At 46.2% G+C, this 245,659-nt stretch overlaps 4 protein-coding genes across 15 annotated transcripts; 1 reads left to right on the top strand and 3 right to left on the bottom strand.

Moving 5' to 3' along the window:
* Positions 1–4,536: 4,536 nt before the first annotated feature.
* On the bottom strand, positions 4,537–107,057 carry ATF3 (activating transcription factor 3). Of its 6 annotated transcripts, none has more exons than XR_014247077.1 (5): positions 65,459–65,982; positions 59,873–60,116; positions 55,909–56,016; positions 28,816–28,984; positions 4,537–11,698 (listed from the first exon to the last, which is right to left on the bottom strand). XR_014247077.1 is itself a non-coding variant. In XM_082400687.1 (5 exons), the coding sequence occupies exons 1-5, from the start codon at positions 65,572–65,574 to the stop codon at positions 31,630–31,632; spliced, it is 570 nt and encodes a 189-aa protein (XP_082256813.1). In that variant the 5' UTR covers positions 65,575–65,985; the 3' UTR covers positions 31,615–31,629. The 6 variants fall into 6 exon arrangements, 5 of the variants coding, with proteins under 5 accessions (XP_082256816.1, XP_082256813.1, XP_082256812.1 ...); XM_082400687.1 differs by lacking the exons at positions 4,537–11,698; positions 28,816–28,984 and adding exons at positions 31,615–31,665; positions 33,086–33,151 and having other exon boundaries at positions 65,459–65,985; XM_082400690.1 differs by lacking the exon at positions 4,537–11,698 and having other exon boundaries at positions 28,727–28,984.
* Positions 46,689–50,004, bottom strand: GARIN4 (golgi associated RAB2 interactor family member 4). Its single transcript, XM_082400097.1, has one exon. It carries the CDS (start codon positions 48,861–48,863, stop codon positions 47,085–47,087), a length of 1,779 nt encoding a protein of 592 aa, XP_082256223.1. The 5' UTR covers positions 48,864–50,004; the 3' UTR covers positions 46,689–47,084.
* A 111-nt stretch (positions 107,058–107,168) lies between the features above and the next one.
* On the top strand, positions 107,169–207,351 carry LOC309632849 (uncharacterized protein). 7 transcript variants are annotated; one of them, XM_082400822.1, is made up of 9 exons: positions 107,169–112,037; positions 121,627–121,730; positions 159,152–159,220; positions 179,951–180,120; positions 187,851–188,030; positions 191,673–196,131; positions 203,965–204,053; positions 206,524–206,655; positions 206,747–207,351. In XM_082400822.1, exons 6-9 carry the CDS (start codon positions 196,032–196,034, stop codon positions 206,849–206,851), a joined length of 426 nt encoding a protein of 141 aa, XP_082256948.1. In that variant the 5' UTR covers positions 107,169–112,037; positions 121,627–121,730; positions 159,152–159,220; positions 179,951–180,120; positions 187,851–188,030; positions 191,673–196,031; the 3' UTR covers positions 206,852–207,351. The 7 variants fall into 7 exon arrangements, 6 of the variants coding, with proteins under 6 accessions (XP_082256948.1, XP_082256947.1, XP_082256951.1 ...); XM_082400821.1 differs by lacking the exon at positions 179,951–180,120; XR_014247085.1 differs by lacking the exons at positions 179,951–180,120; positions 187,851–188,030; positions 191,673–196,131 and adding an exon at positions 203,766–203,839.
* Positions 207,352–232,604: 25,253 nt separating this feature from the next.
* On the bottom strand, positions 232,605–243,131 carry NENF (neudesin neurotrophic factor). The gene is made up of 4 exons (XM_082401017.1): positions 242,713–243,131; positions 235,217–235,277; positions 234,111–234,214; positions 232,605–233,159 (listed from the first exon to the last, which is right to left on the bottom strand). The coding sequence occupies exons 1-4, from the start codon at positions 242,887–242,889 to the stop codon at positions 232,983–232,985; spliced, it is 519 nt and encodes a 172-aa protein (XP_082257143.1). The 5' UTR covers positions 242,890–243,131; the 3' UTR covers positions 232,605–232,982.
* Between the last annotated feature and the right edge of the window lie 2,528 nt (positions 243,132–245,659).

Here is a 245,659-nt window from a genome sequence, read left to right as displayed (position 1 = left end):
TGGGGCTGTGTTCAGGGCACACTCTGTCCCTAGAGACAGCTCACCTGCTCTTTTGGGTGTTCTAGCATGACCTTTTCTGGTATGGTATACTTAAGAAGATCAGAAATGTCATTGCAGATCAGACCAAAGGCCACTAGCCCAGAATTCCAACCACAATACCAAGGGGAAGCGTGAGGGAGAGTCCAGTGTTTGCATTCTAAGACGCCATCCTGAAAGGCCTGAGGTGTACTTGGAACTTCCCTGATTTCCCTTAATAACCCACTGTTATCTATCCATTCATTAATCAAGAGTTTTCTTAAACCAGTTTGAGTTCTCCATCACCTTGTGCAGGGTGGTACTTCTGATCTGCTCTGAATCCACCCCCTGCGCTTCTAAATCCCAGAGGAACTCATTCTTGGGCAGTGCTGGGACCTGGAAAGCAGGACCATTTCCTGAGCATCCCAGGTTCACCAAGCTTCCTCGCAGTCTTTCCTCTAGGCTGGCAGCAAGGCCAGAAAGTACCTTCCGAAATGTCACAAACCTACAGAAGGCTCAATTTGCCAGGCAGTACTTTCTGAAATTGAGAAAGTAAGAGTTCAAGCCCCACAAGTAGTGACCGGCGTCCTGAGGCTAAAGAGTGGAAAGAACCAATGAATGTTCCCCGAGGCAATTCTTGAGCTGTTGCAGCACATTTGCAAATTATTTTGATTAATCATTATGAAACTTTACTAGTAATTAATTACTTATTTTAATTCATCTTCATTAATTATTGCAGTAAACCAATATATTTATTAATAAAAATAAATGATAAAATAAATTATTTATTTTATTGTTGTAATATACCATCATATTTATTTATGACGTAATAAAATATTTATTTTAAAATAATAAAATAATGGATTATTAATCATTAGTTATTACTATGAATTTACAAATTAGCTATTGTTCAAACAATTAGTAGTGAAGTACCCATTGCACGTGTGGGGAGGAGAGCAGGGCCAGCAAGGGAAAGACCCCCCTCGCCCCACAGCACCTTAAAGGGTGCCTTGTCATACAATTTCTGAAAACTTACCTCCAGACCTATCTCAGTTTGAGCAAAGGAAATCTAATGATTTTCTCCGTCTGGTCGGAACAGGGAATACCCCTCCTTAGAACGTAAGCAATTACAGGACAGGTATTGTGTTTTTTGTTTGTTTGTTTTGTTGTTTTTTAAAATTTTTATTGGAGTAGAGTTGATTTACAATGTTGTGTTAGTCTCAGGTGTACAGCAAAGTGAATCAGTTATACATATACATATATCCACTCTTTTTTTTTTTTTTTAGATTCTTTTCCCATATAGGCCATTACAGACTATTGAGCAGAATTCCCTGTGCTATACAGCAGGGTCTTAGGGAATTGTGTTTTATTTATCCATATATCCCTAGTTGCCTAACAGGTACCTAGCACGTGTGCTTAGCACTAAAAATTCCTGCTTGAAAGATTGATGGAGTGAATGGCTACTCCTTTTCTAGTCTTCATCCCAATTAAGGCCTCACCCTTCTTCCAATCCAAATAAGAACTTACTATTACTCTATTGGTGATATGAATTTCTCATTGTTATTTCCCCATTTAAGAGTGTGAACCTAAGCTACTTTTCTTGTTCCTGTAATTCAACATCTGGGTCAGCTTGCCTGTCGTAAATTAGGGATTCCCATAAATCAGCAGTGAAGTTGCTTCATAAAGCCCTGGTAACAATACTGTTGAAAGGAACAGTAGGCTGGTTGATGAGGATGGGGGGAGGGCGGCAGAAATACACACAGGGAACAAATCTCTTCAGATGTCATCTTCAATTTTATTCATTTATTTATTTATTTTAAAGGATAGTTACCTTTTTTTAAAAAAATTTATTTACTTATTTATCTTTGGCTGCATTGGGTCTTCATTGTTGCGCGCAGGCTTTCTCTAGTTGCGGTGAGCAGGGGCTACTCTTCCTTGTGGTGCGCAGGCTTCTCATTGCGGTGGCTTCTCTTGTTGCGGAGCACGGGCTCTAGGTGCGTGGGCTTCAGTAGTTGTGACACGTTGGCTCAGTAGCTGTGGCTCACAGGCTCTACAGAGCAGGCTCTGTAGTTGTGGCGCACGGGCTTTGTTGCTCCGTGGCACGTGGGATCTTCCCAGACCAGGGCTCGAACCCGTGTCCCCTGCATTGGCAGGCGGATTCTTAACCACTGAGCCACCAGGGAAGCCCTTCAATTTCATTTAAATGTTGTAAATACAGTTGTTATATTTTATTTGTCCTACGATCATTACTATTTAAACCTTTAATATTTATCTAGGATTGCTTAACTTGTCACCTGTGCACAGAGGAGTTGGATACATAAATCACCAGTGGCCCTCAACTAGAGAGAAAAAAGAAAGAAATTTAACAGGTGGTAGGGAAAAAATTCAGGGGAAAAATATACAGGCATACCTGGGAAATAGTCTGGGTTCATTTCCAGACCACTGCATTAAAATGATTATAGCAATAATGCAAGTCACAAATTATTTGGTTTCCCAGCACATATAGAAATTATGTTTACACTGTACTGTAGTCTATTAAGTATGCAGCAGCATTATGTCTAAAACATACCTTGTTGCTAAAAAGTGCTAACTATCATCTGAGCCTTCAATGAGTCATCATCTTTTTGCTAGTGGAGTATCTTGCTGCTGGTGGATGGTGATGGCTGCTGACTGATCTGATCAGGGTGGAGGTTGCTGAAGGCTGGGGTGGCTGTGCAGTTCTTAAACTAAGAGAGCAAGGAAGTTTGTTGCATCAAGTGACTCTTCCTTTCACAAGCAATTTCTTTGTAGCATGCAGTGATGTTCAATAGCATTTTTACGTACAGTAGAACTTCTTTCAAACTCGAAGTCAGTCCTCTCGAACCTTGCCACTACTACTGAAGCAAACTTGGGTCTGCTCACCCGATGTGCGGTAAAGCCAATCTACTGACACCAGGCTGTGGTGAAGGAAAGTACAGAGCTTATTTCAGGGCCCAGCAAGGAGAATGAGCAGCTCATGCTCAAAAGACTCAAACTCCTCAATGGCTTCCAGGGAAGAGATTTTAAAGGCGAGACGAGGGAGAGGGTCCCAGGGTACATAATCATCTGTGTACATCCTTCTGATTAGTTGGTGGTGAGGTAACAGGGTGATGTTTCTGGAATTTCAATTATCAACCTTTTGGTTGTAAGTGGCCTGGGGTCTTCCTGGTGGTCAGCATGCAGTTAACTTTTCCCACCTGGTGGGGGTTTTAGTATCTGCAAAACAACTCAAAGATATAGCTCAGGATATTATCTATAGACCTTGAGGAGGAACTAAAAGTCCTTCACTTTGTTTTATGGCTAAACTGTTATTATTGTGTCTTACTTGACCGCTTTCCTTTGTTTCTGCATTTCCTCACTTCTCTGATTAAATTTGTTCTTTGGAACTCGGGGAAGGCCTACAAGAGGCGAGGGACACAGGGGAGGGGTGGGGTCTGTCCCGGAGAAAGCCCTGCAGGGTCCTGATCAGTTTCATCACTGCTTTATCAACTGTTTATTTAATATTACAAATCCTATGTTGTCATTTCAACAGTCTTCAAACCATCTTCACCAAGAGTAGATTCTGTCTCAAAAAACCACTTTCTTTTCTCATCCATAAGAAGCAACTCCTCATCTGTTAAAGATTTATCATGAGATTGCAGCAATTCTGTCACATCTTCAGGCTCCACTTCTAATTCTAGTTCTCTTGCTATTTCTACAATATCTGCAGTTACTTCCTCCACTGAAGTCTTGAACCCCTCTAAGTCATCCAGGAGGGTTGGAATTAACCTCTTCCAAACTCCTGTTAATGTTCATATTTTTAACTCTTTCCATGAATCATGAATGTTAATGGCATCTAGAATGGTGAACACTTTCCAGAAGATTTTCAGTTTACTTTGTCCAGATCCATCAGAGGAATCACTATTTATGGCAGCTATAGCCTCACAAAATGTATTTCTTAAATATTGATAAGACTTGAAAGTTGAAATTACTCCTTGATCCACGGGCTACAGAAAGGATGTTGTGTTCGCAGGGATGAAAACAATATTAATCTCATTGCACGTCTCCATCAGAGCTCTTGGGTGACCAGATGCATTGTCAATGAACAGTAAAATTTTGAAAGAAGTCTTTTTTTTTTTCTGAGCAGTAGGCCTCAACTGTGGGCTTAAAATATTCAGTAAACTGTGTTGTAAACAGATGTGCTGTCACCTAGGCTTTGTTGTTCCATTTATAGAGTATAGGCAGAGTAGGTTTAACATAATTCTGAAGGGCTCTAGGATTTTCAGAATGGTAAATGAACATCGGCTTCAACATCAAGTCACCAGCTGCATCAGCCCCTAACAAGAGAGTCAGCCTGTCCTTTGAAGCTTTGAAGCCAAGCATTGACTACTCCTCTCCAGCTATGAAAGTCCTAGATGGCATCTTCTTCCAATAGAAGGCTGTTCTGTCAACATTGAAAATCTGTTGTTTAATGTGTAGCCACCTTCATTATCTTAGCTAGACTTCTGGATAACTTGCTGTAGCTTCTACATCAGCATTTGCTGCTTCACCTTGCACTTTTATGTCATGGAGACAACTTATTTCCTGAAATCTCATGAACCAACCTCTGCTAGCTTCAAACTTTTCTTCTGTAGCTTCCTCACCTCTCTTGACCTTCATAGAATTGAAGAGAGTTGGGGCCTTGCTCTGGATTAGTCTTTGGCTGAAGGGAATGTTGTGGCTGGTTTGATCCTCTATCCAGACCACTAAAACTTTCCCCATATCAATATAAAGCTGTTTCTCTTTCTTGTCATTCATGTGTCCACTGAAGTAGCACTTTTAATTTCCTTCAAGAACTTTTCCTTTGCATCCACAACTTGGTTAACTGGCTGGTGCATGGTGTCTAAATTTTGGTCCATCTTGGCTTTTGCCTTCCTCGTTAAGCTTAGTCATATCTAGCTTTTGATTTAAAGTGAGAGATGTGTGACTCTTCCTTTCACTTGAGTGCTTATAGACCATTGTAGGGTTACTAATTGGCCTAATTTCAATATTGTTGTGTCTCAGGGAATAGGGAGGCCTGAGGAGAGGGACAGAGATGGAGAAACGGCTTGTCAGTGGATCAGCAGGACACATACATCATTTATTGATGAAGTTTGCCATCTTATGTGGGCACATTTCATGGCACCCCAAAACAATTACAATAGTAACATCCAAGATCAAAGATCACTAATCACAGATCACCATAACAAATGTAATAACAATGAAATTTTGAAATACTGCAAGAATTACCATCAAAATGTGACACAGAGATACAGAGTGGGCAAATCTGTTGGAAAAACGGCACCTACAGACTTGCCCAATGCAAGGATGCCACAAACCTTCAATTTGTAAAAAATATCTGTGAAGCCCAATAAAGCAAAGAGCAATAAAATGAAGTATGCCTGTACGTTGTCTAGAAGACATGCTTCAGGTTATCTAATTACAGTTTTTCAGTGTCTTTGAGCTATTTCACAATTCTATAAATAGTAGCTAATTGATAGCAATGCAAAGCAATTCTTGCCTGTAGACATGCAAATTATGTCAAAAGACTATCAGTTCAATTTCCTCCCTTCCCCTACCTCCAAAAACCAGTTTGCCTCCATTTGCACAATCATTTCAATATTCCAAATCTGTCAATATGACTGTCCTTTGGATTCTCTTCTGAACTAGTTATAACTGCTCAGCTCCCCCATTGATTAATGATCTTTAATCTTTATGATCTTATTTAATGTTTAATAAGTAAAAATTTTAACACATGTTCATTTCATATCTGAATGAGAACCATGATTTTGCCTTTTTTTAAAAAAAATTATTTTTAATCAGGGTCAAATAATCCTAGTATTGTTGTTTGGGAGATGTTCACCCCACGTGGCTAGAGACAGTATATTGACATTGAGTGTCATCTCCAAGGGACAAAGTCTCTGGGGTCATTTCTCTTATTCTGCTGTCCTGGGCTGCATTATCCTGAATCAAGCCCTCATATTTGCTGTTCCTCTTCCTCATTTTCTCTCCAATTCCCAAGCATCCTTTATGTCACAGGCTAAAGGTCTTTTTTCCCAGAAGCCTTCTGGATCCCCAACGCATTTGATTGGGTGCTCTTACTCTGTGCTTCCCTTGACTGTATGGTGAGTTATAGCATACATCCCATTCTTTGTTATAGCTCATTTAAATACATGAATATGCAAATGAATGGATCCTGTTGTGAAAGATTCTGCAGCACCTTATAGCCACCAGTTCTGGTGCCTGACTTCAGTGAGAAAACTTCTTGGGTATAAATGGAATCCTCGTGGAAATATTTCTCTTTCTTCATTTTCAGCAGACACACTGCCTTTTAAAATTTATTTTGTATTGAAATACCTTTGTGCTTGAAAACCCTTACTCACACCTGTTTCATTTTTTCCTTTTCAGATTTTCTTCTGTGTCTTTCTTTTTTTCCTCCTCTATCGTCTTTATTGAACTACAGAGCCCACAAAACTAATAGCACAGGATCAAACCCGTATTTGCAAATAAATGCTTTGAAGGCAGCAAGATCCTGACACATTTCACCTCAGGCTGTTTTCCAGGGACACTCCTGGGCACAACAAAGGAGCGGGCATCTCCCTGAGGCCACCCTTGGAGTAACCCTGAAGCCGGAGTGCACAGTCTTCACGCCTCCACAAGAAAACCATGCTGTGCACATGTCTGAGTCATCTGACCCCTGTAGACAGCTAGGAAAGTAAAAGCATAAGAGGCACTCTGGGCCCCAGAGCAGACTGAGCAAATCTGTGCCCTTATCCAGACTAATTCTTTACATTAATAAAGACAAAGATGATAATACAGTTCAGAAATATCTGGACCCCCTTTCAAACCAGGATTTCAGAAAAGCTCTGTGGTGTACTTCCATTTCACCCCAGGGCCATGCAGTGTGGTTGGTGGTCACTGAAGGTTCTTTGCCTTCCAGCTTATTGGTGAGAAAATATGGAATCCTGTGTCTTTAAGAACTGAAACTGTCTAGAAACAGGATTTGATACCCAGTAGGAGAGAGGAGACTTCCCTTTTGCTGTTCAAGTTTCATCTTCAGTTATCAGGAACTGAGTGGGGGGCACCGGGACCGGAGCTGCAGCAGCTCAGGCCTGTGAAGCTGCAGCTCTCTGGAGATGAGTACACTCTTCTTTCTTTTTGAATGTACCTCATCACAGTGAAAGAAAGTCCCTGGTCGACTCAGCACGTCCCAGGGTTTCACTGGAAGAGAGGAGCACCAAGTGCAGTCCCAGATGCTGGCCAGTCCCAGGATTCCCCAGGGCTGCCCTTTGCCGGCCCGGCACCCTATCTGCATGGGGCGGAGCCCTGGGAGTAGCGAGTGTGTGGTGGAGCTCAGTCTGTGCTGGTGAGAGAGCCAAGGGACCCCACGTTGGAAGGCTATGAAGGTCACGTGGTCCAGCCTACTCATTTTATAGCTGAAGCAGTTGAAGCCTCAGATGCCAACCACATGCCCTTGAGGACCGCTGGTGTGTGGCAGGGCCAGGACTGTCAGGGATCCATGTATCTTGATATCCTGGGGTGTGATTTTTCTGTCATTCTACAGAATTACCCATGCCACTGCCTTGCACAGGCTGTGTTGGGGGATGTGGTTGTGCTGGTGTTATCTTGCTTGCTGCCACACACCTGAGCCATCTTTCACCCCTCTCTGCCTCACTCCGAGTCCACAAAGCTGACCCTTACATACTCCAGCCCCTGCTCCCCTGTTGGCTGGTTTCTAATTGACATTAGCCAATGGGAGGCACCAGTAGGAGACTGGGGGGTGAAAGGTGGAAGAGGTCGGCTGGGATGTTTCTTGCCTGTGCCTCCCTGATTTGGAACCTCAGATCTGGCAGTGCCACATTCCTCTGTGACAATAGCTACTCCTGGAGCGACAGCCCCCTCCTCCACTGGGTCCCAGCCTTTCCTTCTGCCCTTTCGGGCCTAGATGTGGTAACAGCTCTCGATTGTTGATATCCTTTGTGTGCCCCAGCATCTTAAGGTTCCCTTAATCCTGCCCACATCCCTCTAAATTGTCCTTTCATTAAAAGCTCTTCCACAGAGTGGCATCCTGGAACGTGATTGAGATGTTGGTCAAATTTGTTCCAGCATTCTACACCAAGGGCCAGTTGGCTAGCAACCAACAAATCCATGCTAAAGAACACCATTATCACCACCAAAACCATGGAGAAAATTGCTTTGTACTTGCTCAGAGCCCTATGACTCAGCATCTGTCCAACTAATTAATGCCCAGAGAACACCTTTCTTGCCAGCAGGGTCTGCCCTGTGAGGGAACAACTAAAGGACTGGCTGGAGTCAGTCCATCTCCAGCTCCTGCCTGCTGGGCACACTTAGTGGGACTGAATTCCTGAGCTCTCTATGGGACGTGTAGATATAATTCTTCTCTCAACCTCTCTCACCCTCCACTCCCATATATCAACATACCCGGCTCTTCATTTCCCAAGTCCTGGAAAAGGAAACCATCAACCACTCAGTTTCCTGAGCCAGAGACTGCAAAGTTAACTGGACTTCTTTCATCAAGTCCAGTTGGTCTCCAAATCTATCTTCCATCCATTCTTGTTTCTCTATCCCCATGGGTGTCACTTTGTTTGGACCAGTAGTTCTCAAGCAGGATCAACTGGAGAGTTTTTTCAAAATGCAGATGCTTTAACTCTCCCTCTCCCATCCCCTTATGGGCATGAGGGGGATCCCCTCATGCCCATAAGGGGATGTAAAACTGTTGATCAGGGTAGGATGTATTTTGCTACTACGCAGTCTCTGTGTTCACTGAGTTCCACTGGTTTTGACCTTCAGATACCTTCCTCCTTGGTCTGCCTGTCTCTAGCTTCTCCACACCAACAGAACTATCTGTCTAAAAGCCAAGCCTGATCATTTCTTTCTCTTGCTTAAAAATCTTCAGAGACTAAAAAGAAACAAAATTGAGTTATTTGTAGTGAGGTGGATGGACCTAGAGTCTGTCATACAGAGTGAAGTAAGTCAGAAAGAGAAAAACAAATACCGTATACTAACACATATATATGGAATCTAAAAAAAAAATGGTTCTGAAGGACCTAGGGGCAGGACAGGAGTAAAGACACAGATGTAGAAAATGGACTTGAGGACATGGGGAGGGGGAAGGGTAAACTGGGATGAAGTGAGAGAGTGGCATGGACATATATACACTACCAAATGTAAAATAGATAGCTAGTGGGAAGCAGCCCCATAGCACAGGGAGATCAGCTCGGTGCTTTGTGACCACCTAGAGGGGTGGGATAGGGAGGGTGGGTGGGAGGGAGACACAAGAGAGAGGGGATATGGGGATATATGTATACATATAGCTGATTCACTTTGTTATAAAGCAGAAACTAACACAACATTGTAAAGCAATTATACTCCAATAAAGACGTTTAAAAAAAAAAATCTTCAGAGGCTACAATGATAAAAATGAACCTGTGTGTCCAAACAAGGCCTTTCACCATCTGGGTCTAACCTATCCTTCTAGTTTCATACCTGAAAGTACAGAGAATAAAGCCAAAGGTAGGAGGAGGCAAGAAAAGATAGACACAGACAGAAGACTACATTAAATATTTAGGGGTTCTGGCTGCTAAGGTCAGGAAAGGAACCTCAGATCCAGAACTGACCTCCAAGCCCAGAAACCGTGAGGTCTCACCAAAGATTTCTTTTTTTTTTTTTGGCTGCGTTGGGTCTTTGTTGCTGCGCGCAGGCTTTCTCTAGTTGCGGCGAGCAGGGGCTACCCTTCGCTGTGGTGTGCAGGCTTCTCATTGCGGTGGCTTCTCTTGTTGCAGAGCACGGGCTCTAGGTGTGCAGGCTTCAGTAGTTGCAGCACGCGGGTTCTAGCGTGGGTGGGCTTCAGTAGTTGTGGCGTGTGGGCTCAGCAGTTGTGGATCATGGGCTCTAGAGCGCAGTCTCAGTAGTTGTGGCGCACGGGCTTAGTTGCTCCACGGCATGTGGGATCTTCCCGACCAGGGATCGAACCCGTGTCCCCTGCACTGGCAGGCGGATTCTTAACCACTGTGCCACCAGGGAAGTCCTCACCAAAGATTTCTATGAGACTTCTCTCCTGGACAGTTCCACATGCAACCCCCTTACCTGACTAAGTGAGATGAGTTGTAGTTTTTTATGATCAGCAAAGCCTAAGTAAATCAGTGCCCACCTGGTAACTCCTCAGTCATCTTTCAACTTCCCGTTCAAATGGTACCTCCTTTGAGGAGCCTCCCCTGAGTTACCTAATCAGAGCTATTCTTCCTTCCTCTGTGCTGTTATAGAATCTCATATGTGTCTCTGTTACAGCATTGATCTTATTTTATTCAATTTTAGATTTACTGTATTATTTTAAAAATTTCATATAAATTTAGAATTATCTTGTCAATGTCTAGAAACCACAGTTGTTTTCAAATAGGGTTGCATTAAATTTATAGATCAATTTAGGGAGAATTGACATCTTGATAATCTTAAATCTTCTAATCCATGCAGGTGATATTATCTAGTCTTTTATTTAAATATTTTAAATTTCTCTTAGCTTATACAATGTATTATAAAAATTCCCTGTAGACGTCTTGCACATCTTTCATTAAATTTATCCCTAAGTATTTGATGCTTTCTGATGTTATTGTCAATGGGATTTGTAAGATTATAATTTTCCAGTTGTTTGTTCTGGTTTATTGGTTTTTGTGTGTTGATCATGTATCCTTTCACCTTGCTAAATTCACTTACTAATTCTAGTTTAGGTGTTTTTTTGTTTTTTTTTGTTTTAAGGATTTCTTGGAATTTTCTATGTAGACAATTATGTTGCCTGTAAAGAAAGTTTTACTTTTTCCTTTCCAAACTGTGTGCCTTTTATTTCATTTTCTTGCTTTATGCATTAGCTAAAGGCTCCAGCATAGTATTTAATAGATGGGTTAAGAGCAGTTATCTTTTCATTGTTCCCTCTCTCAGGGGAAATCATTCAATCTTTCACCATAAAGTATATTGTTAGCTGTAGTTTTATTTCAGAATTGTCCTTTGTCAAGTTTAAGAAGTTCACTTCTATTCTTAGTTTTCTGGGCATTTTTATCGTGAAGGATTATTGATTTTTTTCAAATGCTTTTTCTGCATCTATTGGGCTGATTACTTGATTTTTAATCCTTTATTCTGTTAATGTGGTCAAGTACACTGATTGTTTTTTGAATGCTGAATTGACCGTTCATTCCTGGGAAACCCCATTTGGTCATGGTGCATTATTTTTACATATTGCTGGATTCAACTGGCCAAAATTTTGTCAAGCATTTTTGTGTCTATGTTTATGAGCGATATCAGTCTGTGATGTTTTTCTTGAATTGTTTTTGCCAGATTTTCGTATAAAAGCTTATTTTTTAATTAAAATTTATTTTTTAATCAAACATATACATAATTTAAAAACATCAGATAGTGCTAGAAGGCTTATGGAGTAAGTAGCATTAGTTTCAACTACAAATAATTGAAAAACCCCAAATATTTGCACTTAAACAAGATATATATGTTTTCTCATTTAAAAGCAGTCTGAAAGGAAGGGAGTCAAGCTGGTATGGCAGCTCCACTGTGTCATCAGAGACCTAGGCTCATTTTCTTTTCCTGGTTATCCTTAGGGTCACTTCATATTCCAAGATGGCTGCTGGAGCCCCATTCATCAAGTCTGTATTCCAGGCCATCAGCAAGAGAAAGGGGAAGAAAAGAAAAAGGTTGTCTGCCTCTCACTTTTACAGAGCCTTCCAGAAGTCCCACATGACCCTTCTAGTTATGTTTCTTTGGCCATCATTTTATCATATGACCACAACTAGTTGCAAGGAATGCTGGGAGGTGTAATCTTTTAGCTAGGTACATTGCCCAGGATTTACTGAGGAAGAAGAGGAGGATGGATACAAACATTATGCTGAGCCAAAAAGGCCAAGACACAAAAAGGGTACACACTGTATGATTCCATTTATATGAAACTCTGGAAAAGCCAAATCTAGTTTCTAGTGACATTACTGATTGCAGGTCAAGATTGAATGGGATGGGGCAAAAAGAAACTTTGGGGAATGATGGAAATGTTCTGTAACTTGATTACATGGGTGTATAAATTTGTCAAAATTCATCCAAATGTATACTTAAAATGGGTGCGTTTTTGTGTATATACTTCAATAAAGTTAATTTTTATAAGTATAGAAAATCTCAGCAACCATAACAAAACTACTCTTAAATTTTGTTCATGTCTGTCATGTCTTCATTCGTTTGCTTACCTTTGCATGACTGAAATCAGAATGCACATAATGACTTTGAATCTTGCTTTTTTCATTTAACATTACATCATAAAATTTTCCATATCGCTCCATTAATTTTCATCATCACCATTTTAAATGACTCTATAATCCTTTGGGAATTGAAAATGTAATATATACTTACAGTAAAAAAAAAAAAAAATTCAGAGACACCCTACACAGTAAGAGCTAACTCTTCCCCTGAACTCTGACCTTTAAGGCCCCTTACTTAGAAGTAGTGGACAATCCAGTTTCTAGTATGTACATCCAGAAATATTCTATGCACATAAAGACAAGATGTGAACATCTTTCCCTCTCCTTTTAGACATAACTAAGACAATACAGGATGCTTGCTTTTCCCCATAATACAGCTTGGATACCATCTCATGTTCACACATCGAAACAGGCCTTGTTCTTTTTAACCACTGCATGTATTCTCCAGTGTGCTGAACCAATATTGATAAACACTTAGGGTTTTCCCAGCTTTTTTTTTTTTTCTGTTTCACATACCACAAGATATAATGTTAAAGTTTTGACTCAGCTATCAACTTACAGTAGATGCTCCATTCCAAAGGAAGTGCTAGCCTGTATGCAAAATTTACCACAAAAGTAGCTGAGAGCTGGTCACATGATCATTGAAACCTCTCAGCTACACTGAGGATATAAAAGGGTGGAGAGGGAAGAGATTGTGAAGGGATTTGGGAGGGCTTCCTCCATCCCCTAAGGTCAAGAAAGACTTTATTCAACAGGTAACTCAAAGGGCTCAGTATATGTCCCTGCAGTCTGGGGTCTGACTTCTGTCTAGGAAACGCTGAGGAGGAAAGAAATACTAGAACGATCTCTTAAGGGTATAAAGTGGTGTGGCTCCTGCTTGTGTTCATCCTGCGGGCTCAGGATTTTTCCAGAGAAAATTACGCAGGTTTTCCCGTGCAGCAGTTGGCGCTAAGTCAGTGCCATTTCCACCCACCCCCCGCACCCTCCCACTGGCTTCCTCTGGTCTGTCAGCTGGAGGCAAGGCCAGCTTTTACCTCTTTGCCCATGAAACACAACCTGTTTCTCTCATATTCTCAGCACAAGTCAGGGGCGGACAGGCCAGGACATCTGGATTAGGTCTGGGTCCAGTTCTCAGCCTGGCTCCTTGCCTTTAACCATTCTTCGGCCCCTAGACCACCTACCCCCTGGGCTGGGCTGAAATAGAGACCCCGTGGGTCACTGTGCTGAGCCTGAAGGGCTTCTCTCTTCCTTCTTACCACCTGCATCAAGACAGGTGCTTCCTCTCACCCCACTGCTGCCCTCCCGGGAGAGCCTGCTTTCTGGGCTTCTTCCCCCTCATTGCTCCTCTTGATCTAGAGGCCAGTTGCCAAGGTCATGACATGCACACACTCCCTACGTGATCTGTCCTTGCAGTCCTTGGGTTGTTCTCTCTCTGCTCCTCCCACCGTCAACTATGCCCAGGCCTGGCTGTCCCCAGAGCAAGGCATATGCTCAGAGGAGACCAGCCCCTGTTAGCATCCTTGGGAGCAAAGCAAAATTCTGCAAGGAAAGTCACTGCCCATGAAGATAATATCCAACAAGGTGCTTCTCAAACTTTAATTTGCATTGGAAGCACCAGAGGATCTTGCTGAACCGCAGACCCTGACCCAGGATATCTGGATGATGAAAGTCTGCATTTCTAACAAGCTCCCACGTGATGCCAATGCTGCTGGTCTGTGGACCAAACTTTGAGTGGCAAAGACTTAGTACATTCCAAAGCCAAAGTGATTTTTAAAAAGTCATTCTTTGGGGTCATCTCATAGGTACAGAGAGCAGTCAGAATTAAAAATAAATTATTGGGACTTCCCTGGTGGTCCAGTGGTTGAGAATCCGCCTTCCAATGCAGGGGACGCAGGTTCAATCCCTGATTGGGGAACTAAAGATCCCACGTGCCGCGGGGCAACTAAGCCCGCACGCCACAACTAGTGAGACCGCGTGTTGCAACTACAGAGCCCACATGCTCTGGAGCCCACACGCCGCAACTAGAGAGAAGTCCACACGCCGTAACAAAAGATCCCGTGTGCTGCAACTAAGACCTGACGCAGCCAAAAATATATAAATAAGTAAATAAATATTTTAAAAAGATACATCCTAAAAAATAAATAAAATTAAAAATAAATTATTTAAATATTGTAAAGCACAGGGGCTTTTATTTCTTTCAAGGATATGTATTATCACGGAGTGGAGTGACAGAGGGCTAAAAAAGAGGGTCCTGTGAATCTGCCGCAACAAAGAGGGAAGCACTGAGATTCACAGATCTGTTTTCCTGCTACACGTGAGGGCTTCGAAACAGCTTGAAAACGCCTGATTCTCACCCATAGACCAGGGTGCTATGATGGATTCTCTTATCCGTTTTTTTTTCTTGGCCATTTTTAGGGCGTTTTCTAACCCTCCTTGAGTGTGTTCTTACCTATGCATTGAATAAATGAACAAAGAATTGGATTAGTTTGCTAAGAAATTAGCTTCCTCACTGTACAAAAGTAAACTCTGGTCCCATCACTACGTTGTCACAAAGTCTGTTCACTGTTCAGGTTAATGATGCTTTCCCCAAACCTAAGCCAGGCTCACACCTGTTTCCTTCTATTGCCCCTGCTTGCCCAGGGATTACTCAGGGTTACATGAATGTGTTTTCCTGAGCGAGGCTGGGCAGTCACGGACGCTGTCCTACAAGGACAGCCAGAAACAGCTCTTCCGTGATCACCTCTCCCCGCCTGTGCCGAGTCGGGGTGGGGAGGCAGGAGGATTGGCAGGGAAGCTAAGAGGCTGCATGGTTCTCTCTGAGTCATCAGGGCAGGGATGAGCTTGGAGGAGTGGGGTTTTCCTGCCGGTATTCTGGTATCTCTGAGTATGAGCGGATGCAATTGGCTCTGTGGACTGGCAACCAGCCCCGTGGCTACTGCCTCATTTGCATCATGATTTACATGGTTGGGTCTTAGACACTCATGGGTAGGCATTTTTCTGAAAGGTTTAGACAGACACATGCTTTATGCATATCTATGCAAGTGAAGAGTTCTTTGGAGTGATGACCAGATTTTTGGCTGTTTCCTCATTTGTGCATTTCTACCAGCGGTGCCAGCTGCTAACGCAGAGATAGCCATGAAGCTGGAGCATCTCACTAGGGTCCACCTTATGAAAAGCTTCACGTGGGGCCCTTGGCGTTGGCGAGGAGAGGCCAGAAAGAGAACTGGTAAATACAGCCCTGGTTTTTGAGGAACTGACAGTCTGAGGCAGGAAGAGAAGCAAAGAAAGATCCTGAGAAATCATGAAGGAACTTCTGTGCAAATGGGTTTAGGAAGCACAAGGGCACGGGGTGGTGACCACGAAGAGAGCAGAGGTGCTGCGGCCCTAGGGGGTGGGGGGAAGCAGAGGGGAATTAGCTGTGTCCTCTAGGGAGTTACTTAACCTCTCTAGGCTTTAATTCCCACCCCCATCCCCGCATCCCACAGTGAAACAGTAACACCTACCAGCTCGGTTGCTTTGAGGATTAAATGACAGAATGCATATAAAATGTCTGGAGCCGCATCTGCTGTCAGTGGCATCTGTCACAACTATTATTGTCAATAGGATGGAACCGGGGACCGACCATGATGCTGTCTTTCATATTTAGCCTTCCACCGTGAGGAAGGCCTGCCCTGAGCTCCCTTACTCCCTCAAACCTTGGGTTTTCCTTGGAATCTACAGCACCAATGAATGGCTGGACAGAGGGCAAAGTGCCATCTGTGGCCACCAAACAGGACAGAACAGAATGAGGCTGAGAGGTCCACTTGAGGGTAAACCTCGGAACTGCAACCTCAGGGACAGAGAGCATGGCTCACTTTCTACCCCCAGCCAGCTGGCTGGAACGGGTTGGCAGACCGAGAGGTTGCATGGTGAGTAGTTACGAGCACAGGGCCAAACCGGGTTCACAACTCAGCACTGTCACCATTCATATCCCCTTGGGAAAGTGACCTTAACCTCGCTGCATCTCTGTTTCTTGACCTGTCAGATGGAGATAATTATAGTGTTGTGAGAATCAGAGGAGTTAACACATACAAAGGGGTCAGAACAGTCTGGCGTGGAGTCAACACACCGAAGTGTTCGCTATTCTTTTTTTTTTTTAAATATTTATTTATTTGTTTTGGCTGCACGCGGGATATTTAGTTGCAGCATGTGGACTTTTAGTTGCGGCACGCATGTGGGATCTAGTTCCCTAACCAGGGATTGAACCCCGGCCCCCTGCATTGGGAGCGCGGAGTCTTACCCACTGGATCACCGGGGAAGTCCCTGCTATTCTTATTTAGCAGAGGTCCTTGGGTGTGACGTTCTGGGTTTTGTCCCTCTCCGATAATTTTTTGGGAGGTGGCTGGCATGTGTGTGGTAGTGTGAGGGGGTGTGTGGCAGATGACTGAAGACACCCAGGTGGGCAGGCAGAGCCCTGCCTTCGCCCTGGTCTGTGGGTTGTCAGGTAAGGGGAGGATAAGGCTGGTTGCCAGGAGGGAGGAGGGTGCGCTTGCCCAAGGTCGTAAAGTTCCTTTAAAGGACACTCACGAATTTTCTAGGAACAACCACCGAGGAGCTCGGGGCCCTGCCCAAGGCGTCATCTCCTCTTGCAGGTGGAGAACGGCTGTGTCTACATGACCCTTCTGGGGCACCATGCCCACCAGCTGCAGCCTCTGCTTCCCAACCCACCAGCAGCCCCTCAGCCCAGGCACTGGTGCCTAGACCTTACCATGGCAACATCTGACTTTTCCGACCACCATTTTCCCCTCTTTCCTGTTCCTTCTTTACTTAAACAAAACAAACAAACAAGCAAAAAACCCTTGTTGTTCCATATCTAGTCTTGTAAGTCACTTTAGGTTGCTCTTGGAATAGGCAGAGTATAAATAAATAAACTTGTTCCTGGAGTTCTCGTTTACCTTTCTTGAAGTTTTTACAGCAGTGATTTTCAAACATATTTTTTTCAGAGAAATCCCCCCCCTTTTATTTTTTTTCATGTGGACCATTTTTAAAGTCTTTATTGAATTTGTTACAATATTGCTTCTGCTTTATGTTTCGGTTTTTTGGCCATGAGGCATGTGGGATCTTAGCTCCCCGACCAGGGATCAAACCCACACCCCCTGCATTGGAAGGCAAAGTCTTAACCACCGGACTGCCAGGGAAGTCCCGAGAAATCCTTTTTTTAAATTTTAAATTTTTAATTTTTTAAATTTTTGGCCGTGTTGAGTCTTCGCTGCTGCTCGTGGGCTTTCTCTAGCTGCGGTGAGCAGGGGCTACTCTTTGTTGTGGTACATGGGCTTCTCACTGTGGTGGCTTCTCTTGTTGCGGAGCATGGGCTCTAGGCGCTCGGGCTTCAGAAGTTGTGGCACATGGGCTTAGTTGCTCCGCAGCATGTGGGATCTTCCTGGACCAGGGCTCGAACCCCTGTCCCCTGCATTGGCAGGCGGATTCTTAACCACTGGGCCACCACGGAAGCCCCCGAGAAATCCTTTTTTAAAAATGAAATATTTCATAGAAGCTCTTCATAGATTATACATACCTCGGGTATTGCGGGCTTGGCTCCAGATCACCACAATAAGGTGAATATTGCAATAAATCAAGTCTCACAATATTTTTGGTTTCCCAGTGTATATAAAAGTTATGTTTACACTGTACTGCAGTCTATTAAGCCAAAGCATTATGTCTAAAAAAAATGTATTAAAAATATATAAGGGGCTTCCCTGGTGGCGCAGTGGTTAAGAATCCGCCTGCCAATGCACGGGATACCGGTTCGAGCCCTGGTCCTGCAAGATCCCACATGCCACGGAGCAACTAAGCCCATGTGCCACAACTACTGAGCCTGCGCTCTAGAGCCCGCGAGCCGCAACAACTGAGCCCACGTGCCACAACTACTGAAACCCACGCGCCTAGAGTCCATGCTCCGCAACAAGAGAAGCCACCGCAATGAGAAGCCCGCGCACCGCAATGAAGAGTAGCCCCCGCTCGCCGCAACTAGAGAAAGCCCACATGCAGCAACGAAGACCCAACGCAGCCATAAGTAAATAAACAAATTTATTTAAAAAAATATATATATAGAAAATAAAAATTTATTAAAAATATTTTATCACTAAAAAGTGCCAAAATAATTACAATGGTAACATCAAAGATCACTGATCACAGATCACCATAGCATAATAATAACAAAAAAGTTTGAAATATTACGAGAATTACCAAAATGTGACACAGAGACGTGAAGTGAGCAAATGCTATTGGAAAAATGGCACCAATAGACTTGCTTGATGCCGGGTTGCCACAAACCTTCAGTTTGTAAAAAACAATATCTGCGAAGCACAATAAAGTGAAGTGCAATAAAAAATAAAATGATATATATATATGTGTATATATATATATGTATATATACACATATATATGTGTATATATACATATATATGTATATATATCTTGCTCAGTTAAAGCAGGAGAAGGACCCTGAGCACGCAGGCCCTGGCCGTTCCCTTTTTCCTGAGGCATCCTTACCAAGCCTTAGCTCTGGCGAGCCCTGTTTGTAAACCACCAGTCTGTTCCATGGAAAACATGCTGTAATATTTAGTATGTCATTTTGATGCAAAAAATAAGGAAGTGAGATGGTTTCTTATGACCTTTTGGACAATTTGCTAACTATTGGTGGAATGCTAAAGAATGAAATGCTAAAGAATTCACTAGTATCTAACAGAAAAGAACTGTGAACAAAAACAAGTCTTATTTACTCTTCTATTATAAAAGATAATCATTGTGAGTTTAAGTAACAATTTGGTCTTAAATATTACTGATGGAATGTCACGGTTAAACGTGGGTCCTTGATGTGAAATGTACAGGAAAAAAATTCAAAAGTCACGTTGGAACAGAGTTTTAACCGATAACTGACACAACATCTATATCAGCTGCCTCTGTCTCCCCCATACCAGTGAATTCCCCATTCCTCAAAATGCCTCCACTTTCCGGTCTCCCTCCTTTCATGCTTAACCCTTTTTCTTCTCAACTCCCAACTCCATGAAGCCTCTTGTAACCTACCTAGTCCAAACCCTGTAGCACTATGTCAAGCACAGGCTGCTCTGAGTTAGGATGCGGGCCTGGCTCCCCCAGGGAGGGGATAACGTGGTGTCTGAGTCACTTTGCACTTAATGGCCAGCCTACACTAGGGTAGTGGCACCAAATAACTGCCACCGTTAGGCTTTAATTCTGCCTGGTACCTAACACAGTGCCAGCTTCTAAAATAATTCAAAGTTTTACGGCCGTGTTGGTATAAGTCAAATATATTAATATCATATATTAAAACATCTTCTTCAGACCTAAAATTAATTTTTTTCTTCTGATTAAAAAAAAAAATTGAAACATTTTTTTAAGCCTCCCAAAATTCTGTGGGCCCTTGGCACGCGGCAGGTATATAAGGCTACTGCTTGCTAGCTATGTGGACTGGGCAATTTATTTAACTTCTCTGGGTTTAGTTTTCTCATTTGTAAAATGAGGATAATAATAGGACCCAATCTGCAAAATTAAACGTTATCTATTACTTGTTTTGCACAGTTAAAAATTGGGAAGCACAAAGGATAAATTCTTAATTTCTTCTTGTGCTCTGATCCAACCTCAAATCTAGTGTTTCACTGTACTCTTGGCAAAAACAGACCTCTTATTTCAAAGGAAAAGCACCACAAAAAACAAATGCAACCAAACCAAAAGCCCTTTCCGAGACATCCAAGGACTCTTGCCAAGCACCAACTTGATGAGTTCACAGTAAATGACTCAGAGACACACGGTTTAGATTTCCCTCTCAAAGTCCCAAGAGGGAAACAGGAAGGCGAGGATTTCAGAGAGCTCCTGGCTGTGCCAGCCCCACTCTGCCAGCTGAGCGAGAGATCAGAGTGTCCAAGAGCCCCTCAGACATCCTTCCCCTGGGCTCAACTCACATTTCTCATTTGAATGTGCCCTGTCCCAGAGAGTAGATGCCATCGAGGGGCCCTGACAAGAAACCAGATAGTAAACACGGCACCCCAAACCCACTATTCGGTTATTGCTTAATCCTCCACCTCTATTCCATTCATTTCTAGCTGCAGACAGGTAAGATTTCTAAGAAAGATTTGGGGGGTGGAGGTGGTGGATTGGCTCTCTGTGGATGATGTTTTCCAGGAAACTCAGCTAGCTTCCTGAGAGATGTCATACACTGGAACGTTCCCAGGGGCTGGCAGGGGAACTCTGGAATGACTCAAGTGAGGACCTGAACCAGGAAAGGGTGGGTTATGGCCTAAAACCACACTCTCCTCTCATTTTGTCAAACTGCGTCCATTTTACTTACAGCTTTATCCCCTACCCTAATAACCAGGAAGACTTCCTAGATGAACTAGAAGCCATTTCCACCCCAGGTCACGTTCACACCTTCAACACCCTCATTTGCATATGCCATTAGATTTTGTTGACAGCTGAGTGATCTGTGAATAGCTTCAGCAGGGTCCACTAATGGAATCTAATGAGCTGGATCGCAGCTTTTAAAAAGATCTGCTCGAGATCCAGTTTGGTTGAGCCCCCCAGAGCCAATTTGTCAGAAAGTCAGTCAATACACATGGAGTGATCGTGCACTGCTAGCAAGGCCTTTTGCCAAGCACTGGTTAGTGCAAGACAGAGACAGATGTTAAAGAGAGACCTGACCCGGACTCCTAGAGATGGAGAAGTCAGGAAAAATACAAACGGAAGCCACAAAGAACTCCAGACACAAACATCTACAACCTGACTTGTTAACCTGTGTGGTCATGCCCAGCAAAGGCAAGTGTTCCACACTGTCTTAATCTGGCTAAGGTTTTACAGCCAGCTTCTTCCTCTCTGCCCAAGCAGGCCTTTATATGGAGCACATAGTATCTCCAATCCTAAGTGGAAACAAAACAAGTTTGGCACTACCGCTCACCCGGTCTAGACATCCCCCCAGCCCCAGGCAGCAGGAGGGGCTTCCTGCCTAGAGGAGAGTAAAACGCTCTCATCACTCAAAACTGGGCACCACGCATCCCACAGCAGAGAAGGGAGCACTCAGCAATTGCATCAGCAGATCTGTATAAGAACCCACCACCTGGAGAAGATAACATGGATGCAGAATTGTAGCTGGGGGCTGTGGTTTGTGGTGATCACTGTGACCCACTCTAATTATCATGCACCAGGAGAGGGCCTGTGCTGGGCGCTTTGGAGCACAGAGATATATAAGACAGCCCTCTGGCCTTGGGACATCCTATATGAAGAGTCAACCAAAAGCACAAGGCTGTCTGCATTCAGTGTCAAATGACTGATGTGCACATTGTATCAGAGGAAAAGAAATAATAATGGTAACATTTATTGAGCGCTTCCTATGTGTCAGAGTGCTATTCTAAATGGTTTATATATATCTAATTTTTCCAACAACCCGTAAGGTGGGTACTAGTATTATTCTCATTTTATTGATGAGAAAAGTGAGGCTCAAGGAGATTAAAGAATTCGCTTGGTGTCACATGATTTTTAATGGTAGATCCAGGATTTGAACTCAAAATTCCACTTCCCCAAGCGTGTTTTTCTTAAGAGATGGGAAAGGACTCTGGGAATGAGAGGTGACAGAAGGTACAAGACTCTGACTCCTATTTTTGTTCCTTATTTTTGATGTAGAGAGGGAAATTCAATGGCTGAGTTTTAAAGTAGGAGCATGCCTTAACAGTCGAGAGATCATTTTTGATGTTTAGTTTTGCAATATTTAAAATCCTCAACTTGTGAGCATGCTTTTAAATTATATATTCAATACCTTGTAATAATTCAATATATATATATGAATCACTTTGCTGTACACCTGAAACTAAGACGATATTTAAAATCAACTCTATTTCAATTATAAAAAAATTATGAAGTGCGAGAGCAGTGGGCTGGGACTGTCTGGCTGGGCAGGGGAGGAGCTGAGGGGGAAAGAGGAAGGGAGCGCCGGGAGGGAGAAGCAGCTCTCCTGGGGGTTGCCTGCGTGTCGCTGCGGAGTCCCAGGCTTGCCTCTGGATCCTGCGCTCCCTGATGCGGCCTCCGTGTCACAGCCGGGAAGGAGGATGGAGGGGAGAGGGATTCCGGTGGGGTGGGCGTGGGAGAGCGTCCTCAACAACCTCTTTCTGCCCCCTCGGGGTCGAGTCCTTCGCGAGGCAGCTCTCTTATCCTGGTGGGTCCCGTCCCGCAAGGGTCCCGGGTCCTGACCCTCGGTCCTCGGAGACGGTGTCAGGCAGGACCCTGAGTCTCCTGAACCACAGCGCCATCGTGTGGCTTCCGACAGGTGCCTCTGGGGCTCCTCTGGCTCAGGTATCCCGCGCTCTACCCACCTGTGCTGGTGGGTTTCAGTTGGCTGTCTTCTGGGGCAGGGAGCCGAGAAGGAAAGTGGGCCTGCCTGCCCAGGCCGGGACCAGATTTGCCTGGCTCTGAGAACTGGCTTCTCAGAGCGTTAGCATATTGGAAGAAATGATCATTAGAGCTGGGCAGGCCAGAGCCCTGCCCCCCTTGCTTATGAGCTTTTGTCCCTGAGCCTCTTGGGGCCTCAGTTTTCTCATCTGTTAAAGGGGCATAATAATACCTGGTGGAAGATAAATCGCAAAGCCTCTAGAACAATTCCTGCAAGCGGTAGGAGCTCAATGTGTCATTGATGGTGCCATAATCCTCAGTCACCCCAACAGGTCTCAATGCTGCTGAGACTCGTGCTTGGCAGATGGCAGGTGTTCTGGGTGCATTGCAAACCACTAGGAATGCCTTCTTAGTGCCAGCTTAATAGTGGGATAGCCCCGGGGCTAGATATTTGCCTATTTTCATAAAAGATAACAGTCCAGTTGGTCTTGCAAACCACATAGGAACAGCTGGCTAATCTGATCACCAGCCCAGGGGAATGCTCCATCTTCACCATTTACTTCTGCCTCCCACATCTGCCTGAGGGAAGCCCTCTGGGAACAAACACATCCCACTTCTGAGAGGCACTGCAGTAGTGAGGGGGAGGCAATAATGCAGGGGATCTCACAGGCCGAGAGTTCACTTGCCAGGTGAGGACCTGGGGCAAGTCACTAACTTCTCCAAACCCCTGTTTCTCATCTGTAAGTCAGAGATCTTAGCTCCCAATTCCTTAGGCTTTGTGGAATTAAATGAGGTATTCATGTAAAACACTTAGTACACTGGATTTAGTATGCATTAGCATCACCAGAGAACTTATTAAAATACTAGTCACTGAGGCCCACCCGGAGTTTCTGAATCAGTATGTCTGGGGTGAGGCTCAAGAATGTGCATTTCTAATTTGCATTTCACGAGATGCTGCTACAATCTGTCCCAGGACCAAACTTTGAGAAGGACTAATCTAGCATATACTAGACCTGCCATTAATGTTCACTGGGATTCCCCAATCATCCAAGTACAAATCAAAAGGGAGAATGACAAGATATGGGGGAATATGAACCCAAACCCGATCAAGCAAAAGCTGCAAGCCCAACATCTAGCTAGTAGTAAGAACAGTTCCATTTAACAAACGTAAATTGAATGTCTTTTCTCCATTTCTTCCATATGCTCCGTTGGACAGTGCTTTGCTCACATGCACTGTCTCATTTGATACTCATCCTAGCCTTCTGAAGCGTGTGATGATCAGGAGGAAGGGGCTCTCGGAGAGGTCCAGTGATTGCTAAGGGCACAGAGCTCTGGAAGGCAGAGCACAGGCAGCTGGAGTCGGCTATGATGGGGGCCCTTTCAAGCCGCCTCTCAGACACCTGAGCATGCTTGGCCGAGGCTGGATGGGCCCCTGTGAACCTGCCTTGGGCCCTGCCCTCTGACGGCTTCTGTCCTGTCTGAATTCCCATTGCGAGCACGCTCTCTTAACCAGCTCAGCCTGCCTTGGGGTCAAGGGCCGAATCATCTCCCCCTTGCCAGGCTCATTGGCTCTGCCTCTCTTCTCACCCACAGGACACTTAGTCCTTCCAAGAGTGTGGTGTGTGTCCTAACCTCTGGCTGTTTGCTCTGGGCTCCAAGGCTCCCAGCAAAAGGAGGAGGTCCTCAGGGTTTGGGGTAGAACCAGGAGGCCGTCCCTTGGCAACCAGCACATACCAGGCCCTGCAGGTCTCAGAAGGAGTCCTCCCTTCCCTATCTTGGGCATCTGAGAGGCTGCAGAGACCCAGCCATAGCAACACCTCAGTAGCGAGCCACCTTGAGAGGCTCAGATGGAGGTGCTGCCCTCCCCCACTCAGCCTGGGTCGGGGAGGGAAGGGGCACTAACTGCACGGACTTCAGGATGCCAGGGTTCCCTCCTCCAGGCCCCAGATCCATTTGAGTTTTTATGGTTGTTGGAAGGAACATGGGCTTGAGAGCAAAAGGACGTAATCTGAACCAACCCTGGGTCTCTGCTACCAAAATAGCTGTGTGGTTTAAGGAAGTCGCAACTTCTTAGCCTGCGTTTGTTTCCTCGTTTGCAAAGGGCCGAGGAGGACCCGCCTCCTAGAGCCGCTGGGTGGGCTGAATGACATCGGTGTGTTGGAGCTGCTGGCACCTAATGAGCAGTGAATAACCCCATCTTCCTTCCTTTGGCGAGCTTGTTCCTGGAGGTACACAGGCCATGAGACAAAGACCCCACCTGCTAGGAGCTTCCACCCCACAGTCTTGCCCAAACAGGGCAATGGCAGGAGGTCTGAGACTGGACCCGGCTGGGGGCGTTGGGTTCAGGAGGTGAGGCTGCTGGTCCAAGCGATGGGCACCCAGTGTGTGAACTCTGCAGCTGGGTGACTAAAGCCTGCTCCGTGCCAGCTGGGCTTGAATCAGAGCTAATGGCCTGCTAATGGTTTTCAGAGCTTTGCCTTGGAGGTGTGGAGAGCCGTGTGACTCACTGAGAGCCATGTGACTCACTGCCGTGCCAGCCGGGGCGACTGGAGGCTCTTCCATCCAGTAGCCTCTGCTCTCAGCACCTTTTGTTTCATGTTCCTTCATTTATATTTATTCATTCTGTGAACACTAGTCAGGAACCCAGAATGTGCTGGGCCCTGGGAGCACAGGCCCGGGTGAGGAAGACAGACTTGAAGGGGGGAAGGACTGAAGGTGGGTGACCTCCCACCCATCCCCCCCGTCCTCATCTGGCTCTGAGTGGCGGGGGGTGGATGAGTCAGAGCTTTCCTCCAGGCTACCGAGGCTCACCCCCTTTCTCATGGGGTCACAGGAAAGGCCTGATGAAGGAGAAGCTTTTGAGGTTAATTGCGCTGAACTTGGCTCCTGAAGGGATGTGGGATGGGGAAGGAGGAAGCATGGAAGATAGTGCCCGGGGGACCAAGAGAAGGTAGCACTGACAGCTGCGGCCATAGAACTGGCTTGGAAAGGGAGGAGATCAACTTGGTTTCAATTTGTTTTCTTGAGTTTTTTTTTCTTTTAGAAGATGAAAAGGGAGTCAAGAAGCCCAGTGTGGGGATACTGGGGAATAAAAGTGAGGATGGAGAAAGGGTAAATGCTTCCTTGGCCCCAGCTCCCTCGAGCCTTCCTTCCCTGTTTCTCTGTCTCCAGCATCTCCCCTCTTCCTCTGGCCATCCTGTCTACCCTCTTATCTCTTCAATGCCTCTCCATCCCAGACTACCTCTGAAGCTCCAGAGGAATAATTGAAAAGCACAGTGACCGCCAAAATTGCTCCCCCGACCCTGGCTCCACCTCTGCATCTGCTGTCCAGATTTTGCTTCAAAGTTCTGCCCGTCACTCACAACCAGAAAAGAAGTATTGATTAGAAAAGAAAAAGAAGTTGGGAATTTGAGTTGGAAAGTGGAAGGAGCAAGGGATCTCTTTCACATTCAGGTAATGGCACTGTGGCTAGTGAGCTGTAGTGGGACATCAATACCGACTCCAAACCCCACTCAAATCCTGCTGAATTGAGGTCTGATTACAGGCTAACTGATGGATGGTGACAGTGAAGTGACTTGTCTAAGGGTATTCGATAAAGACTAGTTCTTCTCTCCCTTTCCTCCTCCAAATTTCCTGGAGGTCCCAGGGCGTTCCTAAGACCCTCCCCCCCATCATCTCTGTGGCCGTGGACTAGCTTCTAACCTCTTGTCCAATTGCCAGAGCCTAGAGGTGGTTGGGAGCTTTGGAGTAACGAGCCTGGGCTCTTACTAGCGGTGGGAACTTGGGAAGTACTTAACTTCTCAGAGTCTCAGTTTCCTCATCTGTAAAAGGGGGATAATAATATCTACCCAATGGGATGCTGTGAGGATTAAATGAGATAACGAGTGTGAAGCGCTTAACACGGTACCCAGAAGATAGTATGTTCTCAATATGTGTCAGTCAATAATAATTCCAATAATATCTCTACTTGGACGACCTACAAGTACCTTACACTCAGTATTTCTTCCTCACAAACCAGCTCCCTGGCCTCACTTTCTAGTTCCCTTTCTGGAGTTAGCATTCCTCCTACATGTCCTTGGTGGCCTGGTCACCTGGATTCTATTCTGTTCCTTCCTCGTGAACTTTCTACCATCTCCTCATGCCCAAGTTCAGCCTTTCGTTATGTTTTCCCTGGGCTCCCTGACATCAGCGCCCCTGTTCAGTCCCTCTCCACAGAGCCACCAGATTTAGCTTTTGGATTATGTCACTCTCTTCCTCAGGAACCTCCAGTGACTCCCCAGTGGCCACTACTAATGTAACTACACACTTCTCACCCTGACGGTTCAGGTCCTCCACACTATGGCCTGACGCACCCCACCACCCTGCTCCCTGCCCTTTCCCTCTCCCAACTTTTCTCCTTGGATGGGACATCACTGTCCCCACCACCCTCTTGCTCCCCAGTGTATGCTCTGTCAACAGAATAGATTGTAGAGACTACCCTAGGTAAAAAAAAAAAAGGAATCTTTTGATGCTACCCTCAACCCACCAATACACTGGTCTACTCAGTCAAGGTTCTCCAGAGGAACAGATTTATATATAGAATGTATGTATATATACATGAATTGGCTCATGCAATTATGGAAGCTGGCAACTCAGAAACCTGCTGAGTTAGCAGGCTGAAGACCCAGGAGCACCAGTGCTAGAATCAGTCTGAAGGCCATCTGCTGTAGAATCAGGATAAGCCAATCTTGCGATGAATTCCGAAGGCAGTCAGTTGGAGAATTCTCTCTTACTTGAGAGAGGCTGGTCTTTTGCTCTATTCAGGCCTTCAAGTGATTGGACGAGGCCCACCCACATTATGAAGGGCAACCTGCTTTGCTCAAAGTCTACCAATTAAAATGTTAAACTCATTCAAAAACACCCTCACAGAAACACCCAGAATAATGTTTGATCAGATATCTGGGCATCCTGTGGCTAAGCCAAGTTGACTCATAAAATTAACCATCACCCCACTCATACTCCTGTCAATGTCTGCCCTCTTGAAAGGATCATAAAAAGTCATCCACCTTGAAGAGTTCTATGGGGCATTTTGCGTCCCAGAAATATTTACACTGTATCTCTAACTGTGGAATTTCAGCACTGATTTCCCACGCAAAGGAAGTATGATTTTGAGTCGGGTGGAGGGGTCTCTCTGAAGCCTGTGAAGAAATCACAGCACACTGGCATTTCAGCCAGCTGGCTGCTGTCCATGGCTGACATTCCTGCTAGGCTTGGTTCACTCTTTTGCAGCTTTGCAGATAGTATGTACAAAAGTTAATTTCTAGCCTTTCCTCAAGCTCTCTTTGGTCCAAGCACAGCTGTAAGAAAAATTGTGAAGTAGAGCAAAATACAGGGCATGAAACAAACCAGAAACCACAAAGAGTACTCATCCGTGAGAGGAAGAGGATCTCATTGCCAGGCCAGTGGGGAAACAAGAGATCCCTGGGCTCCAGGAGCTGGGAAGTGGAGCCCAGGGTGAAGGGGTGTGTGTGTGGTGTGTGTGTATGCACAGGTGCCTGTGACTGTGTGTTTGTATGGGTGCCTGTGAATGTTTGTGTGTATGTGTATGCATGGGTGCCTGTGTTTATGTATGCATGGGTGCCTGTGAGTGTGTGTGTGCATGGGTGCCTGTGAGTGTGTGTGTGTGTGTGTGTATGAACCCTGACAGAAAGAGCTGGACGCACATCTTGCCCTTCCTCAGGCTCTGGTGTTTCAGGTGTCTCTGGCCACAGCCCTGCTCAAGCTTAGTCTACTCTGCCCTTCTTTTTCGCCCCTTTGCCCATGACTCTCAGATGCCAGGATCCAGGCTCTGAACCCTGGTTCCTCACCATTGCCCTGCCCAGGACGCTCAGTCTCCTCAGGGTGTTGGGGAATCTGCTATGGGGCAAGACCCAGGAGGCCAAGTTTCTCCTTTTGGTTCTGTCTCTACATCTCCCTCAGGTTCTTCTATCACAAAGTGACTCAAAGCTAGTTGATCTGCTAGCTCCTCTTCTAGCTCCAACAATGTGTGAGTAATTATTTTGGAAAACAGTGAAATTTAATGAATCAGTATATCAGGATGTTTCAGCTGCAAATAACAAAACACTTGGAATAAAGAACTAAATTATCGGGCTGATTCATCACAGCAAACCTGCAGATCAGAGGGAGGTGATCCCAGGATTGATGTGGAATCTCTGAGAGATCATCGAGGACTCAGGCTCTTCCATCTTCTCTCTCTGCCTTCTTCACGGCTGCTGCTGTCTTCCCTCATGGTGGCAAGATGGCTGCAGTGGCTCCAAGCTTCCCTTCTCACGTAGCAGCTTCTCAAGTAGGAAGAAAAGGGGTAAGGGTGCAATCAGTGAGGAAAATCTTTCTCAGAAGCTCTAGTAGCTTCTTTTTGGGTCTCTGGTCAGAACTGTGTCACAGGTCTAATCTTAAACCAATCACTGGACAAAGGGATGGGACTGACCAATCATGATCCATCTACTTGGGCCTGATGGATGTATGAACAATTGAAAACTTGGGATTCTGTAAGCAAGAAAGGTTTGGAGCAGCTGTTTGGTGGATTACAGGGGGAATGCTTTCAGGAGAAAGAAACAGTGTCTGGTTGTTGTAACCAAAAAGGGAATTTATTGGGAGGAAAATATAGGGTGGGGCCTGGAGGAAATAGGCAGAAAATAGCAGGAGCTTTTGAAATAAATGCTTTTCAGCCAGAATGGCCTGGTACAGACCCCTCATCACTGGGAAAGAATTCTAGTGCCTCTGTGCTTTGCATCACTTGTTCAAGACAAGTCTTGGCAGAAGTATAGTATTGAATCAGGCCGGGATTCAGGCCTATGACCTGGACACCTGGGTGCAGAGAGGAGCACCTGGCCTGTTTAGTCTCCAAAGTAGCCACTTACCAAGACCTTATCCAATGGGATATTCTCATCCAATAGGAAAGAGGAGTTGGAGGCTGCACAGCCAACACAAAGCCAGACAGCACAGCTAATATCCAGGAATTAGAAAAGCCTCTGTGAAGCCTGTGGCTTGGGAGATGCAGTCCTTGGGAAGCAGTGGTTGGGCTTATTTATTTCCACCCTGATTAATTACCAGGAAGCAAAGTAATGACTATATGCTCCATATCATTTTGCAAGTCTTTTTAACTGTTGGGTAAGTTCAGTTTATTTACAACACTAATATCTGTTTATGTCAGCCAAGTTGGCAGTGTGGTTAGCCGTTCGCAACTTCAAGGAATTACAAGAATATGGTTAAAACAAACAACAAACATTAGAAGGAACATCGTCTCTGAGGAAGCTGGACTGGGGAGGAGTTTGATCTCAGGGCCTTAACCGCAGCTGCTTCTCCCTTGGGTCTTTTCTGAAGCCCCGTCCCCGCCCCCCCCGCCCCCCCCGCCCCCCCCCGCCCCCCCCCGCCCCCGCCCCCGCCCCCGCCCCCGCCCAGATAAGACATTGATAGGAGCAGAGGCTCCTGAGGGGCCCAGGTTACATCTCCAGTGACTTGGCGATGTGTTGAGTTGGTTAGGCGGAGAGAAGCAGGTGGTCTTGCATTTTACAAGTTCTATTGAATTGAGGCAAAATTTCTGGTCATCCGCAGGACCTTCAATTAAAATGAGTTGAATACAAGTTTACACAGCCCTGTTTCATCAGCCCTGAATGCAGGTACCCGGGTCTGGGACGGAGGAAAGGATGGGGCAAGAGTGCGGACAGCCAGTGGTGCGCATGCGCACACTCGCACCTGCGCATGCGCACACTCACACCTGCGCACATCGCACAAACCGTTGCGTGGGCGGTGCCCGCAGTCGGCGCCGGCCTCCTGCGATGTGCGTTGAAGTGAAATTGGGTCCTGGTGCCAGTCCAGTCAGCCTTGAGAATCCTGTGCCGGCTGTTCCTGCTTCTGGAGAGGACGAAGCCACGGAGTCCGCTGAGGTAATGGCCTGGATTTTAATTGGTGCTAAGTGACCTCTTTGCGGGAGGCTTAAGGGTTCGATTCACGCTTACACTTAGGGACAGACGAGGTCCCCTCTTCTTGGGGGCCCATGGGGGTGGGGATCGTCAGCTTAGGGCACGTCAAATGTCCTTTCCTACATTCACTACAATTTAGACGCTTCAGATATTTAATATCTTTCCTCCCGGTGCACACTCAACCTTGGCGGAGAAACTCAACAATGGTGGTTGTCACATCATCTAAAAAGAAACATTCTCTTATCAATAAAACTCCTGACTAGAATATTCAAATCTAATTACTATGCAATTTTAATCATCTTCTTTAAACCCCGCCCCCCGCCCCGCCGCTTATCAGGCCCACTAAGTAGCCTCCTGAGGGACCATCACAAAGTCTCTTACCAGGAGCTCCACGGGAGGGATTGACCCCCGTGCTCACAGCACCAGGCCTGAAGCAACCCTGCACAGCCAAAGAGGAGTGAGAGAGGGGAGAAGGGGAGCCCACCCTCCTTCTGCCACCTGGATTCCTCTGTGACTCAGGAACCCAGCTGAAGTTCTCACTCTGCCCTCACATACCCCTCACACACTCAGATTTCCTCCTCAGAGCCTCTTCCTTGCCCAGGTGGAGCCATGGATGTGTGACAGCTCAGTTTCCATCTGCCCACCAAGCCCAACCTTCTCAATGACCCCGTGAAGGCCTGCTTTCTTCAAAGACTCCTTTCCTGACTGTCCTGCCCCTCCTAGACCTCGCACCCCAAACTCACTCTCTCCCCCACCATCATTAAGGCAAGGCGTTCATTTCCCTCCAATCAGACACAGTGCTTCTTCCCTTGGCGATCTCTTTTTCCTGGCTTAAAGACCACCCCTGGTGTTTATTCAGCGTGATTTCCCTGGACTACAGATATGATGTGTGTAGCAAATAGAAGGGGTGGGAAGCTAAAGTTAGTCTTTACCATCCATGTATGACATTCCTTCCAGCTTTTTTCTTTCCCAGTTCCTTCGTTCATTCGTTCATTCATTCATCAATCATAGATTGCTCTTTTGTCATGTGTCAGGTGCTATGAAAGATAAAGGGCATGAAAGAAAATGGATAAGACATGGTCTCTGCCCTCAAGAAGCTCAGAGTCTAGTAGGGCAGGACAGTTACACAAGCAGATGGTAGTGAGTGCACTGATGAAGCATTACAGGAGCAATGTGGAGGAGCACTGAACCTGGGTGGGGATGAAGCTGAATTGCAAAGGATGAGGAGGCATTGGCCGGGAGAGGTGGGGTGGGGGACAGGAGATCAAGAGACAGTGGTATCCCAGGGAGAGGGGACTGCGCAAGTAAGAGCCTGGAGACCAAAAGTCACCAGGTGTGTGCTGGGAACTAAAGGTAGTTTAGAGTTGCTGGACCTTAAGGCAGGGAGTGGTGAGCACTGAGGCCAGAGCTGCTACAACGCCCAGGGGTGTCATCATACTGTAGTCAGTGCCGATGGATCCCCCTGCTGGGGACAGTTTTTGTGACCTTAGACCATGGCCCTGAATGGGTCCCAGAGGCAGGTAAGGGCTGAGCTTGGTGGGCGTTACAATTTGAAAAGGGCCAAAGGACATGAACTTCAGCCTCATGCTAGCCCAGCTCCCTGGGCCTGACCGTGTGTGTCCTTCCAGACACCCACCCTCTGGCTCTTCCTTCCCATTCCCTCCCCCTTAGGTCACAACCTGTCAGAACTGGAAGACACCTTAAATGCCATCAAGAATAACCCCCTCTTTTAACAAAGGAAGACGTGGAGGCCTGGAAAAGGGGTTACCGGCGGTCACACTGCCAGTTAGTGGCAGAATCTGCCCATCTGTTCTTCCCTCAAACCCAGCTCCCTACTGGCTGAGTGGGCAACACACCCAGCATCCACCCCCTCCCCCCAGCTTCTCTCCGTATTTTCTTTCAGGCTTTCAGGTGTGCCTGAGGCTAATTTACTTAAACCTCTCCTCAAACAGTTACTGTTTGGCGGGGGTGGGACCTGGGGTTGCACAGTAAGGCCCGAGGAGAGGTTTGTGGGAAATGCACTTCCTTACTCTTCTGAGGACATTTCCAGAAGTCCCCTCGCTCTCCCTGGTTGTGGGGCAGGGGCTGCGCACAACACAGGGTGGAAACTCTCGGAGGAGGTTCGGAAGAAGGCGGCCCCTGGGAGACAGACACAGATGTGAGGTAGGAGGGCCCCCCGCGTAACCTCTCCCTCAGGTGCGCTGGCGTAGCCTGGTGTGTGGTCTTGAGGAGAGCACAGAGACGGGACACCAAACAAGGACATCTTGTCCTGTGGCCCTCCCGTTGGTAGTGCCCTCTGGGGGTTAGGGGCGGGGAGGGCAGCATACCAGGAATTACGGGAAGTGATCAGGACGAGCGGCTGGCTCGCTGCGATGCTAGGGGTGATGCCTGGAAGCCCCTGGTGCGTGTGCGGCAGTAGGACGGGGCCACACGTGTATCAGTTCTGTAGATGATCACCTGCAGGTGTTCACTTCGTCCTCGTCCCCTCCCCTTGATGTTGGGCTGTCCTGGGACTTGTTTTGGCTAAAGGAATGGAGCATAACATTAGCAGAAGCTGTAAATGTGCTCGTGTGGTTGAGCTTCACCCTGACACACAGAGCACGTCCTGAGCGTCCCTTAGTCCCAGAATTCAGAGACGCGTGGAGCAGATGTGAACCCGACCCGCAGTCTGAAGCAGAGCCACCGCAGCCCACTTGCAGGCCTTTGAATGAGAAATAAACATGATCACCATCTGAGATTTTGAGACATGGCCAAGAGCAAATCCTAGAATACAGGTTCCTTTGTGAGTAACAGAAAATACAAATGAATTGTGCCGTAAATCAAAAAGGTTTTATTTTCTCACATAAAAAGTCCAGAGGTAGGCCATCCAGGGAGTTATCCAGACCCAAGATCCTACCAGCTTTCTGGTTCATCAGAAGCTGTGGCCCTCAGCTTTGTGGTCAAAAATGATGTGGATGCTCAAGGTCCAACCATCATGTCCACACTCCAGCCAGGAGGAAGGAGGGGTCGGGGGAGAAGAGCATACCCATCTCTCTAAAGAGACTTCCTAGAAGTTTTTGCGCACCAGAAGTAATTTTCAAAGTATTTACAACATGGATTTCAATTAATCAGAATGGATGCCCTCTGTCAACAACAGGTACATCTGTACCTGTACTTGTGGGCTGTCCTGATCACATCTTTCCACTTACAAATCTCACTGGCCACATCTCAGTCACATGACCACACCTAGCTTCAAGGAACACTGGGAAATGTAGTCTTTATTCCAGACGGCCATGGGCGCACTTACCTACTATCAAAGAAGGGGAGGACCTTTACAGTGGGACAGCTGGCATCTCTGTCACACTATGGAAAGTACTTAAAGCTCTTGGTACAGGTCCACAAGCCCTTGCCACAATTTGAAAAAATTTTTTCTGAAAACAAGTATTTTTCAGAAAGCATTAGATGGCACAATTTGACCTGAAGTGTCTGTTTATCCCTCTTGTGAATATTCATATATTTGCTGCAGAAATATAATGTTTGATCATGAGGTGCTGCCCTGGATCCCTCTAGGGTATTTGTATGTGTGTGTGATACACACACAAGTACAGTATTACCTATAAAATCTTCTAAAAGTCTGAATTTGAAGTCCATTTGGCTCAGGGTTTTGGATAGAGTGATCATACATCCCAGTTTGCTTGGGATATTCTGGTTTACCCTTGTCCTGGTGAAATTATTAATAGCTCTCCCAACTTTCACTTTCACAATTGCTCAGTTTGGATGTTAAATTATAGGGTCAACCTATGGATAAGAGATTGTGAACCTGTACAAACTAAGCTCTCAGTTAATGGCAGCAGTTATTACTGTTCCCCAGCAGAGCTCCTGTAGTGCCTATTGATATATACAGATATGCTAAAATGTTTCTTCAAGTAGCCATTCAGTTCTTCAGGGCTAAACAGTACCCTCCTGCCAGTTTTGTCTCCATTCTTCATGAATTGGCTTCCAAGATAGTGTGGCAGTCAGCTTCATCCCAGCCACCTCTCAGAGAGCACAGGCTTGGAAGCAGTGAACACTAAATCAAGGCAGTTTTACTGAATCAGGAAAATGACTAGCATATTCTGAACTTTGGCAGACTTTTCTTTCTTCATTCCTGGCGAATTTAAAAAATAGGTCTGGAGATGCCTGTGGATGCAGCAGAATTCCACAGGCATGATACCCTCTTTGCACAGCAGAGATGTAAGGAAAACAGCTGAGTCAAAAGGCCTTTTCTTGCTTTCGTTAATTGTCCTCTGGGTCTCATGGCCAGGATCTCAACTGTGAGCAGGGCCAGCCCTGCACAAGGCCATAGAAGGCCCCCTTCTGTTCTCTTCCCCTCCGCTCCCTTGGCATCCATGTACCCTCTTAGCTTTCCCACTGCGAGGTGCAGAGAAGTGGATCCCAAACTTGGCTGGTCTTCACTCAGGCCTGGGGTGTGTGGGAAGAGAGATTGCTGAAGCCTGTCCCAGGTCAGTGATTTGGGAGTCTGGCGCCAAGCCCAGGAATCTGTGTTTTAACTATTCCCCTGGTGATTCTGAAGAGCAGCCCAGTTTAAGAAACACTGGCATAGTGCAATGAGCAAGGACTTTGGAATCAGACAAAGCTGAGTTCAAATTTAACTTCTGTCACTGTGGCCTGGGGCTGTTTCTAAGCTTCTCTGAGTCTCAGTCTGCCCATCTGTAAAATGTGAAGCTTCAGGAAAATAATGTATTTTATTTTATTTTTAAAAGAATTTAAAAATCTCCTTTGAATATATAGTTACATTCCTTTTTTTTAATGCTCAGTGTTTTTATTGTGTTCACGCATGTGGGATCTTAGTTCCCTGACCAGGGATCAAACCTGCGCCCCCTGCAGTGGAAGTGCGTAGTCTTAACCACTGGACCGTCAGGGAAGTCCCAATGTATTTTTTTTATTTTTTTAAACATCTTTATTGGAGTATAATTGCTTTACAATGGTGTGTTAGTTTCTGCTTTATAACAAAGTGAATCAGTTATACATATACATATGTTCCCATATCTCTTCCCTCTTGCATCTCCCTCCCTCCCACCCTCCCTATCCCACCCCTCTAGGTGGTCACAAAGCACCGAGCTGATCTCCCTGTGCTATGCGGCTGCTTCCCACTAGCTATCTATTTTACATTTGGTAGTGTATATATGTCCATGCCACTCTCTCACCCTGTCACATCTTACCCCTCCCCCTCCCCATATCCTCAAGTCCATTCTCTAGTAGGTCTGTGTCTTTATTCCCTTCTTGCCACTAGGTTCTTCATGGCCTTTTTTTTTTTCTCTTAGATTCCATATATATGTGTTAGCATACTGTATTTGTTTTTCTCTTTCTGACTTACTTCACTCTGTATGACAGACTCTAACTCCATCCACCTCACTACAAATACCGCCATTTCATTTCTTTTTACGGCTGAGTAATATTCCATTGTATATATGTGCCACATCTTCTTTATCCATTCATCTGATGATGGACACTTAGGTGGCTTCCATGTCCTGGCTATTGTAAGTAGAGGTGCAGTGAACATTGTGGTACATGACTCTTTTTGAATTATGGTTTTCTCAGGGTATATGCCCAGTAGTGGGATTGCTGGGTCGTATGGTAGTTCTATTTTTAGTTTTTTAAGGAACCTCCATACTGTTCTCCATAGTGGCTGTATCAATTTACATTCCCACCAACAGTGCAAAAGTGTTCCCTTTTCTCCACACCCTCTCCAGCATTTATTGTTTCTAGATTTTTTGATGATGGCCATTCTGACCGGTGTGAGATGATATCTCATTGTAGTTTTGATTTGCATTTCTCTAATGATTAATGATGTTGAGCATTCTTTCATGTGTCTGTTGGCAATCTGTATATCTTCTTTGGAGAAATGTCTATTTAGGTCTTCTGCCCATTTTTGGATTGGGTTGTTCGATTTTTTGTTATTGAGCTGCATGAGCTGCTTGTAAATCTTGGAGATTAAGCTTTTGTCAGTTGCTTCATTTGCAAATGTATTTTAAATTTAAAAAGTGTTTTTCAGATCGAAAGTCTATTCTTCTTCTCAAACGTAAAGTCAGACACCCCCCAGGTAGCTCATTAACACACTGGGAGAACCAAGGAGAATCTCATTGCTGAAAAGAACAGGCATAGACTTACCTCCCACCTTGTCCTCTGCTCCCCTCCCATCCGGGAGAGCAAAGGGCAGAGTTCATGACCTCAAGGTGACAACAAAAGTAGATTTGTCTATGCTTGGCAGGTAGTGTGCCGTCAACAAATATTTGTCAATTGCTTGCTTGATTTTATGTTTTTGTTTACCCAACTTCCTCTGAAATCTTCAGGAATCTAATTCTTATTTGTGGGAGAGGCATGGTGGGAGAGAGGTGAACTGTGGGATTAGATAATATTTTATAGATGGGCTTTTATATTTCTGCTGTATTTGTGGCAGTATGTCTTAATGAGAGAGGATGGTCTTTAGAGTCTGGTGGATTTGGTTTCAGATCTTGCCTTCACCATGCTGTCAGGACAAACTAAACTCTTAGTGGATTAACACGGTGAAGGTTTGCCTCATCCAAGTCACAGTCCAGTGCAGGTAGCGGAGGACAAGGTGACGGGTGCTCTGTTCCATGTAGTCAGTCACTCAGGGAGCAAGCTCCTCCCATCTTTATGGCTTCCTGGTGCCCTGGGTCATCCAGATAGTGATGGGAAAGGGCACGATGGACCAAGGTTTTTATGGACTAGGACCGGAAGTGGCAAAATCACTTCTGTCCCTGTTTCACTGGCAGAATTCAGTAATGTGGTCAGCCTAATAGCAAGAGGACCAGGAAATATAGTTTAAGACGTGCCTGGAAAGAAAAGGAGAAAATGGATACTAATGAGCAGTAGAAGGTTCTGCCAGAACCATTCATCAGCTCTGTGACCTTGGGCAAATGCCTTTAACTCTTAGCCTTAGTTTCCTCCTCTGTACAATGGGAATGATACACATCTATTGGGATAGTTGTAAGACTTAAAAGATATAATATATATAACATGCTTGATACACAGTGTGCCCTTCCCTTTTAAATATATGGAAGAGCATGTTTTCTTTCCTCTGAGTAGCCCCAAATACTGACTAGTTGAAAGTTTTGGCCTTCAATAAACTTTCTACCAAGTTAGGGGAACACAGATGAGAACACAGCTCCTGTTCCCTGGAGTGGAGGGTTCAGTGTGGATCATCTCCTTTCAGTGAAGCAGTGAGGCGGTCCCTGAATCTTGGGGGAGTTTGTCTTAAGGTCTTTTCATGACATGTGTTAAGGGTTTGCTGGAGTATTACCTTAAAAACCAGAAGCATCTGTACTCTAGTTACCTGGAAGAAAGAACCAGAAGGAAATGACTTCCATGGCAGCACCAAGCAATTATGTTAACATAAGTAAAAACATTCTGATGACACTTAGTAGTCTGTTGGAAAGATTTTGGAAAAAATATTCTCTTCTCTTGAAATCTTTAAGAAAAGGTCAGTTTCTACCTTTTGGAGTTACTCAGCACCTCCCAGCCTAGGGGCAGAAGAACGGAAGCTGTTGCTTCTGGGGCCACCTTCTTCTCTCCTGTCCTTTCTTGGAATGGTCCTCCTGCAAATGAGGTGCCTAAGGCTTCGTGCCTGAGTTGACCTACCCCAGAGCTATCCTCTGAGGTCTTCTTTGTTGGAACATGCAGACTGCTGCCTAACCCCTCTGGCCAGGTTGCAGAACATTCTGTTCACTTGACCAGCCATACCCAATAAGGACAAGTAGAAGGGGGTCAGTGTAGGAGATGCAAGAAGAGAGGAGAATAGCAGAGTGTTGTCATGGGGAGTGGGACATAAATAATGCCTTGTTTCAGAGATGCAGTAATGCCTTGGGTGCTCTGCCCTCCACTGTGTACCCCGTTGGGAGGTTTTGGTAGGGCGTGGGGCTGAACCAGAGCTCTAGAGCCGGGAGAGGAAAAGGGGGGAAGGCTTGGCAGCCAGATGCTTTCTCTTCCTCTGACTTTTGCTGGGTCACTTACTAATGACAGGGAACCCAGACTGTGCTTCTTTCTCCGAATGACTTCCAGCCACATCCCTCCCCAAACCCCAACTGGAGGCCACTCTATTTTTAAATTTCTCTTGGGAAGTAGATTCCAGAATTTCCCTAAGTCTTCCCGTCAGGGGAGCTGCTGATTTCCAGTAAATCCAGGGTCACATAGCTTTCTATACTCATTTGCGTTCAGTTTGCATAAATTAGCATGCCGCCGAAAGCAACCCAGGGAATTTAAGCAAAAGGAGTCAGCTTTTGTGCCCCAGGGAGGTGATGAGGGAGGCGGCGTCATCCCCAGAGAGAGTGCAGCAGCCCTGACTTGTAGGCAGGAGGTTCCGTCGCCCCTTGGCCTGCAGGTCCTCAGCGTGGGCCAGTGGGAGGAGGCATCCTCAGATCTGAGTAAAGGTCAGGAGGGAGCGAAGCTGGGGGCAGGGGTGGGAGCAGATGTGGAAGGTCCCAGTGAGACAGAGCGTTTCAGTGGAGACAGAGACAGCCCATGGGGCGGGGACAAAGGGAAGAGGGAAGAAGGAGCAAGAGTGGGTGGGTAAGTAGAGGCAAGTTGGTGGCGAGCACTGCATGGCCAGTTAGGATGGCACACGGTGGACATCTGCTAGCTAGCAAGCTAACGGTCCTAGAGAGCGTGTGGCCAGGCGGGTTTCCCAGGAGCCATTTCCATCTTCTCTCGCCAGGTGGGTGTTAGACTGGGGTTTCTTGCTGGGGTCTGGAAAGTCATCCCTTGGGTCTCTGAGGTGTCACAGCCTGAAAGTGCCGATGACAGATTTTAAAGTGGTTCCAGATGAGACAGATGACAGCAGGACAGGACTTTGGGTTGTTTTTCCAGAAGGAGCAAGCTACCCCGTCCACAAATACCACTCATTTCCCCAGTGGCCACGACACTCTTGAACCTGAGTGAAGGGTGCTGCCTGGCAGAGGAGCAGAGGGAGGTGGAGTGACCCTCACAGCCGGGGAGGCTGGCACCTGGTGCAGTACCCACTGTCCTAAGTACCACACATGTCTCTAAGCCACGGAGTTGATTGACTGCTGGCTGTAGGCTGGCTACTCTCCATAGTGTAGGGTCTGATACCGTCTAAGGCCATGCAGTCCGTGGAGTCAGCCCATGGTGGGGTCAGGAGTGTGGACTTCAGTGTCAGACCCCTTGGGATTTGATCCTGGCTCCACCACTGGGGATCTTGGGTAAGGTATGTGAACTCATCTGTGCCTCAGCTTCTTCATCTGTAAAATGGGAATAACATTGCCTACTTCATAGAGCTGTGGAGAAAGAACTAAACACAATAATCCCTATAGAGGTCTTAGAACAGCAGCTGTCTGAGAGGAAGGACTCAATCGATACAAACATTATCGTATGCGGCAGCCCCAAATAAGATGCAGTGAAAAAGATTGCAGAACTTGGAGAGAAACACGGGGTGGGCTGCTAATTTCTTGGCCCTGTGCCCAGTGTGGCAGCTGCTCATACAATTTCTACTCAAGCTGATGCAGCCACAGCAGCAGACCGTGTGGGCAAGGGCCAGGCATGGGCTCTGGCCAACCACAGGCTAGGAAATAACACTGTTAGCTGATGATGGTTCCCTTTTTTTTTCCCTCCCTCCAGCAGGGGAGTATGAAGGAAAAGAAATGGCTCCTGTGTTCGTTTGGGTGGAGAAAGGGACCCCAACAAGAAAGAAAGGCATGGGACCCTTCGTGACTTGTTTCTGTCACTCCCAATAGAGGGCCCCTGGGGAGGGCCTGGCATCGCGGGCAAGAAGGGACTGAACATTATTAATGGTCTCTCCCCATGTCCTGGGCCTCCCGTCACTTAGAGCTGGCAGAGGGCTGCTGGAAGGAGGGGAGCAGGGACTGTGGAAGGTCACCGTTGTGCCTGGATGCAGGAGAATGACGGATGGACTGGGGACTGTAGGTCTTTATAACAAACATTTATGGAGCCTCTAATATGTGTGCTGCACCTGGGGACTCAGAAACAATAAGACATGGCCACTCCCCTAAAGGAGGTTACAGGCTGTACCAATTGAAAAGAATTACTTCAGTCCCTTCTTCTCAACAGAATCCTCCACAGATGCCACTTCTCCCTCTGTCCCGGGCACTCAGACAGCCTTGGGGACTCTCACTGTTGGCCTAAGGTGACTTCCCTGACAGCACACCTGTGTCCCACTCTCAGCTTATCACCGACTTGCAGAACTGCTCTCTGGGGCCGAAAGCACTGGGCTGGTGGATTACAGAGAGTTCTGAGAGGCTTCTTAGCAGACTGTTCTCCACATCATCACCACTCAGATCCCAGAGCAACGTGCCAGCCGCCTGCTTTTTCTCCAGCCCTTGCTCTTCCCTCAAGATCAAGCTGCTGGGAACTCCCTGGCGGTCCAGTGGTTGGGACTCCGTGCTTCCACTGCAGGGGGCAAGGGTTCAGTCCCTGGTTGGGGAACTAGGATCCCACATGCCTCGAGGCACAGCCGAAAAAAAAAAAGATCCAGCTGCTGATGCTATGGGATGTCTGATAGCCCAGCCTGGGATCCCTGCTCTGGGCCCCATAGTCCGCTTGTTTGAAGTGAACGGAGGAAATAGACTTTAATGTAACAGAGTTGTTGTCTCTTGGACCTGGCCTTAAGAGTTGTGTCTTCTTGTTTTACATCCCCTCCAATTTATCCTCAGCCTGACTTCAGTCATCACCAGCCTAAGTTAAATCCTGGATGCCCAGAAAATTTCAAAACTGGCTGCTAGTTGATTCTTGAATTCAGGGAATTCTTGGACTTTGGGATCAAAAGAAGCTACTTGTGTCTGGGGTACAAGGAGGTGGTTGGAGGGGGGCTGGTTATATGGATCCCAACTTGCTGTATCTGTGTTCCCCACTCCCTCCATCCATCTCTGAAGGCTGACACCCAGGCCAGGGCTGGGACAGGCCTCTCTGGGCACAGAAGCCTGCCAGCATTGATTTCGCTCCTGAACCAAGAGGCCAAAAGGACATTGTGATGGTGAGGCAATGAACATGAAACAGAAATGAGTAGCTTTAGTTTCAGGAAGTCCAAAGTGGAAAGCAAGTGTTGACATTCTTTAAGACCCATTGTAGGCTGTATTTTGTGCTGCGCTAGCCAGAACTCTGCTACTTACTTGAAGTAGGACCTTGGGAAAGTCCCTTTCCTCTCTAGGCCTCAACTTCCTCATCTGTAAAGTGCCCGTGGGATTAGTCAAGATACTTCTGGGCCTGACCTCATATGGTTGTAGGTGTTCCAGTAATCTATCACTCAGAGGACAAAGAGCCTGAAGGTATGTGGGGAGAGATGGGGAGGAAGGGACTACGAAAGGTTCAGTGGGAGTCCTTGTGAGTTTAGCTAACTGATAGGGGAGAGGAAGGGAGGGGAGTAAAAAAAATAAAGTGAAAATGAGGAAGAGGGAAGAGCATAAGAGTGGGGGCTAAGGGGGCCACCACAGCTACCTCAGGGCTCCTCGGGCACATCCGGGCCAGGTTTACTTTGTTAGGATGGGGGTAGGGGTGGGAAGTGGCAAACTGTATTTTCCACAGAGGGCCACAATGATATTGCCACCCACCATGTTCTTTCACATTGTGATCTTGCCATTTCCCTGTCAAGAGTCGGAGTCTAGTTCCTCTCCCTTCAAATCTGGCCTGGCCTTATGACTTGCTTGTAACCACAGAATGTGGTAGAAGTTACGCTGGGTGACTTCTGAGGCTCAGTCAGAAGCAGCTTCCACTTGGTTATCTTGGGTCACTCCATCTGAGGGAAGCCATCTGACTACCTGAGACCATCATGCTGGAGAGGCCACATGTAGGCATTCCCGTTGACAGTCCCAGCTGAGGCCCACCTTCCAGCCATTTCCCTCAAGGCACCAGATACGTGGATGAAGCTACTTTTGACTCTCCAGGCCAGACTACTGACCGACCTCACTTGATACCACGAAGAACAGAAGATTTGCCCCACTGAGTCCTACCCAGATTTCTCATGTAGAAGAATCTATAAAATGTAAGAAAATGACTGTTGTTTTAAGCCACAAAGCTTTGGGGTAGTTTGTTATAAAGCAAAACGTACTGGCACAGGATGGTAGGAGATGTTTAAAAATATAAGCTCCCTTGCAATGAAAAATCCTTAAAAATGTATAAACAAGACTTTAAAGATTTCAGAGATGTGTGAAATTTCAAAATTAATTTGGAAACCAACTTTAAATTTTGCCTATTAAGGACATTACAACAAAACTACCATTTTCTGTACGTCACCATATTATATATTTTTAAGTATATTTTTATCATGAAAAAGGGAGAAAAGTCACTCTACCCCACCTGAATGGCTAAAAGGAAAGAGGTAAACAGTATCAAATGTTGGCAAGGATGTGGAACAACCAGGACTTTCATACATTCCTGGTGGGAATTATTATTTCCACAGTCATTTTGGAAGGAAAATAGCTTGGCAGTATAATCAGAAGCTGAACATATGCGTATATTCAATTCCATTCCTATGTATATGCCGAACAGAAGTTTATGTATATTTTTACCAACAGATCTGTATATAAATGTTCATAATAGCACTATTTTTAATAGCCCAAAACTGATAATAACTTAAATCAATAACAGAATAAGTTGTAGTATCATCACACAATGGAATACTGTATAGCAGTGAAAATAAATGGACGATCGCCAGGAAAGTCATGCACAAACCTCATAAATATGATGTTAAGGGAAAGAAACCAGAGTCAAAGAGTACATTCTCTGTGATTCCACTACGTAAGGTTGAAAAGCAAACAACATTCATCTATGGTGTTGGAAGCTAGGGTAGTGGTTACCCTTGAGTGACTGCAAGGGGGCACTTCCAGAGTTGCAGTGATGTTCTGATTCTTCGCCAGGTGCTAGTTTTGTGGGGTTGCTTATCTTGTGAAATGTCATCGAGTGGTATGCTTACGATGGCACACTTTCCTGCATGAATGTTATAAATTGACCATTGAACAACATAGGGGTTAGGAACCTCCCCGCCCCCAGGTGAAAATCCGTATATAACTTTACAGTTGGCCCTCTGAATCCGCGGTTCCACATCTGCGGGTGCAACCAACCATGGATTGTGTAGTACTGTAGTATATATTTAGTAAAAAAAATCCAAGTTTAAGTGGACCCGAGCAGTTCAAACTCGTGTTGTTTAAGGGTCAACTGCACTTCAGAATAAAATGTTAAGAAACAAGGAGGCAGGACATGATCTCAAAGCCAAGGATAGATCTTTAAAAAACTAATTTAGTTTTATGAAAAGCAATAGATTTGTTCTTGTTTTTCCCTTGAACCAGTGTATATTGCATTATGGCAGGGTCCCGGCAGGGACTGTGAAAGTGTCAGTGGGAAAAGAAAAGAGGGGTGACGTGGTGAGCGTCAGCTGAAGCTGTGGGGAGCAGGCTGGCTCTCCAGGGAAGGAACTTCTCAGCAGCTCCTTGCTGCTGCACTCACAGTTCACCTGCAGACTGTACCACGTGCATGCATGTGCATATCACAGGCCGTGGCACATGCAGAAAATGACGACATTGGAATGGCACACACTGGGGTACCAGATGGGGCTCCTGGCAGCCAAAGCCAAGTGGCCTGGTCCTCCAGGTGCTCCCGGGATGAGGGGTATCAACCTCAGCACACCTGTGGGATAATGTCCTCTTAGAGTGTGGGAAGCCATGGGCCTCCACTCTCCATTTCACGTTCTCTGAGCTGGCAAAGGGGAAGAGTCTAGGCTTCCCTTGCCCTTCTGCTCTTGGAGAAACCAACTCTGCACACCCCTCACCCCTGGGTTACAGGTCCCGTTTGCAGTAATGAAGATCATGGGGTTCAGGGGAATTGTGCAGCATTCTGGGTCTCTCCTCTATGCTGTGGCCTTACTTCTATTTCTAGCCTCATTTCCCACCGAACACCCCACTCTCTCTCCTGATCACATTACACCCTGGGCACACTGTACTTGTCTGTCATCTATGAACATCTCCCAAGCCCTTCTCTCTCTCCATCAGACCATTCCCTCTGCCAGAGCGCTCAGCCTGCCATCCCTGTGCTAAGCCCTCCACTTCTCTGTGAAGCCTCTTTCTATACACTGAGGCCACTACCACACTGTGATTTGTGTTACAAGCGTGTGTGTGTGTGTGTGTGTGTGAACATCCTCATGGTCCCTGATTTCCTATCTTGCCCACAGTAGGTGCTCAACAGTTATTTCTCAGATGACTTCCATGCTGCAGAGGGACCCTGGCACTAACTCCACCCCTGTTCTTGGTGGTCACTCATTGTCCCCTTGGGTCCAGATCGCCAGCCTCTCAGGGACCTTTCAGCCGTTTCAGACTCTGCCACTCCACTGCCAGGGGCCTGGAGCCATGCTGCCTGGATGAGACACGTCCTCATTGCCCAGATCCCCTCACCTCCCCTAGCTCACACCTGTGGGGTTGGCATTAGACTAATTGTGGTGTGACAAAGGGAAAGGGTCACAGTGACTCAGCCTCAGTGCTGACTCCCCTCATTCAAGCGCCAACCTGCAGTACCAGCATGTGGCCACAAGGGGCTCTCTGGGGGCGACTCTTGGCCCAGGGGAGGAGGGCTCTGTGGGAAGAACTGCCCAGATAAACAAGGAACTGCTCAGGGGCTCTGCCCCTCTCCAAGTGCTGAAGCCCCACTGCCGCCTTGGCTGCCTTATCCTGATGTTTTACCCTTGGCTGTCTAGCAGCTGTTGTTTTCTATCTTAACACGTTACTCCTTGCTTTCCCGTGAGCCTGTCTTCTGGCCACCCACTCTACTGACCAATAGCCGCCACAGGGGCAAGTCACCTCCACTTTTGTCAGTTCCACTTCCTTTGGATGAGGGCCAGACTTACACCATGAGCTCCCCATCTTTCAGGATGTGGGCTGGAAAATTGTCCTGTTCCATCTCTTCAACACCTCTCGACTCTGCCCCCTTCTGTCTCCCCAGTGCCACCCAGGTTCGGGGCTCCCCTCTTCTGCCAGGATTAATGCAGTGGCTTCCTGGAGGATCCCGTGTCTCCAGACAGCCCCCTGCCCATCAACTCTCCACCCTGGAGCCAGAGAGATCTTACTCCCATCAGACGCTGGCCTTCAGTGGTTTCCCAAGTCCCAGACACTCAAATAGTACCCCAGGCCCCAAGACCCAGCTGCCTGATTCTCCAGCCTCACATCCCTCCTCTCTTGCCCTCCAACCAGTAGTACCGAAATACTTGTAGTTGCTTAACACACCGTGATGTTTCAAGCCTTTGTACTTTGCACACGCTCTTTCCTGTGGCCTGATCATCTCCCACCCCTCCCCCACTTTTTCCCTTGCTGCTCATACTTCCTTCACCTGGCTGAGCCCTATTCATCCTTAAAAGTGCCAATTCCCCTGTGAAGCCTTCCCTAACGCACAACTCCTTTCCATGTTCCAGAACCCCTCCTCTGAATAGATCCTGTCCCCAAACACACGTCTCTCATTGTATTTGTCACTCAGAGTTGTGATAATAACTCGTGCTGTCCTATCTCCGCCACCATCTGTGTACCTCTGTGCGGGACCGTGGTGTCACACTGTCTGAAAGTTGTTGCACTGAGGTAGCTCCCTCTCTGTACCATCACCTCCCACCTTGAGCAAGTCCTTTAAATGCTCTGAACTTCCGTTTGCTTATCTGCAAAATGGAAAGATGTGAGAATCGGAAGGGGGCACGTACATTCAAGAACTCTATAAATGGCTAAGGGCTATGCACGTGTTTTTAATGCATTTTCTTCCTTCAGACTAGTGTTTACCTGCACTTGCCTGTGTGGAAATCATAAGATCAAAGGAATGTGATGTGATCTTTTTGTAATTTCTCCACCTTGGGTCCAAGGAAAAGCTGGTGGAGAGTAAACCATTAATTGTGTCTCCCTGCAGCTCCTAGTCTTCTCAGAAGCTCTGGGTTAATCCTGGGGTCAGGAACCTTGTTCGGCCAGGGGAAACAGTGCATATGTGTAGGTCTCGGGCTGTCTCCCTTTCTCATCAGTGCTCCCCACCAAGTGCCCACCTTTCCCTCCACCAACAGAAGAGACCTCTCCCCACCCTCCCTTCAGGGGGAATAAGCGTTTATAAAAAGAATAGGGGGATAGTGAAGGAGAGCTTCCTAGGCCATAGTCTGACTTTCAGCCATGGCCCCGGGGGGTAAAGCCAGAAAGGAGTGGAGGCCAGGTGGAGCACTGCTGTTGGCGCTGAGCATGTGTGTGAGGTGGGGCTGCCCTTGACTGGACACTGGGTCTCAGACTGTGGCACAGCTGACATCACAGAATCCACTGTGAGGCTACGGCTGGGCTTCAGGACCTAGAAATTCAGAGAGAACACTGCATGCATTCTCAGATTGTATGGTTCTTTATTTAAATTGCAGTAAGGAAGCTGAAATGGGCTCTCCAGGGGTATTTCGCTGAGCCCTGGTCCCCTTTGCAGCTTCCAGCTCTAGGTCCTATTGATGGGCTTCAATGGTCACTGGCTCCATGGCCTCAGATGTCACACCACCAGTGATTTCCAGCCCCTGGCCACTCTCTGCTGTCTCTATGATGGCCTCCATTCGGGTCCCTTCCACTGCCTTCGCCAGGATGTTCACACCTTTATCGCGTGATGAGCCCGCTGTCTTTCTAGTAAGACTGGCTCTGATATTCCTCAGGAAGGAGCTGATCCTGCTGAATATCTTGGTGGCGGAACCTGAACTCGCTGTAGATAAGCTCCTGCCCGGTTTGTGCGAGGTCCTGGGCTCGTTGGTGATGGGAGCACGGCTGACGCCTTTGTGACCAGTGCCCTGCTCGCTGCCCCCCGGGCTGCCGTGGCCTTTCTCCTTCTGGTCGTCCCTAGTGGCTCTACGGCCGCCTGAGCACCGGCCAGCTGCTTTTTGGATTATCTTGTTCCCCGCTGCCTTGTGGTGGCTTTCCACTGAACTGCAGAGCGAGGGGCTCCTAAGAGCTCTCTCCTCTTCCCACTGCTCCCTGCTCTCCCTTCTTCCCTTGCGGGCCTGGGACACCCTCTGTGAGCTGCCATCCTGTTCACTCACTTGGCCTTCCTGTGGCAAGGTTGAGATGAGGGTCCCCTCGTCCTCCTTGTCGGCTCTTCCTCTGACAGTCTCGCTGGTAGGTTCTGCTCCGACCGCAGTCCTGCCGGCCTCTGGGGAGAGGCTGGTGGACGTGCTGGAAGCGTACTGTGAATTGTCCGCAGCACCTGCCAGGGCCATTTTCCTGCTCCTCAGGGATGTTCCGGCAGTGCCCCCAGTGGCTATATTGGTTTTGCTTCCTCCTGGACCGTCGCTGGCTGTGGCCGCCGTGGCGGTGCTCTGCTCTTCATGGGCAGGAGACTTGATCACTGCCACACTCAAAGCACCCGCTGCGGTGCCTCCTGCCACCCATGCTGTCTCCACCTTTGTCGTTGCCCCCAATGCTGACTCTTTGTCAAGCACCGTAGGCTTTGCTTTTGCAGTGGCCACATCGGGCACGGTACCGGGCTTGTGGGAGTCCAGTTGGATCCCCTCCCCCCCAGCAAATGCTGCAGACGTGGCCCCGGCCACCTCAGAGCGCACGTGGAGGCTCCTGATGCTGACCTGGTCCTGATCCCACTCTCCTTGGAAATCCTCCCCTGCCGGGCTCCGCCCGTCCTCCTCCTCGAACACAGGCATGCCGATCATGTCCCCGGCTGGAATGGCATAGGTGCTGCTGTGACTGTCCACTGGTGGTCGCAGGAGGTAAATCAGCTTTTCCCAGTAGGCAAAGAGGTCTTCCTGCGCGTCCAGAGGGGGACACAGCTGCAGGTAGCAGGAGCGGCCAGTGGCAAACTTCACGCGCAGCTGTTGTTTCTCACGATCGTGAGCGGAGATCCTCACGAACTTCAAGGGAAGGAGCCTGGTGAGCTCTAAGGTCTTTGCAGCCTTGTGGCTCTTCCCCTTGGTGGCCTGGGTGCGCTCAGCCTGCTCTTCACAGCCGGTGGCCCATCGGGCCAGCAGCATGATGTCTGGGAGTGGGAGGACGGGGCTGCTGGATGCGATGCCCACGGTCACCATGCAGACACAGTTGTGCACGTCGATCACGTCTCCCCTCTTCGTGATCTGGATAAAGTCGCTCTCGAATATCGGTGCGTACCTGAATATGTCGTATTCGCCCTTGTGCAGTTGCTGCTGCAGCTTCCCCATGGTGGTGTTGAACAGGCCCACCCCGGTGCTGCTCTGGGCCGTGTGATACGGGAGCAGAGAGTCCCCAGTCATGGCTGTCTTTGATCACGACAGGCAGCGCGGTTAAGGCGGGCCCCTGGCTCTTCCCTCCCTCGGCTTCGTTGGCAGAAGAGCGAGCTGCGGTGCTCCTGCGTCACACAAGCAGCCCTACGGCAGGTCTTCCAAGCCCACCCCACCGGCCCCCACCTTTGCCTCAGGGTCTCCCAGAGGCAGGGGTGTGGGTAGGGGCACAGATGATCACAGCGGGGACGCTGTAGGGCGCCTGGACCCCAGGCTAAATCTCTTCAAGTTGTAGAGAGGTATGGTAGGCTCCCCCTCTGCCTTACCTCACTTCTGCTTCTGGGTTTTTATCTCCCCAAGAGGCTGTGAACTTCAGTCCTAGTGAGAGAAGTAACCACTTTCTCAGCCTAACCCCCTGGCACAGCCTATTTATCCTCTGATGCCCTTTGTGACCTATCACTGTCACACAGCCCTTTGCCTCATCCCCCAGCTGCCCCCTCAGGGCAGGGCCCCCATCCTCTCCCAAACACCCCATTGCCCCCGCGGAGGACAGGCCCATCCTGCCAGGGACTCAGGTGGGTACCAAAATAAAAATGTCTTCAACTGGGAAAATTTTGTGTGGGTCCTTTTTCTTTTCCTCCCCCAAATTCAGCTACTGGATGAAATCTATAGGAATGTAAGATGATGGGATAAATTTGAACCATTTAAGCTCATGTTTTAATTGTATCGAATAACGTAGAGTTGGCAGTTGCGACCCTTAGTCTGTCCTTTCATAAAATCCCAGTAAACGTTGACGATGGTGATTTTTAATAATAACATTAAAAATTGCTTCTCCTAGGCACCATGCTGCGTTCTTCACGTATGTTTGTAAGAATCCACTGAGTTTGGTACTGTTAACTACTGTTCCCACTTTATAGGTGAAGAAATTGAGGTTGTATCTCCTGTTTAAATTCCCAGAGCTAATGGTAGCAGAGGCAGTATTTGAATGTAGGTCTACCTGATTCTAAAGCCTTTGTTCTGAACCACTACAGTACTTAGCCTCACAAAGAAAGCTTGGCCCAGCCAAATGTTTTCAAACTGGACTGATTTAACTACCTTTAAGAAGACCTATTTGGTGCCTTATTAAAAGTTGCATAATTAATTCTATGTGTGTATATATGTTATGGAGAGAACCCAAGACAGCAATTGGGCTGATGTGGGTATTAAATTATCCAGGGGATCACTCAGATCCTCCCTTCCTTTATGCTTGTGCAAACAGCCTGTGTGTGGAAACCTAGTTATTCTTATGACATGTCCTCCCCCAGTGAAACGGGGGGTGAGTAGCCTGAGATGTAAGCTTTGATTCCAAGAGCCTGCCAGATGCTGTCCTGTAGTAACCTCCCTACCAGGCAGAAGTGGTTTGGAAGCCTTGACACCTGTGGGGAGCATGTACCATTAGACATTCTGCCTCATTGCCACTCCCACAGAGCTAGTCACAGAATAAGTGATTTCTAAATTGTGACTTGAAACTTCTGAGAAAGGCCCTTGCTCCCAACTCTCTTATCTCCAGTTTGATGTTATGCTTGAAATCCCACCATAGAGATTCATTCCTTGAGGATAAAGGCTATCTTTCTGTTAAAATACACACACCTGTCCCTCAACAGATGACTGGGTAAGCAAAATATGGTCTCTCCATACAGTGGAATATTATTCAACCATAAAAAGGAATGAAGTACTGATATATGTTACAACATGGATGAACTTTGAAAACATTATACTCAGTGAAAGAAGCCACATATTGTATGATTCTATTTATAGGAAATACCCAGAAGAGGCAAATCCATAGAGACAGATATTAGATTAGTGGTTGCCTAGGGCTGGAGGGAGCAGAGAATGGGGAGTACAGGATTTCCTTTTGTGGTGATGAAAAATTCTGGAACTAGATAGTGGTGATGGTTACACAGTATTGTGAATGTACTGAATGCTACTGAATTGTACACTCTAAAATTACAGTGGTGAATTTTATCACAGTCATACACACACACACACACACACACACACACACACACTCCTGCTCAGAACCTTTATAGTTAAAAAACATAGCTTTCAGCTTTAGAGAGGTCACCTGTGTGACCTTGGGCATGCTACCTAGCTCTCCACTTCGTCTGTAAAATGGGGATAATAACAGTTGCTGTTGAGGATTAAAAGAGATAATGCATGTAAAGTATTGAGCATATTGTCTCACTCAATAAATGTCAGCTATTATTGGTATTAGTTTCAACTGGCCCTTTAAGCTTCAGTGTGAATTCCTTCCTGACAGCGGTTTTCTGTAAGACAAATAGAGAAGCTTCTGGGGTTAGAGCCACCATGAGAACTCAGAAGGATCCTCATTGGACAGACCTGGCTTCCTCTGAGGTTTTTTCTCAGTCAAATCCATGTAAACGCTTTACTCCACGGAGAAACTGCTTGAACACAACCAAAGAGTATGGGATGCGGAAGAGAGGAAAAGCTTGGTGTGGGTTTGGGTTTCAGGGTTTCTTCAAAGCCCGTGGGAGAAATTTGGCTAAAGATGGAAAATAGCATTTTAGCTCCTGGCAGAAAGTGGAAGTTTCAACTCCAGAACCCCTGTCCTGGGCCAGAACCCTTTACAGCTCTTTATTCTGAAGTAGGTGTCAGGCCAGATCTCAGGGAAAGGCCAGGGGACAGGATGAGGGCAGGAGACAGGAGGGCGGGTGGGCTGTCCATGCCCTGCCAGTGTGACATCACAACCCCAGCAGGTGGTGGCCCAAGGAAAGGACCTTGTCAAGCCAGGTGTCTGACTCTGGCAGAGATCCCATCCAAGTTTATTCTTTCACAGCCCCCAGTTTCCCTCTCTGTCGAACGTGAAACTAGATGAACTAAGCAAATTGATGGTAAGTACTTATTAATCCTTTTTTTTAAAGTATGGAGACATAAACTTGGTTACAGAAAACAAAACTATTTTTAATGCATTTGTTAAGAGAACTTACAGTTCCACTGATGATTTACATGCGTTTCCCAGATCAGTTTTTCTTGCCATTGCCACTTCCCCCTTCCTTCCTCTCTAATTCGTTGTTGTCCATGGCAGCTTTAAAACTGTCTTAAGTTTCATAACAGCTGATTGGTGGCTCATCCAGAAGGTAAATGCAAGGAAATTCATCCCCCTCCACTAAGACAAGGAAAATAGATTATCTCCTGAAAGAAGTGGTAAATGGTACTTCCCCCAGATGCTCTGTGCAGATTAGGAACTGCCCCTGATACGTAGTTAAAGCAGCAAAATTAGGATGCCTGTGTCACAGGTGATAGTTTAAAGGAACTATACATGAGTTCAAAGGAGCAGGCATGCTTCATGTGCATGAACATTCAAGGAAGCAAGGATCTCTCTGAAAAATGGCATTGGTGGCAGAGTAGCCAAATTTTATTCCCAGCCTGTGAGTGTTACATATGTGCACAGGGAAAGAGCAAGGGACCCTGGTTCTGTTCTAGACCTAAGGAATCATATGCTCTGGAGATTCCAGAAAATTAGGTGGACTATTTTCTTTGAATTATCACACCTATCCCGTCTAAAGTTATACTCTCTCTTCCTCCCCATCCTCACTGCCATTCTTTTCCAAATTTGAAATACCTATTTGCAACAATGAGACACAAACTTGGATGTTATAAGAGATGTAATTCAAGTGAACACGAGGAGTTCTGTGACATTGTAAGGTTCAAGTTGAGCAACAGGTGTACATTTTAGGCTTTTGTATATTCAGAGAAACTGGTAGTTGAGGTATTCAGATTTTATATCAAAATTCTATCTTTTTTTAATAAATGTATTTTATTTTTTTTTGGCTGTGTTGGGTCTTTGTTGCTCTGCACAGGCTTTCTCTAGTTGCGGCGAGCGGGGGCTACTCTTCATTGTGGTGCGCGGGCTTCTCATTGCGGTGGCTTCTCTTGTTGTGGAGCACGGGCTCTAGGCACATGGGCTTCAGTAGTTGTGGCTCTCAGGCTCTAGAGCGCAGGCTCAGTAGTTGTGGCGCACAGGCTTAGTTGTTCCGTGGCATGTGGGATCTTCCTGGACCAGGGATTGAACCCGTGTCCCCTGCGTTGGCAGGCGGATTCTTAACCACTGCGCCACCAGGGAAGCCCCCAAAATTCTATCTTAATACCAAACAATCTAAAAGATATGCTTGCTGCTGTGCCCTAGGGTTTGTCAATGAGAAATTGAGCGTCAGAAACCACAGACTGAGGAACAGGATTGAAAGTCAAAAATCCCACCTAGTGGCACCCCAGAGAACAAAGAACAACACCTGAAGAATATTTAAAGCTCGAGACCACCCCCTACACCACCGTCTCCAAAGGAGAGGGGAGGGGAATGGTTAGATCTCAACAAACAACCAATTTAAAAGAACACAAACCAGCACAGCACTTAAGTTCACCATGTCTTGGTTCCAATATTTATTATATTGACAGGTTAGGAATACTAGGATAAATAAGTAATATCTTCTTTTACAGAAAATTGTAATGATACTACTGAGTAGGATTAAACACTCTGAGGATTTCACAGAAACGTCAGAATTTAAACAGACAGTAGCCAGAGTCCTCGTGGCCAGTGTGAGTGACTGTCTCACAGCTATAAATGCTCTGGGCCCGATTTCTACAAACATCTGCATGACAGAAACAATGCCGTTAACATCTAATAATGCTAAAGCCTAGGCATCACCTGGCTTCAAACGCATCTCCGCTGATTGTGGTTTTCAACCGCAAGAAAAGGAAAATGGAATATTCTTTGGCTCTTCCGGCCTAGAAAAAATTCCTGACCTAAGTCACTGAGCAGAGAATCCTAACCCTTTGGAAGCTGGACTCTGTTTCTGCTTTCTTCCTATGACATTATAACTGAGTTTGCAACAGAGGACCTGCGTTAATGCTTGGGTGCCAAGGGGGAGAGGCCTTCTCTGTTGGCACAAAACTGCACTCAGTCCAGGCTGGCACAATTCTGTTCTCCCGGGGCTGACAAGCTCCTCTGGCCACCTGAATACTTTGCAAGACACTGCACGTGCTGATAGCCCCCCCAAATTCTCAGAAACCAGATCTGAGGAAAGTCACGAGAAAGTCACAGTGGTGGTGTACTGCGCAAACGTCAGAAGAGCACAACGCCTAGTTTTGAAACGAACGCCTTGCACACGGTAATTCCTGTACAGAACAGCATATTTGCTAGAAAGCACAACCCTGGCCATCGCACAACTTCACAAAATGCCATTCTCACTCCACGTCCCCTACAAGTGACAGTGGCAGCGGCAGCAGAGGAGGTGGCCCCACCCCACCCACCCGAGGTACAGATGCTTCTTCTGCATGAATCCTAATGGTGGGAGGCCTGGTTTTTGCAGAATCCAGATGAAAGGCAGGCAGGACCCTAACCAGGGGCCATCTGGAGAATCCAAGGATGGCCAAGATGTTAAGGCCTAAATTCTGGAGTTGAGGAAAAAGATGCCCTTGTTGCCCTGGTCCAAAGTCCACTCTGGGGTAGAGTGGAAAGGCCCGGCTGAGTCACCGAGGGCCCTCCCGCCTTGATGGTTCTTTGCTGCTGGGATTCAAGAGGTGCACAGGAAGTCAGATCTCCAATGGCTTCAGGGTTTCGGATGTAAAAGGAGGATTCTATGAGGACTCCGCAGTTGCCCCATACCACGGCTGCTTAGCTCTGCAGTGTTCCTTCTTTTATCTGTTGGATAAAAAGGTTTCTCTCATCTTCTGGAGTCCTCCCGTTCTGAGCCCGGACAATGCATGTGGGCCGGTGCAGGTTGAGCATGTATATCAAATGCTGCTTCTCATTCTTGAGCTCCTCAATTTGGGCCTTCAGTTCGGCATTCACGCTCTCCAGCTTCTCTGACTCCTGGGGGGCAAGCAGCAGAGGGATTAGGAAGGGAAGCCACGGGCCAGTGAGGAACGGGGTGGCCTGCTGGTGGCCCCTGGGTGGCGAGGGGTAACAGCTGGGACGCGTCGGGGCTCATCAAGCTGGGAATGGCCGCTGGCTCCCTGCTACAGTGCCCCACAAAGCCGGGACAGCAGCATTAGGTTTGGGAGAATCCAGAGCCTGGAGAAGCCTTTGAACTTGGAGGCTCCTTCAGAGATGCCTTGAGTTTCCACTCAAGGTTGAGGCAGGTTGTGACCCTGATAGTAACGAAACAGCAATAGAAGCAACGGCAAAGAGATCTCCTTTGCACAAGTACAACAGCCCATGGGCAGGTCTTCTGGACCCGAAAGGGACCTGGGGACTGGAAGGCAATCCAGACTCATGGTGCTTAGTCTTCTGTGAGTCACTGATTTCACTGAGAAGCTCATCTCCCCAGAAAGAATGTACATAGCGATAAACAAAATGTCTTAATTTTCACTGACCCCCTGAGGCAATTGACAGAACCCTTGGGGACCTGTGGAACCTGGGTGAAGACTCTGCCCAGGCCTTTCTACACTCGGGAGAGGGGACACAGCCACTGGAAAGACCGCATCACGGCCTGCTCCACCTGCCCACAGATGCCGTTGCCACTGGTGCTTCTCCCTTCTGGAAGGGGAGCCGGCTGAATGCAGCTGGGAGCACAGACTATTGGATGCACCAAGGAGAAGGGCTGCAGAGTTAAGACCGAGAGAGGAATGCAAAGAAAGTGTAACCTCTGCCTGTAGATTAAGGAAATAGCTTGTTTGAAGAGATTAATTAAAGGCTTTTCACAGTGAGCCAAATGAGAGGTGGCAGCTTCCTTTTCTGAGGAAAATGGGCGAGTGAAGCCTCTTTCACTGGACTGACATATCCTGTCGCCCGGAGGCTTCTGGACGTGTATGGACCGGCCGAGGGGGAATATGGGCACCAGATGATCTTGTGGTTTTTAATTCACACACCTGTTTCTTACACATCCAGAGTCACATTCATTGTGCTAACAGCTTTGCTACTTCGTCGTTCTGCAACTGGCATTTCTGCTACCAGCTACAATGCCCTTCCTGGGAAAGCACTTCTGGGCAGGGGCTTTCAAACTCCCCTTCCTCACGTGACATGAGGTTGGCGGGGAACAGGCGTGAGCAAGAGGAAGGAGCAAGGCACACAGGCACTCACTTTCTGCAGGCACTCTGTCTTCTCCTTCTTCTTGTTTCGGCACTTGGCAGCTGCAATCTTATTTCTTTCCCGTCGCCTCTTTTTCCTTTCATCTTCTTCAGGGGCTACCTGTAAAATTCAAGAGGCACAAGCTTAATGGGAGGCTAGAAATTCAATCCGCCTCAAATACACTGCCTTTTATTTCCAGCTAAAACTGGCAAACCAGGGCAGCCCTAAAGAATTCGGGAGAAGTAAAGCCCTAGACTTTTGCATGAAACCTCTACATACACACACACACACACACACACACACACACACACACACACTCAAGAATGAATAATGAAAAATCAAAGAACAGTTAAAATTATATTGGCAATATTAGTAAATTAAATTTATTTTACTTTTAAAAAGCATTTGGATTTTAAAATAGGAGTTTGATATTCAAAGTGATAACTATTGGTTATCAACTAGAGCAAGAAACAGATTTTGTTCAGTAAATATGTCCTTTCCCCTAGAACCAGGAATGACCTCAGGAATATCACCTTGCCATTCACTCCCCCTGCCTCTTCTTCGATTCATCTCTGTCTTCACCTGGAACATCATCATAGCACCTCCTTCCTAAATTCAGGAGAAGCCCGTGCAGCTCCTGGAGAAGAGGAACCCAAGCCTATTCCCCAACCAGAGTGGCGTTATCAGCCCATGGCTTGGTGCCACCTGTGGGTGGAGAACTAGAACCGTCCATTGATTCATCCAAGAAGTTGATATTGATCTCTTCCTCTGTGCCCCACCCTGAGCCAGCCCTGCGATCCTCAGAGAACAAAACCCTGTCCTGCCTTACCATCTGGTCCTCTGTGAAGTTCACTCTGATCCTGACTTTGCCTAAGGACTGGGGGGGAACCAGCAAAGTCTGGCTTCTGGACTTGGCTCAGAGACCAGAGTCCAGTGGGAGTGAGGCACTCACAGTGAGCAGAGTGGGTGATGGTTTAGGCCACTAATGTCAGAACTTTGTCATGTCACTTGTCACTGCTCCAGACAGCAGGAAAGGCCATGGGAGCCTCACCGCAAATCCAAGAGATCCTGGGACGCCACGATCACCTCACCTCTGACTTTGGATTAGATGACACTGACTTAAGGTTGTTGGGCTGAGATGGAGGCTTTACAACATAGGGAAACAAAGCCCATGGGGGAAATACAATGAGAGGCATTTCTACCTTTTATGTCTTGGATCCCAGAACCACACAGGCAGACATTGGGTTTAGACTAAACTACCTTTGAATCTCAGCTTCACTGCCTATTAGCTGTGAGACCTCGTGCAAGTTACTGTGCTCTTTGGAGCCTCAGTTTCCTCATTTGTAAAATGGGATCAATAATCTTACCTACCCAATAGGGTTGTGATGAGGGTCAAATTAGTTAATCTATGTACAGCCCTCTGCACAGGGTTTAGGTGCTATGGAAGCTTTAGTTATTATCATCATTAACCTCATCATCAATGTCTTCATTAAGAATTCCGCAAGTCTAGAATTTCCTTTGCAACTAACTCTACAGATATTTTTGGATGGGGGGAGGATTCAAAGTATTCTCATAAGAGGAAGTACTTGAAAGTAGAGCAAATCTCAGAGTCACAAACTGTCAGACATGGAAAAGCCTTTCTAAAGGCCATTTAGATCAATCCCCTCACTTTATTGATGTGCAAATGAGGCACAGAGTGGCCAAAAGTAATGTGCCGAGGGAGGCCCAGGAATCACCAGCTCATGGTCAGCAGACCAGTAGGCTACAACACTGGATGTAAAACCCAGGCCTGTGGCTCCCAGTCCTGTGTCCTCTCTTGGCCACAGCTGCCTCATTCCACCATGCTGCATTCCCAGAGGTGCCTGGGATCTGGGGAGGGGGCTCACGCTGCCCAGACACACAGGATGCCCGTGGGTTTCACAGGCTCAGCGCCTTAAGTTGAGAATTACAGCCACCAAGGAGACCAGAACATTCAGCTAGGTCATTTGGTGCATTCTCTACCCAGGAGAAAAATCTACTTGTTAAACTGACCTAAGATCAGAAGGTCACTTGATGAACAAAAAAATCACAGTACGTGAGTTGGATGACTTTAAGGAGTGCTTACATGAAGCTGGCTGCCTGCTTCTTCCTCTGGAGAACCCTCCAAATATCCCTCCCAAATGCTTTCCTTCCTTCCACGGCACCCCACTACTTCCACTGCATCCTGTAATTTCAAGATTTAATTAGAAAAAATTTTTTCCTTGAGTGTCCCATGTTCCACCCTGCACTTTCCAATATTGGACTGGGCACCAGTGACTTGCCCTGAGGTTAACTGGGGTACAGCCAATGCCCCTAATGCTGTCTTAAGGATATAGCATCGTATAGTAGTCCTGCCTACCATTCACTGAATGCTAACACTCAGCCAGGCCCTCTGCTAGACCCTTAACAAATACCATCTCATTTAACCCTTAGATCAGTTCTATACAGGAGTCATTATTTACCCACCCACCCACTCCCCTCCCTTTTATAGAATCATAAAGATTCCTAACCAACTTCCTTTAAAACTCAGTTCTCTTCTGGCCAGGTCCACTACCTCTTGCCTAAAGGCAGTGATCATGCCGGTTAAGTGAGCTTGAAACACTCCCATCTTTCATCCGTGAGGGGGAGGCGACAAAACAGCTGAGACCTCAGCTCTGAAGTCCTCGAACCACCACAGCATTGCCAGCAAACACCTCCCAGACTTCTCACCATGCCTGTTACTCTGGGTGTCTTACAAAAGGTTGCCGAGTAGAGAACAGCACAAGCGTCAGAGACAGAAGTGAACTTGGAGCAGAACCTGTACCGAGGCTGTGAGCACGGCCGACTGGTCCTTGCTCCACAGCCTGGCCACCTGGGTTCTCATAGTGATGAAAACAATCACCACACTCTCTGCTTCTTCAGAACAACTAGACACAGAAGGTGATCTCATACAGACAGACTCATGGCTTTCAATACCATCCATACGCTGATGGCTTCCAACTCTGTATCTCTGGCCCCGACTCTCCTCTCAGCTGCAGACCCACGTATCCAACTGCCTCCTTCACACCTCCACTGGGGCATTGAACAGGATGGACGCCTGCTCTTGTCCCACCCAATGTCCTGCAGTCCCAACCTCAGCAGCAAATAGGCTCTCCATCCTTACTGCTGGTCAGGCCAGAAATTTTGGGGTCACCATTGACTCCTATTTGGAGTCATACCCGATGTATGACTCCGGGAAATCAGCTGTACCATCAAGACAGATCCAGAGGCTGACAACTTCTCAGCCCCTCACTGCCCTCATCCCGATGCAGACCCTCTGGTGTCGGTACCCTGCTTCTGCCCTCACTCCTACTGCCCATTCTCGACACGACAGCCAGGGTAATCATTTAAGAATATTAGGTTAGATCATGTCGCTCCTCTGCTCAGAAACCATCCCAGGGGCTCCCCACCTCACTCTGAGTACACGGCGTATCTTTACAATAGCCTACAAGACCCAACATGATCTGGCCCCCACCCGTGAGCTCAGCGCCTGCCTCACTCCCCACCCCACACGCCACCCCAGCCCCTTGGCCCTCCTTGCTCCTGGTCCTGTGCACTCACCACACCCCTCCCTCAGTGCCTTATTCTTGATCTTTTGCCAGATACCCATATGGCCCTTATCCGCTCCTCCTTCGAGTCTCTGCTCAAAGGCCATTCTATCAGCAAAGCCTCCCCTGAACTCCTGGTTTAAAACAGCAACTCCACTCCTACCCCACTCCCCTGTCCCCCTTTGCTGCTTTATTTTTCTCCTTTGCCTGTCTCTCTTTTATGTATTTACTTATCTTGTGTGTTGTCTGTCTCCTCCCAGTGGAAGGTAAGCTCCCTGTGAGGGCAGTGATTTTGTTTTATTCATGGCTGAAGCCCCCTGCCTAGAGCATGCCTGGTGCATGGTAGGTGTGCAATAAGTAAGTGCAGAAAGGGCGCCCCCGGGAGAACCTACCTCGGCTTTGGTGACCGACATCTCAAGGGGTCTGCCGCTGATGGTGACTGACTCCAGCGCCGAGGACATCCGGTGGCAGAGGTGCTTGCTCTGGATGGCGAACCTCAGCTCTTCCTTGACAAAGGGTGTCAGGTTAGCAAAATCCTCAAACACCAGTGACCCAGGAGGGGACAGGCAGGGGACGATGGCAGAGGCACTGACTTCCGAGGCAGAGACCTGGCCTGGGTGTTGAAGCATCATTTTGCTGAAAGACACATCAAAACCCAAACTACTTCAGGGATTTGGGGGCATGGGATCAAGGACCCCCCGCACCTGTGACCTCCAATACCTGAGCCCCACCCCCAGAAGAAGGTCCCATTAGCCCTCGGCCTTCTGCTTTGTTTTCATTTCACACCATCCTCATCTTGAGTAAAACAGGTTCTTAAAGTACACAGCTCAGTGATGTGGATAAAATGCCTAGTTGAAGTTTATAAGGGGTGGCGTTTCAGGCTATTCTGAATTCACAAGAGTTATTAGTATTGGCTGGTGTGCATATATGCAAATGTAGCCTCAAACAGTCCTGAAAGAGGAAGAGCGTTAAAAAAAAATCAGTGAGACTATTATGTAACCCCATTTGCAGTCTCCTTTTCAAAAAAAAAAAAAAAAAAAACTTGGAAGGTATCTGAAATCAAGTTAAATCTATCAGTGAGTGGAAGTAAAAGCAAGGAGTGGGGGACCCTTGAATTTAGCAAATATATCTCTGAAGCTTCCCCCTCGGGATGTTGGATCCAAGTCATTGAGAATGAGGACAGTAACGTCGCCCCAGTTTGGCTGGGGTGTGGGAATTCAGGTCACGAGGGACTAGAGTAGCCCTTTCTTAAGGTAAAGGTTGGGGAAGCAAAAGACCTCAGAGTAAAGAAGAGTGAGGAGCTCAGAACTTGGACCTCTTTTGGGGAGTGTTGTTCAGCCCTGTGATGTTTGGAAGGGCCTGGGCTGGGCTCAGAGGGGGCCTGGGACTGGCTCTGGCACTAAGGAGTGGTGTGACCCGAGCTCTCTGAGTCTCAGCCTTTATGTGACAAATGTCTGGGAGCTCCTACAGCACCGGGATGGAGTCTCCACTGTTGCTCTTTCCAGAGCCTGACCCAGCCCCTGGCACCGGCTTCTCCCAATGCCTGCTGACTGCTGGAGACTCTCCGACTGAATACATGAAATGAGGAAGGGGCGGTTAAATCAAATGGCCTCTGAGGTCCCATCTACCCCCTATCATTCTACAGCCCAGGGAAGACAAAGGGACAAAAAAAAAAAAAAAAAAAGAAAAAGAAAAAGCAAGCAAGAAAGGGCAGAAATAGTAATGGTTCCATGGTTCCGGTTTGGAATAGCCCTCCATAAATCTCTTCCTGCTGTATACTCCCTCCAGCAGTGGCATCCTCCCTCATCCCTGCTTTCAGTTCTCCAGGGGCGATGAGTGTGGGGATTCTCAGGGCAGGCCATCCCCTTGGAGCATCCCTCTCAATCTGGGGACCTGAGGTCATTAGCTAAATCCAGACAGACAAGAAGCCCTTTGGCAAGTCGCTAACATTTCACAAGTGCCTCCTTCATTCCAGAAACCTTATGTGCCTTATCTCACTTAATCTTCATGAGAACCCAGTTAGGTCCTAGTCCCATTTTATGGATGAAGTAACTAAAATTTAGACAAGCTAAATAATTTGTCCAAAGTCATAGAGTTAGTATGAGGCAGCGTCAGGATTTGAAATTAAGTTTGACTCCAGAACTCATGCCCTTAATTTACAGAACATAGAATATTATTCTAAATTGTAAAAGCAAACAAAAAGCCAGAGCAAACTTTTCTTGAGGGTTGGGAGTAGGCATGGGGATGGGTGAGGGTCCTGGAACTGAAGTGATGGAGGTGAGACTAAGCAAAGAGCCATGGGGAAAATGTGAACTCTGTATTGAATTCCTGAGCTTTCTCTGCCTGGGTGCACACTCAGACTGCCGCCTGCATTCAGGGAGTATGTGTTACTGAATCTTTTATCCAGGAATTCCCAGTCTGGGGTCAGAACATCACGATTTGAGGCTCACTTCCTTATGCGTCATCATCTTACCTCCCAGAGCCTTCTCTTTCCTCTGTAAAAGAAGTCTAAAAACAACCACCCTATTTTCCCAGAGTTGTGCAAGGCATTGAAGAAATAATACCTGAATATGCCCTGGAAAATATAATGCAACTAGGAAATATGTTATTATTGGGCCTCCCAGGGATCTGTCCAGCCCAGGGCTGGCTCTCCAACAGATGCTCTGTGGGGTCCAGGTGGGTGGGTGGTTGGTCACTGTCTTTGATCCCAAACGCTTCTGAATACAACACCCTGACCTCTACATCCCCCTTAAGATCCAAGATACACTGATGGTGGCAAGAATTCCAGGCCAATGAACGCCACCATTGTTGACTATTCAGAGAAACCCAGGAAATGTATGTGATTCTCTTCCCAAAGCCCTATGTCATGAGTCAGAACTGATATTCTTCTATCAGTTGAATCCTGTAATCTTAGGATGCAGGGAGAAGACTTTTCCGATAAACTCTGAGAAACCAGCTTTCCAAAGCCAGAGGCTTAAGATTCTCCCATGCAATTGTGTTTTCCCTCCCTTTCCAACATTATTAAAAACCCAGTAGTTCAGGGATGGAATTCAGAGCTACCACTGGGCTGGCCTTTGTCTGAAGGACTGCATGGCTCCCTTCTACACAGGCAGTTTGAATTCCACCACAGTTGAGCGTAGTTCCATTTCACCTCCCAAGTTTATTAATGAGCTTTCAGGGCTTGGGGTCTGCTGTGTGGGATTTTTTCCCCCCTTCTTAGTGTAAAGTCAGCAGTCCTGATGAAAGAAACTGAAGAATGCCAGTGGTATGGAATGTTTTTAAGAAAAGCATTGGGTGGGCTTACTTGAGGATGGAAACAGGTTGTAAAAATGTTTAAAAGCCTTTCAGAAAGTAAAGCAGTTGTAACTGTAATGATTTGGGTTTTTCCTGCACTCAGCTGAAGTTCAGTTTCTTGAGATACTTTCTAGTTATTTGTTGCCTCATTTTCTTAAAATGTGATCAGCCTAGACTCAGGCTGTGCCCCTGCAAGAAAAATGAAGTTAAACTTTCAGTTTTTCAGAAAGTTGAGACCCTTGAACATCCCCCTTTGAAGAAAAAATTTTAGAGGCTTTTCTGAGCTGACTTTCTATACTGACCTTAAAATTGTCCAGACTTAATTACAAAGAACCTGCATTTTGCTTCTGCTTCATTATCTCTAATCAGAAATCGTGTCATATAATCGGTAGTTTCATCATTTTCAAGAAAGTGAAACTTTACTCATGTATTTCTTTAACTGGAAATTCAGCTCCCAGATTTTATTTCCTAGTAGCTGCTACTACCTTGAATTTTCACTTTTAATTTTCATTTCTTTCCACTAAGCACTGCTCATAAAACATCTTATAGTAAGTAGCCAGTTCTTTCACTAACTTCCTGTCTTGGTCTTTCTCCTAGCCCGCTGGAAGTGGGTATATAGACACTGCAGTTGTAGGTGTAAGGCTAGACATGAGGACAGAGATGACACTTGCAGGCCTATCACTACCACTCACACGCTGAGCACCCGCTGACATGCTTTCTGGACCTCAGTCACCTCATGTGTAAAATGAGACCAATACCGCCTGCCCCAGTTCCCTCCCAGGGCTGTCAGGAAGATCATATGAGATATGTGAAGGTGGATTTACACACATCCTGGGTAGCCATTATTACTGTGATTCCACTTTCCCCATTTCAGGGGGGGACTCATAATGTTGCTGTCAATGAAGTTGAGCCCCATTAATCATGAATTAACCTGGAACCCTCAAGAAATTCAGGTCAGTTACAGCTTCTTTTGCACTTTGACCTCTGGGCTCTTGGTGCACCAAACCAATTCCACCCCACTATGTGCTGGCCCCAGCTTGTCTCCACTGGTCTTAAGTACTTGAGAAATGACCAGGTCTCACACATGAAACCATTTCCGGTTCCTGTCGTGTCCTGGCTGTGTACTTCCTCCTCCCCAGGCCGAGTAACACTTGGAACCACTGACCCTGTCCCATGCCCAGCCCATTTGAAAAGGGAAGAAATCATGAGCTCTATCCAATGGGATAGAACACCCAATATTGGAGTCGTCTAGGTCAGATCTTCATTTTGTAATTGAGTAATATGGGGTCCAGGAAGGTAAAGTGACTTGCCCAAGGCCATAAAGCTGGTGGGTGGCCCAGCCCAGGCCAAGCTGTTGACCATCCACCTGCTGCTCATTTTGCTTCGTCACCAACAGAGATTCAATGCCGCGAGGATCAACCAACGAGGCAAATGGAGAACAGAGCCATTGGTCAGGTAGATGAAGGGTCAATAGTTCTAGGAACCTGTACCCACCACAGAGGAGGCTTTGATAGGACTAAGACAGGGAGGGAGTATAGAAGAAAGAGGACAATGGGGAAAAAAGACCAAGAGGGGGAGAGAGAATGGTGGGGTTAAGATAGGAAGGATCTGGAGGCTCCAACAGCTGTCACAGGTACTGGGTACTGTATATTATTCACACTGTGTGCCTCGAGTGCTGCCTGTGGTGTTACCTCTGAAACCACCCAGACAATAATAACTGCAAAACCCACCCCCACCCCAGTCTTCATCCAGGATATCCTCAAAGCAGTAGCATTATTCTACAAATGCTACATGCAAAACAAGGGGACAGTCATACCAATTTCTCCTTCATTTAAAGTTAAGAGACAGAGGCCCCAAACATGTGACTGTCACCCACACTGAAACAGGTGCATTAAGAGAGCACCCAGATTTTCTAGCACCCAATTTTTTTTTTTTTTTTGGCTCCATCAAGGGATTAGCAACTCCTTTATTTGTAAGGAAGCATGTGCGATTTGGAAATGAAATTAGGGAAAACAAAATGGTTAGAAGGAAAGGAAGTGATTCGATCAGATGAAAAGAGGGTGGGCGGAGCAGAGAAGGAGAACCATTCCAGTGGAAAGAACGTGGGGAAGGGAAGAGATGCCCCACAGACAAGTCCCTTTTCCCCCACTGCCTCGGAGGCCGGCCAGTGACGTCCAAGCCCCTTCATTCAAGTCACTCAAGTCCCCTCATCGGTCCCTTGTCTTTCAATTACACCCCCCTAGAATCTGAAAACCTTCGCCCAGACAGGACCGTAATGGTTGTCCAGTCCGACCACCACCTCGTGCCCGCAAACAGGCAGAGGGGCCAGGAGTGTCTATATGCCCACATTTCCCAGCTGGGGATATTGAGTGAGGCCCAGGACATCAAGTGCAGTATAAGCTCTCAGGGTCCTGGCCCCAAGACCACAGAGACAGTCTCTCAATTATCTGAACTGGCTTCGCACTCTCGCTTCCCCCCACGGTGGGTCTCCCCGGATGGAAAGCAGAGAAATCCGCGAAACGCCAGAGGAAGAGCCAGAGCTTGTCACAGGTACGAGAGAAAAGCGTGTGAGAAACTTGGGACAGGAAGTCTCCGGCCCAGAAACTCGGCATCTGTGCCGGGAGCCCTCTCCGCCTTCTGCCCTAGGGCAGCCACATGAGCGCGCGCCACCTCCATAAACTTACCCAACTAACTTTCGCTCCGGGCTACCGGCGCTGACCTGCCGCCCGGCGCTCCGGGGCGGGCAGGGCGATCCCCAGCGGCGGCGCGCGCGACCCCGGCTCGCCCGTTCTTTCCCCATTCATTCCGTTCCGCCCCTGGGGCACCCCTTCCGCGAGCCCCGGCCTCCGCGCCTCTCAGGAAGGCTGGGCTCACGAGTGGCAGTGCCCGCGCACCGAGCGAGGGATGGAGCCAGTCGGCGAGCCCGATAGGCTCGGACACCCTGAGCACCCACCACCCGTCGACCGCTCCCAGGGGGTAAGTAAACGCGAAGGCGGAGAGGAGCTGTGCTCCGACGCCAGTCGAGGAGCGGGAGCCCGACCTCTCGGTTGCCAGGAACATTTCGCGCCCCAGGTCAAAAGAGAAAGTTAGTTCTTTGCGATAAAGTTTCTAAAGCGCCGAGAAGCAGTGGTGGCTGGGAGAAGTTCAGCCAGAGTTCTTTCGAAGCCAGAGGCTGGGGGCAAGTGTCGGGGGTGCGCGCAGGGGTCGGCGACTGGTTACTAGAGGGGCGCAAAGAGAAGGAAAGCGAGCCACCCTTGCCGCGCTCACTCGGCTTCCAACGCTCACCTCCTGGCTCCACTCGGGGCGCCCAGGGTCCGGAGGGCGGGCGGGCTGGGTCGGGGTGGGGTCGGGCTGTTTGTCTGTGGGGCCGGCGGGCGAGCACAGAGGGCGCACAGCCGGCGCGCGGGCTGGCGGGTCCGCTGGAGCGGCGGCGCGGGAAGAGCGCTGGGCAGTGCGCGCCTCGCTGCGTGCGACTGTGGTTGGGAGCGCGTTGCATCACCCCTTTTATAGCCCTCGGGCTGGCGGCGCGCCCTTCTCCGGGTTACCAGTCCCAGGCTGACGTAATGCTATTAATAGCTTCCCCCGAGAACCAGCCGAACTAGGCTGGGCGAAAGCCGGGGTGGGGTGGGGGCCGGGGAGGAGGGGCCAAAGAGGAGGAGGGGAAAAGAGGGACCGGTGATGCAAGCTCGGGGAGGAGCCGGCCGGGGAGCGTTCTCCCGGCCTCGCACGCCGGGGGACACGCACCCGCCCGCCCTCTCTCTCCATATCAGGACCGGAGCCGCCCGGGCTGGCCGCCAGATGTGCGTACTCGCCGCTGCGTGTTCCAGGCATGAGCCAATGGTGCCCAAGCCAGCGGCATGACTCCACCGCGCTGGCATCTCTCCCTCCGCTAAGTTGGGGAGGGGGGAGTTTGGAGAGGCGGGTCCTGGCCGCTGCCCAGACTAGGTGAGGCTGGAAGCGAGCAGCGACCTTTCTCTAAAATGCGTGGTCATTTTCTGGCGCTTCGGAAAAATACTCCCTTCACAGTCAAAAGCCTCCTTCTCAAGTAGGGGACGGGATAGGAACAGAAGGATTATTCCCCAGTGTGGGAGAAGTGCTCAAAGGCACCCCTGCGGTGAACCCACACCGTTACCCGCCGGGGGTGACCTCTGTGGCGGGGACCATAAGAAGTCTGAGTTAACCCAAGCGCGGAGAGCTCCGCGGGCGCTGTGCGCCCACGCCCGTAGCCCCGGCACACCCCACACGGGCGCACATGCGGAACCGTCTCCCGGCAGGTTGGGAACCCGACTGTGAGGCCAGGCCTAGTGGTAGGACCCTAGGGGGTTAGGATTTTTTTTAACAACCCCAAAGCGTTTGAAATTGACAGCGAAACGAACAAGCCCGTGAAAAGATGAGCGACCTGGAAAAATCAGAGGCAACTCAGAGAGGGGCTAAGAGTAAGGCTGAAGCCTAGAGGCCAGGGAGAGGAGTAGAGAGAAGGTGCTTTAGTCTCCGCAGGCGGGGCGGGGCGGGGCGGGGGTCTCCTCGCTCTCTGGCAATGTTGAGGGAAAACCCATCTTCGGCTTTTCCTGTGTTTTTCTGCGCCCAGAGAGGATTGGGCTGGGACCGGACGGCCTGGACTGGGGACGCACTAACTGCAGCGGAAATAAGGCCCCGCAGCAGAAATCCTTTTCGCCCTAAAGCCGGTGGCGGGAAGGGCGGGGTCTCGTGGCCCAGATTCGAGCCGAGGCTTCAGCAGAACTGGATTTGAACCTTAAAATCGATTTCCCAGTTCCGATTCCCCGACCTCAGCTGTCTAGTCTTCGAGAGCGGCAGAACCAGAGACCTTGTCAACTGCTCATGGACTAATACAGGTGAACGCGAGTGTGGCCGCCTGGGAGGGAGACCCGTGCGCGCCCGTGGAGTGTAGGGGCACCTGCTTCCACCTGCCTTTAGGGAGGGAGACGGCCCAAGGCCATAGTTTGGTAATTTGGGGTAGGAACTAGAAGGCTCTCAGAGCCCAGATCTCTCCCGCAGCCCCACCCCACCTGCAGCCCTCGGCTGTACATAACAGTCGTGAAGGAGGGGGGTTGTCTGTCTCTGTCTCTGTCTCTTGTCTCTCTCTGCCTTACACACACACAGGGTCCCGCACCCTCGGGGAACCTGTCCCTCTCCCCAGCCTCTCCGATTGCCCAGCAGCCTGGCATTAGATATCCTCAGAGTTACAGGTAAAACTGAGTCCCCCGCACCCAGGTTCCTCTCACCCGAATCCGAGCCTCACCGGGACACCCCCCCCCCCAAGCTTCGGGGCCCAGGACAACGCGGAGAGCCGCCTTGAAAGTCCCCCCGCCCCCGGCCCGTCCGGGAGCGCAGAGGTTCCACGTAGGATCCCGGGATGTTGCCCGGGACCTCACCGGGTTTCCAGCGAAGTCACACGGCCAGAGTGGGGCCGTTGTTTTTGCTTTACTTTTCACCCTGGTAACGGACCTCCTGGCCTCAGCCCACGCTCCTACACTCCGCCCTCCTAACCACGCACCTGCAGGTAAACCCCGGGCTGGCACGTAAACCCCGGGGCGTGTCGGCACAACCCCTAGAACACCGCGAGAGCAGAAGGAAAGGCGTTTGTAAATTTACATGAAAGTTATTTGGGGTTATCTACATATCTTTCCTATCTACTTGTCCGCTGCCCTCGAATAAATTGCACCATTACAAAGCGAAACATGGAGATGGGGGAGAACACTTGAAAGCTACCCCCGCCCCCCCCCCTTTTTTTCCTTTGTGAAATGCCTACAGGAATCTTTAACCAGTTTACATTTTAAACTAGGATTCCGTTAATAAACCCAAGCCAGATTTGTGGAGGTTTTGGTCCTGTAGTTAAGGGGAAATTCGGCTTCGGGCGTAGGTAAACAAACAGCCAGACCATCCTCCACAAAACAATGCACGAGAAGGGTAATTGAGACAGAGAAGTTCACAACCGCTGGTATTACCGTGGTACCTCCCGTTCCTCTTATTAAATCTGCTTCATTCTAATAATTCTTGGTTTTGAATCCCCAAGTCACACCTGGATAGAAATGCTGTCAGCTGTTCGCAGAAGTCTGAGCCTCGCTCTCCCACTGAAACTCTAAAAGCGATAAGAATCTTGACAGAGAAGTTAAGTCCACTCCCTTGTGAATGAGACTCTTATCCAAGGAAAACAAAAACGACCGCTGCCTGCCTCCCTGCCTGCAGCCCCCAGGAGAGCTGTGAAATCTGCCTAATCGAAGAGAGACTGGGAAAGAGCAGGGGAAGGGAACAGCCCCAAGGTGTGTGCCCCCGAGGCGTGATCAGTATGAGTTCTGTGCGTCCTCATTTTACCCTGACTTTGGACCCACCGTTGTCCAGCCTGCACACTCGGTATCATCTAGAGGAGGGGCAAGAAAAGCTTCCAAGACCAAACTGCTTCTCTACACAAAGGCAAAGAATGCCTCTCCCCTCCCTGAGAAGCAAGCCCTGGGTAGGGTTATTTCAGGGGTTAATCCTCAGTGAAAGAGGGTTAAGCAGAGACTTGAATATTGCTGAGGTTTTACTCTGGAGAACTGCCTGGGGAATCTACATTCAGACCAGCCCCAGTATGTTTTGCTGAGTGAGATAAGAATTGGAAACTTCATGTTGGGGCATGTGCAAAAGGAAGGGAAAAAAGTTAAAAGGGGAGGGGATGGAACTAGGCAGCTAAAAACAGCCCACTGTGGCAACCGAATCTCAACATCAAAACATTGCAGGGAGCCAAAAGAGAAAAAAAGAAGTTCAAGAGATATTTAAAGGTTTTAGCAGTTTCTTAGTCCAGGGAACAGTCCCTTCCCACTCCTTCCCCCACCCCCATTATTCTTCATCAAACCTCAAGATTGTATTTGCTCACAGATCTCTAGAGAGGCAAGTGAAACACAAGTTAAAATCAGTCAGGGTACTAGCAGCTCTATCCTCCTGGCTCAACCCACTTCACCCCAGAAAAGGTGTGGGGTAGATGTTTTTTCTTCTTTCTTCTGCTTTCCAAAGCGCACACTTTCTATAAAGTGAATTTGAATGTGGGGATTACTAATTTAAGAGTCTTCGTCCTCAGGAACATGGAGAAGCAATGTATAGTGGGCTCTGAAATGTGGAAGGTGGCGCTTTGATTCTGGATTCAGCACATAGTGGCTGTGTCATCTTGGATAAGTCATTTCACTCTCTGTGCCTAAGTTTCCTCAGCTGAAAAATGGCCCTTGTAAGAGCATCTAACACATAAGGATTCACTGAGGATAAGGCACACAGCCAGTCCTCAGTACTGGTATCATGAATTATGAATCAAAGGAGGCATGCTAGGGATACCTGTGAAATCTCTCCCAGAGCCCATTCTGTCCCCCTAGTCAGTGGCAAAGAGTTGTGGATGAAGTTGAGCTACATTCAGGAATGACCATCTTCAGGGGAGTGGGGATAGGACTCCACGAAGAAAACAATGAGAGCAATCCCCATTTTCCTTCCACACAACTCTGGCACACATCTGGGGCTCTCCTCAGTGCAGGGCGGACCAGTGCTAAGTGCCCCCCGCTAGGATTGGGGAGTGCGGGGTGGGCTGGGAGTGGGGGGGGATCTGGGTTCTGGTCTGGTTCTGCCTTTGGTATTCCTGAGCAAAGGATCTTCCCCTCTCTAAGGCCCCACCTTTTCTGAAGTGAGGAGCCCTGGGCTGAGCTCTAAGGGTCTTGAACGGAGACCTTCTGCAGAAGCCATCCTACAAGTCCCTGGCAACCCCTCCTAAGAGAGCTGGAGGGAGAGAAGGCGTCAGGCGGAAGGCATTGGAGAGCACGAGGAACAGACTCATTTCAATCATCTCTCTTCCCCTCCAAAAACTAGAGTCAAGAAAAGTTGTCCAACTTTATTCTCAAACACAGCCTGTGGTCCTGACAACCTTCCTTTCTCCTCCTCCTCCTCCGCCACCTTCTTCTCCCTCTTTTGCTTCTCCTCCTCCTCCTTCTCCTCCTTCTCCTCCCCTCCCCCTCCTCCTCCTCCTCCTTCTTTGCCTTCTTCTCTCTTAACATTCCTAGGGAATTTTACCCATGGACTTGGTGCCTTGCTAGGTAGGAGGGGCTGTGAGAGGAGCACCCCAGGCAGAGAATGCATCTTTGGGGACCTTCTGGTGTGTAGTCCATCTTCTATGCCATAGACACCCACTTTGGACCATAGGACAAAAGCCCAGGTAGCAGCTTTTCCCATTTAAGAGTGGAGATCCTAGAGCCCTGGGGCATCCAATTCCCCGCAGCCAGGGCATTAGCAGGACTCAGGAGACCTGGGACCCGCTCGAAGTTTCCCCTCCAGCCAACGGAGTGACTTGGTGCAAGTCATAAACCCTTCATCTGTGTTCCAGTCCATAAACTTTATTTCATATTTAATATCGACTCCCCCCAAAGTGTTGTTGTAAGAAGCAATGAGATAACAGGTGTGAGAGTCATTTGAAAATAATTAAAAGACTCATACTTTTAAAGATTCCTTTGGGGGATTTAGTATAATTTTTTTTTTTATCATTATGAAAATTTGGGAAATGGGCAACAGAAAAAGATTACCTGTAATCTCAACACTGTTAGCATTCTGGTGTGTTTCCCTCTGGTCTTTTTTCTTATACATATGATTTTTAAAAACAGAGTTGTGATTGAGATTGCAAGCAGCTTTGAAATTTGCTCTTTTGCTTATTACTCTGAATTATATGTGGTCCTTATTACCATAATTTTTTCTTCTAAAAAATGTTCATTTTAGTGTGAAATGTAGCATACATACAGATGATTATAGAACATATATATTCATTTTAATAGTAAAACAAACTTCAAGAACCTACCATTCAAGTGAAGAAGTAGACCACCACCTCAAGTACTTAGAAGCCCACATGCGACCGTTTTGGATCACACCTGCCTCTCTCTACCAACCAGAGGTCACCACTATCTTGACTTTTATTACCGTAAGTTTTATTAGGCTATGGTCGTGATATGATTTACTTAGTCATTCCCCTACTTTTAGCAGAGTGTTGCTAGCGTGCTGTACAAATTTAAATCTTTATTTTGGGTAGGGGCATCAAATTCCATCATTGCCCAGGTTGTTTACATGGAGTTAGAGAAAGGGTCTTGATATCTATCTTCAAGTGCTGCACGGGGCATAGTGGAAGATGGAAGGATCTCGAATGATCACGACTACCAGTGCATTTTCCTTGTTTCCTAACATCCAAACAAAAAAACCCCTGCAGGCAGTTTTCTCATGAAGCATCTCCTTTAATCCTTCCTCTCTCTATTTTCCCATCCCCCTTTATTTTCTGTTTGTCCACCTTAGAACAGACAATCTAGTCTGTGGCAGGGGTGAGTAGTACAGAGGCAGAACAGCTGGAGCCACGCTTCTGCCTGTGCCCTCCGGGCAACTGCTCGCTGTGGTTCAGGAGCAGCTCGGCTCTGGCATCTCTATGCCAACTCGGTGGCGTGGACAGCACAGGTGGTATGGATGATGTCAGGTAGGTGGCCACTGGAGCAGGTTCCTAGAGTCTGGTGGTACTGATCCTCCGAACTGCACAGCGTCAGAGCCAAAAGGACCCTGGAAATCAACTACTTCCATCAAAATGGGCATAAGCACGTACATGGGTACGCCATTGTGCACCAGAGCCAGGAGATAAATACAGGACATCTTGCTGGAGTGTCTGTCTTAATTAATACATGCTTTAAATATTGTTTTATGTTAAACAAATATGGATATGTAGAACTGACATATGTTAAATATGTCACACAAGAATTTTTAAGGAAAGGAAGAAGACATCAAATACATTTTGGGCTTGAGATGGGCTACCAAAAGTTATACTCCTAGGACCCTGGGGGGATTAGTCCCCTCTCTTCTGCCTTTAAGTGTAAAATAATATGAGCAAATGCTGTGGTGTAGCACTCACAGCGTTCCAGACTGTAGGCTAAGCCCTTTACATAGAGTTAATACCTGTAATCGTCATAACAATCCTACTAGGTAATTACTGTGGACATCTCCATTTTGTAGATGAGGAAACTGAGGCACAGAGAGGGTAAATAATTGCCAGAAGTTACACAGCTAGCGAGTGGCAGAGCAGGATTTGAGCTCAAGCAGTCTGGCTCCCAAGTCAGGGTGCTTGGCCACGACGCCTACTGTCTCTCAACAAATGCTCACAGGAAAACTTGGGGAGTTCTGACACAGTTCAGTGTGCTCACTGGATAGGTGGGGATGTTGAGCTCACAGAGGAAAAGTGGCTCTCCTACAATTCTCCAGAATCATAAATTCTTTTTATTTTATTGAAGTATAGTTGATTTACAATGTTGTGTTAATTTCTGCTGTACAGCAAAGTGATTTAGTTATACATGTATGTATATTCTTTTTCATATTCTTTTCCATTATGGTTTATCATGGGATTTTGAATATAGTTCCCTGCGCTATACAGTAGGACCTTGTTGTTTATCCATCCTATACATACTAGTTTGCATCTGCTAATCCCAAACTCCCAATCCTTCCCTCCCCCATTCCCCCCTCCTCCTTTGCAACCACAAGTCTGTTCCCTCTGTGAGTCTGTTTCTGTTTTGTAGATATGTTCATTTGTGTCGTATTTTAGATTCCACATGTAAGTGATATCATGTGGTATTTGTCTTTCTCTTTCTGAATTACTTCACTTAGTATGCAGAATCATAAATTCTTATACCAAGGGACTTCCCTGGTGGTCCAGTGGGTAAGACTCCATGCTCCCAGTGCAGGGGGCCTGGGTTCGATCCCTGGTGGGGGAACTAGATCCCGCATGCATGCCGCAAATAAGAAGCCTGAATGCTGCAACTAAAAGGTCCCTCATGCCACAACGAAGATCCTGCGTACCAAAACTAAGACCCAGCGCAGCCAAAATAAATAAATCTTTAAAAAAATAAATAAACAAAATAAATTCTTACACCAAAAGGAAGCTTAGCAGCAGACTTCTGAGCCCCCTGTTTGCCCTTTGCTCCAGAAGATGCTCCATTTGCTAAGATGGGGCCAAGGTGAAGAACAGGTGCTTGTGAGAGGGATGGACCACCTTTCAGGGGTGTCCTGTGCTCGTGGCTGACCACGTACAACACCCCTGGAGCTGAAAGGGTGAGTGGCAGAGGGGTGGGAGCCAGGGATGGCGGAAAGAACCTTGGATCTGCACTTTTTTCCTTCCTCATGCCTTACCCTTGAAGCTAACACATCATAAAGAACCCTGATACATCAGAAATGTCTAGAGACCAATGGAAAGCGCCATCTGTCAGGCCGACTTAATGACTGATTTTAAAACAAACAAAAAAATCAATGCGAGGCTAGGTCATATTTAGTAATTACTATTTACTGAGCACATGCTACATGCCAGGCACATGGTAAGCACTTTTAAAAATACCCAGTATCTTATTTCATCCTTGTAATAACCCGGTGAGGTAGGTATTATCATTTCAGTTTTACTGATGAGGAAACCAAAGCTCAGAAAGGTTAAGATAATTGCTCTTAGGCACTTGATTCAAACACAGATCTGATTTCCTTCAAAACCTCTGTTAAGCTCTACTATCCCCCAAATCTTAGAGAGCTTTACACATGCTTACTTTCCTTTAGCCTTGCCTTCTTCTTGAAAAGGGGCACCCCCCTCCCTTTACCAAAGTCTTGTTGAATGCATGGAACCTTCTAGTATGCACCTTACCATACTCCTAAAATCTCAGAAGACTCCCACGTGACAAATTCCAGATTCCTGTGCCCTCGTGATACTATCCTGTCTGCCAAATTTGCAATTATTCCATACTTTGCTTTAACCACAAACATAAGCCCTGCTATTGACTGAGTAAACCGAGTAGGGCTTTTTGGACTTTTATTCTGCTTCCCAAAATATGATGAACTGAAATCATCTGATGATGAACTTGTACTTGAAACTGGAGTGGCTGAGGGTGGAGTGAGTCACTCCAGTGAGTTTATACCTACCAGTCAATCCTTCAAATTCTGTCCTGTTGCCAGATCCTGTGCTCAGCAGTGTGTTTAGACATCTTGGGGTTACAAGGGCAACATAAGAGCATCCTTTGCCCTTGAGGAGTTTAAAATCTTGTTTGGGTGGCAAACTAAGATGCATGAAACAGTATCCAGCACATAGCAGTCGCAATATGTATATATGTATATATATATATATATATATATATATTTCAGCAAGCATTTAATGGGCACCTACTCTGTGCTGGTATGTGCTGGGTGGTATGTTGGGAGTTGCAGATACACAGTGATGCTTCCCTGCCTGGAAGATGCTCACAGGGAGATAGACTAGCTCATAGGGAGATAGACTTTTGACAACAGGTAGGCTGATGTAATAAGCGCTAAAGTGGTGCAGGAAAGCTCTGCCCAGGAGAGCTGGCAAAGGCTGATAGACAAAGTGACTTTTGAGCTGGATGTTGAAGCTGAGCATTTTCTGGGCAGGGGAGGAGGGCAGGCATTCCAGGCATAGAGGGAAGCATATGCAGAGGCAATGGGTGCCAGAAAGTCAAGGACTGTGCCCTGCTCATCTCTACATTCATTCCCAGCTCCTTGCACTGTTCCAGACACATGCTTGGCCCACAGTAAGTGTGCATGCAATGAGTGAAAATACAGAATTGTGAAAACCTGTAGCAGGTCTGGAGAGTGGTGAAGCAGCTGTTGAGCAGGTGTATGTGTGGAGGGGAAGGGAATTGGGGAGCAAGTGGGCGAGGAGCAGGCTGTGATAGGCCTTGAAGGTTCTAATAGTCAGTTTGAATTATGTCCCAGGACAAAGGGGAGAGGTGGGCCACAGGGTCTTTCGGCAGCGGATGGACACAGCAGATGTTGTTTAGGAAAATTGCTTGTGCAGGGTTGAGGGGGGACTGGATGGGAGAGGAGGATGTGGGAGGAGGCGTCAGGAGGCTGCAGCACTGGTCAGGGGCGGCGATCAAAACCACATGAACTGAGGAGATGGTGGTACCCCACTCTCCTATGTTGTTTATTCAAAATAAAAATTATCCATGAAACATAATGCTCTTATGTGTGCTGAAAGTAAAGGAGCTGTTTGTCCCCTTTATCTTTTCATTGCAAAGTTCAAGATTCCTTTATTAAAGTCAAGCTTCTCCCATTTGAGGGGCTGTGCCTCACTTTACCTCATATATATATATATATGTATATATATATAGATGTATATGTATATATATGTGTGTGTGTGTGTGTGGTGGTGGTATTATAAATTGTGAAATTTTTTCACAGTTCTTCAATTCTCTGATCTTAAGCTCTGTGTCTACAATCGCTGATGATGAAGATGATGATCATGATGGGAATATTACACTTTAAAAGCCCCTTTTCTCCTGTTGTCATTCCCTGTTGACCAAGGGTTCTACAGAAGAGACGTGTACCTGGTCGCATAAAAGTTAATCATGGAGGAAGCCCCATGTTATCTCCGTCAGCCTGGGACACACCTGCCTGGATAGACTATCTCTTTCCCTCAATTTCCAGCACATAGTCTTGGCCTCTGTTTCCTGATCTGAAAAGTTGCCATAGCCACATTGGATTACTGTGGGGAATAAATTCATTCACTTATTCATCAAATATTTATTGAGTGCCTGCTACATGCCAGGCATTGTTCAAGGTGCTAGGAAGACAGAAATGAGCATGGCAGACAAGGGCTCCACACTGGGCACTTAGCAGATACCTGAACATTTATTTATCCTCTTACATTTAATTTAAATTAAAGTTAAGTCTGGTGTGGAAACCCAAAAAGACTCTCAATTCAGAAGGACCAGTGTTGTCGCTTTCGCACTCTTTTAAAGAATTAGGGAAAAAATATTGACCTTTACCAGTTCATCGTCCGTGTGTTGGATGCAAGCCAACATCTTCTTTTCCCTTTCATTCTGGCCTTGAAAGGGGAGAGCCTGGGAGAATGGGGACCATGTACTTTCATTCTTACATATAAAGCTTTAGTTTTAATTTTCACATTCCCCACAGCACACTCCTGCATTGGCTCCACTTCATGTACTGACATGTAGAACTAAAAGGAAACGTAAAATGAAAATGAAACAATGTTCCACCTGAGTCACTGTGTTTCTCCTTTATCACCAAAGCAATGCACTCCCACACAATTGAGGCTTGTTCTATTTAGGTTTTAAAACGTCATCTTTGTAATTAAAGCGCACTATTATTGCTATAAAGTAAACAACTGGAAAACACGTTCTTAGAAACATCTTTCTGATTCATAAATATTTGGATGGTGAAGTCACAGAGGTGGAATGCTAACCTTGCTAACATGCTGATGATAAGGATCAGTAGACGCTAATATTACACAGTGAAAAGTTAGCCTTAGTCTAGAGCAGAAAAATAAGGTGGAAAATTGGGCAGTTATTTTTTTTTTTTTAAACTTTTAAATTTTATTTATTTATCTATTTATTTATTTATTTTTTGCTGAGTTGGGTCTTTTGTTGCTGCGCGCTGGCTTTCTCTAGTTGCAGCGAGCGGGGGCTACTCTTCGTTGTGTTGCGCGGGCTTCTCATTGCGGTGGCTTCTCTTGTTGTGGAGCACGGGATCTAGGCGCGTGGGCTTCAGTAGTTGTGGCACGTGGGCTCAGTAGTTGTGGCTCACGGGCTCTACAGCACAGGCTCAGTAGTTGTGGCGCACGGGCTTAGTTGCTCCGCGGCATGTGGGATCTTCCCAGAGCAGGGCTCGAACCCGTGTCCCCTGCATTAGCAGGCGGATTCTTAACCACTGTGCCACCAGGGAAGCCCTGGGCAGTTATTTTGTAATGCTCAGTTGGAATCATATAGGTTTTAAAAAATAAATACTTTTTTCTAATGTTGTAATTCGCTTGTATTTATTAATTCATTTAAGGAGTATTTACTGAGTGCCAGCCTCCTGGCTTGACACACCAGGTCCTTCTCTGCCCCCCTTTCCAGCTCAGCTGGAGCCACTCCCCACCAGCACTACAAGCCCCAGCCACTTGAGGCGCTAATAGTTTCAGTTTCTCACTGAGCCTTTCACGTTGCTGCATTGTTGCCTGTGCTGATCCTTCTGCCTGGAATTTCCTCTTCCTCCCCACAACCCAGCCCTCTCCGCCTGGGAAATTGCAATTTTATTTTATCTTTCAAAATTCAGTTCCAAAGTCACTTTCTCATCTATGTAATTTTAGTCACAACCAGGATTAGCTATGTAATTTGTAATGTAAATGAAAACATGGATCCCCTTGTTCAAAAATGATTAAGAATTTCAAGCTGTTGACAGCAGCGCATTAAACCAAGTGTGGGGCCTTTAAAGAGTGGGACTGCAGATCACATGCTCATGGAGCCAGCCCTGGTCACGTCCTTTTCTGTGTTCCCATAATTCTTAGTCGATATTGTTGTATCTTGGCCATTCAACATCTATCCACCCCAATTTAGGTACTGGTTTCCCAGTGTTCCTCTGGGAAAGCCATTCCCCTCACACTCCTGGCCGATGTGCTTTGAGCGACCAGTTGGAAAACCATGCCAGGAGCCAGGGTGATTGGTCCAGCAATGGGCTTGGTATCCAGTCGAAGCCCAGGAGCTGCTGGAAGCATTTGGCTGGGGCTGCTGGAGACTCATTCCCTTTCCTGCTGGACTTGAATGTGTGAATGGGGGACGGGGGCAGGGAGCTGTGAGCCAGAGGTTGCTGGGGGAGTCACATGGAGCAGGAAATAAAGGGCAGAGCCAAGACATGAGAGGCTCTGCCGCAGGGGGGCCTGCAACCACTTTTCAGTTATCTGAGCTAGTAGATCACCCCTTTTCGCTTAAGCCATTTGGAAATGGGTTTTCTGACACTTGCAAACAAGAATCCTAGGGAATACACATCTATCTGGTCCTTATACATTTTTGTATGTGTTCCCTCACTGTTCTATGAGTTCCTTGGGAGCGAGAAGCTTGTTTTTTTCATCTTACCATCCCTGGGTCTTTGGGATAGTATTAAAATATCCTTTCAGTTTTAAAATAAATAGAATGATTGTGGTAGTGGATGGAAAAACAACAGTTGGTAACTTTATCTCCATTACCCCAATTTTTGTTGTGCAATAACTGGTCTTTAGCATCAAGATACCTGTGGGCCCCTGCCACATTTTCATTCAGTTCAGTACATGCCAACTCCAGGTGAGCAGGTGATAGGTTGGTAGGTAAATTCTGCTCACAGGAGCTGGCCACACTCTCTTCTTTCTCCTGAGGTGGGAGCCTGTGAGGGGCCTACAAAGCACATTCACACTCATTAGCTCCAGTGTATCCCATACAACCCTGAGAAGGGATCAGGACAGGGAGAGTTATCTCTGCTTTAGAGAATGGACGTTGAGAGAAGGGTCTGAGCAGTTTTGTCCAGACCATCGCTGTCCAATACGATAGCTACCTGCCGCATATGGCCATCGAGCACTTGAATGTGGTTAATCCAACTAGAGATGTGCTGGAAGTGTAAAATACAACTGGGTTTCGAAGCCTTAGGACAAAAAAAAAAAGAAAGAATGTAAAATAGCACATTAATAATTTTTACATTAATTACGTGTCAAAATGATATTTTGAATATATTGAGTTAAATAAAATATATTGTTAAAATGAATGTCACTGATTTAATTTTACTTTTATTAATGTGGCTACTAGAAATTTTAAAATTATATATGCGGCTTACATTTGTGGCTTGTATTTTATTTCTTCTGGATAGATGATCTAGAGCTAGCATCCTGGCTCATGCTCTGTTTCTATCTATAGACTCAAGCTCCCCTCTTCCCTCTGGCCACCCTCATCTGAGGTTCTTCTGCCCCACTGTTTCTGCTCTGTCTTTTCCCTCCATCCTTCCTCCCTAATAGGACAGAGTGTGTAAGAGGTAGACTGACGTTTTAAGCCTGATGCTTGTTGCTTTCTGCTAATTTATAAGGGCACAAAATAAGCACAACATCAACTTTGAACTTTGGAAAGTTTTCAAGGTTTTTTTAGTTCATATTCTCTGAATATTTACTTTGAAAAAATAACTTATCTGTATTTAATTTTAAAAGAAAAATAACAAATCCTAGCTGGGAAGTTGCAATAAAACATATTCCAATCCTTGCCAATCTTTAGTTAAATTAATGAAGCACGTAGGCTACCTGGAATGGGTCTTAGCCTCGTGCATCATTTCCCCAGCCCCCATATGCAAGGTCTGCTGGCCACCTGCTCTTCAGCCCCACTGAAACCTAAACTAGAGGAAATAATAGAATTCAACTGCGGGAAGAGGGCTAGATTAGACAGAAGGAAGACTTACTCTCGTGAGAGCTTAGCCATTAGAACAGGCTATCAAGGCTGTGTGGCTCTGAGTGGGTACCCATTTGTAGACTAACTGGAAATAGAGAGCTGTCTTGGGTAAAATCTGAGAGCTCAAGAATTCCTGGAGTGGCTATTCAGTGTCACAGATTGAGCAGGGACAATGGGGAGTTTAGAGAATCTACAGAACAAATAGACGACAGATCTAGGCTGAGGCTGGTGACTAATATAAATACACACACAGAGACATAGATATGTATGCTTAAGATCACTTGCAAGACTTGAGAACACTAATTTTAAAATGCCATATTATCAACGAGTGGATCAGGCTGGCAGCACCCGAACCCACTGATCTGTCTTAATATCCCTAGAAGTGGGACCACCAGACACCACGTACCTCTTGCTGTGATGTAATAGGAAGCACATAGCCCATCAAGGGAAGTGAACTTGAATCTACTAATGCCCAAATCTGACCATTGGTTTTCAGTATAAGGGATAGAGGAAATGTTCAAACAATGCTATGAGGATGCAACCAGCGAAATCCAGAATGGGGGAATTCTGTGGGTCAAATTACCTTGTTGCTTCAACAAATAAATAGCATGAAAAAACAAAAAAGGAAGAATTATAATAGATTAAAAGAGACTGAAGACACATATCAACCAAATGGAACACATCGACCTTGTTCGGCTCCTGATTCAGTCAAACTGAAAATGACAGAGATAATTTTGGAAATGTGAACATAGGCTAGCTAATTAGATGATTGTTAAAATTATTGTTAATTTTGTTAGGTATGTTGTGATTATCATTTTAAAAGTCCTCATCAGTCTGAAAAAGGAATGAAATTCTGATACATGTTACAGCATGGATGAACCCTGAAAACATTATGCTAAGTGAAATAAGCCAGACACAAAAGGATGAATATTGTATGATTTCAATTATATGAGCTATGTAGAATAGGTAAATTCACAGGGACAAAAAGTAGAATAGAAGTTACCAGGGGCTACGGTGAAGGGAGAATGGGGAGTTATTGTTTAATGAATATGGAGTTTCAGTTTAGGATGGCAATGTTCTGGAGATGGATGGTGGTGATGGTTGCACAACAATGTGAATGCCACTGAATTGTACACTTAAAATGGATAAAATGGAAAATTTTATGTTTTGTACACTTTACCACAATTTTTTAAAGTACTTATCCATTAAAGATATACCCTGAGATACCTGTAATTTACTTTAAAATGCTCCTACCCTCCCCTCCCCCATTAAAAAATATGTGGAAAGATAGATAAAATAAGACTGACAAAATATCTATCATTGTTAAAGCTGGGTAATGGGTATGAGGATTTATATGTGCATGTTTGAAAAATTCCACAGTTAAAAAATTTTTTAGGGCTTCCCTGGTGGCGCAGTGGTTGAGAGTCTGCCTGCCAATGCAGGGGGCATGGGTTCGAGCCCTGGTCTGGGAAGATCCCACATGCCGCGGAGCAACTAGGCCCGTGAGCCACAACTACTGAGCCTGCGCGTCTGGAGCTTGTGCTCCGCAACAAGAGAGGCCGTGACAGTGAGAGGCCCGCGCACCACGAGGAAGAGTGGCCCCCACTTGCTGCAACTAGAGAAAGCCCTTGCACAGAAACGAAGACCCAACACAGCCAAAAATAAATAAATAAATTCAAAATGCATTAAAAAAAATTTTTTTTTTAAATGCCTGGCTCTCAAGAGTAAATGAATACAGTGCAAATCTGTTGGCACATGTAACTGGGCCCAGCTGATTGGAAAGGCACTTGCAATGGACCGGGAGCAGGGCTGTGGAGAGCCTCTTCTGCTGCATCCCCTGTGACTAATCCATAGGCCATCAGTGTCCAAGGAGTGCTTGCTTTTTTTTCAAAGCTGCATCCCTCAGTGACAATCTTTTCCTGACCTCTGCCGTTGGGGGAACACCTAATACCTTTCTCAGCCAGATTGATGAGTTTCTGGATTGTATTTTTTCCACAAGCGTAAGCCAAGATATCACTTTAGATTTTTCCTTGCAATAGTGGCCTGGTGATAATTGCTGGGTGTAGTTAAAGAACCTCCATTGAGCAACAGGATGGTACCAGCTGGTAGGAACACTTGGGAGGGGCCCTCATTGCCTAAGGACCCTGAGGAGATTTCACTGGGGGAAGCTTCTTTAAAGAAAGTGAGTCTTAAAGACATACCCTTAAGACAATGGGGAAAGGCATTCCAGGTAGAGGAATCAAGATATTCAAAGGCATGGGAGCAGGGACCCAGAGGGAAAAAGAGGCTGGAAAAACTAGCTGGCATCAGATTGTGGATGCTCTCATATGTCTTGCCATGAATTTCAATCTTTCAATAAATTGAGAGCCTACTAAGGGGCATATTCTTTGCAAAGATGAGCACTTCCCCTTTCCCTCCTGACTAAGAAGTTTGATGGAGAAGAGGGATGATGAAGGGAAATGATTACCCACTGCACAACCTGAGACACCTGGCTGTGGGGTCCAAAGTGATTTGTTACACCTTGAGTCTCCAATCCTCCTTTAAACCCAGCTTTGCAGACGTGGGTGGGACCAGGGCAAGTAAGAGATACCTGCTTAGGTAATAAGATTCCAGACTATAAATAGGGAACCAGGTCCATCATAAAGAAATGTTTCTCACTTTGTGCAGTCTCTCCTCTTTATCTAAGCAGTCAGCTCTCTCACCTTGTAGCCCTCAGTAAGAGCAATGAAAATACACGATCCTGTTCCCAGAATGTTGCCCAGATCCAATGCTAACTTCCTAAGTCTCTCAACAAGAGACCCATTAAGCTTATATTACCATTTAAAGAAGTGCCTGGAAAGTGTGCAATTTTTGAAGGAATAATAACACGTTATTATTTGCAACATAACAAATGTTGCAAAATGAACATTTGTAGTTTGGGCTCCTGTGTTCACACTGAATTCAACTTTTAAAAATGTGTGCACGAGATTAAAAATTTTCCAATAGTTTGGGAGTCTATTTAAAGAAAACCAACATTGTTCACCCCACACTCACGCCATTTTTCAGACACCACTACTTTCACCTGCCTGTTTTAAAAATTATTTTAAAAAATTATTTAGATTAAAAAAAAATTTCTTGGTCAGTTTAAGACATTGTCTATTGACTCATCTCCATAAAATATGAGGATGTTAGCTTCCTACTTCCCTGCCCCCAGCTTTCTGATTTATAATTTAGTTCTATTGGTTCCCTCTGTACACTTATATGATATATCCTGTTTCTCTTCCATCTATGCACTACCTTTTAACTCCCCACTATGTGAGCTGAGGATATTAGCACAGTTCCCTTCTTTTCATCTCTCCCTTCTACTTCCCATTATCTGCCATTTGTGCCTGTACCTTTACGTCAGGAAGGAAAGCATCTACAATCAGCTCTGTCACCATCATTGTCATCCTTGCTTTGTGGGTAGTTTGATTTCGAGAGTGAAAAGCTAATAGACAGGGTTTGCATTATTATGACTATGTAAATTGGGATTACAGATCTTCCTCAATTTACGATGGGATTACATCTCAATAAACCCATCATAAGTTGAGAATATCGTTAAGTCAAAAATGCATTTAATACACCTAACCTACCAAATATCATAGCTTAGCCTCACCTCCCTGAAATGTGCTCAGAATACTTACATTAGCCTACAGTTGGGCAAAATCATCTAACACAAAGCTCATTTTATAATAAAGTATTGAATATCTCATGTAATTTGTTGAACACTGTACTGAAAGTGAAAAGCAGAATGGCTGTAAATGTGTCAGTTGTTTACCCTTGTGATCACGTGGCTGACTAGGAGCCGCGGCTCACTGCCAGGGCCCAGCATCTGGAGAGAGTATCATGCTGTGTATCACTAGCCTGAGAAAAGATCACAATTCAAAATTTGAAGTACGGTTTCTATGGAATGCATATCACTTTCAAATCATCATAAAATTGAAAAGTTGTCAAGTGGAACCAACGAAAGTCGGAACTGTCTGTACTGCGATGCCCAGGGGCAGGCTAGGATTGTATTTCCTTCTCTGCCAGGTCAAAATCACCACCTCTCTGCCACTAAAAGTAGAACATGCTTAGCAAAACCAGTCACCTGGATTTTCTCTTTTGCTCAAAATGATGCTATGTTTTAGTTGGCTGCAAATTGGGACAATAATTTTCTTTTTAAAAATATAACTGTCTACATATTTTTGAAAAGGAAGCTTTGACCACCTATGAAGACTACTAAAATGTGGCATTGTATTGAGCATTTGAAGAAGAGATTATGCAGATGGTGGAAGAAGAGAACTAAATCCAAAATGTCCAGAGTTGGAATCAATAGATAACGTCCAAAAATGGAAAAATCAGGAAGTTAGCAGAATAAGCGTATTATTTATAAATACAGAGAAGAAATGGCTAAAAGAATGGAAAACAATTGCCTTCAAGGAGTGGAAATCAGGGATGGAGCTACCTGGTCTGGGAGACTGCTGTGTTTTTCATTTTGGAGCCTTGTAGTGTTGTTGGACTTTTAAAACTTTGTACATGTATTACTTTGATAAGAATTACAATTAAATTTAAAAAAAGAGTAACTATCCCTTTCATCCCACTCTCAAGATAATCACTGCTGACCCAACCTAACAGCTGAGACTGAGGCGTTAAAAAGAGGATGGGGGCTGTTTGTGTGTGGGTGAGCCTCATGGTCCGGTGGTAATGCCCCAGGGTGATGCGATGGGATTCTTCATTGGAAGACCTCAATGTTATATACCCTATCTTTTCTCTAACTTCCCTCTGATGGGGACTGATGGAAACCTGCCTGGTTGGGGGCTGTGAGCAGGGTAGGAAGTGTGCCGAGTGTCCCAAAGTTCAGAATGTGCAGAGTCTCATTTAAACCCCTCATTTTCATCCAAGTCCACACCCTGCCTGGAATCTTCATGTCCTGAGCCTCTCCAGTTTCAGTTTTCCTTCAAGAGAAGCTTCTCAGGGTGGGAGTGTAGTCATCTGGCTACAGAGGGTAGGGTAAGCTACTTAGGGGGTCACCCTCTTGATTCAGATTTTTTTTTTTAACATCTTTATTGGAGTATAATTGCTTTACAGTGGTGTGTTAGTTTCTGCTTTATAACAAAGTGAATCAGCCATACATATACATATATCCCCATATCTCCTCCCTCTTGCATCTCTCTCCCACCCTCCCTGTCCCACCCCTTGATTCAGATTTATAAGTAGTCCCCCTGGTTTCAGCCTCACCCCTCACCTCCTGCAGGTACTGGTGCCCCCAGATCCTGAGCCCCACAGGGCTCTGTAGAGAGAGCTCCATCCCCGGCCAACAGGCACCTCAGTTGGGCTCCTTCTGCTTTGCTAAATTAATTACATGTGCCCCAACCCATGCCTGCTTTCCATCTTCTACAATTCTGCTGATATCTCTCGTCTGTTATTATCTATCCTCCTGTCCTTTCTGTCCTTATAAGTTAATACTTTTTTTTTTTTTTAATCCCTTTGGTGTTGTTTTCAAGGGGCTTGTGGAGAGAGAGATACATGGAGGTACCCATGGTTTTTTTGGTTTTTTTTTTTTGGCTTCTAACAACAATCAGTTATTATCCCTTGCAAGTTTTCAGGGTTGGTGGAACTAGATAAGACAAGGAAGGGAAGTTCTAGACCAACTCACATATATGCAGACAGTTGAAGACTGGCTGTCTGGGTTGGGTTGGAGCCCCTGAGTGGGGCTCGCTTTCATGTGTCTTTTTTTTTTAATGAGTGTGTGAATGAACGAATGGTTAATGCTCCATTTTAACTGAAGTTGCAATTGATTTTAAAACAGCGAGGCTGGATTTTATTTACCATTTTTTGCTCTCTGTTGTGAGTTCACATTCTGGGGTATTACCCTGTTAGCAATACTTTGTCCCTCGGCCAATGGCTACTTCCCTGAGCCGAGCCTGTAGGCTTCTAAACATGTGGGTTGGTCACAAGAGGCCAGGCTAGAGACTGTGGTTTGTGTCATGTAACCCACCCTTATGGCAGTAACCCTAACTTCTGCAAAACTCCAGTTGAAGTCAGTTGTTTGGAATGCAAAACGTATTTTTCTATAGAAACAATATAATAAAGGAATATTTTAGCTCCCAGGCCAGCTTTCAAGAGTCATTTTTAAGCTCATAGTTATGAATATTCTTTATTTATTAATGTACTCATGTCTTAAATTTATTGAACACCAGTTATGTGTGATTTGAGCTTTATATTATTATAAGAGCCTATCAAACACAATCGTTTAAATACATCACTTTGCTCAATTATTAGCCTCCACTGTTTTTAACTTCCAAATGGTCATATCTTTTCTAAACATAATGCTCTTCATCTCTCCTTCCCCTGACTCACCCACCCCACCTTCAGAGAAAAAAGCGAAGCCTGTGTCAGAGTCAGTGCAAGTGTTTATTTGTCAGAGATGGAAAATCCCCAATGATTCTCGCTGCACCCAGAGGGCTCCTCTACCCAGGGAAGGGGCCTCCTAGAAAGTAATCATAATGCTTTCTCCAGGGCACTGCAGTGACTTGGGCGAAACTGGGAATTAGCTCTCCATCAACTGCCTTTGGGATTTCTAAGTCTGTAGCACTGACATGAACAAAAAGTCACTTTTTAAGGCTTATCACCGATAACTGTTGGTTATTTTTTGCTTTCCCATAAAATTCAAAGGTGATTGGAGCATGTTGCCAGTGCAGCACTTCATATGTTTATTTTCTTGTGCTCCGATTCACCCCTGGCTTGCAGAGAGCAACGCTCTCGCTCAAGAGGAGAGGGGACAAACTATTCCGCGGGGGACATTTGAAACTCTCACCAAACTAAGTTCTTTGGCACTTTCTCCAAGGTTATTCTGGGCAGGTGTATCATCCAAGATAGAAAACATACAGATACAGTCGTTTGTCTATGTGTTCTTTCACTCACCAAATACTCACCGAAGGCTTACTATGTGCCAGGCACCGTGCTCAGGGCTGCGGATGCCCTCCTGGATCTACCTCTGCACCATCGACTCTGTACCATGTCCCAAGAATAGTATTCCTTCCCACTGACCTCCCTCCCACCCCAGATAAAGCTCTACCAGCTTGGGAGAGAAGGGAGAATCAGGAGAGGGAGAAATGGTGGGAGCTGCCTGTGTGGGTCTCCCTCCATCTCCAGTCTGGCTCCGGGCTCAGAAGATCATAGAAACCCCATGAAAGTTTGAGTAACCTCAGAACAGAGGAGACTTGTATCCCCTACCACAAGTAACTTCCCAGAGAAGCCTGTGTGTGAGGGTAAAGAGGCATGGCTGAGTGACGCATCCAGGTGGATGGACCCAGAGCAGCCTCATGGCATGGTGCACAAAGAGTAGCCAAGACCCCCGCTGCCCACAGGTGGGACCCAGGAGAGTCGAGAGAGGCTGGAGAACCCAACAAGTTTGGGGAAAAGGAAGATGCAGAGGGCATGGGAAGCCACAACAAGACCTGGGTCATTTAGGAGGAAGTCAGGGGGACGAATGCCAATGATCAAAGGCTAAGGGGACCCTACACCTTAGCAAAACCATTATTTTGAGAAAGAGACCCAAGGCAGAATGCTGAATTTGACTGAATGGATAACCTGAAATGATTCCATAATCATTAATCTGGCCGAGTCCATCCCAAGAAGACTAGATTATGATTCCTGTGACAGAGAGATTAATAATTATACAATATAATTGATTACATTTTATGCATAAGAGTATGTAGCCTATGAAATTTGCTCCTGCTTCACAAACAAGTAAATTGAAAAATCACACATCTTCATAAATTCTCTGGGGGAAACAAACAGGTGGTAAAATAGAGGCTGAGAGGGAGGATCTATGTTGGATGGGTGGTGTGAGGAGGGCCCTTTAAAGAGGGCTCTCGGTAAGCTGAAGCCTGAAGGATGAGAAGGAGCCAGCCACGCAAAGAGGTATAAGAGGCAGAAGGAACAGCATGAGCCAAGGTCCTGAGGCAGGAAAGAGCTCTTCTGTTTGAGGAACTACAGGAAGTTCAGTGTGACAAGCATAGCGAGCAAGGGAGGGGGCAAAGATGAGTTTGGAGTGGTGGATAGGCAGGTGGATCCAGCAGGGCCTTTGGGTCCTTCTGTACTTAGCAGCCCCAAAGCCACCACAAACAGAAAAAGTCCTTCTTCAACCCCTGGTTTCATTCATAAGCCTCCCTCTTTCCCCACTATGCTTGTGGTCCTGCCTGACTACGGAGGCCCATCTCCCCTGTGCCTTTGGAGGCCTCCCTGGACCTCAGAACACACCTTCCCTTGTAGAGTTTTCTTCACCTCCTCCTGTTGGTTTCCAGCAGGTTGGAGAGGGGCCACCATTTGATGGTCAAAGGGCTTAAAAATGGGCAGATTCCTCAGTCTCCCTCCCAGGCACTCTCATGTAGGAGGCCTGGCTGGGGCCCTGCAATCTGCACAATTAACAGGCTCCCACAAGAGTTTGATGCAGGTGGCCTGGGAGTCACACCTGGAGAAACTCCAGGTGAAAGAGAGGAGTCAGATTTAGGCAGGAAGGAGACAGAGAGGGGCAACTTAAAGAATTTTTGACTCTAGGGCAATGTGATGGTTAATTTTGTTTGTCAACTTGACTGGGCTACAGGGTGTCCAGATATTTTGTCAAACATTACTCTGGATGTTTTTGGATTAGTTTAACATTTTAATCAATAGATTAATTGCCCTATTAATGTGGGTGGGCCTTATCCAATCAGTTGAAGGCCTTTGAGCTAAGACTTGAACTGACACATCAGCTCTTCCTGGGTTTCAAGCCTGCTGGCCTTCAGACTGGAACTATACCACCAGCTCTCCTGGGTCTCCAGCTTGCTGACTGCTGATCTGAGGACTTGCCAGCCTCCATAATTGTGTGACCCAATTCCTTACAATAAATCTATCTATCTATTATCTATTTATCTGTCTATCTATCTATCATCTATCTACCTATCCATCTATCTATCTATCATCTATCTTCCTATCCATCTATCTATCTATCATCTGTCTATCTATCTCCTTTTGGTTCTGTTTCTCTTGAGAACCCCAACTAATACAGGTAGTAACAGCTGTTTTCTCTTTTCAGGATGCTCAGAACTTTGTAGTACAGTGGGGAAAACAATGCCTGATGGTAAAAGTTGTTAATAAATATTGTTATGAGAAATTGAGAAGTGCTATGTGAGATGGGTTCTTTGGGAGACTTTAAAAAACAGTTGTAGCTACTGTTTATGAGTACCCTCTCGTGGTGTTTTATCTCCTCCGCCTTGTAAATACTTATGTAACGTCTGGCTTTCTTTTAAGTATAATCTCCATGAGGGCAGAGATCCTGTCTGTTTCGGTCAACACTGAACCTGTGGGAGAGAGCCTGGCACACAGTAGGTGCTTGGTAAATACTTTCTGAGTGTGCCAGTCGATTTATTTCTCATCTTCACAACAACGCCACATGCTCGGTGCTGTGATTTCCATTTTTAAAAAAGCAAACTGACGCTCAGCTTGAGCGCTGTTGCTCTCTGATTACAGTGCCCCAGCCCCGCCCCTTCCATCCATGTCCACCCTGCTCTGGGCCCTGGGAGGCTGACCTCTACAGACAGACAACCTGGGCTCCTGGCCAGGGAAGGAGAGGCCAAGGTTAGGACCTCTGTTCCAGGGTATGGCTCCGACAGTGGCTGCGTCCTCCAGGGCCACAGCTCCTTTTAGGCGGGCCCTGTTTTATGGTTCCAGCTTTCAACAGTAAAATATTCCCTCCTCTTCCCCTTCAGGCCTGGGGTGGTAATGGCTTCCTGCTATAACGGTCTCTCTGTATTTCATCCTCCCCTGTTGGTTGCCTTAATGCTGCCAAAGCCTCAGTTAAAATTCCCTCTATTAAACTCTCCTCAGTTAAACCCCTTTGTCTCTACCATCATTTTCCTGCTGGGATCCTGACTGATGAAGAGAAACTAGATAACAAAATCACACAGCTAAAAGGTGGTAGAGGCAGGATTTGAACCCAGGTGTGTCTAGCTTTGAAGCCTGTTTTCATTTTGTTATACTTCACGACCTTTCCTCTTCTCTCAGAAGTTGGTTAGAAATAAACCTGCTCCACGATATCCTATGATCTCTTCTAGAACAGTCCACAAGCCTGGCATTCTTTAGCCATCCCTCCTCCCAGAGAGAAAGACTGGTGGCATGGAAATAGGGCTTGGCCTTCTGCAGCCCCCGAGACCCGAATTTGTATCCAAGCTCTGCTAGGAGCTATGTGACTCTGAGCAAGGGGCTTGACTTCTCTGAGCCTCTGTTTCCTGGTTTGCAAAGTGGGGCCATACCACGGCACGCGGGAATGAGGAGTAAATAAATCAGTGTATTTATATCACGAGCTTGGTAAAGTTGGTGTCTCCTGTCCCTCCTCAGTTTGGGTCCTGTGGCAGCGCCTGAATACCTCCCTGAAATCACTCAGTCTCTTTTTTGGGTTAAAAAAAATTGCTGCTCAATCTCTGTGCAGGGAGAGCTGTCAGGGGTTCTGACTGCTAAAAAAATGTGGGCATGTTTCAGAAGGATGCTTCCAGAGTCCTCGGCTCAGGAGACAGATCTTTTCGCACAAGCTTTCTTTCAGCGTTTAGTTTAGTTTTGTTTTGTTTATAAAGTTTTTTTATTTAATTTATTTTATTTTTGGCTGTGTTGGGTCTTCGTTGCTGCGTGCGGGCTTTCTCTAGTTGCGGTGAGCAGGGGCTACTCTTCACTGAGGTGCACGGGCTTCTCACTGCGGTGGCTTCTCTTGTTGCAGAGCTCGGGCTCTAGGCACGCGGGCTCAGTAGTTGTGGCTTGCAGGCTCTAGAGCGCAGGCTCAGTAGTTGTGGCACACGGGCTTAGTTGCTCCGCGGCATGTGGGATCTTCCCGGACCGGGGCTCAAACCCGTGTGCCCTGCATTGGCAGGCGGATTCTTAACCACTGAGCCACTAGGGAAGCCCCAGGCATTTAGTTTTGACTCTCTCGTGACATGGTCCAAGGTGAATCTCATGACCAGTGTGTTTTTTCTCCAGCACTGACTGTGACTAAAATAGGGCCTTATGGGACCAGCCCAGAGATCCCTCCCCTTGGAGAATTTCTAGAGGTTGCACTGCTTTACAAGGGTGCAGTGGGTTTGAGATCCACTGGTTGGTGATCCTCGTCTCTTAATAAGCCTCACAACGTGTAATTGAAAACGCATTATTGCAAGCTCACTAATACAGAATTTGTGGAGTTTGGGGCAGAAGATAGCCAGCTTCTTTCCCAGAGATGGTGCAAAATGAGGGTTAAAAAAAAGTGAGGTGAGGTGGGTAAGGGCTGCCAGATAAAGTACAAGATGCCCAGGTTAATTTTATTTCAGACAAACAACAAATAGATTTTAGTATAAGTATGTCCCATGCAATATGTGGGATATACTTATACTAAAAATTCTTCATTTTTATCTCAAATTCTCATTTACTTGGGCATCATGTATTTTTATTTGCTAAATTGGGAAGCCCTATAGGTGGGGGGAAGAGAGATGTTTCACCAGCCTAGGAAAACATTGTTTTCTGGCTCCTCACACACGTTTTAGAAGCTCTCTTTTACTCAGAAATCACTGTGCTTTTTATAAATTGCTCCATTAAAAGATGACTCTGTATAACATTCTATTAGCTGAGTTCTAATGTCTATGTTCTTGAAAATAATAAAACTGTATTGCCTTAGGAATATGTAACCACAATATATTCCTTATCTAGAGGCCATGCATCTAGCAACTTCAAATATTAAAACACTGCCAAGCTTTCATTGTATATATGTGTAAGATAGTTCACATCCATGTATTAAGTATTCCTTGGGATACTAATTGTTTTATGCTTTAATTCTTATGGTTTGTATTTTCATAGCATAGGTCATATTTTGTTTATGCTGTTTATTTCCCTTAAGTCATTAATAATTATACCATAAAGTTTAATATTTATAGCAGGACACACATCTATGGAATCACAGTATTTTTTGCCTTTTAAAAGTAATGAATCAAAAAACAGCAACAATAACAACAGCAACAAAACAAACCTCCACGATGCTCAGAAGAGATGCCATGGCCTTTATGCACTTTTTCTCAGGGCACTGCTGAACTTTTTGTAGATATCTACTCAAAACTGAATTTTGTAGTCATTGTCTTTCTGCGTTCTTGTTTTTCATGTTTTCCACCTCGAGGGAACAGTGGGAAACAAACTAGGAAGGTGGCTGGGCTTTCCACTCGAGGCCGCATGCCACCAGCATCATGAGTAAGAGCAGAAGCCCCACGGAAACCCGAGACCAAGAACTCAAAGAGTATCACAGTCAGAGGGCATTTCCTGTCGGGGCCAGTAGACCCACACATTGTGTCGGCCCCTGCTGCCATCACTGAGTCACTGAGGCTTACGATAATGTTGCATGTCATTATGCAAAAATTAAATTATGTTCAGGTCAAAACTTTTGTCTTCCCATCTCCAGAAAGAGCACCATGACACTTCTAAAAATAGTATTATAGTTCTGAGGATTCTAGACAAATGTCACAGTTTTCTCAGAAAAGTGGAAGACTGCAAATGCGGGATAATTACTGGCTTTTAATGTGTTTGTCCTTAGTAATGAAAATAAAATACAATTATCATATTTACATACTAAACTGGAAATTGGGAAACAGTAGTGCAAAAAAGAGGATCCTCCCCTCAACAGATCTCAAAATCTGTGGAGAGGAGGGATACAGGTAAGTAATTGTATCATCAGGATAGCCAAGGTTACTTAGGTAACAAACAACTCTAAAAATCTCAATGCCTTAAAAACAATGACTTTGTTTCTCATTCACACTACATATCCGTAGGCTGGGGATTTGCTCTGTTATTCTCACTCTGAAATCTAGGCTGGTATAGCAAGACACCATCTGGGTAGAGCGTTGCCATCCAACCATGGATGTTTATTTTATAGAAGCGGAACTCTGGGTTTAAGATGATTGGGTAATTTAGCTAGGCAAGGAGCAGAGCCAAACTGAAACCAAGATCTTTTAACTCTTCCACCAGTGGTCCTTCTCTTCTATAGATACAAGTTATCCTCTGAATTAGATGACCATGCTCCAGCGGGAGTGGCAGTAAACAAAGATCCAGATTCAACTCCAAAGGTTTAATCATGTTTGCAACATATTAGTCACCATTCATTCATTCAGCTTACTATATGTTGGCATTATCTTACACACTCAGTATATAGTGGTGATCAAAATACATACAGTCCCTCTCCTAATGGAGCTTATGATTTTATGATGGGGAGGTACATGGAATTGAGTTTCCCAGGCTTGGGAAGAGAGGCTGAGGTTGCAGAGAGTTGCCTGGACTTTAATTGCTGGAAGTTGCAGGCCTAGGGGTATAGGAGGATGCAGACACAGCCTGCTGATTGGGAGTGAGTCAGTGATTGTATCTGCTGTGTCCCTATCATCACCATGTGGCAGCAACCCTGAAATGCCACCAGAAACTCTGGTTTGGGGTTGGGGAGCTGGAGGGCTAGGTGGGACAACTACAATACACTAGTGGAAGAAAAGGGAGGTATGAGTGAGGAAGAGAGAGAAAGAAAACAACAACAAAACAAACATGATTTCCATCTGAAATGAGCCTGCAACCCAAATTCCAAAATGCACGGAGAAATCTAATGCTTAGAAAGACGACCAGCAAAGTTGATAATCAGGACAAGATTTTACTCCACGGTGAAACTAATTTTATAGATCAGCCTAACAAAGACTTTAGAATAAGTACATCTAAGGTGTCAAGAGAGAGGGATAAAAAAATATTAGAAATTATAAAACAAACTAGGTGAAAACAATACCAGGTTTATTATTTTTTTAAATATTTATTTATTTGGCTGCGTTGGGTCTTAGTTGCGGCACACAGGATCTTCATTGCAATATGCAGGCTCTTTAGTTGCAGCATGCAGGATCTTTTAGTTGTGCCATGTGAGATCTAGTTCCCTGACCAGGGATCGAACCTGGGCCCCCTGCATTGGGAGCATGGAGTCTTAGCCACTGGACCACCAGGGAAGTCCCTATCATTTTTTCTTAAAGAGTCAACTAGAAATCTCAGAAATGAATAATACAATCACTGAAATTTAAGATGCCCTGAATGAGAAAATTTCTGGTGTGAATAAAGTTGAAGAGCACAGTAGTGAGGTGGAAAGGGGTGCTAGGAACATGCCCAGAGTCCAGGCAGAGAAGAGAAAGTATTCAGAGATGTGGAGGATTGATTTAGAGGCACCGACTGACCATTATCTAAGGGGAATTCTGAAGGAAGAGAAAGGAGGGAAGGACAGTCAAGCAATATTTAAAGAGATCATTGCTAAGACATTTTCAGAATTGAAGACTTCAAATCAAAGGTACATTTGGGTACCAAGCATGGAAATAAGAATAAATCCATACCTAAACAGATGGTAGCAAAATTGCAGAACATTAAGGAGAAAGATAATCCAAAGTTAACAGAGATAAAAGATGGATTCCCTACAAAGGAATGAAAATTAGTTTGATGGCAGCCTTCTCATGACAACAGTAGATTCTAGAAGACAGTGAGGATAATATGTTCAAAGTGCAGAGGGAAAGTAACTGTCAGTCCAGAATTCAATACCCTGACAAATAAAGACATTTCAGACATGCCAAGACCAAGAATTTACCAGTCATAGACTATCACTAAAAGAACTACTAAATTATATTTTAGCAAATATAGCTAACTATTGATTGTAAAAACAAAAACAAAAACAAAAACTTAAAAAAAAATATTTAAAAAGAGTGAAAGTACAACTCTGAAACAAAAATAACCTGATAGGAAGCAGGGTTCAACAGGTAACCAAAAAGTGCTGAAGCCTTTGTTGTGGTCAAGAGAACAATGGATACTAAATACCTTAAAAATATATTCAATAAATAAATAAGGATACTAAATACCTTAAAAATATATTCAATAAATAAATAAAGCGATTGACTTAAGAAACTAGCAACAGTAGAAAAATATAAACTAGAAATAAGAAAATAATAAATATAAGAGAAAAAAATTAAAGATATAGTATTTAGGGAAGATGAATAAAACCCAAAGTTGATTTTTTGAAACAACTTACAGAAATAGAGAAACCCTGAGCAAAATTTATCAAGAAAACAGAAACAACAACAACAACAAAACCCCACAAACAGAAAATTGGAATAAAAAGTGGTTAGAAATAGATTCAATGGAGATGTAAATATAAATAAAAGAATGCTATTAAAAACTTCATGGCAATAAATATGGAAATGTGGAAGAAATGGATAATTTATTTTTTAAGAAAAAATAAAATTTTGGTAATTTATTCAGATGAAATCAGAATAAAGCCTTAACCATTAAAGAAATTAAACTGTTAATCAAAAGGTTTCCTTCTTCCAAAGACACAAGGCCCAAATGGTTTTACCAGATCTTCAAAAAATAGATAAACACTGTTTAGAAACAAAAAAATAAACTGTTCCACAGAATGAGGGAAAAAAAGAAGAGGATTATCTAACTTATTTTTTTGAGATACTGAAGTCAGACAAATACAAGTAAAGAAAATTATAATTTAATCTCACTTTTCATGTAAATACAAAATCTTAAGGAAAACATCATGACCAAATAGGACTTAATCTCAAATTGAAAGTATAATTCAAAATTAGAAAACCTACTAAAGACTAAAAGAGAAAAAAAGTTTCTCCTTTAAAAAAAAAAATTTTAGTGTCGTTTTGATAAATGCAGAAAAGACCATCCATGGAATGCAGAATTTATTCATGGTTAAAGAAAAATCTTTGCAAACTAGGTATAGAAGGCAACTTTCTTTACCTGACAAAGGCCATATACCAAAATTCTACAAACAAATATTATACCAACTGGTTATATTTTAGAGGCATTTCCATTAAAGTCAGGAATAACATAAGGATACCAGTTATAAGTCTGTATTTAGCATAGTGCTGAGGGTCCTGACTGATCTTCTCTGCAATAGCAAAGAAAGGAGAGAGACAGGGACTGGAAAGAGAAAGAAAACTGTTCTTGTTTGCAGAAAATGTGACTGTCTACATAAAGAATTCAAAAAAATTCACAGAGAAACTCTTAGCATTAAAAAGCATTCAGCTAGGACGCTAGATTAAAAAATCACACAAAAATCACTAGCACTCCTAGTAGTAGTCACTAATTCGAAAATATAATAGGAAAAAAAAAGAATTCTATTCACCATAGTAGAAATTATGTGGCACCTAGCATTAAATTTATTAAAATGAGTATAAGACCTCTATGAAGAAAACTATAAAAGTATTATTGAACAATATAAAGAAAGACCAAAATAAATTTAGAGAAATATCATGTCCACTGTTTAGAGTATTCAATAACATGAAAATGTCAATTTTCTCCATATAGATCTATGGGCTTACTGCAATTTTAATTTTAAAAATCCTCAAAAAGTGTGTTTATTTGTGTGTGATTCTTAATAATTCTGAAATTCATGTGAAAGGGACAAAAAGAGTCAAGATAATTCTGAAGAAGAAGAGGGTAGGGAGACTTGTCTTCTTAGATATTTACGTATTTTTAAAGACCATGCTGGTATTGACCTAGGGGACAGATATATAGATGAATGGAACAGAACAAAATCCCAGAAATAGCCTATACACATGAAGAAACTCTGTACAACGAAGGTAGCATCACAATGCAATGGGGGGAAATGGTAGGACTTAGACAACTGGTTATCCATGTGGGAAGAAAGAGAAATCAGACTCCTACTCACCCAGCCATAAAGACTAAAGACCTACATGTGAAAGCAAGCTTGCAACTTTGAGAAGAAAATATAGGAAAGTACATTTATCATCACCAAGTAGGGAAAGATTTCTTATATAATATACAAACATACAAACAACCAAATAAGGGGTATATATTTAATTACATTAAGACAAAAGCTTATGCACAAGAAAAAAGACATGTAAACAAAATGGAAAGAAATTACACAACAGGAGAAGTTATTTGCAATGCATATAACCATAAATAGGAGATAATTTAAGATGCAGTAATTACACAAGCTTAATTCTTTCATCACAGGGCAATAACACTATTCATAAACAGAAATTAAAACAAAATAACAATTAAAGTATAAGAACATGGCAGTTAGAAGATAACTAATATGAGAACACCCCATATTAAAAGTTATGAAATGTTATTAAAGTATACTGAAAGGGGAAATTACAGTCTTCATGTTTTCATTATTTTCAAGGAAAGGAAAAATGAAAGTCTTCAACCCAAGGATTTATAACAACAATAAAATCCCTTAAAAATCAAGAGAAAGAAAAAGAATAAAGGCAAAACCAAAACTAAATGAATTAGAATATAGGAAAGTTTATAAAATTAATTCAAGAGCTTATTTAAAAAAAAATAAAATAGGCAAACTTTAGAGAAAGTAAAGAAGAAAAAACCTGTGAATAATAAAATTAGAAATATAAAAAAGGGATTCAACATCAGATGAGGAGGATATAGTTTAAAATAAGAGAACACTTAGCAAAATCATAAGTTATAAGTTTGAAAACATAGATGAAATGATCTTCTGGAAATACACACATTACAAAAATTAGAAGTATTAAACCTAAATACAGTAATCACAGCTGAAGAAACTAAGGGAAGAAAAGAGCAAAAGAAATCCCTCCAGAGGAAAAATGCCTAGGCCTAGAAAACTCTATAGGGAAAATCTTTCAACTCTTAATGAATACATAATTACTATGCTTTAATAATTACTTCAGAACATTGAAAAACTTTGAAAGTCTATTTAATTTACTTCACAGAGATAACCCTGATGTCAAAACCTGAAAAAGACAGCTCAAAAAAAGAAAATAATAAACCTATCTAAATTATGAACATAGAGAAGAAATCCAAACAGACAACAGAGTATCAAAAGAATATCCCCCAAAGGATTTAACTTAGAATGAAAAGGTTTTACATCTTAATATTTGAAAAAATCCAATAGTATAATATATCCACCAATTTAAAAAGAAAATCCAAATGAGATTCTCTCTCAATCCAAATGAGATCCAATGAGCTAGTCCTTATTAAAAAAATGATCATAAATTTAAGAACTCCTTCTTAACATTAACAAAATATTTATTTCAAACAGTCAAAACCACCTGTGAGAATGAAATACTAAGGCAATATTATTAAAATCAGGAACAAAGCAGGGATACAGTTTATTGCCAATTTTATTTGATTTTTAACTGAAAGTTCTGACCAATTAAATAGTATACATACTGGCAGAAAACTGCTAAATATACAAAAGAGACACAAAAGTCAGTAGCTTTTCTGTATTGAAATGCTATCTAGTTAGAAAGTATAATAAAAAAAATCAAACTACAATAGTAAAAATTAACAGTGATGACACGGAAAACCTCTATTAAATGCCTTGGAATAGCTTTAATGAGAATGTGAAGGATCCATATAACAAAAACTACAGAATGTTACTGACAAATACAGAAGAAAATTTGAATATTGTTCTGTGGCAACAGTGTCAGTATTTTTCAAATTAGTTTGTATCTCAATATACTTTCAACAAAAATCTCAATAAGATTCTTTTAGAATTTGACATTATCATTCTAATGTTTACTGAAAGAATAATTAGGTATAAACAGCAAAGAAAATGTTGAACATGAAAAGGAATGATGGGACAGTGGCCCTGCCAGGTATTAAACAATTTTAAGAAGCAAGTATCAATAAAACTGTGTGGAACTGCCACAAGAACATATGTATAAATGTTCAAATCAATCGCACATAATAGATATTCTGAAACAATATTATACACAAGAACTTAGTCTATGATAAGGAAAGCATCACAAATCAGTAGGGAAAAAAATTATTACTTAATAAACTATACTGGGTTAATTGGTTATTTAGAAAAAATAAATTTAGAGATTTACCTCAAATTATAATAAAAATAACTTTAGATGGATTAATAGGTGTAATTAGATATAAATACAAAACTATTAAAAAGACTAGAAGCACATGAAAAAATGTTCAGTAATTTTAGTCATCAAGGAAATGTAAATTAAAACTATAATAAGCTACCACTGCACACCCAACAGACAGACTAAAATAAAAACATGGACATCAAAAGTTGACGAGAACACAGGGACTTCCCTGGTGGCGCAGTGGTTGAGAGTCTGCCTGCCAATGCAGGGGACACGGGTTCGAGCCCTGGTCTGGGAAGATCCCACGTGCCGCGGAACAACTAGACCCGTGAGCCACAATTACTGAGTCTGCGCGTCTGGAGCCTGTGCTCCGCAGCAAGAGAGGCCGCGATAATGAGAGGCCCGCGCACTGTTATGAAGAGTGGCCCCCACTTGCCACAACTAGAGAAAGCCCTCGCACAGAAACGAAGACCCAACACAGCCAAAAATAAAGAAAGAAAGAATGCACCTGCCAATGCAGGGGACACAGGTTCGAGGCCTGCTCCGGGAAGATCCCACATGCCGCGGAGCAACTCACCACAGCTAGAGAAAGCCCGCGCGCAGCAATGAAGACCCAATGCAGCCAAAAATAAATAAATAAATAAATTTATTTAAAAAAAAAAGTTGGTGAGAATACAGAGCAACTTAAACTCTCTTGCATTGTTGGTGGGAGTAAAAAATGATACAACCACTTTGGAAAAAAGTCTGTCAGTTTCTTATAAAACTAAATATATGTGTATTCTATGACTCAGCAATTCCACTCCTAGGTATTTCCCCCAAAGAAATGAAAGCATATGTCCACACTATGACTCAGCAATTCCACCTCTAGGTATTTGCCGGAAGGAACGGAAAGCGTATGTCCATAAAAGTACATGTACAAGAATGCTCATAATGGCCCCAAACTGGAAATAGTCCAGATGTCCATAAATAGAGGATTGATAAACAAACTGTAATATAGGCACATAATGAAATATTACTCTTGACAACCAAAAGAAACTTGAAACACACCAACACAGATGAATTTTTTAAATATTATGTTGGGTGAAAGAAGCTTTACACCAAAGAGTTCATGCTGTATGATTCCATTTATATAAACTTCTAAAACAGGCAAAACTAATTGACGATGAAGAAACTAAACACTGTGGTTGCCTCTGGTGTAGAGTGGGAGTGAGGATTTATTGGGAAAGGACCCTGCGGAACTTTCTGGCATGATGCTAATTTCTCTCTATATATATACTTTAATAGCTTTATTTAGATATAATTCGCATGCCATACTATTCACCCACTTAAAGTGTACAGTCCATGATTAATATTATGTTAATATGTTAATATTAATGATTAATATATATTCATCAATATATGCAACCATCAGCTCAAAAAAACCCCGTACCCTTTGAATTTCTAAATCTTGGTAGGTTTATGCCTCTGTCATTTGTCAAGACTCACTGAACCATCCACTTAAGATTTGTGCATTTCACTGTAAATATGTAATATACGTAAACTTTACCTTTGAAAAAGGAAATACGAAACAATTTTCAAAGTTCTATGTGGAAAGGGTCATTCTTCAGAAAAGAAAATATTGATAGATTTGATTACTTTAAAACTAAAAACTTTTGTGTGTCAAAAAATATATAAATATAGCCAACATTAAAATACAAATATCAAGCCAGAGGATGATTTTTCTTTTTTAATATTAGAAAAGGAGGGTTTTGTCTATATATTTGTTACATGCATAAAACATTCTAAATCATTGCAAATATTAAGATACCAACAAATATGTGGGCAACGGCTCTTAACAGAAAGTTTATAAATAGGAAATAAAACCTAACAAACAGGTGGAAATTTCATGTTTACAGAAATTAAGATTAAAATTAAAATTATATCAAGAGCAATATATATATATCAAAGGCCCTAGAAGTTGTATACTCTTTGATTTATTTTCCTTTGAGAAATATATTTCTTCTCCTTTGAAAAGAGATATTTAAAGTGAATAAGAATGGTTATGCACAAAGATTTAGCTACAAGAATATTTATTTAATAAATTTAATTTATTACAACCCCATTTGTAATATTGACAAACCTGATATTACCCAAAAGTTTAATATAGAGTACTAATTAAATAAATTACAGTACAAAGATAATAAATTAACTCAGCACTCCTGTACAACTATTTAAAATGATGTTGTAAAATACTTAATGATGTGGAAATATGTTTAAACATATTGTAAACATCTTGAGTTTAAAAAAAAAGAAAAGAGGCCCAAACTTCCTTGATCCTGTTAGGCTAACCCATTCCCTTAATATCTGTGCTGTGGACACACAGGCATTTAGCTCCTGTCAACCTCCTCCCTTCTCTTCTTCCCCATTTCCCTTTGGAAGCTGTTCTGGGAAGAAGAAATAGGCTGGTATCAGAATTGAGGGAAAAAAACATTTTAAAAAATGAAAAGAGAAAGAGTATAAAACACTGTTTTGGTTGACCATTTTGTTTTAATTGGGAAAAAGTATATGTGTACATGTTAGAAACTGAAACAGTCAAAAAATGCATATGATGAAAACTCCCTATCCAGTCCTAGGTGCCTTAGTTAGTTTTTCTTATCTTCTTCTAGATATATTTTTTAAGAAAGATATCTACGAAAAGGAACAAACAAAACACAAGAAAGAGGAAAGAAGGAAGGGAGGGAAGGAAAAATAGAGGGAGAGAAAAATAGAGGGAAGGAAGGGGAAAAGATATAAAGGGGGAATATGGGGAAAAATTAGAATGAGTTTATTCTATGAGGGGTCTAAACAGCTGAAGTTTATTTTAGAATATACGTTAAACATTTGGATCTCAAATGTTCAGCAACCTGCTACTAACTTAATAACACTATTACATGAATATTAAATTATTTACAAATATTTATAAAATAAATCAAGATCAAAAGTGAAGAGCCTTGGGCTTCCCTGGTGGCGCAGTGGTTGAGAGTCTGCCTGCCAATGCAGGGGACACGGGTTCGAGCCCTGGTCTGGGAAGATCCCACATGCCGCGGAGCAACTAGGCCCGTGAGCCACAACTACTGAGCCTGCGCGTCTGGAGCCTGTGCTCCGCAACAAGAGAGGCCGCAATAGTGAGAGGCCTGCACACCGCGATGAAGAGTGGCCCCCACTTGCCGCAACTAGAGAAAGCCCTCGCACAGAAACGAAGACCCAGCACAGCCATAATTAATTAATTAATTAATTAAAAAAGTGAAGAGCCTTTTTACTTGAGATGCCTTAACGAACAGTGACTGTGTCATCCAAACCCAAATTAGGGTTCCTAGCCTGGCAAGCATTAGTGTACAGGAACAGTGGAGTAGAGCATGTGAAATCAAGACTGTCCTGGACTTGCAGCTCTGATAGAAAGAGCAATGGAAGTTCAGAACCTTAGAAGTGCTCCCAGCCTGGATTTACCCCACTGGAGAGCGTGTCTAGGGCAGAAGCACCAAATGACAGCCACTGGGAGCCCACATGTTTTCTTTCCTGGCATCATCTTCATATGTTAGGTATAGGACCACATATCCTGACTCTCTTTTACAACCATTTTGGATTGATTAGACATGAATGTATTGGTTTATATTTACTGTTTGAAGTAAGCCTAACAATATTATTTCAATGGGTGGGGAGAGGAGAGATCAGTCAATCCAGATAGTCCACCAAAAACATATCTGGGCTTCTCAGTTGAGGGCAGGTTAGGATTCTTAGCGTGTGTCTCTCCCTGGGGGCCACCCCCTTTTTTTCCATGATGCAAATGTAGAACATTCAAAGGTAGTGTAGTCAAGGGATGAGATTTGATAAAATTAATTTTTACTGCTTCATCAAAGACATTCCTAAGTGAACAGAAATATTTCTGTGTGTGATCAAGCTTGGTAGCTTAAAAATAATTAACAATTTATTTGCAAACAATTTATTTATAATTAGTTTAATACATGTTCTTTTTACATTAGAAAAAAAAAAAACCCTTACAGTATTGACCATTCACCATGAGAATGACAGTTGTTTAGAAACCGTTAGACAGTTTATGAGATGAGAAGGAATGCCTGGGGGGGGGGAAGCAACCTGGGAACCAGAACAGAAGGAAGGAGTTAACTTAGGGATGGAGGGAAGAGGGAAAAGAAGGAGACAAACGATCTAGAATCTGAAGCAGGAACGGAAAGAACAAGAGAACAGAGCTATCTTGAAGTCCTTATCAGAATTTGGAAATCTGTTCTCGCATGTAAAATCAAGTGAGTGTTTTTCCCATTAAAAAAAAAATAGCAGGGGGCTTCCCTGGTGGCGCAGTGGTTGAGAGTCTGCCTGCCAATGCAGGGGACACGGGTTCGAGCTCTGGTCTGGGAAGATCCCACATGCCGCGGAACAACTAGACCCGTGAGCCACAATTACTGAGTCTGCGCGTCTGGAGCCTGTGCTCCGCAGCAAGAGAGGCCGCGATAGTGAGAGGCCCGCGCACCGCGATGAAGAGTGGCCCCCGCTCGCCACAGCTAGAGAAAAGCCCTAGCACAGAAACGAAGACCCAACACAGCCATAAATTAACTAATTAGTTAATTAAAAAAAAAAAAAAAGCAGGATTAACCTTTCCTGATTTCTCCTTTTCTTTTGTAGCTTTCAGCATGTATCTGAGTGGAACTTTTATTTTTCAAGGGTTTATCCAGTCCAACTACTTATCTTTCACCTGCCATCACAATGTCCCAGACTAGGTTGACTTTATTGTTATTACACCTGCAGTGATGATTTCAGTTCAAGGTTCAGCAGGTGAAATTAAGCCTGACAGTTCTCCTGATGTACCTCCAACATATAAACAAGTTAAATTTACTGCCATGTTTTTGAGTGAGCCTTTTTTAAAGGAGTTTCTGACTTGAGCGTTCTACTTCCATCTGATTTTAGCAGTTAGTCCCAAGGATGTGAGCAGTTATTTTTCCTTATTCGTGCTGGTGCCTCAGTAGATGAGTCTCTAAGCATGGCCCCACTTGCTGAGCCCCCCAGCCCTGGGCAGAAGGAACTAAAGGCAAGAAGATAAAGCCAAGAAGACCAAATAAACAGAAGAACAGAGTTCTGATGTCCAAAGCTTTTGTCTCATTTATTAATTCTGCAGATACTTACTGAGCACTTACTATACACAAGCTCCAGGTTAGACACTGGGGGTACAGGGGTGGGCAGATACTGTTCCTACCCTCCCAGAGCTCAAGGCTCATCCTCTTAGGCAGGCAAAACAAGTGTTATTAATATTCCCATTATAAGACCAGGAAACAGAGGCAAGGGACAGACACAGCTTTGGAACAGGAATGGAGCTCAGCTTTTCTCTCCTGAGGTCTAAAAGTTGGCTAACGGTATTCAATGGCTCTCAAACTTTTCTCTTACTAATTAGACAACGGAGCTTTAAGAAGGTATTCACCACCCACCATGGGCTTTTGCTCCCCATCTTTAAAATTCAGGAAATGATTTGTATCCCCACGCCTGTCTTAGAAGAAGTAGCCCATTTCTTCACACAACTTTAGACGATTATTATGATGATGATTAATACTGGCAATAAATCGGCTTTAAGAAATAAATTTGCTGAAATCTTTAAATCCATCTTTCTCTAGAGTTGGGTGTATAAGAACTAAGACTATGAAAAAGTTTGCTTTCATATAAAATGATCAGACATCCGGGTATTCAGATAAAAAAAATGCTAGCTCTGGATCCTTTCTCAGGGAACTCTGAGTTCACCTGCCTTTCAAGAAATCTGAATCCTTTCCAAAGAAGAGGAACCCAGAAAGAAAGGTTCTTTTCCTGAGAGCATTTTCTTATTCCTTCACTCCTTTCAGCTGTTAGCAGCAGCTGGTTCCCTCAGTGTGCTGAAATGCCCGCTGCCTTGTAAACATTCTCTCTAATACCGCGCATTACTCATAGTTTGAAAATCACTTTGACTCCTCAAACATAATTATGTTAACGTCAGATGAGTCAGCAGGGGGACAGCACGCTGCTCCTATGGCAGCCGCGCCTCCTCCCAGCCTCTCAGCGCCTGAGGCTTCAAAAACAAAAATTTCAAAAAGAGAGAAACGCCCTTTTGGTGGGAGAGAAGAGAAATCATGAATATGGCTCAAAGAACGGCTTCAAAGGAGTCGTCGATTTCATTTTCGCTGCAACATGAAAGGGAGAGTCGAAGTAAAATCGCCAACCCTAGGTTAATCCGTTTACGTGAAGAATAAACAGGAATTTGGAGAGTTTCTCTAGAAGAGCTGTGATTTTCCCGCAGGGATGAGTTGAGACAGGTCACTCTGGTGAATATACAGCCGTGATGTTATTTCCAGGGCTCCCCTTGGAGCTGTTTTCACACCCATAGGACGTGATCCCGGGCAGCCGAGGAGGTGCGCGGCGCAGGACTATGACCCTGGGGCATCCATAGGAAATGGGAGGGGGCTCATTCGTACGCGGATTCCAGACCCTGGCCCGGGTCCCCTCGGCCTCTTTGCTTTGGCGCTGTGCCCATCCCAGCAGCGCGACCCCTCAGAGAAGAGTTTGCAGCCACTCTCTTGGGCTGTTCTCAGCATCGCTTACGACCTCTCAATTGTTTTCCGTCCCCGAGCTGCTGGGACGCGAAGAGGAACCGAGTAGGACAGGGTTGGAGGTTTCAGGGCCTGGATTACCACACCGCCACCTCCCCCTTCTCCCAGCCCCGGTCACAGTGCAACCTGCCAGTAACCCCAACCGACCCCTTCTCAGCCTGCCTTCCCCCTGGGAACTCAGGAAATCATTTAAATACATTTACATGGTGCCTCCCGAAGAGGCTTCCAGGTTCATTATCTCACCCATGTCTCACAAAAACCCCTATTTTTATTTTTTAACATCTTTATTGGAGTATAATTGCTTTACAATGGTGTGTTAGTTTCTGCTTTATAACAAAGTGAATCAGTTATACATATACATATGTTCCCATATCTCTTCCCTCTTGCATCTCCCTCCCTCCCACCCTCCCTATCCCACCCCTCTAGGTGGTCACAAAGCACAGAGCTGATCTCCCTGTGCTACGCGGTTGCTTCCCACTAAAAACCCCTATTTTATAAGTGGGGAAACTGAGGTTCAGAGAAGGGGTGTCCTTGTGCAAGGTCGCACAGCGCGTGGCAGAGCTACACACTCAGACAGTGGGGCCCTTTCTACTCCACCAACAACAGAACAGGGAATCCACACCTAGAGGACTGGAGAATGCCAGCTAGGGTTAAAGGACCCCTCCCCCCCCCCCCCCCCCCCCGAGAGTACATACCTTTACAGACAAGAGGAGTAACCAAAATCTACAGAGAGGCAGTGACTTACCCAAGGTCACAGGCTCAGAAAGTGACAGAAGCAGCTGCCAAACAGGGTCTCCTGACCCCTGGTCCAGGGCTTTTTCTCTCCAGCCCCATTATTTCCTCACTCTGGACTTATTCCAGTTTAGACACAGGAAGAGTCCGCTCTCCGCAGTTAACCTAGGCATCTACGCTGCTGATACAAAGCATTCTATCCCCAAAGAACAAGACCGCGCAAGAGGCAGAGACGTCAAGGAGGAGAATTCACTGGAAGGAAGGGGTTAACCACATCCAGTGGCTTTCCATTATGGCATGACTGATCAGTACCCCAGATTAACTACGGCACTGATCAGTGGTACCCTCAAACCATGGCTTCATCCAGGCTCATTTCAAAGGCTGAGACATCACTGCCTCAGTGGGCTGCTGATTTGGCCCCAGTGTAGTTATGTAACCTGGGAGGGTAAAATGCCTAATCCAACCTAGAGATTCTGCAGCACCCTAATTCCAGGGCTTTTAATCCCCTACCCTCGGACCACTTCTTTGGGTGGCATATAGATATCATGTGATGGTGCGCGGAACTCACTTTCCCACTCCTCTCCAGGGTGGGGCTGACCCTGGCTGTGTTGGGTATCCCTCCAGCTAGAGGCTTCCTGACCAAATACCTTTTTCCCATGGCATTTCCCCTGCTTAGCCCCCAAAACAAAGAAAAGTCAAGACTCACATTTTGAGGTGGGTGCCGAAAATCCTTAGGAAGCTGTGGAACACCCTATTCAGGGGAGAATTTCTCCACTTGTCATGTCTCCCTGTCTGGTCCCATCCAATTTATCCTTGAGGCATGGTTGGTCAAGAAAAGCTGACCCTGCCCCCTGCCCCCCAAAGCAACCAACAGCTGTTACTATATTGAGTGGCAATATGATGTCATATCATAGGTGACTAACCCATCGAGGCTTCCCTACGAGCCATCATCTAAATATGACAGCCTTCCATCATCCTGACCTTTTCACGGGAGAAAGCTGAGTGAGGGGCTTGATGCTGCGTCCCTGGGCTCAAGGCCACGTCTGACATTCTGTGGCCAGCATCTGTGACTGAGCATATGAGAACACACATGCCCACTCCCACACACAGATCCCCTTCCTAGTAGAAGGTCACTTTCACTCAAGACAGCTTTCCTCCACTGGCCTGACTTTGAAATTAGTAACCATCAGAATGTTTAATAATCATAATCATTAAGGGAGGAATTGGGGAGGGGTTGCATATATTTACTTGTATATCCCAAGTACTGGGTTAGACACTTTACATATAGTTTTTCATTTAATTTTCAAAATGCTCCGAGGAAGGCAGTACAATCCTGTGGAGTTAGAGAAACTGAGGTCAGAGGGGTTAAGAAACTTTCCCATAGTTACAGAGCTGGTCATGGTGGTGCTCAGATGCCAGCCCAAGTCTCTGTGACTCCAGTGTGGACTGAACTCTACATACAGAAGGGTGTTATCACCTCACCTGTATTAAAAAAAAAAAAGACTTTATTTTGTAGAGCAGTTATAGATTTATAGCAAAATTGAGCAGAAGTACAGAGAGTTCCCATGTGCCCCTTATCTGCCCTTACCCACACTCTCCCCAACTAGATGTACCAGAGTGGTACATTTGTTACAACTTACGAACCTACACTGACACATCATAATCCCCCAAATCCATAGTTTACATTACAATTCACTCTTGGGAATGTACATGCTGTGGGTTTGGACAAATGTATAAAGACACATTTCCATCGTTGGATATCATACGGAGTAGTTTCACTGCCCTAAAAATCCCCCGTGTTCCCCCTATTCATGCCTCCCTCCTCTCTAACCCTTTGCAAGCACTCACATTTTTACTGTCTTCAAAGCTTTGCCTTTTCCAGAATGTCATGTAGCTGGAATCATACAGTACATAGCCTCTTCAGGTTGGCTCCTTTGACTTAGTGATGTGCATTTAATGTTCCTCCATGTCTTTTCATGGCTCTATTTATTTATTTTTGGTACTGAATAATATTCCATTGTCTGATGTACCACAGTTTATTTGTCCATTCACCTGCTGGATCACCTGCGGTTAAAACTTCTACGGTGGTTCATATTAAAAATAGAGATAGCCGCAGGGCCTGGTCTTTCTCTTCTGGACCTCATACCTGCTTCCTCACTACTGCCACCCACACAGCGCCTGTCAGGGGGTGCCACTTTGGCATTCCTTGTCTATGCATCATTTTGGCAGCCTGGGAACCAACTATTCCTCCAGGACTAGCACTAGGGCAATCTGAGGAGAGCTCACACGTGCACATCTGCCAAAAAAATCACACATTCCCTTTTCCCTCCATGCCAGTCATACTCTCGTGTTTGCCCTAGAGCCCCCAATACAGTCATTCCTAATATGTCTCACCAGTTACCACATGGGTTTTTTCTTTTTTTAATTCCAGCCATCCAACCACCCAAAAGTATTTATTGAGCACCTACTATATGTTGGTCCTAGATGGTAAGTCTTTAGAGGACATTGAATGTGATTATGTGAGTTTGTATGCAGAATCACACCCATCACAGCACCCCACTCCATTAATAAAGATTTTTGATGGGGTGTGTTTGTGTGTGTGAGTGTGGAGGTAAAAACAAAGACAAACATAGTGAGCAACTAAAAATAAGCCTGTGAGACCATCTGAATTAGCATCATCAAATTCTAATATATTTATTACATATAACATTATATTTATAAAATTATTATTATTATAAAACCCTTATATAGCCCTTTCTGTGTTTTGGTGCTTTTACATAGATGGTAAACCTACTTGTTGCCTGAAAAGGCTGTACAGGCTGAAATAAAAATAGATTAAAGAAAGTTTCAAATAAATTCTTGGAGGGCAGATCTATAACAAGTTATTAAAGTGGAGTTAGGAATAACCAGGGTGCATTCCTAACCAATGAGGATGATATCACGAAGGGTAAGTGCCATAATCTGGCCCAGCCATCTTAGTGGCTCCTCTGGAGGCTCGTGCTCCAGTGGGACAGAGCTCAGGGCTAACCCCACAGCCATTGCTAAGCAGTCACTATGGACTTGGGTCTACCCAGGGACCCCTGAACTTCCACTACCCTGGGAGCCTGCCCAATGGCTCCCTACCACGCCTCCTCCACCTCTGTCAGGCAAGAAGATGTGTTCCCTGTTTCTCCCCCCACAAAAGAAGCACTTTACTTTGTGTCATCCAGTGAGTCACTTGCACGGTTGGGAACAGACCCAGGATTCCTGCTCCTTTCTTTGCTAGGGCTGTTTGCTGGAGATCACAATCCTTCCACATTAGTGGCCAATTACATTTACGGCTCTTAACAACATTTAATGGGGCTTTGGGGATAGGAAAATGATGGGAAGTAAGGGCTGGGAGATAAAAAATCAAAACCTGAAATGACACACAAGATCTTGATTACGGAAGGTTTAAAAATGGCAGTCCATCTCATCATGTCATTCCATTGGGAAATGTTCCTAGGTTTGAGGAGGAATAACCCCCTCACCTATCTTGAGGCTGGATGGGAAGGAGAGGAAAGGAGAAGAGGAAGTAGTCAGAGGTCCTCAGAAATTGTATTCTCCAATTCTGCCCTACAATTTTATCTCTATTTATTTCAAGTCACTATTTGTCTTCCCTCCCATCATGTATATGACGTATTAGTTTCTCACGCACATTTGTGCTCACTGTTCCACCTGAGGCTCATAACAGAGGTGTGATCCATGAAAAGACCAGTGAGCTGGAAGTCAAGTGATTAGGACTCTACATAACAGGCAATGTGACCGCGGGCACGTCACCTCACCTGGACCTTAGTCCTCTAGTTGTAAAACAAGGGCTGGCCTGGTTGGCCTGAAGGTCCCATACTGCTCTAAGCTTCCTTATCTGTGCATCCAGCCCCAATACAGAGGGAGAAGCCACTGCCCACAGCTGAGGCTGCCTGTGGTTTTTTCCATCTCCTGCCAAGGCTGCGATGGGAGCACACACAAGGTGTTTGGTCACAGGCTCCAGAAAACCTGGAGAACAGGAAGAGCAGTGGGCAGTGACTTCAGCAGCATGATCAAGGGGAAAGGAGCAGGGGACACAAAGAGAAGAGAGCTTGGTGTTGGCTGGAGTCCTGGGATGAGGGGAGAGGGGTCAGTTCTAAATGTCACTGAGGGGTGAGCTGGGGGGAGGAAGGTACTCCTGGTAGATCTGGCAGGTGTGGCCTGAGGATGGGCTTGTGACACTCAGCCAAGGACCAATAATGATTGTCAGAAGGTAACAGTGGCTTCATTTCCAGTACACAGGCAGCATTATTTTGCTCAAAACTTTAAGAAGCTGTTGTCATCTCATTTGTTCTTGGCATGACTATACTGTTCCAATAGGAAATTTTCTGTTGCTTTATAGAGAGGGGATTATGATGCAGGAGAAACAAGGTGTTTCTTCTGCTCTTGGGTAGAACTGGCCACTAGTGTGCCAGGCCAGGTTGCAGTAAGCAGGATGTCCTCTCTAGTTTCAAGAGAGAAAAAACAGTCAAGGGTAGGTGTGGCAGGGCTGGGACTAGGGTGCGGTGAGTGAGATGCCTAGGGCAAAAACCTCAAGGAGGCACTTGCTCTCAGGGTCCTGCAAGTACAGGACAGGCACCTGAGAGGGAGCGCCTTCTCACCAACCTTACTGTCTGCCAGGCCTTGAGGCCCAGCCCTCCTGCTCTGGGCATCTTCAGGAGGGGGTTACTTCTGAGTTACTTGTTCAGAAGCACTGGGATGCATTAAAGGGTGAAAGCTGTTCTATGGGACTCAATACACCCAGAACAAAACATACATTTCACAGCTCACCTTTATCACCAGAAACATTGACTTGGAGTCCAGCTGACTTGGAAGTGACTTTCAGTTTGCTAGTCTTTAGCTGTGTAACCTAGGGAAGCATACTTAACCCTGCTGTGCCTTGATTTCCTTCCTCATCCGTAAAATGGGAACAATAACATCCACCTCAGAGAGGAGACAGGGAGGGAGGATAACGAACATATCTGTCACATAGTAAACCTCAGTGAATTGTTAGCTCCCTGTGAGGATGTGACAGTACTGAATGATGAAGCACTGGACAGGGTTCCTACCTCTGGGAGCTTCCACAGGCAACATAAGCATAAAAGGAGGATTGGATACCAGTTCACAAATTTCACATCTAGAGTTTCTTGTTTCAGGTCACACAACTAATGAGAGAGTTTGGATACAGTCAAAAACAGTGACAAAAGGGCCAAGCTGGCCCAAGTTGATGAATTACATCAATAAACATTCAAACCACAGTCTTTCTCATCAGTAGAGGTGTTAAGCATATGGGCAGAGGCTATAAGCGAAGGGGTAGGAAGTCAAGGGCCACGGAAAACTTTCTGACTTTTGGGTCAAGATCAGATTCTGGTTAATCAAGGAGGGCTTCCAGGAGGAGGTTCTGGGGCTTCTGGGAGCCTCCGGTGAGGCTCAGTTGCTCTCGTTTTTTCATCCCTATCTCAACAATCAACTTTTCTCAGTACAAAGGGATATAAAAAGGGCTCCGACTCTACGGATGGGCGATTGGGGTCATCTCCCCACGTCTTTCACGATCTGAGGACTGGTCCCTTTAAGGCATCGAAACTCAGTGAACGTTCTACGGCTCGCCTAGCGGCCTTCCCGAGGCGCGCTTACGTCACCTTTCGGGGAAGCGGCTGACGTCAGCGCGTCCTCGGCGGGTGGGGGCGGAGCCGTGACTCACCGGGCAGCGGCCCTGGCCCCGCTGCGCAGAGTGCACGTGAGCGCGCGTCGCGCTCGTTTCTAATTTTAGCTCCGGCTGCCCTGGTGGGGTCCGGCGAGGTAAAGGCGGGCAGAAGGGACATGGGGGCTGGGGGCGCGGCTCTCCCGGTCCCTTGCTGCCCCGTTGTTGGTCCTCCTGGAGGACGGGTCCCGGCCCGAGCCGCTGGAACGCCGGCGCTTCCTTAGGCCAGGGCGAAGGGTCTTCTCCGCGTGCCAGCCCAGCCCTGAGCTCAGCGTAGGCGTTCAATAAACGAATTGGGGTTCCCTCCTGGATGCGACTCGGGACTTCCCAGAGAGGGCCAGGGTTCTGAAAAGTTACCTGGTGGATGGGGTGCGGTGTGGACTGAAGTCAGAAGAGGGCTCGGCGAGGGCTCTGGGCAGGCGGTGTGGACCGAGCCCATCGGGGCGTCGGTCCTAGGTGACCTCGGTGGGGCGGTCGCTCAGCCTTTCTGAGCGGGGCCCCGGGCTTGGCCAGCGTCGCCAACAGTGGTTTGGGGGGGCGGCCGGGCCCCCACTGAGCCGCCGTGTCTCAATAAGTGGCAGTGGTAGGGATGGTGCCTTCGGTGGTGTGAAGGCCGTCCAGGGGTCGGGCTAAGCACAGAGGCCTGAAGGTCACCGGTTGAGGAGCCAACGCCCATGATCAAAAACCCAGGCGCTGCATCCTGAGCCCTGGGAGTTACCGAGGTGACCTTCCAGGAATCAGATAAACGCTTCGTTTTAAAGAAAGCAGTGCCAGACGTCTTATAAAATCGACACTTTCCCGTTCTTTGGGGGCGGGGGGAGGCCGGGGGCGGGGAGGGAGTTCTGGAAAGAAGCTGTCAGCGTAAAGTGAACTACAATTTTGACTTTGCGGAGCGGTCTGCCGTATCACAGTGACCTGCTTTCTGTTGGTGTGGCATCCTCAGGTTTCACAGGGATTGTCTCTGTAGGCAGCTTATAAAACAGTGTTCAAGGAACCTTTGACCTTGTTAGGTGAAGGGTGTTAGATGTTACAAAAGAATATTAAATAGAATGATAAGCTGGGAATGTCAGATGGTAGTAGGGGAACATTTTCTAATTGTTGGATCATTCAAATTTATATTTCAAGTTTTTAAAGGCTATGACCTTAAAAATAAAAACCTTTTCGTATGCCCTTTTCTTAGAAAGAAATGGTGGAAAGTTGTGGAATAAAGGTAGCTTTTAGGATTATGACATGAATGAATGACAGAAATCCATAAATCAAATGTGTAGTTTTCATTTTTTTTTTCCAGAAATACCACATTGGCCTTGGTAAATTGGAGATTTTTCAGATATAAATATGGAAACTGCAAGAGTTTAGGGCATTATTCCTTACTCTGTATCCATCTTAACAGAGTTTAAAAAGGACTAACAGTTTACAATCCAACAACTGAATACATCCAGAGGTATGCGTAATGTTTTATATTCTATAGGAACAAAAGTCTCTCTGTCCTAATTTTGGGGAGTTGCTACCACATATTCCTCAGTGTAATGCGTATTTGGGGAGGAACTTAAATTGAGCAGGTGTGAATGATGATGAATCATGTTCTCAAACTGAGCTAATTTCCCTTTGTGTGGGTTATTGTTGTGTGTGTATATAATAGATTATAAGAACCTGAACGTAAAGTTTTCACGTTCAGAAATTAACGTTTTTAGTCTGGAAATTGAGTTCTTGCTTTAAAAATACTTAACCTTGGAATGGACCACCTGCACCCTGAAGACAGCCTGATAGCATTTCTGTGAAGTCTTCCCTTTCCCCAAGTTGTCCCTGCTTTCTTTGAGTCACATCTGTTATTCGGTTGTTCACTGTGCTGTGATTGTTCACTTACATGTTTCTCCCACTAGACTGAACTCTTGGGGCTATGAACTAGTATCTATCTTTGTATCTCTAGCATCTAGAATAGGGCTAGCATGTAGTAAGAGCTACAGTTTTGTTTCATTGAGTAAATGTGAGTTTTCCAAACCAGATTGCCCATTTTGGGAAGGGAGAGTTTTTTTTATAGTTGAGAGGACTGGGCAGTGGACCTATATTGCTGCTGTAGGGGACACAGTTCCCTTCTTTTCCAGGCCCACCTTAACCTCTCCCCCAGTCCCACCACCACCACCCATGAGGAAGGAGCCAAGGAAAATAAAACCAATGACCAGACTCTTAAGTTATTTTGGGATCTCAGTACTGTGCTGTAGTTTTAGATTCAAGATGATAGAACTTTGTCTGCTCTCCAGGCCAGAACTAATCCACACACCGCCATTAGTCAGGTTCTTTTCACAGAGGAGTTGGCCAGTCTTTACTCTTTTAAAAAATGGGAATTTCAGAACCTCAGCTGCATCTGTGGATAGTTAAGACTGGTTGCTAAATGAAATGTTTACATTTGAAATGGAAGCAGTTTCTGCACAATGATATTTCATGCTTATCCTGAGAAAAGATTTAAGAATATAAAATGAAGATATTCTCTTCCTTAAAATTGTCAAAGGGAGGGGATTTTTACAGTAAAGCGTTACTAGCCAAAACTCTTAGTAAACTGGAATTGATGCCACACTTAATTTTATGAAAGGCTGACTGCAAAATAAATTGCTATGAGAGATTTAGTTTTGAAAATACATCGTGCATTACAGTAATATTTTCTGTAAAAACTCAGTACCACTGCAACATCCTAAATCAGAAGGGCCACATTTTTACATCCACTGTGTTTAAGTCAAGAAAAAGTGATGTATATTTGGAAGATTTTTTAACAAGATTTTAATTAGGGTTTTAGAAAGTGGTTCAGCTGAATTTTCCCATACAAAGAGTTACATGAGAGAGATGAAACAGAGAAGTAGCTTTCGTGAAAATAGGGGAGAACACTAGAAGGAAAGAACAAGGGACTCTTTGCTGTTGACTAGGTAAAGCTTTGACAATTCCTACACACGTTCCTACCACCCTCACCAAAAATATATCTTTAGGTCCTGTTTTACCTGCATTTTTTCCTCAAAAGAGAGCCTTCTATAATAATAATAAAAATAATGTCGACAACAACTTCCATTTATTGATCACTATGTGTCAGATACTGTGCTCAATGCTTTGTGAAATTATTTCAGTTAATCCTTGTTACGATCCTGTGCTAAATGGATTTTTAATTATTTCCATTTTATAGGCTCAGGGAGGTTAAAGGGCTTGCTTAAGGTCACACAGTTATTAAGAAGCAGCCATGATTTGAACCCAGGTTGTATTAGGGTTCTGCAAAGAAACAGAACCAATAGGATGTGGATATATGTGTGTGTATATATAATATATACATATATAGAGAGATTTATTATGAGGATATAAGGAATTGGCTTATTTGCTTATGGAGGTTGGCAAGTCCCAAAATCTGCAGGGTGAGTTGCAATCTGGAGACCCAGGAGAGCCAAAGGTATCATTCCATTCTGGGTCCAAAAGGCGGGAAAAAGCCAATGTTCCAGTTTGAAGGCCATGAGGCAGGAAGAATTCCCTCTTAGGAGGAGAGTCAGCCTTTTTGTCTCTTCAGGCCTTCAACTGACTGAGGGCCACCTACATTATACAGGGCAATCTACTTTAGTCATTTACCAATTTGTGTTAATCTCATTGAAAACCCACCTCACAGAAACGCCCAAAATAATATTTGACCAAATATCTGGTTAATAAATAAATTATCATTCAGATCCATTTGATTTCCAAAGCTCATGCTTTTAATGTTATTTCACAATGTCTTCCTCCCACTCTAGGTTTCGCATAGTAGCTTTACCCCTGGATCTTTTCCCCCCTCACCTGGAATGTCTATCAAAGTTCACCCCACTCATACCAGATGAACATACCTAATTAGTGCAGGTGTTTGAATATCAGTAACCAACTCAGAATCCCTTTCCCAATAGCACACACAACACAGCCATTTCCTTCCTTAGAATAACTTACCAGCCTCCTAATTATACTCCAAGCATTCTGATTTTCTATGCGTGTAACTCTTTGAACTAATTCCCACCACACTAGCAAGTCTTACCTGACTCCTTGTTCATCCTCTTCCTTGACATCTTTGAAGACACCAAGCCCTGATGGTACAGCCCAGCGAGCCCATAAGCTTCCCTTCTCTCAGCTCCCTCCTTAGGACCAAACTTTCTTATCGTTTACTCTTGACTCCTGCCATCATTGTCACTGTCACTTTAGAACTCTAACCTCTCTACCCCTCCCCCCAAAAGAAGGAACTCACTGCAGGGATTTCACTTTGTTGAGTCTTGTGAACCCACATCCCAGAGATTGCTTATTTAAAAGTACTTCCATGATCTATGTACTTTTAACAAATACTGTTTATTAAATTTATTTACTTGGTTACCATTTTGGAAAGAATAAAAATTCTTAGAGTAATTTTTGCCTAATTGGCACTGTTCTCCTGCATCCTAGGACACCTTATACAGTTATCATGGATATCATTATGCCAATCCTTCAGCATTTTTTCATGAACAGTTTCAGAGCATTTGTTTTTAGCAAGTTAATTGTCCTTTAATATCCAGAACATAGTCATTCCTAACAAAGTAATGCTTTGCATACTTTCTGTCTCAGAGATATTTATGCTGTTTTTCATTGTTACATATTATTAAAGATGAAAACATTAGAAAACATTCAGAAAAACACATGGACAAAATCAGATTTTTATTGACATTCAAGAGATATAGTCAAGCCTGACAAGCTTTTAAACTGAAAATTTTACGATAGATTTTGGAAGATGAGCTTCTTTGAGAGAGAGCAATTGTTACAGAGAGTTGTCACATATTATCACTTAAGGGATAGTTCATTCTTCCAAAAGTTAATTTACCAAGCACAACACACTTAAAAGGGTATTTTTATCAAAGCCACAAACAAAAACACATTCCTCTCCCATATTAGAAAAAAATCAGGTATGTATTTTTTGATTGACAAATGACATCTGCAACAGATATATTACTTTAATCAAGGCAAGAGAACTCTTCCTGTTAAACAGTATATTTCTTCTAGGGTTTCCAGAGCTTGGAATTACATTACCTCTCCTAATTTAAATTGACTTGGTGGCCTTTGGTATGTCTGGGAGAATAAAAACAGAGGGTATTAAAGTAGGAATCATAAAAATCTGAGAAGTTTGATGTGTAATTTGGTACTATTTTTACAAGCCAAATTCCAGTGGCAGGGAAGTGACTTTGGTCTCTAAAACAATTCTGAGGCTGGGTCCTTTGTAAATAGTTTCTTGGGTGTATTTGCTTCTATTGAAGCCTTAATAAAGAAGAGACATCACTTAATTACCCTTTCCTGTGTTCTTAATAGTGTTTTTTTTAAACCCAGTTTTGTTGAAAACAATCATTTCTTTTTCTTTGCCTTTTTTGGAAGCTGAGCTACAATTATGTTTTAGAACGCAGTTGAATCTATCAAGTAATGAAGCTAGCTGGTAATTTTTTGTCCTTAAGTATTAAATGAGGAGTTTTCAGCATACTATGTAAGCAGGATTTATGGTAGTATTCTGGAAGTTTAAATCTTTGAAATTTTTAACAGACTTAGATTGTTATTTTCTGAGATTTTTTTAAAAATAACATTGCTTTAACAACATTTTGGTTAAAGTAAGTGTTTTGCAATCCAAATCCTTATTTTTAAAAAATATAACATTTTAATATCCTATTTTAAAATATTGATATATTTATTGAATTATATAATATTGGATTATTAACATTATAAATAAATACAAAAAATTACTAGACCTCCTTCACTTATAAAAATAAAATTGGTCTTGTACCTAAATTGTAAATTGTGTTTTAAATTTTGTTTTATTTTTAGCTGGGTAGTTAAGAGTTCAGCCTTTTTTTTTTAAGTCGGATGTGTACTGAGGTAATTTACATGTAGTAAAATTCATCATTTTAGGTATAAAATCTATGAATTTTGACAAACACAGTCATATAATCATTTCCACAATAAAGGCAGAACATTTCCACCACCCCAGAAAGCTGACTTGTGCCTCGTTGTAGTCAATCCTTTTCCTGAAAATAAAATTTTAAATTAAATTAATGAAATAAGACTTTAAAAAACATAGCTGGTACACTGGTTTTGGGGCCATTATTGTAAGCTGGATGATAACTTTAGTGGGAAGGAAAATGTAATGGAAACAAACGTAAGATTTTGAATATAACTCTAAAATGATTGGGTAGAAGTGTTACAAACAAAACATAAAGGCTTGATTTTATTGTGTTTTAGTCCATCTCCCTGATGTATGTTTACTTTTCTTCACCCTATGTCCATCTCCCCGAATATCCTGATGTGCCTAAATCCTTAAGACATTTTCTCTTGCTAGCTTGTATTTTAGTCTTTTCAGTGAATATTAAAAGTGGAATATTGTTTCTGCCAACCTGAAATAAGCAACGGCAAGGACCATGTCATCTTCATTTGTTTATTACCATCTCTTCCATAGAAAAGAAGCTGAAATATTTGTTAAATGGATGAAATTTTACTTTCACTTGGATGGTTTCAAGCTGAGCAGAGAGTGATCTGAGAATGACTTGGATTTTCTCAAGTAAATTTTGAGAGTATTGTTAATACTAGATTAAAACTTAAAACTCATTTAAAAACCTAGGTTTTAGAGTTGGATCTAAATTTGAATACTGCCTTTGTCATTTAGCTATGAAACTTCAGGCAAATTCATTTCTCTTAACATTGATTTTCCTATCTATAAAAATCAGAATAAAAAAATGAAACAAAATGTGTGTCTCATTAAAACTCTATGAGGGAGAATTTGAGATTAAAGCACTTGGCACAGTGTCTTGCTCATAGCCCAATTCTATTTATTTATTTATTTATCTATCTATCTACCTATCTATCTATGGCTGTGTTGGGTCTTCGTTTCTGTGCGAGGGCTTTCTCTCGTTGCGGCGAGCGGGGGCCACTCTTCCTTGCGGTGCGCGGGCCTCTCACTATCACAGCCTCTCCTGTTGCGGAGCACAGGCTCCAGACGCGCAGGCTCAGTCATTGTGGCTCACGGGCCCAGACGCTCCACGGCATGTGGGATCCTCCCAGACCAGGGCTCGAACCCGTGTCCCCTGCATTGGCAGGCAGATTCTCAACCACCGCGCCACCAGGGAAGCCCTAGCCCAATTCTTTTAAAAAATTTTTTAATTGAGGTATAGTTGACTATAGTTGTGTTAGTTTCAGGTGTACAGTGAAGTGATTTAGCCATATGTACATTCTTTTTCGGATTCTTTTCCACTATAGGTTATTGCAAGATATTGAATATAGTTCCCTGTGCTATACAGTAGGTCCTTGTTTATTTATTTTAAATATCTTTTAAAAATATTTATTTATTTATTTGGCTGCACTGGTCTTTGTTGTGGCATGCGGGATCTAGTTCTCTGACCAGGGATCAAACCAGGGCCCCCTGTGCTGGGAGCGTGGAGTCTTAGCCAGTGGACCACCAGGAAAGTCCCTATCTATTTTATATATAATAGTGTGTGTCTGTTAATCCCAAAGTCCTAATTTATCCCTCGACTACCTTCCCCTTTGGTAACCATAAGTTTGTTTTCTGTGTCTGTGAGTCTGTTTTTGTTTTGTAAATAAGTTCATTTGTATCATATTTTACATTCCACATATAAGTGATATCATGTAATATTTGTCTTTCTCTGTTTGACTTACTTCACTAAGTATGATTATCTCTAGGTTCATCCATGGTGCTGCAAATGGCACTATTTCCTTCTTTTTATGGCTGAGTAATATTCCATTGTGTGTGTGTGTGTATGTGAATATATATATATATACACACACACCACATCTTCTTTATCCATTCATCTGTTAATGGACATTTGGTTTGTTTCCATGTCTTGGCTATTGTAAATAGTGCTGCTATGAACATTGGGGTGCACGCATCTTTTCGAATTAGAGTTTTTGTCCTTTCCAGATATATGCCCTGGAGTGGGATTGCTGGATCATATAGTAACTCTATTTTTCGTTTTTTAAGGAAGCTCCATACTGTTCTCCATAGTGGCTGCACCAATTTACATTCCCACCAACAGTGCAAGAGGGTTCCCTTTTCTCCACACCCTTTCCAGCACTTATTGTTTATAGACTTTCATGATGGCCATTCTGACTGGTGTGAGGTGATACCTCATTGTAGTTTTGATTTGCATTTCTCTAATAATTAGCGATGTTGAGCCCAATTCTTTATAGTTGAAATCTTCAGAAGTTATTTTTAAGTCAGATATTACAGCTGTCCATGTAGAGGAGAGAATTGTCTTTAAGAATGCAGATGCAGGGACTTCCCTGGTGGTCCAGTGGTAAAGAATCTGCCTTCCAATGCAGGGGATGTGGGTTCTGTCCCTGGTCGGGGAACTAAGATCCCACATGCCGTGGGGCAACTAAGCCCGCATGCCAAAACTGCTGAGGTTGCGTGCCTCAACAAGAGAGCCCGCGTGCCACAGACTACAGAGCCCACACGCTCTGGAGCCCGTGCACCACAACTACAGAGCCCACACGCCCTGGAGCCCACACGCAGAACTACAGAGCCCACGTGCCTTGGAGCCTGTGTGCCACAACTAGAGAGAGAGAACCTGCACGCCACAACTAGAGAGAAGCCTGTGCACCTCAACAGGAGATCCCACGTGCCTCAACGAGGATCCTGCACGCTGCAACTAAGACCCAACACAGCCAAAAAAATAAAATACATAAAAGCTTAAAAAAAAATGCAGATTCAGGGACTTCCCTGGAGGTCTAATGGTAAAGAATCCGCCTTCCAATGCAGGGGACGGGGGTTCAATCCCTGGTTGGGGAACTAAGATCCCACATGCCGTGGGGCAACTAAGCCCATGTGCCACAACTACTGAGCTCGCACGCCTCAACTAGAGAGCCCGCGTGCTGCAAACTACAGAGCCCACGCACCCTGGAGCGTACGTACCACAACTACAGAGCCCACGCACCTCAAGGAAAGATCCCGCATGCCTCAATGAAGACCCTGCGTGCCACAACCTACAGCGCAGCCAAAAAAAATAAATTAATTTTTTTAAAAAAAGAATGCAGATGCAGGTGGCTGGATCTGACCTATGGGCTCAAGGGAATAATTACTCTCCTAATTTGTCTTTTGGTTAATTACGGGTCTTCATTTTTTGGATTTTTCTCAGAGAGAGGAAAGAAAGGAGAGTGGCAACGGAGAAGAGAAAGGAAACAAGATGGGGAAATTGAGAAAGGGAGAGATGTTTATTGTATGATGAATGAATGAGTCAACGGAACAAAATACCAAAAAAGTTAGTAATATTGTCCTGTATATGCCATCTTGTCATATGACATCTATAATAAAAAAGAGAAAAGAGTAAGGAAGTTAAACAACATAGAAAAATAGGTATCCAAATGTTTTGGAAAAATAAAGCCAGAACTCTAATGTTTCTTTTCATACAGTGTTAATTTTTATATATTACATAGTATTAAGGTTCAGATAAGTGGTTCAGAGTTATTTCTCTGTTCTGATAATTTAATCGGTGTGATAGTATTAGAGTAGCTAAATTATGAACATAATGAAACAAACAAGAAAGCCACGTTTCCTTGCCCAATTAGCACATAAAAAAGAATTTTCTGTGACCAGCTAAACTATCAAGTGTGAAGGTAGAATAAGATAATTTCAAATAAGCAAGACCTCAAAAAATTACTTCTCATTTCCCTTTGTCTCAGGAAGCTACTGGAGGGGGTGCTCTATCAAAATGAGGGAATAAACCAAGAGGAAGCGAAGAAGTGCTGGAACCAGAAACTCCAACTAGTGTTATAAAGGAATAGAGGTAATTTTCAAATATTTTCATAATATGGAAGATTGAAATAAAAAATTGAAGGAGTACAAGTGAAAGAAAAAAATAGCCAAGAAAATAGAAGCTAGAAATAAGAAAAAGAGAAGTATATACTCTGAGCTTGTGCAATTTCAAGACTGGGATGGCAAATCTGGCCCTTAAATTTCCCAGCATCCAAAGCAAAAGGGAAAACATGGTCAGTTGCAAGTTGCATAATGTCCTTAAGATAAAAACAAAGCAGTTGTTTCCCAAATGACTTATTGTGGATCTTATGAAAAGCATCCTTTGCTCTTAATTTTGCAATAGAATATTGTGTCTCACGTGACTGTTTCTTATAGTATACCTATGACTCCAAACATTATTAAGTAAAGGCAGTTCTGTAAGGAATAAATAATGCTTTCTGAGGTGAACCAAGGGCATGTGAATGGCTAGTCAGGTTACTATTAATTGGTTCCCCATTAAACTTCCTGGAACGCTAGAAGGAAGTTGGTAAGTTAGTCTCTCTTTTATCCTGAACAACTGAGCTCTTGCCCCACACTGCCTCCTCGAAGCAAAGCATGCTCTTTTAACTGCACTTGCCCTGGTTTGGAGGCAGTTTAGCAACTGGTTACTGGAGCACATTCATTTGGGGTCTCATGCCCCACCCCAAATGGCTCTTCAGAGTATGCCTTCCTACCTTAATTTCTGAGAGAAGTTTTGGTGAATACAATTTTCTCTAATGCATTACATTTCCAATAATGTCTTAGTACCTTTAGACTGGATCTTCTGGCCCATCCGTTAATCTAACTCTAAATACAATCTACATAGAAAACTTTCTGATGGCCCTGTTCCTGCAACAGGTAATATTCAGGTTATCAAGTCTCTCAAGCAGTCTTCCATAAGCATTTATTTCCTGCAGTCACGCTTATATTAATAATTAAGATTGCATTTAGTTAGAAGCTATAAAGTTTGGACAACTAACTAGAATTTTCGGTTATCTGTCACATATCATTCCCTAACCACTGATGAGAATTTACTGTACCACTTGTATAGTTCTCAATTTTGAAAAATTCAACCCTTTATCTTTTCATTTGATATACTTTCCATTAATTATAATTCTTAATGAAAAATCAAGTATAATTTTTATAATTCATTGAGTGTTTGCCATTATTTAACATGTAGTTCACTGGTTGTTGACCAAGCATTGGGAAGAAATATATTTTTTATTTTTTATTGAAGTATAGTTAATTTACAATGTGTGTTAGTTTCAGGTGTACAGCAAAGTGATTCAGTTATATATATATATGTATATATATTCTTTTTCATATTCTTTTCCCTTATATTTTATTACAAGATACTGAATATAGTTCCCTGTGCTATACAGTAGGACCTTGTTGTTTATCTATTTCATACATAGTAGCTCACATCTGCCAATTCCAAACTCCTAATTTATCCCACCCCTTTCCCCTTTGGTAACCATAAGTTTGTTTTCTATGTCTGTGAGTCTATTTTTGCTCTGTAAATAAGTTCATTTGTATCATATTTTAGATTCCACATATAAGTAATATCATATGATATTTGCCTTTGTCTGAGTTACTTCACTTAATATGATAATACATAGGCCATTCATGTTGCTGCAAATCGCATTATTTCATTCTTTTTTCTGGCTGAGTATTATATATATCTATATATCTATATCTATATATATATATCACATCTTCTTTATCCATTCATCTGTCAATGGACATTTAGGTTGCTTCCATGTCTTGACTATTGTAAATAGTGCTGCTATGAACATTGGGGTGCATGTATCTTTTTAATTAGAGTTTTTTTCCAGATATATGCCCAGGAGTGGTAATGCTGGATCGTAGGGTAACTCTATTTTTGGTTTTTAAGGAAGCTCCTTACTGGTTTCCAGTGTGGCTGCACCAATTTACATTCCTGCCAATAGTGTAGGAGGGTTCCCTTTTCTCCACACCCTCTCCAGCATTAATTATTTGTAGACTTTTTGATGGCCATTCTGACTGGTGTGAGGTGATACCGCATTGTAGTTTTGATTTGCATTTCTCTAATAGCGATATTGAGCATCTTTTCAAGTGTCTGTTGGCCATCTGTATGTCTTCTTTGGAGAAATGTCTATTTAGGTATTCTGACAAGTTTTTTTTTTTCTTTTTTTTTAATCAGTCATCAATTTTATACACATCAGTGTATACATGTCAATCCCAATCGCCCAATTCAGCACACCACCATCCCCACCCCACTGTGGCTTTCCCCCCTTGGTGTCCATACTGTAGTTCTCTACATCTGTGTCTCAACTTCTGCCCTGCAAACCGGTTCATCTGTACCATTTTTCTAGGTTCCACATACATGCATTAATATACAATATTTGTTTTTCTCTTTCTGACTTACTTCACTGTGTATGACGGTCTCTAGATCTGTCCACGTCTCAACAAATGACTCAATTTCGTTCCTTTTTATGGCTGAGTAATATTCCATTGTATATATGTACCACAACTTCTTTATCCATTCACTGCCCAGTTTTTGATTGGGTTGTTTGTTTTATTGATATTAAGCAGTATGAATTGTTTGCATATTTTGGAAATTAATCCCTTGTTCACATCATTTGCAAATATTTTCTCCCAGTCTATAGGTTATCTTTTCATTTTGTCTATGATTTCCTTTGCTGAGCAAAAGCTTTTAGGTTGAATTAGGTTCCATTTGTTTATTTTTGTTTTTATTTCCATTACTTTAGGAGATGGATCCAAAAAAATATTTCTGTGATTTATGTCAAAGAGTGTTCTGCCTATGTTTTCCTCTAGGAGTCTTATAGTATCTGGTATTACATTTATGTCTTTTTAAAAAAATTTTATTTATTTTATTTATTTATTTTTGGCTGCGTTGGGCCTCGTTGCTGCACTGGGTCTTTGTTGCTGTGTGTGAGCTTTCTCTAGTTGCGGCGAGCAGGGGCTGCTCTTCATTGTGGTGTGCGGGCTACTCTTCGTTGTGGTGTGCAGGCTTCTCATTGCAGTGGCTTCTCTTTTTGCGTAGCATGGGCTCTAAGTACACGGGCTTCAGTAGTTGTGGCATGTGGGCTCAGTAGTTGTGGCTCGTGGGCTCTAGAGCGCAGGCTCAGTAGTTCTGGTGCACGGGCTTAGTTGCTCCGCGGCATGTGGGATCTTCCCGGACCAGGGATCAAACCCATGTACCCTGCACTGGCAGGCGGATTCTTAACCACTGCACAACCAGGGAAGTCCACGTTTAGGTCTTTAATCCATTTGAGTTTATTTTTGTATATGATGTTAGAGAATGTTCTAATTTCATTCTTTTACATATAGATGTTTAGTTTTCTATTTGTAGACTTTTTAATGATGGCCATTCTGACCTGTGTGAGGTGATAATTCATTGTAGTTTTGATTTGCATAAGAAATATATTTTTAAAATAGATTTTGAACTAACCTTTAGAAAGATAAATTTTTGTGCTATTATCTCTTTTGTGTCCAGTAGAATATGTTTATTTACACATAAATAGCTAAATCACTGACATTCTAAAATTCAAAACCTTAAAAGTAGATTTCTGTTTGTATAGTATTATTAACTGTTCTTTTCCAGGAAACTTATTAATAAGATTATTTTTCAAAGTAATAAACTGCCTGCCTGCCACTTCCAGGCCCGTTATTTCTATGCTAGCATTTCTATTGTCTTTAGGAGAGTCTAGAAATATTTGAAATTGAAGCCTGGAAAATGCCACGGTAGTCCGATAGTGTCCTTGGTAACATTTTTATTCTCACCTGAAGTAAATTACTATATATTAAATGAAGACTCAATGAAATAATATTTCTTCACAGTTATGTCTACATTTAGCATTGCTATAAAAACATATCTAACCAGTTTTTTTATTTTTCATGACTACTATTAATTTTTGGCTCTCTTTAAAAATAGAAAAATGTTTTTCTCAAATTTAATATGACTTATAAACAATGGTCTCTGAAGTACTGATTGACATATTCCTGTAAATATAACTCATAAATTTAGAAATAATCTTTGTAAGTGAGAAAATGTCACAGATTTTAAAGCGTTTTTTCCTTTGTAAAGTTTTCCCCAAATTTAGCAAACTATTTTGACTTCAGAAAAACCTATACATTAAAAATTTTCAGGAGTGACATCAGCAAGATGGCAAAGTAGGAAGCCCTGGCCCCTTCTTCCCCTGCAAACAAACACACCAATTCAGCAACAGTTCATGAACAAATTCACCTTGTGAGAAATCCAGAAATTAAATGAAAGGCTCTTGTACCCTGGGTGAGTGCAAAACCAGGCTCACCTAAGCCAATAGGGAGATTCAGGACACCCTCTCACCATCGTCCCTGCCCCCAGCATAGTGCCATATAATCAGGAAGAGACCCCATAGCTCCCAGCTTCTCCCAGGAAAGGGAAGGCATTGGTTTGTGTATCCAGCACCCCAGCTTTTCAAAGGGGGCTCCCCAGAGGACTGGCTTCTGTTTTGCAAGTCTTGGAACTCTAGGGGGTCTGGTACAGTCTAGCCACCCGAGGGAGAATGGAGACAGAGGCTTGGGCTCTAGATGTCATAGATCCTTTTTCCTACTCAGCATAGAGTGAACAGATGAAAAATTCTAGCTCTCATCTACCCCTTGGGGAGGGAAAGAGTAGATCCATATGTCCAGAGCACCAACTTCTCTGGGGTTGACCAAAGAACTAGAATCTGTCTTGCCAGTCTTGGAACTCTCATAGATCTGATGCAGTCTAGCTGCTTAGGGGAGAATGGAGATAGGCTGTGGTTTGGGCTAATAGATACAATTGCTACCCCTGGCACAGCACAGAGCAAGTGGACAAAGCTGTAACTTCCTGCTTCTTCTTGGAGAGGGAAAGCAGTGGTACAGGTCCCCAGAATCTCTGGAAGGGCTGACTGATGGGAGTCTTCTCTTGTACAGGGCCAGTCCATGAGGACTGGGAGAGGTGCCTGCTTTGTCTATGCACGTACACCAATATAGAGAGACAGGAAAATGAAGACTTAGGCAAAGGTTTTCCAAACAAAGGAGCAAGATAAATCTCCAGAAACCAACCCTAATTAAATGGAGTTATATATTTACCTGACAGAGAATCCAAAATAACTTTCATAAAGATGCTTACTGAGGTCAAGAGAAAAGTGCATGAACAACGTGAGAGTTTCAACAAAGACGCAGAAAATATTTGAAAGTACCAAACAGAAATCATGGAACAGAAGACACAATGATTGAACTAAAAAATTCACTAGAGGGGTTCAGGAGCAGAAGAAAGGATCAACAAACTCAAAGACAAGTCATTATTGGAAATAATTCAGCCAGAGGAGAAAAAAAGGAAGAATGAAAGAGAGTGAAGAAAGCTTAAGGGGCTTAGGGGACTTATAGGATAATCAAATAGATTAATATACACATTATGAGAGTCCCAGAAAGAGAAGAGATGGGGAGAGAAAGGACCAGAAAGCTTATTAAAAGAAATAATATCTGAAAACTTCCCAAATTTGAGGAAGGAAATGGATGTCCAGATCCAAGAAGCACCCCGCCCCCCAAAAAAGATTAAGATAAACCCAAAGAAATCCACACTGAGACACATTGTAATCAAATTGTCAAAAGTCAGAGACAAAGAGAATTTTGAAAGCAATAAGAAAAAAGTAACTTGTCGCATATGAGACTATCAGTGGATTTTTCAGCAGAAACCTTTCAGGCCAGAAGAGAGTAGAATGATATATTCAAAATGCTGAAAGAAAAAAAAAAAGCCAACCAAGAATACTCTGTTCAGCAAAACTGTTCTTTAGAAATGAAGGAGAGATAAAGATTTTCCCAAATAAAAGCTGAGGGAACTCATGACTTCTAGACCTACCTTACAAGAAATGCTAAAGGGAATTCTTCAAGTTGAAATGAAAGTGTGCTAAATAGCAACATAATAGCATAAGAAAGTATGAAACTTTGGTAAAGATAAATGTAAATAATAATAAATAAAGATGAATAGATATAAATTGTGACAACAATAACATAAAGTGTGTGGGGGGGAGATGTTCAAGTATGCAGTTTTTGTATGTGATTGAACTTAAGTTGTTATCACCTTTATTTTTTTATTTTTTAACTTTTTTGTTCTGACAGAAATATTTTCCTCATAAAGTGTGAATAGTAGTATGCTACTGTGATTTAAAAAAATTTTTTTATTAGATCTTTATTGGAGTATAATTGCTTCACAATACTGTGTTAGTTTCTGTTGCACAACAGAGCGAATCAGCCGTATGCATACACATGTCCCCATATCCCCTCCCTCTTGAGCCTCCCTCCCATCCCCCCATCCCACCCCTCTAGGTCATGGCAAAACACTGAGCCGATCTCACTGTGCTATGCTGCTGCTTCCCACCAGCCAACTATTTTACATTCAGTAGTGTATATATGTCAATGCTACTCTCACTTTGCCCCAGCTTCCCCCTCCCACGCCATGTCCTCAAGTCCATTCTCTATGTCTACCTCTTTATTTCTGCCCTGCAACTAGGTTCATCAGTACCATTTTTTTTTTTTTAGATTCCATATATATGCATTGGCATATGGTATTTGTTTTTCTCTTTCTGACTTACTTCACTCTGTATGACAGACTCTACGTCCATCTACCTCACTACAAATAACTCAATTTCGTTACTTTTTATGGCTGAGTAGTATTCCATTGTATATATGTGCCACATCTTCTTTATCCATTCATCTGTCGATGGACATTTAGGTTGCTTCCATGTCCTGGCTATTGTAAATAGAGCTGCAATGAACATTGTGGGACATGTCTCTTTTTGAATTATGTTTTTTTCTGGGTATATGCCCAGTAGTGGGATTGCTGGGTCGTATGGTAGTTCTATTTTTAGTTTTTTAAGGAACCTCCATACTGTTTTCCATAGTGGTTGTATCAATTTACATTCCCACCAACAGTGCAAGAGGGTTCCCTTTTCACCACACCCTTTCCAGCATTTATTGTTTCTAGATTTTTTGATAATGGCCATTCTAACTGGTGTGAGGTGATAACTCATTGTAGTTTTGATTTGCATTTCTCTAATAAGTAGTGATGTTGAGCATCTTTTCATGTCCCTCATGGCCATCTGTATGTCTTCCTTGGTGAAATGTCTATTTAGGTCTTCTGCCCGTTTTTTAACTGGATTGTTTGTTTTATTGATATTGAGCTCAATGAGCTGTTTGTATATTTTGGAGATTAATCCTTTGTCTGTTGTTTCATTTGCAAATATTTTCTCCCATTCTGAGGGTTGTCTTTTTCTCTTGTTTATGGTTTCCTTTGCTGTGCAAAAGCTTTTAAGTTTAATTAAGTCCCATTTGTTTATTTTTGTTTTTATTTCCATTACTCTAGGAGGTGGGTCAAAAAAGATCTTGCTGTGGTTTATGTCAAAGAGGGTTTTTCCTATGTTTTCCTCTAAGAGTTTTATAGTGTCTGGTCTTACATTTGTCTTTAATCCATTTGGAGTTTATTTTTGTGTATGGTGTTAGGTAGTGTCCTAATTTCATTCTTTTACATGTAGCCGTCCAGTTTTCCCAGCACCACTTATTGAAGAGGCTGTCTTTTCTCCATTGTATGTTCTTGCCTCCTTTGTCGTAAATTAGGTGCCCATTTGTGCATGGGTTTATCTCTGGGCATTCTATGCCTTACCATTGATCCATATTTCTGTTTTTGTGCCAGTACCATACTGTCTTGATTACTGTAGCTTTGTGGTATAGTATGAAGTCAGGGAGCCTGATTCCTCTAACTCCGTTTTTCTTTCTCAAGATTGCTTTGGCTATTCGGTGTCTTTTGTGTTTCCATACGAATTGTAAATTTTTTTGTTCTAATTCTGTGAAGAATGCCATTGGTAATTTTTTTTTTAATAAATTTATTTATTTATTTTTGGCTGTGTTGGGTCTTTGTTTCTGTGCGAGGGCTTTCTCTAGTTGCGGCGAGCGAGGGCCACTCTTCATCGCAGTGCTTGGGCCTCTCACTATCGCGGCCTCTCTTGTTGCGGAGCACAGGCTCCAGACGCGCGGGCTCAGTAGTTGTGACTCACGGGCCCAGTTGCTCCGCAGCATGTGGGATCTTCCCAGACCAGGGCTCGAACCCGTGTCCCCTGCATTGGCAGGCAGATTCTCAACCACTGCGCCACCTGGGAAGCCCGCCGTTGGTAATTTGATAGGGATTGCACTGAATCTGTAGAGTGCATTAGGTAGTATAGTCATTTTCACAGTATTGATTCTTCCAATCCAAGAACATGGTATATTTCTCCATCTCTTTATGTCATCTTTGATTTCTTTCATCAGTGTTTTATAGTTTTCTGAGTACAAGTCTTTCACCCTCTTAGGCAGGTTTATTCCTAGGTATTTTATTCTTTTTGTTGCAATGGTAAATGGGAATGTTTCCTTACTTTCTCTTTCTGATTTTTCCTTGTTGGTGTATAGGAATGCCAGAGATGTATGTGCATTAATTTTGTATTCTGCAACCTTACCAAATTCATTGATTAGTTCTAGTAGTTTTCTGGTGGCATCTTTAGGATTTTCTATGTATACTATCATGTCACCAGCAAACAGTGACAGTTTTACTTCTTCTTTTCCAATTTGTATTCCTTTTATTTCTTTTTCTTCTCTGATTGCTGTGGCTAGGACTTCCAAAACTATGTTGAATAAGAGTGGCAGAGTGGACATCCTTGTCTTGTTCCTGATCTTAGTAGAAATGCATGCAGTTTTTCATCATTGAGTATGATGCTTGCTATGGGTTTGTCATATATGGCCTTTATTATGTTGAGGTAGGTTCCCTCTATGCCCATTTTCTGGAGAGTTTTTATCATAAATGAGTGTGGAATTTTGTCAAAAGCATTTCTGCATCTATTGAGATGATCATATGGTTTTTATTCCTTAATTTGTTAATGTGGTGTATCACATTGATTGATTTGCGTATATTGAAGAATCCTTGCATCCCTGGGATAAATCCCACTTGATCATGGTGTATGATCCTTTTAATGTGCTGTTGGATTCTGTTTGCTAGTATTTTGTTCAGGATTTTTGCATCTGTGTTCATCAGTGATATTGGTCTATAATTTTCTTTTTTTGTGATATCTTTGTCTGGTTTTGGTATCAGGGTGATGGTGGCTTTGTAGAATGAATTTTGGAGTGTTCCTCCTCTGAAATTTTTTGGAAGAGTTTGAGAAGGATTGGTGTTAGCTCTTCTCTAAATGTTTGATAGAATTCGGCTGTGAAGCCATCTGGTTCTGGACTTTTGTTTGTTGGAAGATTTTAAATAACAGTTTCGATTTCATTACTTGTGATAGGTCTGTTTATATTTTCTAATTCTTCCTGGTTCAGTCTTGGAAAACTGTACCTTTCCAAGAATTTGTCCATTTTTTCATGGTTGTCCATTTTATTGGCATATAGTTGTTTGTAGTAGTCTCTTAGAATCCTTTGTATTTCTGCAGTGTCAGTTGTGATTTCTCCTTTTTCATTTCTAATTTTATTGATTTGCATCCTCTCCATTTTCTTCTTGATGAGTCTGACGAAGGGTTTATCAGTTTTGTTTATCTTCTCAAAGAGCCAGCTTTTACTTTATTGAACTTTGCTCTTGTTTTCTTTGTGTGTATTTCATTTATTTCTGCTCTGATCTTTATGATTTCTTTCCTGCTACTGACTTTGGGTTTTCCTTGTTCTTCTTTCTCTAGTTGTCTAAGTATAAGCTTAGATTGTTTATTTGAGATTTTTCTTGTTTCTTGAGGTGAGATTGAATTGCTATAAACTTCCCTCTTAGAACTGCTTTTGCTGCGTCCCATAGGTTTTGGGTCATTATGTTCTCGTTTTCATTTATTTCTATGCATTTTTTATTTCTTCTTTGATTTCTTTAGTGATCTCTTGGTTATTTAGTAGTGCACTGTTTAGCCTCCATGTATTTGTGTTTTTTACGGTTTTTTTCCTGTAATTGAGTTCCAATCTCATAGCGTTGTGGTCAGAAAAGATGCTTGATACGATTTCATTTTTCTTCAATTTTCCGAGGCTTGATTTGTGACCCAATGTGTGATCTATCCTGGAGAATGTTCCGTGTGCACTTCAGAAGAAAGTATATTCTGCCACTTTTGGGTGGAATATTCAATAAATATCAATTAAATCTATTGGGTCTAGTGTGACATTTAAATCTTGTGTTTCCTTATTTATTTTCTGTTTGGATGATCTGTCCATTGGTGTAAGTGGGGTGTTAAAGTCCCCTACTATTATTGTGTTACTGTCGACTTCTCCTTTCATGGTTGTTAGCATTTGCCTTATGTATTGAGGTGCTCCTATGTTGGGTGCATAAACATTTATAACTGTTATATATATATAAATATATAAATATATATAATATATTAATATATATATTGTATATATAATATAAACATATATTTCTACTTAGATTGATCCCTTGATCACTATGCAGTGTCCCTCCTTATCTCTTGTAACAGTCTTTATTTTAAAGTCTATTTTATCTAATACGAGTATTGCTACTCCAGCTTTCTTTTGATTTCCATTTGCATGGAATATCTTTTTCCATCCCTTCACTTTCAGTCTGTATGTTTCCCTAGGTCTGAAGTGGGTCTCTTGTAGACAGCACTTATATGGGCCTTGTTTTTGTATCCATTCAGCCAGTCTCTGTCTTTTGGTTGAGGCATTTAATCCGTTTACATTCAAGGTTATTATTGGTATGTATGTTTCTATTACCATTTTCTTAATTGTTTTGGGTTTGTTTTTGTGGATCTTTTTCTTCTCTTGTGTTTCCCACCTAGAGAAGTTTCTCTAGCATTTATTGTAAAGCTGGTTTGGTGGTGCTGAATTCTCTTAGCTTTTGCTTGTCTGAAAAGCTTTTGACTTCTCCATCGAATCTGAATGAGATCCTTGCTGGGTAGGGTAATCTTGGTTGTAGGTTTTTCTCTTTCATCACTTTAAGTATATCCTGCCACTCCCTTCTGGCCTGCAGAGTTTCCACTGAAAAATCAGCTGATAACCTTATGGGGATTCCTTTTTATGTTATTTGTTGTTTTTCCCTTGCTGCTTTTAATATTTTTTCTTTGTGTTTAATTTTTGTTAGTTTGATTAATATGTGTCTTGGTGTGTTTTTCCTAGGGTTTCTCCTGTATGGGACTCCTTGTGCTTCCTGGACTTGGGTGACTATTTCCTTTCCCATGTTAGGGAAGTTTTCCACTATAATCTCTTCAAATATTTTCTCAGGCCCTTTCTTTTTCTCTTCTTCTTCTGGGACCCCTATAATTTGAATGTTGGTGCATTAAGTGCTTTCCCAGAGGTCTCTGAGATTGTCTTCAATTCTTTTCATTCTTTTTTCTTTATTCTGCTCCTTGGCAGTTATTTCCACCATTTTGTCTTCCAGCTCACTTATTCATTCTTCTGCCTCAGTTATTCTGTTACTGATTTCTTCTAGTGTATTTTTCATTTCAGTTATTATGTTGTTCATCTCTGTTTTTCTTTAGTTCTTCTAGATCTTTGTTAAACATTTCTTGTATTTTCTTAATCCAGGTCTCCATTCTATTTCCGAGATTCTGGATCATCTTTGCTATCATTACTCTGAATTCTTTTTTCACGTAGATTGCCTATTTCCTCTTCATTTATTTGGTCTTGTAGGTTTTTACCTTGCTCCTTCATCTGTGACTTTTTTTTTTTGTTTATGAGTGGGATTATGTTCCTGTCTTACTGATTGTTTGGCCTGAGGCTTCCAACACTGGAGTTTGTAGGCTGTTGGATAGAGGTGGGTCTTGGTGCTGAGATGAGGAACTCTGCGAGACCTCACTCTGATGAATATTCCCTGGGGTCTGAGGTTCTCTGTTAGTCCAGTGGTTTGGACTCGGAGTTTCCACTGCAGGAGCTTCGGCCTGACCCCTGGCTTGTGAGCCAAGGTCCTGCAAACTGCGTGGGGTGGCCAAAAAATAAATAAATAAAAAATAAAAGAGAGCAATAACAAAGTAAAAAATAAAATTAGGCTAGGAAACTAACAGATATGTTAGAAAGAATATAAAAATAAAAATATAGATGAATCAACAACTGGAAGGTACATCAGTACCACAATAGTAAGAAAGAGGAGGGAAAAGAAAAAATAATTGGGGGGGGGGGAAGGGCTTGGCTGTGGAGGGTGGGGCCTAAGCAAGGGCAAGTTTTGGGCAGTGGGAGGGGCCTATGCTTAGGACCCACAGGGCTGGAAAAGGCCCTGGGGGCTGTGGAGGGTGGGACTTAGGCTCAAGGAACAGAAGGGGCCCAGGTGTGCCCCCCACCCCTGGTCTCAGAGGGCAGGGGACCTCACCTGGGAGCCCAGCAGGCTTCCTGGGCTCGAGTGGGCAGGGCAAACACCCTCCTCTCCTCTCCTGCTCCTCCGGTCTGGGAGGGCCCCTCCTGCCTGCCTCTCCTGATCTCCCCGGCCTCCCTTCTATACCCTCAGGACCAGTGTGGCCAGAGGGGAGGGCCTTGGAGGTCAGGGGACTGGCCTGGTAGCTCAGCAGGCTCCCCGGGCCCCAGTGGGTGGTGCAGATGCCCTCTGCTCCTCTCTCACTTCTCCCAGATGGCTCCTCGCACCTGCCTCTCCTGATCTCCCTGGCCTTCCTATTATGCCCCCAAGGATCCACTGTAAGATATTTTATGTAAGCGCCAAGGTAACTACACACAGATAAAAAATTCCTATAGAAGTTACAGAAAAAAAGAGAAAAGAATCATGGCATAGCAATACAAAAAATCCAAATACAAAGGAATACAAAAAGAGAGGAAAAAACAGACAAAAGAATTACAGGACTAACAGCTAACAAATGGCAATAATATATTTTCCCCTGTTAATAATTATTTTAAATGTAAATGGCACAGAGTAGCTAAATGCATTAAAAAAAAGAAAGACTCAGCTATGTCTGTGTACAAGAAACTCACTTTAAGGCTGAAAATGAAGGGAAGGAAAGAGTATTCCATGCAAATGGTAACCAAAAGAGGGTGGTGGTGGTGGTGGAGGGGTGCTATACATATATCAGAAAAAATAGACTTTAAGTCAACTGTCACAAGAGACAAAGGACATTATATAATGATTAAAGGGTCAATCCACTAGGAAGATATAACAATTATAAATATATATGCATCCAACATCAGAGCACCTTACTATATAAAGAAAACATTGGCAGAAATGAAGGGAGAAATAAACAGCAATACAGTAATCACAGGAGACTTCAATATCCCATTTTCAATAATGGATAGAACATCCAGATAGAAAATCAGTAAGGAAACAGAAGAGTTGAACAACACTATGACAAATGAAACTAATAGACATATGCAGAACATTCGACCCAAAGCAGCAGAATACACATTCTTAAGTGCACAGAGATCTTTCTCCAGGATAGATCACATGTTAGGTCACAAAACAAGTCTTAGCAAATTTAAGAAAATTGAAATTGTATCAAGTTTCCTTTCTGACCACAATCGAATGAAACCAGCAATCAACAGTGGAAGGAAAACTGGAAAATTCACAAATACAAGTTTCCCTCCCTATCTGACACTATAGTGTTCCTATGAAACCTTTTGTAAGCCAAAATGGTGTAAAGTGAAGAAGCAGTTACCTTAGGACAAATCTTGCTAATGGATGCACAAAATAAATTAAGATAGAGCACAGATGCTCACAGGCACAGTTCAAAGCTGTGGTGGCTTGATGTCAAGATGCTGAGTAAAGTTTCCAGGGAAGAAGCTTTGTGGTGCCTCTCTCACTGCTTGGGATGCGCACTGCCTCTGTAATGGCTCACTGAAAAACAAATGCTGAATGCTATTTTCACTTTTTACGTTTTTTTGTTTTTGTAAAAGTGAAAACCCCCTTCAGATTTCTTTAGGTTAGTGAAAACAAGTACTAATGTAAGTCTTTCTTAAAAGTGAAGTGGTGTAAAGCGAACTTTCAAAAAGTTGGGGATACCTGTATGTGGAAATTAAACAGCACATTCTTGGACAGCCATTTGGCCAAAAAAGAAACCAAAAAAGGAAATTAGAAATACCTCAAGATAAACAAAAATGAAAATAATATACCAAAACTTATGGGATGCAGCAAAAGAAATACTAAGAGGGAAGTTCATAGTGACAAATACTTACATTAAAAAAGAAGAAAGATCTCAAATAAAAACCTAACTACACTTCAAGGAGCTAGAAAAAGAATAACAGACTAAGCCCAAAGTCAGCATAAAGAAATAAAATTTTTAGCAGAAATAAACAAAAGAGAAAATAGATAAACAAGAGAAAAGTCAGTGAAACTAAGAGTTGGTTTTGTTTAAAAGATAAAATTGATGAATCCTCAGACTAAGAAGAAAAAAGAGAAGAGTCAAATAGATAAAATCAGAAATGAAAGAAGAGACATTACAATTAATGCTACAGAAATAAAAAGGACTATAAGAAACTACTATGAACAATTATGTGCCAACAAACTGGATTACCCAGAAGACATGGATAAATTCCTGGAAACATACAATATACCAAGACTACGTAATGAAGAAATAAAAAGTCTGAACAAACTTGTGACTGGTATGGAGATTGAATCAGTAATCAAAAACTTTCCAACAAGTTTGGTTTCACTGGTGAATTCTACCAAACTTTTTTTTTTTTTACAGCATAAATTCCTTTTATTTATTTATTTTTATATCTTTATTGGAGTATAATTGCTTCACAACGTTGTGTTAGTTTCTGTTGTACAACAAAGTGAATCAGCTATAAGTATACATATATCCCCATATCTCCTCCCCCTTGTGTCTCCCTCCCACCCTTCCTATCCCACTTCTCTAGGTTGTCACAAAGCATCGAGCTGATCTCCCTGTGCTATGTGGCTGCTTCCCACTAGCCATCCATTTTACATTTGGTAGTGTATATATGTCAGTGCTACTCTCTCACTTCGTCCCAGCTTCCCCTTCCCCCACCGTGTCCTCAAGTCCGTTCTCTACGTCTGCATCTTTATTCCTGCCCTGCCTCTAGGTTCATCAGTACCGTTTTTTTTAGATTCCATATATGTGTGTTAGCATACTGTATTTGTTTTTCTCTTTCTGACTTACTTCACTCTGTATGACAGACTCTAGGTCCATCCACCTCACTACAAAAGACTCAGTTTCATTTCTTTTTATGGCTGAGTAATATTCCAATGTGTATATGTGCCACATCTTCTTTAATCCATTCATCTGTTGATGGACACTTAGGTTGCTTCCATGTCCTGGCTATTGTAAATAGCGCTGCAATGAACATTGTGGTACATGACTCTTTTTGAATTATGGTTTTCTCAGGGTATATGCCCAGTAGTGGGATTGCTGGGTTGTATGGTAGTTCTATTTTTAGTTTTTTAAGGAACCTCCAGACTGTTCTCCATAGTGGTTGTATCAATTTACATTCCGACCAACAGTGCAGGAAGGTTCTCTTTTCTCCACTCCCTCTCCAGCATTTACTGTTTGTAGATTTTTTGATGATGGCTATTCTGACCTGCGTGAGGTGATACCTCATTGTAGTTTTGATTTGCATTTCTCTAATGATTAGTGATGTTGAGTATCTTCTCATGTGTTTGTTGGCAGTCTGTATGTCTTCTTTGGAGAAATGTCTATTTAGGTCTTCTGCCCATTTTTTAACTGGATTGTTTGTTTTATTGATATTGAGCTGCATGAGCTGCTTGTATATTTTGGAGATTAATCCTTTGTCGGTTGCTTCATTTGCAAATATTTTCTCCCATTCTGAGGGTTGTCTTTTTGTCTTGTTTATGGTTTCCTTTGCTGTGGAAAAGCTTTTAAGTTTCATTAGGTCCCATTTGTTTATTTTTGATCTTATTTCTATTACTGTAGGAGGTGGGTCAAAAAAGATCTTGCTGTGATTTATGTCAAAGAGTGTTCTGCCTAGGTTTTCCTCTAAGAGTTTGATAGTGTCTGGCCTTACATTTAGGTCTCTAATCCATTTTGAGTTTATTTTTGTGTATGGTGTTAGGAAGTGTTCTAATTTCATTCTTTTACATATAGCTGTCCAGTTTTCCCAGCTCCACTTATTGAAGAGGCTGTCTTTTCTCCCTTTTATATTCTTGCCTCCTTTGTCAAAGATAAGGCGACCATATGTGCATGGGTTTATCTCTGGGCTTTCTATCCTGTTCCACTGATCTATATTTCTGTTTTTGTGCCAGTACCATAGTGTCTTAATTGCTGTAGCTTTGTAGTATAGTCTGAAGTCAGGGAGCCTGATTCCTCCAGCTCTGTTTTTCTTTCTCAAGATTGCTTTGGCTATTCAAGGTCTTTTGTGTTTCTGTAGAAAATGTAAAATTTTTTGTTTTAGTTCTGTGAAAAATGCCATTCGTAGTTTGATAGGGATTGCATTGAATCTGTAGATTGCTTTGGGTAGTGTAGTCATTTTCACAGTGTTGATTCTTCCAATCCAAGAACATGGTATATCTTTCCATTTGTTTGTATCATCTTTGATTTCTTTCATCAGGGTCTTATAGTTTTCTGCATACAGGTCTTCTGCCTCCTTAGGCAGGTTTATTCCTGGGTATTCTTTTTGTTACAGTGGTAAATGGGAGTGTTTCCTTGATTTCTCTTTCTGATTTTTCATTGTTAGTGTATAAGAATGCAAGAGATATCTGTGCATTAATTTTGTATCCTGCTACTTTACCAGATTCATTGATTAGCTCTAGTAGTTTTCTGGGTACCAAACATTTAAAGAAGAATTAATACCAGTCCTTCACAAACTCTCCCCAAAACTGAAGATTAGGGAACACTTCCAAATTCATTTTGTGAGGCCAACATCACCCTGATGCCAAAGGCAGATGAAGATACCACAAGAAAAAAAAGAAAAAACTAAATGAAATATCCCTAATGAATATAGATGCAAAAAATCCTCAATAAAATACTAGCAAATCAATCCAGCAGCACAGAAATAAATCTATGCATATACAGTGAACTGAATTTGACAAGGATACCAAGAATATACCATGGCGAAAGGATAGTCTTTTCAACAAATGGTGCTGGTAAAACTGCCTATCCACATGCAAAAGAATGAAATTGGACCCGTCTCTTACACCATACACAAAAATCAACTCAAAATGAATTAAATACTTAAATGTAGGACCCCAAACTGTAAAACATCTAGAAGAAAACAGAGGCAGAAATCTTCATGACACTGGTCTTGGCAGTGATTTCATAGATATGACACTAAAAGCACAGGCAGCAAAAACATACATACATGCATACATAAAACTACATCAAACTAAAAACTTATGCACAGCAAAGGGAACAATCAACAGAGTAAAAAGGCAGCCTACAGAATGGGAGAAAATATTTGCATACCATATATCTGATAAGAGGTTAATCTGCAAAATATATGTGATAGTTAATTGTGTCAACTTGACTGGGACAAGAGATGCCCAGATAGCTGGTAAAGCATCATTTCTGGGTGTGTCTGTGTGGGTGTTTCCGGAGGAAATTAGTATTAGAATCAGTAGAGTGAGTAAAGAAAATCTACCCTCACCAATGTGGGCAGGCATCACCCAATCCATGGAGGGCCTGAATAGAGCAAAATGTGGAGGAAGGGTGAATTCTCTTTCTTCTTGAGCTGGGACATCCATTTTCTCCTGCCCTTGGACATCAGAGCTCCTGGTTCTTAGACCTTTGGACTCATACTGAATTATACACCAGCTTTACTGGTTCTCCAACTTGCAGGGGGCAGATTGTGGGACTTCTTGGCTTCCATAATCATGTGAGCCAATTCCTATAATAAATCTCCTCATATGTATCTATCTGTATTTGTATCTATATCTGTATCTATATACTATTGGTGCTGTTTCCCTGGAGAATCCTGACTAATACAATATATAAGGAACTCCTACAACTCAATAGTAAAAAACTAATAACCTGATTAAAAAATAGGCTGAGGATTCGAATAAACATTTTTCCAAAGAAGCCATAAAAATAGCCAACAGACATGAAAAAATGCTCGATGTCACTAACCATTAGGGAAATACAAATCGAAACTACAATGAGCTATCACTTCACACCTTTCAGAATGGTTATCATTTAAAAAAACAAAAGACAAATGTTGGTGAGGATGTGAAGAAATTGGAACCTTTGCATACTATTTGTGGGAATGCCAAATGGTGCAGCTGCTGTGGAAAACAGTATGGAGGGTCCTCAAAAAATTCCCAATAGAACTACCATATGATCCAGCAATCCCACTTCTGGGTATTCAAAAGAATTGAAATCAAGATATCAAAGAGCTATAAGCACTCCAATGTTCATTGTAGCACTATTCACAGTAGCCAAGATGTGGAAACAACCTAAACTTGTTCATCGACAGATAGATGTGATACATACATACACATGTAATGGAATACTATTCAGCCTTGAAAGAAATTCTGCAATCTGCAGCAACATGGATGAACCTTGAGAACATTATGCTAAGTGAAATGTCAGTCACAGAAACACAAATATTGCATGATTTCACTAATATGAGTTATCTAAAATAGACTTACAGAATCAAAGAGTGGAGTGGTGGTTGTCAGGGGTTGGGAAAAAGGGGAAATGAGGAGTTATTTATCAACAGGCATAAAGTTTGTTAAGCAAGATGAATAGGTTCTAGAGATCCTCTGTACAATAGTGTACCTATAGTCATCAATAACGTACACTTAAAATTTTGTTAAGAGCACAGGTCTCATGTTGTGTTCTTACCACAATAAAAATTTTAAACGACTTTTTAAATGTAATTTTCAGTTGTTGGAATCTTGTATTTTCTCCATCAAAAAGTTCTGAAGCTCTCTGCTATATAAAAATTAGCACTTAAATCAGTAGAGAAACTAGTTAACTTGGATGTAAGGAGAAAATCTATAGCCATAGGTGCTTATAGCTAATAACTGACTCATTGCTCTCCACAATCCCATCAAATTCATAAGTATATAATAACACTTCAGTTAAACTAGCTAAAGGCTCTCTTGTATGTCATCTACTTATGGGCAGAACCAATAATATTCTTTGTTCAACTGACTTAAGTTTCTCAGTGTTAAATTCATTTTGTGAATGGAATAGAAATAAAATATTCTTAAACATTTTAGAAACTGGTAAATTGAAAAACTGTTCAAGTACAATGCTTTTTCAGATCTTTGCTTTCTAAAAATCAACTGACCAGCTACCTGAAATGTTAGCATGTGGTACCAAATCTGCCTGCTGCCTCTACTTCTCTTCTCTCCTAGATGGTGAGATCCTTAAATGAGAAGTTGTGTTTTTTCACATTTGAAACCTTAGAGCTTAGGAAACAGAGATAGCACCCAGTAAATTCTTGAGTGAATTTGGTTGACCAACAAATAGCTACAAAAGGTGAATTATTATCACCAGTATTTTGGAATGAATCAAATAAGGCTCTCTACTCTTATCCTTGCTCCTACAATCTCTATTTCATAGCCTTGAATAAGCATGGTTTGATTTTGCCTGGATGCTTGGGGTGTGTGTGTGTGTGTGTGTGTGTGTGTGTGTGTGTGTGTGTGTGTGCGTGCATGTGTGTGTGTGTAACATGAATGTTTCAATGAGGTACCCACTTTTACACACCCACCCTCTCTTCCATCTCTAGTTTAGGATCTTTCTGATACATAGTTTATATGTCCATTGAATATTTTCCCCAAGTAAAGATATATGATTCCTTTATATTGAATTTACAATTTCATACAATTAATTAGTAGAGGGAAAAGATAATCATAAACTACTTATTTATTTATTTATTTGGCTGCACTGGGTCTTAGTTGTGGCACGTGGGATCTTGCTTGCAGCATGCGGGTTCTTTAGTTGTGGCATGCAAACTCTTAGTTGCGACATGTGGGATCTAGTTCCCTGACCAGGGATTGAACCCAGGCCCCCTGCATTGGGAGTGTGGAGCCTTAGCCACTGGACCACCAGGGAAGTCCCTAAAACTACTTTTAAAAGGGGACATTGGCATAGGATGGAGCATATATCAGACTGCTAGCAATAAACATTCTAAGGGAGTAGGGGAAGGAGTACAACCTGGGCATGGACTTGGGAGACCTGGATTCTGGTACTGGTGCCCCTCTGACTAGATCTGAGATCTATACTGGTGCCTGGGTCCCTGTTTGTGTCCTCATCTGGAAAATGAGGGGGCTCAGTGACCTTTAAGATTCCTTCCAATTCTGTGGTTCTATGCTTCAAATGACTTTTAAATAACAGAGTACTTGATTTGCCAAAACTTAAGCCTTAAGCCTTTTTTGCTTGGCTCTATTGTGCCTTTACCACATCATTGTGATGTAAACATGAGTTTTCAGAGTTTCCATTTTTCAGTTGGGAGTCTGAGCCGGGTGACTTTGGGTCATATGATAGATTGCCTAACCTCATTTTAGGCGGTTTCCTTAGATCATCATATGTTTAGGAGGAAAACAAGCTAGTCTCATCAAGACAAGAGAGCTTATTCTACCCACTGTTATGTTGGTCTCATCAGTTATTCCCTAACTTTTTCAGCCAGATTAAATTGAGTAATCCCACTTTTCACATTTCCCCCCAGCCTCTCTTGTTTGCAGTGTCCTTTAGAACAACTGCAAAGTAAAAATCCCTGTCCATGCTTCATGGTATAAGGTCCTATCATTACTCCCTTTTTCCTCTGCAAGGAACTCCCAAGTTTTGTTCCCTTTCCAATAATAGAGCACTCTTCTGGATTCTTGATGTTTACCCACCTCTTCTCCACCCTGAACACTGGATGACTACTCCTTCCATCAGCATTTTAAAAGCTTTGAGGGACAGATCACTAGGTAAAACACAAGGACACCAAACATTGCCCAACTACCTACATATGTTAATCCTGGTTTTTCAAATAGAAGAATGAATGCATGTGCAAACAAATTCAGACAGTGGAAGAAGTCTTCTTTTCACTCCAGACCCTGAGTACTTCTTTCCAGAAGTAAGGCTTTTGAGTTTTTTGCCATAATTTCTATTTTTCAAATAAAACACACATTATTTTTGTTTTGAGCTACTTTCTCTAAGTGAAAATTACTAGCCTGTTTCTTTTGAGCAGTAAACACACACCTGATATATTACCATTGTTTAACACTTTTACATGCTCTACTTTAATTTTTAAGATGAATAATAGATAAAAATCAAAATTATATTAGAAATGAAAAAGGATGAGAGGACACCAAACTGAAAGCAAAGCTTGGTTTTGGTACAGGCTTTACACCTTGAACCAAATAGTTTATAGGAGCTGTCCACTCAGAAATCATATAATTCTGTGACTTTCTACTCTGACACCAACATTTAAATAATAGAATCCTTCAGAATCACAGTGATCCATGTGAGTCTTCTCTTAATGAAAGGGAGGTATGAAGCTTTTTTTTGGAGAGTCTAACATACCCCAGATCTAGTGCTAATAATGAGACATAATTACCTCATTTAGCTTTTTTTTTTCATTTAATAATGCAATTCAGTCACTCTAAGTTTCAGGTTTTAAAAGGGCTCAGACTTTCTATACCTCATTTAGTTTTTAAAGAACTTTAGGAGATAAGCTTGTTCTATGTGTGATGAAATATCTTCAAGATAAATTATGTTTAAAAAAAAAAGATAAAATACAGATGAGTGTGAATGACATGTTCCCATTAATCTTTTGTGTGTGTGTGTGTGTGTGTGTTTTTTAAAGTAGGTCCTTGTATATGCCTAAAAAAATTCTGGAAAGCTACACAAGAAAATGTTAACAATAGTTAATTCTGATAAATTTACTGGGGGTTAGGAATAAAGAAAAAGATTTTTACTTGTCATTTTATATTCTTTTGTACTTTTTTTGAAAACCAAGGGCAGGTATTAATCTAGTTCTTATATCCCCTTTAGGAGAAAAGAAATAAGAGGAAAATTTGAAGAGCTAAGGGAATCAGTATTTGTAGTACAACTCATTTTATTGTTTTCTTCATGTGAAGAAAATATTAAAGTAGAAGAAAAGATGGTTGCCTAAGTACAGATAAACCCATAAGGTTTTCTTATAGAGGGGTGAGAGGGGAGAGCCTAGGTTGTCTGCTCTGCCTTTGGAATCTAACTTCCAGTTTTGGGCAGATGCAGCCCAGAGGTAATTGGAAGTGGGTGAAACAAAGGCTTGCATGTGCAAGTATGATGCAGTCACAGTGATTCAGTTCTTGTTGCACAATGTAAGATTCATTCATTTCTTTATTATTCTTTGCTTTGATGTGTAAAATGTGTTTTGCATTTGAATAAAATGCCCTCAAGTATAAGAAAAAATTCTGAACCCCTACATGGTATTCATAATCTAAGCCAACTCTAAAACACAAAGATAATAATCCAGATATAGAGTTGTCTGAGAGACGTAGTATGTGATGTTTACTTTAAATAAAATGGCAGTCCCCTCTTTAGTCCCAGGCAAGAGAGGTCTCTGCCCTGGATCCTGGGCTTCAGAGGGCCTTGCAAACACACACACACACACACACTGTACTATAGGATACATGGGTACCTCTATCTCAGGATCTGGTGCTCAGCACAACATGGACTAGCCTATAACCCTAAATATCTACTCTAGTACCTAACACAACTCAGGTCCCAGGGAAACACCTCGTCACATCTCCTGCTAGAAGTTTTGTAAACTACACTGCCACCAGCATCAGAGTCAGACATTCTGCTGGGTATGAGGAGGATTTGAGTGGAAGCAGTAAGTTCATTAGGTAATAGAAAAGAAAAAATTCACTTGTCAAATCCTTCTCAGATACCACGAATACAATAGATTCTTCCATGAAGAAGCACCCTTTCTTCCCCTTCCAGATCCTGAGTCCTTCTTTCCAGAGGTAATGCTTTTGAGTTTTTTGCCACAATTTCTATTTTTCAGGTAAGCCATATACAACTATTTACATAGCATTTATATTATATTTGGTATTATAAGTAATCTAGAGATGATTTAAAGTACATGGGAGGATTTACATAGATTATGTGCAAATACTACACCAATTTATATTAAGGGACTTGAGCATCTGTGAACTTTGGTATCTGTGGGCAGTCCTGGCCCATGGATACTGAGGGACGACTATATGTATTTTATTACTCATCCAACATTGTCAGCTCATCAACAGAATACCTAGGCATATCCAATAATAAGGAAATGCTGTTGTCTTTCATATTTTGCCCATATGAAAACCACAGATTTCACCTACTTTTTCAACTTGGGTGTTGGATTAGTCAGCTTGGGTTGTCATAAGATACCACAGACTAGATGGCTTAGACCAGGGGGGTCCCCAACCCCCGGGCCAGGACCAGTACCTATTAGGAACTGGGCCTCACGGCAGGAGGTGAGCAGCGGGCAAGTGAGTGAAGCTTCATCTGTATTTACAGCCGCTCCCCATCGCTCACATCACCGCCTGAGCTCCGCCTCCTGTCAGATCAGCTGACAGCATTAGATTCTCATAGGAGCGTGAATCCTACTGTGAACTGCGCACGCGAGGGATCTAGGTTCCTTATGAGAATCTAATGCCTGACTATCTGAGGTGGAGCTGAGGCGGTGATGCTAACGCGGGGGAGTGGCTGCAAGTACAGATTATCATTAGCAGAGAGGTCTGACTGCACAGAGACCATAATAAATCAATTGCTTGCAGACTCATATCAAAACCCTATCAGTGAGTAGCAAGTGACAATTAAGCTGCATCTTACGGAGTAGACTGGACATAAGCAACACTTCGGGTGTCACTGTCTCCCATCACTCCCAGATGGGACCATCTAGTTGCAGGAAAACAAGCTCAGGGCTCCCACTGATTTTGCATTATTGTGAGTTGTGTAATTATTTCATTATATATTACAATATAATAATAATAGAAATAAATGCGCTTGAATCATCCTGAAACCATCCACCCCCCGCCCCAAGTCTGTGGAAAAATTGTCTTCCACGAAACTGGTCCCTGGTGCCAAAAAGGTTGGGGACCGCTGGCTTATACAACAGACATTTACTTTTTCATGGTTTTGGAGGCTGGAAGTCCAAGATCAAGGTGCCACAGGGTTGGTTTCTGGTGAGGCTTCTCTTCTTGGCTTGCATATAGCTGCCTCCTTGCTGTGTCCTCACATGGCCTTTCCTCTGTGTACTTGCCGAAAGAGATTTCTGGTGTCTCTTCCTCTTATAAGGACACCAGTCTTACCGGATTAGGACCTTTTTGACCTATTTAACTTTAATTACCTCCTTAAAGGTCCTGTCTCCAAATGCAGTCTTATTGAGGGTTAGGGCTTCAACATATGAATTTAGTGGGGGACACAATTCAGTCCATAATAGGTGTTATGAAGGTGTATTTGTCAAGGTAAAAATTTGGAACATGCTTTAGTTAACAGTTTTTTAATTTATATACCTTTTACATAGTTAGACATATGGCATGTGGTCCTCCGTTTGTACTTTTGGACCCTGCAAATGTAAGGGGCAGGCCTACAACAAAGAATATGCTACAATTTGTGCCTAAAAATGGCTTCCATCAAACCTAGCCCAAGGGGTATTTCCAGAAGAATTTGTCAATGAATAAAGCTGTCTTTCAAAGGGATGAGCTATATTATGATGTAGGTAAGAGGGCTCCAAGGGAAATCCCTTTAAGATAAATACATGCATATCAAAAAATATAGGAAAAAAAAATATAGGAAAACTACAAAACTTTCAGTGGAAAAACGAGTTGGAAACCATAAAAGGTAACTTCATTTGCTAAACACAGACTGTGTAAGGAACTGAAACACGAAGGAAAAGGCACCAAAAGTGGAACTTAGGTCAAATCCACCAAGAAGAGGAATGAGGCAGAGCAGTGCTGAAGACTCAGAGTGATAAAAGCAGAAACCCCCAAACAGGAAATGAAAGTCAAATGACAAAAGATAAAGGGAAATTAAGAATTCTTTATATAAGGAACTAGAGGAATAAAAAGGAAAATATCGCCTTATTTGGTGCTGGAGGGGGAAATGCACACTTACTAGCCTAGTCAACACAGAGCTGCCGAGGGAGTCAGTACTGCTCCATGGAAACAGGCAGGCCTCCTGGCTCCCAAGAGGCCTCCCAGCCTGGCATTTGTTACGGGGAATTATCTCCAAAAGCCCCAGTTTCCGGAATTGTAAGTTGAAGGTAGTAACAGTGGTTCCTGAAAGATCAAATCAGACAGTGTTCATAAGGTACTAAGCATAATACTGGTTCCTAATAAATGCTGGCTATGTGGTAGCTGTTATTAATGTCATTACAAACTTATTACTCCAATTTTTTATTCTTTCCTCATGCTATTATTTATTACAGATAATAGTATGGTAGTTATATGACCTTGAAATACACAGGTAACTACCGTCCCACTAGATAAGGCCATCATTTGTAATAATCTGTTTTCATCAACACCCTTGACAATGAGCCATTAGTGACAAACTTTACTAACTCAAATTTATAAAAATGGAACAGAGCAGCTTAAGCAATATTACCAATGTGATACAGTAAATCAGTGACTTAGCTGAATACAAGACTTGCATCTCAGGATCCTGTACTCTAGCTAGGATGGCCTGCTAGGATAAAAACAGCTACTTAGTTATTTTACATTCTTATTTATAAGCAATATCATGAAGCATAATCTCAACAATGATTTAGACTGATTTAATTATAGAAAAATCTATATTTGCCTGGTGGTATTAAATATTTCTTAAAAGGAATGCCTAAAGCACCATTTATATTTGCAAACTAAGGACAGCCAACATTGAAGGCACAGAAGCATTTAATAACTAATTATTAAATATTATAACAAAAAGTATTATTACAAATTTTTCACAAGTTGATACACTTATTAAAAAAACCTCCTGATCTTCCATACCTATCACACTAGAAATGTATATGTTTTATATATTTGGCCTTATTTTCTGCCCCTCCATAATACTAATATAAATACTAGTGATATTAATAGCTAATTTTATTCCTTTTTCCTTACACCTTCCCTCCCTTGAAGATCTCCAGCTTTCACTTATAAGACATTACATAGAAGAAGGATATAAATTGGTGAAGAGTCTACAGAGTGAACATTTATCCATCCCAAATACCATAGTAGGGACCAGAAAGGCCAGACAACTAGAGGCAGTAAACATCCAGACTAGGGGTTCCCAGATTTAGGGTTCAGGGCTCAGTAAATTTTCAAAAAATTGGGGGGATGGGCATCGAGATGCCACCATCTAATTTGCCAAGTAAGGACATTTAAAACAGCAACTACTACCATATACTAACATTCTTTACTAATAGAAAAAATGTGAACTTTAAGAAAAACCAGGTAGGTCGGACAAAAACATCAGAGTAAAGGCAATTAACAAGAAATGATAAGTGATAACCCTAAATCTTTTTCTCATTTTGTTGGAGACCAGTGAAAATGAACTGGCCTAATTCTGTGGACTGGTCTCTGAGAGCTGCTCCAGAGACTTCTAAAGAATCATTTGGGGGCCAAATAAGTGTAAAATACAAACATAACCAGAGGACATTTATTGAGGGGTCACGCTGTTCCAAACCCTGTGCTAAGGAGAGATGACCTACTGCGGTGTTTGCGTAGAGGGGCCTGCCCCTGCTGCTTTCTGATTCAAATCACCAGGAAACCATTACGACCCAAAAGATCTCACTGCTCAGCTGGTGTTTCCAAAAACATGATCTCTATATGAAATTTTTTTTTCTTTTTTTTTTTAAACATCTTTATTGGAGTATAATTGCTTTACGTTGTGTTAGTTTCTGCTGTATTCTATATGAAATTTTAAAACTCCAGTATAACAAAGACTTGAGCGGCTCTTTGGAGGCCATTGCAGCAGGATCTAGCCACAACTAGGATTCAAAGTTCTTTCACAAAGGGACAGAAGGTTACCAGACTTTTTACCACAAGCTTCTGTGCTGTGACAAAGCACTGCTTTGACCAGTGTACTGGCCCTGGTCTGAGACCACAAGAGCCAGCCAGTTATGACAAATCAAAAATAGCCCCATAATCTAAATCAAGACACATGGAGAATGATCCCCCTGAGTCACCCAGACCCATTTGTTACATACTTTATTTTTGGATAACTTTAGTGGGTATAGAAAGTGTTTCATTTGCTGGTTTTTCCTCTTCAAATAAGAGTACAAAGAAAGGAACTAAGTCGTGTGGTTTTGTTTAACTTACGATGAAGGTTGCATCTAGTATGGATGATGTGATTCCTCAGCTTTGGAGAGCCCATGGCTAATTGGTTGGGATGATGTGTCTCTCTGGACTCCCTAAACTGCCAGAAAGATTTTGGCTCATAATCTGTTGCATAAGAAAATTTTGTTCCCAGGAATACGTGTTTATCATTCCAAGATCTTTGTTGCCTTTCAGAGTGAGAAAACACAAGTAAATGAGAATGTTGATGTGGAACAGAATGTAGTAGAGAGCTTGTTTGCCTTATTTAGGCTTATTTCCTATTTGAGATTTGAGTTAGTTGTATAAGTGTTTATAATTTGCATTGTAAATCTTTTTTTTTAAATAAATTTATTTATTTTTATTTATTTATTTTTGGCTGTATTGGGTCTTCATTGCTGTGCGCGGGCTTCTCTAGCTGGCGGCAAGCGGGGGCTACTCTTCGTTGCAGTGTGTGGGCTTCTCACTGCGGTGGCTTCTCTTGTTGTGGAGCACGGGCTCTAGGCATGCAGGCTTCAGTAGTTGTGGCTCACGGGCTCAGTAGTTGTGGCATGTGGGCTCAGTAGTTGTGGCGCATGGGCTTAGTTGCTCCATGGCATGTGGGATCTTCCTGGAGCAGGGCTCGAACCCATGTCTCCTGCATTGGCAGGTGGATTCTTAACCACTGCGCCACCAGGGAATTCCCTGTAAATCTTCTAAATGTTTCATTTTAGCAAATGTATTATTATCCTTGTCCTTAAAAATGATTTCCGTGTTTCTTCACCATCATCTGGTCTTCCTCCCACTCCAACACATATCCTATAGTTCTTCTTCCATTCACTGCTGGTCAGCCTTCTCTTTGTTCTTGTAAAATGCCAAGATCCTTCTCACCTTAGAGCCTTTGCGTTCGCTGTTTCCTCTGCCTGCAGTGCTCTCCCTATCATCTCTACATAGCTGGTTCCTTAAATCTCCGTTCAAAATACTTCCTTGGAAAAGCCTTCCCTGACCACCTTGGCTGAAATAACCCATCCCTATCAGTCACTCTCTAGTGCATTGCCTTATGTTATTATCTTTACAGCTCTTATGAATGTCGGAAAAGATCTTGCTCACTTATTTGTTAGCTTACAGTTTACCTTCTCTAGAATGAAAGCCTGTGAGAATAGGGAGATTGTCTTGTTCGTTCCTCTAGCTCAGCCCTGGAATAGTGTCTGGCACATAGCAGCACTCAATAAATATTTGTTGAATGAATGAACGAAAGGATAGAAGAATTCACCAGCTTTTTCATATTTTGTGACCTTTATCCTGGAGAGTTCATGACTCAATGGCACAAAGGCTAAAGTACGTTCCTCAGTTCTCTTGATAATTGTATCAGTAAATATAGGCCAAATGACTGATGATGTCAGTTGTCTGGCATGGCTGTCTGTGATTGGTCATATCACTAAACAGTTGTCACATCGTCACTTCACTGAAATTATATGCTCAGTCTGAGAGAGCAATCAGATAAGAACACAAATAAAACTTTAATATAAAAAGGAAAGATTAGATACTGTGATTTAGGATAGGTAAAGACTTCTTTTTTTGGTCGCAGCTTGCGGGATCTTAGTTCCCTGACTAGGGATGGAACCCATGCCTCCTGCAGTGGAAGCATGGAGTCCTAACCACTGGACTACCAGGAAAGTCCCAAGACTTCTTAAAATAAAAATATCTAATTTAAATCAACAGGTAACCTGAATACTATTTGTAGAAAAAAACCCACTGAAAGCAAAAGGCCCATTCTTTTTCATTTGTAAAATATTGATATGGAAGTTCCAATCAGTTAGAAAGGTAAGAAAAGGAAATAAATGATATAACTATTTTAAAGTAGAGACAAAATTATCTTTATAGATAACAATTATCTACCAGGAAAACTTAAGATAATTTTTTAAAAGGACTAATAATGGAGTTCAGTGAGGTACAGTTAAGAAATTATAAGCAGAAATAGTTATTTAGGAAACATGAAGAAAAAAATAGCTAAAGAATGTTATAGATATTACTAGACTAGCTACAGTTTTTTTCTTTTCCTAGTGTCCAAACATGGCATTAATCTTAGACTGCAGAATATGACTGTGGATTTTAATATAATATTGTGTTTCCTATGAAAAAGCATAACTTATCACTTGTCATTCTGCTAACATTTATACTTCTACTCTATTTATAGTTCTGTACCAAGAACTATGTAGAAAATAAAGGTAAAGGAAGAAAACATGGTCCCTGTTCTTGAAGACTTTATAATCATGTTGGAAAGAAATAATGTACACATGTGAAACTACTAGAAAATTTCTTCTGGTAACATTTATTTAGTAAGTACTTATTCAGCACCTGTAATGAGAAGGTCCCTTTGCAAGTTGTATGTGGATCAGTGGGTGGACTTACCATAATTATGATTAGAACTCAATCATTGCCATCTGTGCAAGCCATTAGGGGGAATAAGGCACAAACCTTTATAATGATAAAGCAATTAAGCTGAATCTTGAAAGAGGAAGGAAGGCTTTCAGTGAATAGAGATAGACCAGATGGCATTCCAAGTGGAGGGCATGACTTTGGGTAAGAAGAGAAAGTATAGGACGTGTTTGTGAACACTGAGCACGCCTGTTTGGCTGGAGCACAGGCCGACAGGAAAGGCAACTGGCAGGTAAGACCAGAAGGAGAGATTGGAGTTCAGGTCTCAGGATGGGGGTCTTGCATTCCTAATTGCAGAGTTTAGATTATAATTTTTGAGCCTTCAAATATTTCCAAATAAGGAAGCAACCTTACAGCTCTGTTATAGGAATATTTGTCTGATGGCAGCATATGGGTTGAATCGAAGCATAAAGAGACAGAGGATGGAGGGTCTGTTAGGAAGCTTTGGAAAGATAAAAGAATAAATAAAATTTTAACGTATAAAGGAAAAGTTAGACATGATTTAGGATAGACAAATACTTCTTTAAAGTATCTACTTTAAACCAGCAGCTAACATGATAATTACCAGTAGAAAAAAATATAATACTAAAGGCAAGAAGCCCATTTTTCCCATTTAAAAAATATTGATCTGGAAGTTCTAACCAGACCTGAATTAGTCTGGAGTAGACCTGAGAGACACTGCAGAGGTGATACTGAAGGACTTTGGCACCCAGAACAGTGCCTGGCTTTTAATAGCTATTCACTAAAAATTCATCAAATGAATGCTTTTCTGTCCTCCCTTTGTAAGTTCTCAGGGGTAAGACCAATTGCCTCTCTCTCTCTCTCTCTTTCTCTCTCTTCTTTATTTTTTCCACACTACACCCCCCAGAGTCTGGCATTCAATGAATGCCACCTCCTTAGAGATGTTGCCTCATTAGAGGTGTGTCCTTAATGAATGTCACTTCATTAGGTATGGGATTGAGAGAGATGGAGGAGTGCAGAAGTATTCAGTTTTGAACTTATTTCAATGTTAGTGGCATGTTTTCTTTCACAAATATTAATAGGGAATTTAGGAGAAGGGGCTGGTTTGGGGGAGATGATTTGTAAACTTTTAAACTGATGCATTTGAAAGGCTAGGAGAATTATTTAGATGATGCGATCCAGTAGATGGTTGAAAATATGAAGATAGAACTCTGTAAATAAGTTGGACTAGGGGTAAAGATCTGGGACTATCTGCATAGAGATGGTAATTGAAACAGTAGGAGTATTTGAGACCACCAGAAAGGAGGTATACAAAAGGAAGAGAAACTGAGTTGAGGACAAATCTTGGGACATAACTGTGTTTCAAATGAGGCAAAAGAGGAGCCAACTGAGGAGATAAAAGTAAGTTAGAGTTGGGAGGCAAACTGTATTCCAATTGCTCCACAAAGGAAGAAAATTTTCGAGAGTAGTTCACAGCTGCATCAAATTCATTAGGAAGATTAGTGAGGATAGAATTCAAGAAAAGCTGTTACATCTGGCAGTTAGAGTGAGCATTTCAGCATCTGCATATGTGTGGAGGGAGTATAGGAAACAAAATCAGATTAGAATGGACAAGGTATGAGATAAAGGGAGTAAAGATTACTCTCTCAAGAAATTTGGTGGGAAAGGGAGGGAGGAGAGAGAAAAGATAGAGGTGTTTGACTAGTTTCTTTGTAGATGCCCCACCATTAAGTGAATAACTTGCCCAAATTTTCAAACTACACACCAGTGCTGTTTAGCGTCTATCTGTCTATAAAGTCCCGTGATATAGTCTGTCGCCAGCAAATAGTTGCTGCTGACCTCCTGGAGCAGCAGCATGGCCTGGGCTCCGTGGAAGAAGACGCCGAAGTGTAAATATAAGGATGGCAAGAGATAGCAGGTTGAGAGAAACTACATATGAAGCAGCAAAGAACCATACAAAGAGCAGAGCCAGAAGTAATCAGCTTGGTTCCTTAACGTCACTGACCCCGTGTTCTGTGCCAGGCACTGGGATCTGGTTAAGGGATGAGTCTGGAGGGCGAGTACGGTCTCTGCTTCATGGTGGGATGAGTCTACTAATAGCTTCTAACCTGGAATAGTGAGGGGCTGGAATAGGGAGAGGTGTCCCTAAGCTGAATTTGAAGGTTGGCTTTAATGAGTCAGAGGGAGGAAGAGAAGGCAACTTTCAACCTGTGGGACCCACTTGAAGACAACACAAGCACAAGGACTGCCTTCCTGTGGGCCAGTGAAATCCCCTCCTGACTGCAGTGGATGTGGAGGGTTTAAAGGCACATGAGATTACAAAGGTGATCCTGAAAGGTATTCATTGACTGTGAATAGCTACCCCTCCTTAAAGCCTGAAGAAAATGTTTCTTTTCTGCTTGTTTTTGTCTCTCCCCCACTATTTCTCTGAGTTGAAAGCAGAACTGTTCTTCTTTGTCATGGTCACACCACTGGTTACGAAAAACATTTTCTGCCAAAATAAAAAATAAATACATGTTCACAATCTATGATCTTCACGTGAAAGTCCCTCCCAAGATGAGGCAGTGCTTGGCCATTCACCTTTTTGGAATAGGAAGAAGGAAGAGCTCACCATAGTCATCAGAATCCACCCACTCTTTTACCCACAAACTGCAAGGAGGGTACAACAGCCTGCCCAGATGCCCTGTTATCTTTTGTCATCTTTGTCATGAGACCAAGACAGTGCTCCTTGAAGACCCACGTGATTCAAAGAAGTTGGTTGAACTTTATCCTTCTTAATACCACTTGATATCAGACCCTTTTCTTAAGAGCCATTTCATTTTTAATATTAGGGTTAAGCAAAGTGACTTCTAAGATCCCTTCCAAGTTTAAAAGACATTAAAGGCTGGGTGTTAACTAGTGAACTCTCTCGAGGGGCACTACTAGCTTGTTTACTCCACTAAGATAAGTCTAAAATACAGGGACACGAGGCTTCCAAAATTCAGGAGAGCATGGTTGTAAGGAAGTGACTGTATAATGTTCTACCACAGGCCCTATTTCCTCAGGATAAACGAGGAGCAGAGATGTCCACTGAGACTGAGGACTGTGGGTCTAGGCAGTAATTTAGAGGACTCACGGGAGTTCTTTCACCTGTGATATTCCAGAATGACATCCTTGAGCTTAATGCAATACTTTGCACATCTTGTTTGATTAAAAGTTTACCAATGAACACAAATTTTCAGGAAAGTTCTGAAGGCTTGGAAACTGTGTAATTAGTATGAGATATTCAGTGAAGAGTGGCAAAGAATCCTGTCATCCAATCAGTCTTTAATATCTGTGAAATGGATGTGCTAACAGCTGCTGTCTAGAAAATCACAACCATTCCAATGAAGGTGCCAGGTTAATGAGTTTTGAAGAATCCACAGCATGACATTTCTATTCAGTATGGATCAGGTAACTAACTTTTGGGATTTCTCTGGGGTCATATGGGACTTTTAGTGTATAAACTCAAGGGGTGGATCTAGGAAAAGGCCTAATGTCCAGGAGCAAAAACAACATAGTCTTCTTAGGCATCTCAGCATAATCATCTCAGCTCTGGAGAAGGGACTAGCTAGGCGGATGTGTGTTTCTGGTCTTCAGTTTTACCCAAAAATTTGTATCACATAAGACTGTAGAGCCCATCTGGCTGGAGTCTCTCCCTTGCTGGCTGGAATGGCACGCTGCAGGAATGGTGGGTGAACCCTCAGGAGGAGCTGAGGGTCCTCCTGAGCCAACAGCTCGCAAAAAAACTAAAGCTCTCAGTTCTATAACTGCAAGGAATGGCTGTCTGCAACCACATGAGTGGTCGGAGAAGCAGATCCCTCTCCAGTCAAACCTTCAGATGAGAGCCCAGCCCTGGCTGACACCTTGGCTGTAGCCTGTGATACCATAAGCAGAGAACCAAGTCAAGCCATGCCCTGACTCCTGACTCACAGAAACTGTGAGATACATGCGTGTGGTTGGATGCTGCTAAGTCTGCAGTTATGTTGTTACACAGCCATAGAAAACTAATACAGATTCCCCCGATGTCTGCTGAACCTCCTCCCTCAGGCCTACATTGACACTAGAGCCCCCCAGGGTATGCCCAAGGGGATTATGGAGAGAGAAATAACGGGGGAGGGGAGGGGGCAGGTGAGAGAAGGGAAGCAATAAAGGTTAGTCACCCACTCAGCTTTTCTAAAATGGAATGGGTTAGAGCATACTTTGCTGAGGCTGTGAGAACAGCCTTGTTTCACCTCAGGATTACACTGAGCTCCAGGCCATGACTAACTGCTCCTCTGACCCCAGTCTACAGAGGCTTATCTCCATCTACTCCCCAACAGAGAATTAGGAACCTAAGATCACCCAGTTCAGGAAAGGCTAATATGTAACACTTATATCACCACTTTCTAATGCAGCACCCGTGGCAGACATAACTAATCAATCACGGTCCTTCCAACTGAGCCCCTTCACAGAGGACCACAGAGAAGATGGGATTTACTCAAGGTCACCCAGCAAGTCACTGAATGATCTAAGGCAAGAACCCAAAATAATAAAACAAACAAAAAAAAGAAAAAGAAAAACAAAATAAAATAAAATGATTTTTTGAAATTAAAAGATAAGACAAGAAAAAAATTTTTGTATCCAAGACTCAAAAGCAAATGGTGCAGTTGTGCTCTGGTGATGCACACCCTGGAGATAGAGAAAGATTTCTTTTGGCATCATTGTTTCTGGCAGCTATGGGCTCATGGCTCAGGTAGGCAGGTTGCTGTCAATGAGATGAACCAAAACCATACATTTTGTGAAAAGTGGTGTCTGTTCCTGAGTATCATCTAGATTCCCTTAGCAGAGGCTAAAGCCAGGAAGAATTCTCACTTTCATTTACAATGGGGCATTTTCTGATTCCTCTACTTTTTTTCTTCCTCCTTTTAAGTTAAGTGTACCACAAAATATTTGGCAAGAGTCAGCTGTAGTGTAGGGACCCACAGAGCTCTCACTCACTGTGTGTTACAGGTTTCTCACAGGCTCTCTCTCCATGCCTTACAGAGAAAGCAGGACCAGGGAGAGGGCCTTCCACCCTCCACCCTACCCAGTCGCCACTGGAGACCTTACCCCTCCCCGTTCCAGACTACCTGCTGACCTTGTGTTGTTTATTTTCTCCTCCCAATTGGTGCTTGAAGCTTACTTTAATTCAGTTTCACCTGGATACAAATGTTAATGGGACTACAGCCCTATTTCTAGACATGAGAACTTGAATCTTTCACTCTGTCCAGATCTCGAACATAAGAACCAATGGAGATGTGGCAGGGGAACAGTTTGCTCTGAGTGAAGCTTTCCTTGTTCTCTTAGAAGAAGGTGACTCTTGGGTTTGCTCTGGCCACCTGATCAAGTCTGGAGTTCCAGGGTTTCACCTTGCCACCTATTTCAGTGTGAGCTTGATAAATCCACGTGAATTCTGAGAGATTACCGTATTTCTAAGATACTCAGTTACTACCAGTGTAAAAGGGGGAATAATGTTCCTCCTCTTCTGGGGTTGTTATGAGAATCATGAGCTAAGGTATTGGAAAGTGCCTGACACAGTGCTTCTCAAGAGTTTGGCTTTTGTCAGCTTTTCTTTGAGCTTCTGAAAGCACTCTTTCTCCTGAAAAATGCTTGAGGATGCCAGTTCAGAGTGACACATTCTCTTAGTATCATGAGGAGTACAGTTAATGGGAAATGACTTCAGTTTACTGCGTCTGCTAGTAATCCTGTGATGCCATCGCAAAACAAAAAGCACATGACTACTCGTAAGCCTGTGGTACCTGAAAAAGAAATTGGATTTGACTCAGAAAATCAGGCTGTACAGCTAATCGCTCTGATCCAATAATGCGGCCCTGCAGAATGGCATCATCAGCCCTGGGACACAGAGAGGAGGAGGGAGGGCGAGCAGGGAGAGTAAGCACTCAGGGAAGGGAAGCAGCTGCCCGGTTCTCCAGACACACAAGCCAATGAAAAATTCATAAGGAGATGTTTTATATCCAATGTCTGATACCACTGCTGGGTCACAAGCTGATCTGAGCCAATCAATAGTATTCATCATCCTGAAAGGAACTAGTGATTGCATGTTTATGAGAACTGGGATGTTTTCCAAGCCAAGGCCAGTTTCTGGTTACTTGGAATGTGTCACCCTTAGAAATATAGAACTTATTTTGAAAATGGAACCCAAGACCTTTTAAAAAATTATTCAGAGAAGAGGAGGAGAGGTACTTTTCAAATCTAGGGGGAAAATGTTTAAATTCATTTTTAAGTCAACTGAAGGACTAGTTTTTAAATTGAAGCTACTTTTTTGTTTCAATCTTTGGTGGACAATCTTTATATATGATTCCTTTTTACTTAGATCTAGAATTTTTTCTTTTTCTTTTTTTGGCTGCGCCGTGCATGGCATGCAAGATCTTAGTTCCCCGACCAGCGATTGAACCCGTGCCCCCTGCAGTGGAAGCACGGAGTCTTAACCACCAGATCGCCAGGGAAGTCCCTAGAACTAGAATTTTTAAAATAACACTTTAGAGTACGTGTTAAACTCCTCCAAATACAAGTGGAAATGTATGAGAGTGAAATCATAAAAAGAAAAATAAATGTAGTCAACTTTATCATTATGCATCACTAAGTTCCAGGTTGGTTTGATTTTAAAAAGCTTTTAAAGATCATAGAACTTCAACTTGAGTTTCAGAGTTTGCTTTTTACACAGGCAATGATTTAAAGGCAGAGGGAGGTAGAGACAGCAAGATGAGTCTTAAAGGTTATGTGCTCAGAAGTCTGCTGAGGATTTCAGGGGAAACCACACCACAGTCTGGTTAGATGGGAAAAGCACTGAGAAAACCAGGGCTTCCAGGTGTGGCTAAATTAGAGCCCTCCCTGAGGTCTTCAAAGTAGATCCTATTAAACACCATCCCCCCACGCTCACTCACAGGTGCATTAAACATCAGGAGCTCACAAATGGAAAGCCTTGGAAAATCAACTTGTGAAGGAGGAAGGTAGGAAATGAAGGTCAGAATGGGATAAGGCTTTCATCCTCTCCCTGGTGATCGTGTCAGGAAAGAAGCTGTGCCCTTGCATCTGTGTAAATAAATAAGATTTCTTTTAATAGCTGTGAAAATAACAGAAGACCATTGTAAGACACAGAAAAAAAAGTAAAAAATAAGAAAAGAAAAATCATCCATAATCCTACTGTCCTGAAAAGTCTATTTAACAAGATGGAGTATTTTCTTCCAGGCTGTTATATCTCTCTAGATATAGATATAGATAAAAAGATATAGTACATTGGAATTTTACTGTAAATAGTTTTATATCCTGAGTTTTCAATGCATATTTATTTTGTAATCATTTTCACATGTCAGAATTTTCAGATGTGGTATCTCATTGTTCAGTTAGGAATCTGTTAAAAGGATGTGCCATGCATTTGCAAGCCCCAAGAGTCAGTTCATGCAGGCATTTATAGCCTGCCCATCTCTGTGCATTGAACCCTTACTTGACTGTTTAGTTCTGATGCCACCTACACTGAAGCCTGCCCCTTTCCCCACTTACCAATTATGTGACTTTGGGAAGCTTCTTAACTAAGCTTCAGTCTCCTCACCTATAAATGGGGATAATTTTATAGAGTATTAATATAATGATCGAGTAAAAGAATATATGTGTTAGTTTCCTCCCCTCTACCCTTTCTTGGTTTTCAGGCTTCTCCCAGAAGCAGCTATAGAGTAGTGTTTAAGAGCTTGTGCAAGTAACCTAGGCTCTCTGTGCCTCAATTTCTTCACATGTATTTTGGGAATAATGGTACCCATCTCTGCATTCATAGGTTTTTAGGGAGGATTAAATTAGGTGATCAACATAAGGCACTTTGTGCCTGCACAAGTAGGAGCACAATAAATGTTGCTTCTTCCTTTATAATCTTACAGGGTCTTTCACGAACGTCACTTCATTGTTTTCACCAGAGCATGAGCTCCTCTATGGCGTCACAGTGGACGGTAAGTTCCCCCTGTGGGCTGCCTCTTGGTGTCACTGTCCAGTGAGCCTCCAAGCAACCCAGAACCCAGGGCTGGGCCCCTCCTCACTGTAGCCACACCTTGCAGACTTCCCTAGCAACCCCTGCTTGTCCGGTACCGGAACAGAGGAGCCCTTTGGAGGGAGTGGCTTGAGAGGGAGAGACCACCTTAATCGCAGATCAGCATCCAGGTATTAGCCGGAGGGAAGAAAGTCTGGCTATGAGAGAACTTCCTGAGAATTGACTGAGTCAATTTTCAGAAAAGGCCCTGAGGGAGAGATAACCTCAGGGAAAGGCCCTAGCGACTTTCTCTTCTTCTTGGGCCTTTCTTGGGGGAGGTCTCTTTCTGACAGGAGGTGGTAACAACCTTGCTTTGGTGCCACCAGGCAGGATCACAGTGAGAGGATAGAATTCACCCAGAAACCAGGGTGTGGTAGCAGTCTTGGAGGGTGTCTGCCCTGCCCCCAGCCTGCATGTTGTACTCTAGCAGAGGTTCTCAAAGCGTGGTCCCCAGCACCAGCATCACCTGGGAACACGTGAGAAATGCAAGTTCTCCGTCCTGCCCAGGACCTGCTCAGTCAGAAACTGGGGGATGGGCTTCCTAGCAATGAGTGGTTTCATGAGCCCCACAGGTGATTCTGATACACTCTCAGGTTCAAGACCCACTGCCCCACGGGGATTGATGGGGAGAGGAGAGGAAGTCTGGACGGATTCCTTTTTCCCAGGCCCTCTCTGAGGACTGGCTAAGTTCCTGCCCGACATTCTTATCTCCACTTCTTTTGTTTGCTTGAGCTGATTTCAGCAGATTTCTGAACTAAAGAGTTTTGAGTAATAAAGCAGGGGTCATTCAAAGAAAAACCGTAAGAGAAGCAAAGCTTTGAGGTGCCTACGCCCCCTGCTTCAGCATCCCCCCTTTTGGGTGCCCCAAGGCCGCTGATCAGGAAGCCTGGTCGTGACTAGTGCCCGCTGTCCCTTCTTTCTGGGCAGAGAGACAGACCATGCCAAAGTGCTTTGTCCCTCAGAATTCTGCCCAACGGAAAAATCAGGTATGGGCACAAATACTTATGTACAAAGATGTTCATCTCAGTATTATTTATACAGGACAAAATGGAAGGGGGTGGAACAACCCAAATAGCCAAGAGTGGAGGTCGAACCAATTATGGCATGTCCGTATAACGGAATATTATGCAGCCACAGAAAATGACGTTTTTATAAAACACTTGGTGTCAAGGGGGAAATGGTATCAAATAATGTTAAGTGATAAAAGATGAATACAAAACAGTATGTATGGACTAAACCCATATACATGCATAGAAAAAAATCTAGAGGTAAACAGAATGTTAACAGTGGTTATCATCTCTGGGTAATAGTAGCGTAGAGTCTTTTTATGTTTTTCTTTATACTATTTGGTATTTTCCAATTTTCCACAGTGAACATGTATTACTTTTACAAATAGGAAAAAACGCAATGACAGTGTGTGAACTTGGTTGGTCATTTTACCCCTGCAAGTCTCCGTTTCTTATACCTCCGTGGCACCTGCCTAGGAACCCTCACCCCGCCTCCCGCACCCAGGGGAGAGAGTGTGATTATTGGCAGCTCCTCCCCGACAAAATATATTCTTCTTTAATCTCCACTTTCACCATATTGTTTATCAAGAATCAGATGGATCTAAGAGCTGTGTCATTTCTTTCCCATCCTCTGACCACCTTACTTTGGTGACAGCAGTGACTAGCTACATTGTCATAACTGGAACAGGCTCAGATGTGACCATGCCAGGCCCAGACTGCAAACAGATCTGGCAGAAAAGGAAAAGAAGCAAGGCACGAGTGGGCCATTAGTGCACAGGGGAAATGGAAAGAGGTTCAGCTGCGCCACTGGGGCTGGTCTGAGTCGGCCACAGGCAGCTCTGCCATGGTGCCCTGAGGACAGAGCAAGCTCTGGCAGCCAGTGATCCTTGGAGGTCAGCTGGCCCAGCCGTAGGCAGATTCAGGAAACCAGAAAATAATACAACAGCCCAGTACAACACCTTGCGTATAGGGGATACTCAATAAATATCTGCTGAGTGGAGGAATAAATGAAACTTCCTCACAGACTCTGGTGATCAAGACCCTCCATCAGAGGATGCCCTCAGGGCCAGGGGTCTGGGCATAGACAAGCTTGCAGGGAAAGGGGGCTGGGGAGAGAGCTCGGCTATGCATAGAGAAATGGTGCCGGTGGGGAAAACAGGAGCCTTAGAATCCAACCCAGATTTGAATCCCACCTCTATCACTAAGCGACTGGGTAGTCCAGGGCAGTTTACCTAACCTTCCTGGCCTCACTTCTTCGCTGGCTACCTGGGGATAACTCTCCCCACCCTGAAGGACTGTTTTTGGATGTTTCCATGAGATAATGGAAGGCATGTGAAGGACTGTTACAGGTGTGCTCCCGGGGCTCATCCTGAGAGCAGACTAAAGCAGGAGCTCTCCTGTGCTCCAGGAGCCACGGGCTCTCCAGGAACATGGGCAGGTCGCTGGCACCAGGCACCAGCTCTAACTGGCCACAGAGGCCACAGCGTCTGCACTGCCTGGTTCAGAGGCTGGCCAGGTCCAGGCCTGGAGAAGGATCCAGCAATGCACTGGGGAAGAGGGACGCTGGGACGCCGGGAAACGAAGAGGGGGCTGGTTCCTGAGGCCAGAAGAGTAGGAAACAGAGTAAGGTGAGGGCGTGGGCACCCAGCAGGATCCTCAGGCAGAGGATATAAATTTGGTTTTCTCTTTCTCAAGGGCAGATTTGGAATCTTGTTTACTTGAGGTGACTTGTCTCCATGAGGAATTTGTACAGCTCTTTGTTGGGTGTGCTTAAAGGCCACTCAGACCTCCTCCTAGGTACATGCTGTTTTCGGAATGGCTTCCTAATGTCATAGCAAAGACCTGAGGCAGGTTGTCTTCAGAGATGAGAGGTACTTACCCCCACACACGCAGTCCTTCTTCTCACACCCACTGGCTCTTCTTCCCGGAGCTTTCTTGTTGCCAAGTCCTGCCCTCACATCTCTGGGTTTATCCTTGGAAAGCACACTGTATTCATTGTTACCTGGCTAATCCACCAACCCTGTCATTCCCGCCTACATCTTGGGCAAGATATGCCGGCGCAGCACTTCCCACTCTCTCGTGGCTGCCTTCTGACATAGCCTGTACCAGACCGTGAGCTTCCTCAGCGTGGGGGTCGTGTCTTATCATCTGTCTGCCCTTTGCAGATCTTAGCGCAGTGCCTGTTGCACAGCAGGCGCTCGACATCGGCTGGGTGAAATAAAGAGCAAAGGGGTGTAGCAGACACTGTGGATCGGCTGCCCAAAAGACTTTCTCGACCTTCTTCCCTTGGTTTCTTCTACTGAGGGGTTGGAAACAAAATGCATACTCAATTTTCCCAGCTACCCTTACAGCAAGGGGTGGCCATGTGAAACAGTTCTGGCCAATGAGATGTAAGTGCATGTCTTCAAGGAAAGCTTTCTCTCCAGAATAAGAGGCAAACCTCTCTAAGAGAAAGCCTTTGATCCTTTTTCCCTTCCCTTTTCTTTGTACCTGGAATGCAGACATGACACCTGGAGGCGCAGTAGCTATCTTGCAACCATGAGGCAACAAGCAACATTCAGAAGGGCCAAGTGAAAAAGAATGAAGTATTATGATTCTTGATGGCATCACTGATGACCATTATTGCTAGGCTGACCAACCTCATGGTTTGTTTGGGACTGAGGGGTATCTAGAGATGCAGGACTTTTGATGCTAAAACAGGAATGGTCCTGGACAAATCTGGACTTTGGTCACCTATCCTATTCTACCCTAGCCCTGGACTGCTTATTTACAGAGACTTTTTATTATATAGTGAGAAAAATAAGCCCTGTTTACATCAGACATTGTAGTCAAGTTTTTCTGTTATTTGTAGTCAAAAGCGTTCCAGTGGGTGCACGTGAAAGTTGGTATTTCTAAGATTCAACAAACAGACATGCACAGAGTTGCAGGTCATTAGGTGCTAGCTGCCTTCACAGAGGTTATCTCAGTTGAGTTTCATTATGATTCTTCATGGTAGGTTTTGTTATACCCATTTACAGATGAAAAAACTGAGGCACCCAGAAGTTTAGCCCACCTGGAATCCAAGTCCTGTACATTAATGCCATGCCCTTTTCCCCCATAGCCACTCTGGCTCATTTTCTTTTAACTCAATATGTGATTACTTAATGTTATTCTAGGAGTGGGCATCCTTCTTTTTGAATGAATGAAGTCACTGTGAGATGCAGTATTGCCTTCTCTTTATGGTTTATTTCTGGATAAGTCAAAAAATCCTGGTGATTCGACTTGTTTCTCCATCATTACTGTTAATGAATAAGAGAGAATTGGTTTGCATAGATTTAAAGAAGTTTTTAAAATTATTCTTGAATGATTCAAAAGGTACAAAGGGGAATGTAGTAAAAAGTCTCCTTTCCACCCCTGTTGCTTTATAGATGAATATTAGCAAAACTTCCATCAGTTTTAAACTGATGGTTTTGAATGTGGACCATAATGAATAGTCCCTTAAATTTGTATTCAGCTTTTGAGATTACAAAATACTTTCAAAGGCACAGTCTCGTTTTCTCTTTCCAGCTGAGTGGGGAAGTTTTCTTTAGACTCCATTCCCAGTCACAGCTCCTGGCAGATCTTCGTCCCCACCCCACCCCCTGCCCTTCCCTATTCCCAGGGGCCAAGACTTCCCTCTGGGTCCCTTGCCCCTTTTGTAGGCTATCTGCCTACGACCGAGGCCACACCCTGGCTGGTGCTGAGTCTGCTGGGGCCTCCTGGGTACAACCGTAGGCTCTTGATGTGTTCTTTGTATCGCTCACTGCACCTGGAAGAGGCCTCTCCCAGAAGATGCTCTGAAAATGCTGTTGATGGGCCCGCCGACTGGCCAACCTGCTCTTGCACATGTGTAGCCTGTGAAATACCCTCTTCAATCAGCACATCTGACTTATTTTCTCTGACAGTTTGCATATTTATTTATAGCTTGCCCCTTATTAAAAGTAATGCTTATGAAGTCTGTAATATCATGGGAAGATGTTATTACATTAATTGAAAAAACATAATATATCTATATCTATGTATACCTACATCTATATATATCATATAATAAGACTCTCATTACAAAGTCTAGGTATAGAACAATTTCTGGAAATAACTCAATTTTTCCTCCCTCTCAGCTCAACTGTACCTCTTCCCCCAAATTTCCTCATCTCAGTTGGGATCCGCCAGTTCCCAAGCCAGGCTCCTTAGCGTTCTCATCCTCGATTCCTTGCCTCCACCCCCATGACCAGCACAACTGGCCACCTGTCAATCACAGCTGTCACTAAGTCCTGTCCATTCTCCTCCTTAGCTCTCCCAAATCTCTCTGCTTTTCTCCATCCCCACAGCCGCCTCCCTAGTTCAGCCCTCACCATCTCATACCCAAGTTTCGGAAACATCCTTAAAACTAGGCTCCTGCCTTCTAAATCTTTCTCTACCTTGATCCATTCTCCACATTTCAGTCGGGGTCCCTTTTCTTTAAAAAAAGAAAAAAAAGGAGTCTTGCAACACACCGTGCTTACAGGTCTGATTGTGTCCCATTGTCCTCAGGAAACCGTTGACTTCCCTTCACAGTCTGGCTTCTGCTCACTTCTCCAGCCCCTCGCTTGCCTTTCCAGACGCTGCCCACCGCCCACTAGCTGTTTCTGAACCCCTCGCCTCCAGGTCCCGCACGGCTGCTCTGTACTCTGTGCACCCTCCCCTGGGCTGACTCCTGCTGATGCCTCAGGTCTCAGCCTCACCAACTTTCTAGAAATAAGGTTAAGACAGAAAAAGTCAACCAAGTTAGCTGAATAATGATCCTGGGTTTTCCTCATGATGTATATAATGACCCAGTCAATCCATCAACCATTCATTCATCGAAGAATCATTAATTCCGCTCAGATTTATTAGACGTAATACATCTAATGTGGCCCAGGGCACCACTGGTTCTAGGTGTCAGCCCATATGTCTCTTTCTGCAGGTTCGTTCATTCAGTCAATCTGCATTTCCATCTTTCATTTGTATTTACTCAACAGATGGCCATGCAAAAATGAACAGAAGGGTCCTCAAGGGTCATGATGGGGTGGAGAACACAGGCTTACAAACACATCATCATGCAGCGTGGTCAGTGCCATGAAGAGGAAGGCAAAGCACTGCGGAAGAGCAGAGACAGTCTCACAGCAGAAGAAAGGCTAAGTTGACAGGTGTTAACAGGAAGATAGGGCATGAGAGATCAGGGGACAAGGAATCAAGAGAGGGAGGTTCTTTCCAGAAGAGGAAATAGCAGGTACAAGGCTTAGAGAGTCATTGAAACCTGGCTGTGCCAGGACCCAGGTAGTGTGTGCAGAACGACTAGGGTGCTGGGAAACATGCACGCCCTACCTCCTGCCTGCTGCTGGCACCTCTTCCTCCCTCAGAATGGAGGCCCTTTCTCCTTCCTCCTTCTCCAAGTCCTATCCAGTCGCAACCCGCTCAACACCTACTTCCTTCATGAAGAAGCCTTGTTGGACCGTGAACCAAAAAGATAGGCATTTGATTCCATTCTGTTTTGTACATTGCCACTTAAAGATTTCATAACAAATCTCAGCTTCCTACCAAATTGTAAAGTCCCTGAAGAGAGGGACTATGATTTATACTTATTCTTAAATGCCTCTGGGCATGCAGGCAAGAAACCTAGAGCTTCTCTGTGAGAGCTCATTGAAGCAACCCTCCAGGCCTGGAAAGGCAGCCCTAACCTCAAGCAGTTACTGGTGAGTCTCTTAATACATACCTTCCGTCTTCATTCATCATCTGCTGTGATACCGATTATAGGCTTGTGCCGAGGGCTGATTAGATGCCATTAGCGTGCTTTTATGATTCTTGGAGAAGAGGTAAGTAACGATGCTACCAGGAACTTAGGGGGATTCCCATTAGAAGTCCCTAGTTCTAATCAACCTTTGAATTTACTGTTAATTAACTTCTCACCCATGGGAAATAAAAAGTGTCATCTGTGAAGCCCTGAACTTGTAGGTAGAAGAACCAGGTCTTTTTGTTCCATCTCTACCATGAATCAGCCTTGTGACCTTTGACAAATCACCTATGCAATTTTTAACCTCAGTTTCCCCCATCTTTAAAATGGGAATAATAATACCTCACAGGGTTATAACTGCTCTCACAGGGCTATTGTAAAGATTCATTGTGGTAATGGATGTGAACTTGATTGGTAATATGTCATTTAAAAATCAGAGAGCACTTTTATCTTTATTATAAGTGAAAGTTCTCTTCCCTCTGTTTCATTCTCAGCATTCACAATCCAGACATGATCTCTCCACAGGGAAGTAAGTGAACTGTACTGATTTTTAAAAATATTTATTCATTTATTTGTTTGGCTGTGCTGAGTCTTAGTTGTGTCGCACGGGTCTTAGAGTGCACGAGCTCAGTAGTTGCAGCGCACGGGCTCTCATAGTAGTCATGGCGTGCAGGCTCCAGAGTGTGCGGGCTCAGTGCTTGTGGCACGCAGGCTCTCTAGTTGTGGCGCACGGGCTCTAGAGCGTGCGAACTCAGTAGTTGCAGTGTGCAGTCTTAGTTGCCCCACGGTATGTGGGATCTTAGTTCCCTGACCAGGGATCAAACTTGCGTCCCTTGCATTGGAAGGCAGATTCTTAACCACTGGACCACGAGGGAATTCCCTGAACTGTACTGATTTTAAGGAGAGAGTGTGTCTTTCATCTCGTATCTAGGAGATCTACTGTAACCACCTTCTCAGGCCACCATAGATGTTGGGATAGTTGTGTCTGCCTTACTTGGGATTGTAGGTCCTCAGGGCAGGCGTGCTGCACACCATGTGAGCTGCCCTATCACACTCAGACCACAGTGGAATGGCACCCACTAAGGAAGCTGCCCAGGCTCAGCTCTTGGAACATTAGTTTTTCCCAGGGAGAATTCTCTATGCCAGGCTGTCCTCTTCCAAAAGACAGTTCTGCTTAGATTTGTCAGGGAAGGTGGTTAAGAAATACAAACAACAAAAGGGGGCCCCAAACCTAAGACCCTAAATGAGAAGGGGAGGAGGGGACTCTGGAGGGAGAGACAGTCACGTCTACACAGCCGGCACTAATCTAACCAGTAATCAGAGGCCTGGACTCAAAGCCTGTCTCTGATACAAACTGACTGTGTGACTTCGGGAAACTCACCCAACCTCTCTGAGTCTCTAAAATTATACCCTGTAAAATGAGCATAGTAATGCCTATCTTTTGGTGTTATTTAAGGATTAAATTTGTATGAGATTTACCAAATGGAAAGTGCCATGTGACTATGAGCTGACTATAAATTTATCTGCCTAAAGGAATCATTCACAATAACCCAAATGAATTGTGTGTCTCTAGGCCTCCATGAGGTTGTCCATTAAGGGGCTTTAAATGCGATTCTAAGAACCACCTCAAGGTCTGAAAAGGCATCTGTTGCAGATGAGGGGTGTGCCCTGAAAGCCAGTTGGTTTCCACAAGAAGCCGAAGGCCACCCCCGGCTGCCTTTGTTCCCTGTACACAGCCCCTCCCTGGAAGAGCACAGTTGCATCCCCTCATGCCTACCTGCACTCCATGCTTTATGGTTCCTAAGGCCCTTCCACTCTTTTATTCTTCCAATAAACCTGTTAGGTTAGCAGAGCAGATACACCCTCTCTTCGCCCACATGCACTTTTTATGGATCACTTGCCTGAGGCCCCAAAGCTCAAAAGGATAGTTCCTCTGCAGCCTGGAACCCCCAGCTTGGAGGGTCAGCTGGGATTTGAACCCAGGTTTCTAACAGCCTTGCCGCCCATAGCCCAAGCCATGAGCCCAAGTTTAACAAAAGCCCTAGGGGCCGCAGTCTTGAGGGTAAACAGACCCCCTACATTAACATAGAGTTCCTTGGCAACCCTTGCTAGACCTGGGCACCTGCTTCCACCCACGGGTTTTTATTTTCTTGCATTTGTTTCCCAGGGAACCAGCAGGCGCTTGCTCTCCCAGCTTTGGTCCTTTCTCCCCCGAGTGTAATTGGGAGCGCCCTGCTGGCCTTGCGCTGCATGAATGGGCTTCCTCAGGCAAGCGGACAGTGCCTGAAGCCCTGCCAGCATGTGGGCCCTCCTCTGCAGCACCGCACTCAGATGCGATTAGCCCCGAGCGTCACAATGCTTGGCAACAGTTCCGGGAGGCAGCGAGGCCTTTGTTCAGGCCACTGTCCTGTCAACTGGCTACAGTTCATTTGGCTGCCAGCCTGCTTGGCCTTTTGCATCATCCTGGCCTGCTCCCTCCTCCCTCAGCTAGTGGTTAGTCCATCATCCCAGATTTTTCAGGGAAGATTTGGGGTGTGCCTGCGAAGTTCCTGTGCCTTCCCCTAAAGCAGCTTTGGAATTATCTAGACCATGAGCAAATGCTGCATGGTTTAGGAGGGAGGCTCCTGGGATTTCTCCTGTTTGCCAGTGCAGAGGAGGAAGGACCAAGTGTGGCAGAATCTGGCCGAGCACCAGGCACTTGGATCTGTACAGCCAATGTTGGTGGGCGTGGAGGGTGCTCGGCGTTTGTTGCTTCAACATGTTTTAATGGAGCACGTACTATGCGCCTGGCACGTTCTAGACCCTGGGGATAAAGCAATGAGCAATCCAGATGAAAATCCCTGCCTTATGGGGCCAACATTCTGAGGTGGGAAGGGGAGTGAGGAGAAGAGACAGACAAATAAACTTAAAAATAGCTATGTGAGGGACTTCCCTGGCGGTCCAGTGGTTAAGAGTCAGCACTCCCAATGCAGGGGACGCGGGTTCGATCCCCGGTGGGGGAGTGAAGATCCCACATGCCGGGCCACGCAGCCACGTTAAATAAATAAATAAATAAATGAATAAATGAATGAATGGCTCTGTTAAAGATTGCTATGGAGAAAATTAAAACAGGCAAGAACCTGGCCGCAGGGGACCCTCTTCCCAGCACCCACACAGTGCACAGCATAGAGTGGGTCCCTGACTCTGACCTGTCCAGCTCGTCAGGGCTGGGTCTGAGTCCCACACCTTCCAGCTGCAGCCGATGGGGGCTGCTAGGATGGGAAGCGCTCCTAGAATGACCCGCCAGTCCTGCCGGCAGGAGTTATGCCCCAGGAGGCAGACGCCACCCAGTGCAACTCCCTCCACCCAACCCTGCCAGGACGTCCTCTTCTGCTATATTTTCTCCTCCTCCCTCCCCCAAATACTAACTATCTGAACCCAGCCATTCGGACCTGCATAGTCCAGTGCAGGGACTAGTGGGGAGACCAACTAGCAAACAGACCACGATAGTACAGAATGCTGAGTTCCGGCGGGGCCTGGGTAGGGTCTCTGGGAGCCCTGGGGCGGGGCTAGGGCAGAGTTTTCTGTAGGGGGCTGTCCTGTGTATTGTAGCACGGTGGACGGCATCCCAGGCCTCGACCTGCCACATGCCAGTAGCACCCTACCCCCAAATCAGGACAACAAAAATATCTCCAGACATTGCCAAATGTTCCCTTTTGCAAATTGCCCTTCACTTGAGAACCACTAGTTTAACTCAACGTCACTCAACTTATTCGATCAAGAAGCACCTTTTATTTGGGGGGAACATCTGTTAACACTGCACGTGACTGTGTTATTCCGAACACTCCGGGAAGTGCTGCATCCAGATAAAGCCCACGTTCCCTAACGCAGGGTCAGGGACTTGGGATATGGGCCCTGTGTGGCCCTCTGGCCATACCCCACACCACATCGGTCTCTACTTTTTACTTCAGTAAAGCCCAACAGTTAGCAGCTGCCTGTACGCACTCTGCATTTTATGTCCTGGGCCTTTGCTCGGGCTGCTCCCACTGCCTAGAACGCCCTCCCGACCTGTCCTCGCCTGGCTCACTGAGTCATTCTTCAAGGTTACACTTGGGCGTCACCTCCTGCAGGAAGCCTCCCCTGATGCCCAGACAGGACTGAGGACCCACTTTGCTCATGAACTCCCATCACACCTGACCCATGGTCTTTCCCTCCTCTGAGACCCGAGACAGGACCTGTGGTCCTCTAGTCTTCCAGTCCTATAGTGTTGGTAGTTTGGGGTTATGGGCCCACTTCTCCCACTTGACCTTCAAGGCAGAGACTCTGTTTTCATCTCCAGAACCTGGCAAAGAGTCTGGCACAGAGTAGATGCTCCATAAATGGCAAAATGAATTGACAAGTAAACAGAGCACAGAGATGGATGAGATACAGAGAGTGAGGACAAGAGAACACCGGCTTGGAGGAGGGTCAGAGCCAAGGGGCAGTCATCTTCCTACAGCAGAAGGACAAATGATGAAGTGGCCCGCCCCTCATTCCTCTTTCCTTCAGGCTGAACACTTCAATTGCCTTAACCTTTCACCCCGCATCCACCTCACTTCCCAGCCCTCTAATCATCTTTGTCGTTCACATCCCTCCGTGCCTTCTCTGCACTTTCCAAGGGCCGCTTTTGTGTTTAATGTGACGCGTTCAGAGCAGCAGGAACGCGAGCCTGTTTCCCCGAGAGCATCACTTCCACTTAATTGGCTTGGGATTCCACAGTTCCCGAAGCCTCACCGCCACCGGCCTGGTGGCTGTGGGAGCAGCCCTGCCTCTGGGCACCAGCAACTTGTTCCCACAGAGAAGTGAGTGGAGAGAACTGAACTGGTGATTATGCTAATGACTTCCTTTTCTGTGTCAGGACTGCTCCACAGGGAGGCCGGGCTTCCGGGTCTGGAGGGCAGAGGTGCAGGATGCGGAGGGGGTACCAGGCCTGGAAAGACTTGGTGCTCTGAGCTGGGGTGTGGAAAGTCCACACTAGAGGAGACATCTGAGGGATGTGGCATCTTGGCGGAGTTAGTGCCTTCAGCTGTGACGGGTGCAGAATAGGGGTCCAGGGCCTTCACAGATTCAAGGCTCTCGAATCCACAGCAGTCCTGCGAAGCCGTGATGGACAGATGGAGGGACAGTCCCTAGGTACCGGCTAGGAGCTAGAACACAGGAGCAGTGAGGAGGTCATTCCAACCCAGATCTTGTTAACTCCCAGTCCGGAGGACTTCCATTACCCCACAGCCCTTTCTCCTGGTGGACTCAGTGTCAGAGACAGAGGAGGTAGTGCTGGGGGCAGAAGCCCTTTAGCAGCCCTGATAGCACATGACAGAGGCCCAGCGCGTGGCCAGCCAGCCTTAGGCTCCCAGGCTGCGGCCCCCTGGCCAGCCTGTCAGCCTCTCTCGTTGGCAGTGGCCTCAACCAGTTGGAACCTGTGCTTTCTGGAGTCCTCCTCACGTTCCTTCTGTCCAGCCTGCCTGTGCCGCCCGCCTCGGCTCTCCACATGGCAGCTGCCTCGGGAGCCATGTGGACCCCTCACCCGTTAATAGCCCAGCAAATTCCTGCCACGTTGGCTGCTGTTTATCACTGGGGCTGGCTGGTGTTCGTCAGTCAGACCATCATCGGTCAGTCAGTCCGTCAGTCAACAAATGTCTGTTGAGGGCCAGGCACTGTTCTGGGTGATGGAGAGACAGAGGAGAATGAGGCAGAGCTCCTGCTCTCAGGGAGCTTGTTCCCGTCCTCAAGGGGTGGGGTGGGGACAGTTTAGTGCAGGAAGAGGCAGGGGACCCTGTGCGCTCCAGGACCTGCCTCGCTCTTTAATGAAGTCCAGCTCCACTGCAGACACTCAGAGGTGGCTTTTAGGTGGGCGATCCTGAGGAGGCTGCTGCCTGGGCTGATGCCCCCTGGTTCCCCAGGGTGCGTGGAAGCAGCAGGAGATGCCCCTCACTCACACACACACACACACTCACACACAAGCTCAAGGATGCTTAGTAAGAGGCCTGGGGGCTCCTGAAGGGACACAGGGTCCACCAGTTCTGCCCCTGCTGGTGGGTTGAGGTCATTTAGCCTGGAAGTGGTTTCCAAAATTGACTGCTCTGGCCAAACTTCATGCCATGTTGATGGGAGGCACCAGGTGGAGAGATGAACAACACAACTGGACACCCAGGTGCAGGCTGGGGCGAGTGACCTGAGCCCTCTGTGAAGTAGGGACTGCCCTAAGCCTGGCTCACAGGAGTGTGTGTGTGGATTAAAGGTGCACAAAGTTAGCACGGAGGGCACATGGCAAGGGCTCAGTAAATGGCAGCTCAGTTGCCTCCCTGCCCCCTCCAAAGGAAGCCTTCTCTCTGCCTTCTCGTTCACACCTCCTTGGCAACTGTCCAGGGTCCCAAGAGTGAGCTGCCTGGGAAGAATTCAGTGACAGAAATACTAGGTCACATCCGGAACTTCCCTGCTGGCAGCTGGTCCTGGATCCTGGGCCTCCCCCGGGAGCGCTGTGCTGCGTGTTGCTGGCTCTGTCACGCCCCTGGTGGTGGCCTCGGGGAAGTCACCCAAACTCGCCCAGCCTCAGTTTCTGCCCCGTCAGCTAGGGATAAGAGTATCTCCCTCAAATGCTAGTTGAGAGTGTGAAGTAATACAGTGTAGGAGTGGCCACCTTTCTTTATTCTGAAGAAAGCATGAGAGGACAGAGCACCAAAGGAGAGGACAGCAGGAAGCCAAGTGGAGGAGCCAGGAGCTGACGGGGGCGCGTGGGGCCCGGCCAGAGTCAGCACAGAATCCTAGCAGCCGCACGCGGGAGCTCTCACTGCCTGCTGGCGCTGTGCTCAAAGCTCTGTACCCACCGTGCCTCACTGAGTCTTTACAAAAGCCTCACGGGTTAAGTATTATCCCATTTCACAGATGGAGAAACGAGAGGCTAGAGAGGTTAAGGAAGCTGCCTAAGGTTGCCCAGCTTGGAACAGGCAGAGCCAGGATTCAACCCCAGCTGTCTACCACCACGGTCCCTCCACAGTGCTGCCAGCTCGGGCGAGGGGCAGGGTCTGTCCCAGCTGGGCCTGGAGGCCCTGAGTCACTGCATCCCTCATCTGTGAAGTGGGTGTGAGCATTCCAGCTCTAAATGGAATGTATGACATTGACTTGAGGGTCCTTGCCCCTCTCCAGCCCTGAGAGGGAAACACTCTATAAACAGGGGATTACCTATTGGCCCTGCTGCCTTGAGCCAGATCTCTTGTCCTGCCAAATTGTTGGAATGGTTCAGTGACAAGTGTGTTCTTAGGAAGAAATTTATGATGCCTTTTTCAGAGTGAGTCACCGAATCCCTGTGGTGAGAGGCACGGGGGAAGGGCCTTCTGCAGAGATAGGCTAACTTGCCCTGGGCCTGGCTGCCTCCTCAGGCCCAGCTGAGGGTGAGTGCCGTCCAGTGAGGGTGAGGGCAGCGGGGAAAGGGAGAGAGCCTCCAGCTGGGGAAAGTGAATGCCTCACAGTGGATTTGTATAGACCTCAAAGGGCTCCAGAATTCACTTTCTGCCTGCCACCGAATTTCCTAGGGTGCTTCTGAGTCAGGCTCCAGGTCACTCCCCGAGTCCTTTCCAAGGCTTTTGCATAACCCTCCCAGAACCGGGTCAGCCAAAGAATATTTCACAGTTTGGGTGACTCCTCTTCTCTCTGCCTTTGAATCACAAAAGAGGAAGGAGATAAAAACTTAAACTTAAGAGAGAGGAAGATTTAGCTTAGGTGTTGCAGTTCTGTTGGGATTGTTTTTTTCCCCTTAAAAACTATACACTGCCATGTTCATGAGGAAAGCTCCAGCCTTAAAAGTTGACTCTTTCGGTCATAAATGTGACTATGTTAGAAGGACTAGTATGAGAAAATGTCTGTCGAAGAATAGCAGGTGATCTCCTTAGACAGATGCCACTGAAGGTCGCCAGACGAGGCCGACCCTCCCCCGTCTGCTCCTGGGTGCAGCGTGGGGATTGCTTTGATGGACCCAAACCCACAGGTTAGGATGGAGCACACACACACAGGGCTCAGGATGCGTGGTCTGCAGACACTGAAATGCCCGTAGCGTGGACACTGTGAAAACCAGCTCACTTCACTGGGGGCCACTTGTCTAGTCATCCACATTTTGCAGACAGCTAAAGGTCAGGATGCAAAAGCAGACCGCTGGGCAGCAAAACTTGGAGTCCATAGTGTCGTTCACTGTGAAGCTCACCCCCTCTCCAACAGGAGAGCCCATCTGGCTTTTTCAGGTACTGTTGACTCCTACTTTAATCGTAATTCTAACATGATAAACACTTCTATTTCTCAACCCAAACCACATCAGAAAGATATAAGTTGGAAGGACAGAAGAGCCTCTAGAGCTGAGATGTTCGGTATTTTGAGGGTTAATGACCTCTCTGAGAATCTAAACTGTGAACTCTAGCCCCAGAAAGATGCTTTCACACCCAGTGTGTTCTGTGCAGTACCAGGTGGTTCTTAGCCCCTGAGGCTCAACCATAAAACCCAGATTAAGAACCCCAGCTGTAGAGACTGGCACACCTGTGAGCTGACCGCTCGGCCCTTGGAGAGCGGGCACAATCACTCTGACCCTGCTGTCTGTCCCCCGCCTGATGGAGCAAACGCCACCATCCCTGACAGGTGGTGGTGTTCCTCACAGTGGCCCTGTCAGAGCCCAGGTGCGCTTGACGCACCCACCTAAGCAAGCAGCGCTGCACGTAAAACACTTGCTGAACGTGTCTGATGTGTCAGGCACTCTTCTAGGTGCTTTATCTGTTTTAATTCATTGAACCCTTGCAACAGCCCTGGACGTTATTTCTGTAAAACCCTGGACTTAAACTCTTTTTCTCAAATTCCATCTCCAGTGGTTAAATCATTAGAAATGTAATATTTTCCCAGAAAAATCACTTACTGATACTATTGGACACTTGCTTTGTGTCAAAACACTGTGCTAAGTATGGATTTTACATGTGTTAATTCATTTATTTTACATTTTTACAGATAAGGAAATTGAGGTTCAGAGAGACTAAGTAATGTGCCTAAGGTAATAGGGCTGTAAGTAGTGGAACTGGGATTTGATCCAAGTTTCTCCATTTCTAAACCCTTCGATAGGAGTTATTGTGCTCTACTCCTCTCTCCAGTGTGGGGTTATAGTCTGTATACTCACAACTACCTAGAACGATGGAGGTTTGGTTAGCAAAGTTCTGTAAAGAATGTCCAGGGCAGTTCCTTCAATGGATCCGTCGGGGCCTAGCAATAATTTGCCCACTGCTCACCCATGCTGTATGATCTGCCCATCCAGGACACAGACCCTGGTGGTGTGGGGTGATACAAAGAGCAAGGAAGACTTCCAGTTCAACATGGAGGCTTGATCTCCTGCATTTATTTTCTCTCCCTCTATCATAGAATTTTTTTGGTAAAGATGGCTGCAACAACTTTTCTTATTCTTGCATACATACCCCTTTACAGTGCAACTTTGCCGCTCTTCCCACCAAGAGAAAAGGCCTTGAACCTGGGTTGACTTGCTTTGACCGATAGAATTCAGTGGAAGTGGTACGGCATGACTTCTAAGGCTCGGCCTCAGGAGACCTTGCAGCTTCTGCCTTGAATCTTTTGGAACATTGCCCTGAGATCATGTCTTAAGGAAGCTAGTCTAGTTTATTGGAAGGTGAGGGGCCAATGGAGGAGAACCGAGGCATCTCTGTCAACAGGTAGCAGCAGCCACCAGGCTTATGAACAAGCCAGCTTGTGTTTTCCAGCCCAACCAACTGCTAACTGAATGCAGCTGCATGAGCGAGCCCAGGTGAAACCATCAGAGGAACCACCCAATTAACCCACAGCATAATGAAAAGTAGTAAATTATTGTTGTTATAAGCCACTAAGTTTTGGGGTGATTTGTTATAACGATCATGGATAACTGATACAGTCCTCCTAAATTCTACTTCATTCACCTCTTTCCCCAGATAGCCACTAATAGTGGAATTCCAAAAGCCAAAAGGGTGAAGAGAAGAGAGAAGACCATTGCAGAGGAAAGACTTCCAAACCCTTTTCAGATGGGCATGTGGGTAGAGGAGCAGTCTCTGAGTGGAGCTGGGAAAGGCACAGTCCACATGTGTACGAGAGAGGAAAATGATGAGAAGTGGACCAAGGAGCCCCACAGAGTCTGCGAGGGTTGGGTGCTAAGAGGTACCAGGTACCACAGAAGACAGGAGTGAGGCCCAGGGCTCAGAAATGCAAGCACCACCCCCTGCAGGTCTCTTTTTCCATGCGAGAGACCAGAAGCCATTATCTGGAGAAGATGACTTGGAGATGCTCTGGACTCCAGGACTAGTCACAGCAGAGGGTGGCAGTGAGGTAGGAGCTGGAAAACTGGGAGAGTAAAATCAAAAACTAAGTAAATTATGGCCGCTCAGACTCTCTGCCTGCTCCCAGGACACCAGCAGCTAAGTGTCACTTCCCTTCCAGGCAGACGATGGAAGATTCTTCTCCGGATAGATTGAATTCTTCATCACCCCCATCCTCTGTTCCTAGGAAAGGATCTCCACAAAACGTTATTTGAGGTTTCCCAGTAAAACAGCCTTCTAGCCATCTGGTCACCCTACTGTGACGTCTACTAGACTATAGGCTTGCCTTGCTCTTTAATATGGAGGGTGATCAGACATTTGAAACGAAAGAGAGGTCAAAACAAACAGAAAAGAAGGAAACAACATGTAGCAAGCAGAAAAACCTTAAAATAACCTTTTAGAAGAACCTATAAAGTAGTAACCTCAGGAAAATATGACATAAAAATAGAATTCCATGAGAAAGGAACGGAAAAGAAAGAGTTCTTGAAAAATTTAAATATGATAACTAAAGTAAAAAAAAAACTCAACAGAAGGTGCCCAACACAGTAACCAAAAAACCAGTTCACCCCAGAAGCACATCAGTATCAAATTTTAGAACACAAAGGATAAAGAGAACATCACGAAAGCCCCAGAAAGAAAAAAAAAACCCTAACAGACAAAGGAAGGGGAATTAGAAGGGCATGAAACTTCTCTCCAGATACACTGGATAGAACGTAATGGGAAAATGCCCTCAAAATTCTGAAGGAAAATTATTTCAACCAGGATTTTATATTCAGCCAAATGATCAATCAAATGTGACGGGAAAGTAAAGACACTTTCAGACATGCAGGACTCAAAACCTGGGCTCATCATGAAAGAGGAAGCCATGGCATCCAGGAACGGGGGCTCCAGCAAAGGAAAGGGCAGAGGGAAGTCTCAGGACCAAGAGCAAGGAGCCAGCCCAGCCTGAGCAGTGGGACCAGCACGGGGAAGGGAAGTTTCCGGGCCAAGGGACCCAGGGCAAGGACCGGCAGATCGTACAGCACGGGTGAGCAGTGGGCAAATTATTGCTGGGCCCCGATGGATCCATTGAAGGAACTGGGGGAAATTGTTATATGTAGAAGAAACTAAGAAGTGGGAAAAGGGTGGGGGATTATTTTTGAAAAAAATGCATGAGAAAAGGTATTTAGGTGGATATTTTGAAATCTAGAGTAAAAAGCAGAAAAAAAGAAGCTACTGACTTGGAAGTGGTTGCTTCTGGGGTGTAGGGCAGAGGAGTAGAGGGGGTTGAACTATGGGCCACTGGCTTTCACCATGCCTTTGAGCCCTGTTTGATGTTTAACTATGGGAATAGGTCACTTTAATCAAATAAACATACATTTTTATGCAAAAATAAAGAGCATGGGCTCTAGAGTCCAATTACCTGGGTTCAGATCTCTCTTAACTCTCTTACTGATGGCAGGGCCTGGGTTGAGCCACTGGCCTTCCTCAGTTTCCTTATCTACCTTGTAAAACTGAGGTGAGGGTTAAACATAATTTCTGTAAAGGGCCTGGCACAGAATATATGATCAATAAATCATAGCCATTATGATTTTTAAGACTTCTGAGAAATTCCACGGTAGACTGAAAGCAAACTCCACTGCCCCATGTTTGGGAGGAGCTGAGAAAACCTGGATAAATGTCACCTTTGCATTTGCCAGTAAGTTCTCCAGCTGTTGTAAAGCTGCAGCCATTCTGCGGGCTCCCACCCCATCCCCTCGCTCTCTCGGTCATTAGGGACGTCACAGTCACCTTCCAGAGTGGCTTAGGAGAAGCTGGGCATGCGGCAGAGAGTGGTTTTTCACGTAAAGGCCCAATTCACTCCCAGGGGCTGCTTGCAGGTTTTCCTTCTGAAGCAGTCGTCCCACACAGCAAGTTGCCTCCATGGGAGGGATCAAAAAGCAGCTCCAGGTAGGGTCGTTCGTGCAGGGCAGGCAGAAGGCAGCTCCAGGCTCTCAGTTAGGGACGGGGAGCACGTGGGCATCAGGCAGAAAAGTCCAGTCTCTGAACTGCCAGGGTCCTGGGCTCAGAGCCACCACAGTGATCTGGTGCCCCACCCAACTAAGGGGGCCTCCAAGGAGGGCCTGGGGCTGCGTTTGCTGACCCCCTGGCCTAAATATATACACATACATATTTAAACAAACATATTGAATGGGGAGAAGTCTGGAGAGAGAGAGGTACCCTAAGATGTTAACCAGCATTCTCTCTAAATGGTGGCATTTGAAGTGATTTTCATTTCTTCTTACTCATCTGTATGTTTCAATTTTGGTAAAATGATCATACATTCCCTTTGTAGTTTTAATTAATAATAATGACAATAAAGAACAAGGTGATGAATCCCTGAAAAGGGAGTGGGTACATGAGGAGGGAAAGTTCTGTGGCCCCTAAAACACACGAATGACCTTCAGCCTGAGAGACTTGGTAACAGCAGGGAAAACGCCAGTCCCCTGCCAGCCAGTGTTCCAAGAATTCAGAGACCCCCGCTTTGGGAGGGGTGCAAATGGGTGGTGGCGGGGCAGAAGGACAGAAAACAGCTAAAGCCTCAATAACCCTTAATGCCCGCAAGGTGCTGCTCTGCGCTCGAACTCACTTAATCCTCACAGTGACCTCTTGAGGTAGGGTCACTTGTCATCCAGCCTTAGTTTTTCCTTTTCTCCTTCACAGGTCCAGCCAGATAAGAGTGACTTGCTGTCTCCATACGTGACCCTTAGTTTCCACTTCCTTGGAATTTTGTCTCCATGCCTTTGTTCAAGCTCTTTCCTCTTCCTAAACACTTCCTCTTCTGTTTTCATGTGCATAATCTCTCTCTGAGAGGGAGAGCAAGGCAGGATACTAACTCTTTCCTCAAGTAACCTCCGCCCCCTCTGAATTCTTAGAATTCTCACTTGGTAACACCATTCTGCCGGCTTCATAATTAGTGCTGCAAGTTATGTTATAGTACATCAGCCCGGGTGCTCGGAAGAGGCATACAGGGTGGGGCAAGACGTGGTCCCGGCCCTGAGGGGCTTTCTGCCAGCCTAGGGAGAAGACACAAACACAGCCAAGTACCTGCGATAGAGAAAGGCCTTTAGACTAAGTGCTAGGGAGAGGAAGAGGGTCTGGGTTCTGCAGGGAGGCCTCCCAGAGGAGGTCAAGTGAACCAAAGGGGCCTTGAAAGGTGCCTGGGATTCCAGCAGGTGGAGCGGGAGAGGGAGGGCCCCCAGCGGGGGAGGCAGGAGGGGTGATGCTTGCTGTAGTTTAGGGCGCGTGAACTGGTAAACCCCGAAGGGCAGGATTCCCGCCGGCTCATCTTTGCCTCCCCCGAACGGTTCCTGGCCACAGGACACGTCTCTCCTGGCCCATGGTGAGTGTCACAGGGCCAACCACGGTGAGCATCAGAGACACCAGGCTGATGCTCTGCCCTGGGAAGAGCCTCCCCAGCAGCTCACCAGGTAGTGCCCGTAGTGTGTAGGCAGCGAATATCTATAAATGAGCGGTGGGCAGCCCATGAAAGGACTCCTGGGCCTGCTCTCAACCGTCAGGGCCCTCTGTGAGCTGCAGCAAGGCACGTCTCCTCTCCGGTCCTTGGTTTCCCCAGCCGTCAGGTGAGATGACCTCGAAGGTACAGGGACTCCTACGGCTGGGGATGAAGCCCGTCAGCCCTGGAGCCAGCATGCCTAGGCACAAATCTCCAGCTTCCTGAGTGACATCAGTAAGTAAATCTCTCTAAGCCTCAGTTTCCTCCTTTGTAAAAGGGAACAATAATACTGCAAAACCTAATCAGAACATCATACGTAGGATCCCAAGAATTCAACTGCACAAAACTTGGAGTCTCGTTACAGTGAGGATTAAGAAAAGATGGGGCACTTGGAGCTAATCGCATGTGTCTATTCAATTATTATGAGGTGTTATAGTAGGATTCTTGTGGATTAAATGTATATATATATATATATATATATATATATATATATATATACAATATATGAAAATGTGTTAATATATATAAAATGTGCAATGTACATTTTACATTGTACAGTGTAATGTACACAGTCCATGTGCAATGGAAGTAACTAGCAGTAGTAAAACAAGAGCTCCCCAGCTGGCTAAGTGCGGCCTCCCTGAGAGAGGAATAGTGGGCTGGCTGGGAGCACGTCAGGGTCAGACTCTGGCAGGGCTGCTGAGCCCGCACTCCCTGAGGCCAGGAATCCTGACAGCCCGGCTGCTTCCAGGGCTGATTCCGCTCTTCCCAAGGTTAGATCCTAGAAATCCTGGGGAAAACTCTGACTGGGACATTACCTCTGGGCAGGCAAGAAATGTTTTTCAAGTTCCCATGAGATAACTGGAGGACAGAGATGTCAGTTAGAAACCACTCTCCCCTTTTTTGTTAAAAATACTCAGAATCGTGTGCGTTGTTAGTATCCCAAGCACTTATTCCCCTGTTAGCATCTATCACAAGGGAGAAGTTAAGCTCTTTTTTCCACAGAAGGAAAGCAGTGTCAGAATAAAGCCAGCTCCTACCTCTCCAGCCCTGGCCCTGGCCGTCCCCCCTCCCTGGGCGGGGACTGCAGAAGGCTTGCTGGGGGGGCAGGGCGGCCAGCCTCCCCACTCCCCACCCCTCACCGTGCCCAGCTACCTCAGGCCATCTGCAGATGCCCCCATGCCAGGGGCAGCTCAAGTAGGAGCCTGGATCCCACATGCATCCTGGACAAGAGCTAGGAAAGGGTTTCCTGCTGCCATCTGGGCACAGCTCCATTCTGCATCTTATAAGCACAGGTATCAGAGTGGGAGAGGACCCTGGCGAGCCTCCCCTTTTATTAAATGGGCTAAAGCCTAGAGAGAGGTTGTCCATGCCTCCCTGGCTCTCTGTCCCCTTTGCTGGTTCCTTCTCACCTCCCAATCTCTAAATGTTGGTGTGCCCCGGAGCTCAGAGCTTGGATCCTCCCACACCAGCTCACAGACCTCACCCAGGCCTGCAGCTTTATGTACCATATATATGTGCCTGCTGACAACTCTCAAATGTACGTCTCCATTCCAGACTCTATTCTGACCTCAAGACTCATACATTCAACTACCCACTCAGCTTCTCCACTGGGATGTCTAATAGGCATCTCGCTCCTCATGGGTCCAAAACTGACTTCCTGATCTTTTCTCCTCCCATAGTCTTCTCCGTTTGAGTTCATGACAGCTCCATCATTCCTCAAGCCAAAAACCTTGGAGTCACTCTTGGCTTCTGTTTCTCTCATACTCACGCCCAATCCATCAGCAAACCCTTCCACATACATATAGATTCTGATCACTTCTCCCCATCTCTCCCTCACCCTGCTCCAAGCCACCATCAGTCCTGCCTTGTTTTCAGTAGTCTCCTTAATGGTCTCCCTGCCTCCACCCTTGTGTGCTGTAGTCTGTTGTGAACTATCCCAGGAGGCAGACTATCCTGTGAAGATAGAGGTCAGCTGAGGTCTCCCCTCAGCACAATGCCCTCCAGGGGTGCCCCATCCCATCCAGAGCAGTGGTCCATCTTATCTTTCCATCTGCGCTCATAGGGTTCGCTGCACGCTCGCTCCACTCCAGCCCCAGTGGCCTCAAACCCACCAGGCGCTCTCCCACCTGAGGTCTTGGTGTGTGCAGCTCCTCTGCTTGGGACTCTTCCCCCAGGTTTCCGCGTGCTCACTGCCTCCCGTCCTGGGCACAGCCTCGTTCCTGTCTGTATGCAAATGCCACCTTTTCGGTGAGGTCTTCCCCAGCCTGCTTAGTTACAATTGCACCCCCTCCAATTTCTGTCCCCACTTTTTACTTTCTTTTTCTCCATGATGCTTATCACTGTCAAACATACTATAAACTTTATTTATTTTGTTTATTATGTATCTCCTCTAATGGGAATGTAAGTCCCCTAAGGTTAGAGATTTTTATCAGATACACAGTAAGTGCTCAACATTTATTTGTTAACTGAGTGAATGAACAGGAATCAGTGGTTCTGGTGCGTCTGCATCAGCTTTTCCCATGAGGACCATTGCACTTAGCCAATGAATGGAAGAGCAAGAAAACACCTAGATCATCAAGTTCAATACCTTTTTCACTTGAGGGACACTGAGATTTAGCAAGGAGGAGGATATCCCAACACATCACAGCACGTTGACTTTAGAGCTGGGGCTGAGAATGGATCCTCCTGTCTCCCAAACAGAGCCTGTCCTCTGGTCCCCCTGCCACCCACGGAGGTCACTCCATTCTGACAGCAATTTCCAGTCTCCTGAGCTATAAAATTAGAACAAGGAACCTACAGAAAACAAAGAAATGAAGTATGGGGCAGGGGTATTTTTAGGCTCGCTGGTTTCTAAGTGCATACATATATAGAAAGGTCTATACACATGGCTATATATAGGTATTAAATCAGGAAGTAAGTTGAGTGGTGGGTTAGCTTTTCTGGGGGTGGCTGAGTGAGGCTGCTGCAACACGGACAGTTTTGAGCCAGAGCAGCTGATTCCAAGGGAACTGGCCCTGCTGAGTCATCTGGAAGCCGCATACCTCACACTGAGTGTTCAGAAAGAGTCTGAGGAGTTAGAGCCTTCTTTTTCTTCTCCTCAATCAGCCAGAAGAACCAGTGAAACTCCAAGGCCCACCCAGCATCTTATGGTCAAAATCTCCCCAGTGCTGGCTTGCCGTCTTTGGGGGCAAATGGGGATTCTGAAGGGGGAGTCTGAGCAGTAACCTGGGGCCTCTGTGTCCCCAGCTGACCAGAGACACCTCCTGGGTTCTGGTCCCTTTGTCCACCAGGAACTTTCCAAGACTTCAGACCAGGCCTAAAAGATGAGACCTGGATTAGCATAACGCACTTCCTAATGGTCAGATGTTCTGTTTATCATGTAGGGATCTCATTTTATATAACAATTTACTAGGGAGGTACTTTTTAAATTGTCTCCATTTTATAGTTGGAGAAACTGAGGCACAGTGTGGGTAAGTGATGTACTCAGGTCTCTCAGCTTAAGTGGCAGACCCAAGCGGTCTAGCTCTACAGCCCATGCCCTTAGCCATCAGGCTATGCTGCACTGGCAAGAGGGCAGGAAACCTGGGTATGTGTAGAGCGTTTCTGGGGCTCTGAGATTCATGGCTGCATCCAGGTTTTGATGCTGCCGATCTTTGACTGGACTTTGAGCTAAGCGATGAACGTGTAGCAAGCACATTGGTTGCTTGTGGAAAGTGAATGGGGGCAGGCCTGTTCCTCTCACCTGGGGCAATCCAAGGGAAGTATCCCGATTGATGCGGTAGAAATAGGAGCCAGTGTCCCTCTGCAAGGCAGGAAAAGGACCAAGCGCTAAAGCTGGGGCAGATCCCTGCCCTCATGTAGCTTATGTTGTAGTTGCGGGACACGGACGATGACCACAAACAAATAAATGAGATAGTTAAGATGGTTATAAAAGCCCTAAACAAAATAAAACAAGGTAATGGAATGGTTATGGGTTCAGCTGTGTTCCCCCAAAAGTTATGTGTTGAAGTCCTAAGCCCCAGAATATGACTTTATTTGGAGATAGGGTCTTTACTGAGGTAACTGATTTAAACTGAGATCATTAGGGTGGGCTCTAATCCAACATGACTGGTATCCTTATAAATAGGGAAAATGTAGAGACAGGTACCCAGGGAGAGCACCATGTGAAGATGAAGAGAGATCAGAGTGATGCACCTACAAGCCAAGAGCACCAAAGATTGCCACATGCCACTAGAAGCTAGGAAAGAGGCATGGAACAAGTTCTCCCCACAGCCCTCAGAAGGAACCAACCCTGCTGACCCCGTGATCTTGGAAATTTCTAGCCTCCAGAACTGTGAGACAATAAACCTCTGTTGTTTAAGCTACCAGTCTGTGGTGCTCTGTTATGGAAGCCCTAACAAGCTAACACACAGACAAAGAGTGTCTGGGGGAGAAGAGGATTAATTTAGCTAACAGATTCGGTTAGGTCTATCTGAGGAGGTGACAACTGGGCTGAAGCCTGAATATTGACAAGGAGACGCTCATGTGAAGATACACACCCCAGACATGGAAACTAACTTGGCATATCTATGGGAGAGACGGAAGGCCCATGTGGCTGGACCAGGGTGGGTGAGGGCAGAGAGGTTCAAGGAGAGGGAAGATAGGATAGAACCTTCATGGAACGTGCTGGGAATTGGGATTTTACACTAATTGCAATGGGAAACCACTGGAGGGAGTGACGTGAGACCCGACTTTCCCGTTTCAAAGATCCCTCTGGCTGCTCGGTGGAAAAGAAATTTGAGGATCTGGTAAGGGGAGACCAGTTAGGAGTGTGAGGTTCACGTTCAGATGAGAAATGAGTACACTTGACTTAGGGCACTGGCAGAGGATGGGGGAGAAGTGGTCTGGTTGGTGATAAACTCTGGAGAACCCCAATAGGACTTGCTGGTCCTGGGATGAGAGAAAAAGGAAGGTACCTACGACGACCCCTAGGACCTTGGGTTAAGCAGCTGAAAGAGCAACGGTGCTTCTTACGGTGGGAGTGGATAGAGTAGGGAGTTTCTTGGAGAGAAACAGCCAGTCAGCTCCCACCCGAATAAGATTTATAAGCTGAGGCCAGAACAAAGATTAACGCGACATAGTCCCTGTCTTAGAACTCGGAGCCTGAAGGAGGCAGACACATAAACGAATAATACCGACACACCGTGTGAAGTAGCTGGCTACACTCAGCTACAGGAGTGACTCTGGGGAAGTCGGACAAAAGAGGAAAAGGTTTCTGTTTTACTTTTTGAAAATAATTTCGGACTTAGATAAATGTTGCAAAAACAGTACAAAGAATTCCCAAATACCCTTCACCTGGTTTCCCCAAATGTTAACATCCTACAAATTTACAGTACAGTCATCAAAACCAGGAAATTAGCATTAGCTACAAACCTCATTCAAATTTCATCGAGTTCCCCATTAATGTTCTGCATCTTATCCAGGAGCCAAACCAGGATCACCCATAGCACTTAGTTATCGTGTTTCTGTAGTCTCTCTGGCCTGGGATAGCACCTTCATCTACTCGTTCATGGCCTTCATACATTTGAAGAGTACTAGCCAGTTATTTTGTAGAATGTACCTCAATTTGGGTTTGTCTGGTGTTTCCTCGGGTTGTGCATTTTGACAAGAACACCACAGAAGTGATGCTGTGCCCTTCTCAGTGCATCATGTCAGGTGGCACATGAGGCCGATATGTTGTGGTACTTGTTATGTTGACTGTGATCACCCGAGTAAGGTGGGGTCTGCCAGGTTTTCCACTGGAAAGGTACTCTTTTCCCCTTTGCTACTAATAGGCATCTCGTAGGGAACTACTTTGAGATGATGTAAGCATCCTGTTTCTCATCTTATTTTTACCCACAAATGTTTGTTTCCGTTGATGAGTCTTGCTTAAAACAATCACAACCGTGGGTGTCTGCCAAATGGTGGTTTTCTATTTCCTTCACACCTTTCTAATGTTCATCAATTGAAATTTTGCTGTAAGAAAGGCTTTTCCCTTTTCCCTTACTTGTTTATTCAAACATTTATATCAGTATAGACGCATTATTTCCTATTTTTCTCTTGTTCTATAAGTTATAATTTGTTGTGATCATTTTTTTTTTTTTTTTTTTTTTGCTCAAATTATCTCAAATTTGGCCATCGGGAGCTCCTTCAAGTTGGCTTCTGTGTTCAACAGGAAAGTTTTGAGCAAAACTTATGACAAAGTTATGACAGTGAGGCATAGGGACTTGTAAGGAGAAGGGAGAGGAGAGGCTTCTGGGCCTGGAGGGCAACCGTGGGCTCTACACCCAGTGCTCTCTGAGGACGCTTGCCAGCCTCTGGGCTGGCTACTCCTGACCATGAGGGCCAGGAAGATGCAGCCACGTGCCTTGCTCAGGTAGAGAGACCTCCACCGAAGGTGCCCCACCTCTAGCACGACTTTCCCAGGGACCAACCAGCAGGCTGCAGCTGCTACTGCACTTGGGCTGTTAATGCATCTGCCTGGCTTTGCCCAAGAGGGGCCCTCCACCATGTGCACTGACACCTCCACCTCCAGCCACCTGCTGCCTGCTGCTGCCCCGCCAGGCCTGCCATCACCCAGGGGCGTGGGGTCCCCACTGCTCAGCCCCTAGCTGACTGAAGCGTGTTCCTGTGACCTCCTTGCCTGAAGGGGTTGTATCCAGGGAGGTGACGAGGCTCTCAGAGCTATGGAGTGACAAAACCACTTGGCCTGGAGACCGTCTAGGTGAGACTGGCTATCGTTTTGACTGGCTAGCTGTCGTTTTTTCAATCCAGGGTCTCTGTGAAGTCTTGAGGGGATGCCCAATAGGTAAAGTCGGTCGGAGCAGGCGAAGGGGCGAGGGAGTGGCAGTTGGATGACCATCAGTCTGGTCCAGGCCCCTGTTGACAGGGATGGAGCTGAACCCAAAGGGAAAATGGCTTATCTAAGGTCACAGGGACAGTTGGTGGCTAGGCAGGACCAGGACTCAGTGTCCAGAATCCTTGTGTCCTCCTCACCATTGCACATTCCCAATCTGCTCTGCTTCTTGTTTATCAATGACTGATGAGGCCGTAGTCTGTGTTTCCTTGTCCATTTCCCTTGTTCCCATGGCAGGCGGAGAGACGGAGGCCAGTCTTCCAGCCCCGTCTGAGGCAGGGCCTCTAGGCACATGAGCAGCACTGACCCTTCACCCCCAGGGAAGGGGAGCTGTCCTGGGTCATTTAGCAAATCAAGGCTGAACTCACCTTGTAATCTCTCCTGGCTGGAGGCCCATGACCTCACCCAGACCCATCACTGAAGGGCTAGAATCTGGCCACCTTTTCTTCCTTCTCTCCCTTCTCTTCCTTCAGTTCAGAATGGGAAGCCTCCCTTTTTTCCTCTTTTAAATTTCATATTAAGCTTTAAGATAGGGTAAGCATTCACATGACTCAAAATTCAAAAATTACAAAAGTTACACTGTAAGAAGTCTCCTTTCCAATTCTGTCTTTTGGACTTCCCCTCCCAGGGGCAGTCACTGTGGTTCATAGGGTTGCTGTGAATTAATCCACAGAAAGCACTTAGAACCGTGGCGGGCACATGTTACACACACAGGGCGTGCCGCATCATTGTTTTTATTTTTAAACTCAATCATAGCTTTATCTCCCACACTCAGCACCCAAGTTTCACCTCCTCAGGCCCCCAACACTGTAGCCCTACTAGACTGTGACCATTTTGAACTCAGCCCAGGCCTGGTGACCTTTCTGCATCTTGTTCCTGCTGCTCCTTCAGGCTGGGCAAGCCCTCCCCGCCCTGCCCCCTGCTGAAATGCCGCCTAGTCTCCAAAGCCCAGCTCAGATGCACCTTCCTTTCAAGGCCTCAGTCTTCTCCTCCTTTGTATTTCCCCATCCTTCTTGACTTCTATGATTGACTTTCCACAACCTCCTGCATTCATGTGAGAATCATATATGCTTTTGCCATCCCCCAGCTCGACTGTCAACTCCCTGAGGGCAAGGCCGGGATCTTTTTCATCTCTGAGTTCCCTGCAGCACTTAGCACAGAAACTTCCATGTGGGATGTGAATAAATGCCTTTAAATTTAACTGCAAATTTGAACTCATTGGGGATGCAGAATGTGGACATGTGAAGAAATACTTACGCTGCTCAAGGTAGGACTCATTACTTCTCTATGGTCTAGAAGCCATACTTTTATTTTTTTATAAATTTATTTATTTATTTTTATTTTTGGCTGCGTTGGGTCTTTGTTGCTGCGCACGGGCTTTCTCTAGTTGCGGTGAGCAGGGGCTACTTTTCGTTGTGATACGCGAGCTTTTCATTGCGGTGGCTTCTCTTGTTGCAGAGCACAGGCTCTAGGCACACGGGCTTCAGTAGTTGTGGCTCACACGCTCTAGAGTGCAGGCTCAGTAGTCGTGGTGCACGGGCTTAGTTGCTACGCAGCATGTGGGATCTTCCCAGACCAGGGCTTGAACCCGTGTCCCCTGCATTGGCAGGCGGATTCTTAATCACTCCGCCACCAGGGAAGTCCCTAGAGGCCATACTCTTATAATCAGAATGCACCAAGTTTTTCCCAGACCTCACAAGTGGGTTGGAGACCTGCTTTCTTCTGCTCACTCATTCCCTGTCATTCTGCATTTAACAAATCCTACAGTCCTGCAAACAATGTTTGCTTTGCAATAGCATCCAACTGTCTTTCATTCCTCCCATAAGATAAGGAGCAGGTGACAGAGAACCAACTTTAGTGCAGGACCTCGTTAGCTTTGGGGCACAGACACCCTACATGAGTCAGAAACTTTCTACTCCTCACATAATGTGACTCCAAAAAGTCTAGATTGTTAGGCTACTTTGCTTATAACCAAAATCTTCCTGAATATACTCGTGACCATATGTGTGACTGGAGCTCAGAGAAGAGGGCAAGGTCACCAACCTACATATCCATAAGGACTATGTTGGGTGACATATAATAGAAATCCTAAATAACTAGTTTCTTCTTCCCTCATGTAACATAAATCCTGACGTCTGGTGGACCACACCCTCCATGGCAAAGATTTCCTCTACTCTTCTGCTCTGCCATACTTAGGATGTGACTTCCGTCTTCAGGTTGCCATATGGTCATAACATAGCCACTGTGGCTCCAGACATCACATTTGCATTCCAGACAAGGAAAAGGAGAAAGACGGTAAGGGGCAAAAGGGCACAGTTGAGTCAGCCTCCTTCAAAGAGCTTTCTCAGAGCCTCTCCCAGCAACTTCTATTTACATCTCACTGGCCATACCTGTGACCCATGCACACCCTAATTGCAAAGGAGCCTGGGAAATGTAGTTTCTTAGCTGGGCACATTACTCCCCCAAATAAACTTGGGGTTTTGTTAGTAATGAAAAAAGGGGGAGTAGGGATGGGGTTGGTAGTTAACTGTCTCTGCCACAATTGGGACAGTTAAGGAAGACTTCATGGAAGAAATGGGCCACAGTAGGATGAGATAAGAACTTACCACGTGCCAGGCACTTTATTAAAACAGGTTGGAGAGGGGAAGCTTCTGTTATCTTCACATGCCAGGGAGCAGTTCCAGTTTCCGTTTTAGAGATAAGGAAAATGAAAGCTAAAGCTATTCAATAATTCACTCAGGGTCATGTAAATGGCAGTCTAGATTCAAATTCCAGAATCTGCCAGGCTCCCTTGTCCCTGCCAGGCTCACCTGTCACCTGCCAGAATCAGTACATATGTGAGAGGAAGGAAAGAAGAGGGTTCAGAGATGGGGAGGCTCTCGGTATGTTTCCAGAACAGAACTCTGACAGGGTCAGAAGGAAAAGGGAATGGAGAGGCCCAGATTGTTCCAAGTGGGTGTTTTCAACTGTAGGGATATCTTACTTACTTATGGGCTAATTGCCAGGAGAATTTAATCTGTTTTACACTTAGCATTAGCATGACATGAAATAAAAGTCAAAAATCAAATGGAAAACTGAGGAGATGTGTGGGGGATGAGAGCACCTTTTGTTGGGGACCCCAGAGACAGGGAAAGGGAGAGGGTGGGAGGCCCACCCCAGGCTGGAGGGCGAGTGGGGCAGGGGGTCTCTGCTTGCGCCAAGTCCCTCCTGCTCTGGGCAGCAGCCAGCAGTCTGCCACCTGCCAAGAGCTGGGGAGGCCTGAGCGGTGAGGAGCGTGCCGGGCTGCTCTGAGTCCCGGGAACATTCCCGCCTCGGGCTGGCAGACTGCGCCCTGAGCGAAGGGGTCAGATGCGTCTCTGCCCCTTAGGAGCTGGGTGACCTGAAGCAGGTTACTTCTCTGACTCTCACCCTCTGCATCTGAGAACTGAAATAATCCTACCTTGCAGGACTTTAGGGAGAAAAAGCAAGGTGTACATAGCCTGGCAAGTGCTTAGAAAACAGAACCCGCTAATTTCGTTAACATAATTATTATTGCTTTTGTCATTGTTGCTGTCTAGTAGATGATGGCACCATTGACTAAAACCTGGAATATAGAAAGAGGAACAGGCTGGTGAGGGTAGCAGGGGAGGCTGAAGATAATCAGTTACAGTATTGCCCTTTCAAAGAGAAGATGGATCCTGTCCTTGGCCTCGATTAGTTAATGCATTGAAGGGTTAAAAACAGGAAACAGAAAAAAACCGTATTCCAACACTGTATAAATTTATCAGTAAACCGTCTGGTAAGCCCCCGTGATGTGCTCAGCATGGTTCTAAGCTCTCTGACAAAGATATAAAAAGTAGAGTAAAAACTCAGCTAATCCAACCACTGGGAAATTGTGGCAGGTGAATTTTCTGGACACCTGAAAATTTACCAGCCCCACACACTTTAGGCACTTTTTTCTTAATGTTAAAAATCGTGGATGGAAATATTTTTTAAGCGCACTATTCTCATCCCTGGCTTCCTAGTGACTATCGAATACATCGTCATTGAGAACAACATGGGCTCTGCTGTCCTGTGATACGGTGATGGCCCTGGAGGCTGTGGGGTGAGGGTGGCTATTTGCTTCTACCCTTATGGTCCCTGTGCACTATTTTGTTTTTATATTTGCTTTTATAGTTTTTCTAGGTATTCTCTCACTGTCAGGCTTTTGTGTGTTAATTTTCCCTTCTCTTTTTGAGCCTCCCTTCTAGTGCTTTCACTTTATTGCTTCTGATGTGCTCTAGGTTTGGAGACCAGACATAAATGCTTCATCTTTTATAGCCCAAAAAGGAATTAAGGGAACTATTACAGTTTATCAAGTACCTACTATGTGCTGAGCATTTTACCAGCTGTTTTGCAGCCATTATTTCATTTTTTACCACAGCCCCGTGAGTTGGAAATTTTTATCTCCAGTTTTTAGACGTGTAGACTGGGGCTCAGAGAGTTTCAGCACTTTGCCCAAGGTCACACAGCTGCTGGTGAGTGGCCTGGCTAGAATTCAGATGCCGTGTGTCTGGTACAGGGATCATGCATGCTTTTCCTGCTGTGCTTCACTGCTTTGGGTCTGTGGTAAATCACATGCTGTTCGCTGTCGCTTGTTGCTGTGTTGGGTTGTGATAGCGTTATCTTCCTAAATATTATAGAACGTAAGCCCCTTGAGGGCAGTGACCTGGCTGCCCACTTACATACTGCCCACACCATTGCCTAGTGCCAGGATCCAGGTGGTCAACAGCTGCTTTACAAAGAGCGGGAGCCTGGAAGAATGGGGGCAAGAGAATGGAGTGGGCCGTTGCCGCTTGTCACCCAGCACCTCATACCTCCCTGCTACCTAAAACCTTCAGCTTGCCCCAGGTATTTGCTCAGCATTTGCTGAGCCCAAATCTTCCCTTAGCTTGAATCAGCAGCTGCGGAAGCAGCCCACGTGGGCCACTCTGGGCTGGGAAGGAGGAGTGGCTGCCCAGGCTGCCGGCCTCTCCCTGGGGACCGACCAACACGGAAGCCAAGCCCAGATGAGACACTGCAGTGAGGTAGCAGCCCAGTGGGGAAGGCTGGTGTTGGGTCCGGGACTGTCACTAAGAAATTCTAGAGCAGGTGCCTCTGAGGAAACTCCTACAGAACTTCCTTCCTGAAAGGAGAGTGACTGGAATTCCAGTGGATCCAACTTTCCAGCCCAAGCAAACAGCAGACCAGCATCCCAGCAGGGCCTGATTTTGCTAGGTAATGCTGGCTCTGAGTCTTCGCTTCTGTGACTCAAACTTTGAGGCGAGAAACTGCCCCATCACATGACTTACGGATTTCGCCCTGACAGGACAGTTTCTGTTTGTGTTTTGGTTCTCTGTCAGACACTTTGAGCTCAGAGGGGAACCCCTCCCTCCGTGTGACCCGGGCACACGGGCCGTGTCACGTGACCACAGTTGCCTGCGAGCCAAGCATTTCTCTGGGTGACATCATGCCCTTGCTGATTGCCCAGGTGTTTCAGGGCCCCCCCGGGGGCTGACACGGAATTTGCATCACTTCTGATACTTGGCTCTTGATTTGTTTGTCTTTGGTTAATAGCAAATCTGGATTGGGGTCGAGGGAAGTTGTTGAGACAACCAGACAGCAAACACGTCCCACAGAAGCTTGGCGGGACTTGGACCTGCGGCTCCTGCCCCTCCTCAACCCCAGGAGCCATCACAGGTCTTCTGGGCTCAGGCCTGAGGCAGAGAGATTGCTGGTTCAGACTCTCTAGCACCATCCTGGGACTTAATTCAGATTCGGGACCTCTCTGGACCAGCCTCGAAGGCCCAGAACCAGGTGTTGCTGAGACTTATGCTTTTACGTGGCTCTCACTTCCCCCCTCTTCAGTGCGGCCAGTGCCAGAGGACCCTGGATTTCTCTCCTTCCCTCTGCTCTGGCCATTTGCCTGGAGTCAGAGCTCAGCCTTCCCACCCTCCCACTAACCTTGGGTCCATGGGCAATCACTTCACAGACCCATGGAGGGCCAGGACTGAGGGACTCTGCAGAGACCCCCACCCCCACCCCCATTACTTTATGGGGAAGGAAACCCAGGCTGGAGGGTTTCTTAATCCATTTTTCTCACCCACCAATTTCCAGCAACCTTCGCCTCTCTGGCCTCAGTTTGCCCATCTGCCGAGGAGTGGGAAACAAACCCCATTCTCCCAACCGCAGGATGAAGACTGGGACCAGCTGAGTTTGTGAAAGGGCCTATTACCCCATTGCTCCAGAGGTTCTCAAGCGTGAACATGCATCTGAGTCCCCTGGAGGGCTTGAAAACAGAGGGAGGCTCCTCCCTCCCACCCCGGGGTTTCAGTAGGTCTGTGGTGAAGTCAGAGAATGTGGACATTTTCAGACGATGCTGACGTGGCTGGTTCAGGGACCACACTTTGAGAAGCACTGCTCTAAATCTCTGGAACTCACCCAAAAGAGAGCAGTATGTGCTGGAGCCTCTCACGCTGGCTTCAGGAAGTTGGTAGCTTGAAATCAGCCACAGTGGGAGTATTCACATCTCGGAAATCAGTAAATGCTGCAAACCAGTTTTTTTTTTTTTTTTTTTTTTTTGCCGGGGAGCTAGCTGGTAGACATTTACCGGCACACCGCTGGGTAAGAGGGCAGCCTTTCTCTTCCTCTGTGCTCCAAGACTGGGGTGCCGTGCCTCAGAAACAGGACAGGAAAGCTCAGTCAGAACTCTCTGTGCCTCCATTTCATTGTCTGTAAATTGGAAACACTAATAGCATCTACCTCACTGGCCCGCAAGAATTAAGTAAGAAAATACCCGTGAATCACTTAGCAAAGTACTCAGCATAGAGTAAGTGCTCAAAAATATTAGATCTCGTCATTAAAATCCTTTGGATTATAGGGAATCTGTATTTTGTTCCTACAAGATTATGAAGTTCTATATAACTGTACTCCTGGGAGGGGTGGAGACCGCGCCATGCTGAGCTTCACAGCTTTGGGGTGCCCACTGGTACCTAGTCCTCCTTCTCTGGGGACCCCCCCATTGCACACTGTGAGCCCCACCCAGCCCCCGGTTTGTAATGTGTGACACCCCTGGCCGTGGCTGCTTACAATAGATACTCTGGGGTTCTCAGAGTCTCCTTCCTGGGAACTTGGACCTGGAACCTAGAGCCAGCCTATAACTCACCACCTCAAGGTCAGTGGGGCAAGCAGGCTCTGCCAGCAGCCAGAGGGACCGGGGAAGGGCTGCAAAGAGAAGAGGTGGAGCAGGTGGGCAGAGGCAGGCACGAGAGTGAGGTGGAGAAAGAGGCCTGAGGACACCCCGCCTCTGAATCTGGGCTCCTCTAGAAGTTCTGCTGCCCTGCCCTGGGCCTGCATCCTCTCAGCCAGTGTCCACTGTGGCTTAAGTCGTATCACGTTGGCTTCCGTTAATTGCAACCTGAGAGTCCCAACTTCTCCACTGACTCTGCTCTTTGCTCACCCCCACCTGCCCCAGCACAGGCTTGGGACCTGTGCCTGCTCAGCCCTGCCCATTGTGGGCCTCGGGCAGGACTCAAGGCCTCGCTTCTTCCATCTGCTCATTGAATATGGACTTGGGCGGACACGAGCCTCATTCTGAATTTTCCCCGTTATATGAAGAGAAATGAATATTCCCGACATTACCTACTCAGTGTCACCCCCTGCTTAAAGACCCTGCAGCAGTCCCACCCCACCCCCGTTGCTCTTGGATTGACTCCAGGCTCCCTTCTTGCACTCTAGACGCTGCCTGAGCCTCTCCTGGCCTCTCTCCGACCTCCACTCTCACCTCTTGACTCTGAGGGATATAGACCTGCTGGCAGTTCCCCAAGACCGCATGTTCTCTTTGGCTTCTCTCTGTGTAGAACAGAATTTCCCCAAGCCTACAGCCAACTACCAAGCATTCTTCAGGCCCCCCCTTCGATGTCACTTCCCCTGGGCCGTCTTCCCTAGCACGGCCCTGGCTGTGCCCCTGTGCCTCGCACCCTGTGCAGTCTCCCTGTTGGCGCGGCCTGTGCCACACCACAAGGTCCCAAGTGCAGGGGCCAGATGCAGGCCCCTCTTGTTTCCCCAGGTTCCACGTTGTAAGGGCTCAGTGGATGGTTAAATAAATGTTGTGACCTGAGGAAAGGGGAGCTCCAGAAACTCAGGGGCCATCACCATTGTCCATGGTGACCTCCAGAAAATCAAGTTTCCAGAGGGAAGAAAAGGAGAGGAAGGTGTGAAGGCAGCCCTAAAATGGGTCAGGTAGAGTGCCTGCTGGGTGATCAGATAGAGAGCTCTCCTGGAAGAGAAGGTGTGATTGAAGAGAGAGTGACATTGGCAGGAAGGAGGCAATGTGAGGTAGAGGGGATAAAAGCACAGAATCTGGAGGGAAGGTGAGGAGGAGAAAGAGGAACACGAGCCCTGGACCTTGGACTCCCCTTCCTAGACCTCGTGCTGTGCTTGTTCCCTAGAGGCTCGGGCCGCAGTTGCTCGCGGACTTGCTGGTGGCTCAGCCGCACGATGGACACGTGTGTCTAACCTGAAGGAAGTCCCCTGTAACCTGACCTAAAGGAAGCTGCTGGGAAAGTTACCACAAATACAGTTCTCCAGGGATTCCCTTGCCCTAGTCAGCTCGCTAAAGCCCCTCTCCAAAGCCAGCCCTGCTCGGAGGCCCTGGGCAGGGAGTGGTCACGGTGCCCAGTGCCGGGCGGGGCGTCAGAAGGCCCTTGGCTTCCCCCCTCCGGCTGCAGGCTGGCTCCTTTGCGAGGCCAGCCAGGGGACTGGGTGGCTCACCTCCCTTGGGCACAGGTCCCATCACAGCATTGCTCCAGCCATGGACGTCATTCCCCAGTTACCGCAAAGTAGGGTTACAGTTTCTCCCACGGTGTGGAAATCCCAGTCTCTGTAACCTCCAGTGAGCCCTCTCAACCACCTGGGCCGAATGCAGAAGCTGGGCTTCTGGTCCATTAAATTCCCAGTCCAGGAAGCCTCCAGTGTGAGGCTTCCTTGTAATCTGTGATCTATTTTCAGGGCTGCCCAAGAAAGACTTCATTAGTTTAGACATTAGGACTTTAATAGCTGATTCTAGTAAAGTTGGGTACACAAAGAAGAAGCTGAGAGCGTTTAGAGAAAGCCTACATTCACCTGCCTTCCCCAGCAACTTAAGAACTAGTTTTACCCCTAAGAGCTTACAGTCTAGGTGGGAAAAGAAAATGAAGGTGCATTACATGAAACTGTGGAGAACAATTAAATATTAACCGGTGTGGTGCTCGCTGATTGCAACAGGATTATAATGTGGCTCAGAGAGCCAGTTCTGCATCAGAGAATTCACGGAGAAGGGAGACTGGAGCCGGGCCTGCAGCGGGGGGATTCGGATCAGTGGAGAAGAGAAGGCAGGTGTTCCGGGGAAGGGGACCTGCATGAGTAATTGCCTGTAGAGTATGCGGGACAGGAGGCCTGGATTAAGCAGAGGTTGTACATTAAATGCAGGAAGGTAAGATTAGCGAGATGGTGAGAGAGGGGATGAGTGTTGCAGGAGGTGGAGGCGGGGGCAGTTATGAAGTGTTTGCACACCCGGCTCCAGGAGTCGGGGCTGATGGAAATGATGGGAGGAGGGCGGGGTGAGGGAGGGGAAGCACTGGAGGACTGAGGGGCGGGGAGGGAGCTGAGGAAATTTCCAGCAATTGCTGGCCACCAGCAGGCATGGGCGGCTGACTTGAGGGCTGAGGGAGCGCTCTTCCCTCCGGGCTCTGCACCCTGCTGGGGCGGCAGGGGCTCTACAGGCCCCTCTGATCAGGGTTGCCAGCAGATAGGTCACCCGCTGCCCCAGGTACCCGAGGTGGCCAGCCTGTCACAGGCCTTGGGGAGCCACTGCAGGATCCGGCACTTCAACAGGCATTTTGAGGGTAGCTGCTAGGCGCAGAGCACCACAGGGAAACAGAGAGGAGTGAGGCGGGCTTCCTGCCCTCCAGGGAGCCCAGTGTGCGGGAAGGGAACAGATGTGGCGGACAGCGCTGACGGAAGGCCAGGTGCTGACGGAAGGCCAGGTGCGGGCCAAGTTCCCAGGCTGCGGGGGAAGCAGGGAGTTTAGTCCTGACTGGAGAAGGAACCTCTGAGGAGGGCGTGGGGTTTGTACACCTCAGAGAGTGAATTAGAGGCATTCTCTGCCTGGCAGGAAAGACGGATAGACAGGGAGGGAGAGCTTCCAGTGAGAGAGCAAAGAGAGCTCAGGCAGAGGCTGCAGACCTTGCCACCTGCCCACAGGAGGGTCCGGCGACCTTGTGAGGGAGGCTGGGGACAGAGGTGGGAGTGCGGCTGGGGGCAGATGCCGTGCCAGGTCGGGAGAAAGAAGGGCTGTGGGTCCAGGGATCCGTGCGGCATTCACGGGGCGCCCGGTTTGAGGTAGAGGTGTAGATGTCAGGGCACAGAGAGGAATAGACGGGCCCGGCACCAGCGGTCCCCAGGCCAGTGGAGGAGGCTAAAAACAGGGACTTCTGCTCGGTGTGGAGAATGCTCGAATTCTGTGGGTGCACAGGGGACGGAGTGGTGAATTCTGCCCCGGACCTGGGGTGCGGTCGGGCTGGGAAGATATGTGGGCTGGGCTGGGGGCCCTGGGGAGAGATGAGGGTTCCCTGGGTTGAGGGAGAGGGGGTTTCGGGCAGAGGAGTCAGCATGACGAAGGAGTCAAAGGTAGAAAAGGGCAAGGCACAGAGACCAGCAGGGTAGTGTAGCCAGAGCTGCAGGCTGTGTGTGTGTGTGTGTGTGTGTGAGAGAGAGACAGACAGACAGACAGACAGACAGACAGAGACAACAGACAGACAGAGAGAGAGAGACAACAGACAGAAAGAAAGAGGAGGGAGGGAAATAGAGAGCGAGAGAGCTGGGAGGTGAAGCTGAAGAGGAGGCTTGGGGGCCGCCTGGGAGGCCTTCAGCTGCCCTCCCAGGGGACCTGGGCATCACTCTTATGCAGTGAGGAGGTCAAGCGTTTCTGAGCAGGAGCGCGGTGAAGAGCAGTGTGCTAGAAGGTGAGCTCTGGCCTCTTCATGGAGGAGGGAGGAGGGCACAGAGCCAGGAGGCAGGGCCACGTCAGGGGGCCGGGCACTCCCACCCAAGAGGAGAAACACAGAAGATGAGAAGGTCTGTGGGAGCAGGATGCGAGTTCTGTCTCAGACATTTTGAGTCTGAATTGCGTGGGGCGATGCCCAAGAAGAAGTGGAAAATGCTGGAAATTAGGGCAGAGGTCAAGCCCCTGAGGAACGCTGCCTCAAAGCCCGAACGGGACGAAGAGAACGTCCAGGAGGTGGCTACAGCGGTCACGTGCCAGATGGCCCCGGTGGCAGACGTGGGGGAGGAAGGGGAGGGCCCCTCGGGAGAGACTCGGGTGGAAGGAGGGTCACCTGTGCGGATATAGAGCATGTCCGTTAAACCTGGAATGATGTCGGTGTTTTAGGAAAAGGAGACACATGGGGGGCGGGTGAGTTTGGATATGAGCCTGTTTAGTCTTGGGGTGGGGGTGGGACATGGTTGTCAGGATGCCCGAGCCACTTGCCCTACGCAGAGGTGCCCGGTGCGCATGGAAAGAGTGAGAGGGAGGACGGGGACCACAAAGTGGCCGGAGGGGAAGGCAGGGATGGCCGAGCCTCTAAGAGCATCCAGTCCCCTGGCCCCAGCTGTCACCGTGACCCTGCGTGTGAGTGAGTGAGCCTGGTGCCACACTCAGCGGGTCCTGCTGGGAATGGAGGGCTCTGGTTCTCATCACCGAACCCCATCCCCGCCCAGAAGCCCCTTTCCCATGCGCCTCCCCCACTGTTTCCTGGTGATTCCTGATGTGGGCTGGGACCCGGCAGGACTGTCCAGGTGTGTGTCCTGCCACCAGTAGACCAGGAGCTCTCTGAGCATGGGGACCCGTGTCTCCCCTCTTCCTCTTCCCTACAGAGTCCAGGACAGGGCCCACGCGTGCCGGGGGCGGATGCCCCACGTGGCACTCAGTCTCCCAGGCAGACGGGGGTGCCTCAGATCCCGTTTCTTCTCGGCAGGAATTTGGGCCAGATCCCACAGGCACGCAGACTTGTGACTGCCCCAGACTCCTGGTCGGACAAGGTCACTCAATCCAGGCAGCAGCGTAGCTTTCTCCTGACTAATTTACCTAATCTGTTCCAAATGGATGAGATGCCCAGGATTTGGGGTGCAGGGGCAGAAGAGGGTTCTTTTTATCCAGACCTGCTCAGTCCACCTGTCCCAGAGTCTCCACGTTATTAAATGTTTTCTGGTTCCTATGGCAACCGAATCACACAGCCAGGATTTTGTTATTGTTCCAGGGGAAAAAGGGAAGGGCCACAGCGTGAGGACTGACGTCCGTGCACCATCCCTCAGCCAGGCAGCTGAGTCACCACCACGGTCTGGTGCTTCCATGGAGTTACCTCCCTGTGGTCTGAGGCTCCCACTGGCCTTCCCTCTTTGGCAAGAGGCTGGTCCCAGTCTGCGTCTGTCAGCAAGCGTGGGTAACTGGGCACCCTGGTGTGCCAAGTCCTGCCCTGTGCACTTCGGGTGGCTAGCGGGGTAGAGAGGGAATTTCCTGAAGGAGACACAGTCCTCCCTCCAGGGAGTGAGAGCTCAGGAGGCTGGGGACGCATTCCCTGTCCTTTCAGAGCACACGTATGTATTCACAGACAGTTTCTAGGGCCGCCTAGCAATTGACTTACAATACGACCTCAGCCAAGTCACCTGGCCACTCTGAGCCTCAATCTCCTTATGTACAAGATGGGGAAGCAGGTACTTTCTCACCAGGCTGAGAGGGGAGAGAAATGAGACTGTGCCTATAAGAGCTCCGCACCAGCCTAGTTTCCACGAAGAACTCGATAAGCATGCACTTGCGTGGTTGCTGATTGGCTAGCTGCTGGCCGCACATCTCAGGACCACCCGGAAGGTGAGGCAGAGGGAGCTCTTCTACTCCTTGAAAACACATGCCAGCCCCCCGTCGGGCAGCCATGGGCGGCCACGATGGACGCAGCCACCTCCCTCCACCACCACCAAGGATTGGAATAAGAAGCTTCACTTGCCCAGACACAGAAGGGAACAGAACAAGAAAGTCAGTGGGTCAGCCAGAGGGGTTGGGTCGGCAAGGGTGTGGGAACAAAGGAGGGGCCGTGAGGCAGGCACTCCGGAGAGATGGTGCTCGGGCCACCCAGACCCGCTCCGGTCTTTGAGGAAGGCCCTTGCTCTGTGCTCTGTGTTGGCCAGGCACCTTCTGATGACAGCCTGGCTTTCTGGATAGAATTTCCCACCAGAGAAAGGGTGTCGATGGGAGAACATGCCTCTCAGGCCCACTGGATGGCTGATTCCTCACCGGGGGTGGCTGAATCAGAATGGAGGTACTTATGCTCGTGTTGGGTGCAGGTCACCCCTGAGCCCAGCCGTCTCGGAGCGTCTAACCAACGCAGGTTTCTAGCTTACAAAGTGGAAACTGGGCCCCGGGAATGGGATGACCACAGAAAGGAACTACCCCCAAAAAGGAGTCCAGCCTTCCCCTAAGGGAGCCCCGTAAGACACCCACTGTACAGACTCATCTGACAGCTCCCCCTCCTCGGCATGTTCCACACTGACCTCTGCCAGATGCCATAGCCGGGCCAGCTGACAGCTGCCTCCCCCGGGCTGGCCCTATGCAATGCTTTTCAAGCTGGGAATCGAGACCCATAAGTGAGTCATGGAATTAATTGAGTGGGTGGGATGAGCATTCTTCATAATTAGCCAGAACAGGGTCACGTATATCAGAGTGCCTCGTGGGGAGTAAGAGTGAGTGGTATTTCGTGAGTCTCGTGTGTGTGTGTGTGTGTGTATGTGTGTTGTATATGTGAACACACATGTACAGTATGGATACAGCAATAGAAAGATGGCACATTCTGATTGGGTCGTTTGTGGGCATTTAATAAAGGAACTGTTTACAAAGACATGGGCAGGGTGTAGGGAAGTCACAAGAGAATTGTGGGGCTTAGGTATCACCCTCGGGCTTAAGGCTTGCAGGTGGAAGGTGTTTCCAGAGCTTGGAAACAAGGAGAGTGATGTGGCGAAGGCTCAGACAGGAGCTGTGATCATCAGCCCGCTGGGGAATGAGCACTTGCCCTCACTCCTCTCCCTCCCGCCCAGCTCCTGCTGGGCTGCCCGCTAATCGAGCCCAGGAAAGCCTGAGGGCCGGCAGCCACGGACCCAGTCCATGTGTGGAAAAGGCCGGTACATAATGTGTGCATGGGATGCAATGTAAAATGGCACCACACTTCTTACTGTGAGTCTCAGTTAATGAAGTTTTAAACACCCTGGAACCATGTGCCTGACACTGAAATTACTGCCAGGAAGAGGCAAAACGTTTCTGAATGGCCCCAGATCAGGGCTTTGGGTGGCAGCTAAGACCAGTGAGGAAAGGGCCGTCCTGTTCTCGGCAGCTGGGAGTGCACCCATCCTCCAGATGTGCCAGGACGGAGATGCCCGACAGTGGGGCTGAGCATAGCCAGTGTCACAGGCTGGGGCTGAGGCCACAGAGGAAGAAGGGCAGGAGAGGGGAATGGGTGGGAGAGAGGAACAAAGGGGCCTGTGGTAAGGACACCCACGCTGGGCAGTTGCTTCAGCTCCCCAAGGACAAAGGGCAGTGTTCTATTTCTAGCTCCCGTGGGAGCAGGAGACAACAGCCTTCTTGCTTTTCACACACTTGAGGTCGGCTCACTACTCCTCAGCTACGTGTGGTTGTTCTGGACTCACACAAAACCGTCTCTGAGCCTCGTTTCCACGGCCCACACTGCTGCTGAGTCCATCACGGCGGGGTCACATGCTGGCGACTTCACGCCTTCCTCGCCAAGTGTGACCGGGCTCCAAGGCCGAGTCTCCTGAACCCCAGAACATTCCCCCACAAGCCCACTCAACACCCACCTTCAAGTGCCCAGTTCCCAGAAGAGAGACTCTTCCGGAAAGGAAATAGTTTCCTCTAATGACTAAAAGATAAATGACAACACTGTTCACGACAGCCCGGAGCTCTCATTTTACCCTTGCTGTTTTCTTGGACAATAGAAAGCACCTCTGCCTTCACAGACCTGGTTTCCTCCTGGCTTACTCATCAACACATAAGGCTGAGGTGTTTACGTGAGAGTTAATAAGGTGCAGAGCATTTTGCCCTTTGAACGTTCCTCCTCCTTCAGAATTTCTGCATTTCTTTCTGCCGTGTTCCTGGTACTGGCAGGGGTGGGCCAGAGTCTCGAGAACACGGTGAAGGTGTTTCCTGCCCAAGCCAGCAGGACCTTGGGCCAGACCCTGGTGTTAGATCCTGAAGACACCCCAAGGAAATGGCTCACCAATGTCATCATTTTTAAGTCAACCAAACAGAAAGTGGTTGCTTGACTACTTCATCAGTCTTAACCGAGTCATTATTAAACGATAAGTTACAGGAAAAGGAAAGAGAAAGTCCAAGGGGATCAGGGTCTTGCCAGTGTGATGCTTACAATTTGGACCATGACTTGTGGAAACCGGCGTGCCAGTGGCAATGCCTGCTTAGCCTCTCTTTACTGCTTCTGTTTATTCTTCACAGCTCTGCCATGATCCACGAGGCGCTAACTCCCTCTCTACCTCTTGCATTTCCAACCACACGTGGTCAGTGGTTGACTCGACTCTCTCCCTCCATAACTTGAGAGCACTCTCAGCGGGCAGCAGCTCTGTCTTATTCACCTCATGCTATCCCCATGGTCTGCACCAGTGCCTGGGCTGTCAAAACTCCCCATGAAGTATGTCTGGGGTGAAATAATTCATTACATATTCATTACACCTAAGTTTTTCAATGTGGAAAAAAAAGAAGAGCTAGCCGTGGCTTTCTAAACTTTTATTTTTTGGCAGTGAAAACTTTGATTCCAAAAAAATCTAACCTAAGCTCCAAAATAAATAAAAGCAAAGCAGGACACCCAAGTAAATTTGCCAGGTTTAGCAAATAGAAATGCCAGATATACAGTTAAGACTGAATTTCAGAAAACTAAATAATTTCAAAAGGATAAGTATATCCCAAATAGTGCATGGGACATACTTATACCAAAGAAAATATTTTCATTTGTTGTTTGTCTGATGTTCAAATTTAACTTGAGTATCCTGATTGTAACTGGTGGTCCTCCACCCAGACCCCTGCACACATGGGACCCCCAGGGCGCCCTGGGGTTGTACAGTCTGGTTTGTGCACCACTATTTGAAGAAACACTGTGACTCTCCCACACTGCTGTCCTTCTCCCTTCTCTGGAGCTGCTCTCCCTCTGAGCAGGACCAAGGCTTACTTCCCAGCACCTCTGCGTGCAGCCCAGGTGTCTCTGTGGCCCTGGGCTGTGAGGAAAGGCTGCTGCTAAAATCGGGTTCAGTTTCCTGAAGCATCAGAGTGTTAAGTGTCAAAATGGCTGGAGAGGCAGCCAACATTCATGACAAATAGCTATGCCAGTTCACACGACCATTTCCAGCCCAGCATAGATTTCTTCACCCCTTGTTTTCACCCACTGCTGGCTCTTCCGTGAAGGCGTGATGGAGCTGGGGCCTCCTTCTTGCTCCCAGGCCCTGTCCTTCTGGGGTGAACAGAGGGGCCACCACATCCAAACCAGTCACCCTGGTTCTGCTGGGCGGATACTGGTGGCCTCTGTGGCACCAAAGCAGAGATGAGTGGGGAAATGTCTCACCTCCCTCTCTTCAGTGCCCCCCTCCTAAGAAAAGCAGTGAAGGGTCTCCTTGGAGCATCACGTGAACTCCTGAATGCCTTCCAGAACGAGCTCGCTCTGGAGAGGGAGCAGGGGAATCTCAGCGGATGATGTCTGCTGATTTTTGCCTGACCACCTTGCGCCCCCTTCCCAGATGGTTTGTCCACCAGTGTGTGGTCTTGGTGGGGGGCAGACAGTCCTCTAGGCCCAGGTGTGACTCAGGCTCGGCCCATGGGATGCTCCGCCTTGGGGCTTTGACCCTCGGGGGAGAGGAGGGCAGTCAGAGATGACTCTAAAGGACGTCACCGGATATCCTTCTGCAGCTCTCGGGTCCCATGCTTCCCAAACCTGCAGTGCTTTCTGAAACTAGAGACACGGGCACCACTTTTCCTTCCAGGTAAATATCATATAGGATCATAGTCCTACCATGGTATGTGCAGAAGGGATGAGTATCACTTCTGGGTGGAAATGGTGTTAAAATTCAGTTCATAATTCACCACGATTTTCCCCCCTCTGTCACAGAAGCCAGCAACTCTCCAGATGGCGGCCACTCCATCAGCCTGGGTCCTGGAATGAGGACAACTCAGAGGACAGTCCCAAACCAACTCAAGGTGACCTTTGGGAGTAAACAAGAAAGAAACCGTTTGTTGTGTCAAGTCACTGAGAGGTTGGGGTTGTTTGTTATTATAGCATAACCTCTCCGACCCTGACTGACACCCAGGCACCGTCCGGGACCTCCTAGGTCTCAATCACCATGGGAGCTCTAGCTGAGCCATTTTCTCAAGTCCCACAGTCGTGATTTTGGAGATCAGCTAGGTTTGTGAACCCGCACTTCACTCCACGCTGATCCTGAGGCACAGCTGAACTGTAGTGGGTTGAATGGTGGCCCCCCCCCAAAACATATCCACATCCTAATCCCTGGAACCTGTAAACGTTACATTATTTCAAAAACGCATCTTTGTAGACATGATTAAGTTAAGAATCTTGAAAGAGGAGATCATCCTGGATTATCCAACAAGTACAGTGACAAGTGTCCTTATAGGGGGAGGCAGAGGGAGATTTAAGACAAAGAGACACAGAGGAGAAGGCCCTATGAGACAGGCAGAGATTGGAGTGATGATGTAACCACAGCCAAGGAATACCGACCACCACCAGTAGCTGGACAGGCAAGGAATGAATTCTCCCCTAGAACCTCAGAGAGAGTGTAGCCCTGATGTCACCTTGATTTTGGACTTCTGGATTCCAGAACTGTGAGAGAATACATTTTTGTTGTTTCAAGCCACCAAGTCTGCGGTACTTTGCTTCAGCTGCCAGTGGACAGACAGCGTCCACTAATCCTCAGGGACCTCCCAGTCTCACAAGGGAAACTGGGGCTGCACCAGAGAGAGCTGGGCAGCAGGGGCAAGGCAGCCAGAGCTGGGCTGACTGCTCGGGAAACGAGCTCTGCTGGAGGGGAAGTTTGAGCAGAGGTCTGGGGGGATGTGCGCTGGAGCTTAGTAGAGAAGGAGGGGGAGGGTGTTTCAGAAAGGAACTGGCCGGTGTGGACACCAGGATGGGGGCCAGGCAGGTATTCCAGCCACAGAGGAGCAGCACAATCTGTGCTGGGGATGGCTGAATGGAACAGGAGGGCTGGCAAACTTGGTCTTGAAACCCAAGCTGGCATGCCTTCATATCAATATTTATAAAGCCAGAATGGTAATTTGAAAAATTGTCTGTGCTTTCAAAATAAGTCACAATAGTTAAATTCAAAATTGTATCTATGCCCTGACCACTACCACATATATATATGTGTGTGTATAGAGATACACACATATATATACATATATATGTGCATATATACATACAGACAGACCAAAACATAAGAAAATCATGGGATAGACTTAGGAATTTTTTTCTTTCATTTTTTAAATTGTTACTGAAGTTGCAACACTTTAATAAACAAAAGAAACCCAAAATGAGAAGTTCTGGGTTAATATGAAATTAATAATGAACTACTGAGCGTTCTCGAGGAAGGGTGTGGTGGGGAAGGGGAAGGGTGATCAAAATAATGGTTAAGGAAGGTCGTCGGGGCAGTCCTGTGCATAAAGGAGAGGAGACGGAGCGGCAGAGGCCAGGAGACCTACAAAGGGGCCGTGCAACATTCCAGCAGTGAGGTGTAGCGAGGCCCAACTAGCGATGTGTGTGAGGACGGAGCAGAGTCGGAGCAGAGTCTGCAGGCAGCAGCCTCCCCAGCGCTCACAGCCTCCGGTAGCTGCCAGGCCAGACGCTCGCTACACTCGACTGCTCTCTAGTGGCCAACGCCGGGAAGCTAGTCTCGCCTTACAGGGCTACCTCCTAGGGATAGAGCATTGCGGGAACGTGAAGAAGGAGCTCCGGGCTCTCTGGTGTCAGAGAAGGCTTCCCAGAGGACACGATGCTTCCACTGAGCATGGTAATTCTTTATAATGGGGCCAGTCCAGCTGTCAGAGACCTGACAGGCAAGGCATAAGGAATGGCATGGGTAATAACCTAAAGGCTTGAGCCTATACTGCATCATCAGGGAACGCAAGGTATTTGGTAGGACTGGAGAGCAGGGCTTGTACAGGGTGGTGAAAGGTGAGGCTTTAGAGGGGAGCTGAGGCTATGCCTCCAGTGGGGGTTGAAATGCATCGTAGACAGTGGGAAGGCTTCCAAGGGTTTAAGCAGGGACGTGATACAGGGACAAAAAAAGGTAACATTATCAAATTTGCACTTTAGAAAATCAATCTAGCAAAAGTGTGGAATATGGGCTGGTGGGAGGGGGACCAGTTAGTCCAGGACTGAATGCACACTGAGGGTTGAGAACTCTGCATCTGAAGGTCTTTGCTGTTCACCCCCTGTGCTCGCTCCTGAGGGCTTGCAGGACTGGAGAAGTGGTAAAGTGGCAGAGAACTGAAAGGCAGTTAACTTGTGAAGATAAGCACAGGAAACAGGTGACCCGACAGAAATGTGCTCCAGAGAATGATGGGTCTTAATTTATTGAGTGCTCTTGAACCTGAGGACCAACCCGCTGACTTTGGGTGGGAGTGTTTTGAATTCTACCTTTGATCTCTCTTGGTGCAGGGCTCTTCGTTGCCATATGGCCTCTCTGGGGGTTTAACACTAGCCACCCCTTATACCCCACATAATAGGAGCTGCTCTCTGCTTTATACTGCCCGTCACCGGCTGGAGTTGGAGCCTAATTTGTGTGGCCAGGTGAGCTGCCTTCCTGTTTAGCACCAACAGCTGGCGTATTGATTAGGTCACAACCCTAACAACCAAATACTGTTATGTTCCCATTTTACAGATGAGGAAATCAAGGCACAGAGAGGCAGAGGGACTCACCCACAGTCACACAGCTGAGGTGACAGAACCAGAACTGGGAGGCTGGCTCCTGAGTCTATGCTCTTAACCACTTGCCATTTGACCCTCTTTGTGCTGGTCGCACAACGATGCCCAGAACCACACTGGGGAGTGTTTTGCCTTTAACCATCTTCTACCCTGTTCACCACCTTGTTCAACCTGTTTCCCACTCCCTGAAGGGTACTTAATGGCTAAATGAATCCCAATTAAATAGTAACTAGAAGAGAGGCAGCTGAGCCTCCTCCCCTGGACCCTTTCCTTTCTGCTCCGTGTCCCAGTGTTTGTCACAGCATCTGTGTTTGCAGAAGGTTCGTGGGTGTAGACTCCCCAGCAGGACGGATGGGAGGGCACAGCCTCTGGTCTGGGGAAATTTATGTCTAAAGGGAGCCGAGGCGGATGAACTATTCTGTTTGCTCCTTTTGCTCTCTATCAAGCACGGTCAGCTAGTGTGTTTTAAACTGTGAGTCGCCACCTATTAGTGAATCATGACAACCATTTAGTGCGTCTCAAATCACATTTTATTTACATGAAACTAATTAAAATTTAAAATATCGTGTGCATTTTATGTAGCATGGTTAAGAGTTGTTTTAGGAAATTTTGTTTTAGTTGTGTGCACCTGCGTGTGTGTGTGTGCACACGCACACTTGGCTACGATATAAAATATATTTCTTACTGTGAGTCCAGTCAAAAAAGTTAAAGAGCCACATAGCTAAATGTTTTTCTCCTCTGCTTTCACAATACTTGTTTACAGGAGCTTTACAACCCATGTTTTTTTTTTGCTCGAGTTAATCTTAAAGTGAGTTTCTATCAGCCAGTCTACACTGGCCATGATGGAACAGAGGAGGGGTGAGGGGTGCTAAGACAGCACACGGAGGGAAGCTGTTGGCCACAGAGCCGGGGTTGCACTCCTCGGCCACCAAACGCACCACCCAGATGATGACCCAGCACCTCACCTGCTTCACTGAAGTCACCTGTGCTTCATTAAAACCTTGAAGCCCGTGAGCAAGTTAAATTGTTTGAATTAACACAGCTTGTTGGAGCCAAACTTATGCTATATTTTCATAGGGCATATTTGTCGTTAAAATCCTACTATAAAATTTATATTTTAAAAATCCAGTTTATGAATTTGTCATTTATTCTTCCCTGCTTCGAATCAACCAGTCCTGGCGTATTTATAGGACTTCCTCCTCGCATCCCAGGCACAGACCCTCAGCTGTGTGCACGGGAGGCTGGTCTGGCCAGCCCTGGGCATCTTTGGCGGCCTCGCGGAGGCCCCTCCCCCCACCCCGCCCCTGCCCGGCTCCACTGTGAGGCCCTGAAGCTGGGTCTTTATTCAGGGAAGACAACCTTCCCCTGTAGGGCAGCCCAGACCCTGGGGTCCCTGGGATCCCCCGTGCTGAAGCCAGAGAAATGCCACGTCTGTAACACATTCATCTTTCCTCAGCAAGCCTGACGCTCCTGACCCACCTTCTGGGCAGGGTGGATCATTATAGAAGTTAGAACATGAAATCGGACAGCCTGGATTCTCATCTCAGATCTTCTGCTGATGAGATAACGCCTTTGGGCACGTTGTGTAACCAAACCAAGGTTCAGCCGCCTCACCTGTGAGATGGAGGCTGCTAATAGCACCTATTTCATCACGGTGCCGTGAGGGTGAAATGACGTAACACAGGTAAGGCATCTGAGCTCCATACTTAGCAAACGGTAAGTGCTCACCAAGTGTTACCGGCCATTACCGTAATGATTATGATTGTTACAACAGTCTTCCAGGCGGCCTCAGGGCGGCTGTAGTCTGAGAGCCACACGGGGCCCATCCAGGTTAACTCCCAGCGTCCATCTCTCCATCACCCACTGACCTTCCCACCTTGAGCCCTCTCGCTCCCCACAGGGCCCCTCATCCCTGCCGCTTTCTCACCTCTTCATGGCCCACTGCCCACCTCTCAGCTTCACTTCCTCCGTTCTAAAGCCAGCTTTGAAGCACACGTCTCCTCAGTTCTGGCCATGGCCTGAACAAGATAACGTGGGTTGTGGCGTGAGAGGCCCTGGGTTCGAGTCCTTGCTTTGCTTTTTCCCGTCAGGAAGCACGGCTGTTTGCTTCAAGTAAATCAAGACAGGCTGGAGAGGGATCCTGAGCCTGAGACTGTACTAAAAGGGAGGGTCCTGCTGGTCAGGCAAAGCCCAGGGCCGCAGGCGTGTGACGAGGGCTCCCGGCTGCGGGGCGTCCAGCAGGCGGAAGGAACACTGACTCCGGGAGGGGGTGCACTGGAGGCAGGCAGTCAGACCCTGCCATCTCCTGGACGGGGCTCAAGGAGCCTGGAGGGGTCAGGGGACCCACAGTGGGAACCGGGCCTTGGGTTGGGGAACTGAGGTCAACGCCCAGACACATGAACTGGGCAGGTCTTGTTTTTGTGGAAAAAGGTTGGATGCACACCGGATGGCTGAAGGGTCACCGTCTCCAGAATCCACATGGTGCCGAAGGACATAATGCAAGGATTGATTGGCTGTAGTGGTCCGCACTGGGCCCTGCCCTGGATCAACCTGGATTCACTCCCCGCAAAGGGAGCCACGTGGAGAGAGGCCTCCTGAGGCTTCCTGTCTCCAGACTAGATGGGTATGGGCTAGCCAGAACAGGGTCAGAGCTGGCTCAGCTCTAGGGGAGCCGGGGAGGCAAAGGCCTGGGAAATAGAGTCACGAGGAAATACTGTGCCGCTCAGAGACACATGTCTTCTGAGCCTCCTTTGACTCATTTCTGTGAGACAGAAATAGTGATGATCCCCAATACCTAAGCTCCTGGGTGTATTACGGAGATGAATGTAAGAAGTAGTTTGGAAATAGCTGGACTGATGTGCTTACATTGTCATTAGTGTCCCTTGTGTTAAGTACACAAGGATTTTACTAAAATTCACTACAGTGTAAATCGATACAACACATCGGGGAATTCACGAGGGTTCCTGAAATCAGACAAGACTTCTGAGCAGGAATGGCGCTGAGAATGGGCCCAGCCTTGGTGAGAGTAAGTGTCTGTGTGGGAGATGAGGGAAGGGAGTTACCTGGGCTCAAAACCGGTGACACAACTGGGCTTTGAATTTTTCTGAACCAGGTGCCTGCCCGCCTCGGTGCTCAGGCGTGGTGCTGCCGTGACTGGGGACCCCAGCCTGAGGCCTCCCTCCTCTGAGCCAATCCTGGGCGTGTCTGGGGAAGGCCTTTGGTCAACGTGGGCAGACCAAGTTCAGTCGTGGAGCAGGAGAGCTGATTCAAGGCTACCCCTGGGGTTAAAGGAGCCGAGGCAGGGGAATGGGCGTCACACCGGCATGTCTCTTACATTTGAAGAGATTCTGTGGGCTTGTAGTTTTCGTAGCCCCTCATACCTTTCATTCTCTCAACAAATCAGCCCAATTATTATCCCATTTTTAACTGCATAGACAAATAGGACTCAGAGTGATTTGCCTAAGGGCAAACGGCCAAGTTGGGACTAGAACACAGATGCTGGAGCTCAGATCCAGCCCATCTCCCCAGAGCATTTGGAGCTCAGTGTCCCAGGATGGGGGCAGGAGCCAGGATCAGACCCAGGCTGTGGCCAGTAGCTCAGAGGACCAGAACCTGGCAGTTCCAAGCACAAGGTCATGTGCCGAATGTCTCGATGGGTTGAAACCGTGTCTGGAGGCAGCATACGAGAGATATATCCTTTCTGTTTTATAGTTTTCTGTACTGATCAGAATTTTTGCATAAACAAGCTTTATGTTTATAATCAGACAAAAAAAAATCACATTATTTTTCTGGGGCTTGGGTGGTAGAAATCTGCATATAGCCGAGTTAGGGCCCTTCATCCACCAGCAGCTGCTCTTGTGAGCAGGTCTCTGGCCTCATCATACCTGAGTCCCCTGATGCTCTTTTCCTGATGATGGTTTCACCACTTCCAATTTCCAGTTCTCTCAGCTCAGTCCCCTTTCTGGCAACCACAGCTGCCCTCCCCCATCCTTTGAGGATCTTCCAGCAAACCATTGCACTCAGTTCCTTGGCAGAAGATCAGGGGATCACATGGCTGAGTGACTGGCGTCTTCTGAATCATGGAATGGAAAGAAACACTACACACAAAGCCAGCACACAGACCCTCTGTTGCAAGCGCGGCGTGGAAGTGATTCATCCGAGACCGCCTGGCGTGTGCACACGCGTTGGAGCGAGGTTGGTGCAGTGTTCGCCTTCTCCAGTGACTAATGGGGCTTCTCAGACAGAGGGAAGCCCCAGGCCCCTCCTAGGTACACAGTGGAGCCCAGCAGCCCTGTGCCCCAGGCTCTGGGGCTGCCAGAGAGGTGTCTGGGGAAGTCATAGACAGAGGCTGGGGCAGGAGGTGAAAAGGGTGGAAGATTTGGGGGATGGGGGTGGGGATTAGGGGAGGAACTAGGCAGACAGGTGTAGGTAGAATGTGGTCAGCCTCTCCTGAAAACCAGGAAACAGGCTCTGACGTCTCCACTTCACATCCCAGAAACACACCCCAGGGCCCACCAGGTACGGGAGACACACACTCACCAATGTCAGAACGCACCTAGTAAATAACTCATGTACTCAAGGAGTCCTTATGAAGTCCAGGCATGGTCTCAGTCCTTGACTGCATCTTCCCAATAGCCCTATGAGAACGCCAGTGAACCCATATGGCAGATGAGAACATTCTGCACAGAAACATGAAGTAACTTGCCCAAGGTCACGCAACCAGCTAAAGGGAATTCTAACCCAAGTTGCCCCATTCCAGAGGCTGCGCAGAGCCCCTCCTGTAGGCCAGGCACTGCTCTACACATACATTATCTGTCAGTGTCCTCACAGCAACAATGCAAAGAGGTATTATTATCCCCGTTTTAAAGATGTGACAGCTAACACTCAGAGAAGTTAAATATGTTGCCCGAAGCCACACAGCTGGTATGTGGTGAAGTGGGGACTCACCCATGTCTGTCTGACTCCAAAACCCATGATCTTTACAGGACGTCTATGTTCTCATCTTTTTCTGGGACCGTGCCCCTCTTTTCTGTGTCTCCCACTCCCTTACCTGTGGTTTGGATTGGTTAGAGCTTGATGCAATAGTAGTAGCCTCTTGGTTATTCCACACAGGGTCCTCTCTTGTTGGAGAGAGAGGGGAGAGGTTGTGGTCCAGGGCTAATGGACCGACTTGGAGAGTTTTGGGCAGGTGGGGAAGGATGAGGGAGGGCAGGCAATGCCGGCTAGCCAGCAGGTCCAGTGGATCTCACCAGGCTCTGTATCAAAATCCCCTTTTAGGAAACACAGAGGCTAGGTGTGGTGGAGGTCTGGGTGGAGGGGGGGAGGAGGGTGACTCCAAGTGGCAGCTAGGGCTGAGAAGCCCTCATCACATCCAGGGCCATTCTCTTCCCCATGGAGCACTTCCCCTTGGAATCAGCCCGAAACTAGAAGGTAAATTTGGGATCCCAAACTCGTAGTCCATAAGCCTCATAGATAGATTAGATGTAGGTTTTGTTTGGCTGGATTTATTTCTCTTGTTGTCACAAGTTGATGTCTTTAAGCAAGATGTGCATTCTCCAGTTTGCCACAGACCCCACCACTCCCTATTGCCTCACACCATCCCACTCACTGAGTGAAGTTACCACATTACTGTGGCCCACGATAACACTGGAGTCTGAAACCCTTGAGACATAATTTGGTATCAGCATTTCACCTGGGAGAAAAAGAATAGATGTGCCTCCTAGACCAAAATGAAGACACTGAGGTGCTGGGAGGGCACGGTCAGGTCCCCCCTGAGCAGCTGCTCCGGGAACAGTCAGTTGTAGCTGGAGCAGAGCCCAAAATTTATTATAGTCTCTGCTTCTCTGGGACCTGGACCCATGTATTAGTATCCTGTGACTGCAGTAACAAATGACTACAAACTTAATGGTTTAAGACAACATAAGTTTATTATCTTACAGCCTGGAGGCCAGATCTCCAAAATCAGTGTCACTGGGCTCAACTCAAGGTGTCGGCTGAGCTGCATTCCTTCTGGTAGCGCTAGGGGGGAAACCCGTTTCCTCGTCTCTTCCAGCTTCTAGAGGCAGATGTCATCATCGTCCCCAGAGTTAGGGTGGGGAAACTGAAGCTCAGAGGGTTCAGCATTGTTGCAGGCAGTTCAGGGACAGAAGGCACATGCAAAACAGAGGCTGAAGGGCTTGATGAAAAGACTGTACAGAAGTGTGGGCAGAGTCAGGGGACCAGCATGGGCTGGTGGGCACCCAGAGCCTGCAAAGCAGGAGGCTGTTGCCGCCCTAGGCCTCTAGGATCTGGTGTGTGCTGTAGCTGTAGGAGAGGGCTGCCCATGAGTAGCGGGGGCCTTTGGGAGAGACGTCAGCCACTGCCAAGCCCCAGCCCAGCAGGGAGGGCATCTGCACCTCACTTTCCTCTCATCCAGCTGAAGCCAGAGACGGAGGGAGCCCACCAGTACAGCTTTAGGCCAGCCTCCGGGACACAGAGCTGGAGGGCCCCGTGGGGAAGAGTACAGCATCTTCCCTGAGGTCATACAGGCAGTGAAGAGCTGGCTCTACACTGGTTCTTATTAACCCAGAGGAGGAGATTTCTGGCAGGGAGAGAGACACCTGGTGATAGTTTGGCCTTTTGCCTTATAAAATCATTTCATGCTGTTGAGTCCCCACTCCAGCTTTCCCACCAATCCCCGCCCCCCACAAAAAAACACCTTTGGGTTCAGGTTGCCCACCCAACTCCACTAATTGATTTGGGCTCAGTTAATCCAAACTGGACAAAAGGACTCCATTTCAACCAGAACCAGGCATATCTAGAAAGCAAACTCTGCAGCAAACAAAAACTTATAAAACCAAACATGCAACCGACGTTGGAGAGAACTGGCTTGAGATGACCCGTTGCTTTGGGTCACCTCAGTCATTGATGCCCACATGTGTGGAAAACCAAGCCCTGAGTTCATTATTGTACGTGCTTGGAGTCTGTCACACGGAAATGCATGTCAGTGGACACACCCCCAGGAAGAAGGACATGTAAATGCATATCCTTGGCTTTCCTAAGTTAGAAATTATTTTATTGGGCCTGGCTTCAAAAGGGGCCAGAGGTCATTGGTGGGGAAGGAGGAGAATCTTCCTTTTCTTCATTTATTTATCGCTTGCATGATTTTTTCCTGCAGGCACCAATGACCTCTCTAATACAAAAATGTTTCCAAGAAGGCTGATGGTCAAGGCAGCCTGGGGACAGTGCAGCCTGGGACTCACTGCTCTCCAGACCCTCTGGTTCTTTGTAAGTTTGACAGGCCTTCTCTAAGTGGACGGGTGAGGATGTGCGGTGGCATGGGGAGAGGAACAGGCTACAAAGGGATCTGCACGTCCACAGCTCCCCTTCCGGAGCTGCAAACCTGTTATTTTGCATTCTTCTGCCGGCACTGCCCTGTGCAGCTCCTGATCTGACACAGGCTTCTTTTCCACCCCACCGCTAATGTGAGCTTCCCCGCTTCCGGCCTCCCACTCAGCTGACAGTCCCCCCAGGCCAGGCAGCCCACATCCTGCCCTGCTTCCCCTGGGATGAAGGCTGGGTCCTGTACCCACCCTGGATTGGGGCAGCCAGGTTAGCTCAGCAGGTTGAAGGGTGGAGATAGATTCGTATCCTGGGGCTAACTCTGAAAAGCCCAATGTTATGCCCAACAGAAAAGCTCTGCTGTCCCCAAAGCCCCTGGAGCCATCTTAGGGTGGCCAGGGACACCTGACAAAAGCCCTAAACCCCACACAGTACCAGGGATGGTGGGTCTGGCTGTGACCTCCCAAATAAACCCCTGCCCACGACTGAGCTGGTGACTCTCCAGTTCCTGTCAAGCTCGCCTCAGAAGCACCGACCCGGGTGCTAGCCTAACACCCCAGGACAGCCCTGGCCCTCATTCTCACATAGAGACAATGACTAGAGCCACAGCAGTACCTTGTATGTGAACAGCACTAGACAGTGTTCAAAGCACCCTGAGCTCCACATAAAACCCCACAAGGAAGGACGGCAGAGGTGCCACCTGCATTTGCACAGGTAAGGAATTTGAGCCAGTTACCTGGGGCCCCTAGGGGCTCCCATGCTGGTGAGTGGGAGCCAGAACCAGAGCCTGTGCCTTTGGACTCCTAGGCAAGGGCTCTTTCCCTCAGAAAGCAGTACTTCCTGGTGTACATCGTGCTTCTGGGACCCCCAATACCCCTGTGTCTGAGAACCAGGGAAGCCCAGTCCGTCTCTCCCTACCCTCCGGACTTGGCATTCCCGACACTGTGCACACAGCCCTGAGCTAGCCCTGGCCACTGCCCTCTCCAGCTGACGACATGCAGCGGCCTCGAGGCTGCGGTCCTGCTGTGACGTGGCCACTGTGGGCACCTGCCTCCAGCCCACGGCCCTGGTTGAGGACCTAGAAGGTCATGTGAACAGAGGAGAGCTGTGGGCTTAAGACAGGCCGAAGGTTTGCCAAGTTTTGAGGCCACAGAAGCACGTTCTTCAAATGCAAGCCCATTAAAACCAGAGGAGCAACACGGACTGATGTGAAGGCCCAGCTGGGCCCTGCCTCCCCGACCCGGCCAAGGCATCCCCTTTTTCCCCAGGCCCTGGAGCCACCTGCAAGGAACACCTAGGTCACTTCATCAAACAGTTTTAAACGCCATCCCAGAGCCCTCCTGGCTGGGCGCTCCCTGCCTTGGGGAGCCCTTGCCTGTTGTGGTTCAACACCCGCCCTCTGCCCGCCAGAGTCCCAGAAACCCCCTGTGGGGTTGTGTCCCTGAGCGCGCCAGGCTTCAGGGGAGGGAGGACAGCGAGGAAGGGGCAGGGGACAGCTTTCTGATTCTTCTCCCCTAGAAATCCTGCCTGCGGCTCTAGTATCCAGAGGGAGGAAGAGGAGAAATGGTTCCTGCGCTTGGGGGCCTCCCCGTCTGCTGGGGAGTGTGTAGGGGGTGCAAACACACACACACACACACACACACACACACACACACACACACACGTACACACAGGCGCAGAAGCAGGTCCAAAAGAGAAACCCCATAAAAGCAAGCCCAGGCTCCCCCAGCCACGCAGAGCAACACATCCCAGTGAGGGGCCGCTGGAGTGAAGGTGGGCCAGAGCCCAGGTGAGGCAATGGGACGTCCTCCCAGGAAAGGCCTGGGGGGAGAAAGGAAGACCCCTGAGGCCGATCAGGTCACACACCTCAGCCAGCAGGAGAATGCCAGGCAGCCTGTGTTTGGCATGCAGGTGGGGGGGGACGCTTCTCCCAGGTGTGCCCTGAGCTGGTAGTTTCGGTTGGGGTGAGTGAGGGGTACGGGGGCGGGCGGGCAGCCTGCCAGCGGGGACCCACAGCAAAGGCATCAAATGGGAGAGGAACCAGCCCCCTCGTACCCAGCCCCTGCATGTAGCCAATGTTAAACAAATGATGTTTGAATGACAGAAGGAAAGGAGGAAGGAGGAGAGGGAGGGAATGGATCTGAGGGAGGAAAAGAAGAAATAAGACAGTCATCAGTGAGGATTATTTTTTCCTGAACAATTTTACTGAATAAATGGTTTCGAGCTTGTAAACATTAAAGCCTCTGAAAAGAAACAGTGACCCGAATTCTGGAGACGTGAGTTCAAGGAGCTTCCCTACCCGTTCTGAGTAAGAAGCCCACCCCCGTGACCCCCTCACCCTCCGCGGAGCTGCAACAACCCGGCGACAAGGGCTTCCCAGAAGGGCCACCTCCCTGCCCCCCACACAGCTGGGGGCCCAGCCAGCCTGAGAGGTGGGCGGGGTCCTGAGCTTCCTGCCAAGGGCCAGCGGGGCCCAGGGCTCTGTCGGACGGGCCTGCCTCTCAGGCAAAGCTCATCTCCGAATCCCCCTCCCCCGCTCGGCTCCGCCCGACGGGCCTTCCAACCCTCACACCGCTTTCCTCCCCTCATTGTCCCCCAGGAGACACCTGAGGCCACGCCCCAGCACTGCCTGTCTGGGACCCACGTCCTCCTTCTCGGAGCCTGGACTCAGAGCTCCCCCCGGAGCGAGAAGGTTCCTGAACAGGCTGGTCAGGCCTCTACCCTTTTCCGGCAGGCGGTGCGAGGCGGCGGGGCAAACGGTGATCCTGGGCGCCAGAAGGCTGTGACGTGCCTTGTAGGAAGAACATGTGAGTGAGGTAAGCTTCGTCCTCACACAAAACGAGGTTCCGCGTTCAGGGGTATCTTCTGGGCCCCGCCCTGTGGGCGGTGCCTGTGCTCCTGCTTCAGCGGGGCTTGAGGGGCGGGCGAACGAGACTGTCTGCGGCAGGGGTGAGCGTTCAGCCATGTGTCGGCTCGCGGTGGGAGGTGGGTGTCCCAGGTGACCCAGAGCTGAGAGCTCAGCTTCAGGCCTGACACGGGCCCAGCTGTATACGCCTCTTTGAAAACCGTGCCGCTTCCGCAGAGCCGCCGGGCCCACCACCCTGGAGGGTGTCCGTGACAGAGCAGGCAGTGGTGGAGGGAGGCCTGTGGCAGCGGAACATCCGTTGCCTGGCCTGTCCTCACAGCCCTGCATCCACTCGCCCCTTCGGTTCCCACCCCCAGATGCCTGTCCCCCTTCCCCACTGAAAACACTGTCCCTGGCTGTCACCCCACCTCACAAAAGACAGACGTCTCCACCGCCTGCCCAGCACACTGTCCTGGCCCTTCACCTGAGATGACCCTTGAGGACCCCGTCCCTTTCAGGGCCCAGGAGGAGCGGAGGGCACCCCTGTTCTCACAGCCTGAAACCCCGAGCCCTGCAGGGAGGCTTGCTGGGGTGCCTGGGGGGCTGGGGTGAGGGCTTGGGCCTGGCTCCACAAAGCCACCGCTTTGTCTAACTAGGTGTGAAGCGGGCCTCTGTGACCCAGGCTGAGGACCAACCGCCAAACGTGATTTCTGCAGGGAAACCAATTCTGAATCCTGAGCCACCCGCTTGCAGAGGTGCGCAAGTCCAGGATTTGTGGTGATTTGGGTGCTGAGCGGAGGGCAGAAGTCATGGCCCAGACCCACGGTGGCTGTCTGCCGTGGGCACAAGCCCAAGCTGCTCTCCCGACCCCCCAGGCCTGCACCCTCGCCCTCAGTCTGTCCTCTGCAGCTCCCATCACTCCCTTCCAACTTCTGCTGCCAGTTACCAAAAGACCCAGCACATCGCTGGGCCAACGGAGCTTTGAAAACACAGTCTATCCTCACTATTCATGGATTTAATATTTGCAAATTCACCTACTCACTAAAATGTTTTACCCCAAAATCAATACTCAGGGGTCTTTCATGGTCCTTCATGGACACATGCAAAGTGGTGACAATTTGAACTGCCTGACAGGACATTCCCAGCTGAGGTCACAAGGTGATACTCTGCCTTCTCGTTTCAGCTCCCCTGCTGGAAACAAGTCTAGTTAGTGTCACATTTTAAAATTTGTTGTGCTTTTGGTGATTTTACAAGGATGTTCCTAAGCGCAAGAAGGCCGTGATGTGCTTTATGGAGAAAAGATGGGTGTTAGACAAGCTTGGTTCAGGTGTGAGCTGTTGTGCTGCTGGCCATGAGTTTGACGTTACTGAATCAACAATATGTATTAAAGTGTCTTTAAACAGAAATACACGTAAAACAAGGTTGTGTATTAATCAGCTGATGAAGCTTGTATCCAGAGGCTCACAGGAGCCTAACCCTGTATTTCGTCTACGGGCAAAGGTTTAGTGTTTGTTAGGTCAGTGTTCCCCCAACTTTACAGAGCGTAACTACTGCGAACAATGAGAATCCACCATCCAGGTGCTATGCCTGGGCCCACCCGGATTTAGCTTATCAGGGTCTCCTGGGCTTGGGGGCCAGCATCTGTGTTTTTCAAAGCTCCACAGGTGATTCTGATGCAGGGCCTGGGTGGGAGCCGCTCCAGTGATTCCTTGAAGCACCCATGTTAGACCTGCTGGGCCTGGATGGTGGCACCACTGGGAGGTGATGTGTAGTGTGATTTGGTGAAGAGAACACAGGACTGCCACGGTCACTGGGACCTGAAGACTCTGTGTGACCTCAGGCAGGTCGTCTAACGCTCAGGGCCTCAGCTTCCCCACCCATATCATGAAGGTAATAACACCTGTGCGTGGTGGGGTTTTGCTCTGAAATTCAAGCATGTTTTGTGGGCTGGGACGCCAGGAGTCCACTGGTGTCTTTTGAGAGAGAACTTGTTCCCAGAGGAAAGGAGATGGCCTCGGCCAAGAGTCTGGGGAGGGACAGCTTGGGGGACCACCCCTGAGGTTCCACCTCCTGGGCTTTTCTGGCAGCAAGATTAAGACTCAGTCAAGTAACTTTAGGAAGAGAGGTTTTATGGGAAAGAAAGATGTTCCTGGGAGAGGAAGTGGAAACCCCCAGGATGCCAGCAGCCAGTCTCTGTCCCTCCCCCAAAGGCACCAGTGTCTCCTGCCCCCTCCGTTCCCCCTGCCCAGCTTCCGCCTCGGTGCTGCTCACACTGGGCTGTGTATCTCAGGAGCGCTCCTCTCAGCTAGCTCAGTCTCTGCGATCCTCCACTGGCGTTTTCCAAGGCGGGAACGAATGGGTCCGCCTTTCTGGGGCATGGCTGCTGGCTGGCCAGCCCTGTGGGTCAGCTGCAGGGGTGGGTGACCGTGTGGGACCGGCCACCACCCTGTGCCTCTGTCCTGCGGCAGATCCTCCCGAGCCCTCTGCAGCCCTACCACACGCACAGAGTGACAAGGGAAGCTTCTGGAGCAGCCCAGGGCCTGGCCTCCCGAAAAGCTCTGTGGGCAGAACAGGCCAGAGGTGGGATGCCGCCTGTGGGGTGGGTGCTGAGACACTGGAGCTGAGGTGGCACGTGTCCCCTTTCTCCTCACCGTCCCTCCTCCCCGACACACAGAGGCCCACACAGGGAGGAGCTGAGAACAGACCACTGACCTCTCCAGGACAAGCTGGCCCCTCTTTCTCAGGGGGGAGCAGTTACAGACCACCTGCAGGGGTAGAAAATCTGCTTTTGATCTTTCCTCAGCCCCCTGTGGCCCGAAAGGCCCCCAGAGGCCAGGACATTGCTTGGGCCACCTGACACTGGTGTCGGAAAACCTAAAAATATATCATGGAGGTGGCACCGCAGGAAGCATCACCACCCCGAGGGCGAGGCCAGGGAGGGGAGCGTGGAGGACTGTTAAAACTTAGAAACGGGGGCACGGCCCACAGGGCGGGGACCCTGGCGTCTGGGCTGGCGGCCGCCGTCAGCCGGTGTGACTTCTCTGGGGTGGAAGGGGGGCAACGATGTTGGTTCTGCAAGTGCTGGAAAACTGCAAACTGGATTTAGCTGCTGCTGTGGGGAGGAACCCCGCTGCTGGGCAGAGGAGGCCAGGGCTGTGGTACCGCTCACGGGGCGGGAGGTGAGCAGGACAGAGCCCATCTCCCTCCGGCCCGCCATGCCTCTGCTCGCGCCTCCTACTGGCAGAGTCGAACCGCGAGCAGCTGCCAAAGCCAAAAGCAGTCTGCCGGGTCCCCGCGCCTCGGAGGCGGACCAGAGAAAGACCAGCGCTCCTGGAGCGTGAGCCGGGGCCTGTTCTCCTGCACGTGTGTGCACGTGCACACACACACACACAGAGACACACACACAGATATACACACCGATAATAGACACACACACACACAGACACACACACAGATATACACACCGATAATACACAGACACACACAGACACACACACAGATATACACACCGATAATACACAGACACACACAGAGACACACACACAGATATACACACCGATAATACACAGACACACACACAGATATACACACCGATACATACAAGACACACACAGACACACACAGACACACACAGATATACACACCGGTAATACACAGACACACACAGAGACACACACACAGATATACACACCGATAATACACAGACACACACAGAGATATACACACATATACACACACACACACAGATATACACACCGATACATACACACAGACACACACACAGATATACACACAGATACACACACAGACACACACACAGAGACACACACACAGATATACACACCGATAATACACAGACACACACACACAGAGACACACACACAGATATACACACCAATACATACACACAGACACACACACAGATATACACACACATACACACACACACACAGAGACACACACACAGATATACACACCGATAATACACAGACACACACAGAGATATACACACATATACACACACAGATATACACACCGATACATACACACAGACACACACACAGATATACACACAGATACACACACAGACACACACACAGAGACACACACACAGATATACACACCGATAATACACAGACACACACACACAGAGACACACACACAGATATACACACCAATACATACACACAGACACACACACAGATATACACACACATACACACAGACACACACACAGAGACACACACACAGATATACACACCGATAATACACAGACACACACAAGACACACACAGATATACACACAGACACACACAGATATACACACCAATAATACACACACACACACACACACACAGGTATACACAAAGATACACAGACACACACACAGATATACACACCGATAATACACAGACACACACAGAGACACACACACAGATATACACACCGATAATACACAGACACACACACAGATATACACACATATACACACACAGACACAGATATACACACACAGACACACACAGATATACACACATATACACACACAGACACACACACAGATATACACACAAAGACACACACACAGATATACACAGATACACAAACACACAGATACACACACACAGATATACACGCTGATACATACACACAGACACACACACAGATATACACAGATACACAAACACACAGATACACACACACAGATATACACGCTGATACATACACACAGACACACACACAGATAGACACACAGAACATACAGATAGACACACACACAGACACATAGATACACACAGACACACACACAGATACACACACAGATATACACACACAGGTACACACACACAGACACACACAGAGATATACACACAGATACACACACAGATATACACACCAATACATACACACACACACACACAGATAGATACACAGATACATACAGATAGACACACACACAGACACACAGATACACACAGACACACACACAGATACACACACAGATATACACACACAGGTACACACACACAGACACACACAGAGATAAACACACAGATACACACACAGATATACACACCAATACATACACACACACACACAGATAGACACACAGATACATACAGATAGACACACACACAGACACACACACAGAGATAGACACACAGACACACACACAGATACACACACAGACACACACACAGATATACACACACACCACACACACAGATATACACATAGGTACACACACACAGACACACACAGAGATATACACACAGATACACACACAGATATACACACCAATACATACACACACACAGATAGACACACAGATACACACACAGATATACACACCAATACATACACACACACACACAGACACACAGATACATACAGATACACACACAGACACACACACAGAGATAGACACACAGACACACACACAGATACACACACAGATACACACATACAGACATACACACAGATACAGACAGGTACCCACAGATACACACCACACACACAGGTATACACAGACACACAGATACACACCACACACACAGGTATACACAGACACACAGATACACAAATACACACACACACACAGATACACACACAAAGATATACATGCACACTGAAACCACAAGCTCCCTCCCTGCAGGCTGGATTGTGGGTCCTGCCCCTTGAGTGTCAGAGCTAAGTCAGCAAACCTCATGACCTTGACTTCGGGGAACTTCTCTGATTCTGAACCACCAGCCCCTGGGCCCATTTCCGCTACACCCCCAAATAGCCCCATGGTTTGAGATCCTGTATCAAAAGGAAGCTCAAAATTCTCCATCTCTGGAGGATCATCTGGGCCTGGGGGGTAGGCAACGTCGGCGGTGCCCACCCCTGTCCTGGAAGAGAGTCCCAGGAGCTGAGATAAAGCCAACTCTGCACTAAATTGCTCGTCACGCAGGAAACACGATGAAACTCCTTTACCAATGGAAGGTATGGGCTAAAAACGATCTTCTGGGCTCCTTTTAAATGTCACTTTCTCGGAGAGATCTTCCCAGCCCGCTCTGATTAGGTGCCTCTGCCACCGCACTGTTCTCCATCCTTGTGTGTTGCCATTTCCTTCAGAGCACCTGTCATGGTGGGCAATTCTATTCTTTTGCAGCTGGTTTATTGCCGGTCTCCTCTAGACAGCAGACCCACAGGGCAGGGCCATGCCGGCCTCCTTCACCACTGCAGACTCAGGATCTGGCCCAGTGCCCACCTCATAGTAGATCTCTGTAAGCGTTTGTCAAATGAATCAACTTAACAATATAAAATGGTTCTAGATGAGCTGTGATGAATTGATGGATGATGGAGCTATGAATTAGCGGTGGGTGTGGCATAACCAACTCTGAGAAGAATGCTGTGGAGGGCAATTACTCTCCTCTCCCACAAACCATTTCCAGATTGAGAGGACGGCGGGCAGGAGAATTGTTCTGCCCTCTGCGGCATTTCTGCTGGGATTGTGGTCCTGTACACCCATGGGGGTTAGGGCCTAACCCAGGCTTCTTCCTCGGCACAACTTTCACTCCTGACCCTCCGAAGGCACTGGGCTCATTAGGTGTTAGAGCTGGTGGGACCCCATAGATCCCAAAGATGCCTCCATATCACAATCACTGTGGTACATTTAAAAACACCAATTTGTGGACCCTGCTAGGAGCTTAAGTCCTGACTGTGGCACATACTGTGTGAGCTTGGGAAAGTTACTTAACCTCTCTGTGCCTTGATGTCTTCACCTGTAAAATGGAAATAATAACAGTCCCAACCTCAGAGATTTATTGTAAGGATCAAAGTCAACAATGTACGATCAAAGTCAACAATGTACCTAAAGCTCTTGGTGCAATGCCTGACTCAGTAAATACTGAATAAATGGAGCTATTATTGTAATGATTATCTCACCACTAGTTAGCGGCTGACGTGGGGCGAGCATCCAAGCCTCCTGATCCCGGATCTAGTGTTCTTTCCAACACGTCACTCTGAATGTGCACACAGCCCTCCCTCTGAGGCCAGGCTCATACTCGGCAAAGAGGACATATGGCCGCTGCCCTGGGACACTTTAGTCAAACTGAATGGAAGAGAGAACTGCACCTGAGAATGAAGGGCAGCTCTGACCCCTGGGGAACAGGCAGCTGGAGAACATGGGAGTTCAGCAGGCAGGTTTTGGGTCCTTTGGGAAGCCCTTTGGCTGCTCCTGTTAGCATTTCATTATGGAAATATTGGGAACCAAAAATAGATGCTCTTAAGGGGAGCTTAATCCTCTGGGCTTTACAAAACAGCTGCTGGAGAGTTCCATGAACCAACCACCGGGGGGCACTACTGTCCCATGCAAGTGGTTGCTGGTGAGCCGGAACCGGTCAGAAGTTTCCATGAAAATCCCAACACCCTTCCACAACCTCATGCCCCAGCCTGTCCTGCTCAGGATCCTGTGGCTCGGGTCCCCACAGATCACCAGTTCCTGGTCCTAGAGATACCTCTTCGCAACTCAGCCCCCTGCTCTCCTCGGGGACCCTTAAGAGCCAGGACAGTTCTTGCATGTATTTTCCTGGCTTCTTCCCTCCACCCCACCCCCAGGACTAGCACAGCACTGGATACACAGCAGGCATGTGCTGGTTGGTAGATGGCTATGTGAAATCCGATGTAATTAAGACATTGTGGAAAGGAGGTTGCCTGTGCTTTGGGGGAATGGTGAGAGTGTGGAGTAATATGGATCAGAAAGAGGGTTAAGGCTGATGGTCAAGGGGAGGGTCATGGCTAAATGGGAAAGCAGGGTGAGGGGACTCCAACAGGGAAGCAGCAGATGTATTTCAGAGATCTGGGTAATGAGAAACTGCTCCACGTCCAGGTCGAATCCTTACCTCAGGGTCCTGGGCGGCAGCGCCAGGATATTATGGGGGTGATGAGCCCAAGCAGCCCAGCACTGCTCAGCTGACCTCCAGGTGGGCATTGCTGGCCCCAAGGCCATTGTAGTCTCTCCTGTCTTTGGGGTGGTTTGCAGCTGCCACCATCAGGCGGGGAGCTCCCACGGGTGGGCTTGGAGCCCACTGCCTCCTTCTGGGTGAGGCCCCAGGGCTCAGCACCCTGAACCTGTATCACATGTCCTTAGTCCAAAAGTCTCCCTCAAGAGACCCTCAAGGATTTTAGAGTCTCTGCCACGAGCCTAGCATATTGCATCCTAATTCCACCTGCCCGGAGGTTAGCCTCCCCCAGAAGACTTGATTTTCAGGTGCAATATAATGAGGCAGAGTGGAAAGAACATAGGAAGGGAATAAATCTTGTGTTGGAATCCCAGCTCTAGATCTGTTAGGTGTCAGAGATGTGTTTTCCCTGAGACCAGTTTGTCATCTGTAAAATGTTACTACCTCCTTGCAGAGGATCTGATGAAGGAGCAAATACCTAGGGCACAGGGCTCATGCCTGTAATCGTCCCTGACACAGCAGTGAACTTAGACAAGAGGTCCACAGAGCCCACAGCAACGCTGACTAACGGCATGAGTGTGTAGAGGGGCAGGAAGCCGGGTCCAACTGGGAGGGGTGTGCAACAGGGTGGGCTTGCCTGGGTGGCGGTGACTGCAGCCCCGAAGGTGCAGTAAACTCAGTACCCCAGGAGGAAGGGGAGTGAGAGGAGAGCAGGAGTCTCGCTCAGGAATGGGGAGAAGCCGGCAGCAGCATGGTTGACAGGTCACACCCACCAGCCACCCCCTGCAGGCCCGGGGAGTCCACTTCCCAGACACCTCAAGGCCACACCGCAGACTCTGCCTCTAACCCTCCCGTCTCAGCTGCCGCTTCTCTCCTCTCTCAGTTCTACGGGAGCCCGGCTTCCCTCAGGTGATCTGCAGCTCACGCGGCTTCACCCTTTGCCGGTGCTTCTTAATTTAATTTAATTTTATTATTTTTTAATATTTTTATTTGATTTTTGGCTGCGTTGGGTTTTCATTGTTGCACGCGGGCTTTCTCTAGTTGCGGTGAGTGGGGGCTACTCTACGTTGTGGTACGCGGGCTTCTCATTGTAGTGGCTTCTCTTTGTAGCAGAGCACGGGCTCTGGGTGCGTGGGCTTCAGTAGTTGTGGCATGCAGGCTCAGTAGTTGTGGCTCGCAGACTTCAGTAGTTGTGGCGCATGGGCTTAGTTTCTCCATGGCAGGTGGGATCTTCCCAGACCAGGGCTCGAACCCCTGTCCCCTACGTTGGCAGGCGGATTCTTAACCACTGCGCCACCAGGGAAGTCCCTACCGGTGCTTTTTTTTTTTTTTTTTTTTTTAATTTATTTATTAATTTATTTATTTTTGGCTGTGTTGGTTCTTTGCTTCTGTGTGAGGGCCTCCTCCAGTCGCGGCGAGCGGGGGCCACTCCTCACCGCGGTGCGCGGGCCCCTCACTGTCGCGGCCTCCCCCGTTGCGGAGCACAGGCTCCAGACACACAGGCCCAGCAGTTGTGGTGCACGGGCCCAGTTGCTCCGCGGCATGTGGGATCCTCCCAGACCAGGGCTCGAACCCGTGTCCCCTGCATCGGCAGGCAGACTCTCAACCACTGTGCCACCAGGGAAGCCCCCCCTACCGGTGCTTTTTTAGATCTCTTCTAGCACCCTCTGCAGCTCATGCCTCTGACTCCCATACCCCATGGGCCTCCAGAACCTCAGCCTGCGGGAGCCCCAAGTCCTCTAGTCACTCTGGAGGGGAGCTGGGGTGGTGCCGAGAGTGGGGTCACAGCAGGGCCTAGGCTGAGCCGGGCGGAGGCTTGGCAAGAGCAAGGCCGTGGGCCTGGCTGCAGGGTGGGCACTGAAGACCTGGGCCGAGACCCTGCGGGTGAGGCCTGGGCCAAGCTCAGCACAATGGGCACCTGTAACATTAGGCCTCTGGCAGCAGGACTGAGTCTCCAGCTGGCAGCCTCTGAAGTGAGGTACTGGGCAGGGCGGGGCAGCCAGTGGAGGACCCCAGTGACCCCACAGGGTGGGGACGGGACAGCAGTGCAGGGACTGACAGGGGTGGATAGTCTGGGCAGATGCGCAGCTCCTTTGGCCATTTTTTCCCTTTGGGCTTCAGAGCAGGTTGTCCCAGGAAGTCCTGAGAGAAGAGACAGATCAGATGGGCCCTGCCTGGCCCAGACAGGACAGCAGCAGTTGGGGCAGGGCTTCTTTCCTCCAGCCTGAAGGCTTCCCAGGACTGTCTGTGCTGGTTACCATCTGCTGACGTGGTTGCCAGGGGAACCACTTACTATCTGTATATGTTCCCACATGACAAGGCTGTGCAAAGGCTCAGGCGTGTTTGGTCCAGGAGAGATCCCGAAGCAGCGATGCCCAGTGGGCTCTGGAGACCTTGGTCAGAGGGCAGGAGCGGTCGTGAGGCCCCAGGATTCAGACCTACATCCCTGAGTGTAAGGTGAGGCGGGGGGCTGCCAAGAAGAGGGGTGCCCTGGGTGTGGGAGCATCAATCCATTCACTCATTTATTCATTTCATCAAACACAGAAGGTGCTGGGCGGTGTGCTAGGTGGTGGAGAGAGCTGAGAACAGGGCAAGTGCCTCACAGCCTGGTGCAGAAAATTAAAACACAATTGCCTCCACAGGAGTATGCTGGGTACCATCTTGGCAGAAAGGGATCCAGGAAAACTTCCTTGATGAGGTGATATGTAAGCCAGGATAAGATTTTGCAGGTGATGTGGGCAAGGGGTAAGAGCATTCCAGGCAGAGGGAACAGGATGGGAGAGGGGCCAGGGGAGATTGTGAGGGAGGCACCTCCTAGAACTGAAGTCATTTAACTTCTGGAGTGTGGGGTAGGGTGAAAGCTGGGCAGGGACCCAGACCATCAAGTGCAGGCAGGGGTGGGACAGGCTGCACCACGGTGGGTACCCCCAGGCACACCTGATCTTAGGCCTCTGGCAGCAGGACTGCAGTCCGGGCAATGCCCTGGGGGTAGAGGGGCATGATTGTCCATTGCCCTTGGGACTCTGGGAGAATCTCCTGGGCTTCTGGGGAACCAGAGAGTCTGAGCTATTAGAGGCAGGTTCCATCAGGGGAGCTGGGTTACTGCTCGTAGTTCTGGGCTGAGCAGCTAGAGTCCAGGGAGAGGGAAGACAGAGAGAGAGAGCGCACTGTAGCTGGTCACCCTGACTTCTTCAACCCCAGCCTTTTGCCAAGGCCCCAGACAAACAACTAAATGTTTCTTCTCACCTGGGTCCGTGACCCTGCTGGAAGTCCAAGAAGCCACCAGTCCTTGAGGTGAGGGTGGAATGGAGTGCAAGGGGGGGAAACAAGAAGGTGACACTGCCCGGTATCAGGAGTCTGCTGTCACATACATGCATACTGCATGTGTATTACATGCACATTACATACACAACCGAGCCTAATCCTAGCGCCAGCCTTGTGAAATGGGTATTTTGACCCCCCCTTTTAAAGGTTAGGAAACTGAGGCTCAGAGAAGCTAAATAACTTCTCCAGGATCATACAGGTAGAAAGTCATGAAACCAGGATCCAAACCAGGTCAGTCTGATGCCAAACCCTGTCTCTCTCTACAAGACAAATGTGATTTACTGCTATGTGCCAGGCACCGAGCTAAGTACTGCAAACCAAAAGATAAGATAGCATCTCTTCTCTGAGAACCTAATGAGATCATGTGGGAGGAATGACCGCAGATTGTATTTTCCCAGCATGGTCCATTGCCCCTTGACTCTGGGCGGAACTCCGTGGCTGCCTTGGCGAGTAGGAGTGATGCTGCCTGGTGCCGAGGCCGGGTCATAAAAGGAGGCACAGCCCGGACCTCACGCTGTGAGAAGTGACACGTGGAGAGAGCTGGAGCTCGGGCCGGCAGCCAGAGTCACCACGGGACCTGTGGTTCCCACTCTTCCCTCGCAGAGTTCCTGACACACACAGTCTCTGAGCACGAAGAATAGCTGTTTCACGCCACTAGGTTCTGGGGGTGATTTGTAAGCCATGGTCACTGGAACGAGAGCTTTGTGAACCGTAAAGTGCTATACAAGTGTCAGATGTTATTAGTAAAACTGAGTTTGGCATAAGGGGATTGTGTTAGTGTCTTAGGAAGTAAACTTTGTCTTAACCGGCGTTCTCCCCCAAAGCAGAGACTGAGCAGGGGCTCACATTTTGAAAGTGAGCCATGGGATCGGCCAGTTCAAGGGTGTGTATGGAGCTGGTTCCGGCTGTGCCCGGCTGGGGCTCAGCATCTCCTGGGACCCCTGTAGAACGGGCCTCAGGGTGTGGGATTGGTGCACTGGCTCCAGCCCTGTTGGTGGAGGGTTGCTCCGGGGGGTTAAGGCCTTGCACTTGCCGTTGGGAATGCCTCAGAGTGGCTCAGAGCAGCTCGCATGGCAGAGGAGCCGTGGGAAGAGAGCTGAGTCTGTCACTGAGGGATGACACGACACGTGCTGGGCTGACTGTGAAATGGAGCATAAAAAATGAGCGACACATCGCGGTATCAAGGCAACAATTACATCTGATGTCCCGAACAGACGCCTGCAGGGCCAGCCTCTGCCTGGATAATTTCCCCACCGGCCATGGGGCAGCCTGCCCGGCGTACCTCTCCAGAGAAGCCTGGGCACCTCCAGGCCTGCTTGGGCAAGGCCTTCGTGGCCTGGAAGCCTCCAGGAGCTGACAGAGCCCCAGCAGGCCATGCTTGTTGGAGTCTGGGGCTTTGAGAAGCGGCCTTTTGAAGGAAGCCAGGGTAGAGGGTAAGGCTGCTTTATTCAGACCCTTAGTGTTTCTCCTGGAAGCTAAGGAGGTGGTGAGCAGATGCCTGAAGGACATGAGGCGTCTGAGTCTGGAGGTCATCCGTCCAGGCTGGGACCCGGGCAGGATGCCCTCTGCACGACTGTACCTCTAGGAGCTGGCTTGCTGGTCAGGCCCCTCTGCCCACTCTCCTGCTGACCAGTCAGCTCCATCGCTCTCCCCTCTGGGACGCTCAATACTTAGTGGTCTTATCTTCCAAATGGAGAACCAGGCTCCCTGCTCCCAGGCCTTGTCTCCTGCCTTTAAACCTTTAAGTCTCTTCATCCCTGTTATGGGCAGGGAGCCGGCTCCGTTCCATCTGTCGGGGAGGCCCGGGCAGCTGCCCGCCAGGAGCACAGAGAAGGAGGGGTGAGTACCCCGGCTGCGGGAAACACGAGGCAGGAGGAGCTGCCTGGGCATCGCCTGGGAGACGGTGGAGGAGATGCACCTTGCAAGAGGAACTTAGATTTGGGGAAGGACTTCGTGAATTATACCAATATCAACAACACTCCAGTGTGCTGGGCACCTACCTTAGGCCAGAAATTGAGTGTCCCTTCTGAGAGGTTGAACTTGAACCTGTGTGGTTAAGAACCCAGCCCCCATCCACTCTCCCATCGCCTTCCCCTCACCTTCGCTTCTCCTGGGTAAAGGTCATAGCTCCTTTCTTCCTTCTTCATTCCAAGGTGGTGCATGACCTCCCCACTATGCCTGGGGTCCCCCGCTGGGAGGAGGCCTTGCCTCAGCAGCTGGTGAGGCTGGTGCAGCTCTGTCCCTCAGGTCTGCTGAAGGGTTTCCTGGGATGCAGGACTTTCAGTGTAAAACCCAGCAAGTCGGGAAAGGTTGGCCACCCTAGGTGAGTGTCTGTGCTTTCGTGTTTGGGGGAGACAATCTCATCAATAGGCAATTACAGCAAAGTGGGTGATTGCTAAGCTATAGGGGACCTCAGAGGAAGGCTTCCTGGCAGAGGTGCATCCAAGCTGAGTCTTCTAAGGATATAAACCTTTAAAGCAAAGAAGACATGACAAACAAATGTGGGAGAAGGGGTAAATGGGGCAGCAGGCTTTGGGCTCCAGGGATCTGTGTGTTTTTCTTTAGGTCCCATAGACACCAATGATGCAAATCCCCCCGCCAGCCTGCATCTCCCTCCCCTGAGCTGTACCTACCTTGAGTGGAGCCTGTTTGGGGTGCCCAGATTTGTGTGTGCTCTGTCCTGGCAAAAGCTGACTTGGAATCTCGAAATGAGAGATATTCAGAGAAGACCCTTGCTGGGGTGTAGGAGGTGGTCTTTGAAGTGTAGGGCAGGGAACTGGGCAGAATTGCCCCAGGAGTGGGGATCCTACGACCCTGAGGGAAAAATGTGCTGTGATGGGGGCAAGGGGAGGAGAGGGGAGCGGGGGAAACAGTGGTCCTGGAAAGTTCCCAGGGATCTGAGTTTGGAGACCTTGCCCACCTTGCAGAGACGGGGCTCCAAGGAATGGAATCCTAGCCCATCCATTGCTCGGTGATGCGGGAAGTGGGTGGCACATAAGTAAAAGTCACCTCTCGGGGGTTCCCAAGGACTTATAACCATTTGTATTCATTCATACATCATCTGTTTGGGGGCAAAATGTCCCAGTACAGACTACCTTGGCCACATGAACAACTTCCTGAATTCTAGGCCAAAGAGTCCTTCTGATAAATTCTAGGCCCATTCTTCTTGGATGGCCAGCAAGCTCCCTGCTTCTGGAGTGGGACCCGGGAGTTCACCATTAGTCTGGACACACCAAAGAGTAAAGCAAAGGTCAAACGTGGTCCTCCGAAAGGATCTGGATGAGTCCTCCCTGCGGTGACTGGTAAAGCATAAGTGGTGTTTCTCAAAGTACATCTGGGCCCAAGTGTATCACAATCTCCTGGAGAGCTCATTACAAATGCAGTTCCCAGGCCATGTTCTAGAAATACTAAATCATAAGCCCTGGGGGTAGGACATAGGAATCAGCATTTTGAACAGTCACCCTAGGAGATTCTTCTGCTTAAAATTCTTCTATGTAAAAGGTCTCTCTAGGGGGTAGTTGCTATTTGTTTAAATAAAAGACAAAGTTGTATGTCAAGTTTATCTCTACCGTAAAATTTCCAGGATTTCTCAACCTTGGCACAATTGACATTTTGGACCAGGTAATTCTCTGCTGTGGGGACTGTCCTGCGCATTGCAGGATGTTTAACAACATCCCCGGGGGACTTCCCTGGTGGTCCAGTGGCTAAGACTCCATGCTCCCAATGCAGGGGGCCCAGGTTCGATCCCTGGTTGGGGAACTAGATCCCACATGCCTCAACTAAAAGATCCTGCATGCCACAACTAAGATCTGGTGCAGCCAAAATAAATAAATATATATTTTTTAAAGTCTTTAATAAAACAAAACAAAAACAACATCACTGGACACTAGATACCATCACTAGACACGTGCTACCACTAGATAGCATCCTACAGTTTTAACAGCCAAAATTTTAAAAATAATAGCTCCAGACATTGCCAAATGTCCCTTGGAGGGAAGAATCCTACCCTCAAAAGGGATTTCCTTATGAAATCTGACCTGAGTCCAGCGTGTTGTATGTGCTTCACCATCTTTGGAATGACCTCCAGGGCAGGCTCTGCCCACACCGGACCCCGGCCCTCCTCACCACCTTCCAGCTGCAGAAGGGGCTGAAGCCAGTTCATACCGTCACTCTCCTGGTTGTGGTGTAAAGCCAGGCCCTTTAATAGCTTTCTTTCCCATTCTCCACCCCTCCACCTAATGCACCCCATTTCTGCCACATCTCTTGGATGCCCCTGTTGCCCGGGCCCCCGCCCCCTCACAGGCCGGGGAGACAGAAAGCAGGCCAGCAGAGACAAGGGGTGCTGATGAAGCTCCAAGGAGAGGGCACGTGTGGAAGAATTCTCCTTTTGTAAAAACAGGAAGTTTATTTTGGTGCTTATTCTAAAGTACACATGGTCATGGTACAAAACTTGGCAAGTACAGAGCAATATAAAGAAGAAATAAAGGTCACTCGTAATTCCTCTGCCCCCATAGCCCATGTTGACACCTAGGAGGTGTCCCCCCCTCAGTGACTATTACCTCCCTGGCTGGTGTGCGGGCAGGATACCTAGGTGGGTAGAACACTTGACCAAGGGCAATAAAGGGCATTCAGTGTTCCAGGTTAAACATCTGCTTTATTCAGATCCGGTGACCAGAGGCCCCAGCAGCCTGTTTTGCAGGAGAGTTTGCATCTGAGTGTCTCCCTGCCTCACCCTCCCAAGAATGGTCTCCTGCAGATCAGAACTCGTCCTTTATGTCAAAATGGGGCTGGTCTTCAGGCTTGAAGTCCAGGTTGGGGCTGCCGTCCTCATTGAGGATTCTTCGGGCTGTGTAGCCAACGATGGGATATTTGGCTTTGTACACTTTGGTGAAGACATCATCCAGGGATTCCAGCTCCTCGGCTGTGAGGCCCGTCTTGGGGAGAAAAGCCCAAGAAATACAGGGGTAGGAATGAGTGACTCGTGCTTGCCACCTGCTTCTCGCCAGCCCCGACCCCGACTTTACTCGCCCCACGCCCCCTAATGCGAGGGAAAAAATATATCAGAAATCAAATCGTGGACAGTTTTTTCGAGACAGCCCTGTGTGTGCGTGTGTGTTGCGGAGGTTACGCGTGGGGGCAGCAATGGCTGCACCGTATTTGTGGTCTGACTGACGTAGGAATTAGACTCCAGAGAACCCCCAGCCTGGCCGGCATCGGGGGCGCTCTGCAGTCTGCAATCACCTCCTCCTGCCCGATTAAGCCCCCTGCCCTCTACACTCGTCCCCTTACAGATTTACATGCCCTTCCCCCCTCTGTAGTTTCTTGATTTGCTTCTGTAATGTTGCAGCTTAAGAGTGTGACTCACCTGAGCACAACGGGGGGTGAATGTCAGCCTTTCTGTTGGGATTACTTAGACCCCGAAATGGTTTTGGTTAATGCTATTTTCTCCTTCACAGAAATATGAGCGCGGCGGAGACTCTGCTCCCCCACCCCGTTCCTCCCCTGAGCTACCGGGAGTGGCCTGGAAAGCGGGTCTCAGAGACTAACAGCAAAGCTATCAGAGGCTGGGGGGTGGCGGGTGCAGACGGTCAGGGGGATGGGGCAGCCAGGGCAGGCTGGAGCCAAACTCTGAAGATCAACTGAGTTTGATCTCAAGTTCACAAGAGTTCAGACTTGACTCTGTAGGCAGTGCGGAGCCCCAGAAGGTTTTTGAGCAGGAGGGGCACAGGAAGATATCTACTTTAAGAAAACAACTGGCTACCTCTGGAACAGTAAATAGACTAGTTAGGAAGCTTTGCTACTGCCCAGAGGTGGGGAGTGGGGAAGAAAAAAGGCCATGGCCAAGGAGGTGGGACACTTTGACAGAGGCTCATTGTCTGGCTCACAGTGTCGTGGGTGAGGTCTGCAGGATCCAGGGACATCTTGGCCACCCCTCTGGTGGAGTCCTTCCCGGTCAAGGCGTTGTAGGGGGCTCCTCGTCCATAAAACTCTGTAGTGGGGAGGAAGGAAGAAGATGTGAGTGGATGTGCACAGAGCAGCCAGGAGCCTGTACACGGCAGGGGGCGGGGCTTCTGAGACCCCACCCCACCCAATCCTGCAAAGGCTCGGCTGAGGAGAGGGACATCAGTGAGGGTGGGAGGTCCAATAAGCCGCCCCCCAGCCTTCCGACTGGATTCCGCTAATTCAGAATATAGCATAAGTCACACATGCTGGGCTCAGAGGTGATTTTTTTTTTTTTTAAATACAGAATGAAAATAATCCCTTAAAAATATTTAAAATGTAAACAAGAGGGACTTCCTACTGGTGGTGCAGTAGATAAGACTCCACGCTCCCAATGCAGGGGGCCCAGGTTCCATCCCTGGTCAGAGAACTAGATCCCACATTCATGTTGCAACTGAGAGTTCACATGCCGCAGGCGAGCCACAACTAAGGAGCCCGTCAGCCACAACTAAGGAGCCCGCCTGCCGCAACTAAGACCCAGTGCAACCGAATAAATAAATAAATAAATATTTTTAAAAAATGTAAACAAGAAAAATGTTCTGTCTTCCTAAATGTTCATGGAAGCCAAGTCTACTTCCATACATCTTTTGTTTGGTATCAAATAAACAATAAACCATTATAAGACTACTTCCACGATATCAGTTGTAGTTTCCATTAGGGAAAACATGAGATGGCATTAAAACGTTCTATAATGTTCTATGATCACGACTCTTTGCTAAGTAATACTTTTCCTCTCACTGCTTTATCTAGGGTAAATCATCCAGTTTGACTTTGATTCTATAGGCAACAGGCAGCCATGGAAGGCTTTTGAGCAGGAGCGTGACATCATGAGAAAAACACGGTTGAAGTGCCTCACTGACAAAGACTGTGAACTCATGCTGGGGGGGGGAAAGGACCTGCCCAGCATTCCCTCCCTTCCCTCACACGTCCAGCGCCCACTCAGGCTGCCACGCTCCCCAGAGGTAAGGATTCATAAAGCCAAGCCACTTACCCTTTCCAGAAGTGACATCGAACACCACCCCTTTGACTGCCATGTAGATGGGCTGATCTTCCTAGGAAGCAGGAGAGAAGCTGTGAGGAGGAGACAAAGAGCCCAGCTCTGCCAGTTCAAGTGAGTAAAATCTCTTCCCATCACAGCCGGAGCAGAGGGCGGCGGGTGAAGTTACAAGCCGGTCCTCAGGCAGCTCGCCCCACCTGCGCAATGTCATGCCCACTCACAAAAACCTGGAAAAGTCACGAAGCATCATGACAAGCCTATGGCAATACCTTTCCCAGGAACTGAAGCAACTCCGTACAGATAAAAACTCAAAAGAATATTAAATGAATTACTTAAATCAGTCCATGGGACTTCCCCGGCGGGATTAAGACTCCACGCTCCCAATGCAGGGGGCATGGGTTCGATCCCTGTCTGGGGAACTAAGATCCCGCATGCCGCATGGCATGGCCAGGAAAAAAAAAAAAATTAAATCAATCCAAATTTCATCTTCATCGATGTACATACTTGGAGGTAATCAGTGTAAATGATCTATTTTATATCAATATTTTGCTTCCTACAGGTAATATTAGTTCATACAAACATTTTCATGTATTGAAATAACCAAAACAGCTGTCACTTAAACAGTTCTATCTTATTTTAGTGATACTGTGTACCTGTTTGTGGAGCTATTCTATTTTGGATCACTTCCAATTCCTGAGAACTATAAATGGCAGCATTACGAATATCTTTCTACAAGTTACTTTCTAATTTGTTGAGTTATCTCCTTGAGGCCTATTTCAATATATCGAATATAAGTAGATGAACATAATCACTTTTTATATTTTACCAGTTTGTCCTTCAAAAAGCCATTTATGGTGCTAGAAATATACAAGCAATACTGTTTCCTTGCAGTTCCTTGGGCTTTACACTTTATTTTTTGCTATATTCATGGGTATACAAAAGGAAAGATAGAAAAAAATGTAATTCCCAAGCGACAGATAAGGACTCTGGAGGAATTTTAAGTTAAAATCAGAAGGGGCCTTGAAGCTAATCTATCTAACACCTTCGTTTTACAAATGCACCTTCATTATCCAGGCCTGGGGAGATTATGAGACCTACCCAGAGTCACAGAGCAAATCAGAGGGAAAGCAGTTTCTGGAATCTGGAGCCCAGGAATCCAAGGCTCAGTCCCCTCTCTGGCCTGCCCCACCAAAGGGCACACAGCACAAGGACAGTGCACTTGCCTGGGACCAGGAGAGGGTGGGTGTCCTGGGAAATTCATTCAAAAGACCCAGGGCCACGAAGAAAGACACAGGGAGTGGGTCGGAGGTACCCAGATGTTAGGGAACCAGGGGAGCCACCTGCATCAATGAGGCAGGGCCTTTATCTTTCCTCTGGGTCTTGGGCTTGCTTGGCCATCTGGCCTTCCTCCCTGTCTGTGGCCAAGCAGGGCCAGGAGGGAGTGCCACGTGAGCTACCATGACAAAGGGATACCAGAGCAGTGCGGCAGAGGAAGGAGGGCCTCTTCCACACCTGGGAGAGCCCTGGAGCCTGGGTGCAGGCAGGAAGGCGTGAACTCCTGGGCCTCCAGCACCCTCAGACCCTGCAGCAGAGGCTGGGGACAGAGCAGAAGTTCCTCACTGGTGACTCTTCTTGAAACAGAGAGAAACTACTACAGATGTTTTCTTCTGCAGAAATACCTGGGCCCTCCAATGGTCTAAGGCCATGTTTTTCTAACTGCAATTGGCATTGGTAACATATTAGTGGGTGATGGAATCAATTTAGTGATTTATCAACAGATTTAAAAAAAGATGAAATAGGAAAAAAAAAGTTCAAAATAGAGCAGAAACTAGAAAACATCAGAGTGCCTCACACATAGTAAGAATGAGCATAGTTTCACGGCACTTTTGTTTCAGTTGTGTGTGTGTGTACACCAGGGTAGGATGCAAAATAGATTCCTTAACACAGCCAAAACGTCTGCAAGCCGTCATTTTATTGTATAATTAGAGAGGGTGGTTTCACCTCTTTACTCACCTGCCTCTATCCAACAGCCTTCACTGTCTGTATATTCTTTATTGTCTGTCCAGGATGATTCTTTCAGAAGAAGTACAAGTCCTACTCTTCACTATTAAGTTTTAGAAAAGCAGAAAACAAATGTCACTCCATCCCCCCTTAGTACGGACTCCAGGGAGAGCTGGTGAGTGAGCACAGACAAATTCCATTTACAAAGAATAACCCTAAAGCCTAGAGGGGCCTTGGGCAAGCTCAGGGTCCAGGGTTGCCCTAAATAAACTCAGAAGGTAAACAACATTTCTGGTCATGCTTGCCCTCTGATACCTTCTTCTTAGCTGAACCAACATACCCCCGAACAGGTCACTGCTTGAGTGATGGAAAGGGAGGCTTCTGGTGGTTCATTTCGTTTGTACAAACTGGAGAAAGCACAGCTTGGTCCACCTCTTTTACTCACTAGCTGTGTAACCTTGGGCAAGTTACTCAACCGCCCTATGGCTCCTTCCTCACCTGAAAAATGAGATGATGATAATAGCTCCTTCCTCACGGGTCATCATTAAATGATTTAATGCTTTAAAGTGGTTAGGACGGTGCGTGGCAGAGTTGGCTCTATATTAAGTGTTTGTTAATTACAGACATCTGGTCCCAGGCCCAGAAGTCATGCTGGAGGTATGGGGGCAGGCGGCCCTCCCCTCCCTGCATTTGGTATCCTACGGTGCAAGTAAGGCAGAAAACATATTTTCTTAGGGTAGCAAAAGTCAGTTTCGCTCTTGGAGGGTGGAGGATGACATTTGCTCGGGACCAGAGAGAATCCTCGAAGTCACCCCAGCCGCCCCGCCCCAAAGCTAACTGCTTCATGACATCTGCTTTCCTTAATAAACCAATCCTCCCCCGCCTTTTTCCTCCATTGCTAAGGCAGGGGAAAATAACATTCACGTGCCATTGACCCGTCTCCGTTGGGGAAAATTCTGCAGATTCCAGCGTCTAACATACAGGTTAGAACGCCAGCAGCAAAGAAGGTATATATACACCTCTCACCCCCAGTCCTGCCACACATTTATTTCCCGAGGAAGAACGATGACCAAACTCATGAATGGCTTGTGATTTATGCTGTTTTTCTATTCTAAAAGCTCGATGTGAGGGTAAGTCATACAAGAATATTATTTTGATCATGTTGCCTGGGCTGGGCCATCAGCCACTCATGCTGGTTACTAGAGGCCTATAATTCAGGGCAATTAATATATTTCAGGTGTGATCAAAGGGAGGGCAGAGAAATTCATATTTACTGAGATTCTACCGTGCTAGGTTCTCTCCATATGTTATACATGTTTACTTATACTAACGTATGTCACTTAGGTCAATTTTCACAATGACCTTCTGAAAAAGGTATTACTATACCTGTTTTGTAGATGGAGAAACTGAGGCTTAGAGTTTAAATAACTTGCCAGCAGTTTCTCTGCTGGTAAATAAATAGCCAGAATTCAGACTCACACCTGTTTGATTCTAAAGCCCTTCCTGCGACATTCATCCTTGTCGAAAACTTGAACGCCAATCTTTGACCTATAATTTGTAAACAGTGAAGCCCTGCTAAAAGAACAGCTGATGTGACACGGCGAAAGCTGTCAATGAAAGCGTGTGATCAATATCCCCAGTTATAAGGGCAGCTGAAGAAATCAGGGACCACAGGAAGGCCCTCTGGACACATGTGACCTTTCTCAACCTACGTTCATTTTTGTTCAACATGCTTACTCTGTGATCTATGTGTTATCTACAGGAAAGGTCCCTAAAATGACCTCCTCTTTGCAAGCCTTACTAGGATTACTGGGAGAATGGGCTTTGAAGAGGCACCGGGGAGGCTGGATTTCAGCAGGTATTCCAAGAGGACTAATTCATGCCGGAAGCACACGTGTAGCTATCTTCACACTCCCACGTGGGAATGATTCAGGGAGCCACACTGTGGATCACTCTGACAACCTAAACTGCCCCAAAGGGATAAAGTAGCACAGGGTCTCGTGCAGTAGATCCAGAACACAGTAGGTTCTGTGAAAGACACCAGCAACCGGGACCCCTGTCTTTCGTGATTTCCAATCTGAAGTGTCCACTGAAGATACTATGCAGCTTCCTGCCGGGGTGCCCGAGCTCTCACCACAAACCAGGCAGCAGAATGTGGAACTGGTGGGTCTGCCTTGGCTCTCGTCCAAAAGGATTATAACAGGAATGAGAATTCATAGCTAGATGTTTCAGAATGACTTGTTATACAAGGTCCACAATCCCATAGCAGAAACCCTTGGGGGTCAGATGTGTTTTGGAATGCAGAATTTGTCAGATTTTAGAAAGGTGTTATGGGGCACATGCCAGAGCACCTACCGGGGTCTGAGGCAGCACCCCATCATCATCTATATCAATATTTCCGCAGTGAAGCATAAACATGAATATTCACACTAAGTAGGATAAATAAAGACTATAAATAGACTCGCGTAGCTCCAACAGGGTTCCATCACCAAAGGAGTTCAGATCAGGCAGGGTTCTGCTGTCAAATGATGTAAAAAAAAAAAAAACCTTCTGGGACTTCCCTGGCGTTCCAGTGATTAAGACTCTGCGCTCCCAATGCAGGGGGCACGGGTTCGATCCCTTGTTGGGGAACTAAGAACCGGCCTGATGCACGGTGCGGCCAAAAACAAAAAACCTTCTGCTTTTCAGAGCTTATTTGATTTCTGAATTGCATAAGAGGATTATGGGCCTGTTATAGTGCCTCTTGTTTGTATCTTTAATAATAAGCTAATAATAATAGCAGCTAAGATTGATTAAGGCTTACTATGCTAAGACTACACTAGGCCTACTACGCTATGCACTTTGCATATCGCCATCTCATTTAATCCTCACAAAACCCCCATGTAGAGTAGGAACTCTTATCCCGTAGCCATTATCACGGTCAGTTTTATGTGTCAATTTGGATAGGCGACAGTATCCAGTTATTCAGCACTTATCTAGGTATTGCTTTGGAGGTATTTTGTAGATGTGATTAACATCTACAATCAGTTGACTCTGTGTAAAGGAGATTATCCTGGATAATCTAGGTGAGCCCGATCGCCATCAGTTGAAAGGCCTTAAGAACAGAATTGAGGTTTCCCCGAGGAGGAAGAAATTCCACCTGTGGGCTGCAGCACTGCTCCTGCCAAAGGTTTCCGGCCTGCCCTTCCTGACAGCCTGCCCTATGCATTTCAGACTTACCTAGCCAGTCTGCATGATCACATAAACCAATTCTTGTAATTAAAAACATACCTATATATATTTTTTTTTCACTGGTTCTGTTTCTGGTGGAACCCTGACCGATAACAAGTACCACAGATGATAAAAGAAAATTAAGACTCCAAGAGGTTTAGCTATTTGCCCAAAGGGACTCAAATCCAGATATGATTCAAAGGTATAATGCTCTAACTATACTATTTGTATAATGTATTATACAAACAGTAACACTTCTGAGAGTGAAAGGTGGTGCTATTAATAATTATCCCAGTACAATAGGCATAAACCAGAACCATCTAGGGCAAACCTCAGCACAGGGCAGCTCTAACCAGCTGTGCTCAACTGCCTCTCTCCTCTCTTACTCTCTCTGCCTGCAGACATCCTCTGGGCACCACACCCCAAACAATTCTTTCCTTAACCTGCTTCCATCTCAAGCCTCCCTCTCTCCTTCCGGCAGTTGAGTATCAATCAACAATATCAGCATAAAAAAACCAAGAGTCTTTTCTCAGTCCTCATCCTGAACCCTGGGCATGGTTCCTGCATGTAATCTCCACTAGGAATTCTCTCTTCCCTTGGACTCTGTGCTGGGTGTCCCCAAGATCACCCCCACATTTGGAGATTCACGAGGACTCATAGAACTTAGCATGTAATTGTACTCAGAGCTATGATTTATTACAGTGATGTAGTAAGGGTCATAGGGGAAAGGACACAGGTAGAGTCTAGAGGAATCTATCTACCTGTGGACTTCCTTACACTGTCTGCCTCCCATGAGGGGCCACACAGAGCACATTCTTTCCCCGGCAACAAAATGCAGCAACACGTGTGCAATGTTTTTGCCCAGGGAAGCCCATGAGAGACTCAGAGCCCAACGTTTTTACTGGGGACCGGCCACGCAGGCCCTCTCCGCCTAGCAGTGTTCAACATGAATGCACGGTTTGTACGAAGAGCCCAGACTGAGCCACCTTTATCTGTTAGGGAAATGCAGAACACCCTGGAAATCCAGACATCAGCCAAGGTCTTTCTAAGGACTGCGGGCCTGTTATGTTAACTCTTTTCTGCACAGTTTCCCTGACCCGGTACCATCTGGTTCCCTGCTGCTCCAAAAGACAGGGTCCCTTAACATCCAGTCACATGCCTGTCTCCCTCCTTCTGTGTTCTCAGTGACTCAGGCTTCTAACCAACCTCTCTTTACAGTGATGCCCAAACTAGCACCACTGCCTAAGGGCCAGGTTTCTAAATCCCCCTGGAGAAACTAGTCCAGCTAAGGCTACTTAACTTGGGGGTTAGGGAGCCCACACCAGAGGGTTTTAACAAGAGAATATTAGGTTCCTTCCTTGTTCTACCACTAACTGGTGGCATGCCTCAGTTTCCTCACCTGTAAAAGCAGGAGGTTGATTCCTATCAACTCTGAAATGCTGTAGTTCCCTGATTTCCTCACCAAACTGTTCCCCCCACCTCCTGATCTAGTATCAGCTCCACGGCCCTTCCCATGTGCAGCATCCTGTTCCCACACTCCACGGCCATCACACTGGGCCCCAACAACCCGAATGTCAGATGGCTGTGAGGAATATCCTAGACACGTCCAGACTGCTGACCGATGTGGACCGAAGTGGGTGCGTCTGGGGGTGGGGGTCATCTTTGTCTCTAACCTCCGATCTCCCCCAGCTCTGGCTCAGCCTCAAGAGCACAGGCATTAAGAGCCAGTGTGAGGAGTCAGCTGCAGAGGAGGCCCGGCAAATGAGGAAGGCAAAGTGCAGGGAAAGTCTGGATCAACCCTGGACCTGTCCCCATTCCCGCCTAACCCAGGGAGCAGGCCTTGCGTCCCTCTCTCCCTCTCCCGCCACTGCCCCCAGGAGCAGGCAGAAGCGTGTGCCCGCAGCTGATGCTTACATTGAAAACAAAAAAGTTCTGAGGTTCGCGTACAGACCTCCAGCCAAAATGCGTCTCTAGGAAACAGCTCGCGGGAAGAGAGGGGGAAGCGCGGGGTGGGGTGCTCTGGCTGGGGAAGGGGGAAGCAGGGAGCCCCGAGTGCTGGGGACTGCCCCCCTGTCCCCAGGCGGCGATCCAGGCCTGGAGAGAGGAGCCCGGCGGGCTTCGCGCCCAGCTCGAAGCCGGGGCTCCGGGAGGGGGCGCCCGCCGAGGCCCGCGCCTCTCCCCGAGGCCTCCCCTCGGCGCCGCGGCTTCCCGGGGTCCCCGCCTCCCTCTCCGCGAGGCCGGACTCGGCCCGGTCCCTGGGCCCGCGCTTCCCCGCTCACCTCCTCCCCGCCGTAGCGGGCCAGCTCCTCCTCCGTGAAGAGCCGCACCGGGGGACCCCGCTCGGCAGGGCGCGGCGCCTGCCCGGCCCCGGCTGTGAGGAGCCCCGCGGCCAGCGCCAGGACCAGGGCCAGCGCGGCCAGCCACCGCAGCCACCGCCCGGGCGCGGGGCCCGCCATGGTGAGCGCACCGAATCGGGCCTGGGGCGGCCTGGGCGGCGGAGCCCGCGCGCGCGCGCCCCGCGGCCTCGGAACCCCACCCCGCGCGCGCCCGCCCGGCGCCCGGAGGCCCCGGGGCCGGGAGCCAGGAGCCGGACTCCGCGCCTTCCACGCGCTGCGGGGCGCGCTCGGCCGCTGGGACGCCGAAGCCGGAAACTTGGAGCTAGGATTCCGAGGGCTCCGGACTCCAAACTGCGGACTGAGTGTTGCGCCGAACAGTGGCGAACAGTGGCGTCTGTTACAGCAGTTCCTTGATTAGGTACAGAGTTGACACAGCCAACATTCCAGCAACTAGGAAGAGAGATTTATAACCTAGGACCCCAACTTTATTAATTCACTTTTACTTTTGGCTGATTTTTTTTTCTTCCCAGTTGTGTTTAAATTTCGAGTCCCCAAAGGATTTTTGCAGAGGGTAGGGCACAAGACATGCACTGAAATAATTATAGCTAACATTTGTGCAAGGATTTCTTCACTGATTTATTCAGCAAATACTTTTTGAGGGCCTCCATGTACCAGGTCACTGGAGGCACATCGCTGAACAAGACAGATCCACGCCCCATGGAGCTTACATTCTATGGGCAAAATAGACAAACACGATACATAAGTAGTATGTTAGATGGTGATGAATGCTAGGGAGAAAAATAAAGTGGGCAAAGGGATAGCGAGCATTGGGAGTTGCAATTTTAAATAGGCTGACCAGGGAAGGCCCCAATGAGAAGGCAGTATTTGTATGAACATCTACAGGACGTGAGGGAGGTAACCTGGGGGAGGACAATCCCTGCAAAGAGAAAACTGCTTAAATGCTGAGGAAGGACAGTGCCTGGCTTGTTGGAGGAACAGCGAGGAGGGAAGAGGGGTAGGAGGGGAGGTCAAGGAGGTAAGGGGGTTAAGGGGAATGGAGGTGGGGGGCAGATCTTGTGGGGCCTCACAGCTTAGTTTTGAATGACTTTGACTTTTAGGCTGAGTGAATGGAACAGAGGAGTGTGTTAAAATATTCACGGAATGACTCTGGCTGTTGTGTTGAGAAGAGACTGAAGCAGGGAGCTACTGTTATAATCCAGGCGAGAGATGATGATGGTTTGGCCCCAGGTGGTAGCAAGGGAGGTGGCAAGAAGTGGGTGGATCATGGATTTGTTTTGAAGGTGTAGCTGGCAGGATTTGCTGACAGACAAGACATGGGGTCTGAGAGACAGAGAGGAACCAAGGATGACCCTGAGGGTTTTGGCCTGGGCAGCTGGAAGGATGGAGTTGCCACTTACTGAGATAAGGAGAGACGGTAGGAGGAGCAGGTCTTGGGGAAGATCAAGATCAGGCTTGTTCAGTTTGAGAACACTTAGATAGCCAAGTGGAAGTATCAAGTAGACAGTTGGCTATATGAGTCTGGAATTAGAGGAAGAGTTCCAGGCTAGAGATATACATTTTGGAATCCTTGGCATATAGGTTGTATTTAAAGCCACAGAATGGATGAGATTGTCGAGGAACGGCACGTGGATCGGAAGAAGGGAGGACCAAGGACTGAGTTGTTGGGGTTTGCCAACATTTTGTGGTTGGGAGAACCGGCCACCAAAGATAGGCTTGCTGTGTGCCAAGCACTTTTACGTGTATTAACTCATTTAATCCTCACTGTATCTCTATGAAGTAAGAAGTATTATTATCACCCATTTCACAGATGATGAAGCTGAGGTGCACAGACCTTAAGTGCCTTGCTCAAGGTCACACAGTAGGTGGCAGAGCCAAGACTCGAGCACAGGCCCTGTGTCCCTGAGGCTGCCCCTGACCGCCAGGCTACACCTCCCCTCAGTGACTGCGCCAAGTTCTCATCCATGTACTTCTTCAACAGAATGGGCTTCTAGAGCAGAGCAGCCTAAACAGGGTCTGTCCACAAATCGTCTGAATCTGAATTTCCACATCAGTAACATACCAGCCTGCGTCCTGGATAGGACTGTGTCAGAAGTAAAAATGGTACGGATGTGAAAAGCTGTGTAAGCTGTGCAGTATCCACATTACACCATGTCACAGGGTCTCCAGTTAGAAGAACCTCTTCTAAACCCTTAGAATATCACCCTCTTCCTGATGCATCCTGTTCCTCGGCATACAGGCTGCTGCTTCTCTGCTTGAGCCCTTTCTCTCCCTGCAGCTGGATTTCTTAGGAACTGCTCTGAGCCAAAAGAAACTCCCTATAATTTCTACTGATCAGATCTAGCTTCCCCGTCCCTGAGACACTGAGTGTGAGTCTATAATTTAATAGCGTGCTCATATGCCCTTGGATTTCTCCAGGCATCCCCCTGATTGCCCTTCCCTACTTGAACCCAGATTCATTTTTCCAAATGAATCAGTAAGTTACCTGCAAGGAAAACAGAAACTACTCTAAGTAAAACAGAATGGCTGTAATGCAGGGAGTTGGTGATGCACGAGGCTGAGAAGCAACCCAGAGGGAGCCTAGAGATTAGCAAAGCAGGAAGATTGGCAACATCCTGGTGTTTTTAGAGTTTAGGAGCCTGGGTCACCTGACCGAAGCTACAACCACAAAAAAAACCTTTGCATCAGGGGCTAGAGCTATGGAAGGGAAGCTGCCAGGGGCAGAGAGCAAGGGCAGGAAAAACCCTGGCTTCCCCCTGGCCCAGATCCCCTCCAGTCTCCGAGCAGTGCTTCGACTGAACCCAGTGGAAACCCAGCCTTCAGGGCCAGTCCCGGTAACCGAGAGCTGAGCAGGAGAGGCGAGAATGGGATC

This window comes from Balaenoptera borealis (assembly GCF_965194805.1).
Source record: "Balaenoptera borealis genome assembly, chromosome: 1".
Taxonomy (NCBI): Eukaryota; Metazoa; Chordata; class Mammalia; order Artiodactyla; family Balaenopteridae; genus Balaenoptera; species Balaenoptera borealis.
This window is presented reverse-complemented; position numbering and strand designations above follow the sequence as displayed.

What these genes read in the sequence shown, in the direction of transcription:
- GARIN4 (XM_082400097.1), bottom strand. Translation starts at nt 48,863, where the DNA reads ATGACTGGGGACTCTCTGCTCCCGTATCACACGGCCCAGAGCAGCACC.
- ATF3 (XM_082400686.1), bottom strand. Translation starts at nt 65,574, where the DNA reads ATGGGGAAAGAACGGGCGAGCCGGGGTCGCGCGCGCCGCCGCTGGGGA. An exon ending in CCGGAGCGAAAGTTAGTTGG is followed by an intron (nt 60,117 to 65,458) that starts GTAAGTTTATGG and finishes TGTGTCTTTCAG; the next exon opens with CAAAATGATGCTTCAACACC. An exon ending in TGTCGGTCACCAAAGCCGAG is followed by an intron (nt 56,017 to 59,872) that starts GTAGGTTCTCCC and finishes TGAATTTTACAG; the next exon opens with GTAGCCCCTGAAGAAGATGA.
- LOC309632849 (XM_082400820.1), top strand. Translation starts at nt 196,180, where the DNA reads ATGCGGGACAGGAGGCCTGGATTAAGCAGAGGTTGTACATTAAATGCA. An exon ending in TGTACATTAAATGCAGGAAG is followed by an intron (nt 196,233 to 203,765) that starts GTAAGATTAGCG and finishes ATCCTTCTGCAG; the next exon opens with CTCTCGGGTCCCATGCTTCC. An exon ending in AGCCTAATTTGTGTGGCCAG is followed by an intron (nt 206,656 to 206,746) that starts GTGAGCTGCCTT and finishes CCCATTTTACAG; the next exon opens with ATGAGGAAATCAAGGCACAG.
- NENF (XM_082401017.1), bottom strand. Translation starts at nt 242,889, where the DNA reads ATGGCGGGCCCCGCGCCCGGGCGGTGGCTGCGGTGGCTGGCCGCGCTG. An exon ending in CGATGTCACTTCTGGAAAGG is followed by an intron (nt 234,215 to 235,216) that starts GTAAGTGGCTTG and finishes TCCCCACTACAG; the next exon opens with AGTTTTATGGACGAGGAGCC. An exon ending in CAGACCTCACCCACGACACT is followed by an intron (nt 233,160 to 234,110) that starts GTGAGCCAGACA and finishes TTTCTCCCCAAG; the next exon opens with ACGGGCCTCACAGCCGAGGA.